This window comes from Pongo pygmaeus, chromosome 18 (assembly GCF_028885625.2).
Source record: "Pongo pygmaeus isolate AG05252 chromosome 18, NHGRI_mPonPyg2-v2.0_pri, whole genome shotgun sequence".
NCBI classification, from domain to species: Eukaryota; Metazoa; Chordata; class Mammalia; order Primates; family Hominidae; genus Pongo; species Pongo pygmaeus.
Genome location: NC_072391.2, coordinates 58,250,059 through 58,538,416, shown reverse-complemented (window position 1 = coordinate 58,538,416; position 288,358 = coordinate 58,250,059). Strand labels below are relative to the sequence as shown.

The window sequence follows — 288,358 nt, the reverse complement described above, 5'->3', positions numbered from 1 at the left end:
AAATATTTAAGATTAAATATTTTAAAAATTGAAAAAAAAAATGAAACTGGGGATAAAACAAACCAAAACCTTGGGAATACAGCAAAAATAGTGCTAGAAGGAAAGTTGATAACAATAAGTGGCTACATTAAAAAAGTAAAATTATTTCAAATAAACAATCTAATGATGCACCTTAAGGAACTTAAAAAGAAAGAATTGGCCAGGAGTGGTGGCTCACACCTGTAATCCCAGCATTTTGGGAGGCCGAGGCAGGCAGATCACAAGGTCAGGAGATTGAGACCATCTTGGCTAACATGGTGAAAACCCATCTCTATAAAAATACAAAAAATTAGCCGGGCATGGTGGCACATGTCTGTAGTCCCAGCTACTCAGAAGGCTGAGGCAAGAGAATTGCTTGAACCCAGGAGGTGGAGGTTGCAGTGAGCCAAGGTCACGCCACTGCACTCTAGCCTGGGCAACAGAGCAAGACTCTGTCTCAAAAAAAAAAAAAAAAAAAAAAAGCAAAGGGACCAGAGGACTAACTTGAGGACCTAGTCCCAGACACTCAGGCTTAGAGCATACAGCCAATAAGTACAAAGTTGAGGCTTGAGCATACAGCCAATAAGTACAAATTAAAAAGGCAAAGAAATTAATAAAACCCCAAATTAAGAAAGAAATAATAAAGATCAGAGCAAAACTAAACAAAAATACAAAGGATCAACAAAATTAAAAGTTGCTTTTTTATCCCCTTGTGTATTTTTTTTCTACGTTTATATTAGGTTCAGAGGGCACAAACAGAGGTTTTCTATATGGGTAAATTGGGTGTCACTCATGCTTGGTATATGTATGAACCCATTACAAAGCTAGTGAGCATAGTACCCAATAGGTAGTCTCCCAGCTCACACCCTTCTTCTTCATTTTCTCCTCAAGAAGTCCCCAGTGTTGATTGTTCCCATATGTGTGTTTATGTGTATTCATTGTTTAGCTTCAACATAGAAGTGAGAATGAGAGATATTTGATTTTCAGTTCCTGCATTAGTTTTCTTAGGATAATGGCCTCCAGCTGCATCTATGCTCCCGCAAAGGGCATGATTTCCTTCTTTTTTATGACCGTGCATATTCCATGGTATATATGTATCATAGTTTCTTCATCCCATCCCTTTTGATGGGCATCTTGGTTGATTTCATGTATTTGCTTTTGTGAATAGTGCTGTAATAAATATACGAGTACATGTGTCATTTTGGTAGAATGATCTATTTTCTTTTGGGTGTATACCCAATAGTGGGATTGCTGAATCAAATGGTAGTTGTGTTTTAAGGTCTTTGAGAAATCTTCACATGGCTTTCCACAGTGGTTGAACTAATTTACATTCCCACTGACTGTTCCCTTTCCTCCACAACCTCACTAGCATTTGTTGTTTTCTGAGTTTTTAGTAATAGCCCTTCTGCCTGTTGTGAGATGATATCTCATTGTGGTTTTTATTTGCATTTCTCTCATGATTAGTGATGATGAGCATTTTTTATATATTTTTCACCTGTACACATGTTTTCTTTTGAGAAGCGTCTGTTCATGCTTTCTCCCTTTTTTAAAAATGGGGTTATTTGTTTTTTTGCTTGCTGATTTAAGTTCCTTATAGATTCTGGATATTAGACCTTTGTTGGATGCATAGTTTGCAAATATTTCCTCCCATTATGTATACTGTCTGTGTTCCGTGTTAATAGTTTCATTTGCTGGGCAGAAGATCCTTTGTTTTCTTAGGTCCCACTTGTCCATTTTTTTTTTTTTGCAATTGCTTCTGAGGACTAAGTCATAAATTATTTGCCAAGGTCGATGTCCAGAATAGCATTTCCTAGGTTTTCTTTTAGGGTTTTTATAATTTGAGGTTTTATAATTCATATTTAATTCATTTAAGGTTAATTTTTGTATATGGTGAAAGGTAAGCATCCAGTTTCATTCTTCTGCATATGGCTAGCCATTTATCTCAGTGCCGTTTATTGAATGGGGAGTCATTTTCCCATTGTTTGTTTTTGTCAGCCTTGTTGAAGATCAGACGGTTTTAAGTGTATGGCTTTATTTGTTTCCCAAATAAACCAAAAAAATGTTTTGGTTGCTAAAGCCTTATAGTATAGTTTGAGGTTGAGTAGTGTGATACCTCCAGCTTTGTTTTTTCTGTTTAGGATTGCTCTGGCTATTTGGGCTCTTTTTTGATTCCATGTGAATTTTAGAATAGTTTTTTCTTTCTAATGCTGCAACAAATAGTGTTGGTAGTTTAATAGAAAGAGTGTGGAACCTGTAAATTGCTTTGGGCAGTATGGACATTTCAATGATATTAATTCTTCCAATTCATAAGTGTAGAATGTTTTTCCACTTATTTGTGTTATCTCTGATATTTTTCAGTAGTGCTTTGTACCTCTCCTTGTAGAGATCTTTCACCTCTTTGGTGAAATGTATCCCTAGTTATTTTATTCTATTTGTATCTATTGTAAATGGCATTTTGATCTTGATTAGACTCTCAGTCTGGACATTATTGGTGTATAGAAATGTGATTGATTTTTGTACATTGATTTTGTATCCTGAAACCTTACTAAAATCATTTATTAGTTCTAGTAGTCTTTTGGCAGAATCTGTAGGGTTTTCTAGGTATAGAATCACATCATCAGTGAAGATAGATAGTTTTACTTCTTCTTTTCTTATTTAGGTGCCTTTTATTTCTTTCTCCTGACTGATCATTTTGGCTAGGCTTCCATATTACTTATTTATAACAAAAGTAATTTCATAATTTTTAGACTTTACTGTTTCAAAGCATGCATTTTTAAAGATATGTGAAATTAGGGGCAGAATGATTTTGATGAAATCTAACTGTACCAGATATAAATCATCTAAAGAAAAAAAATTCTCATTTCATTACAGAAGTTTAAACATTAAAAATGTAAGTGTGTGTGTACATGTGTGTAATGTGTGTGTGTGTAGATAAGGAAAGATATATTTCCTAAATAATATTGAATTGTCATAAATTATGTAATCATAACCCTTTGCAAATTTATTTCCCTATTAACAAGTTGCCAGAAATACAGCAATCATTTGAATTTATTAGTAACCTTTATTTTTCCATAATTAAAATGCTTTCAGATTATGCAATTTTATTTCTGTCCTAGATTCAATGAAGAAATACAAAGAAATATAGTATATGACAGTGATGTTGAAATATTAAATCCTTGTGCTAATACACTTGCATCATGTAATATTTAGAACATGATAAAATATTATGGCATATTTTGATTTTATTTACTAGTCTCTTTTTCATCCTTGTCACGCTAATTTGACTAGATTGCATGTTTTATGACAATTCATATAGTATGGTAAATTTAATCATGTTTATTACTCAATTAAAAAGAAATAAATCTTGAAGTTAAATTGGCTAAGGGAAATATGCATACTCAAATTGGGACATATATTAAAGGGTTGCTAAATAAAAACCAGTATTAATTTTATTCTAAGTTGGAAGTTTCAGAGAAATTTAATAAATACCTTTTCAGATTTATTATTTTATATTTATTGTCAGTACAGAGGTTTAGAGTCAAATAGACCTACCTTCAAATTATATAACACATTTACCTTATAGAGACTAAGTTTTTCTCACTTATAAATTTAAGAAAATACTTCCCTCATCAAGGAATTTAAGATTAGTGCATGTTAATGTTTAATTTTATAGTGGTCTTGGTCAATATGCTAAACAGTATTATTTGGAATTAAAGTGAAAGACAATTATTCATTTTCAGTCAGAGTGGAAGATGGAGCACTTTTAGTCCAAGTGAAAGATGATAACTCACCTTTCTCAGTTAAAAAAAAAAAAAAAAAAGCAAATAAAACAATCATCAAGCTTGATCTTCAAGGACTTCAATGGAGCTCTTTGCCAATGATTCAAAATTGCACGTGGATTTTAAGCACTTAAAATTGTTATAAGTTCTGACCATGTACAAGGACATAAAACAGTCTCAACAAATCTAAAAATCTGATATCATGCATCACACTCTCCAGTGTATATGCAATATAATTGAAATTTAATTAAAATGTAACAAAATATAACGTAAAATAGCCACATGGGATTGATGTTAGAAACTTCATACCATAAGGCACACAAAATGCTTAGTAAGATTGTAACAGTGGACAACATTATATGAGTGGAGGTGATGTGTGTTGTTTCTGAACTTTCCTGGCATTTAAGAGCTGATACTCTGCCCTCCCTGCTGTTCTGGCCTTTCTATAAGAATTAGCAAAGTTCATGATGGTGGTACCTCTTTTGGTATAAGTAAAATCCCAAGGACTGAGTAAAGCCTCAGACAACATCAGTCATGTAAAAAAAGCAAGGAAAGCAAGTCAAAACACCAAACAAACAAATAAACAAACAAAAAACTACTCAGTTAATCTGCTGAGACTTCATAGCGAACGTATTCCAGAGTAGCCTACTCTATTCTCTAACACAAATTCTCATGGGTGGGGAGATGGGGTGGGGTGAAGAATTGCAAGAGAGAAGAAAGAAGAATAGACAGAAAATGAAGAAAGGTAGGAAGAAAGGGAAGAGGAAGAAGAGAACTGCTGTAATACTTTTGGAGATAATGCTCTTTAGTCAGAGGTAAGATGCATTGTTAGGGCTTTGCCCATTCCAGATAAAATATACAATCAAGCCTTGTTAATGTCCACTTGTTTCATTTCCAGCCACCAAATTTGCAGATGGAATGAATGCATGCAAATTGTCTGCAAAATGCTTCTTTGTATCTAATCTTTGGCAGAGCCTAATCTTTGGCTCACATTTTACTCAACAGAGGTAAATATTTGCTTATAATCTCTTGGGTTTCTTGACTTGCACCAAAGCACAAAATTTCACTAATCTGCATGAATTTGCACTATATTTTATTTTTTTATCTGTTTTTTTTTTTCATTTTTTTCCAAGCCATAATTTGGGAACAGGAATTTAATGGCTAAAGATTCAGTAATATTAAACCTTTTCAAAATCTACTACCAAAGAACATTATAAAAATATGATACTGATTGTTTTAGTGGCAGTTTGATAATATGTATTGACACTTTGAAATGAAACTAAAATGCCATGTATATTACATTAATTGAATTTCCCCTAACCACATTCTGAGACTTTGAATTAGACAGGAAATGCTTTTAAATTGTTATCACAAGAGGTACCTCTGAGTCAATCAGTGTAAATTTACTTCTTTATATGTTTATTTTTCCCCCAATGCAAACTAGTGAATCATATTTATGCTAATTGCTGCACTTAGATAAGCTCGTATTTATGCTTTTTTGTCACACAGTCATTGAACAGTGAAGACGTATATTCCTCACAGATACACTGCTGTGATGTCAAAACGGGGTCATTACTTGAAGAAACACAACACAATGCGAACTTTAAATACGTTTTCTCAAAAGGGCCATGAAATAAAAATTCTTCAGATATTTTCATTGACTACTAAGCATATTAAAACATGCTTTTATTGGAGGAGCATTCATTTATAAGGGAAGTGATATTTATTTCACCTCAGCAATATTGCTAATAATCAAGTCGAGAGTAATTCGGGTAGAACAAGCCCCTTAAAGAACGTAAGGGATATACAATGTGGACTATAATGCTGCTGTCATAGTTCCAGGTACAAAATGCTGCAACTTCCCTGAAAATTACAAAACAGCATATTGGAAAAGGAGTTGGTGCTGAGCTCGCACTGTATTTCCACATAACCAGGACTTGTACGCAGCTCACAATAGTAACTGGAAATGTCTTGGCATAAAATAAACTCAGTGTTCTTAGTGAGCTCGATATGGAAAATAGTTATGGATAGTTGTGCATACTGCTGCTAGATTGAATTCATTTATGTAAGATCTTTCTTACATCCTAATTATAAGCATCCATCTAGTGATTATTTCATGTTATTTTGTTCATGTTAGGTCCATGCAGACAGAAATTTAATACTGGTTTTTGTACCAGAAACTCTCTTCCCCTTGGACATAATACAGAGTAGTTTGAGTTTTCACAATCAAGTTTGTTAGCAGTCACGGTCTTTCCCAGGACAGTATGCTAACTGAGAAGATAAAGGTCATTGTTTATTCATCACTATTGGCTATACATTTTTGTTTTCCTCAAATTCATATATTGAAACTGTAACTTTCAGTGGGATGTTAGTAGGTGGTATTAGGAGGGGGAACCTTTGGATAATTAGATTTAGCTGAGGTCAAGAGAATGGAGACACAATGATGGGATTAATCTCCTTACTTAAAAAAAAGACAAGCTTTCTCTCTCTCTCTGTCTGTCTCTCTCTCTCTTTTTTTAAAGGTCCTCACTAGAAAACAAACTGATGTACACCTTGACTGTAAACTTCTCAGACTTCAGAGTTTGCAGAAATACATTTCTTTCTTTAAGCCACGTAGCTATGATGTTTTTGTTATAGCAGTTCTAAGACATTGATTCATTAATTCATCCACAAAATAGTGAGTATATCCCATGTTTCAGGCACTGGGCTAGTTGATGTGTATTAATAACCGCAGTCTTCAATTTATAAGCAATAGAAATCAACACGGCAACATTCATTTTAAAAAAGGAAAAATGATCTGAAACATTATGAACATTTCACAGATTAAAATAACAGTACCAGAAAAGATAGGAGCTAGAAAATTCAGTAGGAGAGACTTTTGGGGAATGCAATATCCTAAAATGAGTGTCAGTGGTCTGATCCTCAGAGTGAGACTCTAGCCAACTTGCTTTGGTGCATGTGTGCACTCCCCAGATGCTGAGGCTGCGGGAACAGGGTAAGCAGGACACCTGATCAGACTTGTTTAGAATATGGGGAGGAGCAGATCACTAGAGAAGTTTGTATGTTGAATACATACAGACAAGCAATAGAACATTCACTGAAGATTATATGGGGGAAAAGACAGGCATAATCTGTGTTCTCATGAATCATATAGCTCACTAAAAGAAGTCAAAGAGCGCAAAAGCTGCTTGTATTCCTACAGTTCCTCATCAATTTTTCCTTGCTCCCTTACATCTTCACACGTGCACTCTTTGCAGTACCCTTTTTCTGAGTAACTATTCTTGTTCCTCTTTACTTGACCCAAATGTAATTGTATTCTTTTCTGTCTTTCCTTCATGTGGATAAGACCAATAGAATCCTTTCGCTTTGTCCATGGCTGAAAATATTGTCATTCATTTTCAGACAAATATGATTTTTCCCAAGACGACATGAAATATTCAGTCAATGTGAATGCGTCATGCAAACTAGGACCAGAGCAGAAACAAGAACTGACATTGTGCAATGATATTATAGAGTCCAAGATCATAAAAGGATCAGGGAACCCAGTCATACTGTTATGTGGATCCTGCCTGCACGTGTGTGTGTATGAAAAGCTATGCAATTGTTTTAAAATGTAGTGGGACTGTTAGAATATTTCACACCTGGAGGAGATCCCTTTTAATCACTCCCTTTTATATGACAAAGTTATTTGCACACATCTTTATGAAATAAAATAAATAATTGCCAGATAGAACACATAAATAAAACATATACAAAATAAATAAAATGTAGAAATGAGTATTACAGCACAAGAAAGGTCATGCATTAATGCTCTTTAATTACATTAACATTTTCTAAACAAGGTATACAAATATGCATATATGTCTATTGCAGAAATAATACTACTTTTCTTATTTTCTTGTGTTAATTTTTGCAAATTTATTTATTTATTTATTTATTTATTTTTTTTTTTGAGGCAGCCTAGGCTGGAGTGCAGTGGCGTGATCATGGCTCACTGTAACCTCAATCTCCAGGGCTCAAGCGATCCTCCTACCTCAACCTCCCGAGGAGCTGGGATACAGGCATGAGCCACCATGCCTGGCTAATTTTTGTATTTATTTATTTTTTTTTAGAAAGATGGAGTTTCACCATGTTGCCCAGGCTGTTCTTAAACTCCTGGGCTCAAGCAATCCACCTACTTCAGCCTCCCAAAGTGCTGGATTACAGGTATGAGCCACTGCACCTGGCATGCCAAAATTATCCTTTTAAAATATCTGTTTAATAGATAGGTTAAATCTGTTAAGCTATGTTAATTCATCAAGAACACTTTCTACTTCATCATAAACCGCAAAAATTGCAGTACTATCCATGACTTTTTCTTACAGAGTTGATTCTTGTTACTTTCAAATATCTTTCCAGTTGGACATTTCTACTAAAATATCTTCGTAAATTTCATCATGGATTTCAATTTTATTTGATAAGAATTTTCAAATCTTTTCTTCTTTTTGAAAAATCATAGAAAATGGTTTCATGACAGTGAACACAGACATTATTTGATCAGTGGCTTTTGAAAAACTCTTGTTCTTGGGGAAAATAATAAAGGCTTTCAAACACTGCCCCTTTGATTTTTTTTCTAGCAATTTAAAACCACTATTTTTCATTATTTCTCCCAGCTTCTTTTTTTAAAACATTTTGATTATTTTTCTCTTTATAGATATTTATTGTCTTACATTTTATTTTGGCATAATTAATGGCCTAAATACTTTATTTCAGCTGAATTAAAAAAAAAATTGTAAAGCTCCTGGTTATCACTGTGTGTATATATGCATATGTGTGTGCGTGCGAGATATATGTGTGTGTGTATCTGTGTGTGTGTGTGTGTGTGTGTGTGTGTATATGCATGTATGTGTGTATATGCATATATATAAAATTTAAGACTGGTACCAGCTCTTTGCACATAATTTTATGTTGAGTTATTCTCATTTAAACTTTATACTAGAATAAGACAGCTCAGAAAAGATCACAGTTTATGTTGACTTTATTTCTTAAAAGCAGGAATATATAAAGGTTGAAGACATGAATTGCACATAAAAGGAGCTCTAAGAATTCTAAACCTTTAAAACTTACCCTGAAAACAAATATATGCAGTGAAATCCAGTGTGTATAGGGTCAACTAAATGATCTGTAATTTTCCAAAGTAATTTATTTGTAGCATACAATATTTATTTTAAAAGTTAAAAGTTGTTCTAATTGTGTATCTATGTATGTAGGTAGACAGACATCTGCCTCTGTATCTATATATAAATTTAAACTCAACAGAAACTACAGCACTTATTCAGTATGAAACCAACAATATATTACTTTTTGGAAGAATTTTTATAAATGGTCCATAAAAATAAGGTTATAATTGAAATCATATAGGAGAAATTTAGTCAAGAAAAAAAATGCTTAACCTAAATTAATGATATGTTTCCTTCCCACTGTTAACAAGATCTCTTTATACAAATGCATTTCTCTTTCCTCTTTTGCTACTAGGAATCTCCAGGTAAATTATGAGATCATAATGGGTTACATATCTTTGCTATATTCCCAAAATATGACTTCTTATTATAAATGGTATATTTCATAATTATTGAACATCTAGTATTTTGAGTTTCATAAGAAGAAATAAAATAACTGTGCATTTAATAAACTCCATTATTTATGTGATGAATTTCACTTAAACTAAAACTTACCCATACATCAAAGGAAAACTGGATATGATATATCAACTTAAAAGTTATTTTAAATAACTTACTCTTCACATTTAAAAATATGGGGATATATAAAAATAATATAGAAGAGTACTTATAAGAGGTCTTAATTATTACCAGGTAAAAATCAAAACACCCTCACTTTAGGAATTGTATATTCAAACAAAACCTGTATTCCAGTCTCAAAGAAAAGCAAAACATGAAACTACTCTATGTTATGAGTGTTCTTTCTTCTCCTTTCTTCACTTTATCAGCATCTGAATTTCACATTCAAAAATCCATCCATGCTAATAAATTTTTAGCTTGACATGCTATGAAAAGTAATTGTATAAAAGATACCTTTTGGCTTCACATAAGGGCTGGCAGGTGGTTGAAGTAGTACAATGTGGCTTATGTAGTGGGATATCTTAAAATGCCTGCCATTTGTTATAGGTTAAAAAATAATGAAATGTAGATATTTAAAATCAGCAGATTGAATTAATGAACATTTACAGAGAATAAACACACTGAGCCATGATTATATTAGTCATTAACACTAAATCTCAGTATTTATGTGGATAAAAGAAACTTTAAAAATGAAGCATAAAATTAACAATAATCTCATGACTAGTTGAGATTTAAGCTTAAAATGTGATGCTCTTTACAACTAAATTCATCTTTCATAAAAATTTTGTTTCTTCTAATAACAGAACACTAATTAATCTTATTACACCACAACACAAACAACCAGAACAGTATAACAAACCAGCTAAGTAATCTTAATTATTTAAAAATAAGAATCATGACTGGGCGTGGTGGATCATGCCTGTAATCCCAGCACTTTGGGAGGCTGAGGCGGGCGGATCACGAGGTCAAGAGATTGATACCATCCTAGCCAACATGGTGAAACCCCCTCTCTACTAAAAACACAAAAATTAGCTGGGCATGGTGGCACGCACCTATTGTCCTGGCTACTCAGGAGGCTGAGTCAGGAGAATCGCTTGAACCTGGGAGGAGGAGGTTGCAGTGAACCGAGACTGCGCCACTGCATTCCAGCCTGGTGACAGAGTGAGACTCCGTCTCAAAAAAATAAATAAATAAAAATAAGAATCATTCTACTAACCAGTTGACACACTTATGAAGCAAAAATTGTAATTAAAATATGACATTAATTAGTCTGGGAGATATGAGAAAAATGAAAAATTATCAACTAGCTTTGATAATAAATTGTATGGCCTTTAGAAAGTTATAATACCTTTCTGGGCCTCACATTCTTAATCTGTAAAACAAAATTGTATCATCCCTATAGTTTACACTAAAAAAAAAGCTCCTAAAATTTAGAGATGCAGAGTGAGAATGAAATAATTGTTTAAATTTGAATTTTATACCACAGTGAAGGACAAAGCGAAAATATATATTCATAGCTACCATGTGGTTTACATTTATAAACATTAGAAAAAATAGAAATATATTAAGAACTACGTAAAGAGAATAATTTCAAACGTTTCTAATTTAATTTAGTCAGCACTGTAAGAAGCATACACATGAAATTGGTTATGTGCTAGAACAATGAGGAATTAAGGTATTTTCTCTCAAACAGGTCAGTTTTAGCAGTGGAGAAAAAATCATATTAATTATTGTTTACATTTATATGTGTTTGTTTTTAATTTGCATTAAATGAAATTAAATTTAACAAAAACAAACAGTACTTATAACTAAAGTTGTCTTAATGCATTTTGTGCTGCCATAACAAAATTTAAATTTAAATTTATTATCTTAAATTTCTGGAGGCTGGCAAGTCCAGAGATCCAGGCAACAGCCGGTTTGGTTGTCTGGTGAGGGCTGCTCTCTGCTATCAAGATGGTGCCTTGTTGCTGCGTTTTCTGGAGGGAGGGAACATTGTGTCTTCACATAGAGAAAGATGAAAGTGCAAAGGAGCTGAATGCTGCATGAAGCCTTTCTTATAAGAGCTTTAATGTCATTCATGAGGGAGAAACCTCTTAAAGGCCACATCTCTTAAGAGTATCACATTGACATCAGCTGAATTTTGAAGGGCATATATTAAAACCACAGCAGGAGTGGAGAACATCAGAAAAATAAAAGGAGAATAGAGGAATGACATTGGAAAAAAATCTTTTTTTAGTATTTATGTTTTTTAATTGCTTATGTTTTTATTAATATATATTTTACATATTTATAAGGTACATGTGCCATTTTGTTACATGCATAGAATTTATAATGATCAAGCCAGAGTACCTAAGTATGTATTACGTTAAGTATTTATCATTTCTATGTGTTGGGAACAGTTCAAGTTCTCTCTTCTAGCTACTTTGAAATATACAATACATTGTTGGAGACAATGGTCACCTGCTCTGCTATCAAACAGTAGAGCTTACACCTTTTATCTTACTGTATGTTTGTACCCATTTTCCCACCACTCTTTATTCTGCCTCCACCCACTCACCCCTCCCTGGCCTCTAGTATCTATAATTCTTCTCTCTGCCTTTATGAGATCAACAATTTAGCTCCCACATATGAGTGAGAACATGTGATATTTGTTTTTCTCCACTTGGCTTATTTCGCTTGACATAATCACCACCAGTTTTGTCCAGGTTACTTGTATCTTGCAATTAAAATGTGTCATTCCTTTCCATTATGTATATAGTGGCAACCCATTAAAAAAAACTAGATAAATTGGCACTTATGTTGTTATCATTTCCTTTTTATTTCTCATGACAATATACTCTGATAAAATGACATTTAAATTTCCTGAAGAAATACAGATAGCACAGGTCACAGTTGCACATAACTGGAACCATCAAATGTGCAAAAGATAAGATTTGGCAAAACTTTAAAACATACACTCCAACTAAAAGAAAAAAAAATCATGACATTTAAAAAAATTCTGTTTTTCAATATTGCTTAAATTCTGCTGTTTTCTTAAAACTGTACAACTAACTTTCCTCCCAAGATTTAGCCTTTCATTTTCACTACACATGAAGTAGCCCTACTTTTGATCTGGTCCATCTGAAAATTTTTGAGACGGAGTGTCACTCTGTCACCTGGGCTGAAGTGCAGTGGCGCAATCTCGTCTGACTGCAACCTCTGCCTCCTGGGTTCAAGTGATTCTCCTGCCTCAGCCTCCTGAATAGTTGAGATTACAGGGGCACCCCACCACACCCGTCTAATTTTTGTCTTTTGGTGGAGACAAGGTTTCGCTATGTTGGCCAGGCTGGTCTCGCCTGACCCCAAGTGATCCGCCCACCTAGGCCTCCCAAAGTGCTGGGATTACAGGATCACCGCACCCAGTCACATCTGAAAATTTGGATACTCATTTTCTCTTGAAAGTTACAGAGCCAGAAGAAATTGACCTCAATTACAAAGCAGAACATTACATAAAGATTTTCTTCTTTAAATATATTTGTGTTTATTACAAGAAGGTGAGGGTCAATCTGTAAAATTAAATATCAAATGTTTATATAAATATTTTACATGTGATAGAACTCTGGTTCTTTGAATGCTGGGTTTAATTTGGTTGTTAATTCAATATTTATTTAAATCTTACGTCTCATTTGATATGAAATGTCTTGTCATTTTAATTGTAGGAACTGAGGGACACCTTGAGTGACAATGGCCTTCTTTATGCTTATAATTATGGACTTACTTTGATTAGTTTTTTATAAGGCATTAAACAATATGTTAAAGAGGCAAAGTATGAGGCTTTTCTTTTTTTTGCACTTGCAGGTTTTTGTATGGATGTGGAATTAAAGGGAGAAGGAGGAGTCATAGAAAGATATACTTGTACAGCCAGATAAGGGCATGACATATTTTTTCTTTGAGAAAGGAGAATGAAAGAACAATACTCTCATTTCTTTTCTGTGTCTTTTATGTACTTGAGGGGACTATTTAAGAAATTATATGATATCCTAATTATACCGAATTTTGCAGTAATCAACAAATCCAAATCCAACATAGGGTAGGTTAATAGTTTATATTTATTCTTTTAATTTCAACTTTATTTTAGATTCAGGGGATGCATGTGCAGGTTTGTTACATGTGTATACTGCATAATGCCGAGGCTTGGGGTACAATTGATCCCATCACCCAGGTAGTGAGCATAGTGCCCATAGTACCCATAGTTAAGGTAATACTTAACAACTCTAATTAAAAATCATTTTTAAATACAATGTTTGTTTTGTTATAACTCTTAATTAATATGGTATGTAAATGAAGGTTCTTTATTAAAGTAAGAAGCACCTTAACTACTAGGCATAATACTCAAAATCATACAAAGAAGAAGAAGAAGAATAGGGAAGGATAGATGATAGCTTCATTTATGTGATAGAGTATATTAAAAAATAGAGACAATGTGTAAAACAAGATTAGAGTTCTATTTCAGACCTGTGTAGGATGTATTCTGAGAACATCCAAACATATCTGGTCAATGAGTGTGCTGCCTCACGGATCATTTTTGTCTGATCTTATCAGAGAACTGATGAAGCCAGCAAAGGTTGAATACTTGGAGAAGTTAAAAGCCATAAAAAGGGGCAGGCAGCTTGCTGCAGCAAAGAAAGCTCCATAATATTGTTGGAAGAAAATACATAACTTGAAGCATCTCCTAAGGGAAAGAGGGAGAGGAGTGGACACTGCCTCCATTATTGTGGTCTGCAGTACAACAGTCAGACACCAGGTAAAGCAGGAGATTAAGAGCTACTGAAAATAAAGAATGGAAGAAATGAGTAAAACTGTCTAATAGAAATCTACAGGCAGAAATCCAAAGAAGCCACATCCATAAAAAAAAAGTCTTGAGAGGCTCTCAGATTGTCTAGTCAGGCTGATTGGAACAAGTCTTTCTCTGTTGAAGCCAGTTCACTTCTTCAAATGGACTGGTGGCTCTTTCTTCAAATGTACAGATACTAATGTAAAGCTATAAGAAAACGAAAAGAATCAGGGCATTAGGAGCCAATAAAAGAACAAAATAAATCTCCAGTAAATAATCAGAAAAAAAATGGATATCTATGGCTTACCTGATAAAGAATTAAATACAATCATCTAAAGAAGCTCAGTGAGTTAAAAAAAGAAACAGAAAAGTCACGTTAGGTAAATGACACATGAATAAAGTGAAATGATCAACACAGAGAGAGAAACTATACAAAAAGGAACCAAACAGAAACAGAAATTCTATAGAAGAATACAATAACTGACTAAAAAATTTAATAGAGAGGTTCAATAGCAGAATTGATAAATTATAAGAAAAGATCAGCCAAGTCATTTAAAATTGTCTTGTCAAAAGGGAAAAAAGAAAAAAATAGTAAAACAGAGTAAAGAAAGCCTCAGGGACTTACAAGGCACTATCAAGCAAATCAATATAGGTAATATTGATGTCAGAAACAGAAGAGAGAAAAAGGAAAACAACTTTTAATTAAAGAAATTGTGAGTGAAATCACCCCAATTCTAAGAAGAGAAATGGGACATTCAGATTTATGGAAGCCCAATAAACCCAAAGATGATGAACCTAAAGAAGTTTACACTAAAAGACATTATAGTCAAATTGTCAAATCAAAGACCAAGAGACTTTTGTAAGTTGCAAGAGAAAAGCTACTTGCTACATACAAGGGAGTCACCACAAGATAATCAGTGGATTTCTCAGTAGTGATTCTGCAGGCTAGAAGAAAAATGGATTATATATTCAAAGTGCACAGAGAAAAATGAAACAAAATAAAGCAAATAAATAAAAACTGCTATCCAAGAATACCTGCTAAAATTGTCCTTTAGAAATGAAGAAGAGATAGACATAGACAGAAAACTAAAAGCTGAGATATTTCATCACTACTAGATACACCTGACAAAAAAGTGTTAAATGTAATTATTCAAGTTGAAATGAAAGACTACTGAACAGCAGTAAAAAATAAGTAAAAGTGTAATACTCACTGGTAAAAGTAAAAATACAGAATATTGTACACTGTAATGGTGTGTGTAAATCTTTGTAAGTCTAGTATAAATGTAAAAGACAATAGTATTAAAAATTATATATCCCAAATATGTTAATTGATATACAATATAAAAGAATGTAAATTGTGACATCAAAAACATTAATTGTGTGTGTGAGGGAAAGTAAAAGTGTGGAATTTTTGTATTTGACTGAAGTTAAATTGTTATCAGCTTAAAATAAACTCTCATAACTCTAAGATGTTTTATGTAAACCTCATGGTAATCACAAAGAAAATTCTATGGAAGACACACAATATAAAAAGTGAAAGTCATCAAGCACAACACTACAATGAAACAAACAAACAGAAAGAAACCCAATGAATCACAGAAGAAAGAGGTAAGAGAGAAAAAGAGGCAAAAAGAACTACAAGACACATAGAAAACAAGTAACAAATGTTAATCCTTTGTGATCATTATTTTAAACGTAAATAGATTAGACTCCCTAGTCAAAAGACCAGAGTGGCTGAATGCTGAATGGATTAAAAAAAAAAGATTCAATTTTAAACTTTGTAAAGGAAACTCACTTTAGATTTAAGATCAATTATAGGCTGAAAGTGAATGGATGGAAAAACACATTCTGTGCAAGTTGTAACCAAAAGAGAGCAGAGATGACTATACTTATATGAGACAAAATAGACTTTGAAAAACACTGTCAAAAAAGACAAAGTAGGTCATTATATAATGATAAAACAGTCAATTGTTCAGGAAGATATATCAATTATACCCATACACACACAAGCATGCCAACATCAGAACATCTAAATATAAAGCAAAAATTTATAGAACTAAAGGAAGAAATAGGCAGCAATACAATAATAATAGGAGTCTTTAATTTCCACTCTCAATAATGGATAGAATATCCAGACATAACATCAATAAGGAAACAGTGAACCTGAACAAAATTATAGACCAAGTGGACACAACAGACACATACAAAATATACCACCAAACAGCAGCAGAATACTCATTTTTCTCAAATCCATGTAGAAAATTATCTACAATAGATAACATATTTGGTCACAGAACACATTTTAACAAATTTAAGAACTTTAAATCATATCAAATATTTCTTCTCAACACAATGAACTGTAACTAGAAATAAAAGAAAACCTCACAAGTCTGTAGGAATTAAACAATATATTCTTGAACAATAAATGGATCGAAGAAGAATCAAATAGGCTAACTTTACACCTCAATAAACTAGGAAAAGAAAGAATAAATTAAGACCAAACTTAGCAGAAAGAGGGAAATAATAAAAATCATGTTAGCAATCAACAAAATAAAAAACAGAACAGCAACAGAAAAAATAAACAACGCTAAAAGTTGCTTTTTGAAAAGATAAAATGAATAAATGTTACCACACTCATTAAGAAAAAAGAGGAAAAATTAGATATGAAAAGAAATATATTACAAGTAATGCAGCAAAAATGAAAAGATTTTCAGATACTATGGATAAATTCCTGGAAACATGCAACCTACTAAGACTGAAGTATAAAGAAACAGAAAATCTGAACAGACCAATAACAAGTAAAGAGATTGAATCTGTAATTCAATGTCCCCAAAAATAAATATCCAGGGCCAGATGGCTTCATTGGTGAATTCTGCCAACCATTAATACCAATCCTTCTCAAACTTTTCAAAAAATTTGAAGTGGAGTGAACACTACCAAACTCATTTTTTGAGACCAGATTTTTCTAATACCAAAGCAAGGCAAAGACACAACAAGAAAATAAAACTACAGACCAACAGCTTTGACGAACGTAGATTAAATAGTCCTCAAAAATACCAGCAAACCAACTTCAACAGCATAGTAAAGGATCATGCAATATGACCAAGTGGGATTTACGTCTGAGATGCAAGGATGTTTCAGCATACCTAATTCAATTAATATGATATACCACATTAACAGAATAAAATATAAAAATCATATGATTATCTCAATAAATGCATTAAAAAAATTAGCAAAATTTAACACCCTTCATGATAAAAATTCTCAAAAATGTAAGTATAGGGTGCCAAGAATACACAATGAAGAAAGGATGGTGTCTTCAATAAATGGTGCTGGAAAAACTGGGTGCTGACATATAAAACAATGGAATTAGATCTTTATCATGCACCATACACAAAAATCAATTGAAAGTAGATTAAAGACTTAAAAATAATACCTAAAACTATAGAACTCCTAGAATAAAAAACTTAGGAAAAGCTTTATGACATTTGTCTCAGCAATGAATTTTTGTAACGACACCAGAAACACAAGCAAGAAAAGCAAAAATAGACAAGTGGAACTATATAAAACTAAAAAGCTTCTACAGAGCAAAGGAAAAACCAACAGAATGAAAAGACAACCTAGGGAATGGGAGAAAATATTTCGAAATCATACATGTGATAAGGGGTTAATATCCAAATACATAAGAAACACTTACAATTCAATAGCATAGAAACAGCCCAATTTAAAATGAGCAAATGATTTGAGTGGACATTTCTTCACTGAAGACACACAAATGGCGAATGGGTATACGAAAAGGTGCTCAATAATAATCAAGGAAATGCAAGTGGAAACCACAATGAGGTACCATCTCACACCTGTTAGTATAGTGATTACCAAAAAGAAAACAATAATAATAACAAGTGTTGTTGAGGATGTGGAAAAATTGGAACAACTGTAAACTCTTGATGGAAATGTAAAATGGTGCAGCTGCTATGGAAAAGAGTAATGGTATGGAAGTTCCTTACAAAATTAAAAATAGAATTACCTTATGAACCAGCAGTTCCACTTGTTGGTATGTATCAAAAAATGGAACTCAGGATCTCAAAGAGGTATCTACACTCTTAAGTTTATTGCAGCAGTATTTACAACAGCCAGGATATAGAGAACATCTATGTCCATTGATGGATGAATGAATGAAGAAAATGTAGTATATGAAGAAAATGTAGTATATAAATAAAATGGAATGCTCTTCAGTCTTAGAAGAAAATCCCATCATATGTGGCAACATGGGTGAACCTGGAGGACATTGTGCTAAGTGAAATAAGCAAGCCACAGGACAAATACTTCATGATTCCCCTTATATGAGGTATCTAAAGTTATCAAACTCAGAGAAACAGAATAGAATGGAAGTTGCCCAAGGCTGGGGCAGGAGGCATTACTGTTCAATAGGAATAAAATTTTAGTTATGCAAAGATGAATATGTTATCAAGATTTACTTGTGCACAGCATATAACATTGTGCCTATAGTTAACAGTACTGTGTTATACACTTAAAAATGTATTAACGGGGTAGATATCAAGTTAATTTTTCTTAAATAATGAAAATAATAATAAGTAAGCCAGAGAGAGAGATCTGTACTCGAAGGTATGTATATTGACCTGGTGCCTAGAGGTGTAAAAGACCAGGTAGTAAATATCTCACAAATTTCCAAAGAACAGAAACCTATGATCTGCTCAATGACTTAAAAGCACTGAATCTGGCTATGTCTTAGTTTATTTGAACTGCTGTGCAAAACTGGGGGGAAATCTTGTGTTTGGGAGAGTCTGAGAAATAATATATCTCTAAAAGTACTTTGAATCCAGATCCAGAAGTCAAACTAAGGGATATTTTTGTCATTTCAAATGTGCAAAGGGAAACATGATAGACATGAAAAGGAGTGAAAAAGAATAGCTCTATCAGGAAAGGCCAAAATGCAAAGGCAACACATTAAGCTGAAAATTGAAAAGAAAAGGAACAATAAAACGGTGTGCGAAAGGAGACAGGGAATATAAAAAGTCCTTCAAAGAAACAAAAATTAAATAGATAATGATAGAAACTATCACATAATCAATACACTAATCAGGAATCATAAACTATAAAATATATAATGGAGAGAATCTTTTCCAAAATAAATGTAAGAAAATCATCAGGTGAGAGACTAAATTATGTCCATTAGGTTAAAGAACAGAAAACCAATACAAAGGTAATTGTTTTTTCAGAAACAAAACCTGGACGGCGATGGGGGTTGGGGTCAGAAACAATAAAAGGAAACTTTCCAAAACTTTTATAATCTTAAAGTAGATATCTCTAAAGGTTTTACAATACTTCCATCAAAATTAATGAATAAAGATCTTGTGACTTACTCTGACCACATATTTGAAAATACAAAAATAATACATTACCTGAGAATCAAATTGGAAAAAGGGAGCACCATTACACTCTCTGCTTCACAAAATTATAAAAGGTAATGAGGAAATGTCTTAGGAGTAACTTTTCTCCTAAAATATAATTTTTTTCAATATAAAAAGTAAAACTGATATTGACATAAACACACATTCTGCTACATTCTACAGAATTTAAAGAAAAAAATAATTAGGCAAGAATTGTATTCAGAAACGAGTTATATTTCAAAAGAAAGAAGAAAATTATTCTCTAACATGTAGCACTTTATATTTGAAAGGTGTGCTCTAAAAAAAAAAAAAACTTGAAGATATTCTCTAATTCACCCAAAATTAAAAGCCTTTAGGTATTAAAAATGAGGAATTATGATATGTTAAGTTTAACTGATTTATGTTGGCAGATTTCTTTTAGAAAATGACAGTTAATTTGTCTTTAAGAAAGAATGTAATGAAAAAACAATTGAATATAATCTTGGATTTTACATTTTAGACTACCAATAAGGAAGCCTAAGAAATTATTAGAAAAAAGGGGAAATAAATTTTTATTTTAAAAAGAGGAGACTTAGCTGGACATAGTAGCGTGTGCCTGTAGTCCCAGCTACTTGGGAGGTTGAAGCGGGAGGATTGCTTGAGCCCAGGAGTTTAGAGTGAGATCATGTCTCTAAAAAGTAAAAAGAAAAAAATTTGAAAGAGGGACTCCAGATCTCCTTTGTTCAGTTGATACATATATTCCCCTTAACCACTGGCTCCCTAGCTCTCACTAGTAAAATGTCTACCAATTTTACATTACCCCCGTTAAATTCTACATTCCATAACGACAAAGACCAAAGTGTTTATTGGCCACCTTTGTACCTAAAGTATCTACCACAATTCCTTTTTTTTTTTTTTTTTTTGAGACGGAGTCTTGCTCACTGTAACCTTTGTGTCTGAGGTTCAAGTCTCCTGCCTCAGCCTCCCAAGTAGGTGGGACTACAGGCATGAGCCACCATGCCCAGCTAATTTTTATATTTTTAGTAGAAACGGGGTTTCACCATGTTGGCCAGTATAGTCTTGATCTCCTGACCTCGTGATCCACCCACCTCAGCCTGCCAAAGAATGCTGGAATTATAGGCATGAGCCACCACACCTGGGCCACAATTATTGACACTTAATCCTGAAGAAGAGAAAAAATTTACAAAAAACCATGCCCACACACATATGCCTCAGAAAATCCCATTTCATTGAGCATCCAGTGAATAGCTTACTTTACTAATTTTTCATTGCTTTCTAAATTTGGAGAATCAATTTTTTATATTAAACATGGGGATTGGCAAGTGGAATAGTTACCAGTGGCCAGTTGTTCTGTTTTGTTTTTTTGAGACAGGCTCTTACCCTGTCACCCAGGTTAGAGTACAGTGGTGCAATCATGAGGCTTTCTACAGCCTCTACCTCCTGGGCTCAAGCAATCCTCCCACCTCAGTCTCTGGGGTAGCTGGGATTACAGGCATGCACTACCACACCTGGCTGATTTTTGGATTTTTATTAGAGATTGGGTTTTGCCATGTTACCCAGGCTAGTCTTCAACTCCTGGGTTGAAGTTTTCCTCCCACCTCAGCCTCCTAAAGGGCTGGGATTATAGGTCTGAGCCACTGTGCCTGGCTGGTGGTGGACCTTTTAAGTGGTATTTCTGCAATAACTAAAAAAGTGAGTTGAGGGTTGGAAGATTATTGTCGGGCTCTAGCTTCAATGTCATCTCATCAGGACAACACTAGCCCTCACCACCTCTATCACTGCGGGATAGCAGGCCACCAAGTAACAAGTGGAAGCATAAGTTAAAGCACTTTCGGAAGACCACAACAGTCTATGGAGCCTGTAATACTAGCTATAGGAAACTTCCTTTTGTTTGCCTTACTGAGACAAATAGAAAATATTATGGCCTGAATATTAAATTTTAAAAATATATGGTTTTGTGTAAATGGTTTACAAAACTGATCTTTAACATGAAAAATTGACCCTGAATTAAAACGCTTCTAGTCCTGTTCTCTTGAAAACCTAATGAAGATACAATATTAGCTGTGTTTCCAGGCCAGGTTTCTAAAAATGATCCATGATGGAGAGTTCTTACCTTGACTCGGAGGACTGTGAATTAACTATAAATACTTAGAGGATTTATTATCCCTAAAGTGAAGTTACTCTCGTGACTGCGTGTGCTGTTTTTTAGGATCCATTCGGATGGTGCACATACAACTATTGTAACAAACTCATCTTCTATGTGAAACATGGAATTTCTAAGCCAGTAACTCTTGCTTCTATTAATGTGACTGATCCCCTTTCATCTGTGCTGTTACTTGGCAGGGGGCAAAGAGAATAGTCCCTGGAAAATGGCTTGAACTCCTGAGGACAATCATTGAAGAGGCTCCCGTCATAGTACCCTGCTGAGAGGGCACTCATTGCTGTCGTGCTGTGTTTCTGTCCTCGTGCCCTAATGAATGAAGCTATTGCCAAAAGTGGCTTATTTGGGTCTTGTGAATTTGTTTGTCTAGTTGAGCCTGCAGTCACCTGGAGTGAATCTTGCAGAGAATAATCAGCAGTTGGCTAGAGCTCTAGACAAAATAGATTGGGATGTTTAGGATGTTAAGATGGGAGCCAATCCATCTCAATTTGATGGTAAAATTCTGCAGCATGTGATAAGAGATGTCTTCTCATTTTGAACATTGAGTAAGGATGTAAGTGTGGCAAGTTTGTGTTGAGAAGAAATACTGCCCACTGTCCTCACTGAGACTGGCCTGACCCCTAATTCAGCTATCATTTGGCAAGAAGATGTGACACTGCCATTGGATTGATGCAATCTTAAGCCAAATACCATTTGTAGAGATTACAGTAGATACAGGTCAAACCATGCACTGACGCCTCGACAAGGGTCCAACGCAGACACTCAAATTCGCAGATCCCTTGTGAAAGGAGTTATAGCCAGTTTGCTTTAGGCAGTCAGTAAGGAAAGAGTCCCTGGAGAACCTCTGACTCATGTTTTGTGCAGATAAGGGAACTTGCACAGGGGGCTTGCCTAAACATGCCCTCAGCAGACGAAGGGCCTAATGTGCACTGAGGGAATGGGGTCACATCACCAGAAATTTGTGTTTTATACAATTAGGGGACTTACCCACATCAGCTTATATATAAAAACCCTTGTATTCAACTGTTAAGGGGACAACCAGCAACTTGCTTTTTAGGAGCCCTCTCTTTGCTGAGAGCATTTTTTTTTTTTTTGCTAATAAATTCTATTCCACTCACTATATGGTGTCCACTTGCCTAATTTTTCCTGGTCATGAAACAAGAACCCGGACTTTAGCTGAGCTAAAGGAGCAAAAATCCTGCATCACTTGTTTGTGACTAAAACTGCAGTCAGTTAAACAGGATGGAACTGTCATGTTAGTATTGGCTGTTGTCCCACTTAGGCTTCATTCCGTACTAAGATGTACCTTTGGACCCTACAGCACTCAAAAAGCTGGAGATGAGTAAGAGGAAGCAAGAAAAATATTATGTGCTGAGGCATTATTCCAGGCAGGCTATCAGCAGACTGACATCCAAAGGGCATTTGATGACATTGGCAGGAACTTGACAAAACTCTGATATTTTAAAGATACATCTTTGTGGAATGTCTCAGTCCCCATGTGTGTGGTGTACTCTGACCATGTCCTGAGGAGTCTCTGAAGGTTGACAGTAATAGCAATGTGAAAGCATTTCTGTAGCTACAAGATGGTACCTGCAGATAAATCTTAAGCCATAGTTTTGTGCACTGATTTAACTACACACCCACTGCCAATGTTGGGACTGCAATTTGAGTTTGACATGCCCATTCAGAAGAATAACACTATTCTTTGTTGTCATAGGTGTATAACTGTGCCTTCAGATTTGATGAAACCCTAGATTTACCTATGCTACCCCTGAAAGAACACTTATGCTAAAAGAAATAAAATATTTACTGATCTCTGCTTGTTGTCATTTAATGCTATTTGATGTAAATTTGCCTTATGATCATCAGGACAATCAAACATTGTGAGACCTATAAAATTATTTGTTCTTTCCCAAAATAGTTCAACTAATGTGGGAATGAGGAGGATTCTAATACCTTTTAGATACTTGTGGTTCAAATCCTCATGGTCAAATGTCTATTGACTTGCTTTTTCTATGGCAAAAGTATTAGTACTTGGAGGTGGACTTTGAGTAAGGGGCCAAAGTTTTTCCCTTTTTTATTGCACAGTTGATCTTGGGTCAAGAGTCTGGCTGTATTCTCCTGGAAGGCCTGTAATCCTAAAATGTCAGCTGCCTTCCTGTGTGCCTGTTCCTTAATTTGAAAGTCATCCTGAGACTGCTAGAATGCATCTCATCCAAGGGAACTATGAATGAACTGTAAATACTTTCTGGGAAATCAGAGCTTTGTCAGAATCTTTCCTAATTTGGGATTCTTTGGATATGAAGTTTCTAAGCCAAGATGGCTCCAACAAATGTGACCTCACGCCCTCATACCTGAGACGAAACTTGGATAGAGACACAAAGAATAGCTTTTGGGCCATTGCATGAATTTCTTTGAAGACTTCTGTTGAATAAGCATATTTAATGCTGTCCTGGCATGCTCTGTTGTTTTCTCTCCTTTTATCTGTCAATGCCAAATAGGGCTACTTAATTCTTGTGAATTTAAGTATCTAGTTGAGCCAAAATCCTCAAGAGTAGACTTTACAATATTTAAGTATGTTAGGTATGATACTGACATTACTGTTCTATAAAAATAGTATTTTACAATTTTTGTTATAGACATATGTTTATATATTTTTATGTCATATAATGACATACATAGAGATAGAGCGGTAGAGAGATACACTGATGTTAAGTGGAAGTCTAATGCCATGATGCTCAGCTACATTTTCAAATATTTAAAGGAACTTACACAAAATATTTAATAAAAGAATAATTTAAGAAAATGGATTAATACCTGTATAATTATCAAAACTGAGTAGTGGCTATGTAGATTTTTTTGTACAGTTACCTCCTTTAATGTAAATTTATTTTTTTCAAAACTAAAATAAAATTTATTTTTTTAAGTAATTAATTTGATCTTGGTTATTTTAAGTGTCAGTGGACAGGTTTTTTTTTTTTTAGCCTTAGAAAATTCATAGAAAAAGTTCGCTTATACAATCTGAAGGAATAAAATAGGTCTTGAACTAAAACACTGGCCTCATCTTTTAACAATTGACATTAGTTGTGAAAGAAGGACTCAGACTTGCATGTACAGATTTTATGGGCCTGAAGTTACTCACATGACCAGGTAGTAAAAATGGGAGCACATAGTTCCTAATGAAAAGTTCAAAGCCCAACAGACTGAAGTATTAAAATGCTCACATGTACATACAACATTATTCTATTCAGGATCAAGTTGTGCAAATCAGGCACATTAAATATATTTGGTAAAACTATGTGTAAAATAACTTTGTCTCTATAAGATGCAAAAAAAATTCATAGTGTAAAATAATCATAAAAAAGAAAATTTTTTCTCATATATTTATGGATGTACCCTCTCATTTATTAGTTATTAATTAATAGGCACAGTTTCCAAGATGAGATATCTCACACCCCAGAGTCTGGGTTCAAGTTGTAAATTTTGTTCTTTAAACATAGTTTACTTAAGTACATTTTTTAAATGTTTAAACCTTTTAAAATTTTTTGAAGAAATACTTCAATAATTTGCAAAAGAATCCTAATTAAGATAACCTAAATTATCAATAGTTCATTCTAGCTTGATATTTAAAATTCTGTATTTTATTATTCTTCTGTATTAATAATATCATGCACCAATTTAATCTGCACACAAAAAATCAGCAGATAAGCAAATGGGATTCCAAATTATTTTAATTTTCAAAGTAACATGCGTCTGGATTTCTACCCACATAGGGGATTAGACAAATTTAGAAATCTGATTTTAGGCATGTCTTATTAACTTAAACCATTAAAAAATTCATCAGCATGTACTATAGTAAGTATGCATTATTTTAAAAGACTTTTTTAAAAGCACTTTTAGGTTCACAGCAAAACATAGAGGTACAGAGATTTTTCATATGCTACCTGCTTCCACACATGCATAGACTTCCCCCATTATCAACATTCCCCACCAAGTTGGTACAATTGTGACAACGTATAAAAGGTAGTACCATTGTTACAATGTATAAACCTACATTGACACAATGTAGTCTATAATTTACTTTGAGTTATTTTCTTGAAAAGGGTCATTGCTTTATTTTTTGCAAGTGGATGCCCAGTGGTTACAGCACCATTTGTTGAAAAGATTATATTTCCTCCATTGTACTGCCTTTGCTCCTTTATCAAAGATCAGTTGATAATATTTATGTGGGTCTATTTCTAGGCTATTTTCTTCCATTGATTTATCCATTGTCTATTCTTTCAATACTACATTGTTTTTATTATGGTAGCTTTATAGTAAATCTTGAAGTTGAATAGTGTGAGTTCTCCAACTTTGTTCTTTTTCTTCTATGTTGCGTAGGGCTAGTCTTAGTCTTTTTCCTCCCTATATAAACTTTAGAATCACTTTGTTGATATCCACAAAATAACTTGCTAGGATTTTGAGTTGGATTGTATGGAATCTATTTAGATTAAGTTGGAAAGAATTGAAATCTTGAAATTCTAAGCCTTCTTATCCATGAATGTGGAATATCTCCCCATTTACTTGGTTTTTTTTTTTTTTAATCAGAGTTCTGTTATTGTTGGTATTTAAGAAAGTGATTGACTTCACTGGATTAAACTTGTATTCTGCAATCTTGCTACAACCTCTTATTATTTCCAGGAGTTTTTCTTGTTGAGTCTTTCATATTTTCTACATAATCATGACATTAGCAAACAAACACAGTTTTATTTCTTCCTTTACAGTCTGTATTGCTTTTATTACCTTTTATTATTTTATTGCATCTGCTGGGACTTTCAGTACAATGTTTAAAAAGAGTGATTAGAGGCTGGGCGCGGTGGCTCACACCTGTAATCCCAGCACTTTGGGAGGCCGAGGTGGGCGGATCACAAGGTCAGGAGATCGAGACCATCCTGGCTAACACAGTGAAACCCTGTCTCTACTAAAAATCCAAAAAATTAGCCAGGTGTGGCAGCATGCGCCTGTAGTCCCAGCTACTTGGGAGGCTGAGGCAGGAGAATGGTGTGGACCCGGGACACGGAGCTTGCAGTGAGCCAAGATCGCGCTACTGCACTCCAGCCTGGATGACAGAGCGAGACTGTCTCCAAAAAAAAAAAAGAGTGATTAGAGGGTAGCTCCTTGTTTTTTCCTAATCTTAGTGGAAAAGTTTCTAGTATACCATCATTAAATATGTTGTTAACTATAGGTTTTTTGTAGATAACCATTATCAAGTTGAGGGAATTCTCTTCTATTCCTAGTTTACCGAAAGTTTTCATCATGAATGGGTCTTGGATGTTGCATTTTGCCAAATGCTTTTTCTGCGTGCATTTGTGATGATCATGTGTTTTTTTTTGTCTTGGGCTGTTCATGTGATGCATTACATTCATCAATTTTCAAGTGTTGAGCCAGGTATACGTAAGTGGAATAAATCTCATTTGGTCGTGTTGTATAATTATTTTAAATCATTTTTGGATTTGATTTGCTATTTTGTGGATACTTTGTGAATCTATGTTCATGTGAGAATTTCTCTTTATTTTTGTTTTTCTTTTCTTGTAATGTCTTAGCCTGGTTTTAGATTAATTCCAGCCTCATAGAATGAGTTAAAAAATATTCCCTCTGCTTCTATCCTTGAATGAGATTATAGACAATTGGTTTTTTGTTTTTTCTTAAAGGGATGGTAGAATCCACCACTGAACTCATCTAGGCCTGGCAATTTCTGTTTTGGAAGGGTATAATTATTAATTAGATTTCTTTAATAGATGTAAGACTATTCAGATTGCTTATTTCTACTTGCGTGAGTTTTGACAGATTGCGTCTTTCAAGGCATTGGTTCATTTAATCGAGGTTAGCAAATTTGTGGAAATAGAGTTATTCATAGTATATGGCCCATGAAATATATAGGGAAGCCCCTCATTTCTGATATTTGTAATTTGTATCCTTTCTTTTTTTCTTAGATTGTCTGAATTATTATTGATTTTATTCTTTTATTGATCTTTGAAAGCACTAGCTTTTGAGTTTTTTAAAAAATTTTCTCAGCCGGGCACAGTGGCTCATGCCTGTAATCCCAGCACTTTGGAAGGCCAAGACAGGTGGATCATGAGGTCAGGAGATCGAGACCATCCTGGCTAACAGTGAAACCCTGTCTCTACTAAAAATACAAAAAATTAGCCAGGCGTGGTGGCGGGCACCTGTAGTCCCAGCTACTCTGGAGGCTGAAGCAGGAGAATGGCATGAACCCGGGAGGCAGAGCTTGCAGTGAGCCGAGATTGGCCACTGCACACTCCAGCCTGGGCGACAGAGCCAGACTCCGTCTAAAAAAAAAAAAAAAAAAAAAATTTCTCTTGACTTCGTCTTTCCAGTTTCATTGATTTCTGCTCTAATTCTTTTTGGTTTTCTTCTCCTTACATTGGATTGAATTTGCTCTTATTTTTCTAGTTTCCTAGGCAGAAATTTAGATTATTGATTTTAGATTATTCTTCTTCCAATATGTGCATACAGTGCTATGCATTTTGCTCTAAACACCCCACATATTTCATAAGCATCCCACTGCTTGTGTTGCATTTCATAAATTGTGATGTTGGATTTTAATTTTTATTTAGTTTAAATTTTTAAAAATTATTTTGAATTTTTTTCTTTGACACAGTTATTATTTAAAAATGTGTTTCTTAATCTCCACATATTTTGAGATTTTCCAGTTATTTTTCTGTTATTGATTTTTAGTTTAATTCCAATGTGGTCTAAGAACAGACATGGTACAACTTTTATTATTTAAAATTTGTTAAGTGGTGCCTTATGGCCAAGAATGTGGCCTATCTTGGTGAATGTCTCATGTGAACTTCAGAAAAATGTATATTCAGCTCTTGGCTAAAGTAGTCTGATTCCAATTATATTCAGTTGACTGATGGTGTTGCTGAGTTTAACTGTGTCCTTACTGATTTACTGTCTGTTGGATCTGTCCACTTCTGACAGAGGGATGTTGAAACCTCCAACAATAATATTAGATTCATTCACTTCTCCTCCCTCTTCTTTTAGTTTTTGCCTCACATAGTTTGACATTCTCTCATCAGGCACATACACGTAAGAGTTGTTATGTTTTCTGAAGAATTGAGCCTTTTATTATTACACCATGTCCTTCTTTATCCTGGATAACTTTCCTTGCTCTGAAGTTAATATAGCTATTGTCACATTTTTTTCATTAGTGTTAGCATGGTATATCTTTCACCATTTACTTTTTATCTATGCGTGTCCTTATATTTAAAGTAGGTTTCTTGTAGAGAGTATATAATTGGTTCTTGTTTCCTGATATGCTCTAACAATTTTTGTCTTTCAATTAGTGCATTTAGACCACTGACATTTTAAGTGATTATTGATATAATTAATTGCTATTAGGCTGGGTATGGTGGCTCATACCAGTAATCCCAGCAATTTGGGAGGCTGAGGCAGGCAGATCACTTGAGGTCAGGAGTTCGACACCAGCTGGCCTATATGGTGAAACCACATCTCTACTAAAAATACAAAAATTAGCTGGGTGTGGTGGCACATACCTGTAATCCCAGCTACTTGGGAGGCTGAGTCAGGAGAATCTCTTGAACCTGGGAGGTAGAGGCTTCAGTGAGCCAAGATTGTGCCACTGCACTCCAGCCTGGGTGACAGACTGAGACCCTGTCTCAAAAAAAAAGAATTAATAGCTTAAAGATAATTAATTACCAGCTATCATATTTGCTATCATTTTCTATTAATTGGCATTGTTCCTTGTTCCTATTTTCAGTTATAGTTCTTTTTTGTATGTAGTTCTTACTTTTTCTAGTGGTTGCATTAAAGTTTGCAATATACTACAACTAATCCATGTCCAAACAACACTGTACTTTATGGTTAGTGTGAGTACCTTATAATAACAAAATAATTCTGATATCTCCCTTTGATACCTTATGTCATTGCTGTTATTTATTTCATTTATATACAAACAGATAGGCATCCATGCACATGCACACAGACACACACACACACACACACAGACACACAGGCATACATAATAAAATATATTTTAGCTATTATTATTTTGAAAAGAGAGTTATCTGTTGTATCAATTAAGGATAAAAACAAAAAGTTGTTATTTTACCTGCATTTATTCTCCACGGCTCTTCTTTTCCTTATTATATATGCGTTTCTAAACTACATTATTTTCCTTCTTTCTAAGGATCTCCTTTTGACATATCTTGTAGATAACATATTCCCTCTGTTCTTATTTGTTAAGACAAGCTTATATTTCTGCATTATTTTTGAAGGATAATTTCACAGGGTACAGAATTCTAGGTTGGTAGTTTTATTCTCCGAACACTAAATATTTCACTCCATTCTCTTCTTGCCTGAAAAATTTTCCAAGAAGTTGGAGGCAATTGTCACCTTCCTTCTCTATAGGTAACATTTCCTCCACTGCTGGCTTCTTTTAGATTTTTTTCCTTATCTTTGATTTTCTGTAGTTTAAAAATAATATGCCTAGGTATAGTTTTACTGACCTTTATCTTGCTTTGTGCCCTCTTAGCTTTTTGGGGTTTTGTTTTATCAGGCTTTCTTTTTGTTTGTTTGTTTTTGTTTTTGTTTTGTTTTGAGACCGGATCTTCTCAGTCGGTTGCTCAGACTGAAGTGCAAGTGGCATGAGTATGGCTCACTGCAGCCTGGAACTCCCAGGCTTACACAATCCTCAATCCTCCCACCTCAGCCTCCCAAGTACAAGTAGCCGGGGACATAGACTTATGCCAGCACACCTGGCTAATTTTTTTTTTTTTTTTTTTTTGACGGAGTTTTTGCTTTTGTTGCCCAGGCTGGAGTGCAATGGCACGATCTTGGCTCACTGCAACCTCTGCCTCCTGGGTTCAAGCGATTCTCCTGCCTCAGTCTCCCGAGTAGCTAGGATTACAGGCATGCACCACCATGCCCGGCTAATTTTGTATTTTTAGTAGAGATGGGGTTTCTTCCATGTTGGACAGGCTGGTCTCAAGCTCCTGACCTCAGGTGATCTGCCTGCCTTGGCCTCCCAAAGTGCTGGGATTACAGGCGTGAGCCACCATGCCCAGCCACACCTGGCTAATTTTTTAAATATTTTTTACAGAGACAGGATCTCATCATGTTGCTCAGGCTGTTCTCAAAATCCTGGGCTCAAGCAACCGCCTGTCTTGGCCTCCCAAAGTGCTGGGATTGTAGGCAAGGTTCAATGCGCCTAGCCACCTTCTTGTATCTGTGGTTATTGTTTTACATGTTTCTTCTCTTCCTTCTAATATTTCTGCTCTTTCAGGTATTCCCATTATAGTTGTTAAACCTTTTGTAGTTGTCCAAATGTCTTGGATATTCTCTTTTGTTTTCAGTCTTTTTTATTTTTTCTTCATGCTCTTCAGCTTTGGAGATTTGTGTTGCGATGTCCTCAATCTCAGAAATTCTTTTTTCCATTGTGTCAACTAGTACTAATCCCATCAAAGGCATTCTTCATTTCTGTTACTGTATTTTTGATCTCTAGTATTTCTTTTTGATCCTTTTTTAGAATTTCCATCTCTCTGCTTAGATTGGCCATCTGTTCTTGCATGCTGTCTACATTATCCACTGGAGTCCTTATCATATTAAACATACTTGCTTTAAATTTCTAATTCCAGCTTCCTTGCTATGCCTGGTCCTGATTGCTCTGTGTCTTCAAATTGTGTTTTTTTTTTAATTTTTATTGATTTGCCTTTAATATACCTTGTAAATTTTTTTCTTTCTATCCAGACATGATGTATCATGTGAAAGGAACTGTTATAAATAGGCATGTAGTGATGTGATAGTAAGGTGTGCGGATGGGGAAGAGTTCTACGGTCCCACAGTTTGGTCTCAGTTAGTGAGCCTTTGTCTCTGGACTGTGAACAATACATGTTTTTCTTGTTTTTTTTTTTCCCCGTGTGGATGGCTATGGCTGATGGGAGCTGTGTAATACCCTTACCTAAGATCATCTGGGCTCTGAAAGTGTCTCAGCAGGTTAGGTTGTGATTAACTGATTTCTCCTGAGGGCAGACTTTACTAAGAATAGAGTGTATGGGCTTATTTCAAAATGATTCTTTCTTCATTTCCTCTGCAGGAAGCATGAGGGGAATTTCCTCTAACTCACCGAACTGACCAGTGAGAAGCTAGTCAACCTCCTGGTGGTAAATTCACAAGACTGTGGGGGCTCCATACGACTGGAATCTCCCGTAGTTTGTAACTCTCAGACTTGTCCACACTGAACCCAGCAATTTGTTTATTACAATTTAAGTTCCCCTAATCCTGTAGTTGTTCCCACAGTGCTTTCTGCTTCTGACTCCTTGTATTTGCCTATTTCTCTCTCCAGTCTTGAGGACAGCAGTTTGTCCTATGTCCTTAACAGTCTTAAGATCTATTAGGTTGTTTCAAAAGTAAAAAATTGTAATTACTTTTAAACAAACCTAATAAGAAGAGTTATTGTGTCTTCAATTTTTTCAGCTTTTTACTTCTTGTTACAATGGACTAGCAACTTTCAAGCTTCTTACATGTGGAACCCAAAACCTCAAGTGGCTTTTAATGTGCAAAGATGTTTATTTTCAAAAGATATTATGTAGGTCCTAAAACAACAGTAACTTTTATTCATTCATTTCAGCTTCTTTACGGCAAGGTGAATTAGATTGGCATTGATGTAAATATGAAACTTGATTATAATTAATTCCATTTCACACGTCTTTATATTTTTCTTTATCCTGTCTAGCTTTTAGGACAGTCTAATTTTGGGGGGTAACTAAAGACAGATGGCAGAAGGATTAAGATAGATTAATATGCAACAGCTGGTGAACAATACATAATCTTCTTGGAAACATAATAAACATTTTTTACCTCTGTTCCAATATGCTCATCATGTCTCTGAAACTTACCATTTAAACAACACACACTTCAAAGTAAAAGAAAATAAAAGAAAAGATGACAAAGTTAAAGAAAGATGACAAAGAATTATGGCATTAAATAAATAAAATCACAGAACCAAAAGTGTGAATAAGACAGTCATAGGAAGAAAAAATGAGGATCTTCTTAGTTACTATCTCAACCAGCCATACCTTCTCTTTGAATGTACTCAGGAGTACATTTTATGTGGCTTCTGCTTGGATCCTCCTAGTGGGCTGTAATTTTAGTAACTGTCAGGAAAGTCTATTCTGCTATTTGTCATCGTAGACTTTGCACAAATATTTTTATATGGATTCAGAAATTTACTTTCCAGTTACTTCAACCTATTGATCCTGGTCCTCCTCCCCCAATGTTCAAGCCTAAATCTTTAAGCTTATGTTACTTATGTCAGTCCTTCTTGTCATTAAAGACCATAATCATGATGCTCTCCACCAAGTCATAGAAAACTAGTGTCCTTGCAAACGGAGATCAAAAGAAAGCTTTTATTCACTGTTTCCTTTCCAGAATTTCTAGGATTTTCCATGCAGTCAAGAAAGAGGGAGAATATTTATATCATATATGTTACATAATGGTTTAACATACTATTAATATAAAGTAGGATTCCTTCTTTATTTCTGAGGGACTCTGTGTATAATATGTATCTTCCATTAAGTTTCTTTTCTGGATTTAGTAATTGAGAGAAATAGAGTTCTGATTCAGATGCAGGGTAATTAAACTTGATTATCTTTGACATACAGCCTTCCTAATTCCCTTATACTTTCATGGGGCAAGTCAGATGTTTGCTAGTGCCTAGGATATCTTCAAGTTTGCTTTGAGCTCTTTCAACCTATATCTATGAATACCAATACTTCAGTGTTTTTCTTCCTGTTCCAATGCTAAGAAACTGAGAAAAAGGACTCATGTCCTCAAAGCTTTAAAACTATTTTGTAGTGTAAAGGCAGTGTTTCTAAGTAAGAAAAAGAATCTCAGTTCATTGGCATAACTATTTGGAGACACAAAATTATGATTAGAAGCTGCAGTGAAATAGAGAAGTTCTTGATTACACCAGAAAGACACATTTTTTAGATTTTGTTTTCAAAGCATGACTGAAAGAAATAAAATCACCTGGGTTGCTTATTAAAGATGAAAATTCCTGGGACTCTTTATCAGAGATTATAGTATAGCATTTCTTTGTTGGAGTCCAAGGATATTTATTTATAATGTGATTTCTCAATCATAAAGTTATTCTTTTAAAAATATTTTTTATTTTAATAGTTTTTGGAGTACAGGTGGTATTTTGTTACATGTATAAGTTCTTTAGTAGTGAATTCTGAGATTTTGGCGACCCATCCCCCGGTAAGTAACCTGCCGACTTAATTTTAGTAAATGCTGTTCTAACAGACACAGATATCTTTTGGAATGCCTGAAAATGCTTGATTTTCTTTGAAGTGGTACATAGAGGAGATGAAGGTAGGAAAAAAGATTTCTTGACAAATTACAGACATTACTAATCTTAAAGAGAGTTTTCCTTCTAAAAGTGCAAACATTATGTTATCATTTATATTTCTAGATCAATTATGAAATTACCTCAGACAAAAGTTAATAAGAACAATTACTTCTTATGTCAACATTTTCTGGCATGCCACTCAAAGATAATTTTTTGACTCATGCTAAATCATTTCATTCCCTTTCCCTTTCTACCCCCGGCAGGTAGTTAAAACCTATAATTATAGCTCCAGCAGTAAAGAACATTCAAATTAATTTCACTTCTTACCAAATTCTAAATATGATCTCTTTAGTTTCCGCTTGTTGCTTAGTTACATTTCCTGTTTGTCCAAATAAATCTGATCAAAGTAATATAGTATGAACATACCCAGGTAGCTCCAAAGTTAGACCCTTGACCAGTTGCACACTTTCACTGCCCCTTGTTTTTGCTTTCCAAACATGAAGCTGAATAATAAACTTCTGTGTCTTTTTCAGTCTTATCTGGTAGCAAAAATACAACTTCTTATTCTCTGAGTCTGGAAATACAGTTGAAAATGGACATGTTTTACCCCATCTCCCTCTAATTCTTTTTCTTTTTTTTGAGACGGAGTCTCGCTCTGTTGCCCAGGCTGGAGTGCAGTGGGGCGATCTCTGCTCACTGCAAGCCCCACCTCCCAGGTTCAGGCCATTCTCTTGCCTCAGCCTCCTGGGGACTACAGGGGCCCACCACCACGCCCGGCTAATTTTTTGTATTTTTAGTAGAGACGGGGTTTCACCGTGTTAGCTAGAATGGTCTCGGTCTGACCTCATGATCCGCCCACCTCGGCCTCCCAGAGTGCTGGGATTACAGGCCTGAGCCACCGCGCCCGGTCATCTCCCTCTAATTCTTTCATCTCTCTTTTGTTTCTACTCTTTTCCCCTCTTCTCTCTTCCTTGCCTATTCTCACGGCCTCTGTTGTGACTATGATCATCATCAGCAGCAGCAGTAGATATGCTGAACTTGGGTATGATACTGAACTCATGTATGCACCAGCCTTCTCATCTTAAAATGATAATGTAAGACTAGCATCGTAGCATTACTGTGAGATCTAAATGAGTCAATATATGCCCACTGCTTAGAATAGTACCCAGCACTTAGCAAATCATTTAAGTGATGCCATTATGACTAGCCTCATTATCACAACAACACTCATTACTCTGACTTATCCCATACTTCTCCCATTTACTGAGGATGTGCCAAGTGTGTGCCCAGCATTGTAGTGACTGCTTTCCACAGTAGTTTATTTAATGCTCACAAAATTATATCAGGTAGATGCAATTTTTAAGTGAAAAAAAGGAAACTAAATCTGAAGAAGTTAAGCAATGTTTTATTCATACACAGTGAACCAACTAAACTAATGTAGCCCATGTGCCTTTCAAAGCCAGTGAGCTATTAGGGTAGCCCCTGGACAGGTGAAGGTGCCTAAGAAGCCACAGGTCAGAGGTGGATACACTCTAACTCAGAGCAAAAACTCCACAGTGAGTGTGCTTGCCCCCATGTTTGCATGAACTGAGAGGTTGCTAGGAAAGGAGTAGGAAAAAGAAAGTCTGGAGGATGTGAACCTTTTAGCCTCTAGACTAGCAACTTGCCAACAAAATGAGCATGCTCACCACCAATAGGCTTGTGGATAATTCTGCAGCTGAAATGGGAGTTGGAGGGGTTAGATGCCCTTGTATAGATTCTCAGGGCTAAGGGATTCCCATTGCCTTTGATGTCAATGCAGCCATCTTCCAATATTTTTTAAATAGTTTTCAGACACAAACGCATTAAAAAATTGGGAAAAGAAAACATATATACATATATATAATTTTAAGCATAAAATTGTGTGTGTGTGTGTGTGTGTGTGTACACTCTTTGTCTACCCAACAAAGAGCAGTGTGGCAGATATAAGTTAACTGCAAGACGGCAGTAGACACTCCTGTTCCCAAAAAGTGAGGTGGAAGTAAAATAGACGTCCTCATAGAACCATTTCCTCACTTTCCTAGCCCTCACTGGTAGTCTCTCTGTGGCCCATTCATCTTCTACTCACCGCTTTATTGTCTGGAAGTCATCAACACATGTCTTTAGATTTCAAAGTAGCAGCTGAGTTCACATTCATCCCAGATTCAAGACAAGGAGAATGGAGTTCTGCCTTATGGGCAGAGTGGAGAATTTTTAGCTTCCATTAATCCACCACAACATTACATTTAGTGAGTATAAAAATAAAGAACAGTGAGACATTAGTCTTTTTCTGACAGTCTCCTCTTCTTTGTCTTAGGGTCTTTTTATTAAGTTCTTTATGATTGTTCCTTTTTTGTTGGCATTATTCTTATTTTACTATTTATATCAGAATGCTTCCATAAGAATCTTTGGATCACAGGTTTCAGTATGTTTAGTTAAAATTTTTTTTCCTCAATTCATAGGCGAGAGTCTAATTCCTATTTTGGATTCATTCACTTGCCACCAGCCCAAATTTTATTGGCTTTCCAAAGATATATTCAGTTCCATTAAATAACAATATATATATGGTGAGATGTGTGTGTGTGTGTGTGTGTGTGTGTGTGTGTGTGTATGCCTCATTGCCTTATAATGTGTTAGGTTTCGAGGTGAGAATTATCCCTAAGTGAAACATAAAATTTTAGAAGATTGCATTAAGGAGTTTAATTGAGGTTTTCATGGATATTGGACATCTATATTCCTCTTTCAAATCTGGTTTTGATAATCACAATGCCAGAATAAAATACACTTTGATTGGAGTAGGGTTATATGCAGCCCACAAACTGTAATATTAATGTAAAAAAAAAGAAGGAAATTAAGCTGATTACAAATAATTCGGTTGCAAGTTTTACTGTTTGGAGTTCAAATTACATAAAGTCAACTCTGGGCTGAACCCTGGTAGTGTAAATACACTGTTCATCTATCAAATATTAGACACACAGGTTCTACATAGCACATCTTAATATAAACATATTTCATTTCCATCTAAAGTTCTAAAGGAACTAAAAATCATAAACCGATTAGAATATATAAAACACATCACTTTTACTTAGCTTCTAGGATATATATTGAAAATACATAGTGTATGGAAATTACTTATCTTACTAATACAGTATAACAGTAAAAAGACTAGCAATGACTTTAGCAAAAATAAGCAAACATTCGCTGAGGACTCACTTACTCCAGGCACTGTTCTACGTTCTTGCTCCTTAGAGTGACCATTTAAATGATAATCCTAACTGGAACCCTCTTAAAAGTGAAAGTAAAATATATAATGACTCCATGACAGTCCCATGCAAAGTGGGATGTATGATTGCTCAACTACATGCTTTACCTGATAGAATCTTCATGCAACCCTGCTACAGGAACGAACCTCAGTCCTTTTTCAACGAATGCAGAAACTGAGGCTCAAAAGGGCTCCATAATTTGCCTATGGTCCCCACAGGGTCAAGGGTGCTACAAGGCCAGTCTGTTTGACCTCGGACTTGTAGGTCTCATGAACCTGGTACCCGACTGCTCCGATCATCAACAAGCCATCCATCATCCATCATCTCAGATTCTATGGAAGAAGGTCATCCTGTCTCTTTCTGTTGTTGTTGTTGTTTTAATTTAACAGATTCTGTCAAATCTGTAGACACACTGTCCCTCTGTCTGTCTTCCAAATAGAATGAACAGAGCTGAGAAGCACACCGTGGCTATGCCTCACCTCCAACACTATATTTTCTTAAACATCGTAGGCTTTAAGAGTAAGATGCTTAATGCTGTAAATCAAATTAGTTGGGTTTTTGGTTTTGGTTTGGTTTTAAAAAGCAAATAAAGCAATATTGAACCTTGATATTCACTGTATAGAAGTGGGATCAGACATTCAAAGATCATGGCCCCACCTAATAATCACCATTGGTTCTTATTAGCCAACTGCACACAGATTCCCCTCCAGTCATATGAAAATGTGATTTTGCATTTAAATGCTACTCAGTTAACCTCTTTTAATTGCCATAAGCACATAAAATTATGTTCTTGTGTTCTCAGGACTTTCAGTTCATAGAGTCTACGTGTTTTTTGTTTGTTTGTTTTTTCCTTCTAAAGCTTCACTAAAATTTGCTTTAAAAGGTGTACTTTTTATATTTTTAAAAATATATATTTATTGAGGCAGATTTTCACATCTAGAAAATGTATGAGTAAATATCATTTTAAAAAGCAATATATTCAGTTATATTTGTTTAAATTACTTTTGGAGAGATATTAAAAATAGCTCTGAAATAGACACCTTGAGACTTAGGTTCTACTCCGTTTTATGAACAGAGTATAGACATGGGTTCAAATTTCAACTCTGCCACTTCTTAGATGCAGGACCTTGAAAAAAGTAACTTAAAGGTAATCTTTGGGCTACCATTCTGTTGACTGTATAAAGTGGATAATATTAGAAATCGACTTCATAGGTTTGCTGTAAAAATTAAACGACATTTTTCTTAAAAGGGTATTGTGTGCCAGCCTCAGTGTGGCACCATGATGCTCAGTCCATATTTCCTTGCACTTGTTCCCTCGTGCTTGCCAACGTATCCTGCAATTGGCTCTTGAGGGAACCTGAATAAGATGGAAGTGGCTAGAAGTTTACACTTCTGGGATCAGCCTTCAGCCACTCAGGGAAGGGGATCTATGGGTAAATACCTCAACTTCCTCATTCTTTGTGAGGACTATCTCCGAGGAGCATCCCATGAAATCTACTAGAAGTCAGCAATTGGAATGAGCCTCAAATGCCCATAAAAGTAACCTGTTCATTAACGTGCTCTACATTGCCTTTGTTTCTTCCTTAATTTTCCTACTCTCAGCCAAGCATGGTGGCTCATACCTGTAATCCCAGCACTTTGGGAGGCTGAAGTAGGTGAATCACTTGAGCCCAGGAGTTCAATACCAGCCCGGGCAAGGTGGCAAAACCCTCCTCTCAAAAAAAAAAAAAAAAAAAAAACCTATAAAAATTATCCAGGAGTGGTGGCACACACCTGTAGTCCCAGCTGCTTGAGAGGCTGGGCAGGGAGGATTGCTTGAGCCCGAGAAATTGAGGCTACAGTGAGTCATGACAGCACCACTGCACTCCAGGCTGCATGAGGGAGCGAGACCCTGTCTCAAAACAAAATAAAAATAAGAAAATATTTGTCCTACTCTCCTACTGGTACTTCCAAACATCACTTACAAAATCAATAACTTGCACAATCTGTATCTCAGGCTCTACTTTTATGGGAACCCATCCTAAGACAATACAATAGGTACTTAACAAAACAATACGTCACTCTTAGAAAATATCTCATAGTCAGTAAAGGAATCTTTCAGCAATTGAATGTATGACAAACACCACGAAGCTAATATTTAGGTAGCACTATGCTAAGCACTTTTCATGCATTATCTTGTTTAATCTCCACGCACATACATACACACACACAAAACTTTATAAGGCTGGGATATAATTTATTTCCTATTCCAAAGGAGAAGGCAAAGTACAAAGATATGTTAGTTAAATTGCCAATATCACACAGCAACTATATGACAGAATCAGGATTTAAACTCAGTTTATTACAAAGTTCGTGCTCTTACACTTAAGCTACACTCTCCCATGACAGCTCATACTGATGTTCTATATAATTAGCTCCTGTATAGACTACACCCTATCAGTCAGATACCTGATCTCAGAGGAAACAGAATTAAGGTTATCCTCTCCTGCGCCCCTTCTCTATTGCCAATATTCATCTATTCCATATAGAACTCAATATGATGAGGGAAGAGGAACTTTTAATAGGAACTTCATTTTCATTCCTCAAAATTCTAGGAAAGTCATGATCCTGTTTCACAAGCTCTGGCCTCCTTTTAAATCTCACAACATGGCTAACTCAATGACTAGAAGGCTGACATTACATGTAAGAAAATTTAAACTCAATGGCCAGAGAAGTCAGGGTGTTCTCTCAGTAAATGTTTTGATATAAGACGCAAATATAACGAGTTAAGAGGCTAGGCTATAATATTTACTTTCATTATATTTGACTCTACTGTGGTAAACAAAATTAAGAAATGATAAATAGCTAGCAAAAATCTATTTATGATTAAAATAATAAATACAAAATATTTTTATTATATCTGTATATTTATATTGTAGAGCCCCAAAGAATTCAGCATTTGGTATTATCTTAACATTATAGTTTGCTCTTTAAAAAAAAATTTGTGAGTAGACATCACATTGATAAAATCAGTTTTAACATCATTATGAAGCTAGGTATTTCAATATATTTCTTATGATGATATATGGAGCTTATCAGAACCCCCAAGATTCTATGGAAGAGTTTACACATCAAAAATTCAAATAGATGCAGAAAAGAAATCCTGCTGGGAAGTACAGAGGAGCAAGAAAAACTGGCGGTTTTTGGAAAGAGAAAAGCGAAGGCACAGAGAAGTTATCTGACCTCCTCAAGGTCACAAAGGGATTCAGTAATGGATCCAGGAACAGTGGCCAAATCTTTTGGACTCATTGTCCAATGCTCAATCCACCATACTTGACTCTCTCCATGGTGTACAATTTGCTTCTAAGCTCAAGTCATTCAGATGTGCTTGTTGGCAAAGTGGGCTGTTCAAGGAAGCAGGAGACTTCTTTCTTCTCAAAGTCTCCCCTGCATCGGGCTCAGAAGGGATGCTTCCTTCCTTGTCACTCTGCCACTGCCTACTACAGAGATGCTCTGGCGGGTGGGGGTCTGAGTGCCCACCAAGCATGTTAAGCCTTAACTTACACAGTTTTTTCATATGGAACATCTGTGGATTCCAAGAGTGAGCAGATGGCATTGAGTCATGCCAAACTCAGCACCTCACTCCTCCAAACTGCATTCCTCCCTTAGTATCCACAAACTGTGGCCGGATGGATCCCATACTTCTGCAAAGCAAGGGGGCAGAACTGTGGGAAATGCCATCCTTGCAAAGGAAAATTTCTAACCCAGCTCCCCTCACCCCTGGTATTAACTTACACTAAACTTGTGCCATCTTCAATTTTCTGAAATCTCCTAGCTGTGGGAACATATGGCCAATGGAAGAAAGACTCATTTTATTGGAGAAGTAATTTTTCCCCATAGTTTTATTTTAACTATATTCTCAATACATGTCTTTTGGAAACTTCTAGGTCTCTGCACTATGAATGATTGCTAGCAGGATACCTTTAAAATGTGTTTATAATTATTTCATGCTTCTGAATCTCAGGTTGAATAAGATTAAAATATCATTGCAATATTTGCTAATTAGGTGGGAATATTCGTCTTACTTTAGACAACATAAAAGCCAATACTTAGAGGAATACTATAAGCAGTGTCTAATATGTGGATGTTTGGGGGAATGGGTTTAAAACAGCCATTCTACTCTCCACTTTTTTTTTTTTTTAAAGCTGTTATATCCTTTCTGATTGACGTAAAATTAAAAACTGCCCTGTTAGCAAAGAAAAATCACGGAAGAGTTTTAGGAATTTTATTTAGAGAGCTAAAATTCACATGTGGGAGCTAGTGAATGATAGCTCTTTATTACTGAGTTCAAGCTGACCATCAAGAGTCTTTGTATTCCATTCCCTCAATGTTTAAAGGGCACTTATTCCAAACCGGGCACTGTTTTAATTAATGGCAGTAGAGTTGAGAAGAAAACAGCTGAGAATCTTGCCCCCATGAAAACATTTTCAAAGATTAGCAAGAAGTTCAGTGTGGCTGGTGTGAATGAGCAGGGAGGATAGCGAAGGTGTTAGGAATATAGAGGTGTCAAAATATGAAGGGGCCTTATCATGTTGAATTTTATGGCCTAGAGTTAAGAGTTTGTATTTTATTCTGAACGTGATAATATCTACTGAGACATTTGAAACTCAATGTCATTTCATCTGATACAAATACACACCCACACACACCCACATAACCCTAATATACAACATGCATACATATGTATTTTATGGACATATAATATAAACACACCAAAAATGCTAAGCTTGAAAAATGTTTATAAATGGAACATGCTCATGTAACCAACACACAGAAACCAGATCAAGATGCAGGGGGTTCCCTGGTGCTCCTTTGTGCCACGTGTTCATTACTTGGGTACCCTGACTTCTATCACCATAGATAAATGGTATCTGCCATTTATTCTCAGGCTGCCATAACAAAATACCACTAACTCTATGGCTTAAACAGCATACATTTATTTTCCCACAGTTCTGGAGGCTAGAAGTCCTTGATCAAGGTGCCAGAATAGTCATTTTCTAATAAAAGCTCTCTTTCTGGCTGGTAGATGGCCTCCTTCTTGCTGTGTTCTCACAAGGTCTGTTCTCTGTGTGTACATGGAGAGAAAGAGAGTTCCAGTGTCTATCTTTCTTCTGATAAGGACATCAGTTTCATTGGATTATAACAAGATTTAACCTTTATTATCTCCTTATAGTCCTAGCTCCAAATTCAGTCAGATTGGGGGTTAAGGCTTTAAGATATGAATTTGGTGGTGGGGGGTGTGATGTGGGGATACAATTAAGTCCATAACATTTTATCCCCTGCCTTCCCCTCAGAATTCATGTACCTCTTGCAAGCAAAATGCATTCGCTCCATCTCAACAGCCCCAGAAGTATTAATCCATTGTAGCATCAACTCTAAAGTTTGAAGCCAAAAATATCATCTAAATATCAACTAAATCAGATACAGATGAGACTTGAAGTACAGTTCAGTCTGAGGCAAAATTCCTCTTCACCTATGAACCTACAAAACTAGACAAATTGGCCAGGCATGGTGGCTCACGCCTGTAATCCCAGCACTTTGTGGGGTGGAGACGGGTGGATCACCTGAGGTCATGAGTTCGATACCGGACTTCCCAATGGCGAAACCCTGTCTCTACTAAAAATACAAAAAATTAGCCAGGCGTGGTGGTGGCCGCCTGTAATCCCAGCTACTCAGAAGGCTGAGGCAGGAGAATCGCTTGAACCTGGGAGGCAGAGGTTGCAGTGAGCTCAGATCATGCCACTGCACTCCAGCCTGGGCGACAAGAGCAAAACTCTGTCTAAAAAAAACTACAGAAATTATGTGCTTTCAAAATACAAAGATGGGACAGACATAAAATAGACATTCCCATTACAAAAGGGAGAAATCAGAAAGAAGAAAAGGATGATAAGCCCTAAGCAAATTCAAAACCTAGCAAGGTAAATTGCATTAGATGTTAAAGTTTGGGAATAATCATCCTTGACCCAATGCCCCACCTTCTGATGCTGAGGTGGCAGCATCAACCCATGTTCCTATGTGGTGGCCCTTATCCCTGAGCTCTGGGCAGCACCCTGTCCCCATGGCCTTTTATGACATCCCCAGTGTTGAGGCACAGGGCAGAGGTGGTCTGGTCAGCTGAGATCAAATCTATAGCTCCACTCTTTGAAACCAAGAAGAAACCAGCATTGCCCCTTAGGCTTGTGGTGGGAGTGGCAACCCTAAAGATTTCTGAATCACTGTGGGTCCATGCTTTCCTTTTCTTGAAAGATTATGCATATGCACAGCTGGACAGATCTAGGGCCCCATTCTTTGGAATCTCATAAGAACAACAGCTTTCCTTCATTCCATCACATTTTCTTCGCCCCTTAGTCCTGCCTGGTAGAGTTTTTGCTGGTATAATCCCATGTCTATTTCTGGCTTCTGTTGAGGTGGCTGAATAAATCCATGCTTCACAACCATATACTCTCCTTATGAAATTCTTGTTCAGCTCCAGCTTTAGCATTCTCTTCAGAACAATGCTTCCTCTTTTTTTGCAATGTGAATAAGCTTATAATTTTACAAATCTTTAAGTTCTTGATCCTTTTTGCTTAACGAGTTCTTCAGTTTCTTTCCCATTGCATTTTACTATATGTGATAAGGAGAAACCAAGCCATGCCTTTAAAACTTCGCTTACAAATGTCTTAAGCTAAATATCCAATTTCATTTCTCACAATTTCTACATTCCACAAAACACTAGGACACAATTGAGGCAAGCTCTTTGCCAATTTATGACAAGGATCAACTTTCCTCCAGTTTCTAACATGTTCCTTATTTCTGTCTGAGGCCTCACCAGAATGGCTTTTAATGCCTGTATTTCTGCCAACATTCTGTTCATGAGGATATCTATATGCTCTCTGTGTAGCTCATTCATATTTCTACCAACACTCCCTTTAAGACAGTCGAGGCTGTTCTAGGAAGCAACTCAAAACTCTTGCCTCCACCCACCACCCCATTCCAAAGCCTCTTCCACATTTTTAAGTATTTATTCAGCAGTATCCCCTACTTCATGTTACCAAAATCTGTATTAGTAGTCTCAACTCCCATGTTAATATAACAGACATTAATTTTCTCACATTTCCAGAAGCTAGAAGCCATGATCAAGTTCTGGTAGATTTGGCTTCTGGTGAGGGCTCTCACCAGAGAGCCCTCTCTTGCTGGGAGATGGCCTTACCTCTGTGAATGTGAGCAAGACAGAAAGCTGTAGTGTTTCTTATTTTTCTTATGAGGATATCTGTTCTATTATATTGGGGCACCGCCCTTTAAACCTTATTTAACAGTTATTATCTCCTCTATAAGCTCTATCTCCAAATGTAGTCACATTGGGGTTTAGGTCCTCTAGATATAAATTTTGAAGGGGACACAGTTTAGGCTATAATGATATCTTAGATTACATATTCTTTGATATGTGGTTTCTTTTAGCTAACATACCCATAACGTTTTTATTTTCATGTCATTTTGTGTAGCAGTAGCTAGAACTGTTTTCATCACATTGTAGTGTTACATTATAGAAATACTCTGGTATAAATTTCTCCATTCTTTAATGGCCATTTGGACAGTTTCACATTTTTTTGTCCTTTGAAGATAGTGCTGCTATGAAGGTCTTTTCTTTTGGGTGGAAGGTCACATTTCTTTCAGACAGAAGTGGAATTGCTGAGTTTTAAGGATGCACATGTTCTGCTTTAGTAGATCCTACCAAACAGTTTTCTAAAATAGTTATACCAATTTTTACTCATACCAGCAATTTATGAGGGTTCTTTTTGTCTCATGTTCCAGTTAACATAATATTTTACATCTTTTTAACTTTAACTATTTTGAAGAGCATTTTGAGGTTTAATTTGCATTTTCCTGATGACAGATGTATATATGTATTTTTAAAAATGATTCTGTCTGCCAAATAGAGGTTATTGCATTAACTGGTAGTCATTAATGTAACATGCATGCTCCCCAAGAATGCCAGTGACACAAGGTAAAACAAAATGGCAAAAAAGAAGCTATATCAGGACTTCCATTTAGAATGCTGTTTAACTTTAAGAAATTAGGTCTTACTAGGCCGGGCGTGGTGGCTCACGCCTGTAATCTCAGCACTTTGGGAGGCTGAGGCAGGCGGATCACAAGGTCAGGAGATCGAGACCATCCTGGCTAACACAGTGAAACCCTGTCTCTACCAAAAAATACAAAAAATTAGCTGGGTGTGGTGGCGGGCACCTGTAGTCCCAGCTACTTGGGAGGCTGAGGCAGGAGAATGGCATGAACCCGGGAGGCAGAGCTTGCACTGAGCCGAGATTGTGCCACTGCTCTCCAGCCTGGGTGACAGAGTGAGACTCCGTCTCAAAAAAAAAAAAAAAAGAAAAACAATTAAGCCTTACTATTGTTTACAATCTTGATTGGCACTGGTGCCCTCTGTTGGTCTAAAGCTTGGATCCACAAGAGTTGCATACATTTCAGCTGCCATCCGATGCCTCTCAACAGTGTGACACTCAGAAGGGGTCCCAATTGTTCCCTCATTCATTTATTTGCTTCAGTTTCTTGCTACACAGAATAATTTGCATGCTAAAGAAAAATATCTTTATGTTTAATGTAAGGTTTTCATTTAGTTTTGAACTTTTTACATCATCTTCTAATGAGATGCATGGGACAATGAACATTTTATAGATGCACAGAAGTTTACTTGTTTCCTGTCCAAATATATGAAGAGTTATGAAATGCAAAGATAAACTTTTTTTACAAAAAGACAAGTGTACCAGGTTTGATCACTTTCATGTAATGAATATTAGTATTAAATCATTTAATATATGTTTTTGAGGAAACAATCTTAATTTGGTCTTTCAAATTATGTTTTAAAATGTGTAAGAAAGTAACAACTTAAAAAACTGTGCACTTCACAGAGCATTTTGGAAATGGATGTTTGAAATGCTTCTATTTGATGGCCTTTTGTTAATAAAATTATGTTAAATGTGTCATTAAACCTCTTTTACCTGTACCACTTAAAACCCTGGGCATAGAATTTTCTACCCAGCTTACAAATCTTCTAAGAACTTGTCGTTTTGAATCTGTGTGTTAAAACCATGAAGATACAACATCTTCTAATTAGTTTACACAGATAATTGATTTAGCAAGCAATTTCAGCAAAAAGCCCACAATTGGTGGATAAATTGTTAAATCTAATGAACATAATAGAGGAAACTCAGTCAAAAATGCCTTTTTATAATTTGAATCTTTTTAAAAAAATATTTTTTGAAGTTATGGGAGCCACTAAAAATAAAATAAAAATAAACTATGCACATCATAGCACACCAGGCCAGTTGTAGTGGTACATGCCTATAATCCCAATACTTTGGGAGGCCGAAGAGGTAGGAGGATGGTTTGAGGCCAGGAGTTTGAGACCATCCTGGACAACTCAGAGAGATCCTATCTCTCCAAAACATAAAAAAGTTAGCTGAATGTGGGGGCGCATGCTTATAGTCCTAGCTGCTCAGGAGGCTGAGACAGAAAGATCTCTTGAGCACAGAAGTTTGAGGCTGTACTGCCTTTCAGCTTGTGAGACAGAGTGAGAACCTGTCTCAAGAAAAAAAAAAAGGTCTGGTTCTAATCTGAAATTACTAAACTAAGATTTTCAAAAATAATGAAGTCTTTTCCATGAAATGATGGTAACTAAAATAGTAACTAATTTTATTGTAAGAATGTTTCCAATATGACTTTAATAAACAAATTAGAATATTTAAAAAGTCTGTTCATTACGAATATAATATATTAATTACATATAATTAGAATTTAATAAATATATATGCTGGAGAATATGCTGCTTTATTTGTTTGTTTGTTTTTACTGAGAGGTACATAGGGTACAAATTTGATAATTGACTGACGAGGTTTCTAACAATGGAGGTGATGAGAAATTGTTGAATTCAGGATCATTTTAATGAATAACAACTAGAATGTGAAAAAAACGAGTCAATATTGACTCCCACAGACCAGACCTAATCAAGTTTCATTTACTAAAAGTGCTAAAATTGTTATAGTAACACAGTTTTGTCTGTGTGTGTCTGTGTATGTGTGTGTGGGTATGCATGCACGTGTTTGCACGTACTAAGACGGGAAATATCCACAGTTCTCTTTTTTTGTATTTTTTTTTTTTTTAAGAAATGAGATTTTGCCATGTTGCCTAGGCTGGTCTCAAACGCCTGGGCTGAAGCTATCCACCCACTTCAGCCTCCCACAGTGCTGGGATTACAGGTATGAACCATCGCACCCTGCCCAATAGTTCTCTTTTTGACATGATAATTTTTCAGTGTTAATTAGACGTCGATATCCAACGGGTAGTAGGGCAGTTAAGAATACAAGTTTAGGGCTGGGTGTGGGGTTTAGGAATTGATCTGTAAATGTGAGAGAGAGTTCGTGGTATCTAAATCAAAAGCCATAACACAGAATGAGACCTCCGAGGCAATGTGCGATGGCAGAGTGGGGAACAGTCACGGACCAGCTCAGGAAATCCTGTTGTTTGTAAGGCAGGAACAAATCAAATCCCATTGCTTCTTTTAAATGTATTATTCCCGCCTCTTCATTTAACTTCTTGTTTTCACACATGCACAAACTGTTTCCTTTATCCCCTTGGTGTTGGGACTCAGAAACCAAGACCCCAAAATATGACATTGTGACATGCTAAACTGAAGAAACATCAAGGTATCTCTGACCTTCCTCACATACTATCTCTCCCAAAGAAAATAAAGTTCCTTCATCTACCTAAAATCCAGATCCACCAAGAAGAGCAATTATTTTTCTTCCTCTCTCTGTTATCTTGTTATTCTATTGCAGAAAATAAGGCCTCTGTGCTAGGCACCTGAGCAGATCCTTTTTATGAGGATAATGACTGTCTCTATGGATCATTTGAATTCCAAAGAAATCTATTTACATGTTAATCTCTGTTCCTAAATTTAACCACTTTCCCCAGCAATCGTATATTGCCTCTCAGTAGAATTCCTCTTCTCTCCCCTCCCATAATCTGTTTTACTAGGATCAAGTCCCCATTCCTTCTATAACCTCAAGATAAGTTTCTGTAATTCATTGGGAAGTTGGGTCTTCATTCCAAAGGCTCCTATATATGCACATTAAATAAATTTGTATGCTTTTTCTCCTATTAATTAACCTGCTTCACATCAGTGATTTTTTTAAGCCAATCTTTAGGGGGCCAAGGGCCTATAGCCCCCACAGTAATAATACAGAAGGGCTGGGCTTCTGGCTAAACCCCACCTTTAAGCCTGGAACTGCAGCCCTGAGTAAAAACAGCTGGCCCCATTTTGCCATCCAAATGTTGCTTTCTTTGGCCTGCCCCATCCCTATCCTGTGTTCATAAAAGACTTTAGCTGGCAGAGCAACACAAGCTGCTGAGCATCAAGGATACAAGCGGCTGAGTGTTGAGGATACAAGCAAGTGGCTGAGCAGTGAGCAGAGAAGCAACTGAGCATCAGAGACTATGGATAGAAGTGGCTAACTTCAGATGCTGCCGCTTTGGCGAGAGACCCAGCCAGAAGTGGCTGGGCTTCGAGGAAAGATCACCTTCCCATCCCCTTTCCAGCCTCCCTTTCCACTGAGAGCCACCCACCACTCAATACAATCTTCTGCACTCATCACCTTTCATATAGTTCTTGTGACCTGATTCTTCCTGGACGCTGGACAAGGATTCTTCCTGGATGCTGGACAAGGAAACTTTCTAGAGGACAAAGGCTGCCACCTTGACCCTCCACTTAGCTGCTGGGCACTTGGATGTCCCCAGACAACAGAGCTGAAAGAGCATTGGTTGTAACACACTTGGATGCTGCTCTGGGGCCACACAGAGCCTGCTCCTGCCAGAGAGGAGTGACTGGTCAGTTCCAGCATTCATTAGCTTGGGTTCCCGCACTCGCCCACTCTCACACCTCCTCCCACAAGGAGTGGCTGGTGGTGGGCTGAGTAAAACAAGCCACTCCAGTTCCTGCCTGGGGGTTAAGGGAACAATTCCATCTCAGTCTCTTAGTCCTCAATTAGATGATTATTCGCCAATGACATCTCCCTGCGATTCAAATCAATTGCCATTTAAAGATCAATAAATGCATGAAAAACAAATAAAAATATCTGATGATATAGAACTATAACAAATAAGAGAAAGAAATGTATTATAATTTAACCTCTCCAGAGTTATTAATATTTCTGTCCTTGGAATCTATCAGAAAAGTGGAAGGACGGCGAAAAGAGAGATCAAAAGAAAAAATGGTTTAGAAAGAAAGCAAAGCAAAATATATTTTTTGATTATGATCGCAGTTTCCTGTTGAACCTCACAGCAATTACAGACTTAAATGAGCTATGGGCTAGTTTTCTTGTTTTGTTAAATCTGTACTAGATTCTTCTAGCACGTGACCTGCTTTAAAGGAATTTCTTAGGTACTTTTGAAACCTAGATTAGTATCACAGGCCAGTTTGCCTCACTTGAGCAGTTCTGTTATGGAGACCCTGATGGCGTATCAGTAGCCAAAGAAGTCAACATGACTATCTGAACAGTTGATATACCTGTAACCGCCCAAAGGGTCCATCTTGCTCACTGCCCAGGTAGAGCTGATTTATCGAGACAGAGGAATTGCAACAGTGAAGGAGTTTAATACGCATAGAGCTGGCTAAACAGGAGAGTGGAGTTTTATTACTCAAATTAGTCTCCCCCAAAATTCAGAGCTAGGGTTTTTTTAAAGACAGTTTGGTGGGCAGGGACTAGGGAGTGGGGAATACTGATTGGTTGGTGTGGCATAGGTACATGGAAAATAGTCCTTCTTTGCTGAATCTGTTTCTGAGTTGGGACCACAGGATCACTGAGTCATGAGTCATGTGTCATGTAACTGGAGTCACCCAGTCATCACAAATGAAAAAGTCTGAAAAGACATCTCAAAAGGCCAATCTTTGGTTCTGCAACAGTGATGTTATTTATAGGAGCGATTGGAAAAGTTACAAATTTTGTGACCTCTAGAACAATGTCTGGCAATTCTTTAATTACATCTAAACTTTAGCAGAATTCAGGCCCGTCTCATAATCCTAATTTTGTGGTCTTTTATTAGTTTTATAAAGGTGGTTTAGTTTTGGGAAGGGCCATTATCATTTAAACTATAAAATAAGTTTCTCTCAAAGTGGTCTTCCACCCAGGAATGGCTAAAGGCAGTTTGGAGGTTAAAGGCAAGATGGAGTTGGTTAGGTCAGATCTCTTTCACTGCCATAATTTTCTCAGTTATAATTTTTGCAAAGGCGGTTTCACAGCCTCTGAGGAATAAGGATCGGGGATGAGGGTTAAGACTTTTATTCTATTCTTATGCTTCACAGATTTAACCTTGTCCTTTGCCCTCGAGCATTTTGATTTCTTTATCTCAGTTTGAATTTAAAACTGTCAGAGGCTGGGGGTAATAAGAAAATATTTTATTTACACAAAATGGTAGATGACTGAGTATTTTCAAAATGATGTCTTATTTACAGAAACACACCAGATACGGAGACAGAAATAAACGTGTTTTAAGTGCTTTATACATGCTAAGGGCTTTAAATACATTTATCTCATTTAAAAATCACAACAGGCCGGGTGCTGTGGATCACGCCCGTAATCCCAGCACTTTGGGAGGCCGAGGTGGGTGGATCACGAGGTCAGGAGATCTACACCATCCTGGCTAACGCGGTGAAACCCCGTCTCTACTAAAAATACAAAAAATTAGCAGGGCGTTGGGACGGGCGTCTCTACTAAAAATACAAAAAATTAGCAGAGCGTTGGGACGGGCGCCTGTAGTCCCAGCAATTTGGGAGGCTGAGGCAGAATGGCGTGAACCCGGGAGGCGGAGCTTGCAGTGAGCCGAGATCGCGCCACTGCACTCCCGCCTGGGCGACAGAGGGAGTCTCCGTCAAAAAAATAAATAAATAAATAAATAAATAAATAAATAAATCACAACCGAATTTTGAAGTGGATATTGTGACTGCTTTTTCAAAAATACTCTGAAACTTAGAGAGATTGAACCACTATAAAAATATCACAGAGCTAAGGAACAGAAACAGTAGATTCAAATTTAGGTCAGCCTGGTTTGAAATCCATACTATTTGAATTAAATCATATTGTCACAAAACTTATGGTTTAGCAGAATGAGCTCTTTAAAAAATGTTCATTTCCAGGGGTTAGAAGTGATCATGCCATTCCTTTAATTTGAGATCCTTCCCAAGGACATAGAATGTCTTGAAAGCTGTGGATTTTCATTTGAATTTTAACCTCGATAGGAAGTTGGACAAAACATTCATTTCATAGGCCTATTTTGAAAGTCACATTAGAGAAAGATCAAAATCAATAACTTTTAATTCAAGCATCCACACAAACTATTTTGTGTTTATAAGTATATATAAGTGTGTGTGTGCGTCTTTATATTTATACCTGATTACTAGTGAACAGACAAGTAAGCTAAATCTGCTAGCTATAAATTGAATATCTTTACTCAATTTAATTTATCAATTAAAATTCGTAACTAAGTTTATTATTTATAGTATATTAGTTATAAGTATAACCTTATTAGTTATTATAAGATAATAAATATCAGTTTATTAGTTATAATATAACAGCAAATTAAATATACATTATCTCAAACTAAACGAAAAGCCAGAGATGGAACAAATGTCACCTCTTCATTTGCAAAATGTGGGTACATATATCTATAAAATAGGCTAAATATAAATTTGTAATAATAGCACCTAAAAATACCTGTGGTCCTCAAAAGGAAGCATCAGTGGAACATACTGTTGCTTTGAGAATAACCATGATACAGCAATTTGTCAGTAACATAATTAAATCACATGCAAAGCCAGAGACAACAGAGAAGTAATTACAATCCTAACATAAGGGAGTGATTACTCTCATGTCTAAACACACTTTAAAGAAATTAGGCAGTTTCTGATACACTCATAACAGAAAACTCAAAAGAAGAAACATCACAGAACGAATTAGACCAGAATAACTTTTTTTCTACAACTCCATGACATTTAGCTTTTTATAGCTGTATTTGCTATGAAAATGTTTGTATTCAAATGTATAAGTTGCTAATTTGCAAGCTATAGAAAGAGAACTTTCTTTTTTTTCTATTTTTGTATCTCTAATTTCTAGCATACAGTAGATGCCCAATGAATATCTGTTCAGTAAATGTATTATGGGAATATGTTTTTACTGAAATAAAACAATATAAGTTGTAAATACTTCTTGAGAATAAGCATGAATTATAGCCTAACGGGTTTTAAAACTTTCAACAATTCCCTACTGCCTACTAAGTGAAGTCTGTGAAAGGATGTCTCATGACTAGAGATGTATTTTAAGGAGAGAACACTAGTTCCAATGTGCAAAATGAATGACGAGAATGACAGTCTGAGCTACAGTGACCACTGATGAGTCTATTAGAATACCATAGCTGAAATGTATTGCAGGCCCGAATTATAGCAGTGATGGTGGAATAAGAATGATATCATTAAGGTAGAATAGGTAGGACTTGGCCACTGATTAAACATAGTAATGTTATAGGCGGTGAGTCTGTTTTTGAGCTCCAGTGATCATGAGGCTCTTGGGCCATTAAGGAAAAATGGAAGCAGAAGGAAAGTTAAGAATAGTTCTGGGGAGATAAAATTCTTTTTATTCTCGACATATATTCTGAATGACTTCTAGGCATTGCATATATGCCTTGTTAATGCACGGTGCTATCTTCCTTAAATAAAAATGATGTAATTTTGACTAATTTTCTTTTCTTTTATCTGCAGTGAAGGCTGAGAATAATTATTTAGCTTCCATCTTATCCTCTCAAAAGTGTTTTCAAGTCAGCCCTTAATATTCTTTTCAGGTATTGTGTTACAAGATTTTGGGGCAGAGAAGTGGGCACTTACATCTTCTTCACAGAATGCCATTATCACAGTTAATTCATAAACCCAGACCCTCTTTCAGATAGACACTCACGCAACTCTTCTTGAAAATCTTCATTTTATTCATTTGAGATGGAGGTGGGGGTGGGGGGACAACGCAATACTGTCTATTGGATCTTTTCAGACTCAAATCATCCCTTCCTTGGATAAGCTGTTACTGACTTTCCTAATTAAGGCAATACCACCTATCATATTCCCCTCTCTCACAGCCCTTGCCACAATTGATAATTAAATTCTACATATATAATAATTCCAGTAAAGTATTTCTCCACCAGACTATACCTTCATGAGATCATATCTGTTTTCACTCAATATTACATTTATGTTGCTGAGTGTAAGCACTGGCAAATAAAAAATGCCCAATAAATATGCAATGAATGAGTGAGAGAGGCTGGAAAATTAATCTCACTGTGGAAGAAAATTCTGAATCTAAAATACATGATTCTACTGTTCCATTTAACTCTAGGAAACTGATTTGTTTCTCTATCAGAATGTTTTGGGAAATTCAGTTTTCAGAATCAGGCTTTTGAATGAGAAAAATGTATACTACAGGAATCTCATACCCACACACACACACAGACACACACATACACACACACACGCACACTATTTCAATAATAATATGACCTTAGAGGAAACAATATAAAACAGATAAAGAAAGTCTTTAAACATCTTAACTTCTTAACTGTGTCTTAGATCTGTTGGCAAAGCTTCACAGGAATATGGAATAAATTGTTGATCTACTTATATGCATGAGGTAGTCTGTTACAAACATTTATTTTTAGAGATTGTTATTTTCTAACTGCACAATAAATTACTGCTATTTGCATAATAGAATTGTTTCTTTGATTTTCTATTCAGATTGCAATTTATTAATATTTAGTCATACTTGAGATGGATGCTTTGTCATTCCATATGTTAAGTGTAAAGTATATATTCCTATTATACATTTCATTTTTCAATATTCCCAGGCAATAGATAACACATTATACCTCTGTCCTTCGGAAAATTTTAAGGCTGGAGCTTAAATGCAAAAGTCAATAAAACAGTTCTGGAAATCTGGGTTGAAAAAATACATGTCCTTCATAGCTTCAATGTGGCCTTATGCAATATCTGAAATAGCTAATAAATGTTTAGTGGATAGACCTTCAATGAGAGGCCAAGAAATAAAAGTTACGTTTAATTTCAGGCATCTTTATAAGATTTGTAGAATAAGTACCTTATTTAACATTTTTACCGGTAAATTTACATAACTATTTTATGCTTGGTAAAGGGGTATTATTTAATGCATTTATTTAATTGAAATTAGGAAATTTTTAAGTCTTGAATTTTCTAGACACTGTGTTGAGCACAAAACTTTTTTGAAATTTAGAATTATTGTGGTTTATAGTCCCAAACTTAAGTGGATGAATATGAAAATCTCTTACTTTGAGTTCTGTGGCTTTCACATCATTTTTTTCTCATTTTTTCTGCAAACCAAAATAAATAACAAAAAAATGGAAAAGAACTTTGAACCTCTAACACAATGATACACTTAAGTATTCTTTTCAAGAAAACATGTAGATTGAAAAACTGTATCTTCAAGTGTATTCTTGCTTATGTTAAATGGTGACACATATATATTGGATGCGAAACTGCAGAAATTCTATAGAATTTCTTAGAACACCAGAGTGAAAATCAACTGTAAGTCTTCAGGAAGAAAAGAATATTTATCAGCCTCCTCTGAAGGCTGGCAGCTCCTTCATAAGAGGTTTCTTTAGATGTTGGACAGAGTCAACACTGTTATGTAGGCCACCGTAAGTCTCAGCAGAGAACAGGAAGAACATTAAATCTCTGTTTCGCTTCTATTGATATTTCTCCTCTTGATTCCAGAGTCCTCTACTATAAAATTTGGCTGCTATGGTTCCAGGTGTAATTCAAAAAAATCACTTTGACAACTTATATAAGTGATATGCATAGAGAATGTATCCTGTCTTCACTGTACTTTAATTTTCTTGAGGGTTTGTGCTTTACTTATCTTTATATTCTTAATATCCAATATAATGTCTAGAACTTTGAAGGTGCTTAGTAATGATAGTTAAATGACTAAAACCATATTATTAGTAGTATCCTTTGACTGAACACATAAAGTATATAAAGTGTTAGAACATTATCTAGGATATAGTACTACATTTGTATTTTCTAACATGATTTAACATGTTATTTTTCTCTTTTCATGTATTTAAAAAGTAACTATCAGAAAAATTACATTATATAACTAAACATTGGACACAGAAAAAAAGTCGTGGTAGGTTTAGGCATTGCAGTATTTTGTGTTGGGTTCCAAAATATCTTTACCTACCCCATTATCATAAAAACAAATCACCTACGTATAATGTAGTATTACGAAAAGAGGCACCTCAGGGTGAATTGGGGTTAGAAGTTAGCTACCATTGTTTAAATCAGTTTTGTCACTTGATATTTGATACTCTGGAAAAGTCACTTAACTTTTTTGAGTATCAGCTTTTTCATCTAAAAAATGGAAATCACTTCTACCTTGCAGCCTTTTGAAGATAAAGTTAATGTACATAAAATGTCAGGTACAATGTTTAATACAGGGAAAGCCCAATAAATGGCATTATGCATATTTATTACTTGTTCCACTGTATTATTAAATGTTTAAGGTAGGAGTAGAAAACAAATCAAAATTTAAAAAATTTACAGTAAAGTTATTTGCCATATTTTAAAATGCGCCTAAGAGGTGGGGAAGCTACCATTCTGCAAAAAAAATTCAAAAAGTCAACTTGGCATTTACTTTGGAGGTTTGAAGAACTGTAAGTAAATTATATCTAATAATTTTAAAGTAGGCAGTTGAGTTTATGCACACACATACTTTGACCTTATTTTAATTAATTGGATATGTGTATGATATGCCCTACCAAGCTTTCTTAACAAAAGCTAGGAAAAGGGCAGTTCATACAGTTCCGGGTATAAAATGATTAAATAAAATTTTTATCAGCTGTCACAGTCCAGTGGGTAGGAAATAGTTAACAATATTACCACAAGAATGGTATGGTTATACAGGAAATAGCATGGTGTTACACAGGAAGTGACACCATTGCCATATTTTTGTCCAAAATATTAAGCTTCCAAGTCAACAAAGAAACTATTGTCAGTGCCCAAAAGAGCAGGGTTAAAATGTCTCTTCTGTCAGAGCAAAAAGGCGAAGCAAAAAAAAAACACTCAGAATATAGTAGGGTAAGAAGTAAAGAATGCTGCAAATGAAAAACAAAGATTTTTCTCTGCAAAATGGAATGATAAGCAGCCATTTTAGAACTACGTAATCAAGTACGGCAAAACCTCTATAGGAATAATATGGTTAAAAAACTAAAGATAACATGAATTTTGAGCAACATTGGTAAGGCTGACCTTTCCTTCTTATGAGTCTTGACAAGAATACAGAATCCCAATGTAAACAAGCAAGGGATAGCTCAGGACAGCAGAAGGAAATGAAGAAAACTTGGAAGCTGCAAGAAGATGAAAAAGGCAAAGCAATTCAGTCATTTGACCAAAATTAGTTAAAGTTTTTCACTGATTTTTCTTTTAGTGATAAGGGAATTAGAAAGCCTTACCAGCATCAACTAATATAATTTTATTTTTTATATACAATTATGTGTCAGATAACTGTAAGGTATAAAACACAGTTCTATATGCATTTTGGGGTTGCTGTTAAATAAATTATTTTAATATTAATATTCTGAGATGAAGAACTCTGGGAAGTCACACAGACAAGTAATCTATCTAATAGATTAAATCTGAAAAGTTACATAAAATATACTATCATCCACACAGGATAATGCTGTACTGGGCTTATTTAATATAATATGTCTATGTCTCAAAAGTTATTTGTCTGAAGAAGACATTTTCTTTAGAAATAAGGTTTAAGCATAAGTAAAATATCCTGGAAAATCTCCAAAACCTTACCTTTTTAAAGTTACTTGCCAAAATCCTGCAGTATTTCCTATTGAACCAAAGTAACAGGATTTTCTTTTTTTTTTTTTAATTCTTCCAAATGGAGTTATTCTTCTATATGATAGTCTTCTTTTACACTAAACTTAGAAATTAAGATTCTACTAAAAAATGCTGCCACGGGGCTTTGGCATTATTAGCTAAATATTCTGAAGGTTTCCTTCAATAGAAAATATTGTGGTGATATACAGAAACCCGTAAACATAGAAGATTGAAGAAATAATTCTGATGGTGTAACAATGTGTTAGCTTATTATCGTGGGCTGAAGTTCATTTTCAGCTACTCATTTGTGCTGTATGAAACCGTGACTCTCTCCTGAGCTCCTTGGCACAAATCCACAGAGAAAATCAAAATTCAACTGCATACTCTGTTAGCTAGAAACTCACGCCATTTCTTGTTCAACAGGCATCAGAGCAAAAAGAGTCAATAAAGCCAAATGGCTGGCCAATTCAGTGAACTAACTGAATTTTTAATGCAACTATTAACAACTTCCATTGTTTTAATAAAATTTATAGAGTGACTCATATACAAGGACTTGCCCTCGCCTCTGAACATCATAAGGTCCCTGTGCACAATGAGCTTCCAGTCTAGTGGGAAAGAAAATAAAGCAATAAATGGCAATTATAATACATTATGACAGAGGACATTAGAAGGCGGGCATGAAACTTAGTTGTGAGGAAGGTGGTTAGAGAAGCTATTCTAGGGAGTCTGAAGGAGGATTGGTGTATTTCAAGGAATCTTTAAGAACATAAGAGTGCATATGTTGATCTCTGTCTGAGGAAAAGCCAGGAGGGAGAGAGAACTGAAAGGATTCATTGCAAGGAATGTGTGTGTTAAAGGTGATGGATGTAGGCAGAAGTAGAGGTGGGAAAAGGGATATTCATAGCAAAGTCCTTCCACAACTAGGTCCTTGGTTTCTGTCATTTTCTCCTTTTCTTTTCTTTTTTTAATTTTCTCTTATCTTTTCTTTTCTTTCTGTCATTATTTTTTTTCAGACAGGGTATCTCACTTTGTAACCCAGGCTGGAATACAGTGGCATGATCTTGGCTCACTGCAGCCTCAACCTCCTGCCTCAGCCCTCCATGTATTTGGGACTACAGGTGCACTCCCCCACTTCCCACTATTTTTTATTTCTGTAGAGATGAGGTCTCACCACGTCGCCCAGGCTGGTTTTGAACTCCTGAGCTCAACTGATCCGCCCACATCAGCCTCCCAAAGTGTTGCGGTTACAGTCATGAGCCACTGTGCCCAGCCAGTCCCTGGTTTTTATGTCTGTCTGTAGGAAGTCTGTGAGAAGCCATGAGGGTGACTTCCCAACACTTTTAAGTAATCTCCAGTTTAACGTAATAAAACTTTCTTTCTCACTCAGGTTCCAAATCTAGCAAAGATTTGGACAGGTGGGCATTGCTCATGTGTGGTGGATGGATGTACACTCTCTACAGTAGTGCACCATGATCAGTGATTTACTCCCCTTGAGTAGGTGAGACCTGTGATTTTCAACTAACCAATTGAATGTGGCAAAGGGCACAGTATGTCGCTCAGAGTGTGATGTTATATTACCAATCAAGAAACTCCACTTTGCTAACAGATTTGCTTTCTAGAAGCTCTATTTGCTGGCTTGATGAAAGAAGTGTCCATATTGGGAGAGCCTATCTGAGAGGAACTGCTGGCAGCCTCTAGGGGCTGACAATGTCCCCTACCCAACAGCCCTCAAGAAGCTTGGACGTTTAGTTCTACAGCTACAAGGAAGATGAGTTTTGCCAAAAACCTGTATGAGCTTGGAAATGGATTATTCCTCACTTAAGCCTCCAGATGACAATGCAGCCTGGCTGGCACCTTGGTTCAAGATAATTGAGACCCTGACTAGAGGGTTCAGTTAAGCCATGCTCAGACTCTTGACTCATAGAAACTGGAAGATTATAAATGTAGTTTGTTTTAAACCGCACACAAAAGGAAAGGTATATAGTCGTTCATGCCATCGACTCTTTTTGTTATTGTTGTTGTTGTTTTTCTTTTCTTTCTTGTTTTTTAACATGGAGTCTCGCTCTATCCCCCACGCTGGAGTGTAGTGGCAGGATCTTGATCACTGCAACCTCCGCCTCCTGGGATCAAGTGATCCTCCTGCCTCAGCCTTCAGAATAGCTGAGATTACAGGCAACCATTACCATGCCTGGCTAATTTTTGTATTTTTAGTAGAGACAAGGTTTCACCATCTTGGCCAGGCTGATCTCGACCTCCTGACCTCTAGTGATCCACCCGCCTTGGCCTCCCAAAGTGCTGGGATTACAGGCTTGTGGCACCACACCTGGCCAAATACCACAGAATCTTGATATATCCATTCATAAGCAACAAACGTTGTTTTAGCTCACATTTCATTCATCAGAGTAAGTCACATGGTCATGTTTAACATCAAAAAGATGAGTAAATACATTCCCACCATGTACCTAAAAAAGGAAAAGAACTAGAATATTTGTAAATAGCAGCAATGACAACCACATACATTTTATAGTGTGTAATTTTCTGTTAAATAAGACATAAACTGTGGAAATAAAATATTTTAAATTAATATAACAGAAAGGAGTTGCTAGTGAAAAACAGCATTTTTGAAAACCACACTTCTTCACTGAGTCTGTGAATCTCTCCAGAATAGGTACAGTCAATAAATATTATTTTATCAGGAAATCATCATCAAAACCAAACATTTGTTAAGCACGGTAAACACATTTAAAACCAAATATTTTAAAAGTAAATAGTAGAATGGCAACACTCATTAGAACCAATTATTGTATTTTTCCATTATCTCAGTAAACACATCACCCTTTTTAAAAAGCATTGTCAAACTTAGATCTTCATTTCTTTCTTAAACACATATCCCAAGATATCATACAACAAATGCTTTCAGCAAATGAAAGAAAATACCTCTTTTATAAAATAAATCAATTTTTGGTTCCCTAGATACCAGTCAATTTGACCTTCTAATTTAATACTATTTTTTTAACCTGACTTTCAGAAAACAGTTTAAACCTGACAAGTGCATAGACCTGATGTTTAATCTCTATCCAACTAAAGCCATATAAATATTCTGACCTGATCTTGGTTTTCCATTCTGACTCAAGAAAGCTAGAATGACATGGTATCTATCCTCTCAATAAAAAAGGGTCACTTATCTCACACTTACCTGAACTCAAGAATAGATTTGAAACATACTTAGTCAAGGTTTAGGGAAAGAACATTTTTTTCATTTCCAAGATCAACGTGGTAAAATTGGGATAAACACATCCTCTATGAAAGAACTCAAATGTATTTATAGGAAGGTATGTAGGATGAGAACAGCTTGATGCCTACTTTCACTCCTTTTAGTATAGAATCTGCTTAATTATAAAAAAAAAGAAAATCACCAACTTATGCAGATATTTGTACTGATGGTTCAAGGATGAATTTTACATAAGCTGTACTTGTATGAAGTTCACAGTCCACAGGGGGCTGTTTTTCACGTAATATTATAAATTTAAAATTTTTCATGTGTAAGTATGGGGATAGAGGAAAAATTTAATAAACAAGCAATAATTCTGGGATTTAGGGTGGAAGGCTTGTCATAGAGTAATTTCTGAAAAATGTTAAAATAATAAATACAATTATTACAATATTCTTTTAAAGCCAGTATTTTTGAGCAGCTAGTATTTCCACAAACTTTACCAAAAAGATTAATGAATTTAGAGTTGTTATTATCATAACAATCCTATATAAGTAAATTTACCAACACAAATAAAGAGACTGAGGCTTAGAGAAATCAAGTTATTCAAGGTAACTAAAAGATAATAATAAACTAATAAACTTATTATTATCTAATAAGCTAATATTAGCAGCTAATAAGTGGTAGAGCCAGTTTTCCAGAAGGTGAGATTACATCACTGTCATGACACAAAAAGTGTGAATATGAATCTTCAAGGGACAATGCAGAACATTCCAACATATAGATGAGCAGAGGTAATAAATAACTTGGTAGAAGCCTAAAATGGTTGGAGGTAAGAATAAAATTAAGAAAGTAGAATTATGGTCATAGGCAAAGCTGAGTTCATTGACGGTCTTATAAAGCCATGGTTATATAATTCAGCTTTGATCAGGAAATTGTGAATAAATAGTGCTGAATTATAAAGCTAGAATAAGGGAAACATCTGTTACAGCAAGAACTTAAAATTTAGAGGAAGGTAATATACATAAAGATAAAGAATTTAGCCTCAATTACTAATTTAAAAACTTCTAGAAAGAGTAATTTAAGGTTAGTTGAGGGAAAAAAGTAGCAGAGAATACAGGTGGGAAAATACAGAAGGAAGAGAGAAGAGAGGAAGTCTTTCGAATTATTTGCATATTTTCAAAAAGAGAATATGCCTCCATGATGAAACCCCAGATACTCTTCTTTGAGCTCTGGATGAGGAAAATTTAACTTAGCTCCTAGGTAATCATTCATTACTATCGGGACTTTGGTTACTGTATCCACAATAAAGTACATTTTCCTGCTATTAAATTCTAATGAAAATCACACCTAAAACAGAGTCCCAAAATACATGTAGCAAAACTGATATAACTAAAGGGAAAAATAATTTAATACTAATAGTAGAGATTTCAGTTTCCTATTTTCAATAATAAATAGAAAAAAGAAATAGAAGGTTTGATTAACACTAGAAACCAACTAGATCTAAAGGCCTCTATAAAACACTCCAGTCAACAACAATAGAATATACATTATTCTGAGTTCACATGGAGCACCCTTCAGACAGACCATCTGCTAGGCTATAAAATAAGTCTCAATAAATTTAAAATGATTGAAATTATATAAAATATGTTCTCTGAACACACATACACACATGAACTAGAAATTAATAACAGAAGACAATTTAGGAAATTCACAAACGTGGAAATTAAACACACACTCCTAAATAATAAATGAATTGAAGAAGAAATCACAAAGGAAATTAGAAAATACTGTGAGAGGAATGAAAATAAAAATGCAATATACCAACATTTGTGGGATGCAGCCAAAGAAGTACTTAGAGGAAAGTGTATAGCTCTAAGCACTTTTATTACAAATGAATAAAAATAAAAGATCTGTAGTCAATAACCTAAGATTTCAGGTGAAGATGGAAAAAGAAAAGTAAACTAAATCCAAAGCAATAAAAAGACAGGAAACCATAGATATTAGAGTGGATATAAATAAAATAAAAAATAGAAGAACAACAGAGACAATTTAAAAAGCCTAAAAGTTTGTACTTTGAAGAAAATAAAAAATGGATAAATCTCTAGCTAGATTCCCCCCCAAAACAACAACAACAACAACAACAAAAAAAAAAAAAAAAAAAAAGAAAAAAGAAAAAGGAGGAGGGGCAGTGGAAAGGCAAAAGAGAGATCTCAGATTACTAAGGTCGGGAATAACAGAGAGACATTATCACTGGAGGACTATAAAAGAAATTATAAGAGAATATTGTGAATAATTATAAGCCAACAAATTTGATAACCTAGGTGAAATGAAAAATTTCTAGAGACACAGCTGCTGAGTCAAGAAATATTTGTTTTTTAAATTTGAATAAACCTATAATGTGAAAGGATATCGAAACTTTTCACAAAGGAAAACAGACTCAGATGGTTTCTCTTGCGAATTCTATCAGACATGTATAAAAGAACTAAAACCATTTCTTTACAAACTTTTCTATAAAGTGGAAGAAAATGGAAAATATCTCAAATATCCCTATAAAGTTAGTATTAAGCTAATACCAAAACCAGACAAAGATATCTCAAGAAAACTCCAGAGTAATATCCTTTACAAGTATTGATGCAAAAGTCATCAGCAAAATACTCATACACCAAATTCAGCAACATAACACCATTATACACATGGCTAAGTGGGATTTATTTTTGGAATGCACAAGAAAATGCATTCAATATATGAATATAAATCAATGGAATAAAGGACCAAAAGAAAAACAAATGGATACTTCACTAACTGCCGAAAACGTACTTAAAAATCCAATACCTTTTCATGATTTAAAAAAAAAAAGTCAACAAACTACAAATAGTGGTCAGTTTTCTCAACCTGATAAAGCACATATTTAAAACACCCATAGCTAATAACACCATAACTAATGGTGAAAGACATAAAGCTTTCCCCTGAGTCAGAACAAAGCAAAGGTATTTGCTTCCACACCTCTATTTAACATTGTACTGAGAATTTAGTCAAGGCAAAAAGGCAGATAAATAAATAAATAACCAATTTCCATACTGGAAAAAAAAGAAAGACGTAAAACTACTCTCATTTACAGATAACGTGATCTTGTATGTCTAAAACTCTAAGGAATATACACACGCACAAACACAAATTATTGGAATTAATAAACAAATTTAGTGAGGTTGAAGAATACAAGATCAATATAAAAAAATAGATTTTATGTATCAGCAATGAACCCATCAGAAAATAAAATTAAGAAAACAATTTCATTACCCTAGTATCAAAAGTAATAACATACATATGATATTAATTTTACAAAATAAGTTCAAGAACTGAAACTATAAAATGCTGTAGAAAAAAATTAGAGACACAAATAAGTGGAAGACATCATGTTCATGAATTGGAAGATAATATAGTTGGGATAACAATACTATCCAGATTTATCTACAAATTCAACATAATCTTTATCAAAATTCTAGCCATCCTTTTACAGAAATTAATAAGCTGATCCTCAAATTCACCTGGAAATGCAAGGGACACAGAATAGATGAAATCTAAAAATTAATAAAGTTGGAGGACTTGTACTTTCCAATATCGAAATTTACTGCAAAGCTACAGTAATCAAGACAGTATAGTACTGACCATATGGATATAACCATAGATGAATGGAGTAGAATTGGGAGTCCTGAAATAAACCAACACCTCTGTGGCCAGTTGATTTTAGACAACCGTGCCAAGACTATTCAATGGGGAAAGAAATGTCCTTATAAACCAGTGGTGCTGGTGCAGTTGAATATTCACATGCCAAAAACAAAAAAAAAAAGATGAAATTGGACCTTTTACTGACACTCTATCATAATTAATTAAAACTGAAAGATAGGACTAAATGCAAGAGCTAAAACTGTAATACCCTTAGAAAAGAAACTAGGAGTGAATCTTCATCATCTTGGCTTGACAAAGCCCTCTCAGATATACCAACATTTGATTTCATCGTAATTAAAAAGTTTTGTGCTTTGAAAGACACTATCAAGAAAGTAAAAACCAACTCACATAATGGGAAAAATATTTATAGACAATATTCCCATAAAGGTGTAGTATTCAAAATATATAAAGAACTACTACAACATAACAGTAAAAAGAAAAACTAATTACAATTGGGAAAAGGATCTGAGTAGGTAATTTTACAGAGAAGACATAAAATGGCTAATAAACACACGATGCTCATCATTAGTAATTTGGGAAATGCAAATCAAAATGATCCATCACTTCACACTCACTAGTACGGCTAAATGAAAAAAAAAAGGTCAATAAATCTTGACTAAGATGTGGGGAATATGGAACACTCATACATTGCTGGTGGGAATATAAAATAATGCAACCACTTTGAAAAACAGTTTGCTAATTGCTCAAAATGTTAAACAGAGATTTATCATGTGACCCAGATATACCACTCCTAGGTATATGCCTAAGGAAACTGAAAACAATCTTTCTGGGGTGATGAAACTGTTATGGAAATAGGTAATAGTGATGATTGGACAATTTTTTGAGTATAGAATAAAAACTTTGAATAGCTGCTTTAAAAGTGTGAATTTTATGGTATGAATATTACATCACCACATGTGATTTATATCTAAGTTTAAAATTTTTAAACAGAAATAAAAACACCCCGATGACAGAAAACTATGTGCATGAAGATTTGGTTATTTTAATGCTGGAAACTGTACATACCAAAGTCTCTAAAAGTTAATTGGTTAAACAAATTACACAAGAACATAATGGACTATTACTTGAAAATTGTATTGTTAATTGAAAAGCACACTTATAAAGATCATAACAAATGCTTGACACATATTTAAGTGTGACCTCAAGTGGAAAAGACTAAATACAAAACTATACTCACTTTAACTAAAATAATTTCGTTAAACATGCATATAGAAAAGGGAAAAAAGTCTAATGAGAATCTGAGTTTTCTTATATTTTTGCAGTGGAAGTTTAAATCTCAAGTTTAGAAATAAGAGAAATAACGTCAAAAAAATTAAGTACGTTGCCCATGGGCTCAAAAGAGAAAGAGCAGAGATGAATCTAGAATGCAAACTTTCTGATTCCGTCTCTGTAAATACTTAATAGGTATATTATGCCAATGCTTCTTCAGTTATCTGTGAAAAATAACAAGGTTTTCTCTTTTCCAACATGCCATGGATAATACATGATGCAAGTGTTATAACTAATATTCAGCTTGCAATATGTGTCCCACAAAACCAAACTACAATAGACTCTGCTGAATGCAACCCTACTGATCACTTACCTAGATGGAACAGCAATGTCACATTGCTGTAAAAGTTTCTGAATTCTTACTCACAAGTTTTATACTTATTTCATTGATTCTGGTAACCAAATATTTATGGAGAAGCAACTGGTCTGAGTCATATTTTGGGTTGCAGTGGTTGAGTTAATTAAAAAGAAAGAGACAAAAAAACATTAAAAATGGTCTAGAATATGGAGTTTAGAAAATATTCATGTTAAATAGAAACTAAAATAACCAACTAAAATTGACAACAGTTTTATAAAAAACTATCAGTTCAATTGTTTAGTAAACACATTATAAGCTCAAGAATGCCATTTAAACAGAGTTTCAGAGCCACCAATGGAATCATTCTGAATAGCCAAAATATGTAAATGACTATAGAATTTACACTTTTTAATATCACTTTTAATTGAAATTGAAAGTTCTCTGCCCATAGACGTAAAACATACTTTCATCAAAATTTTTGTTTTTTTGCTAGGGCAAATGACTATAAAAAATAATTTAAAGAATGATCTCCAATGATTATTATCAGAAAAGAGAAATGAATAAGTTGATTAACGTCCTAATATTATTCAACGATAGCATTAAGGAAACAGAGATTGTGATGCTTCATAAAAGGAATATAAATATGAGTACCTTCAATGTGGCGTATGTTTGTATAATGTATCTTCTTCTCATAAGTCTTTACTGAGCTTTTAGTAAGCAAACTGTAAACTGACAAAAGGCTATTTTTGTCTGTGTTGCCAGAATGGGACACTGTTACTTGAAAGTGAAATATTTAAGTGTAAGGTCAATTATTTGCACTTCTACTTCAATTAAGAGGACATGGCCTCATAGTTTAATTTACAACGGCTAGTTAAACTCCCTAGAAAATACTTCAGAGTGCCTAAATAGCAATTAGTCTTTGGAAAAAAAAAAAAAAAAAAAGAAAATGAAGGGGCGGGCAACAAAGTTCAAATAACTGTCAGATTACCACACACATCACACATATTATTCTATTAACTCATTAACAAAGTACTTAGGAAAAAGAAATGATGGTGTTTTCTAAACTGTTTAAACATTCTAGGAAAAATGTGTAAGAATTATGTTAAATGCACATCATATTAATGAGAAAAACGATGCTCTGGACAGCTTCATGTAGGATTTCAGAAAAGGGATGCTTTCCATCTTTTTTGTTTAGATTTGATGCTTTTGTTTTCCCCATCTCAATGTTTTGATAGTTTAAGTGGCTCGTGATTCAAAGGAGAAAAGAAAAAGTATTAAAAATAATTATAACTACCATTTGAATGGCACCTCTCATGAACTAGATATTGAGATAAATAATCTGCACCAAAATTTAAAAAGTCTTAAAAATTATGTAAACTATGGTTTATATGATAAAAAGCATATATAAAAATCTGAAGGTGAGAATAGAACAACTATGAGAAACGCTAGTCTAGATGATGTCTGAGATCCCTTTGAGATCTCAACAGCACCTTGAATCCTAAGGCTTTCTTCAGTTTTACATGGATGACACTGTCTAAGACCCATTTCATAGTGCAGTTACATGGATACTTCTGTAGCACTGGCCAAAATATCCACATAACGATTCCTGAAAATATCTAAGAAGGAATGAATGAACGAGTGTGACCTTTTTGGCCTCATCTATTGAAAGCGTCTCTTCAGAATTTAGGCAGTGGAGGCATAACTGACCACAGAAGTCTCTCCTTTGGAAGTATTCAAGTGCTTTGGTGGGGATTTTACCTCAAACTGCATAAATCATGAAGCTCCCTTCCTTGGTACTGAAACCTTTTATTGATTTAAGGGCTTGCTTTAGGGGGAAATGTCACAGTGTCAAGACAATTGTGGGTTTCATGTGAAAAGTGCTTATTTACTTTGTTCCTTGGGAAACAATGTCATGTTGCTATGACAACTGCCATAAGACTGTTTCTCACTTTAGATATGTACACACACACACACACACACATACACACAGACTGTTGCATGCATTTTCATAACCATGCAGCCAACTTGAAGAGCATTTGTATTCCTAGGTAGAGATGACTCACAAAAAAACTAGACAACAGGAAAATCATGGAACAAGAATTGTTTGTTTGTTCTTCTAAATATAAATTGATTCTACAAGGCTGCAAGATAAATTTCCTTCATGTGGGTATTAGCCATTCAAACATAAGGGTTTAGAAAATAAGTGTTGAACTAGGTAACCTAATAAGCTTAATATTCACATTGACTTTGGAATCCTACTTGAAAAATGACTAGGGTGCTGAGCCTTGAATGAAAAAAAAGATTAAGTTTAAAATCACTGAAGGATTTAAGATTCTTCAAAAGTCATCTTTTGATATTTTTAATTTGAATTGTAACACACTGTAATCAAAATGTGTACATCTTGTATAACATTAATAATTTTTATGTATCCTAAAATTACCCATATGTAGGCTTACCAATTAATAATTCATTAATTAATTTGCCTTTATACTAAAGTAGACTTATATGAAAAGAAAATTGAAAAGTATTACTTATCAAAAAGATAATGCATAACTTGCTGCATGTATTTACCTCAAACATCATCTTTTTATGGAACTACTATTAAATTTTTAACACATTGAGAAATACGGCAATCTATTCTATAGCATTGTCAACAAGTGTTAACTTGATTATTTTGCCCAGAGATATGGAACTCATCACTTCCAAGGAATATTGTTCTTTAAATAAATAGTCTATTCAAATAAAGTACAGTATGAATTACATCTCAAATTAAAAATCACATTATCTCCCTTTAAGACCTTCTTCTTCAATGTAATTATCTCTTTCAAAGACAGTTTTTCTGTTTTGTGTGTGTGTTTGTGTCTTCAAAAAGTTTGTGCTATGGCCATGCTAAAGTCTAAGAATAAAAAACTATGTAAAAACAGACTATGTTGTTGAAGCATCTATTTTCTGGTGAGGATAAGAAAAACCTTTTCATGAATACAGGTAGAATATGCAGTAGGACCAAAATAAAGTAGTCCTAAACTTGAATGGTGATTCTTTTTTGTTAATCATAAAGTGGAGACAGAATTTGTGTTGATATGAGGAACAAAAGTTTGTCATGGCCAGGTGTAGGGGCTCACACCTGTAATCCCAAGACTTTGGGTGTCTGTGGCAGAGGATCACTTGAGTCCAGGAGTTCGATACCAGCCTGGGCAAGAGAGCAAGACCCCATCTTTACCAAAAGCACAAAACAACTAGCCAGGCATGATGGTGCACACCAGTAGTCCCAGCTACTCAGGAGGCTACGACAGGAGGATTGCTTGAGCCCCCAGGAGGTTGAGGCTACAGTGCTACTGTGCCACTGCACTCCAGGCTGGATAACAGAATGAGACCCTGTCTTGAAAAAAAAAAAAAAGCCATATAAACAGTGGTAGAAAACTTTTCCAAGTAGAGAAGCAGCATAAATAAAGGTGCAGAGGTGAGGAGGTGAGAGAGAGCCCAGTCTATGTGGAACAGCTGAAGCACCAGGTGTGAGTAAGACAATGGGGAAACTTGGTAGGTAGTGAGGCTCATCCGGGAGGGAGAAAGAAAGAGAGCAAAGCCACAGTTTCTTAGGCAATATATCCCAGTGTTATCTTGTAGGCAGAGGAGTCCTTGACTGATATAACGGAGGAGAAGGACATGATTCAATGTATGATTTAGACAGAGAAATTTGACAAAAATATCTGCAATGGAATAGAGAGTTTTATAACTGATGAAAGGAGAATAAAGCAAATAGTTCAAGCTAGAATTAAATAATGTGCCGAACTGGCATAGTGGGAAGAAGACTGGAAGCTAGTAGGAAGATAGAAATGACAAGATTTCGTCACTTTTCATGTGTATGGCTAAGAAAAGATTATAATCCAGCTTTACTGGAATAGTTTTTACTGGAAAAACTGGAAGAGGAAGGGAAGAGGTGAAGATGAGTCTGTATGGGGGAATGTTAAGTTTAAATTTGGGGGAAGGATGTGCGGTAGATATAGAGGTTAACCTTTATGGGAAATGTGGGACCTAGAAGTGTGATTTAGAATAAAACACTACTTGTATATTATTTCAACCATTGTGGAAGACAGTGTGGTGATTCCTCAAAGATCTAGAACTAGAAATACCATTTGACCGAACAATCCCATTACTGGCCATATACCCAAAGGATTATAAATCATTCTACTATAAAGACACATTCACACATATGTTTATTGTGGCACTATTTACAATAGCAAAGACTTGGAACCAACCCAAATGCCCACAGCCATAAAAAAGGATGAGTTCACGTCCTTTGCAGGGACATGTATGAAGCTGGAAACCATCATTCTCAGCAAACTAACACAGGAACAGAAAACCAAACACTGCACGTTCTCATTCATAAGTGGGTGTTGAACAATGAGAACACATGGACACAGGGAAGGGAACATCACACACCAGGGCCTGTCAGGGTGTAGAGGGCAAGAAGAGGGAGAGCATCAGGACAAATACCTAATGCATGCGGGGCTTAAAACCTAGAGGACAGGTTGATGGGTGCAGCAAACCACCATGGCACGTGCATACCTATGTAACAAACCTGCACATTCTGCACATCTATCCCAGAACTTAAAGTGTAATATTAAAAAATAAATAAAAATAAAAAAAGCCTTTCTCCTTCTTGAGAACTGGCATATCGTTTTGAACCTTTCACAGGCAGCAGCTTGCACCCAGATCTGCCCTGGGTCCCAGGCTGCCATTAACTCCTTTCTCAGAGGGTTGGTTTCCACAGCCCCTACAGAGCAGAGCAGGCTCTGAGACAACATCTCTTGGCCTGCCGCTAAGTGAACTGAGGTGAACCTTTTCCCTCATTGAATCCACAGAATCTCTGTCTTGATGATTTATACCAAAAGACTGAGAAAGCCGGGAGCTGAGCCACGTTAACATGGGAGCCCTAAGTGAGGGTCCATGAACTTGACCTGCTGAGGTCCTTGAAACTGCCCTGGCTCTGCCATTCCTATGTCTACAAAGACACTGTGGCTTTTTTGCAGATGACGAGTCCTGTACCCAAAACCAACTTGAGAAGATTCGGCTCCTTAGTACCAAAATTGCTATCTAAGAAATGCTAAATCTTAGCGAGAACATACATCAGACTCACATGGGGATTTCTGCTCCCTGCTCCACACCATGGGGAGGAGTCTCCACAGCCTGCCCTCAGCCCACCAATGTTCCTGCCCTCCAGCCAAAGGCAGGAAATGGCTACCCTGTGGGGCAGGGGTGCAGACATGGGAAGGCAGTGGGGACCAATCCACAGACTGCTACCTACCCGCAATCCATCACTGGTCATCAACAAGAAGAGCACAGAAACAGTGTTGGGAACTACTCTGACAATTTTTCAGATCTATTTAATATCTGTAAAGTATGACAATAAAAAATTAGAGCTTGTGTTTTGAAAAAAAAACATTACTTAGATATTAAAGATTCGGTGTATCAGTTTGAGAAGAGAATAGCACTTCAAGAATGTTAAGGTAACAACTACTTAAAGGAAGTTAATACAAAGATAAGGCAAAAGTGAATTCTAGCAACATGGTTTACTATTAAAATTTCTGGTTACTCCTTTTAAAATAGAACTGAGGGCTTGATGGACAAATTAAAGGATTTCTAAAAAACAAACAAATAAACAACAAACAAAAAACCTCTGATGTTAGATAGTTATCTGGGGATTCATGGGGGCAGTTTCAGAGGAGTCAGGGTGTAGGATGGCCAAAAACAGATGGAGCAAATGAAAGTAGAAGATTCCTTCTAAATGCTTGCCTCAAGTTTTAAGATGAGTTAATGACTGGAAAAGAGCCTCCACTGACAACAGATTTTGTTTCTGCATCTAAAAAGAGCATTGTCCAGAAAAACAATGCAATATTCCAGTTATTTCACCACCTGGAGCAGACTACATGGAAGAAGTATCTCCAATAAAAGCAGCATTTTCCTGTTTTTATCCCAAATTCGTTATTCTCCTGTCTCTCAACCCGATGTGGTTTGAATGCTGTCTCCTGTTGAAATGTGATTACCAATGTTGGAGGTGGGGCCTGGTTGGAGGTGACTGAATCATGGGGGCCGATCATTCATGAATGCCTTAGGACCATCCCCTTGATACGTGAGTTCTTGCTTTGAGTTCACGTGACATCTGGTTGTTTAAAAGAGCATGACACCTCCCCCCTCTCTCTTTCTTGCTCCTGCTCTTGCCATGTGATACCACCTGCTCTCCGTTTGGCTTCCGTCTGACTGGAAGCTTCCTGAGGTCACCAGAAGCCTCACCAGAAGTAGAGTGACGCTGCTAAGCTTCTTATGCAGCCTGCAGAACCGTGAGCCAACTAAACCTCTTTTCTTTATGTTGCCCAGCTTCAGGTATTTCTTTCTAAAACACCAAGAATGGGCTTACACACAATCCCATATCCTATGGTTTAAGCATCACTGTGCAGAAAGTCACAAAGCTGTTGAGAAATACGTAAGGAGATCAAACATGAAACTGATAACTTTAATTTAAAAGAGCTTTTTACTAAAATTGTTTGAACCTGTGACTCTTTTCTCATGACAACACTGCCAACTAATAGTCTGGGAAATATTCTTTAAAAAATGTTTGTCTACATACAACAATAGATGATACCTATGTAAACAGCAATTTGGCACACAAAGCATAACAAAATGCTACTTAATTTTTTCTCTATTTTCCATAAATTTATTTTAATACACTTCAGTTTCAAGAGAGTAAACATTCCCATTATAGCAGTACTTATCAGAGCCTTTACCATCTGACTGTCCATGACTAAATGCTTCATATATTACCTCCCATTTGAGATTCACAAACAAATGTGACCATCATATCTTGTTTATTTGTTCATTTGTGTTTGTTGTTGCAGTTCAGTATATTGTAGCCTGGGTACTTTGTGGTGTACATTTGGGGAATTATAAGAGGGACTGTACAGAACCTACTGTATACCAGACATTATGGTAATCATTTTTCATATCACGGTATATTTTTTCCTTCTAATAACTCTGTGAATTATGTTATTATTATCAACATTTTGCAGTTAAGGAATTGAGTTTTTAGAAGATTAACTCTTGTGCACCAGGCCAATCAGGTAGATTGGGACAAGAGAAACCTGACTCAGAAGCACATATTCTTAAATATGATTCTTTACCATCTTTCATTTGTTCATCCTGAGAGATGTTGAAAAGTTGCTCAATAACTGTTAATTCCCAGAATAACTAATTTGCTCTATTGTGGTCATGTTTTGTTCATTTTTAGCCTCATAAGAAAGTCAATTGGCTTATACTGCTGATGCTTTATCGAGTTCTGAGCATTATTACAAAATCATTTTGAAACTGTAGTTACAAAGAAATCTTTGTTAAATGAGTTTCCCACTTGTCAGAAATGACTTTGGATACAGTACACAGTTTTTACAGTTTTCTTAACTCTTTTGCATTGTATAAATTCAATTTCACATTTACAAAGTATTCCAGATAGTACTTTCTAGAATGAATATTACATATATGGGCTTGTTAAAACCACTTGTCCTTCAATTTTTTTACCTTCCCCTAAAGAAAATTATAAACCTGTAGTTATGACTGCCTGTTGAGTTATATGCTGTGGAATTCCACAATAACCGTGTTATTCTTTCCCCACAAGATATTTCTATGCAATACAGTGTATCTGTATATTATTCTTACAATGCAAAATCCTATTAAAGTCAATGGTGCATGTATCCATTTCATTTCAATGTGACTTTGTATAATAAAAATAAAATATAGTGAGGAGAATACATAATGAGTTGCCTGCCAGAACTATTCGAAGTACAATTAAATAACTGAGGAAGTGAGAAATTACCTTGGTACAAAAGATGTATCCACAAATAGATTACTGCTAATTTAGGGTATGCCCCAAATTATACACAATTGAAGACTTCCTTAGTCCACAAGGTATCAAAATACCCACAGGGATGATTAATAATATCCCCCTTCCTGGAAGAAAAATGTCAAAATGCACTACTCATTTTTCTCTTAGTTTCTTGACAATTACTGTGCATCCCTATATGACAAGAACTGTGGAATGTGTGTCATGAGCTGTATGTTATTTTTTTAAATGAAATACATTCTCCTTTACACTGCAATAAAAATTCAATAATTAGCTGAGTATATTTGTTAGTGGTTTCAGAATATTTTTCCATTTTTTCCAACTACATTTTGCCTATGATCACATAGAATTGAAAATATTTTAATATCGAAGTTTGGGTTCTGCTAGACTGTCAGTTATTTCTAGTGAATGAATTCTATTGAAAAGAGGTGTGGTATAGAAGAGGAAAGGATATGACTTCATATGTGAAACAAAACAAATATTATAGACAGTTTACAATGAAGTACTGATATCTGTTTTGGATTGAATCACCTAATTTTGAAATATAATTTTATTCCTTCATTTATTTAAAGAAAATCTAGCAAGTATCAGTTACATTTCCTGCCCCATGATGTTCCATTAAGAAAATCTGCTTTCTAGGTCAATACATTCCTAGCCCATGCCCCTTTCATTAAATTATTCTCAACAAATCTATAGCACTTTTTTATCCATTGATTACTTTCCCAAGCATCAGAGTTCACTCAAAGAACTTGGGATTTGAAATCAGAAAGACTTAGGTAACAACCCCATGTGAAATATTTTTATGCTGCTTGACCTTGTGTAATTTAGCCCCTCTGAACTTTAACACCTTTATATGTTTAAAAGTTGTTAATGTTTATCCTGCAAGCTATTTCTTAAGATAACAGCTAAAGGAGATGAATATAAAGCACTGGCTCACAGTAGAAACTCCATAAATATTAGTTACTTTTCCTGTCTTCAATCTGCAATATTAATTGGATCTTATGTTATACAGTACTTCCTCAATGAAACAGTAATCATGTTGAAAATTAGGATTATTCATATTCCCTTTATGTGTTATCATCTGTTAGGTTGAACACCTTAGCTTCAGCTGCTTCATCGTTTCTGGATAGTCTTGGTATGAGTTTTGTTTGTTTAATTCTATATTCCAGCCCAAGCAGTCTCTTCATCCCAACAAAATCTTAGCACTATTTTAAAATGTGGATGACATAGCACCACTTACATGAAATCTTCAGTAACATCCCACTAGGTTGTGATATTTCCTCTTTGAACTCAGAGAAGCAAGTCATTGTAATAAAAAGAAAGAGGTAAAATCTGTAGTTCTGAAAATAAATTAGATCTACCCATCCCTGTCTTCTTGTAACTTACAATCTCGCTGGAACCGCATGTTTGTGGGGACTGAGTAAGGTAGGTTTGCATGTATTCGGTAGATCAACATGTCTTATGCATCTATCTCCCACCCAACTATTCACATAAAGGAAATAATCAATAGCTATTAAGACTAGAATATTTTATCCAGAAGAGCTAAACAATCTTGAAAAATAGAACAAAGTTGTACTCACATTTTCCTGTTTCAAAACTTGCTACAAAGTTAGAGTAATCAAGGCAGCATGGTACTGGGATAAAAATAGACATATAGATCAATGGAATGGAATCTAGAATTCAGAAATGAATCTCCTTATTTTTGGTCAAGTAATTTTCAGCAATGGTGGTAGACAATCCAATGAGGAAAAAAATAGCCTTTTCAACAAATCGTACTGAGAAAACTAGATATCCACATGTAAGGAATGAAGTTCTCACACCATATACAAACACTAATTTGAAACAGATCACAGGCACAAACATAAATACTAAAACTATAAAATTATTAGAATAAAATATAGGCATGAATTTTTGTGACCCTGATTTGGCAAAGGCTTCTTAGATATGCCAACAAAACTACAAGTGACAAAAGTAAAAACAATATGCTAAATGGACTTCATCATAATTAAAAACTTTTATGCTTCAGAAGACACCATGAAGAAAGTGAGAAGACCGATAAAATGGAGAGAATATTTTAAAATCATATATCTGATAAGGGTCTACTATCTAGGTACAGAGAAATTTTATAACTCAGTGAAAAGTCAAACAACTCAACTGAAAAATGAACAATGGACATGAACAGACATTTCCCCGAGGTATACAAATGCTGTTAAATACATGAAAAGTTGCTCAACATTATTGGCCACTCAGAAAATGTAAATCAACACTATAGGATATCTCTTCCTACCCAGTAGGATTGCTATAACCAAAATGATGAAAATTAAATGTGTTTTCAAGGATGTGGAGAATTGGAACCTTTATATATGGCTGGTGAGAAAGGAATATGATGCAGGGATTGTGGTAAAAAGTTCCTCAATAAGTTAAACATAGAATTCTTCTGTGACCCAGCAACTTCACTTCTAGGCATAGACACTAAAGACTTGAAAACAGATTTTTGTTTTGTTCAAACAAAACATATATGCAAATGTTCATAGCAGCACTACTTACAAGTTAAAAGGTATAAACAATGTAAAAGCTTATAAGCTGATGAATGAATAAACAAAAAGTGATATAATTATATAGTGGAATATTCAGCCATGGAAAGGAATGAAGTATTTATACAATATGAACATTGAAAATACTATGTTAATTAAGAGAAGTAACTCACAAAAGACTACCTAATATAAGGTTTCATTTACATGAAATGTTTTAGGTGTATCTATAGACACAAGAAGTCGATTTGTGATTTCCAAGGCCTGGGGGTGAAAAGGGCTTGAAGAGAAATGAAAAATATGATGAGTCAGACATATATATGTATATATATTTTATTTTATTTTTTGAGACAGAATTTCGCTCTTGTTGCCCAGGCTGGAGTGTAGTGGCCTGATCTCGGCTTACCACAACCTCTGCCTACTGGGTTCAAGCGATTCCCCAGCCTCACCCTTCCAAGAAGCTGGGATTACAGGCATGCACCACCATGCCTGGCTAATTTTTGTATTTTTAGTACAGACAGGGTTTCAGGGTTTCTCCATGTTGATCAGTCTGGTCTCAAATTCCCGACCTCAGGTGATCTGCCTGCCTCGGCCTCCCAAAGTGCTGGATTACAAGCATAAGCCACCAAGCCCAGCTGAGTCAGACAATTTTTACAGTCTGAGAGAACAGTCCTGACAAGAGTACCCTAACTTCAGACACCATCTGCAAATTTGGGTGGTCTCAGGACCACCCTTACTTCAGATCAGCCAAGTGCACATTGTGGGGATCCCCAACCTTCATTTCAATATTTTGCTAGAACAACTCGCAAAACTCTGGAAAATGCCATATCTGTGGTTATGGTTTTATTAAAAGAATATAAATTAGCATCAACCAAAGGAAGAGACACATATGGTAGAGTCTAAAAGAGACCCAAATGCAAAGCTTTCTGCTATCCTCTCCTGTGGATTTTTGGACAGTGCTACCTTCTCCTGGCTATGATGTGTGTTAATACAGAGTTTTGCCAAGCAGGGAACTTAAACAAGACTTTGGTGTCCAAAGTGATTACTGGGGCTTCATCATGTGCTATCTGCATGGCTGATCTTGAGTTTCTAGATCCTTTTGGATGTTAGGGATGATACCTTTAGTCTCTAACTTCTTGAGAGGTTGAAACTGATGTGACATGTCCCAAAGACTTCACCATATATCACATTGATCCACTATCCAGTGGCAAACAAAGCCATTCCGATCAGGCAGGCCATTACAGGGGCCTAGAGATCACCTCCCAGTAGCTGAAGGCAAAGGCCAGACCTCACTGAAACCTTGTTTGTACTAAAGATAAAGTTAGTTCTTCATTATACAGGAAATGACTGCTTATAGGTATGGGGTTTTCTCCTTAGGATGATGAAAATGTCCTAAAGTTGATTTTAGTGATGATTCTACAGCTTTGTGGATATACTAAAAGACATGGAATTGTATATACAATCAATGAATTGTATGCTATATAAACTATATCTCAAAGAACCTGTTAAAAAATAAAGAGATTTTGGTTGGAGTGGTCTTAGCTAATTTGCTGAAAATGCTACATTTTTATAAGGTTTTATAACTTCATTTAAAATTTTTAATATTTAAGCTTTTGTGGTCATCGACAACAATCTGTAATTTTTTTTTTCATCTTCCAAGTTCAAAATACAGCTTCATTTTTGCACACAGAAAAAAGGATTGCCAACACGTTTTCCTGATATCCTCCTTTATCTAAGGACTGAGCAAGAGTTTCTCATGAGGACTTAAAAAAGAAACAAAAAACAAAAAACTATACGTATTCTCTACATTAAGAAACTCACACAAACTCATGCAAAGGTGATCTTCAAAGGCTGCAGAGAACAGGCCTTTGAGAGATGGGAAACTGAGTGCTTAGCAAAGAAATCTGTCAATAAATTTCAAATTGAGGATGAGAAGCCCCAAATTGAAAACAAGAAGTTGAACTTCAAGTTCAATCATGCAGCAGTGGCTATTGCTGAAAGAATAAAAACTGCTTGTTAAGAAGAAATGGGAGAAAAGAAGGGAGAAAAAGGAGCTTCATGCAGTGTAAAATAGCTTTAACCATGCAGGCTGTCTGAAGTTCTAGGGAATTAGAAGCAAATACAAAATCTTAGAAATAGGAATAGTCTATTGACAGCTGGTACAAATCTAACAACAAACTAGAAATAAATGATGGATAAGATTGCCAAGGATGAGAAAGACAAGAATAGTGTTTAAATGGTACCCAGTCTATGCTCTGTACCCAGCAGAGTGAAGAGACTAGTTAACTAGGCTTTCCATTTAAGGGATGCATTTTGGCATCACACTGGCTATGGTTTTAATCTTTGAAAAGTCACATTTCGGGACTTTTAGGGAAATTCATTGGATATTTTTTAAGCCTTAGTTTTAATATCTGTAAATCTGAAATAATAAAAGCAGAGATCTCAGATGTTTTGTTAGGATAAAATAAAGTGAGCTAATATATGAAATACATGTATATCATCTTATGGATGCAATATCTGGACATAGTTGATGCCCATGATCACTATCATCAGTAGCAAAACCAGTTCATGCAACAAGCTCATCATTTTAGATTTATTTCACCAAAGGGCATGTGTGGTAGACATGACTACCTGGAAAAGGGATTATACCACTATATAAAAACAAACAAAATAATCAATTCTATTTATAAAACTTTCTAGGTTTTAATTTTTTTTGCATATAAGCTTTCAAAATTAAAACAAAATCAGATGTGGGTAATGAATATTGTGCTTCCATTTCAAATGACACTTACGGGTTGCTAACATAAAACAGAGAAAATAGAAGAATTCATTTCAAAGTTCTTTGGTCTATTCTGTAATTTTTTTTTTAGTAATAAATCACAAAATTTGGATTCAGCACACTCTAGACTAAGTCACTGTGTCATTTAATAAATAGAGAAAGCCAATCAGACCAGACATGTTTAGAGATATTTTTATAAATTTGACTGCTGGATAATTCATTACAACAAAGACTAGTGAATTAGGTTTTAATTATTTTCTAAAAAAAATTTTAATCAAGATAAAAGCTTCATAAAATGTACTAATTTGATAGCTGATGACATAGCCAATTAACTATTCAGAACAACGGCTAGTGTTTTAGGTGAAATAATTTTATTATCAAACAAAAGATGATGTTGAAGTCTATTCTTTGTATTAATCATACTGTGTATTTCAACAGTACTAGAAAAAATATATAAGCTAAAAATGAGTCAATGTTTTGATTTCATGGCATTAAATTTTAAAATGCCTTAGAATTGTTAAAAATGAGAGGTTGAAGAGGGTAAAGTACTTAAATATTATTAATACATCAATTAAATTTAATAGCCAATGAAGCAAAAGAATTTCATACTAGATTATGTAAAAATATCAGTAATATTGTTGTAGAATTATTTTGTAATCAAGACAGAATGACTGAATGTCTCCATGTCAGAGTTCAAGAACAGCTCATTGTGAAATATTTAGATTCATGCTGCTGCTGAATTTCATTGCATATTTCTGATTTATTCCTAAAACTAAGACCAACTACTAGCTATAAATCAGAATTGGAGAGATATTATAGTATAATTTTTATTTTTTACAAAATTGATATAGTTTCTGTTAACAGTGATTACTGGGTAATTCCCTCTTGAAAAAGGAATTAAGGAAGGAAGAAAGGAAAGAAAGATGAAGGGAAGGAGGGAGGCAGGGAAGAAGGAAAGGAGGGAGAGAGAGAATAAGAGGGGAGAAATAAGGAAGGAAAAAGGAAGGAGGGAAGAAGGGAAGCTAGTTAGTAAGTAACTAAGTAATTAATTAATTCATTTTTATCAGGATGTTTTAATAGAATGAAATGAAACTGTGTTTCTGGGGCCCAGATGAATGAATGCTTGCCGAAGTTTCTCTTATATGTGCCTATAGTTTGTTTTTACACACTCACACCCAAACTCCTGAGAGACATATATTACTACTAACTTTATTTTTCAGAAGAGAAAACAGAATTATGTGTATAGTTGGATTTGTGTAAGGTTATATATTTGGAAGACGTAAAGATGGGATTTAGATCTCTCCAAATATGCAGAGGGAATTTCCCAGTAATCACTTTTTCTGGCTTTTGCAGAAGGGCATCTAACAGCAAACCAAGGCCAAAGCAGCCACTGCATTTCTTTGAGATCCTAGGAACCAGGATAACAAGAACAATCTTGGGGATGATCAGGGTGGCAGATTGGGTGTGAAGTGCCATACACATGCTCTCAGGTTTACAGACACGTTGCTATCGAGCCTCTGTGCATCCTCTCAAAGAGAGGAAAAGAGCACCTATCCCTGGCTCCTTCCTGTAGCTTTGGGCTCCAATTCCAAGATTCAAGCACATGCTGACTCTGGGAATTAAGGATAGACAAGTGGTGATGATTCTTTCCTCTCCCTAACTCTGTAGAGCCCAAAAACTCTCCAACCCCCGAGACTCACTGAACCCACAAAACCTCAAATTTACTTGTCCTTCGTATTACACATATCCTGCTCATTCCTTAATAACTTGTCTTTGGGCCGAGTGCAGTGGCTCACGCCTGTAATCCCAGCACTTTGGGAGGCCAAAGAGGGCGGATCACACGAGGTCGGGAGTTCAAGACCAGACTGACCAACATGGACAAACCCTGTCTCTACTAAAAGTACAAAATTAGCCGGTGGCACATGCCTGTAATCCCAGCTACTCGGGAGGCTGAGGCAGGAGAATCACTTGAACCCAGGAGGCAGAGGTTGCAGTGAGCCAAGATTGCACCATTGCACTCCAGCCTGGGCAACAAGAGCAAAACTCCTTCTCAAAAACAAACAAACAAAAACTTGTCTTTACTTATACTAACTCACTTTATCTGCTAGAGGAAAGGTATCAATAATGTTGTTACCTAAGAAAGTATATCACAAGAAACATCACGTGTATTTGGGGCAACTTTTATTAATACAATTAAAGAGAAATGAGAGGCCAAAAACATGCTAATTTGTTAGTAGAGTCTGAATTAATCTCTCTCTCCCCACCTCTCTCCCTTTCTTCTCTCCCACTTCACGCACACACCCAGAAGGCTCATACATAGAATCAATTGCACTATTCTCTGCCTGCTAAGAAATCCCTATTACACCTCCGTTAGACTCTTACAGCCAAGTAAGTTAAAGTGACATAAATAAAATAATAGAAGTTAGGTTTTTGTTCATTTGATCGGTTGGTTTGTTTTGCTTCTTAAGACTTCTTCAAAGCAAACATAGCTAAAAACAAATATGGAATGTTCTTTACCTCGTCTGTGCATTTTTAGTAAGGCAGGGTCAGCAAGTTTTAATGATTATATCAACAAAAAAGTTAGCTGTCAGAGTTATTGTTGACATCCACATTCAATCCACTCCTTGCTGAACAAAGATTAAGAGAATGGCAGATGGTGCCAAGTTGTGTAAAATATTTTCTCTGACTGCAGTCTCAACCTCTTTCATTTACTTCCTCTTTGGCAGCCTTTTTTAGCAGCTGTGTTGGCAATGGTGACAGAACCTATCAAACACAAGGAGCTGACGAGCCTTCAGAACTACCTTATTAGGCTACTTAACTTTTGCTTTGTACTCTCCTACCTGTCTCTGAAGTTTGTGAATGAACCTCACTCATCTTCCAATCAAAACCCCTGGGAAGGTTCCGGGCTGGAAGATGATGTTTTTGTCATGTAAATTGTTCACAGACCTTGGGGCTGTTTTCTTATTTGGGAAAGAAAATAAGAACTCAAGCAAATGCTTGAGGACATAAGATAAAATGTCATTCCAAATGAAGGTTTTATTTATCGGAAACAAAAACACTCAAATAAAATATTTGTGGGTTTTGTATTACAAGTGGTAAGCAAGAATATAGCTCCAGTCTGTGCTTTTACCTTTCTTCTGCATTTTTTCTGTCTACCCTACCTTGTAGCAGAGTGTCTAGGCACTCCTCCAACTCAATTCTTTGGAAGAGGTCACTTTTACAATACTGTACACTATGTGTAGGTCACATGTGCGTGTACATGTGTGTAATTTTTCCCAGTGAATGCAATTTTTGAGAAACGTCTGTTATAAAATTTTCAAATCAAGTATAGGTGTCTGACAGCAAGGCATATACTATTCTCTAACCCTCTTCTTCCACTCAACCTTGTTCTCCATTCTTTATGGTGGCTTTTGATAGGATAAATAGACTGAGAAGTTACTCTCTTAACATATTGAAGTTATTATCTGAGAAATATAAAGTATTAGGAAAAGGTTTCCTCATCCTGTGTGTAAGTCACTCTGAAATGCAGAAAAACCTGTGAATTCTCTTGGGATAAAAAGATAAGGACATTTTACTGATTCCTGGGATTGAACTAGGATCAAACTGTAGGGATATCAAGATCTATCATGAGAATGGAGGTAGGACCCTGGAGGGAGAGATGGGAGAGTATAAGAAATGTGTTAGGTGCTGTAAGACAAAGGGAGAAAAGAGATCAATGAATGGAAGTTGGAACTCCCAGGCACCCAGGGGAAGTGGAAAGCTTGGACATGGAGCTGACTCAGTGGGAAAATTGTGCTCTGGACTTCCTATGGGTTTATGATTTTTAATAGAAAAAAAAAAATCCCTCTTTTTTTGAGAATGGATTCTTCTTTTATGTGTGTCCAGGGTAACTAAGGGAGCACACAGAGGAAAAGAAAAGGAAAGTCAGTCATAGTCATGTACTAAAGAGAATGATATATAGAGGCTAAGTTCAAGAATCACTTCATTAGTTATTCAAAAACAGCAAACTCTCTTAATTTCATTATCATTTATAAGAAAGCAAAATTAGCTTGGAATGTCTCCAACCATTATATCAATGTTATAACTCTGGAAACCTTCTAGTAAGCAAAAGATAATGGATGAGAGTTAATTGTACCTTACTCTGTGTTTCATATTTGAAAGGTGTCATAAACAATGAATACACTACTTAGTGCCTTGATAGTCTTATTTATTTTAGGGGGTAGGGGAGAGACTAAGCCACTATTTTTTTGTTGTTTTGTTTCTACAATGCCTAGGATGAAATGGAACTCATTTGTTAAGGATTTTTCACACTTAACTTTTGATGTCTTTATGTAGCTGAGATTACACAACTCTCATAAATGGTTAATTTAAATTATAATTGAATGACAGACATTTATGAAATATAGGTATTATTACTTTTTATTTGTCTTATTTAGGAAACTGGGAATAGGATTTTCAATATCGCAGAATATTAAACACATTCATTGGTGATGTGTGGAACTGCAGGAAGTTCTCATCTTAACATTGGATATTTAATATACTATAATTTTAATATTCTTAAAGAAATTTTTAATAAAATTGGTATTATGGTAACTGACCCTTTTATTATATTCCCTGAAACAAGTGATTGACTTGTTCAAAAACTCTGGCTGCCAATAGACAAACAAGAGTATTATTTAACAAAATGTCTATAGTAGCATAAATACTGAGTTATACACTTCCACTTAATCCTCAATATACCCCTTGTGAGAGAATTGCTTTTGCCCTATTTTACTGCTGAGAACAAGGAGGGTAAAAATAAGTGAGAGACTCTTCTGAGTTTGGATTCTGATCTGCCTTCAAAGACCACAGTCTTTCTTCTTTTTGTTGTAAATTGAAGAGTAGAACACAAGGATTAGTTTATTATTATTATTATTAGTTTTTAAATTATTATTATAATACTTTAAGGATTAGTTTTTAAATTAGTTTATTATTATTATAATATGAAGGATTAGTTATTATTATTATTATGCTTTACATTCTGGGGTACATGTGCAGAACGTTCAGGTTTGTTACATAGGTATATACGTGCCATAGTGGTTTGCTGCACCCATCAACCCATCACCTACATTAGGTATTTCTCCTAATGCTATCCCTCCCCTAGCCCCTCACCCCCCGACAGGCCCTGGTGTGTGATGTTCCCCTCCTTGTGTCCAGGTGTTCTCATCGTTTAACTCCCACTTATAAGTGAGAACATGTCATGTTTGGTTTTCTGTTCTTGTGATAGTTTACTGAGAATGGTGGTTTCCAGCTTCATCCATGTCCCTGCAAAGGACATGAACTCATCCTTTTTTATGACTGCATAGTATTCCATGGTGTATATGTGCCACATTTTCTTTATCCAGTCTATCACTGATGGACATTTGGGTTGGTTCCAAGTCTGCTACTGTGAAGAGTGCCACAATAAACATATGTGTGGATGTGTCTTTATGGCAGAATGATTTATAATCCTTTGGGTATATACCCAGTAATGGGATTACTGAGTCAGATGGTATTTCTAGTTCTAGATCCTTGAGGAATCACCAGTTTCAGATTGAAATTTGAGGAGATCAACTTTAATAAATAAATAATAAGTAGTAATTTACAATTCCTCTGGATTAAAATCACGGAGAGGGCAGTGCTCACATGAAAGTTAGCTATTGAGTAGAAACAACGCTCTTCCAGGTGCCTAGTAAGTGCTTGATAAGCAGTTGTCATATCACTTGCAGACTTATTTTGAAAATGACATTCTGATTCAGTAGAAACAGTGTATAACCCAGAAATCTCAGTGAGTGGAAACCAATAATCCACTTTTTCTTTTTTATTTGTTTTTGAAGTCCTCTCCTTCCCAGTTTAAATGATTTTTATCATCACTGAGATCCAAGAAGCACTAAGAGCCTTACACATTCCTGAACTTTAAAAGTAGTCCATTCACACACACACACACACACACGCACACACTCTCACACATACAATACACATATTACCTCAACATTATTCTTTATGTTTGATTGATTTTTAATTACTTGCCTTTATAGTATGAGGTAGTGGTCCAAAATTATGTTCTTCTATGTGTATTATCTATCTTTAACAACTCCAATAAACAAATATAAATACATGTTTTGATACAACAGAATGTAAATGCCATTCTTGTCAAATACTCTATCTGAAAGTAAAATTGTATTTGTATCTAGAAAAAAACAAGTGGTCCAATGTAGGAAGAATTTGATTACAGGCCAAAAGCAGAATACCAGGTGGGGATTCAGCTGCTTAGGCAGTTATCCAGGGATGCTTACACCTGGATTACCATATGTTTCCGGGTAGCCAATAAGTTATTGTGCTGAAAAAACAGTTGCACTTGTAAAACTAGAGAGTTGCTGTCAAAAGCTAGAGTTCACAAGATACAAAGATACTGTGATAATGATTACTCTATGGCTAATAGGATCAGAGACTATAAATGTTTCAAGTGTTATTACACAAATATTAACATGGAAAATATTTAAAAGTAGGTTTTTAAAGAGTAATCTAAAATGATGTAGAAAGGCCTGGCACAGTGGCTTAGGCCTGTAATCCCAGCACTTTGGGAGGCCGAGGCAAGCAGATCACGACGTCAGGAGATTGAGACCATCCTGGCTAACACGGTGAAACCCCATCACTACTAAAAATACAAAAATTAGCTGGGAGGGGTGGCACGCGCCTGTAATCCCAGCTACTCCAAAGGCTGAGGCAGGAGAATCGCTTGAACCTGGGAGGCGGAGGTTGCAGTGAGCCGAGATCATGCCACTGCACTCCAGCCTGGGCGACAGAGTGAGACTCCATCTCAAAAAAAAAAAAAAAAGAAAGAAAAAGAAGTTAAATTAACTTGCTCAAGGGAAGCCAGGGTTAATTTAGGAACCATCGACAGGGAGTCTGGAGACCTGGATTGAACACTACTACTGTATCACTGTATCTTTTTGTAGTGGAGCACAAATATGTGTGTGTGTGTGTGTGTGTGTATGTGTGTGTATGTGTATATGCCGTTCTTCAAATAACAAGAAATCCCTGCTGCTTGTTCTCTGAAGAACTGATGTGACTTCTGTGGGAAGCAAAAGATACTCTATTTAGAGAAATTTTCTAATATAGTACATTGCTTGCTAGCAATATTCCTCTATATTCCATTTAATACCTGGTGTGAACAAGAATACACATTCCCCAATAGTGTAGTAAGAGTTGGAAGAACTCAACTAGATTGAGAAGCAAGTGAGCCAAAGAGAAGAGCCTGGTAACATGGCTGCGGGGTAGTTTTTGAGGGCAGGGTATCCATAAAAGCCAAAACCTTGAAATTTTAGAGTAGCCTATTGCTTAACATTCTCTGCAATACAAAACTGTAACCTTCATTCACTTCCACTCCAACCTTACATGTGTGCATGTACACACAGACACACATGCAAACACACAGCACATACATAACACCATCAGTAACATTTAAAAAATGTTAGTACACATTGAATTGTACACCAAAATTTTATCAATAATTGCTATCAGAGTTTTTATAAAAGCATGAAAAATTTTGACTTAAGCATTTGAGTAGCCACCAGAAAGGTAGAAAAAGGCAGTAATCACGGTATGATGGGATTTTAGAATTAGCAAAAACAACAAATTGGAGTAGGGAATAACAAAGTAAAATACCAGCTCTCTAAAAATCTCTGAAGATGTTCCAGGTATAGTAAAGAGGAGTATTTAAGCTAGTTTTCCTTAAATCTTTTAAAATAAAGTGAGTCAAGCAAGCTGGATCACTTGAAGCATTCCAGGCAATTAGAGTCCACTTTTAATGTTCGTTAATGGTTAGAGATAAAAATGATTAAACTTTCTAATAAATAAATGAATAAACAAACAAACAAACACACATAAAACCACTTAGCCTTTATTTTTAATCTGACAAAACATATATTGTTCTGTAAAGGGGTCATGGCATGTTGGTAAATGCAATTTATTTAGATTTGAGGTTTGAAATCAGATCTTTTGAGTCCTATACCCACTTTGGACAAATCAGTAAAACTATCTGAATTTTGATGCCTTCATTTATAAAATGTAAAAATGCAAGAACCGTGTTTTAGTAATGTTGTAAATGTCAAGTTAAATGAAGTAAATTTATATAAAAATTAATAGCACATTGCACAGCACAGTTATTCATATTTGTTAATTGACTTAGGCCAAGTAAGTATTTATTCAGTAAGAATCATAAGATCAAAAGGAGAGAAATGTGTGTATGTGTATGTGTGTGTGTATCATACTCCTCCTGCCTGGTGCAGAGGAAATAAATAAGGTGCCCTAGTAGTCAAGATAAAAGGCAATCTCTCTGCATCCAATCAGAAAATATGCTGGGAAACATGTTTAATCCTAGCACTTCTCTGTCATTAATAAGTAATGGTATTACTTGTATCTATTCACCATGCTAAAGGACATTGATTGCTGAAGTGCTCACATTACCAGAAAAAATTGTATATCCATTAAAAGGACCTGGCGGAGGTGGGTGGAGAGGAGAAGAGTCAAGGGTGATGTTCTTTGTTACCATCACAGAATTCAGACTGGAGGCTCTCTTAGAAGTAGACTTTGGTTTAGTGCAGCCTTACTCAAGTTTTTCAATCTACCTGCCTTAGACTAGAGCTAAACCTCTTTATTTAATCAGGTTTATGCGTGGGGTGGGAGCGTGGAAAGATAACATAGTGGTCAAGAGTCTGATTCCTAACATTTATCATGAAGCTAAGGAAATTTAAACCTCGCTTTCATGGACCCCTTCCAAATCCTGAAGGGCACCTCTTGTATGTTGCTTGGGCACCTGTTCACATAACCACACATTTTTGTAATTTTTTACTAAAGTAAATGATTTAAATCACAAAGAATTCAGTTTGCCTTTGGTCCTGAAAGTGTTCTTGGAGAGGCCATGGATTAATACTTGGGGTAAGAACCCAAATCACTGACACCTGTACATCTTACTAGCTACATGATGATGACTTTCTGTGTGGACATCTTCAATAACATGACTTTACTCTTCAGTAACACAACTTTTCTATTCTAAAAAACCCTTCGTCGGCCGGGCATGGTGGCTCACGCCTGTAATCCCAGCACTTTGGGAGGCCGAGGCGGGCAGATCATGAACTCAGGAGATCGAGACCATCCTGGCTAACACAGTGAAACTCTGTCTCTACTAAAAATACAAGAAATTAACCGGGCATGGTACTGGGTGCCTGTCGTCCCAGCTACTCCGGAGGCTGAGGCAGGAGAATGTAGTGAACCCGGGAGGCGGAGCTTGCAGTGAGCCGAGATCGTGCCACTGCACTCCAGCCTGGGCGACAGAGCGAGACTCGGTCTCAAGAAAAAAAAAAAAAAAAAAGAAAGCCCTTGTCCAGGAAGATAAAAGTCACAAAAAAATATTGCTAGTTTCAGGAACATCCTGAAAAAAATGAGTGAACATCAAACTGTTCAATTTAGGAAGTTTGATTTACTTCTCAAAACTCTTCAAATTTGGATTCAAATTTCTCATTTTGCTCGGCCCATCTATCCTAAACTATTATATAATGATCCTTATTCAACCTTAATCCAGCCATGAATTGAAAGATCTGTCTTAAACTAGACTCCAAAAACTTACTGTATACAGATGTTGCCCTCAGTCTTATTAACAAGGTTTTTTGGAACCGGGTGCGGTGGCTCATGTCTGTAATCCCAGCACTTTCAGAGGCCAAGGCAGGTGGATCACCTGAGGTCAGGAGTTCGAGACCAGCCAGGCCAACATGGCAAAACCCCATCTCTACTAAAAATACAAAAATTTAGCCGGGCGTGGTGGCAGGCACCTGTAATCCCACCTACTCAGGAGGCTGAGGCAGGAGAATCACTTGAACTCGGGAGGTAGAGGTTGCAGTGAGCTGAGATCAAGCCACTGTACTCCAGCCTGGGTGACAGAGTGAGACTGTCTCAAAAATAAATAAATAAATAAAAAATAAAAACCACCAAGTTTTTTGGATGGTGTTTTTAGGGAGCTAGCATTTGACATGAGATTCTGGTTGAGGGGAAGTTGAATTGGGAATGCATTCAATTTTGTTTTAATAGTTTATAATTAAGGAGTTTTCAGTTACTTCTGTATCAGCTTTGATTAACGCTGGCTGCCCTGGTGTGAGAGTGGCTTCTGGGAATTATCTTTCTCTCCGCCATGTCAACTCAGTAAGGGTTGTGGTAGGACGGTGCAAGTGTAGAGGTCCAATTACTATATGAACATGTCCTGCTGAACAGTGCCAGGAGACAGAGTTATATAGTGAAGGAAAAGCAATGCTGAATGATTCGGATGCAGAATCTAGCCTGTGAAACATTTCCCAATCAACAGCAATGCTCAGTGAAAATCAAAGAATTCAGTTCTTAATCAATATCTAGTCAAAAGGAAGTTCACTGGTATCAGAAGTAGGCTAATCACATAACCTGCAGATTTCCATATGTACCAGCCATATTCAATTCAGAGTATTTAAAACCAGTTATTGTATAGGAAAAATTCAAAATGCTCTGAGCATTTAAACTTATGTAAAAGGAACTTGATAGGGTTTTCCCCAAATTCAACAATATCAAATATCTGCATGATATTACCAACAATGGCTGTTCTAAGTTAGCGACAATTTTTTAATAGCTTTAATTTTTAAATTAATTTAATTTTTAAACTATTTTAGAGGAGAGACTGATTTAATTGTTTTATGCTCTCTAATAAAAAATATCCCACAAAAATAATTGTCATTAAAAGAGACAGACAGTAAAATTTTTATGAAAAAAAATGTTGTATCTATAGGTGTACTAGTCATTTTATACAAAGATTACGTGTTTTTCTTTCTTCTTGTATTTTGTGACGTTTGTATGTTTTGTCATTTTTTAAAATTTATATTTTGTTGTGACAAGTTTTCTGATTCTAAATCAGTTCTTTACTCAATTCTGTATTTGTGAATCCTTGTGTCTTGCAGCCCTCTTTAAGGTTAAGATTGATGTGTTTAGTGATGCGGTTCAGGGAGGAAGCGGGAACACAGTGAGAGAAAGAGGGCTTTGCATTTTAGTTTTCCTACTAGCTTGCTGTATAATATTAGGCGAGTTACTTAATCTCTCTGAGCTTTAATTTTTTTTTTTCACTTCAAACCAGAAATTATTTTACTTAATTGAATTACTCAAGAATCAAGAGTGGCCAGGCATGGTGGCTAATACCTGTAATCCCAGCACTTTGGGAGGCCGAGGCGGGCGGATCACTAGGTCAGGAGTTCAAGACCAGCCTGGTCAACATGATGAGACTCTGTCTCTACTAAAAATAAAAAAGTTAGCCAGGTGCAGTGGCACGTGCATGTAGTCCCAGCTACTCGGGAGGCTGAAGCAGGAGAATCACTTGAACCCACGAGGCTGAGGTTGCAGTGAGCCAAAATAGCATCACTGCACTCCAGCCTGGGCAACAGAGCGAGACTCTGTCAAAAAAAAAAAAAAAAAAAAAGAATCAAGAGTACTAAATAAAATGAGCAATACTTCTAAAAAAATTGTTTGTTGGCTGGGCATGGTGGCTCATGCCTATAATCCTAGCACTTTGGGAGGCCAATGCGGGTGGACTGCTTGAGCTCAGGAGTTCGAGATTAGCCTGGGCAACATGGTGAAACCCTGTCTCTACTAAAGTACAAAAAATTAGCCAGGTGTGGCAGTGTGCACCTGTAATCTCAGCTACTTGGGAGGCTAAGACAGGAGAATTGCTTGAACCCGGGAGGTGGAGGTTTCAGTGAGCCGAGATGGTGCCATGGCACTCCAGCCTGGGCTACAGAGCAAGACTCCGTATCAAAAAAAAAAAAAAATTGTTACACTGTTATATGACTTTTTTGTTGTCTTTTCCCCTCAAAGGATACATCAGCCTCAACTGAACTTTTTCTCCCTCCCTGAAAACCAATTGATATTTATCTTCCACGTAAAGTACATTAGAATTGGTGATAGTCCATGATAGAAATAACTGGGCTAATGCCTAAGTCTCATTTTTTGCACAGACAGTTCTTTCAAAGGGATCACAGAATGGCTGCACTTTTGTATCTATAAGGAAAAGAGAAAATTAAACAATGTAATTTTAAGTAGAAATTTCATCACAGTTTTAGAAAGTAGTTCCACAGAATACTTGGTATTCATAATAGACTCTTTTGGATGACCTCTTTGCTTAGTTAAGTCCTTTACTAACTTTGCATTAAAAGAATATTGGCCAAAGAGCCTATTCAACTTGGCCTCATTGATTTTGATTAAACAACAATATTTAATTGTAAATGAAAGTACCACCATCAGCCACATCGGGGAATGGAGATAAATGTGACACTGTAGTCTGATTAGTTCTTCCGCTTCCAGGCGGGCCCTGTACCACCCACATCCTAGGAGAGCATCTCTAAAAGAGGTGTAGAGTCACTCCAGAATTTCTATGCAAGTTGAGAAAAAAGCAATCCAGGTCTGCTTAGCACAACAGAGTGTTGAGGTCTCATACTGTCCTTTTTGGACCAAAGCCAACTCATACACGATCTGAGTTGCATGTTATACCTTGCTGGCTTCATGCTATTAAAATCAAAACAAAACAAAAACAGAAATCAGTTGCCTTCTTGTCGAGATTCAGTAAGAGATTTTACATACTAATCTGAATTTCTTTAATCCCTTGAAATATCAGTTTCTGTCACCATTTGGCCCTCACTTATACATGGCTATAATTTCCTGGAGAAGAGTAGAAACTGCTCTTTTTCAGATGAGGAAGGGGTTGCCACTGTTCTATAATTCCTAGTGATCTCTGCATCTCCCTACATTTGGATAGAGTGTTGATTGCCATTTATCACTCTTCTTGGACTATTTTTATTTCTCAGGTAGCATTGAGAGAAATGTGAAGGGTGTTATTTTGCCCATGTTGCAATCAAAGGTTAAAATTAAATAAAGTTTTACAGGGTAGTGTATTAGTCCTTTTTCATGCTGCTTACAAAGACATACCAGAGACTGGGAAGAAGAAGAGGTTTAACGGGACTTACAGTTCCACATGACTGGGGAGGCCTCAGAATCATGGTGGGAGGCAAAGGGCACTTCTTACATGGCAGCAGCAAGAGAAAATGAGGAAGAAGCAAAACCGGAAACCCCTAGTAATTTACTATCTGATCCCATCAGATCTCATGTGACTTAATTACCATCATGAGAATAGCATGAGGAAGACCAGCCCCCATGATTCAATTACCTCCCCCTGGGTCCCTCCCACAACATGCAGGAATTCTGGGAGATACAATTCAAGTTGAAATTTGGCTGGGGACACAGCCAAACCATATCAGATAGTATGACTCAAGAAAAAATAAAATGATAGTTTATCCCTCGGAAGCTGTGGTGCCAGTACCTGGTTTAAATCCTGACTCAGTCATTTACTGGCCAGGGAATCTCAGTAAATTATTTAACCTATTTAAATCTCAATTTGCTGATCAATAAAATGGAGAAAACAATAACACCTTCTGCAAAAGGATTGCCACGAAAATAGAACTTAAGCTCTGGAAACAGTTTGGGCATAGGGTAAACATCAAAATGTTTGCTATACCTATTATATTAAATTTGCATGCAGCATATGTCTTAGCCAAAGTTCCTGACCCTGATTGCTCATTTATGTTTTCCACTATGTCTATCAATCTTTCAGTTTGTTCCCTATGATTAATTCTAAAATCTGAGCTAAATGATCCACAGCATGGATTGTAATCTAGTTATTTTTTACAAAAATTAACCTAAGCTCAGGTCAAGGACCAATAAGATATTTGTTCTGGCTTTGTTAAATTCAAGCTGTTTTCTAAACACCTCTCTACCCTTCAACAGGCCAACCGCTTCACCCTAGGATCATATTAACTCAGTGAAACTCATCTCAACTCATCCCCACAAATCCCAGGAGCAAGTGACCTAGTGTCTAGACAAACTACAAGGCAACTGAAACACTGAATGTTCCTTACTTCCCCTCAGCTATTTTGTAAACACCAGAGACTTCTATGGAAGCTACTCCTGCCAATATTTGTAACTCAGCTAGAACTTTCACCAATAGGATAAACAAAGTACTAAGATATCTTCTTCACTAACCTCTCCATTTTAAGACCCTTCTTTCAACACTCTCTTCTCCTTCTTTCCAGTTTTTAGTCTCCAGCAAAGAGGATTCCTGCCTCTAAGGTTTGGCCAAAACTTCCTGAGTGAAATCATGCTCTAGACAGTATCTTACTGTTATTGTTGTGTTATTGTTACCCTATGGTACAGGTGTACCTGATGAAAAGTAGGATGCCTAGTGTTAAAATAATTAATTGGGAGGCCATTAGGCTGAGAGGGCTCCAGCAACTTGAGTTTCTAATCAAGCAAACGGAAACTCAACTCACAGTGAATGTTCATATCCTAGCGAAAAACAAAACAAAACAACAAAACTAAGTGGAACCTATCCAAAAACCATGAACTAACTCCTAACTAGAGACGTCACCAATGAAAAACTGCCTACTAAACTCTAACTAAGGACTTCCCACTTTAACCAATCAAATATTTTTTCCTGTTTCTATGAACACCTTATAAAAGTTATTTCCTTGCACTCCCCAGTGGAGTTCAACCACCCAACCACTTGCAGTCTGGTGCTGCCGGATTCATGGATTGCTGAGTGCTCAACTACACTTCTTAAGATATGCCTAAGTTTCATTTTTAATACTGGTTAAATGTAAATTTTAGCTATAAAAAGAATAGAGCTTTTAAAAATATAGGATACACATATACTATATACAGTCATTCCTCAACATCAAGGGAATTGGTTCCAGAACACATCCCCTTTTCATGAATACTAAAATGTTCAGATATTCAAGTCCCTTACATAAAATAGTATAGTATTTGCATACAACCTATGTACATCCTCCTGTCTTCTTTAAAGTGTCTCTAGATTACTTACAATATCTAATACAATGTAAATGCTATGCAAATAGCTGTTCTACTATATTATGTAGGATATAATGACAAGAAAAAAAAAAGTCTGTACATGTCAGTACAGACACAATCATCCATTTTTGTCCCCAAATATTTTCCATCCACAGTTGGTTGAATTCATGGATGTTAACCTCACAGATATGGACGGCCAAGTGTACATGTATATGTTTGTGTGTGTGTGTGTGTGTGTGTGTGTGTGATTTATCTGAAATTCAAATTCAACTAGTTGCCCTGAATTTTCATCTGCTAAATCTAGCAACCATTCCATCATAAAAACCTATGCTGTCTCTTTTTCTACTCCCTCAGGCACTAACATGCTGCACCTTCTGGATTAGCTCACAATTTTAGATAATAGCCTGTATTCTATGCTAAGTCCTTGGTACTTATATATCTAGTCCATTTTCTATATTGTTCAGAAGTAGTGCTTTAAGTCTTCCAGTGCAGGAAACCCATAAGTCAGGTAAACCCACATTCCTGAGTAAATCAGTGAGAAGAAAATGATATTGGCAATTATGTTAAAGTTTCACCCCTCCCTTACATTCATCTAACACTCTGGACAGTCCAAAGCACTTTCCAATATAATATTGTGTGTTTATGGTCATGGTCCCTATAGAATTAGAAAGGCTTTTGCAGATTTATTAAGAAGACACATATTGCAGGGGTCCCCAAACCCCAGGAGGCAGACCAGGAGTGGTTCGTGGCCTGTTAGGAACTGGGCAGGCACAGCAGGAGGTGAGTGGCATTGCAGTCTAAGCTCTGCCGCCTGTCAGATAAGAGGTAGCATTAGATTCTCATAGGAGCACAAACTCCAATGTGAACTGTGCAGGCAAGGCATCCAGATTGTGTGCTCCTTATGGAAATCTAATGCCTGCCTGATTATCTGAGTTGTAACGGTTTTATCCTGAAACTACCCACCCCCTCACTACATCCGTGGAAAAAAATGTCTTCCACAAAGCCAGTCCTTGCTTCCAGAAAGGATGGGGACCGCTGATATATTGTGTATCTGCCATGTACCACACCCGGTTCTAGGAAAGCAATGGGTTAAAGGGATGCTTGAGACAGACATGGTCTTGTGCTCAAGGAACTTAAGTGAAAAAAGTAATCTTAAACACTTTAATAGGTTCTCAGCATATGCCACTTTGTGATTTGTTGTGATTTTTGTCAATCCTATGAAAGTAAAAGAATGCAGGGTGCTCTAGAGATCTGACATAGTGGCATCAGGGAGGCTTTGTGTGGGTGCTAATTTATTTTTTATAGATGAAGAAGTTTGAACTAGATCAGTCACTCCCACCTGCCTGATGATCAAAATTACCTGAAGAGCTTTTCAGAAATGCAGGTTAGGAAAAAAGGAGAAAGGAAGACGAGAAAGATTTCTGTTCAGAGAGAGTGGTAGGTACAAAAACCCTGAAGACTGAAAGGACATGCATGACCTGACTACTTCCATGTATGTCTTGAGTGTCTGAACACTTATTGGTGTTCATTCTTACCAGCTGTAAGAGTGATCATGCCGGCCATCACTTCACAGACCAAAATAAAGCATTTCTAAGATGATTGATACCATGTTTTATGGAATGTCTATCTTCTGCAACAAAAACAACTAATTTACATTTCATTCAGCTGTTAGGAATCTAATTTAGACATAAGTCAAAATAAACATACTTTTCTGAAACTTTCATAAAAACATATGCCTAGTTTGATATTTTCATCTCTCTATCAAGTTTTCCAAAATAGTAACATATGGTAGGATTATCACAAAAATTACTGGAACAGAAGATTCCCTTTAAGAATATTTGACATCATTCTTGATGTAACAGACAAGAGAGTTCTTGAATGAAGTATCAAAGGCTTTGATTGCATGGACAAGCATGTTTGGTAACAGTCATTATTATTCCTGCAATGATTTCCTGAATGCTCATAAGCCTGACACTATTTTAAAAATTTAATATTTAATATAAATGACATTAAAATATATTTCCCAAAGTAGACTGCTGAAAGCTAATTTTAAAAGAAAATTTTACCTATTATCATGTTACTTTCTATAAGTAAAGGGAACTATGAAAATAAATACAATACAAGACACACAAACTCACACATACTTGACCCTCTGCCAATGCCTCCTCAGTCTCTTTCATACAAAAAGATACTGGTAAATAAAATAATACCACATTAACTTCAAGTGGACTTTATCTGACTTTATCTTTGACATATCAGAAAAAAATTTGAAAAAATAAAAGTGACTTTCTTACTGTTTCTATCAATGTTACTTGATTTTCAATTTGTGTCTTATCAATAACATCTCACAAACAACCATGGGAGGAATCCTGTCTTCTGGATCTGTTAAACATATAGATCTGTTATCTATTTTAGTTTTATCTGTGGAATTTGGTGACCAAAAATTCCAAAAACAAGGAGTTGAAAATAAAAGAGATATATTACTTGTGCAGAGAGCACTAGAATGGGAATCAGATTTAGATCTTATTCATTGAGTCTCAATCCTCACTGATAATTAGAATCACCTTTGAACTTTTGACTCTTTTGTTTTTCTTTGTTTTCCGTGTGCTTCAGAATCAAGAACTACTGATCTGTTTTCAGCTCTGAGTCTCAGAGTATGTCCCTGAAGGAACCACCCTGGCCCTTTTAGTCTCAAGACTCTCATTTACACTTAAAGGACATTAGTGTTGATTAGGCGTGTGTCAGATATACTGACTATCAGAACCATTTGGAAAGTATTTTAAAATGCAGGATCTCAAGGATTGTGGATTAGAGAATACGTAGTATGATCTCTCTAACCAGGTATACAGTCATCTAACTTTGAGTTTAATGTGTAATAATCATGGATTCCTTAGCATGAGGGTCTAATCAACTGAGCTAACCTATAAAGCAAACTATTGAAATTCAGACAACTAATGACTGCGGAAAAAATGTCCTGTATTGAGTAATGTAATCACTCCATAATAGAATATACCTGTGGTGGATAAAAATTATCTCTACTTGATGTGGCAGTCATTAAATCCTAAATCATTTTTTGAAAGTATCTCATGTTCTAATATGTCACATAATAATATTTGTATGTGACGTATGTCACATAATATTGTTTATTGTCAATAATTTAAAAACAAATATGGAAAGCCTACTGATTTTTAGCTCTGTTTTCTCTTTCAAAATGTGACCTAGTGCTGAGTCTGTCTTACAGACTCTGGCTGAATGACGGATGAAAGAAGTATGCTGACACAAGTATTTTGCCTGACAGGGCAGGTAGGGGACCTCACGGCTCAGCACCACAGATGAGAGTGCTGCCCCCATAAGCTGGCCCCACTCGCATTTATTTAGTACAGATTTAATGACAAAGGCTTGGAGCAAACACAATTTGTGTGTAATAAACAGTGTCGACCCCGAGTAGAGAGCAGCCCTGCATGCAAACGATCAAAGGTTGATTTCTGGAGACAGGAGTAAACAAATTCATCTAGACAATCTCCTTTACATGCCCTTGTTATCTGCCCTTTGCTCTCAGCCTCCAGATAGGAGAATTTGGCTGCCTGCAACCATAATTCTTTACTGAAGCATTTGCAAAACCTCCCGGTCTTCTAAGAAGGTTTGCATCTTTCCCTATAACTTTTTCTTATAACTTTTCCCACCACCCTGACTGATCTCCTACAACCTGGGGACAGACTACAAGACTGAGGAACACTGGATATTTTTAGGAAGCACTGGATATTTCTAGGATAGAACCCATGACATGGACTTAATAAACATGAATGCTTTCAAAAATGAGAGAGCATTTTTGATTAAAGAAACAAAAGTTTCTTTAATTGAGTAGCATCAAAGCATCAGAAGTACACAGTGCTTAGCAAATATGTATTAATTAATCTCAGAATAAATTTATAATATAGTTAACAATAAACATGCTTCACAATTCAATTTCTAACCATATAATGATGAAATAGAAGTGGATCCAAGAAACATGGAAGAATATAACTAAACATGGGCTATAGTCTAATAAAATGGAAATAAGATGACAATTATGACATGGTAGAGACAGCCCTGAACTTACAGATTAAAGTTTGGCTCTCATCCTAGTGCTAAATAACTTAACTGATTTATCTGGAGGATAACACAAATAAATCATGTGGTGTGTCAGGCATGGAGGGAGATTATACCAACAAATAACATGCTGACTCTGTGCTCACATTCACAAGCTGGCTGAAGAAACATTACACTGTACTTTGTGTGCGTACTGTGCATTTTCTATGAGTGAAAATGGAAATATACACAAGATATTATGAGAATGGACCAAAAAACTGCCAAAGCTATTAGAGGAGAGTGAGTTCAGGAAGGCTTTAGGGAAGAGGTGACTTTTCGGCTACTTCAAAGATATGCATGTGTTTAAATATGCACATGTGTACTATTGAATGATTGTGAACAAGCAACTTTCACCCATTTTACAGATGGGAAAATCAAGGAATGCTTTACTTTCTGATAGTTATAAAATTAATTGCTTATTAAGCAATATTTGTTGTCATAAAATATTTAGCTTACAAAGGTCAATTTTACCACTAGAGTTTAACCATTGAAGGACATGGACCTTTTTTGTAGCATGAATGTATGAGGTTGGTGCAAAAGTAATTATGGCAAAGACCACAATTACTTTTGCACCAACCTAATAAAAAACTAGATGTTAAATAAATCTATGCTTCAGGCCCTAGACTGGTCACTGGAAATTCACCTCAGCTTCACAAATATCCACAGTTTCTAGCCTCAGAAAACTTACAGTTTGGTGCCTATTGTAGTGTGTGGAATATTTAGAACCCACATGTGAAGTAAAATGACAGTTGAGTTTAAGTACCATAAAACTGTGAGGGATTGTTATTCCTGGATTAACTGAAGTGCCCAATATGGCTCTTCCTATGATCTTACATAAGACAAATAGAGGAACACTTGGATGTCAGCCCTGTCCACACGGCAAGGTAGGCTCCTGGGACACAAACATGGGCTGGTGATAAATGACTGTGTCTGGGCCTGAAGGGAACTGGCTGGGAGTTGGGGGTGTGGAAGTGGGAGGCAGGACCAGTATAGGCCTGTTTGTTTTCTTCTCTTCTTTTATTAATGATCTTTATTCAAATGATAGATTTGAATAAACTGTGTAGCAATCAAATTTGCAGATGGTACAACATAGGGATCAATCTGAAAGCATCTGAACCAATACAACTGGAAGCTGGAATCTCAGGGAATATGAGATAATTAGAAAACAGTGGTGTTAAGACAGACCTGAGGGTGTTAAAATGTGATATCCAATTAAGCTGGAGAGAGAAATGCCAAAGGGTAGAAAAATGCCCAGAAGCAACTTGAATTCAAAGGGAAAGCACTGGAACCTTTAGTCCGTGTGAGCTTGGGATTCTGAGTCAAATTCTGTTTCAGAAAGAACAGCTTCATGTCTTATTCTTACACTCTGAAATATCTGCATTAACTGGATAAGGAAAGTAACTTATGTTCTCTGGAAGAAAAAATACACCACAAATACAGTGATTAGGCTTAAGTGTCCTTGATGATACAAAGTTGGGGACCACTGACTTCATCTTTTAAGAGATAAGTGCTCTATAGTTTTATTAACAAAAGCAAGGTATACTTGACAGTGAGCTCTGATTAGTATAATTTATCACTGTTTTGCACAGAGATGATATTATTCAAGCCCAGAGCAAACACATTTAATGTGCTTGTTAATTTGTGTGACCAAATTGAAGTGAATATTTAATTTCTGATGGAAAGGTGAAATATTTTAATTACCTAAATCCCCTCAAAGCAGCTGCAAACACAAATATTTTAATTACCTGAATCCCCTCAAAGCAGCTGCAAACACCCCCTAGGCATTCAGAAAAGTGGTTAAGAGTTGTCTAGATTCAGATATCCCAAGTTTTGAATCCAGTCAGTGCCACTAACCAGTTTATTTACCTTTGGTAGATAATTTTGAGATTAATATCTCATCTATAAAATGATAAGTTTAATTATCTCAAAAATTTTTGCAACTATTCTGAGGACATTCGGAGTACGTGACGTCAAAATGCATCACTGTGGCATAAGGATTATTTTAAGGTGAAGGCAATTGAGAAAAAGCAGACACAGGATGAGCTCTCTGCTCTCCACCCATTTGCCTGAAAGCAGAACATTTCTTCCCTTTGTGAAGGTGACCCCTACTTCCCATAACAGGAAGGGAATAACAACCTTGTCACAAGTGACAGGATGGCACCAAAAGAGTCTCCAAAAGCCAACATAACTAACCAGTTCTTATCTACCATTAGTTTGCTCAAACATTTGCCTTTTCACAATTTACTGCTCCCTGAAGCTCAGCATTTTTTCTTTTGATAATTGCAGGAGACAGACAAATTCCTAGGCAGACAGAAATGGGTGCTCGGTAAAACCCAACCTTCAAGCGAAAGGCAGCCTGAAGCCTGAAAACCAGTGGCCAATTCCGGGTGGAGTTCACTATTGGAGTGAGAACTTTCTCGATGTTTTTTAGCCAATCGAACGGTGTTTTTTCAAGGCCTACTCGTGGACCAATCAGCATGCACTCCCCCATTCTGAGCCTATAAAACCCCCCGGACTCAGCCTCACAGATGGCTACCTGCTTTCGGACCCCCTCTCAGAGGGCTACCCACTTTGGACCCCCTCTCATTGTTGAGAGCTTTTCTGTGGCTCAATACAATTCTTCTCTGTCTTGCTCACTCTCCTGATTTCTCTTGATCGTGGGACGAGAACCCAGAACCTGCCAAACAGTGACTGCTGCTAAAAGAGCTGTAATGTGTGCTCCTGCTTGCTGAGCTACAGGACTGAAAAAAACCACTGGGCGCCACACACCCCGATTTGCTGAGCTGCCAGCACAGGACCAAACGAGTTGTTACACACCCCCATTTGCTGAAGTGCAGGTGGCAGGAACAAACGACAGCTGTAACACTTCCTGGGGGCTCAGACCTTGAGACTCCCCAAGAAAAGCTAGAACACCCCTTGGGGCTCCACACTTGTTGGCATCTCCAAGTTCTCAGGTACGGCCACATTCCCCTTGTCCAGATGCTGACACCCAAGGCAGAAGCCGGTCACGGCAGGCTGCAGGACCAGCTGCAGGCTGAGCACAGAGCCACAGTGGGTGCAGAATCCAGGCCATAGCATGAGCAGAGCACAGCCTGTCAGGCCCAGTGGGCAGAGCAAGCCCCATGGGCGGGAGTGAAGCACAGGCAGAGGCACTGCCAGCGGTGGAGATTTCCAGCTGGCAAAGTGGCACCAAAAGAATCCTATGTCATTTCTTCTTGTCACTTCTCTACAAAATTATTGCTCTTTGGTGAAGATGCTCTATGGGCCCAAGCTTGAGCCATGCCTGTGAGTTGTACTCATCACCGAGTGCTTCTATGTGTGTATGATGCCTGCATTCATGAATTTCTGCTTGTTTTTCTCTTGTTAATCTATCTTTTGTCAGTCTCATTTACAGGGCTTCAGCCAATAAACTTAAGGTGGGTAGGGGAAAATGTTTTTTTCCTCCTCTACAGTTCTTTGAGATAATGTGTATAATGCCCTTAGCAGAGGATCTAACAAAAAGTAAGTTTTCCTTAGCTGGGCATGGTGGCAGGCGCCTGTAGTCCCAGCTACTCGGGAGGCTGAGGCAGGAGAATGGCGTGAACCTGGGAGGTGGGGCTTGCAGTGAGCCGAGATCGCACCACTGCACTCCAGCCTGGGCAACAGAGCAAGACTCCGCCTCAAAAAAAAAAAAAAAAGTAAGCTTTTCATTAGCTATCATGTCATAGCTATTGCGATTGAAATTCTAGGAACTCTATAATTAGAATCATGTTGTTAATTCATTGTAAATATCATATTGTAAATATCTTGATATCCAAAAGTACACTCTTTTTTAATCTCTGCTAATAATGGCTCTATGCACATAATACATGTGCATGTATTTTACATATAGATAGAGAGAGAAACACAGTGCACTATATATTCTACTTCATGCTTCATTTTTTTTTCTCTATTTTTCTATATATCTATTTTCACGTCGGCCATGAGAATTGAGGTCCTATGCTGTCCTCATTTTGACACTTTTATGACTAAGGTCTTTAGGTGAAATAATGATTACCCTATAAGCTAACTAACATTCCTAGAATTTAAGGACATAACTATTAACCATTTTGGTTCAGACAACTGAACTACTTGGTTCAAACTAATTCAGTTATTTTTAATAAGAAAATAGCACATGCTTATTTGATAATTTTTATAATCTAAAGATATATTATTGGCCTTAAATATGCACATTGTTCTAATTTTACACACGTGGACACAAATTCCATTTGAAAGAAATAATTATGAGTATGATAGTAGTTTACAGAGATATTCAGTTTGAATTGCTTAAAATAACAGATGCAAAAAAATTGAAGACAAGTATTTCCCAAATTCATTCTTTTCGATTAATAAACTATAGTAGAGTCACTCAATGGAATTCTATGCACCCATTGAAATAATAAGAGGAAGATTATTATTTCACAGACTATGAAAAAGCAATACACCATTAACTGAGGGAAGATGATATACATTTATATAGGTACTATGATTACAGTGAGAAACAGACTTATATAGAGGAAAGAAAAAGGAAGAAATTTAACAACATGGTGACAGAGAATTATTTTAGAAGAGTAGAATCAATAATGCATATAATTATATGGTTTTTTTTCTAAAAATTTTCAAATTTTTAAACAAGTTGGCTACGTTACATGGCAAACATGTACACGGAATCTTCACTTCTACCAATAGAGATTTAATTAAATACAACTTCCTGTAAAACCTGGTTCCTCCTGGATTTAACCTCAGTATTTCCCACTATAAATTTGGTGTAAAGTGTCATCTTATTAATATTATTTTATTTATTTTCAAACACACTCTTGCTAAGCATGTCATACTTTTAGTAATTTTTCTGAAACTACGGGCAGGCTGACAGAACACTAGAAGACTGTATCAGGAAATAGTTACATGGATGACAGAAGATGATGTTTTCTCTAAGTTTGATGTTTGTGCTCTATCTTAGATTTCTGGTGCAACAACAAAATCCTTCCACTGTCTCAAGAAACTAATGATATTATTTTGGTGACACACACACATGCTTTGGAGGTCTCATCTTAAGGAGGCTTATAAAATTATCCCTTCTAAATATAAGATCACTCTCCAAAAGGTCAATTCTTTTGTAACCATCACTTTTAGAAAAATAAATTGTTTCTATTCAAGTATAGAAATTAGGTTCTATTCAAGTATAGACATTTGCTTTAGTCTTAGAAAGCATGGAGAATGCTTCAACTAGCATTGGGAAGTTTTATGACAGTATACACATTATTAAAACAAAGACAAATAAAAGAAATAGGAGGCCTGGCTTTCTTTCATTAGAAAAAAAAAGAGAGTAAAATTAGCAGAATATATGTCAATTTATTATTATGAGTTTGAAAGGTAAAAGAATGAAGACCTTGTCTTCTAATGCCCTTTTAAGGCCTGGATGTGATTGAAGTACTATGAGGCTAATCAGCTAACAGCAGTTCAGGCTATTTTCCTTCACTAAGAGTTTCCAAATATTTATGATTATACCATATCAAACTAGCAAGGAGAAATCCAGGTCTCGGAAAGGGGATGATATTCAAGGAATTGAGACCATCACAAGGATATGTTGTATATGTATGTATTTCTCAACTCATGGGCTTTATGAAATATTTAACCCCTAAAAAAAAGTAGAAAAAAGTAGACCTCTTCGGAAAAAAAAATTATTTCAGTTGTTAAAGATTTCAGTTGTCTTTGGAAAAATTAACAGGAGTCTAGGATAATTTACTGTTTTCAAGAGCTTTTCTGTCGCTCAATAAAATTCTTCTCTGCCTTGCTCACTCTCCTGATTTCTCATGATCATGGGACAAGAACCCAGAACCCGCCGAACGTTGACTCTATGCTGAAATAGGAGCCTCCCTCTTTTCAGAGACCAAAGTGGGCAGGATTAATGAGGAATCTTATTCACAGGATGAGGAATAAGCTAGTGTCAATTTGATGTCATTGGGACTGAAGAGGTGTTTTTGTCTGGGGTAAATACCTAAGGTTTGTCATCTCACACCAAGGAAATAAAGGACGCAGACAGAAGAAGTGGGTTTAGGAGCAGAGGTTTAATCAGCAAAAAAAGAGAAAGGAGAACAGCTCTCTCCCCTCTGAGAGAGAGGGGCTCTGGAGTGGGACTTCAGGACCATAGCAGAGCACACAGGGTTTTATAGATAGGCTTGAGGAGGCAGTATCTGATTTACATAGGGCCCAAAGACTGGTTGGACCAGGTGTGACGTTTACATAGCACGTAAGGAAGCAGGCCACTTCACCCTAATCTTTTATTATGCAAATGGAGTCTCTACTTGGCTGGCACATGTTGCCTGTTCCTTACTGTACCCATGGTTGACAAGGAAAGGGGAAGGGAAGATGGAGCCGCCATGTTGGACATGTCTAGCCCCCAGGTAGCCTTTTCCAGTTGGCACAGCTGCCGGCATTCACCTGTGCAAGCTTCCAGCTTGCTCATCTATGTCTGCAGCTTGATTTTACAGGCTGCTTTTTATTAGAAAAGAAAATTATTTGGGGGCTGCTTTTCATTAAAAGGAAAACCTCACTAGCTGCCTAAATAATTTCTTCTTAACTCCTATATCAGGACCATGAAACGTGCTTCTACTGGCAGGAATTTAAGTTGAGATCCAGAGGTCCTCAGTACAGAGATGTCCCATAAGTCATCCCCAAACTTAGTTTTAGACTTTTAATGAAACTACAAATGTACTTGGATCTGTGTCTGTTCCTTTTTTTTTTTTAACTATTGTGACAAAATCCCTATATTCTGATACCCTAGCTTATAGAAATTCTTGATACCTGTTAAGTAATGTTTCCTTTTATTCTTTTAAAGTGTCTTGGCTATTGTCAATGAAATAGGTCAAACTCTAAAATGTTTGAATAGATATATTCTTAGCCAAACATGTGTCACCATTGTCTGTGACATAGCTCCAGGAAATCTTGAGAACATGTGCCCAAGGTGGTCAGGCTAACAGGTTGGTTTTATATATTTTAGAGAGACATAAGATATCAATCAATACATGTAAGATTTACATTGGTTTCAGTCCAGAAAGGTGGGACAATTCAGAGTGGGGGTTGTCAGGGGCCTCCAGATTCTATGTGAATTCAAAGAATCTCTGATTGGTAATTGGTCAAAAGAGTTTATCGAAAGATTGGAATCAATAGAAGGGAGTGTCTGGGTTAAGATAATGAGTTGTGGAGACCAAGGTTCTCATTATACAGATAAAGTCTCCAGGTAGCAGGCTTCAGAGAGACTAGATTGTTCATGTTTCTTATCAGATTTAAAGAGTCTGTTCTATCAGTTTTGAGGTCTCTTTTTCAATGTAAATGCTGGTCAGCTGTGCCTCATTTCCAAAAGGAGTAGGGTTTAATGAGGTATGTCTGAGCATCCATTCCTGAACTAGTGTTTCATATTTATTTTAGGATGCCTTTGGCCAAAGAAGAGGGGTCCATTCAGTTGGTTGAGGGTCTTAGAAATTTATTTTTAGTTTACACTATTGTTTGTCATCTGAAACCATCTGTCAATTTCTACATAAAGACCTGTTTTAAAGTACTGATTGGCATTACAATCAAGTGTCTAGAATAGTTTGGGGAGTATCACTGCATATATGACACAAAGTCTTCCCATCCATAGACACGGTATATTTTTTCATATATTTTGTGTTCTTTATGACTTTTATTAAAAGAGTTATAATATTGTACAAAATATCCAACTGTCTCTTGTAGGTTGATTCCCTACATTCATTATTTCTTTTGCTGACACTTTAAACAATATCTTTTAAAATTATATTTTTGTTACTAAATAAATGATTCAAATGATTGTTTTATGTTGATGTATCCAGCAATCTTTCTGAACTAGCTCAATAATACAGCAATGTTTCTGATCTAGGTCAATAATTTAGGATCGGTTTGCTACAACTACCTCTATACTACTATAGAGATCAATAATTTAGGACCAGATTGCTACAACTACCTCTTTATAGTAGTATAAATATAGTAAATTATTTCTTTTTAAAAGTCTCATCAAATGATAAATAATTTTTAAGGCAAAGAGAACCAAATGGGCTATAGAAACCTCTGCGTTTGTGTGTGTGTGTGTGTGTGTGTGTGTGTGTAGTTAAGTTTTATTTGTTCTTTCCAGTTCTTAAATTATGTTCCTTTGTCTTATTTTAAATTGATGCCTACGACTTCCAGTAGAGCATTGTATAGAAGCAGTGAAGTGGCATCTTTTATTTGTTACAAATATTAAAGAAAATATTTCTAATCATTCGACAAGAATTTATTCTATAGATTTATCGGGTTAAAGATATGCTTTTCTATTCCTAAAATCATAACCACATCTTTAATTAATCAAATATTATTTCTAAATCTATTGATTACATTTCCCATCAATAGGTCAGTATGGTGAATCACACTAGTATTCTAACTGAATTAAATCATGTATATTTTTTGGAATAAACACTACTTAATCATAATATATTAGGATGTTTAAATCAATAATCAATAGATTTGGTTTGATACCTTAAAGAAAATTTTGTGTCTATATTTCTAAGGGATTATATAATTTTTCTTGCTTCAACTATCTTTCACTTAGTTGGGGTATTAAGATGATGTTGATTTATATTACCTTGTCATAAATGTTAAATATTGTTACCATAAAATTGATACCTACTAGGCACTCAACAGTTGCCCTTATGATTTTCTTTTGTCTTGATTTTCTTTAAAAAAAAAAAAAAAAATGAGGCTAGCAAAACCTACTGCTCACGCCGTTTGTTAGGCTTGAATAAAATAGGATCTGTAAAGTGCCTAAGGCAGTGTTTGGCACATTAGAGGACTCATTAAATGCTAGCTCACTTGCCCTTTCCCCTTGGCTGTATGTTTTTGAAACAGGGCAGAAAAGCAGGCACAATGGAATGCTTTTTTTGCGAAGCCAGCTTAAAATAGTCATCAACACTGAAGTCAGTGAATGTGTTTGGTTTCCATTCAAAATGTTACTTTCAGAAATACACACAGGGTTCATTTGCATAATCACTCTCCTGCCTAGGAACCTGTCCCTGAGAGGTTATCATTATTTAAATCTAAGTCAGGTTATTATCGTCCTTCATGCTGAGCTGCTTGGCTTTTCTTCCTTCCCTTTCCCTTGACTGCTGCAGCTGCATCGCTCTGAATGGGAACTTGACCGGTGGCTCCGCTACAGAGAGATTTAGGGCAAAAGGCAGCGTGTCTAAGTGGAAAACACCATGGGCTCTGGAGTAGCAGATGAGGTTCAAATCGCAGCTGTGCTTCTCACTGACGGTGGTACCTTGGCAGCATGACTTCACCACTTCTTTAAGCTGCAGCTCCCTGTGCTCTGAATGGGAGTTCAGTCGTTGAGAAGCGTAATTGGCGTTTTACAGATTACATACACCATTTTAACTATAATATACCCTTTAATGATGTTAGTCCTCTTACTTCTCTGCCTCCCTCTGTCCATATGGAGGAGTTAACACGTCTCAGAAAAGAAACAAAGACATATCAAAGGAAAGAGAATTGGCAGTGGGGAAAAGGTAATCATAGAAGTTCACTTAAATAGCAAAAACTTCTTACCTGTGAGAATCATTTTGAGGGGAAAATAATAAACATGGAAGTCCAAAGTCAAGGGACACGGCAGAGGAGAACATGAAATTTCGTATTGGGTATTGCATCAAGGAAGATATAATAAGTGTCTATGGAGAGAGAGAGAGGAAACCACTTGGTTATGGGGAGAATTGGAGTGGTGATGCCAATTAGAGACAAGAATGATAAAACATAAATATTTTGTTCCTTTATTAAGTGAGGGCTGTATGATTGAAATAATGAAACTCAGAGGAAAGACATCATCTATGAGTTGTCTTCTGTGCTGTGTTCTTCCAACTAGAAGATGTAGATAATTTAATGCTCACTAGTATACTTCATAGTAGGTAATGCATTGGTGTCTAAGTTATGGGTGAACAAACTGAGTTTCAGAGACATTAAGTAAGTAATTTGTCCAAGACCACTCAGCTAAATGGTGCCTGAGTTGAATTCTAATTCAAGTCCAGCTAAATTACAAGTATTTCATACTCTTTCCTCTTGGGAATCTAACCATACTGGGTCTTCCACTTCCTAAGATTATAATGGTATGCCAGTGTAGTTTATAAAATGTGCTTGTGTGCCAGCAAAGGTTTTTTAAAGAAGGATACTTAGAGCAAACAGGCAGTGAGGAAAGGTGCTAATGTTGATTGTGGTTTAAACTCAGTGAAGATTGTGGCCACTAAGGAGACTTCTTACAAAAATAATGGAAATCTGTTTTGTTGTAAACAATGACACGTTTTTATCATCACACATATTGTTTCTCTCCACAGTCCACAGAAGATTCTAGAGGATCATTTTGCTACCAATTAATATGGTACTGGGCACTAGAAATAAAATGCACTGTATGTATTGCATGAATAGCATACCTTTAGAGTACAGGAAATATATATTATATTACATAAAAATATTATATTGTTATATAATTAATATTCTGTTAATTTATATCATATTATTCTATTAATATTCTATTAATTTATATTATATATAAGTATATATTTCCTATACTCTAAATATAATATAACATATATATTTCCTGTACTCTAAAGATGTGCTATCCAGCAAAGCCAGTAGCCATGTGAGCTATTTGAAGATACATTAATTAAATAAAATTAAACATTCACTTCCTCAGTCTTCTTAGTCACATTTAAAAGTGTACACTAGCCACAAGTAGCTAGTGTTTACTGAACTGAGCAAAATAGCTGTAGAACGTGTCAATCTTGATAGAACAGTCTGTTGGACAGCCTGTATCATAGGTTCCTAATTCAGATTTGGCTTGGGGTTAAGATACTAAACTTACTGTCACTGATGCTCCCAATACTTCCAGTTGCTTATCAGAAGATTCTAGACTGTTTAGTCATTTAAGTAATCATATAAGAAAATAATGAAGGATGAGGAAACCAAGGCTCAAAGTAGTAAAGCAATTTACCCAAGGTCACAGAGCTAAGAAACAATGGCCTGGATCCAAATGCAAGCATGTCTGACATCAGAGCCCAGGCTCTCAACATCAGGGTAATCCTCTTCACATCTAAAATACAGTGTGGCACATGCGATAATTGTACTGTGTGCAAGTTATACAAAAGTAGTACAGAAAGCTAGGATCGCTCAGGGAATTCTTTACCAAATAAGGGATAACCAGAAAAAGTTCTGAACTGTAAATGAGAAAAATTTGGGTGAACAAAATGAGGAAGAGAAGCGTAAACAAAGAAAAAACAGCAAGATGTTCTGAGTTGCCTTTTCAAGCCAGTGCTATTTTATACTTTTTTTTTTCTTAATTGAGACTTTCTAAAATGTATGTCTTGGGCACCTACTGTGTGCTTGGTATTGTGCTACATCTTGTGAATATAAATCTAAGAGGTTGACCAGCTCTCTGAAAGGTCAGAGTCTCTGGAGAGCACATTTTGGAAAGGAAGCAATTTGAAATAGCACTAGAGTAGGTTCTATTTTGTATTAAAATCCATTTATTAAATGCCATGGCCATAGAATCAAATAGAATCAATATTAAGGGAACTTGGAATGTCAACAAATCTTACTTTCTGTCTAGAGGAAGAATAGTTTTTTTCTTAGTCCGTGATCACACATTGTCTTGATTGACCTAGTAAAGTTGAATATACCTGTTCAAAGAGACTGCATTGGAAAAAATATATATTTAAAATGCTATTTCTTCCATTTACTTTGGGTGCAACTTTTGGGACATGAAAGAACCTTTTCAAATACTTCCCTAACCTTAGAAATGGGAATATTAATATTTTTATATAAGTGCTCTTGTGAATATTTTATGAACTCATGTGTATTATCTGTTTAGCTTAGTGTCATGCCCATAGTATAAACTGAATAAGTTACATCTCTTTCACTTTCACAGGAAAGGAACGTATTTAAACTGTTCTAATTATTAAAATTGTCTTTGTATGTGACAAAGGACATATTTTGTCTTTATAGGATATTTCTTTTTTTCTTCTTTTCTTAGCACAATATCTTCTTCTTCAAAATCTCATGGTATTTCTTAAATTATTATTGTCATTTTATCATTTATCTGGTAATTTTAACTTTTCAAACCAATATACAATAGAATGGAACAGCTATATAACAGTACTACATAATTACCTAAATAATGTTTTGCATAACTCTCTGTGCCCCTCTTGGTTGTAGAGTTACCAAGTTATCCATTCATATTTTACTAGAAAAATAGTAAGCATAGCAAAATTTTGTTTCTCATGCATTTTACATTTTGTATGAAAAAAATAAAAGCACTTTTACAAAAGTAAACTGTCCAGGCTGACTTCATCACAAAAGACTCTATTTCCCAAATCCTGTCAGTTTTCTACAGGTTCTGCATGACTCTACATTGAACATTCAAATGAGGTTACACAATGGCACTGCCGTGGAGGAAACTGCTTAGTTATCTCAATTCTCTCAAGATCTTTCACCTCATCCTTCCTGGTGACCTTAAGCCTGTCCCAATATTTTAAGAACAGAATTATTTCACTGCAGCTCTGAACGTGGAAAAGCTACATGTTTGCTCAAAGGAAACTGTTCATATTCAAAATTAGTGAGTAAAATCTAATGTAATTTCTTTTTTCAAGCCTTAGTGTGGTTTCTCTGAAAAGCTACCCCCTAACTGTATATTCCATACTTGGGTTTCATGGCATTAAATTTTTATGAGCTTAATTTTCATCAGTTTCCTAAATTCAAGCAGCATTTTCAGTAGTAGTATATGTGCTTCATAAACAACAAGTGCATATGCATAATGTTGTTTAATCAGAAAAACTAAAAAGTTAAATTTTCTGTGATCCTTTTTAAAAGGAATTTTCCTTAGGATGGTAAAATCTTAAAAATTTTATTGTGCCTGATGGTTGTTTTTTTTCTTGTGCTATTCAATGATATTACATTTAGCTTTAAATGACTTCACCAACTCCAAAACTAATTATGTAACCTGAATGCATTCCCTTAAATTTACTAACATTATAATACATTTACAAATATAGCTTATATTAGAAAATAATGCTAAGTTACAGTTGACTTTATTAATTCTCATCAATGAAAACAATCTGCATAAGTAACTTACATCTTATTCATAAATAGTTTGTATTATTTTAATATTTCCAGCTTATTTATTCAGTTACTGATGACTGGGGTAACAAAAATAGTATGGCCCCTTTGTGTTGCATCTATTGTTTTCCTAGGAACTTTCATATCCTTCTTTACAACAGACATCCGAACAGCATTGTGAAATAACCCACATGGATTCTGGCTTCAGTTTTCTGCCAGGAAACGTAAGACTGCATAAGAAAGAATTCTCAATGATTGAGCAGCTAAACTTTGCTTTCCTTTCCTTGGTTACATTCTTTCTTCCATTTGGGCTTCTAAAGCCATTTCTCATGCAGTAGTTATACCTTGCATTAGGGTGAACAACTGTTCACAGATAATTTATGTGCACAGATAATTTCTATGATGGATTCCTTTGAGGAAAGAGCACATTTTAATCAGAAGAGAGAGGCAGAGAGAGAGAATGCTCATGGGGAAGCAACGACCACTTTTACAACAGCCTTAAATGCCTCTGCAAGGTCCTTTTCCCACCAAGCCTTCACAGAGGAATAGCGCTACCATCCGCCCAAGTGGCTCAAATGAGCCTGTGTCTACTTTGAATAAACTCTGGTACATCTCCCCCAGAAAAGCACAAAGTACAGTGTGATTATGGATTAAATAATAATGACTACTGCCCTCAGATGTCCCTTGACAAATCTGAGGTATTTAATTGATATGAATTCTCATTTAGTCCTTTTCCTCTACGTGCATAATTACTTTATCTTACATCTTATTGAAAGAGCTAGTATCTGAAGCCCATTTAAAAGTAAATAATTCATTCTCACTGAAAAAGTACAAAAATCAACTTTATTAGAGAGAAATTTATGAGACTAAAGAAATCAACTAATCTGGCCTGGATTATCTAGTTCTCTGTTTATAGCTAGCTTTATCTAGTCATATTAAATGGCATTCCTAACAACAATGTATAGAAATTTTCATGTCAACTAAAGCAAATTGTTTTTTTTAGTAAAAATTAGATACTATGTGATTTCTCCAATGTCAAACTCTAATTGGCCAGAGACTGTTCTGGAAATGTGAATTCTAGTCCTAAATGAAGGAGGAAAGGAGAGCAGGAGTGAAGGAGCAGTGGAGAAATTAAGGGACTTAATTTGAGGACAGCATTTGAGACTTATAAGAATTAAACAGATAATATGTGAACATGTCTGCAAATGTAGGATTATTAGAATATTTTGGAAATACATTTTTAAATTTTAAGCCGGTTTGGATTTATGGTGACATTGTGAAAACAGTGCAGAGAGCTTGATATACTCCACAGCCAGTTTATCCTATTAATAATGCCTGAAAATAGTATGGTGCATTTAGTTGCCGTATCATCACAGGCTTGTTTGAGTGCTACGGTTTTTCAAACTTTCCTTGTTTTTCATGACCTTGACAGTTTTGAGTAATACTCCTTAGGTATTTTGTAGACGCCTCCTCCACTGAGAATTTCCTGATGCTTTTCTCATGATTACACTGGAGTATGAGATTTGGGGAGGAACACCACGGAAGTTATATTTTCACCACATCTTACTGAATGCACATACAGTCAATATGACTACTCACTATTGATTTTGACCTTGATCATCTGATTTAGATATCATTTGTAAGGTTTTCTGAATGCAACGTTATCTCTATTCCCAACTTTTGATATTGTACTCTTTGAAAGAAAGTCATGATGAGCAGCGCACACTCAAAGAGTAGAGAGTCATGCTTCACCTTCTTGTTGGAGGTACCAACATGAATTACTTGGAATTCTTTTGCAGAGGAGATTGTCTATTTCTTCTTGAGTCAGTTTCAGTAGTATGTGTCTTCACAGAGATTTGTCAAATTTAAGTTAGTTGTCTAATATGGTAGCATATTCCTTTATAATCCTTTTCATTTGTGTAAGAACAATAGTAACATCACCTAATTTCTCATCCTAGCAATTTGAGCATTGTTTCTCATTTTTTTTCTGTCAATTTAACTAAAGGCTTGTCAATTTTGTTAATCTTTACAGATAATAATCTTTTGAATTCACTTTTTTCTCTATTGTTTTTCTGTTCTCTATTTCATTAATTTCTGATTTAACTTTTTAAAAAAATCCTTCCTTTTGCTTGCTTAAGGCTTAAACTTCTCTTATTTTTCTAGTTTCCTAAAGTTGAAGCTTAGCTTATTGAATTTTGTTTCTTTCTCTTTTTTTCCTACAACTGTATATGCATTTATGCTACACACTTTCCTCTAAACACTTTTCATTGCCTTGCACAAATTTTGTTAAGTTGTATTTTAATTTTCATTAAATTCAAAATATGTTTTAAAGTAACTTGAGACACCTTCTTGGCCCCATGTGTTACATAGAAATATGTTGTTTAATCTTCAAATATTTGTAGATTGTCCAGCTATCTTTCTATGATCTCTACTTTGCATTGTTAGGTGCATACACATTTAGGATTATTTCATCCTCTCTGAGAACTGATCCCTTTATCATTATGTATGCCCCTCTTTATTCCTTATAATCTTCTTTGTTCCAAAGCCTGCTTTGTCTGAAATTAAAACAGCTATATGAGCTTTCTTTTGATTTATGTTAGCATGGTATTTTTTCTCCATTCTTTTTGTTTCTAACCTATCTAAGTCTTTATAATAAAGTTGGATTTCACTTTTTTTCTTGTAGAGTTGGGTCTTATTTATTTATGCGTAAATTTTTATCCAGTCTGATAATCTCTGTTTTGTAAAACATGCATTTAGAACATTTACATTTAAATTGATGATTGATATAGTTGTAACTGTAGGTGCCAGCGGCTTAAATTTCTTTTGATAGCTTTCTTTTTGTCTCTATTCTTAAATTTTGGCTTCCAAAATTATTCATCTTCAGGGAGAGTCTGTGTCTTAAAACTCCTTCAATTCTAATGCACCAGAACCTCATTGGTATGGTGGTAAGGCATGGAGGTGGTGAAACATTCTATGTGTCTTTTAGAGAGCTTGTATCCCTGACTGTAACCTTTACAAGTGTTTTGTAGTTTCTGCCCCTAACCTGAGTTGGAGAAATGCCTTTCTCCCAGATAGAATGATTATGGTGAAATCTTTCCCATAGAGCATAGGTTATGGTCATGGAGAACAGTTGGCCGTATTTGATTTAGATTACTCTTCTCCATCCTTCCATGATGGGCTCTTTCTTGGTTCTTCAATGCCACAGCCTATTGAGGTCCCTGGTGTAAGATTCACCAGTATGTGGCGGCCTTCCTAAAACCTCAGCTCTTAGGAGTTTCTCACTTTCCTGATAGTCCTTATTCAGTTTCCAGCCATTCTTCAAAATTGACAGTTTAATGTTCTTACCAGTTATGGCTCCAGAATCTTCTGCTCCAGTTAACCAGATCCAATGAATGTCCTTGTCTCTCCAGGCATTAGGGTAACAGTTTGCCATGTGATTTCTGTTCTCCAACACACCCAAGAAAAGCAGTTAAAAAACAGTTTGTTCAGCCTTTTTTCTCTTAGTATAAGGTTGGGAGTAACAAATTTCAAACCTTTTACATGTTGGAGCTAAAACTAGGCGCTCTCTCACAAGGAAAATTTTTGGAAATGAAATAACTAAGTGTCTTAGCTTGTTTTTGACCTGAAACAAAGCCTGAGAAAAGGATTCCCATTTAACTAGGGTATGCAGATGTTGATTCCAGAAAGTATCACATGTGGTCAGGAACATGAGATAGAGAAAGAACGAAAACCCAAATAAGGTATGTTAATAAACAGATTTGTTATAGGCAAGTGGTTCTTATCCTGTGAGACTCCGTAAACTCCTGCTGAGAACCTGGGAGTCTTACATAAAACCTAGAAGCAAGAAGCTTGGTGGTTATGAACCAACTTTCATTTGTCATTGGTTGGAAAGAGCTCCCAAGCCATTAAATCCTTAGCATTCTAGGATGCTCCCAGTGAAGGTCCTCAGGCAGAAAATAGTAGGTGATCACAGTAAGATGCTATTGGCCAAGGAAATAAGTGAAGTACTGACAGCATTTGTTATACCAGATTTCTCTTTGAAATGCATGTCAATGCCTATGCTGTACAGTCAGTGTCTGGTAAAGGCAAAAATCTATGGATTGTCTAACTCCAATGTTCTTTTTACTCGCTCTACCAAATAATTTTCTTCATAAGAAATTATAGTATTTCTGCATTTCCACAAAATTTCTTTTTCTTGATATCTTTCAGAATTTACTAAGTGTTGCAAAAGATATGAGAGCCCTGCTGGTCATATGACCTGACCTTGCAACAAGAAGCTAGAGGGCAGCTACAGGAATCTCTAACTTGCTAGCCATTGATGTTGGGCTGCTCATTCAGAAAGACATCCAGCTTTGAGGATGAAGCTTCCAGGGAAAAGGGATGTTCATTTCTATTTGCTGCTTTGCTCTCTCCCCTGAAGCTGCCCTTCTACCAAATGTACAGTTTAGAAATCAGTTACATTTGTTAAGCTTCACTGCCTTTCTATCTAAAGTTATAAAAAGGATTCAACTCATAGTTTCTTCAAGAACTTCCATTAAAAAAAAAAAACCTTTCTATTTAAATTATCTCAATATATGCTCTTTTAAATTTCAGACAGTACTCTGTGTGTGGAGGAAATGAGTGGAAAGATTTAATATTGAAAATGTCCAGGAAGTCACTGAAGTCCAGAAATTCATTGTCTTTCTTTTATTTTCATCAATTATACTTTCTAAGATGTATGCAAAATCTTTGATGATGTCCATTTTATTCATTCTACATCAATTTTTATTCCAAAGCAAGGCATTTTTTTTCTATTAAAAAGCTATACACTGAAAAATTTTCCTTGATCTGCCTTAGTATAAAATAGAGATAGTACAGAATACCCTTATTTTATACTGAAGCTAATGCATGCATAGACTCCAAATCAGATTCTATACTGATTATGTCTTCGTTACCAGCTATGTGGCTCTGGACAGGTTACTTAACCCCTCCAGGACATCAATTTGTTTATTTTAATAATGAAGAGAATAATATACCTTAGGTAAATGCCTATACTAGATAATAATAAAGTTTGCTGTTAATAGAAAATTCCATAGACCTGAATGTGATTGCCATTATCACCTAATTTTATAATGTTACCCCTTCCCAATCTTAAAACTAATCACTAATATCACCAACAACAGTCTCATGAAACCTACAAAGACAATCTTTTGTGGTTTTTGAAGTTTCAAAAAATATATTTCAATACACAAATTTTATTATTAAAATTAAAGTATATTACATATTTGTATATTATCCCCATATGCCCCTTGAAGCCTACTATATATGGTCCTAGACTCCCAAATATAGTTAAATTATGTGTGGCTGGAAACTTTGATAACATTTTTGGAAAAGACTTAAAGTAATATTTTCCCATCTTTTGTCAGTAGCAGCCGAAAATAGACTTCAATAAAACAAGTTAAAACCACATAATGCTCCAAAATATCCCCGGAACAAACCAGTCAAGAATATACCCATTTATGCTGACTTCATCAGCTTGAATTTCTGTTGAATTATCTCCAAGTTGGGCTCATTGTTAATTTTGAATTTTGCAGAATGTTCATTAACTTCATAGCTGGCTGTAATTGTGAGTTTGCACTACATAAATTTGGACAAGAAAAGAAATCTAACTAATATTTGCCAAATTCATAAAATTTTAATGAAAGTAAATAAAATAACCTTATTTTTGCTTGCTAAGTATTTTACTTCTTGTTCTCATGGTTTCTCCATATGAAAATCATTGATCTGATCATTAGTAGATATTTCCCTTAGGTTAGGATAAATCATAGGGTGATTCAGATAACCATAAATTTGCAATAATAATTTCTCACTGAAATTGTCAATTTTCCTTAAAGAGATGTGTATGCACACTTTAATTTGAGAATCCAAAATCAATGTCATTCATAATTAAATTCATGGCATACCACAGCTTGGAAATTATCTCCTTTTCTATTCAGCAACATTTCCTTATCATCATAGGTCAGTGGTTTTACGCATAAATTATTTATTTAGCCCAAGAAATCAGATGAGACCATTTACCCACCCCATTTATTTTTTGCCTACCTATACAAGCTTCTTATAAGACTCCCACAAGCATGCAGATTAGTAGAGTTCAGAAAAACCCTACATAGTTAGCTTTTAGTTCCTCAGTAACTGTATCCACCAAGAACTCAACTTCAAATCAGGAAGAAATTTGTTTTTTTTTTTAAAAGCAACATGTCAAAGTGTGTGTCACAGAGCCCTTGTCATAAAACAGGACCCGCAGTCAGGACGTATTGATGGGGACTTATTTTATCTGTTGATTTATTTTAATTTTGCAATGCTATTACCTAGCATAAACTCATTTTTAAGTACATCAATGAGACCCGCTATAAGAAGAATAAAATAAATAGCCTTTGTTGTCTCTGCCTCATCAACTAAGTTAAATGCCACTAGTTTGTGCTCTCTTAACATTTTCTGTTGGCCTTTTAATAATATTTATTACATCGTGTTATAACTTTTTTGTTTTGTTTGATCCATGAGCTCCTTTGACATATGACTGATATTTCTTTCTGGCTTAATGTTTATGGAGGAGATCACCAAATTCTACCTACTTTAAAGTCTAAGACAGTCTTTATCAATGCATTTCCATATAGCAACTCTTAGGGTTCTCATGGTGGTTCAGTGTTATTCACAAGTAGACAAAATGAATGTTAAATGTGTAAAAAAGGCTTTGACTGCTAATATGGCTTACCGGTATTTGCATATGAAATTTGTAGGAAAGTATTTTCTTTCATGAAATACTTCACTATTTTTCTGTTTAAAATTGTTTCTATTTACCTATCTGTTTCAAAGAAAAAAAAGGAGCAAGAAATCACATTTTACTGAATTAAATTGTATTAACAGTTTACTGTATTAAACTATTAGTACCACTACTAATGACATTAATAATACCCACATCAGTAACTATAATCATGTTGTATCTTATACTTTCTCCTATATGTTCTACCATTTATAAAACTCTTCCAGAAACATGAACTTATTCGTTTTTCATAACATTTCCATGAGGTAGCCATCATTTTTACATTTGCTTAATAAATAACAAGGATTAGAAAGATTAATAGATTGCCCAAGTAATAAGTGATAGGGCTAACATTTCTATATTTAAAATAAAACATATAGGTTGCACTTAAATAGGCTCAGCCTCTGATTCACTTCCATTGTGTATTAGTGGCAGTTTCTTAATTATTATTTTTTTATTTATTTTCTTTTTTTGAAACGCAGTTTCACTCTTGTTGCCCAAGCTATAGTGCAATGGCACGATCTTGACTCACCACAATCTCTGCCTCAAGGGTTCCAGCGATTCTCCTGCCTCAGCCTCCCGAGTAGCTGGGATTACAGGCATGCACCACCATGCCCGGCTAATTTTGTGTTTTTAGCAGAGACGGGGTTTCTCCATCTGGTTCAGGCTGGTCTTGAACTCCTGACCTCAGGTGATCCACCTGCCTCGGCCTCCCAAAGTGCCGGGATTACAGGTGTGAGCCACCATGCCAGGCCTCTCAATTACTTTTATTGGACAATCACAAAGCCTAGATTTTTCACATCAAATGTATTTTGTTGTTAGTGTAAAGATATAAGAAAGATATAAAATTTAGATTTTTAATTCATCGTACCATGCTGCTGGCATTAGAACAAAAACAAATTTCTAAATGTTTTGAACCAGTTTCAAAGAATTCATGCTTTGACAAACCCTTTGTGCTCCAAATACCCACTAATAACAATTAAAAATGGAAACAAAAGCACGAATGTTTGGTTTATCATGAAAGCAACCTAAAAGGCGTGTGTGTGTGTGTGTGTGTGTGTGTGTGTGCAGAAACACCCAGAAATGGGAAACAGTGAATAGGGCTGAAGCTCTGGGTCTCTAGTCACTGGATTCAGAAGAAGGCAGTGGCCATTGGGAATTGAGTTTCTCTCAGGGAAAAGAGAATTAAAATTATTCATTAATCAGGGTTTAAAACTCTGGCTCGCCGATAGAAGATAATATAATGTAGGCAGAGGCTATTTTTGACATGTAAGTTTGTCATGTAGTTTGACAGAGGTTTTATGAGTCAAAAGGGAAAATCTAAAGCTCTGTGACTATCCCTGACTAAGAGATGAATCTGGGTTGTACCTAATTATTACTGGAAGTCATAAAATGCCACTATAAAAATCTAATGTTTTATAGGAGCCATCATAGCTGGGTAGAGACACTAAAACATGATGGACATATAGGAGTTGAGAAGAAAAAAGAGGGAAAGAAGAAAGAAAACAACATTCTTCTCACAGTGAGTGAGTAAACAAATGGAGAATTTCAAAGAGTAAAAAAGTGTGTACTGAGACAGCCAATGAAATCAGCAATCTGAACATGAATACATTCCAGGTAAAGTTAAACTTAGATTAAACCCCTGATCAATATTTTAAACTATGAGTATTTATAATGATTAAAATGATTCATGAAATACTTCCATTTAAAAACAGAATAAAATTATAAAATAAAACATGGCAGGATAAAACAAGAAAATGTGAAAATAAAAAATATTAAACATCTTAAAATACATATCATGGAAATAAAAGCAAATCATCATTGTAAGATAAAAAACACTAAATAGGTTATATGAATTCTAGTGTGGGGGAAAACCAAAAAAGAAAATTACTAAATTTAAATGAATTGGTATAAAACTTAGAATACAGCACAGTTAAATAAAGAAAGAGCAAAAATACAAGAAACCAAAGAAGAGATAGATAATAGTTCGGGAGATTAAATATATAATTTAATAGCAAATGTAGAGGGAAGAATAGATACAATGCAGGAGAAAAAGTATTTGAAATAATAATTGCTGAAGGATTTCAGAAATTAAGAATAAAAATGAGTGCTGACTTCAGGCTCTCAGAATACAAAAGGACAGGAAGAAATGAATCCAAATGGCAGGTGTGGGATTAAAAAAAAAACAGCTTCAGGGAAATTGATAAGCTACATTGACAACTTTAATTAACAATTGTCCTGTTCTCATGGTCCTTATGGAGGGAGTCTTGAGGTTGACCCTCTATGCTAATGACTGAGCAGAGGTATGTCTAATTGAAAGATGAGGTATTTGCAACCCATATGGCCATACAGCTAAGTTACACTGCTCACATGGCTTTATCATGATACAGTCACTATCTATATCTACATATTTTCACTCCAGCATTTATATTTCAAGGGTTTTCAGACCCAAAAAGGGAGAAGAAAAACAAGGATTGTTTATTGACCCTTTAATATTTTTAAAATACGTATATTTAAGTAATAACAATAGTGTTAATAATAACGTACTGCTCCCCCCAAAAATCTATAGTTTTCAAATCAGCAGCGATAGCACAGAAAGAAAAAAAGAAAGAGAGACCATGGAATACAATACAGATCTAACAGAAGACAGTAAGATGGTAGAGAAATTTCAATAGTGTATATCAAGCACAAAATATACAATTATTAAAAATCCACCAAAAGACAAAATACATCATCCTGTGATGATTATAAAAAGATAAAACAAAATGACAAAACCATATAAAATATTTGAATGTAAATGGAGAAAAAAGATTTAGTTGCTAATATAACCAAAGAAGTTACCATAGACATATTAATAAAATACAAAATAAAACGTAAGAAAAAACTTTAAGAAGAATAAAATAGACAGCATACATTAATAAAATAAACCTAGAAGACACAGCTGTCTCTAATATAGATGTACATTACATCATAGCAAAACTTGGTAGAATTACAGAGAAAAAAACAATAAGGTGTGATTTTTTATACTGTTTTATCATAAATTGATAGCAAATGCTGCAAAGTATAAGAAACATATAGAAAATCTATTATAAAATGGACAATTGTAGATATATATGGAGGAATGTAGAGATCTTTTCCAATATATGAAGCATTAAAAATATGATCACAAAAATATAAAAAATTAAAATATATATTTTGCTAATTTGAAATTACATTAGAATTCAACATAAAAAGATAATTAAATTCACACAAATGTTGATTTCGAAACCTTCAAAATTAATTCTTGGATGATTCATGGGTTAAAGAAATTACATAGGAAATATTTGAAATTTAAAAAGAGAAACAGTACATGGCATATAACAAAATGTGTGAAACACAGCTAAAGCAGTACTTGCATATAAATTTGCACCTGCAAATGGGTGTATTAAAATTTTTAAAAACACACAAAATGAATTTGGATGTTCCAACTAAAACTTTAGTTTTAGTTTAGAGTGTTTGTTAAATAAAGTAAAAGAAAGAAAACTCTAAGAGCGTAAATTAATGAAATAAAAAAAATGAAATAATTACCAAAACGGAAACTTTAAACATTATATTTACATAATATGCAAATGTAAAAAGACTGATCAAAATTATTGAAACAAATATAATTTAAAATTTAAAGGTTATCATTGCATAAACACTGACATTTAAAAACTACTAAGCAGGCCGGGCGCCGTGGCTCACACCTGTAATCCCAGCACTTTGGGAGGCCAAGGCAGGCAGATCATGAGGTCAGGAGATCGATGCCATCCTGGCCAACATGGTGAAACCCCGTCTCTACTAAAAATACAAAAATTAGCTGGCTGTGGTGGCACGTGCCTGTAATCCCAGCTACTCGGGCAGCTGAAGCACGAGAATCGCCTGAACCCAGGAGGCCAGGAGGTGGAGGTTGTAGTGAGCCAAGATCGAGTCACTGCACTCCAGCCTGGAGACAGTGAGACTCTGTCTCAAACAAAAAAACAAAAACAACAACAGAAAACTACTAATCATATTCTATGAACAACTGAACAATAATTTTAAAAGCTTGAATGTACATATTGTTCTCTGGAAAAATATTCACTACCAAATTTGACTAGAGACAAAAGACTGAAGAAATGGATTTCCATTAAAGGATTTAAAACTGCAACAAAAATTTTCCCCTGAAATGTAACCAGAAGGAAACGTTTTCTAGGTAAGTTTTACCTAATTTCAAATATCAATTCATCTTTATCATACACATATTACTTCAGAAAACGTTAACAAACAACAAATAAATCAAACTGCGTGCTATGACTTTGACAGCAAAGCCAGGCTACACAGAGCACATGGACAGATTAAAGAGAGAAAGAAAAAAAGTTAGGATCAATTCCATATCTGTGCAAGAATTCAAATTCAAACTCCATTCATATGAAAATAATTACCAAACTAAAAATACAAACAAGCTTGTGTCACCTAATAAGGGGTATACAGTAACCTAGAGAAAGTTAGATACTGAATACTAAAATTTTAGCAGTGTTTCCATTATTTCATGAACACATTAAGAATTCCCTCTCACAAATTTTGTTTAACATTATGTCAGGTAGTCTAGACACTGAGATAAGAGATTAATAAGAATGAAGAGAAGGAGGAAAACCAGAAGGTAGAAGGAAAGGAGAGGGAGAAGGAATAATTACAAAGAAAGAAAGAAAATTTAATTAGCAAATAGCATGATTTTCTCATGAGAAAATCCAACATGCTGTACAAATAAGTTTTTAGTTCTAAGAAAGTTAAGCAAATTGCTAAATACAAAATCAACTTAAAAACCAACATTTCTATGAATCATTTAGATAATAGAACAATCTTTAATGCACTAGAAGGGCAATTCTATTTTCTTTTTCTATTTTTATTATACTTCAAGTTCTAGGGTACATGTGCACAACGTGCAGGTTTGTTACATATGTATACATGTGCCATGTTGGTGTGCTACACCCATTAACTCCTCATTTACATTAAGTATATTTCCTAATGCTATCCCTCCCTCCTCCCCGCACCCCACGGCAGGTCCCGTGTGTGGTGTTCCCCACCCTGTGTTCAAGTGTTCTCATTGTTCAATTCCCACCTATGAGTGAGAACACGTGGTGTTTGGTTTTCTGTCCTTGTGATAGTTTGCTGAGAATGATGGTTTCCAGCTCCATCCATGTCCCTACAAACGACATGAACTCATCCTTTTTTATGGCTGCATAGTATTCCATGGTGTAGGGAACACAACAATTAAGTATGAATAAATTTAATAGAATATATGTAAGACAATTACGGAGAATTGCACAGTGCAAGAGGAGTCGGAATAATCCTGAAGAAGAATTAGATGAGAGACTCACCATATCCGACATCAAGCATCATTAAAGCAACAGAGTTTGGTATTTAGAGTAGGGTTAGAAAAAGATATTAGCGGAAGGGAACTGGCCATTTGAAAGACACCCATACATGGCTGGGCGCGGTGGCTCACGCCTGTAATCCCAGCACTTTGGGAGGCCAAGGCAGGTGGATCACGAGGTCAGGAGATCGAGACCATCCTGGCTAACACGGTGAAACCCCGTCTCTACTAAAAATACAAAAAAAATTAGCCGGGCGAGGTGGCAGGCGCCTGTAGTCCCAGCTACGCGGGAGGCTGAGGCAGGAGAATGGCGTGAACCCCGGGGGGCAGAGCCTGCAGTGAGCTGAGATCGTGCCACTGCACTCCAGCCTGGGTGAAAGAGGGAGACTCCGTCTCAAAAAAAAAAAAAAGAAAGACACTCATACACGTATAGGCACTTATATGACAAACAGAAAGGAACCAAGATCTCTACCTCACACCACAAACAAAAACACTTCTAGTTAAATTAAAAAGCAAGTGCAAAAGCAAAACTTTATCACTTTTGAAAAAAATGAGAAACAAGTAATCAAAGTAGAGAAGTCGTGAGAAAATATTATGTGAAGAAAATATTAAGACAATTTAAAATATTAAAAACATTGTGACTAACACAGTAATTCACAAATGGGAAACTTACAAAACTATAGACTGGGAGAAAATATTACAACACAAAAAAATCCAAGAAAAAACTGATATCCAGATTTTTAAAATATGGAAATAGAAACCCTACAAATAGCAACATAAAAAGACAAACCTAGTAGGAAAAATGGGCAAAGGTGTTGACAGGCAAGTCAGAGAAATAGAAACAAGGATGGCCAATTAATATATGAAAAGACATCCCACTGTATTCAGGTAAATATAAATTAAAGCAGAGACATCATTCACACCCTGATATTGGCAAAATTTAAGAATCTTAATAATTATGTTTGGACAAGTAAAGTGCTTATACACTATCGGTGGGAGTGAAAAATTTTATAACCAATTTTTAGAACAATTTAGTCATATCTAGTAAAGCTGAAGAATACTTAAGTTATTATTCAAGAATTTTACTTCTAAAGACACTCTTTGAATTGTCCCCAAGAAGGTATGCACAAAGTGTTCACCCCCACATTGTAATAAAAAAAAGTAAATATTTATAAAGAGGCAAACAGTAAACACATACATAGGAGTTAATATGAATGAGACACGTATTGAAATGGTTAAATCTCAAAGCATATTGCAAGCAGACCTAGAAACGTACAGATTATAGCATTTATATAATTTTTTAAAAATAAATTTTACTTCTTAGAGAAGTTTTAGGTTCACAGCATGAGAGAAATGTACAGAGATGCTCTATGTACCCCTCCTCCCCCAACATGTACAGCCTCCCTCATCATCAACACCCCCACAAGAGTGGTACAATTGTTATAATTGATGAGGCTACATGGGCACTTATCATCATCCAAAGCCCCCAGTTTACAGTAAGGTTCACTCCTGAAGTACATTCTGTGGGTTTGGACAAATTTATAATATATGTAGCCACTACTGTATCACACAGAGCAGTTTCACTCTCCTAAATGTGAGATTTTATAAAAGATTTAATATATAATTTGAAATCCGGCAAAAGCATGAAATACGTACTATTGTGTGTAGATAATATGTCATGTAGGTTCAAATGCATGGGCTGTTTATGGTGTATTCTGATTCAGTGTGGTCCACATACAAAAGTCAGAAGATATTTTTCATCTTTGTATTCCCAGCGACAAGCAGAGGGCCTGGCAAAACTTAGGAACCTCGTGAGGTATGTTTTAAATTAAAGCCAACAATACCCTATTTAATAACAAAAGCAAATATTTCTTTCGTTGCATTCTATTTTGTTGCCATTGCTAATAAATGAGTCCTGTAACTGATAAAATTTAAGAAAATATCACTGGGGAGAAAGACTGTGCTGAAATGAGGTTTTTAAATAGTAGAGCAGTTACAAAAGAGACAAACCCGACAGGCCATTTCTGTCCTCATTTGCTGGTACTCTCAGGTCTGAGGGACTTTTCCCAGTTTCTCAGTCAACACAAATCAAACATAATCACACTAGTTTGTCCTTTATGTTTCACTGCCCAAGTATCACACTATTACCCAATGTCCTTTGGGCTAGAGCTAGAAGCTTTTTATCTTGGTATCTAAGGCAGTTTGGTGATATACCTGATATTAGAGTCCAAACTAATCACAGTGATGCACAGCGCTGAGGTCATTCTAGCTTTACATGCTAATTGTTCTGCTAACAGTCTTCAATTACAAAAACATTAAAGGCCATGCTTATGTAGTATTTAGTGTAAGAGGCAGAAATCTATTGGTTAATTGAAATCCCAAGTAAGATATTATTACAAAAAGGAAAAAAAAAGTAAAGAAAGTTGAATATAGAAATTTTCTTCTGGGAGGAGGAACAGTTTCTTAGATTACAACAAACTATGTAAAAGCAAATTGAAGAAGAGTACAAATCTGTGGCCTATTTCTGCTTGTCTCCTCCAGCCCTTTCCTTTGCATTAATGAAACCTCTACTTGGCTCCACAGATTGACGTATAGGTTAATGTTGTAAGGGTCATTTTTTTCTCAGCTAAAATGACTGTGTGCTTTCTAAAGCTTATTAGAAAAAAATGCACTGTTTTTACATTAGTTTCCAGTTATTATAATTTCAGGCACAATATCTGTGTGTTTTATTTTTCTTCTCGTTTTTCTTAAGTTGTCTAGTCTTCATGTACATGAATCTGTATATATGTATCTATATATTTTCATACACACATAGACACACACACATGAAAGCCACTCTAGGCCATCCAAATTTTCCCTCTGAAAGTGTTTTCCCATTGCAGCAGTTTTGATAGCAGGAGCTTATTATAACATAACCTGATGGAGTGCTGCAGAGTCGACTTTGGAAATACATTTTCTGGTGTTTTATCCTGCTTATTAGTGGGTCTCCAGGTACGAATGTAATTCCTCAAGTGTCAAAATTACGTGAAGGGCCTTTGACTTAGCAACACTGGCAGAAGCTGGAGGGAGGGCACACAGATATTTTGCACCGGGCATAATGTTGTGGCCCCCTGCCCGGAGAGTGCACTTGCCATTCTAAACCCTTTGTGTCTCCTCTGGAACCATTTTCCAAAAATACATGTTGTGGTGTGTATTTAAAGGATACTTGGGGACCCAAATACCAGTATATGCCTTTGAAATACAAAATAATGTTAAAATAATACACCATGGTCTTTCTTTGGGTTGCCCAGGTTCCTAAGGATAATTCTTATTTTAAATTTTTGTGAAAATTAGCAGTGTGCAATACATTAGAACACACTAGAGGCTTTTTAACTGTACTCACAACTGAAGGACAAATTACTTTTGCCAACAATGTGAAGCAGGAGTGAGATGTCAGCATGGTTAAGGAAGGAAACAGATGATGATGAACATTTATCTCATGCCTATAACTTTTTAGTCTCTGTACTAATTACTCTGATTTCCCCATTTAATTATATCCTCACTTCATTTCTGTGCTGTAGGAATCTCATTTTGCAGGTGAGAAAACTGAGCCATATTGAAATTAATTCATGTGATCCAGGGTTACACACCTAATGTATGTTAGCATTGGGGTTAAAGAACAACAAACACAGCAAAACCCTCATCACGTAAATATTGACAGTTCTGTCACAAACTATTGGCATGTAATACTGTTAAGGTTTTTTTTGTCTGAAAAACGATTATGGAAGAGAACAGACTTCAAAATCATAAAGAAAGGCCCCAAATCAATGTTCCTTTTTTCCTATGGAGAGGCTGTCGCCGATATACGCAAGTTATACACACACATATACATATAGATATTACACATACATAAACATATGTAAAATTATATACGTAAAAAGAATAGTAATAAGACAGGCCTATAGGAGTAATGATAAATAGTATGTCAAGACAGTTCAATATTTCTAGTCATATGAATAACTGTCCCCTTAACATTCTGGTGGCCACCTATTGTAAGTATGGGAATAGATGAAATTAAGAATGCCAAGATATTTTGATGATGCTTGATAGAATTTTAAATATATTCATGTGTTTCAATATGTACTGAAATTTACATTACATGTAAAATAAATTAAATGGTATATGCTTATATTCAGATTAGATATTTTAATTTGGCTTCAGCAGGATAAAGAAAGGCGGTGCTCATTTTCCTTGGACTTCATTACTGAAAGCTAATGATCTTTTATTCTATTTTATTACACCCTGCAGTTTTTTGAGAAACCCATAATTTCTAAGTAGCATCGCTAATTAGCTAGATGCTGTTGTTTGCATACAAATAATAGTTACTGTAATTCTCTTCATCTTTATATAAGAAATAGCACATTGTAACGATCAATTCCCCTTCAATTGATAAACTGGTTTTCTGTAGTTCCCAGGTGTAACATATTAAATAAGGCATATAAGAACTTATTTTTAAACATGTGTAAATGAGTACTAGTCAGGAAATAGGCTTGGAGTATTATGGGGTGTTGAGATTTAATGTCATTAAAGCTCAAGCTTTGCATTTTTAGGGGCAAGGGTGCATGTAAAGATGAAGGGGAGATAGGGTAAAAAGACAACCTTTTTAAGGTGCTCTTCTAGACCTCATCAACAGAGTCAGCATTAATTGGCACTACTTTCTGCCTGCATAAATGCTGTGGGTCTTGTGTAAATAAGAAAAAGAGGCTTTTAAAATTCCGATTTCAACTCATGACTTAGAATTTAATGAAACTGTTCAAGTTCAGCACTTTAATCTCACAAATTGGTTTATCACATCCTAGTGGCCACTTCTTGTTTCATAATAAGCACAACAACAAATATCTATGAACATTTAGAAAATTAAACCAAGGGAAGTATATGCAATTCTGAGCTCATTAGAAGCAATTCATATTTTCATCTGTCTCATTAGAGAGGTTTTTATGAACTGAGTAATAAACTTTTCTATCTGTGTTTTTAAAATTTTCAGACCAGCTGGTAGGAGCAAAGTTTTCTCATTATCCCCAAAAGATATACATATATATTTTTAAAGCATAACTTGTGATTGAATGAGCAGAAATGCAAGGCAATAAAGAAATTCAGAATAATGAGGGTATAATATCGATTATTCAGAAAAGTTTCAGTGAATTATTTTGCATTAATACCCAGAGATTTGACTCCACATTTTGAGGATCCCTTATTTGAAAGAACAATTGGCATTACAGACAAAAATCATAAGGTCAAAAATGGAAAAAAATGACGTATTTGTTAATGAGCATTGCTTCAGCATATTTTTTTCCTGTATTAAATACAGTATCCGTCCTTTGTAGTGTGTACAGAAAACTTTCTTCTCTAGTTTTGTCAGATAAAATCAAAAGTGAGCATTTTTTTCGTGTTTCAAACCAGTTGAACGCAAGGCAAAAATTGTTAAACTTGAATCTGAACTTAAAAAATATTTCCAAATAATGTCTTTCTTGTTCATCTTTAGAATAAACAATATCATCTCTATCTGGGTTATATTTAGGTGTTGATTCTATAATAACAAGCAATATAATTTAGCCCTGAGCAGAGCTTAAGGGTGCCCTTTCATATTCTTCATCATGAGCTACTATGAATTAGAATATTATTGGAAAACCTTAGCACCTGATAAAAGTATCTAATGTATATTGATTTCAAACTGTACCTTGAAAATGTTGAATTAAGTATATTGAATCATGCTGCCCTATTACCTAAGTTACTCCTGGGCCGCAATAGTTCTCTTGGAATATTGCTGTGTTTTTGGAGAGAGATTGTAATTCATGTTTGTGTGACCTTAACAGAACAGTGAATAAACTCTAAGTTTTTTTCCACTAATCGCAACTCTCTTCCTCTTTATGATAATATGTTTATGTTCATGCATACATGCAGGCATATGCATATGTATTATGTAGGTATAAATACATAAAGTACGTAGCCTTTGTTAAAGTATCTCAGAGAAGAACTTTTATACACAGTTGTTGATATGTGGATATGTGAGATAGGTGAACTTCACTTACATTTTTTGTTCTAAACCACTTCATCAAGATCCATTTTTCTTGCCCAGGTATAGATAATCTTAAATGCAAGACAATGACTACCAATTTTAATAACTCTACATGTTAGAATAATTTTAAAGTTAGATTACTTATTTTGTTATATATTTATTTATTTTTCTGAAAATAATTCAGCATAACATAAGAAACTGAAAGCTTTTTATTTCTCCATCTTTACCGAGTACCTTTTGACAATGACCTTTGTATTGCGTTGAATAACATATCTACAATTCCTTGTTCTCCTTAGAACTTCAGAATATGACCTTATTTGGAAATAATTTTATTACAGATATAATTAGTTAAGATGAGGCCATACTGGAGTGGAGTGGGCCCTTATGCCATTATGGCTGGTGTCCTTAGAAGAAAAGAAGAGAGCCAGAGACAGACACACAGGAGGAAATGCCATGTAAACTTAGAGGCAAAGGTTGGAGGTAACTACAAGTCAAGGACTGCAAAGGATTGCCAGCAAACACGAGAAATTAAGAGAAAGACATAGAAGAGATTTTTCCCTAGGGCATTCAGAGACAGCAAGACCTTCTTAATCCCTTAATTTTGGATTTAAACCTTCCGAAACTATGAGACAATATATTTCTTTTTCAACCAGAAAGGTTTTAAGCCACCCAGTTTGAGAGTCTTTTATATGACAGCCCTGGGAAGCTAATACAGCCTGTTTTCATTTATTAATTCACACATTTATTCTCTTAACACACTGTTATGGATTCCACTTCTATATTTCAGGCATACAGCTTTGTGTGTACCCAAATGAACAATACAGGGCCCCTATCCTCCAGGATTCTTCACTAATTTTTTTTCCCCAATGCCAATAGCCAATTAAGATGCTAATTGATAAGTGTGATAGGGAGTAAATCAGAAAATACCAGACTGCAAGACAATATGTGACTTAGTAAACACTCTCTCACCTAGATGTAGGACCGTGACTGGCAATTATTTGTTGACCAACGGACCAGGGAATTAGTAAATAAGGCTATCAATGAGTAAGATAAAACAAGAAATAAGTATCTCAGCAACCTTCTCCCAACAGGAAAAATTTTCAAAGCTGATGTGAGAAAGAAGGTAGAATGATTCTGAGAGATCTAGGCAAAGAATAGGCAGGTGGAGAAGAGAAATGATATTCCACGTGCAGTAGCATGTTCAAGGTTAGGGAAGCATAAAACCACACGATTCTTCTGAGAACTGTAAATACTTCAGCACGACTGGAGCAGAAGATACAGTGTGCGTGTGTGCTGAGGGGTGAGCAGAGTGCTCCTAAGAAAACAGATGAGAAGAACACGTTGAAAAGATTTATATGTCTTGCTGAAGAATATAGATTTTCATCCTGAAGGCCATTGCAGTCACTAGTAATTTAAACAGGGAATGGCATTGGCACGTTTGTATTTTGAAAAATTATATTCTTCCAATAAATTTTTAACTACTTTGAGCGGGTTTCTATTTTCCTGGAATGTGAATGGGGTGGGATGGGCAATCTTCCATTTCAGCCAAGGCCTCTTCTGTTTGCTAATGGCAGCCTTTTTGTGATCGTGATGGTTACATTTTGAAATTTCAGAGCACAGCATCAGCTTTCTTGCTAACGCTTCATATAGGTGTCTGGATGTTGTCCATCTTTACCATTACTCAAATTCCACCTCACTTCCTTGGCCCTAAGATTTTTGTCCTTTTAGAGGAAATTTCCTGCATCTTTGTCTATTGTATTACTGTTGAGATGAGTGGAAAAGAAAGGATAGAATGGAAGCCAGGTAATCTGGAGCCAGCTTATAAATTTACCTAGGAAATATTGTAGTACATCAAACGCATAATATTCCAGTCCTCAAATCCCAACATAAATTAACAACAAATCTTGGGTTATGTTTACAAAATAAGTTAGTAAACAAGTAGGATTGAGTGCCTACTGTGTAGCTACCTTTTGTCACTATATACATTGGTAGGAACTTAAGGAATTTGTAGTATCTGAAGATAATTTGGGTGTCAGTTGGAAGTGTGCCCAGGATTGAAAGCCTGCTGTTGCTCTAAAATGTCACCTGGGACCATGTCATCAATGTACGCACCTTTCCTGAATGGCTTTGATGCCGATCAGTCTGGTTTCCCTGAGTATTAAAGTAATGGGCTCCTGGCTCTATTTCAGCTCTGTCAAAGTAGCTGCCACTCCTCTCTATTGCCTTCCTGCAGGGATTTAATCTACTCCAAGTTCCCTGACACATTATAAGGAGGAAATCTGTTTTCTCTGTCACTTTTTCTTTCTCAGCTAGGTCTGCACCAGAACATCTTTGCTTTGGATAAGATGGTGCAGACTTGCTATGAAAGCCAGTGTTCTCATCCGTGCTCTGAGTTGTCTAACTTCAGGGTATTGTTTCCCCACACCCCCAAGGGTTCCTGCATGTTTCTGCATGTAAGAAAGACCTTGCAATAAATACTTGCTCAACTTATTTTCACCTCTTCTGTGAAGTGTCTGACCCTTCAAGGAGACAATGCTACTTCTTGTGGACTTGCAAAATTACACAATTTCATGCCTATAAAATCCTTGTAATATATTTTATTTGTTACTCTTCTATCTCTTTTTCCTACTGGACAGTAAACTGATGAAAGAAATTGCACTTCTGTAGTAATATTAATAACAAAAATATCCATGGACTGCTTACTCTGAGAGACATGATGGACTAAATACTTTTTGTGTATTATCTTATTGTATCTTCACAACAAATATGATGCTGCTTTTGTCTGTCTACTTTTTTAGTTTTGTTTTGTTTTTAGATTGCACAGAATCTTAGGAATATGTGCAAGCCTAGATGTGATCCCAGTCCAACAGATTTCACAGCCTTCTCTCTACGTGAGTTTTACTTCGGCTCCCTGACAACAATGCAAATTTGTCAAGCAGCTTGATTGTCTGAATCAATCCGCACAGAAACCTATTTTATGGATGAAGAAACAGAGGCTCAAAGATGTTAAGCCATTTCACTGAAGTCATGCAATCGGTAAGCTATGGGGGCAAAGTCCAGCTAGGTAAAAAATTGTGTTCACTCGGTGAATGTCCTGTGAATGACTGTCTCCCTGTTTTACTTTTCTAATGCAAGAGTCTGGACCAAGGACTCACAGAGGATAATAGAATAAGCACTGAATAAACTAGTTTGGTTGCTTACTGTTTAAAACCCATTTTAGAAGGAAATGAAATATATTTTCTCAGAAAATTAACATTTTAACATCTTATGATTTTCATCTACTTGCTTCTGTGTGTGTGTGGATATGTACATTATAAGTCCTAAGCCTATCAGAAAATTTCATTTTCCTAGATAAAATCATTGTACAGGGACTGACAAGTGATCAATAAATTGAATTTTGGTGAACTATTGCTTGAAAGGCTGGGAAGAGAAAGCATGTTCTCTTCCTTTGCATATTGTCACATCCAGATGAAGCCTTGAAATTCTTGAGTACACAACTTTCTGACGGAACATGGTGCTGATACCAAAAAGACAGGCAAGATGGGAAACGTGTAGATAAATGGATAAACGAATAAATGGAGTCACAACACCTAGATTAGGTGAAAAGCAGAAACTGGCCTACCTCCAGAATTCCGGTGATGTGTACTGCTGATACATTTCCTGATGGTTTAAGCCCATTGATTTGGATTTTTATTATTTGATACAAAATGTATACTAATTGACATGTCTGCAGAATTGAAATTCATACACCTGCTCTGGCAGACACTAGCCATGGGATCTGGGGTTAGCCTAAATGGATCCTCAACTTCTAACCAAATAGAACTACATTTCTACCAAAATTGGTTGCTATGGGTATGAGACAGGACAACTTGCAGTAAACACTCATTAAATAATCTGTGACCATATAGCCAAGTAATTGTTTGATATTAATTAGGTTACTTATCTACTCCTTTTATCTCCTGTTGCATGAAAAAATAACAAACCCAACATTGCTGGGCATATACTGTGTCCCTGGCACTGTGCTAAGGGCTTCATATTTGTCAATTCACTTAATCCCGGGTACAGCCACAAGAAATGGACCCTAGTCTGACCTCCTTCTTATACATGAGAAAATAATGGTTCAGAAATGGTGTTTCCCAAACCCCTGGGATACTTACTTATCCTTTGTAAACCACAAACTCTGAAAATAACATTTGGCACAACAAAACGGAAATATTTGAAAGACATTTCTATAAAGAAAAGCATTCCAGTCAATACTAACCTTTCAAAATAGGCAGCCAAAGAAAGGTGTATGCTATCAATAAAAATCGTCTGATAAAAATTATGAAATTTACTAAGTAAGTTTATTTCTAAGTGGGATTGCTATAGTGTACTGAAAAAGAGATTTGATACTAAAGAAAGTTCAAGACTCCTCATTTGCAAGGTTAAGGTTTATGGGAAAGTCATGTATTCATTTTTAGTCTCCACCGTCTCTGTGAAATAGAGATAATAATTAAATCTCTTTCCAACCCTAAAACAACCAACCAAGGACACTGCACAAACAACACAGAACAAAGGTCCAGGGCTATCTAAGTGCTCCACAAGTGCTATTATAATAATTATTATATTAATTAGCAGACGTTTTTGTGCTCCTACTTACTGCTTTTTCAGTAAAACATGTATTTCTGATTACAATGAAATTAAAAGAAATGTGCCACCATCGACTGAACAATCACTGTGCTTGTAGATGCAAAGGATTTGGCATAATTCTGAAAAATTTTACCTCGGAAAAAAGAAAAATAAAGTATCATTTTATGTGTGAAAGAGATGGCAAACTACTTAGAAAAAAAAAACAGGCATGTAAACTATTTTCTCTGAAGAGTACTTTTGAGATGTCAATGGGATTTACTTTTTTCAGCAAACATCTTTATGGCAAACTGCCTTTTGCCTTTCAAGTTTGTTGGTGGTAGGGTTGCTGCCAGAGTATGTGTTGATCTTTGTTTAGTTTTATTGAAAGTATACATTGTACACACCATTTGCTAAATGAGGGGGCATCAGAGAATAGAAATATCGTAGGTCTTACAGAGCTGACTGGTACTCAGATACATTCAGACGGATTGTGTAACAGCCTTTAAAAAGATAAAAATTGTTACGTTTGTAGGAATCCCCTGAGATTCTCTTACATACTCCTTAAGAATTTTGTTGTTGTTGTTGTTTCACATTCCTTTATCTTTTAAAAAAAAAACCTTATCAGACTCTGTATTTTCAGAGCCAGCAGAGTTCTTACCATATTTTACATGCTTAGTAAATGCCTTCCACTAAATAGAATGAATGACTAGGACTGAAACAGTTTTCTTCCTCCTCCATGTCACAACTCATGTGGGCCAAACTGGCCTGAAGGCCCCAAAATTTTTAACATTGAGCTCCAACCTGGTCTCCACTTTTCCTCTCTGAATAGGTGTGATCAATTCTTTCCAATTAGACAGTCTATTCTGGTGAGAACTTCTAGAAGGTGAGCCTCTTGAGAATGTAAAACTCACAATCCAATGTCCAAGTGAACACTCAAAAAATAAAATTCTCAGTGCATTTCTGGAATAGCTGATTTTTAGGCACAAATTATATCTGGTCAAAATGGAGTTTTTTTCTAATAATCTGTTCCATTGTAGATGCCCTACTCATTCCCTACCAGTGGTTTGCTTTGCCTGTGAGTATGAAGGACAGCTTGATGCCTCTCATCTTGTATTCCCTGGATATCCATGTGATAATATCTACATGTCTCTCAGTGACTTCTGCTTAAAAGGGGATAGCCAAAAGTCTACTGGGCACCAGTGAGAACCTGGGATCTTCCTGTACAAAATCATCTGCTTTCAGGCATAGTTCATTCCCTTTAATGACATCTGGCTCAGCTTACCTCTCATAGCATCTCCTCTCTCACTCAGAATGATTTTAAGGACACCTGTGGTTTTCTTTCCCATGTACAAGCTGATGACCCACATCTTTTTCTTCCTACCCCTTATTTTCTTCTCCTAAACAATAATCACATATATGCATTAAATCCATCTCCAAATTCAGCATTTACCAAAGAAGAGTCTTCATCCAAAATGGTCAAAAGAGTTAAAAATACTCCTTTCATTTTATATAAAATATTTTTTAAGGGTAGCAACAAATAACAAAGCCATGTGTCTTTTAATGATTCTAGATGGCTCTTTCCCGTGTGGTCTCTACACGTTTTTGCTGCAGATTCCTGGTGGCTCCACCTCCTGAGTATTTGTAAGTGCTATGAGATAAGTTATCTTATCTCTCATGTGGGAGTGTATGTGGGAGTGGTCCCACATACACATTATTATGTCCAATCCTTGCAATAAATCTTTGAAAGATGCCTTTTACTCCCTTATCAATGAGAAAACTGAAGTGTGCCTAAACTCCTTCAGCTAGCAAGTAGTAAACCCATCTTTGTTCTCAAGTCTGGCTGAGATCATAGCCGATATAATCTATTATGTATCACTGTTTTTTGATTAGGAAGATAACATTTAAATACGTGTACTTCTATTCCAGTGTCTTTCTGACCAATTCCCTAGGGTGATCTGGGCTATATCTAACCACTGCTGATGAAATAATGTTTTAAAAGGCATCCTAAGGAATTGCCTTGAAATTACCCACTCTCTTACTTGCCTAGAGGTGATTACAATGTTTCTAAAGGAAATTAAAGATATATATTTCCCCTACTTAAGTGACCCAGGCACCCCTAAGAGAGAAGCTAGTCTGCTTAGCATACTTCAGGGGCTGCTGAATTATTTGTGCTGCACTACAAGGTCACTATAATTCCTCACTAGCTATCAATTGTTTGACAATGGGGTGTCATCCATCAGCCTGTAACTTTCATTGCCAAGTGCATTCTATTTTTATATACCCATGAACTCACATATTTAGCAGAGACAGGAAGACGTCTTTCTCTATAGGATAAGCAATGAATTGTGTGTTTCATCTGTAATATGTTATTTTACAACACATTATTTAGAAATATCCTTTGCTACAGACAAAAAAGACTGAAAAAATTGTAATCTCTTCCTTCTTAAAAACTGTCTTTTTTTTTCTGTGAAGGTTTGCTACAAAGAGCAGATTGAAAAAAATGCCTTCTATTCTGCCATTTTATAAAATACGTCTCAGCAAATAGTCATAAATCTGTCAGATATTGCAACCCAGTTTGGTATTATATACTAGGAAAATGAACTCAATAGCAATATAATCTTACTTTCCAATACAACTGAACTCAGGGAAAATATCTTAGGAAGAATGCAGGCATAGACAGCAAATAAAATCTAAGTACCACAGATATAAAGAAGTTTATGATGGCATATACAACTTTGGATATTGGTGTTTTCCTTTTATTAATTCTAACACAAACCCTCAATCATATCCTTTTTTAATTTGGTTTATTATTTTTCCCTTTTTTCTGAGAAAAGTGAAATTACATTTTATCTCTTATCCACGTTTTTGTTTGTTTAGGTTCATCTTTCCATTAAAAATATTATTGGAGCCCTATTTAGATATTAGCCAATTTATACAAACCATTTTCTCAGAGTTGACTCACTGGTTATCTGTATCATAGAGATTTATTGATTTCTTTTATTTGAAAATCAGATAATGTGTTTCCATTTATTAAATTGAAATTTTAATTGAAAAGTGAACAGAGAGAACTCAAATTGTTGCTTGGCAGTGTTTGATGGTTCCAACTTTTTAACTGCTTTGCCTTAGTGAGAAGACTGACATATTTAGCGAGTTCAAAAAACACTATTCAAATTCTTGAAAGATCATTTTTTGCTTGCAGTAGAGAGGATGTGCTGACTTCAAGTTTTTTTCTCACCTAAGCCTTTGGAGAATGATAATCAAGTGAATGACTTAAAGGAGATGGAGTTGATTGTTCCTTTTTGGAATAAGTCTGCCCTTCATTCACATTACACCACAATTCAGCAAGTATTTATTGAGTAATGTAGAAATCAGTCAGAGCAGAAGTTTGGGAGAAAGAGTATGAATTAGTGGTTGCCTCAGTAAGAAGGACCCTGGCTTTGTTGTATGATAATCAGTCAGAGAAAAACAGCTCCTCATTGACCTAAAATCCAGAGTCCTTAATTTCTCTCACTGTGCCTTTTATGATCTAGCTGTTCATTTGCTCCCCTGCTTCATCACTTATGACTACGCCACTGTTTCTCCTCCGAACTCTATGCTCCAGTCAGAATAAATTTCTTTCAGTTTCATGAAAAAGTCAAACTGTCTTTTTGCCTACAAGACTTTAAACACTATACTTTTTGCACAGATTATTGTCATTCTTCTCTCCATCGTCCACTACTTCTTCCTTCCTGATATCAGAGATCAAATACAGTTTCCATGAAGCCTTCATTAGATGCTCCATTCTGAGTCCCAGGGACTTCACTTCTCCTATCCTGGTTTCATGACATTATACTGCAGTTCCTTATTTAACTATTTCAGTTTCCCAATAAACTCAGAAAGGAGCAGAGGTTGCCTTGCCTAGTGTTGAATCCTAAATTCCAGATTACAAATGTCTCCAATGGGAAGCATTTCAGGTAGAGGGGAGGACACAGTAAAAGGTATGGCTTTAGGAGAGTTATAGAATGTGCTGAAGGCATAATAGGAATTCCAGGTATTCTGAAGAAAAAAATTTTAATAAATGAGCTGTAAAATTTACTTTGGGGTTATAGTGTATCTTAAATGCCAGAATAAATGCTTTGAACTGGAATCTGTAGGAAATGGGATGACATTTAACATCATCAGACTGGACATTGTTTTCTGAAACTCAAGAACTAAGACCATAAACATGTTACATGTCAGTGTATACATGGAATGTAGATTAAAAAAACACAAATTACATATGAAGCAAAAAATCTATATTAATATGAAATTAATATTATTAATACTGGAGAGGGAGAGGAGATTAGCATCAATGAAGCACCTGCTATGTGATAGGTAGCCTGTAATGTACCATCTCTTTAATGCTCACTAGTCCTCTTTGGGACAACTCACAGTGTCATTTTTTAATATGAAAAAAACTAAAGGTGAGGGAAGTAATGCACATTAAACTTCAAAAACTTCAAATGCAGCATTCTTTTTTTCATTGTTTTTAGATGCTTAGAACACACCCTAGATAGAGCTAATTACATAGTAATCCCTCAATATTTTTGCAGATTCAGCTTAATAAAAGTGTTTACTTCATATGATCTCAAACAACCCTTCAGGTAAGTAGGATTACTTTCTTATATACAAAACATAAATAAGATATGTCTTCATAAACTTGGGCTGTCATAACAAAATACCATAGATTCAGTGTCTTAAACAACAGAGATTTATTTTCTCAGAGTTCTGAAGCCTGGAAGTCTTGAAATCAGGGAACAAGCATGGTCGGGTTCTGGGAACGGCTCCTTCTGACTTGCAGATTAATGCCTTATTGCTGTGTGCATGCACGGCTTTTCCTCAGTGTGTGAGAGTGTGTGTGTGTGTATGTGTGAGAGAGAGAGAGAGAGACAGAGCGAGACAGAGAGCGAGAGAGAGACAGAGAGGGAAACAAAAGAGAGACAGAAACAAAGGGAGGGCAGACAGAGAGAAATCTCTCTTTTCGTCTTCTTATAAAAGTACTAATCTCATCATAAGCATCTCACTGGCATGACTCATCTAAATCCAATTATCTCCTAAAGGCCCCATCTCCAAATACCATCACATTGTGGGTTAGGACTTTAACATATGAATTTTGGGGAGCACAAGCATTCAGTCTGTAGCTTTACATCTGACCCCTCAACATTCATGTCCTAGGGCATGCAAAATACAATCATTTCATCCCAACAGCCCCAAAATACTTAACTCATACAAGCATCAATTCTTGATTCCAAAATTCAAAATATCATCAAAATCAGAAATGCATGAAAACTGAGGTACGATGCTTCCTGAGGCAAAATTCCTCTCCAGCTGTGAACTTGTGAAACCAGGCAAGTTATGTACTTCCAAAGTACAATGTGGATGCAAGCAAAGAATAGGCATTCTCATTCCAAAAGAAAGAAATAGGAAAAAAGAAAAGAGTAACGAGTCCCATGCCAGTGCAAAACCAAGCAAGGGGAATTCTTGATTGTAATGTTCGAGATTAACCTTCTTGGTTGATTCTCTGTCCTCCAGGCTCAGTGGGGCAATAGCATCACCCTCATGGCTCTGGGCCATGTCTTGCCCCTGTGGCTCTGTCTAATGGAAGTCACACTTTCAAGGCTCTAGGTGGCTTTGCCTCAGTGGCCCTGTGTGGTAGTTCCCCACCCATGGATCCATAGGGAAGTCTTGTCTTCATCTCCTTTACTTCAAACTTAAAGTATTCTCACTTATATAATCTCATAAGCTTTCTTCCAAGTCATAATTTACCACACCCTTGGTTTTGTCTTCTAAATGTGCTTTCTGATGTTTCCCAATATGAACAGGCTGAGAACCTATCAAATTTTTAAGACTTGGATCCACTTTGCGTAACAATTTCTCCTTCAAATTATCTCTCTTCTTTCACATTTTTACTATAAGCAGTCAGGAGGAACCAAGGCACACTTTCAACTTTGCTTAGGAATCTCCTCATCTAACTATCCAATTTCATTGCACACTAGTTGTAACTTCCCCAAAACATTAGAACACGGTTCTTTTCCTCTTTATAACAAGAACAACCTTTTCTCCAGCTTCCAGTAACATGTTTCTCATTTTCTGTCTGACACCTCATCGGGATGCCTATATCATTCATATTTTCAGCATGCACCTTAAAACTCTTCCAGCCTGTACTCATATCCAGTTCTAAAGCTGCTTTTACATGTTTAGGTATTTGTTATAGCAGCACCCCACTTCTCAGTAACAAAATCTGTCTTGGTCAACTCAGACTTTCATAACAAATACCATAGGTTATGTGGCTCAAAAAACAAATTTAACTTTCTTAGATTTTGGGAGAATTGAAGTCTGAGACAGCTTCTGGTGAGGGCACTCTTCCTGGTTTGCAGACAGATGTTTTTTCACTGTGTGCTTACGTATTCTTTCCTTAGTATGTGAGTGTTGAGAGATGTATCTCTTCCTCTTCTTATAGGGACACTATTTCCATCATGAGGACCCTACCCTCATGAATTCATCTAACCCCAATTACCTCCTGATGGCTCCAGTTTCAAATATGCATTGGGGGTTAGGGTTTCAACCCATAAATTTTGGGGGATGCAAACATTCAGTCCGTAACATTACATGCAATTGTAAGAGATTTGCCTCAAATCACTCTGCTGGGTTCAATAATGTCTCTTGAACCTGGAAGGAGATTGCAGTGAGCCAAGATCATGCCACTGCACTCCAGCCTGGGTGACAGAGCGAGACTCTGTCTCCAAAAAAAAAAAAACTTCCAAAAATTTATGTCCTTCCTGGAATCTCAGACTACGACCTTATTTTGAAATAGGGTTGTGCAGATGTGATTAGTTAAGATGAGGTTATACTGGATGATGGGCCCCTAATCCAATATGACTTGTGGCCTTACTAGAAGAGGGAAAGAGATACAGAGGCAGACATATACAGAGAACCACACATAACAATGAGGAAGACATTAAAATGCTGCATCTACTAGCAAAGTATTGCCAGCAAACACCAGAAACTAAGAGAAAAACACAAAACAGATTGTTCCCCTAGGGCCTTCAGAGGGATCATGGTCCTGCCAATAACTTGATTTCAGACTTCTAGCCTCCACAACTGTGAGACAGTACATTATTTTTGCTTCAAGCCACCTAGTTCGTGGTTTGTTATAGCAACCCTAGGAAATGAATATAGACACAATTGTAGAAAGTGAGTGTAGCCCTTACTTCTGACCCTAAATTTAATAATCTGTCAATATACTGGCATAGCATAATGTAAAAATGTAAGAATTATTTGCCCATAAAATCAACAGGGGTTATTTCAATTCTTTTTTTTTCTACCTCTGTTCTTGATTTTTTTTATCCTCACATAGGTCATAAAATTTATATACAATAGTTACCACTTGCACTGTCTTCCTACAATGGTTATTGGATAAAAAAAATTAATGAAGAATCTGGTTAAATAGTATAAAATAGCAAACTAAACAATATTTCTTTCATGTTAAACTATATCTACTAGCTATTTTAACATTAAGTGACTTTCTTTAAAAAGTGCCAAGTACCTTAAGTATTTTCAACAGCATAAGGATTCTTAAAATTAGAAAAATGAAGAGCAACACAACCAATAACCTTATTTTTATGTTCTAAATTCTCAGCGCTAGTCTCTTGACATATTTTCTCCCTGGTATGCTGTGAAAAGAGGAAATAAAACAATTCTAGAGCCTCATTAACTCCTCCTTTAGTCTCCCAAGATGTTTCATGTGTAAGGACATGATAATGGTATTGAATAATCATACCCATTTTTTCTAGAGGTTTACATTTCATATGTAAAGAACTTCCTGGAATGTTCAGTTTTAAGTGAAGAAGCTCAAATTTAATCATGACTACAATCCCCTAACAAGATAATTAATCTGGATAGGGAGGGTGGTGGTGACTGTGAGGGGTATGGGAACTCTCTGTAATTTCCACTTAATTTTCCTGTGAGCTCAATATGGTTCAAAACATAAAAGTCTATTAATTAACATTTTTAAAAGGTAATGAATCTCAGGATATCCCGACCATAAGTCAGAGCATTTAAAACATATTTTTTGGAGGCCAGGCGCAGTGGCTCATGCCTGTAATCCCAGCACTTTCAGAGGCTGAGGCAGGCTGGTCACCTGAGGTTGGGAGTTTGAGACCACCCTGACCAACATGGAAAAACCCCATATCTACTAAAAACACGAAATTAGTTGGGTGTGGAAGCACATGCCTGTAATCCCAGTAACTCAGGAGGCTGAGGCAGGAGAATTGCTTGAACTCCAGAGGCAGAGGTTGTGGTGAGCCAAGATCGTGCCATTGCACTCCAGCCTGGGCAACAAGAGCAAAACTCTGTCTCGGAAAAAAAAAAAAAAAAAAAAAAAATTAGAGGGGTGGAGTCCAAGCATCAGTAGGTATTACTCTAAAGATTTTTGGATGATTCTTCTGTACAGCTATGTTGAGAACCCTGTTACAGATCATTGTTCCAAGGCACTACTCAACATGTGTGAACAACTTGAAGATATGTAAAGCATTTTGTTTTTGTCTTTGTATGATATATAGCTGCTATTCTGTTTGCACAGTATCTGCCTTACATAGTGTAGCAAATGAATGGATAAATTTGCATGTGTTCTTGATTCAATGGAGATTACTCTGGACACTCAACTATTTTCCTTGGAAGCTATTAATATTTACTCTCTGCTTTAGCAGTGGAAGAAGTTTTACACTAGGGTGAAGTGTTCAGTAGATGGATGAGCTTGCAGGTGATATAGTAAAACCCTATTAATATTCACTTGACTGAGAAGGCTTTGGATACAAAAAAGAAAGATATCTTCTTTTTCAGGATTGTAGCTTCAGAAACATTAAAAAAGTATGACTTCCTTGGAGGAGCAGAGCTCACTAACTGTGTTGCATGAGAGACTAACTAAGAATTAACGTAGGTATTAGAAAAGTAGAAACAATAATTACATGGCTTGCTAATGATATGATTATTTACCAAATAAACACAGCTATTCTACTGGCAAAAGTCTATTAAAGCTAATAAGAAAGTTTGTTTAAAAATAGAACATTTTAATATTAAAAATAAATAATTAGACTAAGATTTCAATTTAATGCATAAATTATAAAAAGCTCAAAATGTATAAACCTTAGTAATATGTACAATTAAAATTAATGATCTGGTTCTGTAAAATAAAGCAATACTCTATGGGGCAATATAAAAGGTCATTTTAGTAATTGGAGAGACAGTGTGCGATTCTAAATGTGAGACATGCCAATTCTTCCCAGATTAATCTAAAAAACAAATACAATTCTTCAAAAAAAGACATTGGGAAAGAACTGCTGAATCTTTTCGAAACATTTCTATCATTCATCTAAAAGACAAAATGGCCATGGGTAAACAAATTTTTAAAAAAAATAATACCACTAAAATTTGCTAGTCTTAATAATTTTTCGTTTTACACACCTGAGGTTAAGGAGTTAGAAACTTTTGAATTGTTATTGATATATCTGCAGACCAAATGACTGATTTTTAAAGTAAAATCTCATTTAGTATTTTATTTACTTTTACTATTCTCATTTATATATATATTCCACAAATTTTGTTGAATGCCTTAAAAAGCACTTTTACAGAAAAGCTAATAAGGAGACAATGACGGTCAGAGATAAATGAGCCCATAAACTATGTCAAGTTAAACAATGAAAATACAGCCTATGGGCCTGGGGTTAGCTACCTCCTCTGATGTGCCTTTTTCTCCAGTTTCTTCAGCAAATGTGTGGGGGAATTTGAGAACATTTGGGGAAGTGTGCTGTACAAAACACTGGACTGGAAACCAGTGCCCCTGGAATCTCTCCTAAATACTGCCACTCACTTTGTTTCTCTGGTCTCACTCATTCTAGTCATAAATGGAGCAATAGGAAGCTGTAAGTTCACATGTGTTTGCAATCTTCTTGAATGCATTTACCTACTTTAAGCGGGATTTCATTATAAGTCACAGAGAATAACCTTGACAGTCAGATTGATTTAAATGCAACATAAGTACCTGCTTGAACTGTATTTCAAAGTTTCTACAAAATCAAAGCATGAAACGAATATAGTAGTTTGCATGTATGTTATATGTTATCTTTTTTTTTATTCTAAAAAGGGGAAAAAAACCCAAAGAACCAGTTGTCATTGGAAAGAAAGTACCAATGTAATTCATACTGAAAAGAAACCTAAATGACCAAAATGTTAATACATTATTGATCTTTCTAGGCATTTTTACAATTGACTATAGAAGAAAAGTTGCCAATGATAGCAGCAAGGTATTCATAATATATACTGGTGAATACAGGAACCCAGTGTTCTTCAAGTCAAGAATAATTTAAATGTAATTGATTTTTTTTTTTTTTTTGGTTTGGGATTTGACGACATAAGTTGTCCACTCTCAGTTCTTTGATACAGAAGTAAAGAAAATTGACTTGAAATTTCCATTCACAGATAACATAAAAAACAATAACAAAATAGTAATTTTTGCAGTTTTCCTCCTTTAATCTGTATACATAAAATATTTTCTAAAATATTACTTGTAATGGCAGCATATAATTTTATCATATGCTTCTACTATAATTTGTATGTTTTATATCTTATTATGGTTTTCTAGAATACAATTCCATGCTATTCTAGAAAACATTTGGAGACCCTTATAGAGAAATACTCACATCCAGGGTTGTTTTCTTAAAATAAATTTGAAGGTAACAAAATAAGTTCATAAATTAAAAAATGTTGTCCTTTGAGAGTAGAACCTCTTCGCATTCTATCAATGGAAAGACTTGCCTTTTTAAATGAAGCATTTGATAAGCCATTAAGGTTAAAATCTTAACCTTATGGCTTAAGGAAGACATGCTTTTCTAAGGAGGTTCAAGCTTCAATTTTCTTACAGATGTTGAATCACTGCTACACTGCCATAGGTAATGCTGGGATTGACAAAGGACTTATGAGAAAGTAAAATGAAATTCTTGATCCTGGAAAATTTTGGAAAACTTTAGGAGTGGGGGTAGAAGGGAAGGGAACTATTCAATTGGATGACTTTTATTAAGTGGCTGCTTTGTAAAGCTCTCCTTTTTTTTAATGAAATGTGTAGTAAACTTGAGATTCCTCATGAGTCTGATAGAATTAGATTTGCTTTTGGTGGTTGGGAAGTTGAAAGTCTTTCTTCTAGGTAGGTGCAGATTGAACAGTGGCTCCTGTGAACATCTGACAATGTCCTATTACACCTGTTATTGAAATTAGGTCTCAAATCTGTCTCCTCTGCTAAATTTCATAGTTCATTATTTTAGTTCAACCACCTTTTATTGCTTGCCTGGATTATTCTCTCTCCCTCTCTCTCTCCCCGTCTCCTGTTCTCCAAATTTAGAAGTTAATACATATTTCTAAATATTTCTTAGCAGTAATTGCCTTTGGAGAAGGAATTCCATTTATGTTCCTACCAAAATTTTGTAAAATTATATCCTTGCACCTATTCTTACAATGGAAAATTTCATTTTAAAGATTTTAAAGGGAAACGTGATAATCCCTATTCTTATCCCCAAATCTCTGGATGTACTAAAAAAATTCAGTTTGCTTTACACGTTTATTAACTGTTTGCATTAATTCATTTGTCTTTTGTGAATTATTTGTTTTATGTCTATTTTGCTATTGGGATGTTTACCTTGTTTTCATTTATTTAAAAGAGATTTATACACATGAAATGTGTTAATGTTTAATTTTTGTATGTTATACATATTTATACACAAATATATCTTTACAAGTATTTTTAAATTTTTGTCAACTTTTCCCATGTACTTTCTGATTTTGATATTGTGTTAGTCCATTCTCACACTGCTAATAAAGACATACCTGAGACTGGGTATTTTATAAAGAGAAAGAGATTTAAGGAACTCACAGTTCCACACAGCTAGGGAGGACTCACAATCATGGTGGAAAACAAAGGAAGAGCAAGGGGACTTCTTACATGGCAACAGGCAAAGGAGAGAGGACTTGTGCAGAGGAACCTCTCTCTATAAATCCATCAGATCTCATGAGACATTATTCATTATCATGAGAATAGCATGAGAAAGACCCATCCCTTTGATCCAATTACCTCCCACCAAGTCCCTCCCATGACATGTGGGAACTGGGGAAGCTACAATTCAAGATGAGATTTGGGTGGGAACAGAGCCAAACTATATCAGGTATCTTATTCAAAAATCCCTTTTGTACAAAAATTACATAAATATTTATGCATTATTTCAAATAATGTTAGCCTTCATTTCAGTCTTAAAATATTTACCTCATATTGATACTCTTATGTATATTGTGTGGAATAATAATCTACCATTATCCTTCTTTCAAATAGTTGGCCAATTTCACAGAACAGTTTATTGAATCAGTCCCTCTTTAATGGTTTAAAGTACTAAAATACCTTTGTCTGTGTTTGTTGCATACTTTATTTAATCTGCCATGAGTCTGTTTCTCTCTCCCTCTGCCAATGCTACACTACTTTACATATAATAGCCATATTTTAATTTCAAATTCCAGATGGCAAACTCCTACTGAATTGTATATTTCATTGATTATACTTGTAGATTGATTTTAGAATATTTCAAAATTGCTTTTATTATAATATTTTAATGTCAGAGATTGTATTAGTTCGTTTTCACACTGCTGATAAAGACATACCTGAGACTGGGCAATTTACAAAAGAGAGAGGTTTAATGGCCTTACAGTTCCATGTTTCTGGGGAGGCCCTACAATCAAGAAAAAAGGCGAAAGGCACATCTCGTATGGTGGCAGACAAGAGAAGAAGAGCTTGTGCAGGGAAACTTCCATGTTTAAAGACATTACATCTTGTTAGACTTATTCACTATCATAAGAACAGCATGGGAAACGCCCTCAACTATGATTCAGTTACCTCCCACTGGCTTCCTCTCATGACATATCGGAATTGTGGGAGTTACAATTCAAGATGAGATTTGGGTGGGGACACAGCCAAACCACATCATTCTACCCCAGCCCCTCACAAATCTCATATCCTCACATTTGAAAACCAATCATGCCTTCCCAACAATCCCCCAAAGTCTTAACCCATTTCAGCATTAACTCAAAAGTCCACAGTCCAAAGTCTCATCTGAGACAAGGCAAGCCCCTTCCGCATATGAACCTGTAAAATCAAAAGCAAGTTAGTTACTTCCTAGATACAGTGGGGGTACAGGTATTGGGTAAATACAGCCATTCCTAATGGGAGAAATTGGTCAAAACAAAGGGGATACAGGACCTATGCAAGTCCAAAATCCAGTAAAGAAGTCAAATCTTAAAGCTCCAAAATGATCTCCTTTGATTCCATGTCTCACATCCAGGTCACGCTGAAGCAAGAGGTGGGTTCCCATGGTCTTGGGCAGCTCCACTCCTGTGGCTTTGCGGAGTATACACCCCTCCTGGTTGTTTTCACGGGCTGGCATTGAGTGTCTGTGGCTTTTCCAGGGACACAGTGCCAGCTGTTGGTGGATCTAGCATTCTGAGGTCTGGAGAACTGTGGCGCTCCTCTCACAGCTCCACTAGGTGATGTCCCAGTAGGGACTCTGAGTGAAAGCTCTGATCCGCATTTTCCATCTGCACTGCCCTAGCAGAGGTTCTTTATGAGGGCCCCCCCAGTGCCCCTACAGCAAACTTTTGCCTGGGCATCCAGGTGCTTCCACACATCCTCTGAAATCTAGAAGGAGGTTCCCAAATCTCAATTCTTGACTCCTGTGCACATGCAGGCTCAATACCACTGCTAAGGCTTGGGGCTTCCACCCTCTGAAGCAACAGCCCGAGCTGTATCTTGGATGCTTGTAGTCATGGCTGGAGCAGCGGGGACACAGGGTACCAAGTCCCTAGACTGCACACAGCAGAGGGACTCTGGGCCTGGCCTGAAAAACCATTTTTTTCCTCCCAAACTTACATTTTCCCCATTGTCTTGGTGATTAACATTTGGTTCCTCGTTACTTATGCAAATTTCTGCAGCCGGCTTGAATTTCTCCTCAGAAAATGGGATTTTTCTTTTCTATTGAATTGTCAGACTGCAAATTTTCCAAACTTTTACACTGTTTCCCTTTTAAAACTGAACACCTTTAACAGCACCCAAATCACCTCTAGAATGCTTTGCTGCTTATAAATTTCTTCCGCTGGGTACCCTCTCTTTGCCTGCTGCCATCCACATAAGATGTGACTTGCTCCTCCTTGCCTTCCGCCAGATACCTTAAATCATCTCTCTCAAGTTCAAAGTTCCAGAAATCTCTAGGGCAGGAGCAAAATGCTGCCAGTCTCTTTACTAAAACATAATGATAGTCATCTTTGCTCCAGTTCCCAACAAGTTCCTCATTTCTATCAGAGACCACCTCAGCCTGGACTTTATTGTTCATGTCATTATAGCATTTTGGGCAAAGCCATTCAACAAGTCTCTAGGAATTTCCAAATTTTCCCACATTGACTCATCTTCTTCTGAGCCTTCCAAATTGCTCCAATCTCTGCCTGTTACCCAGTTCCAAAGTTGCTTCCACATTTTTGGGTATCTTCAGCATTGCCCCACTCTACTGGTACCAATTTACTGTATTAGTCTGTTTTCATGCTGCCAATAAAGACATACCCAAAACAAAGAGATTTAATGGATTTACAGTTCCACATAGCTGTGGAAGCCTCACAATCACGACAGGTGAAAGGCACATCTCGCACGGCGGCAGTCAAGAGAAGAAGAGCTTGTGCAGGGAAAATCCCGTTTTTAAAACCATCACATCTTGTGAGACTTATTCACTCTCATGAGAACAGCTTGGGAAAGACCCGCCTCTATGATTCAATTACCTCCCACTGGGTTCCTCCCATGACATGTGGGAATTGTGGGAGTTATAATTCAAGATGAGATTTGGGTAGCGACATAGACAAACCATATCAGAGATAGTTCACATTTTCCCCAAATTATTTTAAATTTCTCTATTTTCTATAAGAAATTATAAAGCTTTATATTAAATGCTTTTCTGATTTCTGATCTGAAAACAGCCTTTAAGCAGAGGTATTGTTTTCTATCCAACTTCCAGAATGAGCTTCCTAAAGCACAGATACTATCATGGACTTTCCCAGCTGAAAACATCTTCCTTGGGTCTCCACTGAAGATATGGTATAATTTGGTCTTCAGACCATGATATTCAGCCCTTTGTTTCTTCTCCATCTTGATCTCCCAGTAGTTAATTTATTAGAATAGGTTCAAACACAAGAGTGCCTATAAACCACATATTTTTAACTTCTGTGCACCAGTACCTTTAAAAAATGAGGGATGCATGGTCCTCTTGTGCTAAGCTCTACTCTGAGAGGTGGTGGAAGACCACAGTTTTTAATTTGATTTGTACCTCATTGCAATGCCTTCTCATTGCATAGCATGTCTGCCAAAGTAAAGCTTAAGTCCAATGCACTTTGGTGGGCTGCTTAAAATGATGGCTTAATATTTATATAGCAGTAGAGAGAATATGTCACTGTATCACCTAGAATAGTTATTCCTTTTTTCTTTCTTTTTTTTCTATTTATGCAAAGCTAAAGCAAGTAGGCTGTCATTGCTTGAGAGAAGAGTACAGTGATTTCTGTTGTATTTTGAGAGGCCCTCTTATTCCTTGGAAGGAGAAAGTCACTGGAAATATTAATATACAATAATAGCACTTACTTTGACCCCATGGTTCCTAGAAGTTGCTATTTATATGAAAAAAAAAGGAAGAGGGGAATTGCAAAGAGTTATAACCTTGGCATGCCATGTTACTTGGGACACATTTGGGCCATCTTAGTGCTGAGGGCATGCTATCATTGTCTCTTAAGAATTCATCATGGTCTGCACAGGGATCTGGGCCAGTAAACAGACAAGGATCATCTATCAGAGTGTGCAGGACCATCATTCAATTGTGATCCTGTGTAATAGCAAACAGTGTTGACAGTAATTAACTGAACAGAATTGGGTTTTCTCTATAACCTGCTATTAAAAGAGAATAGATTCCAATTTTGGACAGAGCAACTCTTAGGAGTTTGGGGACAGCTTGAAGGAGAGGAGTCTCAAAAGAAGGAAACTAGATTTCTTGCTAATAAATTAGGAGTTCATCTTATTAGATAAATCAAGAGTTGTGACTTTACCTCATGAATATATGAAACAATACATATTAGCAATAATTATATTAAAATGTATTTAATAAACATTTTTATTTAATCCTATTCAATATGTATGTCTATCAGTGTGTATGCTTCTACTATGCTCTTTGATAGGTGAGGACATGGGAACTCAGAAAAGTCAATGATCATAAGAACAATGTAATTAGAGTACAGCTATGACTCAGTCACAATAAAGCCAAGCTTCAGCTTTCTTGTACTGCAACTCTCTACCTTAATTGTGTTCTTACTTTAAACTTCTTGTCGGGTACCAAAATTAACAGCCATTTATAATGCTCACAACTTATAGCACACTACCTAGAATTTAATAATGGGAATTATTGTTATTATTATTTGTTCTGTGCTTCAGCCGCCTTGCTTTTATATATTATTTAATCGTTGTAAAAGTACTATTTGATATATTTATTTTAGTATTACAAATTAAGAAACCATAAGTTCAAAATAACTCATGCTTACACAGCTGAATACAAACACAAATCTCATATCCATTCACCTATGCTATGTTCCTTCCCAAGTATTAGATTAGTAAATATTTCTTGAACTTTTAAGATTAAAGGGATTATATGAATGGGGAAACTCAACAGACAGCAAAAAGAAACCTAATTTTTCAAAGAGTATTTTTAAATTGCAGTTGATTTCCTTTTTAAAAAACCTTTGAATCTGATGTATCTGTTTTGTTATAATGAAGGTTAAATATAAATGAAGAGAAACTTACAAATTGGTTATAAACATAACTTTTGCTAGTGACTAAAACTTGGTACACTAGGGGTGTTTGTATGTGTGTGTGTGTGTGTGATTATCCAGTGGACAAACTCAGAGAAGGTAAGTTACTTGTCAACAGTCACACAGCTTTTCAATGCTGAATGTTGTATTCAAACTCAAGTGACTGATGTCTAAACTAGTGTTCTTTAAGTTTTCCTCTTTGTGCTGTAATAACTTCAGAAAAAGTTTATGACTTGCAAATGTTCTTACTTGTCTCTCTCCCTTGCAAAGTAAAATTTCCCTGGTTTCAAAGTAGTCCAAAGAGAGAAAAGTAGAAATATTGCTATCATTGGACATCTGACTTCCCCACTACAAGGAGGTTTGTTGACAATGGATGTTTGATACTTTACATTTATCTGCCATAAAAAAGTCTCATATTATTTATAAAGAATGAAGATCTGTTATTTGCCTGGAGTCTTAAGTGGTTAATATAGAAGTCATTATTTTATGGAAAAAGAAATATTCTATTCAACCAGTTCATCAAATTTATATATCTAAAGGACACATTGTGTTGGCACCCAAGGGCAAAGTAAAATGATTCTGTAAAAGAGTAAAAATGCCACTGCAATTTTTAAAAGATAAATCAAGCAAATAGTTCTACTGCCTATTAAAATTTAGAACTGGTTTTAAATTGGAGGATAATTCAGAATATCTGAGAGAATATAGTAGTCAAGGGAGCATAACCCCTGTGCCCTTCTATTCCATTTATTGGTATCAGAGTCTCTCATAATCAGAAAGTCACTAGTTTAACAAAGAATTTGCAAGGAAACACCTGTGTACCTCAGCACTGAAAGTCAACACAAAACCTAAAATATTAATTCAGAAGTTGCAACCTCACAGACCAAGGTGCCCCACAGATGTGTTTGATTACTTACTTTGTGGATCTACTCCACGTTGTCATGTTCAACATTTTATAATTTTTTTGCTAATACTTGTTTAAAAATCAAAATTTTATTATTTAAACTCATATTGCCTATTTATTATTTCTACTTTTGCAAATTCTGCCCCAAAGTCAGAGTCTGCCACTGGGGAGGAGGCTAAGAATAGTACAGTTTTGGGGCTTTTTTAATTGTTTCCTTTTTCTTTCTTTCTTTAAAAGCTGTTATTTTACCTTGTTTTGCTTTTTCACTCCCTTCTCCCACCCTCATTTTTAGGCAGCTGATTATTTCTAAGCTAGAACTGAGAGATGGGGAAGAAAGGGGCCAACACATTCTTATGTTAGCATTTATAATTTACATTAAAAACTTCTTAATTTGGCAAACATTCACTGATTCTTTCTAAGGTGAATTATTATTTTTTGGTTCCTTAGCATTTCCCTAGACCATATGCTGGACCCTACCTGCAGTTCCCCAGATGGCTGCTTATTAATCCCACTTATAGACTCCCAGGCTCAGTCACCTTGGTTATTTGCATAGCACTCTTGGGCTGGATCCATTTCAAGGTGAGATGGATCCGGCTCACGCAAAACCCACATACAGTGAAGCAAAGTCTATAGTGGAGCTTACTCTCAATCTCCTGCTTTTGTTCTACTACTACTTAGTTTGTTAGGTTCTCATTTTTAGTTTGTTTTTATTCACACATGTTTGAGATACCATAACTTGCCTCTCAAATTCCAGTTATGTGAGTTTTTCTTAGAAGACTGTCACTTGGCCTAGAAGAGAGAACGCTTTATTAACTTCCTCTAATAAAATGTTCTTTATAACTTCTATTTTTCACTAATGTAAATAATAGCGGCAAATACTTACTGAGTGCTTTTTCTACATTAGGATCATTTTAATTAAGTACACTGCATGAAATCACTAATTTAATCCTTACAATAACTAATAATAATAATAATAATCCTTATGAACTAGGTATGGTCATTTTGCTCATTCCACAAATTTGAAAACTGAGTCTTAGAAAATCTGAGTAAATTAATGAACACTACTGAATTAACAGTAGCAGAGAGGGTGATGGAATCTATAGCTACTTAAACTCAAGATTTTCACTCATAATCACTCTACTGCACTGTCTCGTCTCCCAATATCAATTGACGGTCATCTTGTAATTGCAAGTGTTTTATAGTTTAGAACATGTAACTTGTATGTGGTGAGAACCTACTTTCCTTGAAGACATTCTGCTAAAAGCATTATAGGTGTAGCTCATTTAATCACCATAAAATGAGACTAAGTATCATTATTATTATTTCCAATTTATAGACAAAAACTAAGGCTCAGAGAGGTGCAACATCTTGACCATGTGAATAGTCATTAGGTGGTGAATCCAAGGGTTGGAGCCTGGCATTCTAACTGTACAAAGCTCCCCATAACTACTCTAGACTGCCTTCTTCTAGAATGCTGAAAATTCATTAATTTAGGATTGCAGATACAACTAGTTCTTCTATCGTACCTAAGAAAATTTAAAAGTCTATTAAGATGCAGTGAATATATCAGTTTTATTTCAAGCTTTAGTTCAATTATATGAGAGTTGGTTATATAAGAAATGGAGATCTTTATTGGACTATGGAGGGCAAGGTGAAAAGTATATATCAGTGTGTCATCTCCCTCTATATATATGTCTACATGATTAAATGGTTTAATAAGTTTTATAATAATCATTATTGTAACACATGGCATTATCCTATATCATATGATAGAACGTTATGTTGGAATGTTTTATGTTACTGCAGCTAACTCTTCTAGAGCAACAGGACACCTTATTAGAGTGCAAATTAGAATTGCATTAATTGTTTTGTGAATGCCTGCATCCTGCACAGTAACTGATATTAGGTAACTGAGACATACTCACTTTGCTTCCATAGTAACCTTGAAAAATACAGGTCTAATGCAGAACATGTCCTTGTGGCAGATGCTATTGGCTGCCTACTCAACAGCCATTTCCCTCCTTATTTCTTGACACATAATCTGATATGAATCAGGCACTAATTTGAAAAATGTTCCATGAAAGTAAGAATATATCATAATGGGTGTAAGTATGACATAGCAATCTTAGTCTCCTTTATTATTCTTTCTTACAGATAGGGGTGGCCTAATGACACAGTTTGGGTTCATATAATGAAGGTAGTATATTCTATGAGGATTTCTGGAAGAAATTTTTCAAGTTGGCAAGAAAAACACATATGTGGAAAGTGACCACTTAAAACACCTCTTTTCCTTTTTCCCTGTTTTGAACATATTTGCTTGAGGAAGTGGTGTTTGTAGGTCATGCAGCGTTCTTGGTATTTCTAGGCAATCAGCCTAAGCATGAGAGTCATACCTAAGCTTGGACTATTACTGTCATAAAAAGACCCCATTCTTTGACAGCATGGAGCCACTGCATGAAATTTGAATTCACTTGACTCCTTCCTTCTTAGTTTCTCTTTACTAAACATACATGAAGGCATTTATAAACTTAATCATTAAGAATGGTTTGGGACTCAAAAGGACATAAATGATAAATTCTCTATTGTAGCTCCACCTGATAGAGTAGACTAACATTCAACAAAACATTTAATCTCTATGCCTCAGTTTCTTCATCTGTAAAATAGATTGTCATTCCTGGTAAAGATTGTAGTAATCGTTATCTAAGATAATGGATATAAAGCAGCCGACACATAACATGTTTTAAAATGTATGATAGATTTTATTTCTCTTAAACAATGGCTCAAATACTTTTCAAAACAATTATTGGAACTCTTTTTCTCAATTAGATATTACATACAGGGTGATTATATAAACAGATACGGTCAGAACTGTTTTGGTTCACAAGTAAATGGGGACTTTCTTTCCTCCCCACCAAATTCCTCAATGGGCCCTCGAGTTACTAAATGTTCATTGAACTGTAACATTATAATTTCTTAAACTTGTAAAGTATGTCTTTTGGAGAATTAAAGATGCCTTAGATAGCGTAAAGCAACTTATGCTACCTAAAATGTACTCATCAGAAGAAAGGGGGATGCTTGGGAATTAGTCTTCTATTTTGACAAATTTTGATATTTAAGAGAACATGCAGTGATATGTCACATTGCACACACATGGAACACACACACAAAAATGCATACTCTTTTGATGTATTAAACTTTTGAAGATTAAGAAGATAGCCAAGGTGACCGGGGTCAGTGGCTCATTCCTATAATTGCAGCACTTCAGGAGGCAAAGGTGGGTGGATCATTTGAGAACAGAAGTTTGAGCCCACCCTGGCCAACATGGTGAAACCCTATCTCTATTAAAAATACAAAAAATTAGTCTGGTGTGAGGGCTCACACCTGTAATCCCATAGTGGCTGAAGCAGGAGAATCGCTTGAACCTGGGAGCTGAAGGTTGCACTGAGCCAAGATCATGCAACTGCCCTCTAGCCTGGGTGACAGCAAGTCTCTGTCTCAATTAAAAGAAGAAGAAAAGGAAGAAGGGGAAGAAAGGGAAGAAGGGGAAGAAAAAGAAGGGGAAGGAGAAGAAGAAGAAGAGGAGGAAGACAGTCAAGTATGTGTAATTAAACAGATGAAAATAAATGTAATGATAATCTTGAATCATCTTGAAAAGACAAAGTTAGGCATAGACTGTTAGTGTAACTATGTGCCAAAAGGTATATGCATATCCACTGCCTGCCTTATTGGCATAAAAATAAGTGTTCATTCTACTTTAATTTTTATTTTTTTGTTTTTACTTTTCAATTTTAGTTTCTATTTTGATTTTTGTGTATTTATTCTTAATTATTTTTGTCTATCACTCTCACTTCTCCCAACTGTCAGAGTATCTGGTAGTAGTCATTTATCTCCCTTGCTAATCTGGTGTCACTTTTATGTTGCTACTCAATATAATCACAACAGTTTTGATTGTCTATAAAATGTGCATAAATAGGTTCTGAGAGAGGCTGAGAAGTGCAGTAAAGTGCATCAGCAATTTTGGATCCTCAAAAGCCTATTTTTCTTACTTTCCTGGGTCTTGTAAATGTGTTTACCCAGAGTTCACCGAGGAGTTCATTCATATTCTTACGCTTTTTATATCAAACACTGTGACAGATTTTAAGACATCAGATGCTTTCCTTATCAAATGTTATATTGCTGCTCTCCACATTGAAGAAGCAAGCATGCCCCCAAGTCCATCGCTACCCTCTAGGCAAGAGAGAAGTAGACAGCACTAAAGACAGTTGCAAGGGAGCCACAAATTGGGAAATGGGAGACCTCGGTTCCTCAGTCCTTCCAGCCTCTCACTAATTAACCTCTTCCTAATTAGAAATGCCATTTTTAATTACCATCATTTTCCTCCTTAAACGTGCTGAAAGCTAACTCTGTAAGGCTCTGGGGTTCCGTTATGTTACAACAGATGTAAATTACCTAAGTGATTAATATGGCCTCTTCTGATGCCCTTGGAGGCCCACTCTCCCTGGAGAGCAAGCATGTCAAACACAGAGCTCAGCATCATGGGATGGAGCACATGTTTTTCAGGTTTCACTTAATAGAATGATCTAAAATGATGAGAGTCTTGCTCTGAATCTGGTATACCAGATGGTTACCAATGAAAGGCTGGGTCTTACCTAGCACAGATAACAGCGTAGATTTTCCTCAAACACTGTCTTGGACGTAAAATCACCTTGCGGTGAAATGCTCACGACCCTCCTCCTACCCTTAAACACGTTTGTGCTGAGTGCAAACCTGCCTCTCTGGTACTAAATTGTGTTTCCTAGGGAGGGAACAGTGGTATAGCTGCATGACATACCTCATGCCTACCTTTCCCAAATGATCTTGCATAATGTTTATTCCCCATCCCCTGCCACTTTTTTATGTCCTCCATCCACATTGGTTTCCTAAATTGATAATATCAAATTCCTTTCACCACCAGGACTTTTGTCCACTCTGTTCTCTCAAGTGTAAAGCTCTACCTTCCTGTCTTAGCCTGATTACCTCCTGCCTAGCCTTACAATTCATGTTATGGACATCTTTCTTTATCTGCTCCACCACATAATTTGATGAATCCCCTATTTATTGTGCTTTCATATCTAGCCCTTTTATGTCATTTATCAGGGTTGGAACTTAATGTCTATGTATTAGGCTATTTAAATAATTTTTGTTTTCCCAATTCAATCATTGGCTCTACAAAGACAGAGACCAGACAAGTTTTGGCCCACCATTTTGTTCCTACACACTGGTGCTGTGCTTGATGCATAGTTAAGCTTAATAAATACTGTTGAATGAATTAATAATTGGAATACTAGTTCAATTGCAGAAATTTCCTGACAGCAGCATTAAAGGAGACAAAAAGCATTTTCAACTTGGCTGTCTACTAATCAGAGGCTATCTTTTTCATATTAATGTGTTCCAGAGATTTCATTATCTCTGTGATTGCTGAAGATGTCCATAAGTGTTTGCATTGTTTTTCTTATTCTTTTCAAGTCTCAGAGTTTACAAGATTTGGGAAATCATTTTTTTTTCTCTAGGCTAGTAGGGGTAGGATGTCATGATTCCAGCATATGGGATGGTTTTATAGTTAAAGAGATTTAAATAAAAATCATCATTCTGTCACTGGAAATATTCTAGCCCTCAGGATCTCAGTTTTCTTATTTGTTGAAGGGGTAAGTTATATTTTAAAATTATTTATCTCATGAAAGAAAATATGGTAGAGAAGTAACTATAGGTCCAGCATTCAGTAAATTACCTGACACACAGTCACATAGTCAATAATTAGCAAATCACATTCCCTGGAGAGAAGGAAAGAAGAGTAAGATACAAACTAACAATCTGTATCAATCACTGGAGTAGAAAGAATAATGGCCTCCTTTTCCCTCATGTACACATCTTAACCTCTGGAACCTGTGAATATGTCATGTTACATAGAAAAGGGTAAGTGAATTTGCTAATTGACATATTTTGGATGTCTGTCTTCTGCAAATCTCATGTTGAAATGTGGTCCACAATGTTGGAGGTGGGGCCTTGGGGGAGTGTTTGGCTCATAGAGGCAAATCAGCTCCCTCAAAGATGGCTTGGTGACCCCTACATGGTAATGAGTGAGTTCTCATTCTATTAGTTCATGAAAGAGCTGGTTGCTTAAAGGAACCTGGCACCCTGTCCCCACTGTTCCTTGCTCCCTCTTTCGCCACATGACATGCCCACTCCTCCTTTGCCTTCCACCATGATTGTAAGCTTCTTGAGACCCTCACTAGAAGCAGATGCCAGCTAGCACTATGCTGCTTTTATAGTCTGCAGAACTATGAGCCCAAATAAACGTGTTTTCTTTATAAATTACCCAGTCTCCAGTATTCCTTTATAGCAATACAAAAAACACTAATATGTTAAAGATCTGACTTTAAAGGAGAAAGACTGTCCTGGATCATCTGGGTTAGGCCCAATGTAATCAAAATTGGGTCGTTAAATTTTTTTTAAAATGCAGAATTCGGAAGCAGAAAAGTAAGTGTCTTGAGTGATACAATGTTGACAAACTCTCTCATTGTTGACTTTGAAGATGGAAGGAAGCTATGAACCAAGGGCTGAGGGCAGCCTCTAGAAACTGAGAAAGACAGGCAAAAGGATTTTTTTCCTAGAGGCTCTAGAAGGAACACTGCCCTGCTAACATCAGGAACAGCCTTGATTTTAGCCAAAGGCCCATTTCATACTTTTGAATTCCAGAACCTAAAATACTACATGTACATTGTTTTAGAACATGAAATTTGTGGTAATCTTCACATCAGCAACAGGAACATAATGTAATCATCCTCATTACCAACAGCAGCAACAACACTCTGTCTCACTCTCCCCTCATATAAACATATATGTGTGTGCTGGTTATAAGTGCATATTTATAATTACAAACACACTAATGGAAAGACACACATATCCAAATGAATAAGAGACAGTTAAATTATAAAGTAAAATGGAAAGTATTTTCTTTGGTGTTAGGGACAATCTTGATTCTGAGTGAATTTACTCTTCTCTTTGTACTAAGTTTTCTCAGTAAGCCAAATCCTACAACACTGTCATTAATCTGTTAATTGGGGCACTAATTTTATGGTGGTGTCACTTACTCATTATCAGTCTTATTTCCTTCACAGAAGGGGCTTCCTTTCACCTTCGAGGTGAGTCTCAGCTGCAGAAATGTGTCCTTCATAAGGGAGAGGTCACAGTCAGCAGAAGGGAGACTCCATTAGCTGGACACATCTGCTTTCCAGGTGTCAGTAAATTCTATACTTGGCTCTTAGGTGCAAAGTTATACGTGCCATCAGTGAATAAACAGACCAGAGAGAATTAAATAGAGTTGATACTGGCTGGATGTCAGTCTCATATTAGAAAAGATAAAAAAGTAGTAATAGAGGAGAGTTTACACTGCTCAACCTTATTGAATAATTTCATTCTTTCCTTGGTTACCGGCAGATGGAGGATTTTTGACACAGCTCAAAGTTAGAAGGGTATAGTGACTGGAATACACTACATGATAGCTACGAAATAAAAATACCTTGAGTGTTTCACGTAATAAAAGCTGAGTTAGGAATAAAAAACACACTGGAAATGGTGAGCATATTCCACACCCATTTTGTTCTTATATTTTCTCATACTCATGGCTTTTTGTTTCAATATAAAATGATTAGACTCAGATGTTATGTCTTGGTTTATAAATGCGATTTGGTGTTTCTCTATATGATTAATGTATTACATTATTATGTGTCGCTAAATATACAATCTAAAATGTAGACTTTTATGTAGGTATTAGTTTTAACCACAATATATTTTTTTATTTTCAGATTCTATTACAACTCCACTTCAATGTGGTCTCTATTTTTCCAATATAAAATTGTCTTGTCCAAAGCACATTGTAACAATCACTGCAAGGAAAAGAAAAAATAAAACCCTATTACCTCCTCAATTGACTTCATTTATCTTTTCTATATTTTCGTTTTATTTTAACATTTTCCCAAAATAGTTATCACAATTATAACCAAGGAACAGTTTCAATAATTTTATTTTCTAAGATTTTATTATGAAAAGATGTCAAAGAAAAGTTGAAAAAATTTTACAGTGAACACACTTGAACCTACCCCCTGAATTCTATTAATATTTTATTATACTTGTATTAGCACATCTATGCACCTTTCTACTACAGGTTCTAATATATAATTATTTTTCTCTTTTCACTTTGTAGTTTTTCCATGTAGCTTCAATTTCTTAACTATCATTTATAATGTTTGCCTAGCGCTGATTCTTTCTTGTAAGCAAAGTAAAATATTATTTTTAAATGTTATCATAAATGATGTATTGAATTTAGAAACGATTATATTTATGAATAGAATTTACTTTCCAAATACATGTAATAAACATTCATTGAGAACCAATTATGAGCCAATCATTGTTAGATGTTATGGCTATGAAGATGAATAAAACACTTCTCTTTTTCATAAGGAGTTTGCTAATGCTAGGGGAGACTCCCATTTAATTTTATTTTGTGCAATGTAATAGGATAATTAAAATAAAGTATGTACGAGGTTCAGATATAGTGCAGAAAGGAAAATTATCAACCTTCTCTGGCCTGACCAGAGAAGACTTCACAGAAAATTTAACATCTTCATTTAAATTTGGAGAATGCAGTGGCAAAGAAGTTTGGTTACCTATCCAAATAACTATCCACAATCCCCATTCTACCTCACCTTCTTTCTTGTTTGAAGTATGATTGGTTCAAAGTGTTCAGGAGAGAGAGTTCTAGCTCCAGCCCCAGTTCCAGCTCGTAAATTAGATTTTTCTCTAAGTCAGTCAGGGTGGGGTCATTTCCTTGATCAATGATAGATTTAGGTCTGGGCATGTAACATGATTCTGGATAATAAGACATAATTGAGAGGTTGCTGAGGGACTTTTGTAAAAGGTTTTTCTTACTCCTTTAGTGTAACAACAAAGTATACAACAACAAAGTAATACAACAACAAAGTAATACAACAACAAAGTAATAATTCCTTATTCATAGCATATAGCTCTTGCAACTAGGATTGCCATTTTGGGACCCTGAAAATATTTTTCTATCTTTAGTATACTCTCCGTAGGTATAGTGGAAAGGGGTATAAATCTGACTCCTTGAGAATACCCATTGAATCAACACATTTTAATCAACTCTGGATCCTGATTACCTCCAGACTTATTATTTATAAGAAATAAATCCCATTACTTTTAAATACTTTTAGAGTTGGGTTACAGTTGCATTGCATCTAAAAAACAAACAAAAACAAAACAAAACAAAACTAGTTAAAACAAACACATCTGCTTAATGAATGAAGGAGGGGTTGAGTGGTAGCCTGCAAGGCAAAAGGGCACATGACAAACAAAGACAACACAGAGCCCTATTTATGGAAACATTAAATATCACCTAAAGCTCGGGTTCTAAAATAAAAAGAGGGGCAGAGATAAGGCTTGAGATAGCAAATGGTTGTGCTGGTGCACAACAGGGTAAAACGTTTCAACATTTATGTGATCAAAGTAAAGTACATGTGGCTTAAGGCTTTTGAAATATCCTACTATCTTGAAAATGACACAATTATTGCCCTCATGATTTTGCTTTAGCCAGAAAATTTCACTGTTATTATAGCTCTGGCACCAGATCATAAAATTTTAAATTAGTAACTCAGTAATTTCTTTTTCAAAGGAGAGTACTTTCTTGCCATATTAGACTTACAAAGTGTGCATAAACTCTACCTATATAATCCATCAGGGTGACATGATCACTGGGTACTATATTTCCCAAGAAAAAATGCTGCGGAATAATCGAGAGCAACATTCAATAATGCAAATATCAACAGAAAGAGGTAGGACAAGGTCATGAATCAAGGCCTTGGCCTTCTACTTATTTGTATTATCTTAATCAAGTTACTTAAACATTCCATATTTTAAAATAAGAAGTGAGTGCTAAAACACTTTCTTCTAAGAAATAAGTTGGGAAAAAAAGGCTCACACAGGTTAAGTGACATAATTGATTTGCCTGCCTTTCATTACTTTCCATTTTTTTCTCAATGAAAGTTATAAATTGACAAGATGGCAACCAAAAAAAAGCACACTGCTTTTGGAAAAATCAAACAAATAAAAAGCCCCTGGGGTCCATGGGCTGACTGTAACAAACAATGGATCTTACCTGGTTGAAGTAAGTGTTAATGTCCTTCAACGATAGTAAACATCTATGTGAATTCACATCTAATGGTAGTTTTGGAGACTCACTAGGTAGTTTGGCAACCATGGGTTTGAGAAAAAATAATGCATATCTGGCATTAACACAGACAGACAGACCCTGAGTTGGAACTCAGGATCTGGTTTTTAGAAGCAAAATGACATAGTTTACTTAAATCCCGCCTCAGTTTTGACATGTCTAAGACATGACACTATTAATGCTTAAATATGAATACATATGGCAAGCTCTTTGACCATGTAAGTATTCAAACAGTGAGTCTGATCAGTCTTAATCTCCAAGTAGGCAGTCCAGACACTGAGATTCAATCCTCACCTCATTCTCCATCCAAACTGTGTGCCTCATTGATGTCTGGGACTGAGTGAAGATAGCAGGTTGAAGAAAATCAAAAGTACCAACCATTAATGGGCACATATTTTTCACAGTCCTCTAATAGCATTTTCCCCTTTAAAGAAGGTTGCTTTTCCTATCCTGTTTCAGATGAAATAAAACGTAGAAAATTTGGGTGACTTAACTGTTGTTGGGGCTCAGAAAATGATACCCCAAAATAAAGGCCTCAGAAGCAAAAGTTTTTCTCTGAGCTTCCTCTGCCCTCCTGTCTCTGGCGCCTCATTCTCTCCAGAGGCTAGCCATATAAACTAGAAACCCTCTTCCTCACAGTGGGTCATAAAAACCAGAACTGCTTTTACCCAAAGCAAGTCATAAAACCTAAAAATATTACTTTAATTCTCCCTCCCATTTTTCGTATGAAAACTGGCCATAAAGAAATTTTCTGACCTACTTTGTTTAAGTGTAGGTCATAAGATCTCCCCATCCAGACACGGTCTTGCTTCATACCCGGAACGAAGGAAGGCTTCACAGAGATGCCAAGATGAATCAAAACAGACAAGCTTTTCTGGTTTTTCCCACTCAGTCTATTAGCATTAGATCATACCCTTTTTGTCCAATCATATTTCTACATGGTTGTCCATACTACGTTAAACCAAGCATAAAAACCAACAGTTTCCTCTGTATCCTTGGGTCTTCATTCTGAAGGCTCCCAAGTCATGTCAAACTATGACCAAATACATTTGCCTGCTTTCTCTCCCATTAATCTGCCTTTTGTCAGTGATTTTCAGCAAACCTTCAGAGGCCAAAGGGAAAACTACTTACATTATGGCAATACAATTAAGTAGTTACTGCAGAAAGAATCTTTGTTAAGAGGAAGACATGAGAGAGAAAGTAAGAGAGGCAATCCAAATACCTGACTGATGTGGAACAAGTTCCCTCATGAAACTGCTATGAGGACACGAAATCTGCACCTAGCACATTCTCAGTGGGCTGGCTAGATTTTGAATGCACTGCTTATGCAAAGGAGAAAAATATATGCATAACTCAAGGCATCTTCTAAGCCCAGCTGCAAGAGGAAGCTAGGGATGACAGTGTCTTCTCTCACCGCAGGATAAAAGCCCTGTAGCCATGACTAATTGCACAGACAGGAGCTGGGATCTGCAGAGCACAGACATTCAGAGTGAAGTGGGTGGTTACATTCATGGAGAGTTACTTAGAACAGTAGACAGTTAAACACAGTGGGACATTTTTTGTTCCAAGAATGGGAGGAATATTGGAGCAGTGGGAGACAGGAGGGAGGTCTGGTTTCCTTTTAGTGTCCTTCAATTAGTAGTAATATACAAACCAGCCCCCAGGAACCAGGACTGCCCTGGTGTGCTTTTCATTGGCAATAAACTTGAAATTTGAAAGCACTGAGAAGGGTAATACTCTCTGTCTCACTCTCGTTCTCTCTTTTTTCATCTCACTCATCAATTACTTGTAAAAATTCTATTTAAAAGCAACAGAAAGCAGCTTCTACCTCCCTTTCAAGTAGCTTTGCTAAATACCTCGCAGGATGAGATTGTCTTATCCAACAAGTAAATTGCTGTTCCTCTCAATCTTCAGAAAAATACATTCTCCCTACCTGACTTGACATATCAACCTGCTTTCAAGCATTTCAAACCATCTATGAACATAAGAAAAGTATGTTTGCATGTGTGTGTGAGTGTGTGTGTTTCAATTTCTCACTGCCTACATAACATTTCCCCAGGCATATCTTGGCATAAACCAAATAAGCAAAAGTTGCTATATTCCCTGTTAGATATAGGTAAACATTGGAATAACATCATCATTTTTATCTCATACTTTCTCATGGAATTAACAACATTGTCCTTCGGTACTGGTTTCTGTGTTTGGATTTGCTTGTACCCTTTTCTACTATGTCTTAGGCCATCTAATCACCAAAAATGTTAATTACCTGTGGATATCTGTTTATTGCTATTAAGTGTTTTACATTTTTCCACAGGGGATTTGAGGTAGCTTTTGGATTATTTAGAAAAGGGAAATAATTCAACTCTAGGTGAATTATTGTCTCTCTAAAATATATAGAAAGTAGTTTATTATCTAAATATTTGAGTATTTTTAGTAAAGAAACTTTATTGAATGCCTATAACATGCCAGATACATTATAATAGTAGACAGTAAAGCCTTGTAAATAATAGGGAACTTGGTACCAGTTATCAAGCTAAATATTATTTATCACATTGAGGACTCATAACAAATATTTGAGCTGAATATATTTACTCCAGTTTGGAAAGAAAAATAATCCTCATAACAGACATTTGATATAAGCATGTTATATCTATTTTGCAAATAGGCAAACTTGTTTGCCCTGGGTCAGTTAAATGTAAAACAAAATCTGAACCCAGGCTTTATGAACCAGAACCTGTGCTCCATAATAACACACTATACTGTCTAATAGGGTGCCCATGCCAGACACTGGCAAAACAGTTTGAGAAAACATTTTAGGCATTCACAATGCTCATGAGGACCTTAAAGGATATAGAAAGAGTGAAAGAGGCTAAGTTTCTAAACTGAAGATATCCACAGGTAAATGAGACACATATGCTTCTCAACGCTTATTGAGATCAGCAAAGGTGTGATTGAAACAAGTAATATTCGTGGAGGATTGGGTGTCACAGATATAGAACTTTGATTCTTCTGTTTCAGTTTTCCTTAAAGTGTGCTTTGTGGAGTACTGGGTCCAATAGGAGATTGTGTCTTGTCAGGTTCCCTACAAGCAGATCCTGAGACTGGGATTTTCAAGAAGTGATTTCCTGGGGTAATGATCTCAGAACAACTCTGCACAGATAAGGGAGTGAGGGAAACAGGAGAGGTCAGGGGGCAAAGCAAGGAAAGGACATGATTTTTACTGACATCTAGCCTCTCAAACTGATCTCAAAGGAAGCCTTGGACTGTGAAGGGCACCAGAAAGTGTCAACAACTTTAGGCCCGAAAGTTGGAGTTTTGCACCCTCTGTAGCAGTCAGTCATTGGCAAATGATTAACAATCAGCTAACAACAACAAAAAATCCTAACTTGCAGTTTGCCATTTTTCATGGTACAAATACTCCCGTGTGATCAATGTCAAGTCACCATTTGATATCACTAGATGCCGAGTTGGGAAGAGCACTTTTGGCTCTCCTGAGCTGGTGTGAGCTGAATCCAGCACACTAGTGGCTGTAACCTCCTAGACATTTCTGAGAGGAGCCTTCTACAAGTGTGAATCTTTGTAGTAAACACTCCCAGAAGCTAGGGGTTGGAGACACCAGCTGCACAGAGTGTCAGGGAGGGCATCAGCAGTGTCTGGCAGTGTCAGCAAGAGGCATTCATAGTTGTTGGTTGCTAACTGGCTTGGTGGACAAATACATCTATGTAACATTAAGTTGAATGAAGATAAATTTATTTCTTTAGTGAAGAACACGTTAGGTCCTTTAATATACTATAGTTTAATGTGTCCTTTCAGGATAATGAACTGTTTTATAGGGTTTTCAAATTTAAGTTTATTTGATATTTTTTGGTCCAGATTATCTAATATGTCTAGTATTTTATGTAGAAAACAGACACACACACACACGCACAAACACACACACACATTCTTGAAAGAGTGATTATTCCTTGTACCACCTGCTTCAGAATCACCTAGGTTGTTACTCAACCTGCAGATTTCTAGGTCATACCCGCAAAATATTGAATCAAATCACTGATGCTTTGGCCTGGGGATCTGTCAGTGTAACAAGCACTTTGGGTAACTATGATATGCCCTGAAGTTGGAGAACCTGGGTGCCGGCTGATATGCTTTTAATCTTATATACACTAGTTCATCAGAAACTGCATACCTTCTGTTGAATGCTTTTCACTGAATGGAGATTTGGTGATATGCAACCCACTTTCAGCAGTGACATGAATCCGCTCTAGAAAATCTGCTTTGGAATTTACTGGAGAGTTGTTGTCAAACACACCAACTTCACATCCCTCTGCATGAGCCCTCAAGAAGTATTGCTTGAGAAAAAATTTTGAGAGCTAAGTGGCAGGAAGTTTGCTTTGAAGAGGTTTTGTTACTTTACCAAGATTGTGTAAGTACCAAAGGCAGACTTGAGAATTAAACCTAAGGTTTTTTATAGTACAAAATTCCTTATTTTGATACCTTACCATATCTTTGAAAAATCGTTATTTAACTTTTTAAAATAAATTGAGGGCCCATGAGTTTTCACATTCAAAACCTCCTAGTAACCCAGAACCTCAGTTTGAAAAAAAAAAAAAAAAAAAAGAACTACAGTAGACAGAGATAACAATAGATTTCAATTAATGAAAATACTTAAGAGAAGCTTTAAGGAACTACAATTCTCTAGGGAGTACAATCAACACAGCCCACAAAATAGGACAAGACTTTCCTCTTTTGCCTCATTAGTAGTTTTCATTTGTTTGACCCTTACCCTTAATTGCAATGAGTTAGTGCAAATGTAGGATGAAAAGTGGGGAAAATGTCAAGTTCTCTAAATTGTAATCTTTTGGGACGTAACAATTACCACAGATTTCATTTGGTTGTTTGAGCTAGTGATTATTATAATTTATGATAAAATCTTCAGCAAATCACCTGTTGATTGAGATAGCTTGGGTAAAATAACTGGATTTTTCACAAAACAATTTTTATTCAATCAGAAGAAATATCCATTTTAAAAAAACAAAACTCTTTAAAATGGGATGTTTTGGGTGAGGTCAAAAGAGTGTAGCAATAATTTTCTGAGAAAGAGTATCTATTTTCAGTTGGGGACCTAGTTTTAAATGACTCTTTTAGCTCACTTTCAGGTGGAATGAGATTACATAATATATATCTATTTTGGAACGTTTTGAAATTAATGAGACTGTCTCGGAAGGGAGATGATGGTTAAAAAGAGCATTAATGTTCACAAAAACCTGCCATTTTCTTTTTTTTAAAGGAAAAGAAATGCTTAATAGGAAATGTCAACCAATGGATTACTGGTTGGAAAGCATCCCACTGCACTGTCACATTGCACTGTCTAGTGGACACTAGAATTGAGATGACCCCCAGTGAGTCACGTACTTGTGTTATCTTCTCCCCTTGAGTGTGGCTGGAACTGACTTGTTTCAAACCAATATAATATGGCAAAGGTGGAGGGATTTTACAAGTGTAATTAAGGCTGAAAATCAGTTGATTTTGAGTTCATCAAAAGCTAGGCAATTCTGGGTGGGCCTGACTTAAGTGAAAGCCTTAAGAGGGATTATCCAAAATCAGCAAATACGTTGTAAGAGGTAAGTGGCAAGACCAGGTGGCAGGGAACTGTAAAAGCTTCTAGGAAATGAGAATAATCCCACTGACAGTAAGAGAATGGTGACCTCAGTTCTACAAATGTGACAAAAGAAACAGAACACTACCAACAACCAATTGAGCTTCAAAAATGACTTAGAATTCAAAAAAATGAAGCTTGGTTGGCATTTCGACTACAGCCTTGGGAGAGCTCTTACAGAGAAGTCGTATAAAAGCTGGGCAATGTTCAGACTCATGAACCACAAAAACACTAATACATTTTTGTTATTTTAAGCCACTGAGTTTTAAGTAAATTACTGTGAATCAATAGATAACACACACTACTTGAAACCATTAATGCATGCTCTTCAAGAGAAAAAGTCACAAAAGAAGATCTTCCTATGGAACATGAGACCTGTTAGTCCTCCATAACCTTGTTCTCTGTTGTTCCCAAAGATGTGCTTTTTGCTCTTACCAACTGAGCTATTTGTAGTTTGTATTTATTGCTCTTTTACAACTCAGAATTTATACACGTGCCACTCTTTTTCAGGAATGTCCTTTTCTATTGTGTTAAACCTTCATAACTCAGCTTTAGCAGATTTCTATGCTTTTGGCCTAAACAGTACTTAGTCATTCTGATTTTTTTTAATGTACTTCTGTCCCTACTTCTAAGTTCTTATGGTTGGCAAAGAACAAACTCCACTTTGGGTTCAAAGGAAAATAAAGCAACTCAGTTTTCCAATATTGTTGGACATGTTGTTAAATAAACGTGAGGGCTATGAGATAGGGGGGCAATGGAAATTATTGTGATCTTCATGAAAATATATCCATCAGGAAAGTGGTTACAGAATGAATCATCACATCTCCTTGGCTACAAAGATTGGGTTAGATATGGGCATATAGTTATATTAGCATCAATACTCCTCAAATCAACCACTTTGGAGAACTATTCAGAAGAAAGCGTTCCTGGTTTTTCTGTAACTGTAGAAAGTTCAGATACAAACATAGGGCTCTTTGGTATCACCTCTTGTAATGTGACACACACACACACAAAAACCGTAACAGGAGAAGACAGAAATAATGACTGCATGGAGAAGTGGACTTCTCTGAAATATCATATGGGCATATATACATAAGTCATGCCTGAATCTGCTCTTGGATAATCAGTCATTTTTAATTTTAACTGTGCAGTGTAAACCAAAGTTGATGATCCCATACCACTAAAGTTAACTTATTACCTAAGTATTTACCTAGCAAATGTTATTTGCAAGGCTGTATTAAACATATTGTGAGGGCCATTCAGTTAAGTTAGAAGTAGTCACTGCTTTTGTGGGATCACAAAGTCATTATATAGGGAGTACATAATTTTGAAAAAACTAAAAGTGATTAATGCAAAATATCATGAAAGAAAAGTAAAGAAGAGCTGAAAAATGACTGGAAATTAAAATATTTGAGAAGAAGATAACATTTGATCGAGGGATTAAAAAAATGGGAAGGATTTTAACATATGAAAATGCATAAGGAAATTGACTCCCTGTTTAGGCAATGTTGTTAATAAACATGAGGGCTATGAGATAGTGGGACAATGGCAATTATTGTGATGTTCATGAGCATATATCCATCAGGAAAGTGGTTACAGAATGAAAACAGAAAGGCAATTTGGAACTCCATAAGGGCTTACTGTCACATAAAAGGTATTTAGATATAATGCAGTAAGATGAAACATTTATAGGTATTTTAGGTGGAAAGTTTAGCCTCAGATGTGCTCTAGGACAATGGCTCTTTAATGGATATTGAAACAACCAGATATACCTATTAAACACGCAGATTTTCCGATCCACCTAAATATTCAGATTTATTAAATCTGAGGTGGAGCCTATAAATATGCATTACTAACGTGTACTCGAAGAATGAACATCAGTAAACCATTTATGTCCCAAATAAAAAAAAAACTGACAGAATGAATGAAAATGCTATTTATAATGACTTTTGACAACAGACATACTCTGGGACTATTTTCAGTTAATCAAAATGTGTCCTATCCTTGTTAAAATTCCTCCAAATGCAGAGCCCTAAGACAAAAGCTTGGGGCCAGCTAGTTTGTTGGGAGAGAGAACAGTGATAGAGAAGATGAAGAAAAGGATGGACAGAGAGTGTTGAGCTGATTCACGCTGTGGACAGATTAATCATACCAGGAACCTTTAACTATGTTGCTTTAGGAAAATTATACTGATGGATGTTTGCTAGAATTTGTATGTGGTGCCATTTTAGAGAGTATTATGAATTGCAATGTTTCTAACCAGAGATGATGAAGAAATCATCAACTTATTAATAAGAAAATCTGAAATTGAGAAGTTGATTGTTCAGGGAAGGATAAGTTTCATATTTGAATGAAATGAATTAGAAGTAGCAATAAGTGCAAAGATGCAAGTCCAGAAGAAGAAATAAGGGTGGGGACGTAAATTTTGAAGGCTTTTACATAAGCATGGTAGATGAAGCCCCAGGAACTAATTAAATGACTCTGGAAGAAATAGGAAAAGAATCTGGAAAAAGGAAACCATCTGTGACGAAAAAGAGACATGAGGACAAATCTGTCATTTTAACTTTCTAGGGGCAGAGAAGGGATATTTCTGGAATTCTTGTTTGCTTTGGATGTCTGACCAACCAGGAAGATAGAATCACCAACTACTAATTAAAACTACTGAGAGTAGGAAGTGTCTTGCTTTCTAGGTGAGGCAGGAACCTCAATTTGTAAGCAATATAAGAAAGCAGCCTCAAGACTGGGTTTTCAAAGTTTTTGCCTCTCTTAGTTAATTGTAGCTTCTTGGAAAAGTGTTCCACTAACAGGGAGAGACCATGCTGGTGAAACTCAAGCTGCACATCAAAGTACGTATGGATCAATCATCCTACAATCTCAATCTTGGGTCATGGCATAGAGGCCACTTGCCCATGGAAAGATGGTAGAGGCCTTGTCTTTTGTGAAAGTATCTGCAGAGGCCACATTGACAAAGGCCACTACATAAATACTGCAGGTGGTGGTTGAAATAACTACTCATAATATTTGGATCTATGCCTTTCCAAATGTTTTCTACGTATTTATAAATGTATATAATTTAAAAACTGGCCTAGCCTACTTTTGTCCCCATCTCCCATACTTTACCTTATATCATAAACCTGTTTTTATATTATTGAATATAAATATACTCTATTAGTCCATTTTCACGCTGCTAATAAACACATACCCAAGACCAGGTAATTTAAAAAGGAAAGAGGCTTAATGGTCTCACAGTCACACATGTCTGGGAAGGCTCACAATCATGGCAGAAGGCAAAGGAGGAGCAAAGGCATGTCTTACATGGTAGCTTGTGTGCAGGGGAACTACCCTTTATAAAACTATCAGATCTCATGAGACTTACTTACTATCATGAGAACAGTATGGGAAAATCCACTCCTGTGATTTAATTACCTCCCACTGGGTCCCTCCCTCCATATGTGAGGATTATGGGAGCTACAATTCAAGATGAGATTTGGGTGGGAACACAGCCAAACAATATCAATACCAATTTTTGAAAATTGTGTAAAGTTGTATTCTCTGGATGTATGAAACTGTGTTTAGAATCCTGCTGTTACATTGGACACTTTTATTGTTTGAAATTATTTTGGACTACTAATTTTTATAATTTAAGAAGAATAAAGCAGTGATAAGAAGATGTTTAGTTCTTTCCCATCATATTTACATTTTAGTTATTGTTGTTTTTAGGAAACAAGATTTTAGTTTGCCACAAAAGTAAATGTAGGTTTCAACCAGAAGAACAAAAAAGAATTTTTTTTGTTAGTATATACGTTTGTTTACTTTTTTTAGAAAAATGTCTTTTTGCATTCTATATGTTTCTCTATATTAATGAGGGTCTCAGGGTTGAACAAAGGGGCTACTTACAAAAGTGTGAGTGAGATTTGTGAAATCTACAAGGATAGTGAAGTATCTTGGGTAACAGTGGAGTGCCAATGGAGCACCTTTACAGTCCCTAGTCCTGAAAGGAGGAGGAGAGGGAATCAGCAAACAGAAAGCTGGGTGGATAGGTGGGGGCTCCAGACCTGTAAATTTATGTTATTGGAACTCCTCCAAGAGGCAGCTGTGAAAATTGGTGCCCTTGCCTCATGTTCCTTGTTCTCTCCAATCTGCTGCCAGTACTCTTTACCTGATTCCAATTGAAAGGCAGAGGGCAATGTGAATAGTTGGTTTAAGCCAATCTCCTGATCTCCTGGGGCGGGCTTGGGACAAGTGAAAAGGAAAGAGAAGGATAGGGTGAAGGAAATGGAAGAGAACATGCTTAGTTCCTTTAATGCAATGAGCAAATAAAGTATTATTAATATAAATACAATTATGGAGTTAAAACATTTTATCCCTTAACAAACTGTATAGGATAATTGAGTTATCAATCCCTGCAAAGAATATTCATATAGGTTAGTCTTTTATTCATTCAACAAGTTCTTCTCTCAGACTCCACAAAGTTTTATTCTCTAATAGCATCAGTAGATAGTGTTCTAATTCATATTTCATTTTATTAAAAAAACTATAGAGGAATACTAATTTTATGGGGTATGTCCTGTTTCATTTACCTCTGTACTCTTACTTCTTCAATATCCCTCTATAGAGTTGATGCTTACGAGGTGTGTGTTCATTTAAACATTGGTTCTCCAAAGTTTATATTTTAGATGATTTTTTTTAGGTTAAAAAACAATAAAATAAACTCCCATACACACCTTATCTAGTTTCCCTAAATATTAATATCTTGCCATATTATCAGTATTTCTATATGTGTATAATTTTATTTTAATTAATTAACCAATTTTTTGGTTGAATTATTTAAAATTAAGTTGATATCACCATAAAAATCCTAAATACTTTAGCGTGCATCTCCTAAAATAAGGACAGTCTCATATATAGCATAATATCACTATCATACCTAAAAAATCAATAATAATTTCAGAGTATATCCTAATTAATAGCCTACATTTCACTTACCACAACTGTCTCTAAAATATCTTTAGTACATTTTTAAAAATCTAGGATCCTACCAAGGATCACAAATTGCATTTTTACTTTTTTATTGATACATAATTGTATATATTTATGGGGTACATTTGATATTTTGATACGTGAAACAATGTGTAATGACAAAATCAGAGTAATTAGAATATTTATTACCTTGAACATTTATCATTTCTTTGTTTTGAGAACATTCCAAATCCTTTTTACCTGTTTTAAAATACAAAGTAAAATAGAATTATAGTCACTCCACTTTGCTATCAAACACTAGAATGTACTCCTTCAATGTGACTATGTCTTTGTACCTATAAACAACCTTTCTTCATCACCTCCACCCCTCTACTCTTCCAAGACTTTGATAATCACCATTCTACTCTTTATCTCCATGAGATAAAAGTTTTTTTTTTTGCTCTCACATAATGACTGGGAATATGCAATTTTTGTCTTCCTGTGCCTAGCTTATTTCACTTAACATAATGGCCTCCGGTTCCCTCCATGCTGCTACAAATGACAGAGTTTCATTCATTTTTATCGCTGAATAATATTTTCTTTTATATGTATACATAAAAGAAATTATATACGCACAAACATGCACACACAAACACACATACATACATACCATAGTTTCTTTATCCATTCATTCACTGATCAACACTTAGGTTGGTTTCATATCTTGGCTATTGGGAATAGTGCTGCAGTAAAAATGGGAGTGCAGATGTCTCTTTGATGCAATGATTTCCCTTCTTTTGGACTGATACCCAGCAGTGGGATTCCTGAATTATATATTAGATCTACTTTTAGTTTTTTGAGACATCATTATATTGTTTTCCCTAGTGGCTATACTGTATTAATTTACATTTCCACCAACAGTTTATTGTCATTTTCCTTTCTCCACATCCTCACCAGCATCTATTACTTTTTGTCTTTTTAATAATAGTCATCATAACTGGGGCAAGATAACAGCTCACTGTGGTTTTGATTTGCATTATACTGATGATTAATGATAATGAGCATTTTTAATATACCTGTTGGCCATTTTTATGTTTTCTTTCAGAAATGTCAATTCAGATCTTATGCCCATGTTTTTTTTGGGCAATTCATGTTTTTTGGGGGTTATTCATGGGGTGTTTTTTGTCACTACATTGTTTGGTTTGAATTTCTTATATATTCAAGTTATTCATCCCTTGTCAGATGGATAGTTTGCAAATATTCTCCCATTATATAGGTTGTCTCTTCACTCTGTTGATTGTTTCTTTTTCTTTGTGGAAACTTTTTAACATTATATAATATTATACATAAGATTATATAAAATGTTACATATAACATTTATTTTGCTTTTGTTGCCTATTTTTATATCTTACTCAAAAGATATTTGCCCAGACCAATACCCTGAAGTGTTCCCTCCATGTTTTTATCTAGGTGTTTCATAGTTTCAAGTCTTATATTTAAGTCTTTAATCCATTTTTATTTAAGTTTTGTATATGGAGAGACATAGGGGTGTAGTTTCTTTCTTCTGCATATGGACATTTCTGTGTTCTCTATTCTGTTCCATTGGCTTGTGTGTTTAGTTTTATGCCAGTGCCATACTGTTTTGACTAGTATAACTTTGTAGTATATCTTGAAGTCAGGTAATGGAATATCTTCATCTTTGCTCTTTTTGATCAGGATTGCTTTAGCTATTCAATCTTTTGTGGTAACATACAGATTTTCAGATTTTTTTTCACATTTCTTTGAAGATTGTTATTAGTATTTTGACAGAGATTGCACTAAATTTGTAGATCACTTTGGGTAGTATAGACCTTTTATCAATATTGATTCTTTCAAACTATGAGCATAGAATATCTCTCTATATTCTGTGTTCTCTTTAATTTATTTAATCAGTGTTTTATGGTTTTAATTGTAGAAATATTTTACTTCTTTGGTTAACTGTATTCTTTAGGTATATTTTTGTAACTATTATATGTGGACTGCTTTCTTGATTTATTTGAAAAATAATTGATTGATCACTGTTAGTATACAGAAACACTACTGAGTTTTGTATGTTGAGTTTGTATCCTGCAACTTTACTAAATTTATTTATCAGTTCTAAGAGAATTTGGTGGAGTCTTTAGGTTTCTCTAAATATACGATCTTGTTGTCTGCAACAAAGCTAATTTGACTTATTCCTCTACAATTTAGATAACTCTTTTTTATTTCTCTTGCCTAATTTCTCCAGCTAGGACTTCTAGTACTGTTGAATAGAAGTGGTGAAAGTGGGCATCCTTGTCTTGTTTCAGATACTGGAGAAAAAAGACTTTCCATCTTTTTCTCATTCAGTATGATGTTAGCTGTGAGTTTGTATCACATGACCTTTATTGTTTTGAAGTATGTTGCTTCTATACCCAGTTTGCTGAGGGTTTTTATCATGAAGGGATGTTAAATTTTGCAGCATTGATTAAATGCTTTTTAAATCAATCAATGAATTTATTGAAAACATTTTAATCAATGCTCTTTCAGCATTGATTTGTGTTTGCTGAACCATTCTTGCATCCCTGGGATGAATCCCACTTGATCATTGATGTGGTTTGGCTGTGTCCCACCCAACTCTCATATTGAATTTTAGTTCCCATAATCCCCACGTATCTTGGAAGGGACCAGGTGAAGATAACTGAATCATGGGGGAGTTTCCCCCATCCTGTTCTCACGATAGTGAATTAGTTCTCACAGGATCTGAATTAGTAAAGGCTTTTCTGCCTTTGCTCGGCTCTCATTCTCTTTCTTGCCGCACTGTGAAGAGATGCCTTCTGCCATCATTGTAAATTTCCTGAGGCCTCCCCAGTCATGCAGAACTGTAATTCAATTAAACCTTTTTCCTTTATAAATTGTGCAGTCTCGGATATTTCTTCATAGCAGCATGAGAATGGACTAACACAATCATGATGAATTATATTTTAAATTTATTGTCGAATTTAATCTGTTAATATTTTGTTGAGAATTTTTGCATCTATGCTCATCAGATATGTTGGCCTTTAGTTTTCCTTTGTGGTTGTATCCTTGTCTAGTTTGGGTATAATGGTAATGCTGACCTTGTAAAACAAGTTTTGAAATATTATCCCTTTTTCGAGTTTTTGGATTAGTTTAATTAGAATATGTATTGGTGCTTCTTTAAATATTTGGTAGATTTCACCAGTGAAGCCATCAGGTCCTGGGCCTTTCTTTGATGAGGGACTTTGTATTACTGCTTCAATATCATCACACGTTATTGGTCTGTTCAGGTTTTCTATCTCTTCATGGTTCAATCTTGGTAGGCTGTATGTGTCCAGGAATTTTCCCATTTCTTCCAGGTTTTCCAAATTGTTGGGATATAGTTGTTCATAACATACTTTAATGATACTTTGTATTTATGTGGTACCAATTTTTATGTCTTGTTTTTAATCTCTAATATTATTTATTTGGGTCTACCTCTCTTTTTCTTAGTCTAACTAAAGGTTTATTGATCTGTTTATCTTTTCAGAAAATCAATCTTTGGTTTTATTAATGTTTTGTCCATTTTTTGTTTTGATTTTGCGTATTTCTACTCTGATCTTTCTTAGTTCTTTTTTTCTATTAATTCCAAGTTTGGTTTGTTCTTGCTTTTCTGATTCCTTTAGGGACATAATTATGTTGTTTATTTGAAGTATTTCCACTTTTTCAATGTAGACATTTATCACTATAAGCCTTCCTTTTAGAATTGCTTTTGCTGTATTCCTTAGATTTTGGTATGTTGTGTTCATTTTTTGTCATTTTTAATTTCCTTTTTGATTTCTTCATTGCTCTGTTTGTTGTTCAGGAGCATGCTGTTTAATTTTATGAATTTGTGCAGTTTCCAAAGATCCTTCTGTTACTGATTTCTAGTTTTAATTCATTGTCATCAGAAAGATACTTGATATGATTTTGATTTTTAAAAAATGTGTTAAGACTTGTTTTGTAACCTAACACGTGGTCTATTCTGGAGACTGCTCCATATGCTGTTGAGAAATATTTGTATTCTTTATCTGTTGAATAGAATGTTCTGCAAATGTCCATTAGTTTCATTCAGTTTAGATGAAGTTTAACTCTGATTTTTTTGTTATTGTTGATTTTCTCTCTGGATGATCTGTCCATTGCTGAAAGTAAGACGTTGAAATTTATTATTATTATTATTGTATTGCAGTCTATCTCTCCCTTAGGTCTTTTAAGATTTGTTTTATATGTTTGGGTGCTCCAGCATTGAGTTCATATATATTTACAATTGTGAAAACCTCTTGCTTATTGACTCCTTTATCATTATATAACAGCGTTCTCTTTCTTTACTATTATTAAAGTCTATTTTCATAAAATATAGGTATAGCTACTCCTGTTCTTTTGGTTTTCATTTAAAGAGAGTAGCTTTTTCTATTCTTCCCTTTCAATATGTGTATGCCTTTATGAGTAAAGTGAATTTTTTGGTACATGGCATATAGCTCAGTCTTTTAAAAAATCCATTTAACCACTGTATGTTTTTTAATTAGAAAATTTAATTCATTTACATTCAAGGCTATTATTGACAGATAAGGGTTTACTACTGCCATTGTGCTACTTGTTTTTTGTTTTTTGGTTGTTTGGAAACCTTAATGTCCTTTTTTCTCTCTTTTGCTGTTTTCTTTTGTGGTTAAGCAATTTTTCTTTAGTAGTATATTTGATTTTGTGCTATTTTTTTCCAGTGTATTATAGGTTTTTGATTTGTGATTATCACGAGGCATACACAAAACCATCTTTTTTTTTTTTTTTTTTTGAGATGGAGTCTCACTCAGTAGCCCAGGCTGGAGTGCAATGGTGCGATATCAGCTCACTGCAGGCTCTGACTCCTGGGTTCATGCCATTCTTCTGCCTCAGCCTCCCGAGTAGCTGGGATTACAGGTGCTCGCCACTACGCCCGGCTAGGTTTTTTTTTTTTTTTTTGTATTTTTAGTAGAGACGGGGTTTCACCGTGTTAGCCAGGATGGTTTCGATCTCCTGACCTCGTGATCCGCCCACCTCGGCCTCCCAAAGTGCTGGGATTACAGGCGTGAGCCACCGCGCCTGGCCATAAAACAATCTTACAGTTACAACATTTATTGTAACTGTAAGTTATGCCAACTGTATTGTAACTGTATTGTAACTGTAAGTTATGCCAACTGATAATGGCATAACTTTTACCATAAAGAGAAAGTAACAAACACCATCTCTATACTTTAATACCACCCCCCAGATTTTTACTTTTCATATTCCAATTGACATCTTTTTATATTGCCTATCTCTTAACTAACTGTTGTAGTTTTTTGTTGTTGTTGTTTGTTTGTTTGTTTTTTGAGACTGAGTCTCACTCTCTCGCCAGGCTGGAGTGCAGTGGTGTGACCTTGGCTCACTACAAACTCCACCTCCCAGGTTCAAGCTATTCTCCGGCCTCAGCCTCCTGAGTAGCTGGGATTACAGGCGTGCGCCACCATACCCAGCTAATTTTTGTATGTTTAGTAGAGACGGGGTTTCACCATGTTGGCCAGGCTGGTCTCAATCTCTTGATCTCATGATCCACCTGCCTCAACCTCCCAAAGTGCTGGGATTACTGGCGTGAGCCACTGCACCTGGCCTGCAGTTGTTATTTTTAACATTTTTGTCTTTTAGTCTTCATACATAAGATATATGATTTACTTATCCCGATTACAGTATTAGAGTACTTTAAGTTTGCTTATTTTCTTTCTTTTACCTGGGAGTTCAATACCTTCAGATGGTTTCTTGTTATGTCTAGTGTCCATTTATTTTAGATTAAATAATTCCCTTTAACATTTCTTGTAAGACATGTCTAGTGTTGATGAATTTCCTCAGCTTTGGTTTGTCTCAGAAAGTCTTTATCTTTCTTTCTTGTTTGGAGGTTAGCTTTGCTGGGTATTCTTGATTGAAAATTTTTTTTCATTCAGCACTTCAAATATAACATCTCACTCTCTCTTGACCATCAGGGTTTCTGCTGAGAAACCTGCTGAAAGCCATATTGTGACTCAGAAGATAGCGATTTTTTTTTTCTAACTGCTCTGAATATTTGTGTGTTTGATCTTTGCTAATTTGATTATGATGTGCCTTGGGGAATTCCTCTTTGAGTTGAATGGACTGGTGATTTCTGAGCTTCTTGTACCCAGACGCAGTCATTTGTCTCCAGATTTGAAACATTTTCAGCCACTATTCCCTTAAATATGCTTTCTAGGGCTTCTTATTTCTCACCTCCTTTGGGAGTTTCTAAAATGTAAAGGTTAGTTTGTTGATGGTGTTTCATAATTCTTGTATGTCTTCTTCACTTTGTTTATGCTATTTCCTTTTCAGTTCTCTGATTGGATGATTTCACATGCTCTGTCTTCAAGCTTGCTAATGCTTTTCTTTGATCAACAAAGCTTTTTACAATCTCTATTTCACTCATTGTATTTCTTGTTTGTAGGTTTTCTTAATGTTTCTATTTCTTTGTTGAATTTTTTATTTTATTCCTGGAATTAAGAAAATTATTTCATTTTCTATTCGTATTTTCTTATGATACACTGGACTTCTTTAAGAAGATTATTCTTAATTCTTTATCAGACATCTTCTAGACCTTCAGCTCTACTGGGTCCATTGCTGGAGCTGTGTTGGTTTCTTTTGGTGTTGTCAAATTTAATCAAGTTTTCACTGTTCATGTGTCTTTACATTGATGCCTGTGCATTTGAGAAGACAGTCACCTCTTCCAATTTTTACAGGGGTTTCTTGGTGTTGTTAGACATTTACTAAATTCAGAACTTAAATGCTGGTCCATTGTTGGTCACAATTCTGGGGAAAAATTACAGTGAGCACCAGAGCTAGAACATTGTGCTGGAATGAACTCATTGTCTTCCCATTGTTTCCCAGTGTGGTGAAGATTATAGTGAATATCAGAATTTACACACTATTCTGAAACTAAATTGTTGCACCTCCTTGTTTCCCATTCTGAGGAAGACCTATAGTGAACACTGGAACTTAAATGTTGCCCTCAAACTATATTGTTACCCTGTCATTGTTTCCCAGTCTGGAAAAAAAGTTAAAGGCATCTGAACTTAATCTTGACCTTTTAATTGTTTCTGGGCCAGGGGAAGACCCCAAGTAAAACACTCGGGCTTTCCGGAAAATCTGGACAGGGATTTGGATCTTCCTGTGGATCATGTTCCTTGCAGCACTATGGTGCAGGCCAGTCTCTTCAATGTGGCAGCCCTGCTGATCTTAGTGCAGAGTAGTCACCCCGTGCTAGTCACTGCAGTCAGCATCTCAATCTTTATTCCCAATTCATTCTAGGTAGTTCAGTCCTCCTGGACTTCTAATGGTTATTTTGGAAGGAGACCAAAGTGGGCTTTCCATGAAGATTTCCAAACCAGTCCACAGATTGAATGTCCACTTTCAATTCTTTCCTCTCACCTTGCAAAACATAAGTCTAGGGAAATTCCTTGTGAGTAGCATTATGCTGGCTTGTAGGAGGGAGTGGCACACTTTGAAATGACTGTTTTTCTTATTTGTGACTTGTCTTGATTTTGTAGTCCTAGAATTTTCTCTACTTTTGCCCCAAGTTCTGCTGAATTCAGGGTGGTATTATTGTTTTTTTTTTTTTTAATTATCATACTTTAAGTTTTAGGGTACATGTGCACAATGTGCAGGTTAGGTACATATGTATACATGTACCATGCTGGTGTGCTGCACCCATTAACTCGCCATTTAGCATTAGGTATATCTCCTAATGCTATCCCTCCCCCCTCCCCCCACCCCACAACAGTTTCCAGAGTGTGATGTTTCCCTTCCTGTGTCCACGTGTTCTCATTGTTCAATTCCCATCTGTGAGTGAGAACATGCGGTGTTTGGTTTTTTGTCCTTGCGATAGTTTACTGAGAATGATGATTTCCAATTTCATCCATGTCCCTACAAAGGACACGAACTCATCATTTTTTATGGCTGCATAGTATTCCATGGTGTATATGTGCCACATTTTCTTAATCCAGTCTATCATTGTTGGACATTTGGGTTGGTTCCAAGTCTTTGCTATTGTGAATAGTGCCGCAATAAACATACGTGTGCATGTGTCTTTATAGCAGCATGATTTATAGTCCTTTGGGTATATACCCAGTAATGGGATGGCTGGGTCAAATGGTATTTCTAGTTCTAGATCCCTGAGGAATCGCCATACTGACTTCCACAATGGTTGAACTAGTTGTTTTTGTTTTTTTGAGACAGAGTCTCGCTCTGTCGCCCAGGCTGGAGTACAGTGGCAGGATCTCGGCTCACCGTAACCTCCCTCTCCCGGGTTCAAGCAATTCTCCCACCTCAGCCTGCCTCGGCCTCCCAAAGTGCTGGGATTACAGGCATGAGCCAACATACCTGAGTGGTATTATCTTTGAATAACTTCTCATTGTATGTTTGTGGGGTAAGTGATGCCAAGAGATATTTTATTTCACCATCTTGCTGATGCCAGGATTGCACAATGCATTTGTGTGTGTGTGGGTGTGTGTGTATCTGCCTCTTTAATTTATTTTAATGAACAAAAACTCTGTCTTTTTTTCATGGTTGTTTGTTTCTCATGACATTGACTTTTTTTTAAAGAACACAGGATAGATGTCTTATAGAATGTCTTACACAGTAAATTTGTAAATCAACTAATTTCTAAAATTTCAAAATGCTTAATATTTTAATTCTTATATTACAGATTGAATGATAATTACATGCCTCAAACCACATTATACAAAAAAGACAAAGGAATAGGAGGAGGAGGAGAAAAATAAGAAACAACTTTATAGTCTAAATATCAATAATCAAAAATGGTGGCTCACACCTGCAATCCCAGCACTTTGGAAGACTGAGGCAGGCGGATCACTTGAGGCCAGGAGTTTGAGACCAGCCTGGCCAACAGGGTAAAACCCCATCTCTACTAAAAATACAAAAATTAGCTGGACATGGTGGCACATGCCTGTAATCCCAGCTACTTGAGAGGCTGAGCCACGAGAATCACTTGAACCTGAGAGGTGGAGGCTACAATGAACCGAGATCGGGCCACTGCCTTCCAGCATGGGCAACAGAGGGAAATACAGTCTCAAATAAAAAAAAAAAAAAAAAAATTCACTAGTCAGGAATTTAATTTACTCAGCTGTTTCTAACATTCAGCTTAATTTTTGTTGTTGTTGTTGTTGTTGTTGTTTTGTTTTGCTTTGTTTTTTGAGACTGAGTCTTGCTCTACTGCCTGGCTGGAGTGCAGTGGCATTATCTCGGCTCACTGCAACTTCTGCCTCCAGGGTTCAAGCAATTCTCCTGCCTCAGCCTCCCGAACAGCTGGGACTACAGGCGCACATCACCAGGCCCAGCTAATTTTTGTATTTTTAGTAGAGGGGGAGTTTCACCATGTTGGCCAGGATAGTCTTGATCTCTCGACCTTGTGATCTGCCCGCCTCGGCCTCCCAAAGTGATGGGATTATAGGCGTGAGCCACCGCGACTGGCCCAGCTTAATGTTATGATATGATTAAAATAAACTGAGTTGGCTGGGCGTGGTGGCTCACGCCTGTAATCCCAGCACTTTGGGAGGCCCAGGCGGGCGGATCATGAGGTCAGGAGATTGAGACCATGCTGGATAACACGGTGAAACCCCGTCTCTAGTAAAAATTGAAAAAATTAGCCGGGCGAGGTGGTGGGCACCTGTAGTTCCAGCTACTCAGGAGGCTGAGGCAGGAGAATGGCGTGAACCTGGGGGGCGGAGCCTGCAGTGAGCCGAGATTGCCCCACTGCACTCCAGCCTGGGCAACAGCGAGACTACGTCTCAAAAATAAATAAGTAAATAAATAAATAAAAATAAACTGAGTTACATGGAAACAACAATGACCATAAATCAGTGATTCTAAATATAAAAGAATGAACTTTCATAATCTTTCCAGTGGGAATCCTCTGATGTTTCCTTTTCCAATATTATTAAGTTAAATTTCTAGATGCTTGAAGGGGTAACAAGATGGCATGGTCTTTAGTTAGGTGCCAAGAATAGCATTAATAATGTATTTGGGGTCCTTACCAGTGCTTAATAAATACTAAATAACTTTTCTCTTTCTCACTATTCCATATAATATTCATTTGTCAGCTTACTCAGAAAAATTACATATGTTAAAACATTTAATCACAAAGCAACCTCATGAATTTGTATTATTATTTTCATTTGAAATATAAAGAAAGCAAAGTTCAGAAAGAGTAAACAGCTGGCCCCAAATCAGCCGGCTAGTTCTTGAACAGGCAGGACTAGATTCCAGATGTTGAGGTATCTGCCCTATTACTCTTAAAATTCTAGGAAAGAAATCTTCCTGCACTTATGCTAACCTGATATATGGTTTATAATATAACGCTAAGGGAATTTGGAAAGAAGTATATTCAGTCAACTTCTAAGGCCCTTATCAAGCAAATTAGAAGCATTTGAAAAACATTTGTTGAATAAATAAATAATAAAAGCATTTTTCTTTATTATTCATACTATAATGTTATAGCTGTGAATATTTATCAAATTCATTGAGTGCTAATTACATTAGAAGTATGTCTTCTAATTTGGCAGAATTTGGTGTTTTTGATCATGTTTTTTGTGTTCTAGTCCCAAGTGTGGCTAGGGAAACAGAATTGCAATTAAGTATGATTTGTCCTTGTTTCCTCTCTATTGTAACTCTTTCTGAACACCTTACATTTGAAGGCAGAATGGAACTTTTGAAACATGTAATTTTATGCTACAAAATGACATATGATTAATTATTGCCTTAGTCTTTCTCCTGGACTTGAGAGTTTTTGGGTTTGTAAAATGTTTGCAATATATTCAAAATCTAGAATCAAATGTATAACTTTTTGTATTTCCGAAGTTTTTTAGATATTGTACTCTTCTATTTCTTCATTAAATACATCTCCCAACTACCCATGTAGTCAAAATTTTAAAAATTGCTTCTGCATGACACAAAAGAAAACAATTTCCATTGGCTTAATGAAGTAGAAATTTGTGTTCTTCTCAGGTAATAATTTTGGAGTTAAGCAGTGGTTGTTTTGATTCAATAGCTCAAGAATATTAAGATTAGATACACTAAGGCCAAAACATTGTGACCACGTGGGGAGCATCATTACATAGACCAACGTGAAGACAGGTGTGTATCGCAAAAAGCCTCATGTGAACTGAATATGTTCCTTTGAAGAGCTTTATTTGCCCCCTACCTCATGACTTCCATGACTTCTTTATGCATTCTTCTGGCTACGCTGCATGATTAACCCCAGCTGGAAGGGAAAGTGGAGACCTTTTTAGTGAGGGACTTTGCTCCCCTAAGTAAAATCTAGGTAAAGTTGATATTGATGAAAGGAAGACTGAATACTAGGTAAAAAGTTCAAAGTTTCTGACTCACCATTTATGAAGAATATATGTACTGAGCATTAACAACATGCATAACCAAAGTGCTGAGTGAGAAGGAAATATTTCAGGGTCACAAAACTACTTCAGATTAAACTCACCAATGCTCTAATCCTGGATTTGTATTTGAATTCAGAAAGCAAAGTGGAATAACAAGTTGCTTTCGATTTTTCTATTTTCTTGATGTTCTATATATACATATATATAAAATGGGAGCTACCTAATTTGAGATGGTTGTTAATGATGAGTACTGCTTACTTCATCACATCTCCTGATACTAAAAGAATATTATTAATCATAATATTTAAACATTGTTGCATCAGCAAAATACCTAATGGGCTATATGGTAGATTCATTAACAATTTTCACTTATTATTGATTATCCTTCAGAATTTAGCCATGCCAATGCAACTGACTTATAGTTAATAAGTGGTTGGAGACAAATGGAAAACAGTGCACCCATGTGCCTATTAAATATAATTACTGACCAATGATAAATCATTGACTTATAAAATTTTGAAGATCTACAGAGGTATATTTTAATACTGTCACATACATATAAAAAAACTGAGACAGAACACAGAAGTGACATTGCCAAGGTCAAAAACTAGTCAGCAGCATGAACAGGAACAAAATAAAAATTTTCAGCATCCCAAAGCAGGGCTATTTCCACTATACCACATCTAAAACCAGTTATCTTATCTCCAAATCCTTTCTTCCTTTTCTATATTTATTTCTACTACTGATACCATTATCACATCACCAGGCTGAGAACTATTGATCAAGATCCACAAAGACCATATTTCCAACATTATTTCAAAGTTAAATATACATAAAGGTATAGACTTGGGAGACAAAATAGATATTGTTATGCAGTGTCAATATGTTTACCTCTGCAGGTACCAGTTACCTCAGTTACATTTACTCATGTGTTTTTATGTGTGTGTATGTGTGTATATGTGTGTTCATGTAGTTTTATAAAAAAGAGAAGTTTTTCAGGTGAAAATCAGGATTACTGCTCTAACTCCATCTCTAACCCCATCCACAGTGCACACAATACACATATTTTCACACACACACACCCCACACATTCCTAAATATGGAAGTCTTAATAAGTAAGAGAGTTCTCATAGGAACATAAATGGTATCACTTAGGGAAAATTGTAAGGTATTTACATTTCTGTTTCTAACATGACAAGAGTATATTATTCAATTTTATTATAAGAAAATTAGTTAAGAAAATACCAAAACTAAACACAACAAAATTTTCAGAAAAATAAATACCTAACATGGTATAAAACATGTTTAAAAATTAATTAAATTATAAAATAAAAAACAATATTTCACTCTGATTTGTAGAATGAATTCTAGGTTACAATAAAGAATAATTTATTTACTATTCATCAAATAACAGGTATAAACTATTAGAAACACCAAACAAGGCACATAAAATGAAAACTTGTTTTTGACTTTTAAATTTTTCTGACTGCAAACTTATTTTAAGACAGAATTATCGAAAGCAAGTGCCTTGATTTCAGGGTTGGCTAAAACAGGTTTTTTTTAAGTCTGTCACTATAGTTTTTTAATCAAATTGACAGATATGGTCCAGTTAATTTTGTTTCTGGAGTTATTTTTTAGAAGAAAACCCAATCATATCTAAATAACTCCAAGTCAATCAATACTATACATCTTGAAACTAATCTATTTTATAACATTACACATATCAACATGTCATAGTTTATATATTCCACATGCAACTTATATTTTGTAAACACACGGAAAATTTTGAGGAATAAATTTGTTTTAATAAAATGAGCAAATTCAATTTGGATTTATGTGTTAAAAAAAGAGGCAAATACACTTTAACAATTTGTCACTCTCAGTGAAGCTCTCAATACAGAGTAACATGGTTTTGGAATTAGAGCTACAGATCACTATCACAGGTATACATTTTCTTTTATCAACTAATACTAATTAATTTAAATATGATCTATCTAAAGCAGTCACTCAATTGTCTATAAAGAACTTTAGAGGAGAATCACTTTCAAAATTTCAGGAATATACACTCAAAGATGCATTTTTCAGAAAAAATATAGTATGGAACACTTTTTTTCAATTGAAGAACTGTCTACTTAGATTCTCTGGGTAAACTTACCAATAAAATTTAAATTAATTAACTTTAAAAAGTAATTTCTAAGTGATATAAATCGGTGAATTTATATCATTGCAGGGATATTGTCCTAATATGTTAATAAAGTAATTGTGTGTCATTCACTATGAGAGCTCACACTATTAACAACTCTTAAAAGGATAAAAAATTTGAAATTTTGGTAAGTCTAAAAATGGTGCTAAAGAAAATCTTATTGCACTGCAATATTGAATGCTGGCAGGCATTCATATGAATAAAAACAAAAGTGTTAAGAATATTGACATAAGATGAATGTGTCCATTGGGAGAGGCACAAATATTTAATGATTATCTACTATATAGCAGACATTGAAACAGGCATCTGCATCTTTTCATTCAGCGAGATAAATTAAATACCCTGTAAGGAGATATTAGTTTTGGAAATATTACTTAATCTCTCCCAATGTCACACAGTAAGGAAACAATGGACCTGAGATTTGAACTCAACACTTCTATAGTACTATCAGCTCATTCTCATTTTTTCTTCAAATATGTCATTCAGGCTTTCTTCACTATAGTGAAAAGGCAACCTTGAAAACATAACATGGACAGAATATTAACTTGGATTTAGTCAGGAGATTATATTAATGCACATTTCATCAGAGCTTCATTACTTTTATAGTCATATTGGGGAACTATGAAAAAAGAATTAAAGAAATTCAAATCATTGGGCTCACATTATATAGTCCCCAACCCCTATTATACAATTAATTAATTAATTAACATAATGCAAAGTCTTACCTACTGTTTTCATATTTTTTTTAATGGAATCCATAGATTTGAAAGTTTTGAGAAAAGACAGGATTTAGCAGACTTTTATTACATTGCATATAACTCAGCTCTTAAAAAACTCATTAGGACATTTGAAGATGTGTCCTTATTTAGATACAAGCCACGGCTTAAAAATAACTAGCGTAAATTTATATTTCCTTCCTATTTTTAAATTGTTTTGGATTTTTATGGGTACATATTTGTTGTATATTTCTTTCCCTTTAAATGTCTATTATAGGTAAAGCCTAGTAAGATAAGGAGCTACTAACCAAATCTAACATCCCTTTGGCAGTGACAGTAATGTAACTTTGGAGTAAATACCAGAAAAAAGCAAATTACCACTGATCACAATAATTTCCACAACAATATAGATTTTGTGATAAAACATAATGACACAGATATTTATTTTTTCAGGATCAATTGTATGATTTAATGTAATAGAGTTTTCCTTGAGAAACTCTTACTTTTCCAAATCCAGCCTTAAACGTGTATGAATTACTTCCAGATTTTTCTGTTTTGCTAGGTAATGATTCCCCTCATTTGTATTTGATAAAGTAAATGTGATAAATGCAAAGGGGCTTAATTATTATGGAATTCATTTCACTGTGATGATCTGTGGTTGTCAAGATTCAATCTAGTCTTAAATTTTAATAAGGACCCCATCTACAGAAAATTCTACATGAAGGAAGTTTGAGCTAGAATGTGAGGAGAAGATTACTGTGGTTAATAGAAATAAAGTAGAATTTAAATTATTTTTATGTGTGTTAATTTTTTTATTACAATTTTTTCAAAATTTATTGTTTTTAGTATTAAGAATGGAAATTGATGATGTTGGAAAGGAGAAGAGCCTGAATCTCCTAGGTTCAACCTCCACGCTAATACCAACAATGAATGACAAGTGTATTGGCCTCAGTAAGGAAATTACACTCACCTTCTCCATCTCTCCTACTTTATTCTTCTCTAAAGAAGGATGCCAATTGTGGGGCATGAATAAAAATGAAAACAAATATAGAAGATGGAGCTTTTGGTGTGAGTGGGGAGAACTAACTCAGTCTCTCTCTCCCCATCTCTCTTTCTTTTACTTTCTCTTTTCCCTTCTCTCCTGAATTGTCAATGTAATGTTTGGATTTGGGGGTTGCTTCTCTCTAGGTATTGCTTTATGCAATAAGATGTGTCTGGATCTGCCTCCTGCTCATCAGAGATCTTGCTCTGGAAATACCTAAGGTATGAGCATTACTAGGACTTTGCTCAAGATTTCATGGAGAAACTTACTTCACTTTATACATTTACCCTTGGATTTATTTTCTTAATAATGTTTATTACTGAATTAAGAGGATCATAGGCAGCATTTGCTAAGTGTGATATAAACAAAATAACACAAAAGAAAAGTTTCATTAAAGAGTCTCCAATCTAATGTACCTTTAGGTTGCCTCAGGTAGTTTTCCCAAAAAATACTTTCATAAATATATTTATAAATATATCCTTATGTGCTAATGTGCTATAACAACTATTTCTGTAGTAGTGGGATTCACAGAACTGGAATTTACTAATAAATAGGTAAGTATGTTTAAAATTTTGAATATATTTAACTTGACTTCAATTTGTTTATTACTGTTATTTTGCCAACTGCACTGCTGCTACAATGTTTGAGCAACTTTCAAAATTTCTTTGACAAAATCTGGACATATTTTAGAGAAGAGAAACAGCACAGACTACAAATCTGCCATCTAGTGTGCCACATAGTTTTGGTCTCTATATGTTAAATTTTATACCATAATAAATAAATTATCACATTCACACACAGCCTTTAGGATGGAAAGAGTCCATTAAAGAGATCTAAATTGAAGTTGTGATTATGTGTGAAATTATTTTGTATTTGTTGTTAGGGGTGTGACGTTATAATTCCTTGTTTAGTAGGATTTCCTCGAAATGTTCTGAATTATTACCTTGTGCATACTAAGAAGCATGCATCATAATAGGGTATACCTAAGATTTTTTTAAAAATGGAAGCTAAGGTATAGCTGTTGAATAAAATTGACCTTTCTTTTCTCTTTCTCTTAATTTCAATATAATATGAAATTCAGAAAATATTTACATTTGCTAAAGATTAGGATTTGTATCATTTATTTGTTTATTCAGTTAATAATTTATGTTACAGTCATTATCGATTCTAAATTACACTAAATATTGAGAACTCGGAGAAAAGAGAACATCTCCACTGCTTGGGAGTGCGTAGTATATTTCTTAACCAAAGTAGCTTCAAGACAACGAGTAGAAAGTTTAGATGATGAAATCACAGAAAAGGGATTCTCACTCTGCCTCACAAGGCATCAGGCAAAGGATGTATTAGAACTATCCAGTTAGATAAGGGTAGAAAAACTAAAAACCCTTCAAAAAATCAATGAATCCAGGAGCTGGTTTTTCAAAAAGATCAACAAAATTGATAGACTGCTAGTAAGACTAATAAAGAAGAAAAGAGAGAAGAATCAAATAGACGCAATGAAAAATGATAAAGGGGATATCACCACCGATCCTACAGAAATACAACCCCATCATCTCAGCCCAAAATCTCCTTAAGCTGATAAGCAACTTCAGCAAAGTCTCAGGATACAAAATCAATGTGCAAAAATCACAAGCATTCTTATACACCAATAACAGACAGAGAGCCAAATCATGAGTGAACTCCCATTCACAATTGCTTCAAAGAGAATAAAATACCTAGGAATCCAACTTATAAGGGATGTGAAGGACCTCTTCAAGGAGAACTACAAACCACTGCTCAACGAAATAAAAGAGGACACAAACAAATGGAAGAACATTCCATGCTCATGGGTAGGAAGAATCAATATCGTGAAAATGGCCATACTGCCCAAGGTAATTTATAGATTCCATGCCATCCCCATCAAGCTATCAATGACTTTCTTCACAGAATTGGAAAAAACTACTTTAAAGTTCATATGGAACTAAAAAAGAGCCTGCATTGCCAAGGCAATCCTGAGCCAAAAGAACAAAGCTGGAGACATCACGCTACCTGACTTCAAACTATACTACAAGGCTACAGTAACCAAAACAGCATGGTACTGGTACCAAAACAGAGATATAGATCAATGGAACAGAACAGAGCCCTCAGAAATAACATCACACATCTACAACCATCTGATCTTTGACAAACCTGAGAAAAACAAGAAATAGGGAAAGGATTCCCTATTTAATAAATGGTGCTGGGAAAACTGGCTAGCCATATGTAAAAAGCTGAAACTGGATGCCTTCCTTACACCTCATACAAAAATTAATTCAAGGTGGATTAAAGACTTAAATGTTAGACCTAAAACCATAAAAACCCTAGAAGAAAACCGAGGCAATACCATTCAGGACATAGGCACGGGCAAGACACTTCATGTCTAAAACACCAAAAGCAATGGCAACAAAAGCCAAAATGGACAAATGTGATCTAATTAAACTAAAGAGCTTCTGCACAGAAAAAGAAACTACCATCAGAGTGAACAGGCAACCTACAGAATAGGAACAATTTTTGCAATCTACTCATCTGACAAAGGGCTAGTATCCAGAATCTACAAAGAACTCAAACAAATGTACAAGAAAAAAAAAACCCCATCAAAAAGTGGGCAAAAGATATGAACAGACACTTCTCAAAAGAAGACATTTATGCAGCCAAAAGACACATGAAAAAATGCTCACCATCACTGGCCATCAGAGAAATGCAAATCAAAACCACAATGAGATACCGTCTCACACCAGTTAGAATGGCAATCATTAAAAAGTCAGGACACAACAGGTGCTGGAGAGGATGTGGAGAAATAGGAACACTTTTACACTGTTGGTGGGACTGTAAACTAGTTCAACCATTGTGGAAGACAGTGTGGCGATTCCTCAAGGATCTAGAACTAGAAATACTATTTGACCCAGCCATCCCATTACTGGGTATATACCCAAAGGATTATAAATCATGCTGCTATAAAGACACATGCACACGTATGTTTACTGCGGCACTATTCACAATAGCAAAGATTTGGAACCAACCTAAATGTCCATCAATGATAGACTGGATTAAGAAAATGTGGCACATATACACCATGGAATACTATGCAGAGATCCTCTCTGAGCCCCCGTCCCCAATAGCCTCCATCGAGACTGAGCCTCCAAAGCTGCTGCTCAGGCCCCCATGGAGCACCAAGATCCCTGAATCCCTGAGAACCTTGGTATCAACTCCCATAACCACATCCACTAGGGAGGCAGGACTCTCTTACATGCCCCCAGGATAGGGGCCACATCCACAGTGCTGAGAAGAAGATGAACCGCAGGCCTTGCCTCTGCTCTACCTCATTAGGCAAAGCCCACTGGCCTGGGGCCCCAGCAGAGCCAGCCTGAACCACCTGAACGCTTGCTGGTCATGGCTGTTTATTTTTCTGGGGCGGAGCTCCAAGAGGTAACTGATAGGCCTGCTATGATTGCTGCTGCAGTGACATCTCCCCTCCTCATCCCCTCCCCTCCTCTTGTCCCCTACTGTCCTCAGGCTGCAGAGGGAGCAAAGAGCCCAAGAACTGTCTCAGGCCTACAGCAAACCGCAGCTACCAGAAGGAAAAGTGACTAGAATATTTTCCACACTGTTCCCTGCCCATGCTAGTCATCCTCACAGGGAAGGGCCTCCCATCCTGGGCCGCAACTGCAGCCACCCTATGCCTGTCTGTTCACTTCAGTGGGTGGCAGCTCTGCATTTCTCTGGGGTGAGGTTCCTGGAGATAACTGACAGGCTCTCTGCTATTGCTGCTACAGTGATACCTGCCCTTGCTGCCCCCGGGCTAGGGAGAAAATAAAGACTCTGATTGCTCTCCTCACACTTCCAGCATGCCACAACCACCCTACAGAGAGGAGGCAAAACTGTCTTTTCCCTGAGCCCCACTACTTGCTGCTCTTCATCAGGCAGGGTCCCGGCTTGAGCCTGCAGCACAGCCACTCCACCGCTGGCTGAACACTCCGTTGGTAGTGGCTCTGCATTTCTCTGGGGTAGAGAGGTCCCAGCACAAATTACAGTCCCTGTACCACTACCATGGCTATGGTACCTTCCCTTGCTGCCACTAGGCTGGGGAAAGAAAAAAGAGCTTGGGTGTTTTACACTTCTAGCATGCCACAGCTGCCCTACAGAGAGGTGGTCAGACTGTCTTCCTCCTGAGCCACCTGCTTTTCACCAGGCAGGGACCCCACCTTGAGCCTACAACACAGCCACTCCACCCACAGCTGATCATTCCAGTTAGCAGTGGCTCTGTGTTTCTCTGGGGTAGAGCTCGTAGAGGCAAGTGCCAGGCCCTGTGTCATTGCCACTGCCAAGGTCTCTGCCCATGCTGTCCCCAAGCTAGGGAGGGAACAGAAAGCCTGAGCTTGCTCCAGGGATGCAGTGTGCAGCCTGGTAGTGCCAAGCCACGATCTTTCACCAGAACTTGAGTCGGAGAAGAACCCACACCCTCAGAGCACTGAAAGGGAGCATGGCCTGCAAAGGTGAAGAAACACAAGGGAGTCACGTGGCTGATTAAGAGTCTACCAGCCATTACTCTTCAGTACCATCTACTGGATCTCAGCCTAAACTACAACACCAAAAATACTTTGCTAATATATCCCTTTGTGAAATCAAGGGTAAGAATTCAGCCACAAATACAGACACTGCACAAAACCTTGGCCCTTTGAAAACATCCAGAAATGAAGCCAACTGATCATACTCAAATTAGGCTACAGTAAAAGGAACATCAGCCCACAAAGATAAGAAAGAACCAGTGCAAGAACTCTAGCAACTCTAAAAGCCAGAGTGTCTTCTTACTTCTCAACAACCTCGCTGGCTCCCCAGCAATGGTTCTTCACCAGACTGAAATGGCTGAAATGACTGACAAGAATTTCAGAACCTGAATGACAATGAAGATAATCAAGATTCAGGAGAAAGTTAAAACTAAATCCAAGGAATATAAGGAAATTGATAAAATGATACAAGAGCTGAAGGACTAGTCATTTTAAGAACGAAACAAAGTGATCTGTTAGCGCTAAAAAATTACAATAATTTTATAATATAATTGGAAGTACTAACAGCAGAATAATCTAAGCTAAGGATGGAATCTCAGAGTCTGAAGACCAGTTCTTTGAATAAATTCAGACAAAAATAAAGAAAAAAAGAATTTTAAACAATCAACAAAACCTCCAACGAATATGGGATTATGTAGAGAACAAATCTGTTACTCATTGCATCCCTGAAAGGGAGGGAGGGCAAGAAACTATTCCAAAATTTATACGGAACTGAAAAAGAGCTCAAATCGCCAAAGCAATCCTACACAAAATAACAAAACCAGAGGCATCACACTACCCAACTTCAAACTATATTACAAGTTTACAGTAACCAAAAGAACATGGTACTGGTATCAAAATAGACACAGACCAATGGAACAGAATAGATATCCCAGAAATAACGCCACACACCTACAACTATCTGCTTTTCAACAAAGCTGACAATAACAAGCAATGAAAAAGTAACTTATTAATAAATGGTGCTGAGATAACTGGCTAGACATATACAGAAGAATGAAACTGGGCCCCTATTATTCACCACGTAAAAAAAAATAAACTCAATATGAATTAAAGACTTAAAAGTAAAACCTAAATATAGGAAATACCACCTGAACACTGACCCTGGCAAAGATTTCATGAGGAACACTCCAAAAGCAATTGGAACAAAAATGGACAAGTGGAATCTCATTAAACTAAAGAGATTTTGCATAGCAAAATAGACTATCAATAGAGTAAACAGACAACCTACAGAATAGGAAAAAATATTTGCAAACTATATATCTGACAGAGGTCTAATATCCAGCATCCTTAGGGAACTTAAATTAACAATCAGAAAACAAACAACCACATTAAAAATTTTCTTAAGGACATGAACAAGAGACTTCTCAAAAAAAAAGAAAAAACCACACACATAGTCAACAAGCATATGAAAAAATGCTCAGCACCACTAATCATTACAGAAATGCAAATCAAAACCACGATGAAATGCCATCTCACACCAGTAAGAATGACTATTATTAAAAAGTCAAAAAATAACAGATGCTGGCTAGGTTGTAGAGAAAAGGAAATGCTTACACACTGTTGGTGGGAATGTGAATTAGTTCAGCCACTGTGAACTGTGGAAAACAGTTTAGAGATAGAAATCCATTACTGGGTATATATACAAAGGAAAATAAATTGTTCTGTCAAAAAGACACATGACTTGTATGTTCATTGCAGTGCCATTCACAATAGTAATGACATAAACTCAACCTAGGCTCTCATTGCAGTGAATGAGATAAAGAAAATTTGGTACATATACATCATGGAATACTATTCAGTCATATAAAAGAATAAAATGATGTACTTTGCAGCAACATGGATAGGGCTGGATGCAATTATCCTAAGTGAATTAAGGCAGGCACAGAAAACAAAATACTGCTAAATAGGAGCTAAACATTGAGTACACACAGACATAAAGAAGAGAATGGTAGACACCATGGCCCACTTGAGAGTGGAGTGTGGGAAGAGGTAAAGGATCAAAAAGCTACTTGTTGGGTACTGTGCTTATTACCTGGGTGAGGAAACAATCTGTACACCAAATCTCTACAACATACAATTTATTCATGTAACAAACCTGCATATGTACCCCTGAATCTAAAATAAAAGAAAAAATAAGTAATTAAAAAAATTAAACAAACTTATTAACAACAAACATTTATTTAAACACAATTATCATCAAGGAACGACTAATTATTTAAACCTAAATATAATAGTAATAAGTAATTTAAAGTAGGTAGAACATTTTAAGATGATTTAAAGAAATTATATGTATGTTAGAGACTTATTGCACAGAGATTAAATATGCAGCCTCTGCAGATAAACACCAGACCAAATCTTGGCCCAAATGGGAAAGCTCTAGAGACTCTTAGGACTCAGGAACTCCTGTTGGGTAAGCTGAAGCTATTACTGTGCTTGCATTGAAACCTGACCTCCTGTGCCTTTGCTTCTGTTTTTTCTTTTTTTTTTTTCTTTTTATTATTATTATTATTATTATTATACTTTAGGCTCTATGGTACATGTGCGCAACGTGCAGGTAAGTTACATATGTATACATGTGCCATGCTGGTGCGCTGCACCCACCAACTCGTCATCTAGCATTAGGTATATCTCCCAATGCTATCCCTCCCCCCTCCCCCCACCCAACAGTCCCCAGAGTGTGATGTTCCCCTTCCTGTGTCCATGTGTTCTCATTGTTCAATTCCCACCTATGAGTGAGAATATGCAGTGTTTGGTTTTTTGTTCTTGCGATAGTTTACTGAGAATGATGATTTCCAATTTCATCCATGTCCCTACAAAGGACATGAACTCATCATTTTTTATGGCTGCATAGTATTCCATGGTGTATATGTGCCACATTTTCTTAATCCAGTCTATCATTGTTGGACATTTGGGTTGGTTCCAAGTCTTTGCTATTGTGAATAATGCGGCAATAAACATACGTGTGCATGTGTCTTTATAGCAGCATGATTTATAGTCCTTTGGGTATATACCCAGTAATGGGATGGCTGGGTCAAATGGCTCAAAGAAATAAAAAAGGATACAAACAAATGGAAGAACATTCCATGCTCATGGGTAGGAAGAATCAATATCATGAAAATGGCCATCCTTCCCAAGGTAATTTACAGATTCAATGCCATCCCCATCAAGTTACCAACGACTTTCTTCACAGAATTGGAAAAAACTACTTTAAAGTTCATATGGAACCAAAAAAGAGCCCGCATCGCCAAGTCAGTCCTAAGCCAAAAGAACAAAGCTGGAGGCATCACACTACCTGACTTCAAACTATACTACAAGGCTACAGTAACCAAAACAGCATGGTACTGGTACCAAAACAGAGATATAGATCAATGGAACAGAACAGAGCCGTCAGAAATAATGCCACATATCTACAACTATCTGATCTTTGACAAACCTGACAAAAACAAGAAATGGGGAAAGGATTCCCTATTTAATAAATGGTGCTGAGAAAACTGGCTAGCCATATGTAGAAAGCTGAAACTGGATCCCTTCCTTACACCTTATACAAAAATCAATTCAAGATGGATTAAAGACTTAAATGTTAGACCTAAAACCATAAAAACCCTAGAAGAAAACCTAGGCATTACCATTCAGGACATAGGCATGGGTAAGGACTTCATGTCTAAAACATCAAAAGCAGTGGCAACAAAAGCCAAAATTGACAAATGGGATCTAATTAAACTAAAGAGCTTCTGCACAGCAAAGGAAACTACCATCAGAGTGAACAGGCAACCTACAAAATGGGAGAAAATTTTCGCAACCTACTCATCTGACAAAGGGCTAATATCCAGAATCTACAATGAACTCCAACAAATTTACAAGAAAAAAACAAAGAACCCCATCAAAAAGTGGGCAAAGGACATGAACAGACACTTCTCAAAAGAAGACATTTATGCAGCCAAAAAACACATGAAAAAATGCTCACCATCACTGGCCATCAGAGAAATGCAAATCAAAACCACAATGAGATACCATCTCACACCAGTTAGAATGGCAATCATTAAAAAGTCAGGAAACAACAGGTGCTGGAGAGGATGTGGAGAAATAGGAACACTTTTACACTGTTGGTGGGACTGTAAACTAGTTCAACCCTTGTGGAAGTCAGTGTGGCGATTCCTCAGGGATCTAGAACTAGAAATTCTGTTTTTTCTTCCCCTTCTTTCCACAGGTGCTGATCCTTAGAGTACTCATTAATGACCATATTGCATGACAAATTTAACTCAGAGGCTGCTTTTTAAAGAACCAAATCTGTGACAGTTGGTATTAGACATGGCCTGATTCAGAAGGTGACAAGGCAAAATCAGAAGGTGCATAATTTGCCATGTATCTGGCAATAAGAAATGTATCACTGGTTGTTGGTAGAGCACAGATGCCCTGTGGAATAAGGTCTCATTGTCAAATCTTACTAGCAGTTGAGACAACATACCTTTGGGGGAAAAAAAAACATGGTAGGAAGGGCCATTACAAAATGAGGGATACTGATACACTGATACCATCAGGCATAATAGGATCCCCCCCAAAAAGTTCAGGCAGCTTCAGAATTTAGGTGAGACCAATTATAATAATACATGGTAAGATCCAGTTGGCCATGGAAGGGTCAAGCTGATCTACAGAATGTTAATAAGTTGCACTATATTGATCCCCACAGTACTTCCCCAAATGAACCAGGACAAGCTACTTGAATTAACTGTCTGTAAAGAGAGTGGAACGTTCTAAATGTTTTGTTTGGAATGGAGACAAGAGCAGGAAAAAGATCAAACCATCTAGTCTTCGGAACAAGTCATCCTGCCACTTTCACTAGATAATCCATCAAACTCTACGGTATTAGAGGTATCAGTGGTGGGAAAATATGTGGCATGTAATTTATAGTAAGCCCCAGGAAGACAATCACAACAGAGAACCTTAGGGGTTTCTATTAAAATGATGCCATCTCTATCTGAGATTTAAGCACATTTTAACAAATAACTCTCAGCAGTCCTGGTAGAGATGGAATACCCAACCATGGACTGTCAAGTGACCATGTAGCTAAAACTGCCTTTCATTACCTGGGTTCTATCAAATGTCAGATCAAGAGGTTGGGTGGACCCAGCAACAACTCACTGAAAGATGAATCGTGTACAAGTAGGGCTAGGGGAACAAGAAAGCTGAACAATCAGGTAATTCAAACTCCTAGGTCATCTACTGCTATAGTGTTAGTACCTCTCTCTTTCAGCTCAAACTTATGGGTGCATGTGGATTCATTATAATTAGTTGATAAGAAAAAGAACTCCAGACTTTGTTAATGAATTAACTGGTCCGCCTGGTACATGCATAGAAGCCATAAATGGAAGGCAGATGCACCAGTGACAAGAAATAATTTTCTCTAAGGGCACCTGGGTTATCTTGTTTACCTTTAATGAGAATGAACACGAGTTCAAGAAATATATGAACTCATGGGCAATGGCAAAAGGCTTAGTTGTTTGGTCAGGTTCCTTGAAGAATAATATTGGAAATTTGGAACACAGAGAACTAGAGTAGCAACTTGTGAATGAGTAAATTAGTGGGCACAAATTATGAAGCACTTCACATTACATGTTAATCACCTTCAGAGAGCACATGCCATGGAAAAAAAATTAAACAACCAAATATAAATGACTCAGCCTATTGAAATTAGCCAGGGTCTTGTGTAATCCAACCCTAAACTGGCACAATTAATTCATAAACATCACAGCCAAACTGGAAGTAATGGAAGATCCAATGCCAGGGATAATCTACCTACTGCTGCCACCTAATATCCAAACTGTGAACCCAAAGGACAGCATGGAGTCTTTAATATTGCACCACCCCTCACTCAGCCACTGTCAACTAGTTTAGTACACTGAATTTATTCTACTTGGGAGAGTCAGTTTTGTTGCTGTTTTCTGTTTTTGTGGTTGACAATGTTTTGTTATGTTTTTATCCTCTATTTACAGGAATAGACTCATTGTCAAGGTATTAATTTTTCTTTCCTTCCTAAAGAACCTCAGAAAGCACCAATATGCATGTATTACAGAGTGCTTGATTCACAGCACAGAATGTGACATGACAGGGAAGCCACATAACCAGGGAATCACTTAACAGAAAAAAAATGGTATGAGAGTGAGAAATTCTGCCTAGGGTTCACTGTATCACATGCCTCACCATCCATAAGCAGCCAGCCTTAGAATGGGCTGTAAAGTACAGATAGAGAGCTTAGAGGCAGTACTTCAAGAGAATATAATCATTCTCCAGGATGCAATATAAACTATGAAGCAAATCCCTTTATAGGATGTTCTGTCAACATTAAGAAAAATGCATGGGTCCTGAAACTGATGGATTGAAGCAAGTGACCCCATTTATTATCATTTCCAGTGACCCATTTGTGGAATATGTATTTTCTGTCTCTTAAAATCCAGGTTCTGCCGTTTTGGAGTTCCCATTGAGATAATACCACAAGATAGAGAGCCTCATATGAATACTCCCTGGGCACTTTGGACTCTATTATGTGTTTAAGTCCCTTCTCAAATTAATATGTTGAGCTCCTAACCCCTGGTATCTTAGAATGTGACTTTACTTGGAGATAGGTTTGGTTTTGCTTTTCCAGAGAAAATCAAGTTAATATGAGATCACTGGGGTGGGCCCTAATCCAATACAACCAGTGCCCTTCTAAAAAGGGGAAATTTGGACACATATATGCCAACAGAAGGGACATTTGAAAATGAAGACAGAGATCTGGGTGATGCATCTACAAGCCATGTAATGTCAAGGATGACCAATAAACCACGAGAAGGTAAGGGAAAGGCATAGAACAAATTCTTTACCACTAGTCCTAGAATAAGCTAATACTGCTAACACGTTCATCTTGAAATTCTAACTTCTAGAATTTAGACAATAAATTTCCATTATTTAAAACACCCATTTTGTGCTACTTTGTTGCTGCATTTCTAGCAAACTAATAGTTCCTTGTTCTAAGGAACTAGCCAGCAAGAATGGAACTTACCACTTGGGGAATTGCATTTGACTCCCATCATCAGGAGGGGGTAGGGCTGATGTTACAAATGGAGGAAGAGAGGAATATGTTTGATAGCCAAGTAATCCAACTGGGTGTGTTTTGATAGTTCTTTACTTAATTTTGATAGAAATAAACAAAGGCAAGAATCTCTGACTTTGATGACTGATGAAGGTGTGGCCATGCCACTGGATCAAGCCACTGAACAGAGAAGAGGTGCTAGAGAAGGGTGAAGAAAATCTCATCTCAATAGTGGGGAAGAGAGATGGCAATAATTATCTGTGGTTCAAAGATCACACTCAGTAATTCTGGTCAATCCAAAAACCTTCCTCTTCTAAGTTTTCCCTAGTAAGATAGGTCCACCAGACTTCTAGGAGTCCTGATCCTAGAATTTATATTAAAAACTACTTTAAAATGACCAAAGGGAGGACTGTGACTGCACTCTGAGTTTACTCTGTTTTACCATGAAGACCTCAACCAATTGAAAACTTTTGTTCCTACTGCTGGGGCTGCTGTCTGCTGATGGCTATCAACCATCAGTAGCTTCAGGGATTGCCTCAGCCACTGAGAATCAAAGGTCTTGGCAAGCTCATAACCCTTTCAGAGCTAACTCCCATCCAATAACTGATACATGATATAAAGACTTGCCAATCTTAGCCTAAACAAGGAAAAATATGAAAAGTCATTATAACTCCAGAGCCCTTGGTAAGGTTGGCTGTAGTTCTAGTTCTGTTGTTGTAGGTTAGGCCTGTTTCACACCTCAACTTATCTCTCTGCCAATACCATCTTCTTCGTCTCCTTTCTAGGGGTTTTAACCTTAAGGTTTCTTTAATAGCATTCTGCATGCTAATCTCCAACTCACAGTCCGCTTCCTATGGAGTCCAATCTTCGCACCTACCTCACTGGGTGCTTACAAGAATTAAATGATATGACGTATGTAAAACATTTAGCTTATTGACACTAGGTAATAGTCACCGCTCGAATGCACAGTTGAAAAACATCAAATTAAAATATCGTTGGAAGAGGAAGAGCAAAATGGCTGAATAGAAGTTTCCACTGATCATCCTCCCTGCAGGAACACACTATCTACACAAGAAAGCACATTTCCAAAAATAAAAAATCAGGTGAGTGATCACAGTACCTGGCTTCAACTTCATATCATTGAAAGAAACACTAAAAAGGTAGGAAAGACAGTCTTGAATTGCCAATGTCACCCCTCCTCCATTCTCCAGCAGTGGCCACATGACAGGGACAATCTGTTGGCATGGGGGAGGGAGAGTGCAGAGATTGTGGGACTTCGCATTGAAACTCAGTGCTAACCTGTTACAATGGAAAGAAACAACAGGCAGAACTCAGCCTGTGCCCATGAAGAGAGCATTTAGATCAACCTTAGCCATTGTATATCCCAGCAATTAGAAGTTTAGTTTTGACAAGCCTTGACGCTGTGGGCAAAAGGGCTCTGGGCTCATAAATAAACTTGAAAGGCAGTCTAGGCCACAAGGACTGTAACTCCTAGGCAACTCCTAGTGCTATGTTGTTCTGGGAGCCAGTGGACGTGGGGAGCATATGACCTAGTAAGACACTAGCCAGGATGGCCAAGAGAGTGCTTGTGCCACTCCTTTTGCACAGCTCAGAGTTTCAAAGGAGACTCCTTCTTTCAAATGGAGGACAGGAGAGGGAAGAGTAAAGAGGACTTTGTCTTGAAATTTGGATGCCAGCTCATCCACAGTAGGACAGGGCACCAGGCTGGGTCCTGAGGCACCCATTCTAGGCCCTAGCTCCCGGGTAACATGATCTTATATTTGGAAAAACCTAAACATTCATCAAAAAACTATTAAAGGTGATAAACAAATATAGTAAATTTGTAGGATACTAAGTTTAAAAAAAAACTATTAAAGGTGATAAACAAATATAGTAAATTTGTAGGATACTAAGTTTAAAAAAAAAAAAAAAACAGTAGCATTTCTATATGCCAGCAGGAAACAATCTGAAAAAGCAATGAAAAAGGTAATCCCATTTATAATGGCCACAAATAAAATGAAATACATAGAAATTAAGCAAAAAATTGAAAGATCTCTACAATGAAAACTATAAAAAATTGAAAGAAACAGAACAGGACAGAAAAAATGGGAAGATATTCCATGTTCATGGACTGAAAGAATTAATAGTTAAAATGTCTATATTATCCAAAGCATTCAACAGATTCAATGCAATTCATATCAAAATACCAATAGTATTTCTATTCAGAAATAGAAAAAACAATTCTAAAATTTGTATGGACCCACAAAAGACCCACAATAGCCAAAGCTATCCTGAGCAAAAAGAACAAAACTGGAGAAATCACATTATCTGACTTCAAATTGTATTACAGAGCTATAGTAAACTGAACAGTATGTTACTGGCATAAAAACAGATACATAGACCAATGGAACAGATTAGAGTACCCAGAAACAAATCCATGTATGTACAATAAACTGATTTTTGACAAAGATGCCACGAACATACATTGAGGAAAGGTCAGCCTCTTCAACAACTGGTGCTGAAAATAAACTGGATATTCATACACAAAAGAATAAAACTAGACCCCTATCTCTCATCTATACAAAAATGAAATCAAAATGGATTAAAGACTTAAACCTAAGACCTCAAACAACGAAACTACTAAAAGAAAACATTGGAGGAACATCCTAGGACATTAAACTAGGCAAAGATTTATTGAATAATACCCCATAAACACAGGTGACCAAAACAAAAATGAACAAATGGGATCACATAAGTTAACAAGCTTCTTCACAGCAAAGAAAACAATCAATAATGTGAAGAGACAATCCATAGAATGGGAGAAAATATTTGCAAACTATCCATCTCACAAGAGACTAATAATCATAATATATAAGCAGCTTAAACCTCTCCATAGGACTAAATCTAATAATCTAATTAAAAAGTGGGCTAAAGACCTGAATAGATATTTCTCAAAGGAAGACTACAAGTTGCAAGTAGGTATATGGAAAGGTGCTCAACATCACTGGCCATCAGAGAAATACAAATCACAACATGAGGTATCTATCATGTCACCCCAGATACAATGGCTTTTATCTAAAAGACTATATAACCAATGCTAGCAAGGATCTGGAGAAAAAGGAACTCTTGCACACTGTTGACAGAAATGTCAATTAGGATAACCACTATGAAGAACAGTTTGGAGTTTCCTCAAATACTAAAAACAGACCTGCCATATGATCCAGCAATCCCACTGCTGGGTATATATCCAAAAGAAAGGAAATCAGTTTTCAAAGAGATATCTTGACTCCCATGATTATTGCAGCACGAGTTACAATAGTCAAGATTTGAAAGCAACCTAAGTGTCCAAGAGAGGAATGGATAAAGAAACTGTGGCACATATATACAACGAAGTACTATTCAGCTATATGCACACATATGTTTATTGTGGTACCATTCACAATAGCAAAGACTTGGAACCAACCCAAATGTCCAACAATGATAGACTGGATTAAGAAAATGTGGCACATATACACCATGGAATACTATGCAGCCATAAAAAAGGATGCGTTCGTGTCCTCTGTAGGGACATGGATGAAGCTGGAAACCATCATTCTCAGCAAACTATCGCAAGGACAAAAAAACCGAACACCACATGTTCTCACTCATAGATGGGAATTGAACAATGAGAACACATGGACACAGGAAGGGGAACATCACATACTGGGGCCTGTTGTGGGGTGGGGGTAGGGGGTAGGGATAGCATTAGGAGATATACCTAATGTAAATGACGAGTTAATGGGTGCAGCACACCAACATGGCACATGTATACATATATAACACACGTACGCTAGAACTTAAAGTATAATAATAAAAAAAAAAAGGAATGAGATCCTAACATTTGCAACAACATGGACGGAACAGGAGGCCATTATATCAAATGAAGTAAGCCGTGCACAAAAGGACAAATTTTGCATGTTCTCACTTACTTGTGGGAGCTAAAAATTAAATGAATTAATGGAGATAGAGAGTAGAATGATAGTTACCAGAGGCTGAGAAGGGTAATGGAGGGATGGTGGGAAAGTGGGAATGGTTAATGGGGATAAAAATAGTTACAAATAATAAATAAGGTTCAGTATTTGATAGTATAGCAGGGTGACAATGGTAACAATTTAATTGTGCATTTAAAAACAACTAGAAGAATATAATTGGATTGTTTGTAACACAAAGGATAAATGCCCGAGGGAATGGATTCCTTATTTACCCTGGTGTGATTATTTCACATTGTATGCCTGTGTCAAAATATTTCATGTACCTACAAATATATGCACTTAATATGTACCCACAAAAATTAAAAATTACAAAAAATATTGTTTTATGTTATATCAATAAATGAACATCATTTTGTCCTATATCCAATGTTGTCATTTGGGAATTGTGTGCGTGTGTGTGTGTGTGCACGTGTGTGTTTGTTTCTTGCAGCCTTTGATTCAAGATTTTCATTTTAGATTGAAAAAATTATGTTGTATCATTCAGGGAAATCACCTTATAAAACATAGTGGAAAAAAATCATACTATTCCATAAGACTGCAAAGTATAAAAGTCATGTGGGATACAGATACTGATTAATACCTTTTTTTTCTTGTTCCAAAATGTACACAGGGATGGGAGTTTAAATAGGTTTGTGATACTTGATTTTATTTTTTCCAGTTCTGCTGGTATCATTGTAGTAAATTCACATGACTAGACACTAGGAACATTATGCAGATTTGTTTTTGATCTTGCTGTAATTTCAGGATAGCCCTGATGCTTATGTTAGAACTAAAACAGCACATTTATTTTACTACACTACAATTGAGTAATTGTAACATTTCTTAAAAGTTAAGCTATTTATTCTCTAATATTGTTTTTGCCGGCTGGGTGGAAAATTGTTCATATTCTTGTACACAGAGAGTATGCAATAACTTATTTGGTGATGGTCTTGCAAAGTTATTTACACTAATAACATATGATTATTACCCATCTATTTCTTTCTAAATAATGTATTCTAGATACCTTGAAGCCAGAACTCAGCTCATACTTCTGTTTTTGTTCCTTTCTTCTACTTGTCATTGCACCTTCCTTGCTTCTTTTATAATTTTTAAATGAACATCTTTTATCAAAAACTTCACTTAATTATTAGATTACAAGTGTTTTTGAATATATGAGACAAGGACACAGGATATCAGGATATTTGACTTTTGGGGGGGTGCAGAAATGAGTCACAAGGTAGGTACCCTAGTACTGCTTGACTCCTGCCCCATTGCACATGTGGGAAGGACAATGGAATACAGCCAAGAAAGAACAAAGAGGATCTGTAGACATCTAGGGAATGAATGAGTAGATGTAGGCAAAGGGACACAGTACATCAGTTATCACAGGAAGGCTCCACAGAAGTCATTAAATAAGACATCAGTTTTAAGCATCTGCTAAGCTCACTGGGAGTAAAGTCCCTTTATAATGGTGTGATGGTTAATTTTATGTGTCAACTTTGGTGGTGATTTTTTGATGAGATTAACATCTAAATTAATGCACATTGAAGCAGATTCCCCTCCATAATGTACATGGGCATTATTTAGTAAGTTGAAGGCCTGAATAGAACAAAAAGACTGGCCTTTCTGAGCAAAAGGAAATTTTCCAGAGACTACCTTAAAAACAAATCTGCAACATCAAGTCTTCTGGATTTATAGCCTGATAAACCACACTGCAGATTTTGGACTTCCCAGTCTCCATAGTCATGTAAGCCAATTCCTTATATGTACATACAGGTGACCCTTGAACAATGCACGCGTCGGAGGTGGTGATGCCCAAGCGGTCAAACAATCTGTGTATAACTTTTGAATGCCCCTAAACTCAACTACTGATAGCCTACTGATGACCCAAAGCCTTATTGAAAACACAAATAGTATATTAACACATATTTTGTATGTTATATGTGTTGTATACAGCATTCTAACAATAACGCTAGAGAAAAGAAAATTATAAGAAAGAGAAAATATATTTACTATTTATTAAGTGAAAGCAGATAATCATAAATGTTTCTATCCTCATTGTCGTATTTGAGGAGGCTGAGGAGTAGGAAGAGGAGGGGTCTTGTTATCTCAAGGTTGTCAGAGGCGGAGGAAAATCCATGTATGAGTAGACTCACACAGTTCAAACCCATGTTGTCAACTGTATATATGCATGTGTGCGTGTGTGTACACACACATATATATTTATGGACATATATACACACATATATCTATATATACATACGTGTGTGTGTGTGTATATCTATCTATCTTAGACGTCCTCTTTCTCTGGAGAACACTGAGTAATATAAACAGTATCTTGTCAGTAAAGCCGTGTTTTTTTTCTTCTTTTTTTTCTTGCATGTGTCGGTACTTAAGAGGTCACTGATAACCACGAGCTACTGAGAGAAGAAATGAATGAGAGAGAACTAGCTGGCTACACTCTTTTGTCTAGAAGAAGGTGCCAAATTCAAAGCCAGTCCTAGTCATAGAGGTGGGAGAAATCTTGATCTTAATAGAACATTAAAATGTTAATCAATGTGGGATTTGATGACTTCTCAATGAAGATGTTTACAGCAAAAATTGAACCTAAGATATTTTATTATCTAAAGCAAGCAGAGAAATTATGGAATCTGCTGTAGAGATTTCATGCAATAACAGAGGTGATTTTTTTCAGTAACTAATACATTTTAAAGAGCAGTACAATACAAAATTAAAGTTATATTTTGATCACTTTCCACAAGTTTACCTCTTTAATACATTTATTACAAGTACTTAGAAGACAGGATCAATTATTTCTAGGTGAGTAAGTAGGGAGAGAAATGATGATCTAAATATTTTGTCATTGGTTGCTTAAGTAGATAAGGTATTACTAATAGAGAAGGTTGGAGAAAAAAATAAGTTCAAGCTTCTAGATACTTATGTTTAAAATATAGGTAGATATCAAAACAGAGATGCCAATTAGCATAAGAAAAACACAAATCTGGTTTTTCCAACTACTCTTTTCAAACTGAATTTTAAATACGTTTCCTTTCATCTTCTCATCATTGATTCAGAAACATTTTTCCTATTATTCTATTTTCTGCCTTAGAAAAGTGCTTCCATTTATTGACGAACCAGAGCTGAAAGACCCCAAGTAAACATCTCAGGAAAGCGTCGTTGTTGTTGCTGTTATTACTGCTTTTTTTTTTTCCCTGGTGCAATTTTTCTTAAAAAATGTTTTGGTAATAGACATAGAAAATAATCTGAAAAAGAATAAAGAAAAAGAAGAAACCTATTATAAAATGCTCAAATAAATAATGAATCGAAAGAGGAAGGCCAATCCATTCTCCCTAGGACTATGATCAAGATGGGAAAAATCACAAAAAATAAGCTGCTTATGTATTTATTATTTTTAACTTCTCTATTTGCATCGCCATATTATTTCTTCTGCCCTGTTTCCTTGATCTATAAAAAGAGAAAATAGCAATTAAACAGTGTTTGTCTTTCCTATCATCAATCTGTATAAAAGTTTATGTGTGTGTGCATGTTAGAAACTGACAACTCAGTTGTTTTCACTGTAACTAAAATTATCTTTTTTCTAGAAAATTTTTAATTCATATTTTCAAATTTATTGTTATAAATGGTTTACATGCTCATCTCTTTTTAAATATTTTAACATTGTTATTACGATACAACTGATACGTGAAAACAAATCTGCAACATCAATTCTTCCAGATTTCCAGGGTGCTGGATTTCCAGCCTGCACACATTTAAGGCATTTAATACGTTTGTCTTATGTATATACCCATGAAACCATCACCAAATTCAGATAATGAACATTTTGATTGCTCCAAAAGTTTGATGGTGTCTCTTTGTAATCCACTTTAAGCTCAGCTCACTAATTCCTCCTCTTCATCCTTCCCACTTACTTGTTTTCTATCACAATGGATTAGTTTTCACTTTCTATAATTTAATATAAATAGAACAATCATGTATGTACTTTTACTGGTCTGGCTTCTTTCACTCGGCATAATTATTCTGGATGAATTTGTCTTGTAGTATATATCAATAGTCTGTCCATTTGTATTGCTGAATAGTGTCCCATTGCATAGATCCACCAGAGGTTGTCTGTCCATTCACCTATTGATATTGCTTCCACTTTGGGGCTTTTACAAATAAAGCCACTACAATCATTCTTATACAATTCTTTGTATAAACATGTGCCTTGGTTTCTCTTAGGTAAATACAGTTGACCCTTGAACAGCATGAGTTTGAAAGATGCAGGTTTACTTATACACTGATTTTCTTCTGCCTCTGCTAGCTCTGAGACAGCAAGACTAATCCCTTCTCTCCCTCCTTTTCCTCTCTCCTCCTTTTCAACCTACTCAGTCTACTCAAAGTGAAGATGACAAAGATGAAGACCTTTACTACTTCTACCTGATAAATAGGAAATAGATTTTCTCTTCCTTATTATTTCCTTAATAACATGCTCTTTTCTCTAGCTTAGTTTATTGTAAGAGTACAGTATACCATATATATATATACACACACACATATATAACTTACAAAATATGTGTTAATTTACCACTTATCTTATTGGTAAGGCTTTCAGTTAACAGTAGGCTTTTAATAGTTAAGTTTCTGGGGGGAATCAAAGATTATATATGAATTTTTGACTGCTTAGCGTGTTGGCATCATTTAGCCCAGCATTGTTCAAAGGTAAACTGTATCTAGGAGAGAAATAGATGGATTATCTGGTAAGTGTATGTATAACTTTTTAAAAAGCTGCTGAAATATTTTCTAAATTGATCCTACCACTTTACATTCCTTCCAGTAGTGTATCAGAATTTCAGTTTCTCTACATCCTCACCAAAACTTGGTATGGTCAGTTTTTATTTTCTGGATATTCTGATAGGTGTGCAGTGGTATGTCATTATGATTTCAAATTGTATTTCCCTAAAGATCAGTGACACTAAGCATCTTTTCATGTGCTTATGTCCTATCCACGTATTTTCTTTTGTAAAGTGTCTGTTCCTATACTTTGTCCATTTTTAATTGGGTTGTTTTTCTTATGGAGTTTTTAAATGTACTTTACATATTCTGGAAATACGTCCTTTACCAGATAATTATTTTTGCAAAATTTTCATTCAGTCTATGGCTTGCCTTTTCTTGTCTTACCTGGTTCTTTCAATGATGATAAGCTGTTAATATTGATGGAGTCCATTTTATCAATTTGTTCTTTCATGGACTATTTTTTTTTTTTACTTGAAGTTCTGGGATACATGCTCAGAACATGCAGGTTTGTTACATAGGTATACATGTGGATGGACTATTTTTGTAGTTTTATGTCTAAGAGATCATTGTCTACCTCAAGGTCATCATTTTTCACCTATACTTTCTAACAGAAATTTTATAGTTGTTTTAGGTTTTATGTTTAAGTCTACAATCCATTTTGAGTTAATTGTACAGAATCCAAATAATTTAATAAAGTCACCTATATATCTTACTACTTTTGAATATTTTGATTATGACAATCCTATATATTTTTTTCATGTTTATTGTGCTTCATATTCTTTAAGCCTTGATAATCTACAGCTTTATATTTTGCTTCAAATAAAAAAAATTATTTCTTCAAATATCTGTCTCCTCTACTTTTTAAATTTCCTTTTACTTTGTGTTTGAATTTCAAATTGCCTTTATTAGTATGTCTTCAAGTGCACTAATCTTTTCTTTTGGAATGTCTATATATATAATTCCCCATTTTACAGGACAAATGGTTACAAAAGCAATTCTTTCTCTACTGAATTGCCTTTACACTTATATCAAAATATTAGTTCTTCATATGTATGCATAATATTATTTGAGGCTCTCCATTGCGTTCCATTGATCTTTTGTCTATATTTGCTACAATACCACATTTTCTTAGTATTGTTGCCTTATAATGACATGTGAAATCAGGTAGTATTAACTCTACAACTTTGATTTTTTTTTCAAAAATGTTTTGGCTATTCTAGGTCCATCAAATTTCCATATTAATTTTATAATCAGTTTATTGATGTCTACAAAAAATGCCCGTTTGGATTTTAATCAGAATTTTATTTAATTTGTAGATTAATTTTAGAAGCATCTCAACACTATTAAGTCTTCCAACTTAAGAATACTATATAAATGTATACTGTGCATGTATGTGTGTGTGTATATGCACATGATATATATTTATATATATAATTTTAGGTCTTTAATTTCTCTCAGCAATATTGCATAGATTTTTGGTGTACATATATAAAGAACTTACAAATTTTTTGTCAAAATCAACCTTATATGATATATTTTTACGCTTTTTTGAATGATATTTATAAATTTAATTTGCAATATTCATTATTAATAGGTAGAAATGCAACTGATTTCACTTATGCATCTTGTATCTTGAAACTGCTGTACTCACTCATTTGCTATAGTAGCTTTTTGGTAGATCTAATTGAATTTTCTGCATACATAATCATGAGGTCTGAAAATTGAGACAGTTTATTCACTCTTTCCCATTTAGATATCTTTTTTACTTCTTTTTTGTACCTCATTGTTCAAGTTAGAACATCTAGTACAAATTGAATAGAAGTGATGAGAGCAGACATCCTTGTCTTGTTTCTGATTTTAAAAGCAAAGACTTCAGTACTTTAAAGATGTTACACTATCTTTTCACTTGTCTTTGTTTCTAAAAAGAAATCTGTTTCCCTTATCTTTGCTCTTTTGTATATAATGTCTTTTTTTCTCTGGCTCACATTAAGCTTTTCTCTTCCTTATCCCTTTTGAACATTTTGATTATGACAGTCCTATATAATTTTTTCATGTTTATTATGCTTCATGTTCTTTAAGCTTCTATGATCTATGACTTTATAGTTTCAAATTTTAAAAATTACCATTATTTCTTCAAACATTTTTCTGTCTTCCACTTTTAAAATTTTCTTTTGTGTTTTAATTTAATATTCTTTTCATTAATATGTTTTCAAATGCACTAAGCTTTTCTTCTGCAATGTCTAATCATCATTTCTTCCTACCCAATGAGCATTTCCTCACAGACATTGTGGGTTTCTTATCTAGAACTTTAAGTTGGCATATCTATATCTGTGTAGCTTGCTATGTAGCTATGTATCTAGCTAGGTGGCTATTATCTATCTATATATCCCATATCTCTACTTAACTTTTTGAGCATATGGGATGCAGTTGGAATAACTATTTTAATGTTTTGGTCTGTTAATTCTAACATTTTGAGAGCTCTGGTTCATTTTGATTAATTGACATTGTCCCCTCATAATTAGTCATATTTTACTACTTCTTTCATGCCTGATAATTTTTGAAAGGATGCCAGGCACTATACGTTTTGCCTTGTTGAGTGCTGAATACTTTTTATTACAATAAATAGTCTAAGCTTCGGGGATTCAGTTAAGTCACTTGGAAACAGCTTGATATCTTTGTGTCTGCTTTTAAGATATGTTAGCCAGAACCAATACAGCATTCAGTCTAGGATGAATTATTTCACACTAATTAGGCAAGATTCTTTTCATACTCTATCTAGCGACATACGAATCATGAGTTTGTCGAATTTAGCTGGTGGAAACAGGAACTAATCTTGGTCCTGTTGGAGTACCTGGCATTTTGCCTCTAATCCTTTCAGGTGGTGATTCTTTCTTAGCCTTAGGTAGTTGCCTCATATGCATTCCCTTGAACTCAGCTGAATACTTCCTAACACTCCTCTGCAGTTCTTAAGAGTTCTCTCTCTGTATATGTGTGCTCTCCTACCTAACAGCCCTGAAAACTCTAGCTACCCTGATCACTCTGAACTCTCAGCTGTGTCCCCTCACCTCAGGGAGTCCACTGAGATCTGCATGGGTTTCTCCTCTTTGCCAGTGCCTGTAAACTCTCTTAAAACAGTAAGCTGGGGCAATCATAGAGCACAATTTGATTGTTTCTTGTCTCTCAGGGATTACAGTCCTCTATTGCCTGGTTTCCAGTTTATTGAAATGTTTGTTCTAATAATTGGGCTTCCAGTTTCTGGTCTGGAAAGGCACTTAGAAGTCACCACTCCAACCTACCAACAAGGAAAACGCTGAACAATTTTTTTTAAAAGTAGCAACTTTCCTTACATCCATTAGAGAAGTAAGGTCATAAGACAAACCACTGTTAGAAAGAGGTATGTGCCGATACAGACAATCATAACTTACTGAAGCAGAAATCCATGAGCAGAAAGTTCCATGGGAAACAGCTGGGAATGTCTAACTGTAATGAACAAATTTCTAGGGAATCGATGTCGACAAATATGAGTTAAACCTCCAAGGAGCCCTAGTCACAGAGAGGTCCCACACTTTAAGTTTTTACCTGTGGGAGCTCTACTAGGTCCTCACAATGAATATGAAAAAAAAGTCATGTTTTCAACAAGAGAAAGGGAAATCAATCATGTTGAAATATTTCTGAGCATTCTGTTCCTTTTGTTCTTTTTAACAAGCTCTGGCCTCAGGAGAAATTATTTTCCAGAGTCCAACCTGCTAGGGTTTTATCAGAGCCTAACCTACCTGAGTGAAGGGAAATAGCCAGCTACAGCAGGCTCTAGCCCTCCATGTGTGGTTAAGTATAATACCCAACTCCAGCCCCTTTTAGCCATTCTGTCCCATCTCCCATAAAGGGAAGTGGTGACTGAGGAGCACTATTAACATTCACAATCCAGGGACATTGACTCATTGAAAAGTTCAGACCTAATTATAGGGATATAGAACACTTTTTCTCTTTCCATACCTTATACCACATTATTAAAGGGTTATTTTCAAATTTCTTTCATGTAGTCTATTATGTTCAGATTTTAAGAAAAAATTACAAGGTTTAATAAAAGGCAAAAAAACACAGTTTGAAAAAACTGAACAAGAATCAAAGCCAGAATAAGAAATGGCCATGATGTTGCAATTATTAGGCCAGAAATTTAAAACAACTGTAATTAAAATGCTAAAAGCTCGAATGGAAACAGTAGACAACATGAAAAAACAGGTGGAAAATGTATGCAGGGAGATAAAACAAAAAAGATGCTACAGACCAAAAATATTGTAATAAAACAAAGAATGCCTTTGATGAGCTAATTAGAAGACAGGCTATGGCTGATGAAAAAAATCTGTGAGATTGAAAATATGACAATAGAAATATCCAAAGCTGAAAAACAAAGAGAAAAAAAAAAAGACTGGAAAATGCAGAACAGTATATCCAAGAACGGTGGGCCAACTACAAAAAGTGTAGCTGTGAAAACCCTAACACATAATTGGAATATCAGAAGAGGAAGACAGGAAGAGATAAATGGAAGCAATATTTGAAGTAAATATATGAATTTCCCAAAATTAATGTCAACTATCACACATTCAGAAATCTCAGAGAATACCAAATGAGATAAATGCAAAGCAAACAACCTACAACTAGTCATATCATATTAATGAAAAACAAAACAAAATTTTGAAAGAAGCCAGAGGAGTGAAAAAAAAATCTTATCTGAAGAGGGACAAAGATAAAAATTACATCTTACCTATCCTCCCAAACCATGCAAACAAAATGAGATTAGAGAGAATTAAAGCATAGAGAAAAAGAAGAACAACAATAATAAAAATAAAACCCACAAGACTAAAATTTTGTCTGCAAAACTATCCATCACAAGTAAAGGAGAAATGAAGACTTTCTCATAAAAACAAAAATATGAGGGAATCTGTTGCTGGTAAATGTGTCTTGCTAGAAATGTTGAAAGGAATTTTTCAGAGAGAAGAAAAAATGACATAGGTCAGAAAAGAAGATCTATATAAAGAAAGGAAGGGCATTAGAGAACGAACGCCTGAAGGTAAAGTAAAATCTTACATATTTTTTCTTATTCTTAGTTTATCTACCAGATCATATTCAAATTACAGTAGAAACAATGTGTTCAATTATGTATGTGTATATAAGCTTTTGCATATATTTTCTTATGTAAAAATGAAATTAATGATACCAATGAATCAATTATGTAAGGGATCAGAGAAAGGAAATGAGAATATTTTGTTATTATAATGTAATTACACTGACCTTGAGCTGATATAGTCTCCTTTTATCTCTGTTTTCAATTTCTGTGGTATTGAGGTGACAACGTGCTATCAGCCCTCGCTCACTCTGGGCGCCTCCTCGGCCTCGGCGTCCACTCTGGCCACGTTTGAGGAGCCCTTCAGCCCGCCGCTGCACTATGGGAGGCACTCTCTGGGCTGGCCGAGGCTGCAGCCGGCTCCCTCTGCTTGCCGGGAGATGGGGAGGGAGAGGCGCGGGCGGGAACAGGGGCTGCGCGCTGCACTCGCGGGCCAGCAAGTTCTGGGTGGGCGCGGGCTCAGCAGGGCCCGCACTCCGAGTGGCCCGCAGAGCCGCCGGCCCCAGCAGTGAGGGGCTCAGCACCGGGGCCAGCAGCTGTGGAGACTGCGCCCGGTCCCCCCGCAGTGCTGGCCCGCCCAGAATGCGCTGGAATTCTCGCCGGGCCTCCGCCGCCTACCTGTGGTGCAAGGCTCCAGACCTGCAGTCCGCCATGCCCAAGCCACCACCCCCGCGCTCCCCCGCCCCTCCCCCGTGGGCTCCCGCACGCCTGAGCCTCCCCAAGGGGCGCCGCCTGCTGCTCCTGGGCGCCAGGTCCCATCCACCGCCCAAGGGGGGAGCTGTGCCGGATGGGCAGCTCCACCCACAGCCCCAGCATGGGATCCACTAGGCAAAGCCAGCTGGGCTCCTGAGGCCGGTGGGGACTTGGAGAACTTTTGTGTCTCGCTGGAGGATTGTATATGCACCAATTAGCACTCTGTATCTAGCTAATTTGGTGGGGACTTGGAGAACTTTAATGTCTAGCTAAAGGATTGTAAATGCACAAATCGGTGTGCTGTGTCTAGCTCAAGGTTTGTAAACACACCAATCAGCACTCTGTGTCTAGCTCAAGGTTTGTAAATGCACCAATCAGTGCTCTGTGTCTAGCTAATCTTGTGGGGACTTGGAGAACTTTTACCTCTAGCTAAAAGATTGTAAATACACCAGTCAGCACTGTGTGTCTAGCTCAGGAATTGTAAATGCACCAATCAGCACCCTGTCAAAACAGACCAATCAGCGCTCTGTAAAATGGACCAATCAGCTCTCTGTAAAATGGACCAATCAGCTCTCTGTAAAATGGGCCAGTCAGTAGGATGTGGGTGGGAATAGGGTATAAAAGCAGGCTGTGGGAGCCAGGGGCTGCAACCTCCTGGGGTCCTCTTCTGCACTGTGGAAACTTTGTTCTTTCACTCTTTGCAATACATCTTGCTGCTGTTGACTGTTTGGGTCTACATTGCGTTTATGAGCTGTGACACTCACCGCGAAGGTCTGCAGCTTCACTCCTGAAGCCAGCGAGAGCATGAACCCACCAGAAGGAAGAAACTCTGAACACGTCCAAACATCAGAAGGAACAAACTCTGGACACACCATCTTTAAGAACTGTAACGCTCACCGCGAGGGTCCGTGGCTTCATTCTTGAAGTCTGACCACGAACCCACCAATTTCGGACACAGTATTAGTTACCTGCTGTCATTCACTGCCTGGAAATATTAAAAGGAGAATTCCAAAAGTAAACAATTCATCAGTTTTTAATTGCGTTCTGTTCTGAGTAGTGTGATGAAATCTTCCACCATTCTACTCTTTGCTGCTCTGGATGTGAACTATCCCTACATCAAGCACATCCATGCTGTCCGGGGCACCTAACCAGCCACTTATTTTCCCTTAAGATTCTGTCTCAGTTATTGGATCAACTGCTGCACATAGTTGATACAGGGTTTGGTACTATCTGTGATTTCAAGCAATACCTATGGGTATTGAAACATATCCCCTGCGAATAAGGGGGGACTATTGTAGTATTACTTGGAAGTGGACTTAGATTAGTTGACAATATGCAAGCTGTAGTGCAAAAACTAAAAAAAAAAAAAAAAAAAAAAAAAAGTAGATATGCCAAGAAAGGAGGGAAAATAAAGGATATAGACTGCCCAATTAAAACCACAAAAGGCAAAAAAAAAAAAAAAGACAAAAACAGAAATAAAAATAAGATCAACAAATAGAAAACAGTAACAAATACGTTAATCCAACTATATCAATAATCACTTTAAACATTTAATGGTTTAGATATTCCAATTAAAAAAGAGATTGTTAGAATAAGGCAAAATATAAAACTCAAATCTATATTGTCTACAAAATAGCCACTTTAAATATAAAGACATGTAGATTAAAAGTAGAGGGAGAAAGAAATGCTATGGTGACACTGATCAAAAGAAAATGGAAGTAGCTACATTAATTTTATACATAGCAAACTTCAGAGCAAGAAAAGTTATCAAGGATAAAGATGAATATCATATAATAATAAAGGGGTTAATATTTCAAGAGGACATAAAAAACCTTAATGTGTGTGCCTAATAATAAAAGATCAAAATCTGTAAGGCAAACATGTATAAAACTTCAAACAGAAATAGATAAATCTATTATAATTGAGGACTTTAATATCTCTCTATCAGAGGTGGACAGATCCTCTAGGCAGTAAATCAGTAAGGACACAGTTGAACTCAACAGTGCTATTAATCAATGGGATATTATTGACATCTATAGACTACTTCAACAACAGCAGAATTCTTCTTAAGTTTACATGAACTAGTCACTAAAATACACCACTTTCTGGGCCATAAAACACGTCTTATTAAATGTGTAAAATAATAGAAATCACATGATGTCTGCTCTCAGACCGCAATGGAATTAAACTAGAAATCAGTAGTAGAAAGGTAGCTGGAAAACCCCAAATTATGTTCCTTGGTGTTCTTACAAATGAGTTCAAAACTTACTTACATTCACATAAAACTTATACATGGATGTTTGTAGCAGCTTTATTCGTGATGGCCCAAACTTGAAAGCAACCAACATAACCTTCAGTAGGTAAATGGATAAATAAACTTCGCACATACAGACAATATAACATTATTAAACCCTTAATAAAGGGGAGGGGAAAGAAAAATAGGGCTGGCAAACCATGAAAAGACATGGAGGAAACTTAAATGCCTGCTACTACTTGAAAGAAGCAATATGAAAAGGCTATATACTGTATGATTCCAATATGTAACATTCTGAAGAAGGCAAAACTATGAGGTAGCAGAAAGATCAGTGGTTGGCAAGGGGTTAGGAGGGAGGGAGGGATGAATACGTAGTAGAAGACAGGAAATTCTTAGGTCAGGGAAAATATTATTTACGATACTATACTGGTAGATGTATGAAATAATAAAGTTGTCCAAACCCATAGAATATACAACACCAAAGGTGAATCTTAAATGTAAGCTATGGACTTTGGGTGATAATAATGTCAATGTAGGTTTATCTATTGTAATAAGTGTACCACTCTGGTGTAGGATGTGGATGGTAGAGGAGGTAATGTGCGTGGGGGAGGACAGGAGGTATCTGGGAAGTCTTTGTATTTTCTATTCAATTTGCTGTGAACCTGATACTGTTCTAACAATAAAGTTTATTCATTAAGCATAGAATAAAAATGTTATTTTGTTTGTCTGTTTTGTTTTTTTCAGACGAAATGGTAAATCCAGTTTGCTCTATCTGATGGAACTTTTCCCAACTACTTTTGAAATTACGTAAAATCTAATCTGGTACCAGCATCAAAGAAATCAGATACATCAAAACACTCCTACAACAATTAAGGAAGACGTGGTTACATCCCTTGAAGAGCTAAGAGCTACTGACTAGAGCTAAGTTTTCTGTGTGCAAAAGCAAAAAAGGACACATGATACTTTATTTACATTGATTTTATTTTTAACTTAAATTTACATGGATGTTTATTTTTAACTAGTGAAGTATGACTTGGTATTCTCAAATAAATATCTCTTTGTGTTCCTATAAATAAAATAAGGTTTCTTTTTGCAAGTTTTAATATATTGTGGAAAAATAATTATTGGATCAGAAACATTTTTGACACAGACCAATGTCTGACATGGTCTACTCTTCTCCCTGACCCCAGTAAATTTGTAAATACTTGCTACATGTGAGATTTTAAGGTAAACTCATTATGTGTGTATTTGCATTCGTGAGTCTATGGGCATGTACTTGTTTATCTTCTCATAGAAATTTATTTTCTTTTTCATTCTACTTGGTGACAAATATAGTCAATACTACCTGTGTGAAAAAGAAAAAGAGTACCTAGTTTGAACTGACAAGGAAACTCACCAGAAATTCTGTTCTTAAAACGATGAAGTTTATTCTAGTTTACGGAGTATTTAAAAGTAGGCTATGCTGATAGGAGCAATACTTGGAGAGAAATACTGGATGGATGCACAGTTTGAGGTACTCAAAAATTTATCAATAGCTAAAACCAGGTCATTTGAGAGTCATGCTCTCATTATAGCTTATACTGATTGATGACTTTAAACGAATTTGACAATGAGTTGAGATACTGTTTCTTATTGTGAGATATTATAGATATGCTTACATGAAACTCCATATTGCTTATTATAAAGATGTTATTTAAAATATTGTACATTAATTGCATAGTGTTCTACTTATGAGAGCTCAGAAAAAAATTCTTCTTGGGTCCTAATGTCCAGGAGAGCTGACCACTGGTTTGTTTTTATTTTTATGGATAATATTAATCTTTTTATTGATCACCATCATCTCTCCACTCAGGCTGGTAAAAATCTGAAAGAAAAAAACTGCAGCTCAACAGCAACAAAGCAGATATTTTGTGATATTGCCTTTACCTTAAAAATGTATTTTAATGAATTTGCCTTATTTCTTGAATATATAAATGAATGTATTTCCCAGATCCACTTTCTCAGGACAAAATCACTCAGTCTCGCAAACTTCTGGGTTATTGATGAAATATATTGCTTAAGTCGCTCTCTAGAAATTTCCAGTGAGCCACTTTACCCCACATCTATGCTCCGTTCAAAGGCAACCCATATGAAATAATTACTCAATGCAAGAATATAAAGGCTTGAATAGCCTTTTGGATAATTTGAAAAGTTTCCCCAGCTTTTGAGCTCCTTATGGGTTTAGAAGATGCGTTTCTTTTAGCATTTCAACAAGAGTACAGCTTTTCCCGCAGATGTTGATGCTAAAGCCATTCACCAATAAAATTTCTCCATATAAATATTTGTCTTAGAACCTGTTTTCTCATACCTGACATTTGCATAGGGTTTGAGAAGCAGTGTCTAAAATGAAATGTTGAAGATGGCTCCCTGGCAGGCAGGCTGACACTCCAAACTCCAATCCTTGCTAGAAGGTGGAAGGAGTACCGTCAGCCTCTGTCATGTGGGAGCAGCAAACCCATCAAAACATTCACCTGGTCACATTCAGATGGGTTGCCAGTAGAAGGAAATATAGTAGTAAGTGCGATGATCCAGATGTTGTAAAAGTAGAAGGAAAACAGTAATTTAAGAACGAATAAATTCAGTGAAAATTTCTGGAAGTAGTCAATTAATTGGTGAAGAACAATGAAAGATTGTTGGTGAAAATTCAACAAATAAAGGTTAAGTGTAAATTCCAGAGGACTTCTTTGGTTTCATACAAAGACACTCTCCTTTCCTGCAGCCAGAGTCTCATGAAAGTTGAGAATCAGGTATGAAACTTAATGATAGGATTAGTAGAGCTCCAGAGAAGGCTGAATTCTCAATCCCAGCAGGTTTGCTATGCCAAAGTCAGAGCCCTGATAAGGAAGAACTGAGATTCTGAGGCTGAGAAGGGGATACACAAATCCATGCAATCAATGCACCCAAAGGTCTTAAGATCCCCAGACTTCACAGAACCCTTTGGGTCTATGGAGGTCTTCTAGCTGTAAATCTTGAAGCCCCTATTTCCTGGCTTTGCTTTTTTATTATAAAGCACCTTCTGCCACACACAGTGACATATATTCTCTTAGGATCTACCACTGCTACCCGCCCCAGGCCACAAGACAACTAACTAAGCTTAAGTCTCAACATAACTGAGGCAGAAATGCACTATTTCTTCAGGACCACCCTCCTACTCCCCAACATGTACTGTCCAATATTGAAAAAAATGATTGGGTACCAGATCCTGAGGATTCCAGTTAAAATAAAATATCATTAGCAAGATGGGAAAACTTTTCCATAATACAGGGTTGAACATGCTGACAAAGGCACTGGAAGATGGTCCTAACAGGCTCCTAGGATAAGTCTTGTTAGCTTACAGAAAAGGACTGCCAGAACTGCTGTGACAGAAAATAAAAGACAAAAAAGACTCAGAGAAGTACATACTCTAGAGAGTACATACTACATAAAGGAAGGAATCCCATCAGATTCCTGAATTAAGGTCCTAGAAGATACTTTACCTACGTGATCAGCAACAGACTGAAGTGTCAGCATCATTGAAAAACTTAGAGGTAGACTCTTTCGAGGCCAAGGATGAAAAATAGAAGTTGCTATCAGAAAACTGTCATGACCTATTCCAACAGAACAAGAGAACCTACAAAAACAAATATAGAGACTAGATGTATTTACTTGACTAATTGTCAAAAGCCGGGTTTCAAAATTATCATAATGTATAGCGTGGCCCTTGAGGTAGCCAGAAGAACCAAATCCACAGTGTGTTATCCATATGTTTAATAGAGCATAGCTTTTCTAGGGGCAAGATAGATGGACATACAAAAAGAGTGTAGCTTAACTTATACAATAAAAAACAAATTAAGTTTGGAAGACAAGAGACTGAGGGCTATTATTCCAATGGAAAGTCATAAACCCTTTTCCAATTTTCAAAGGAGAGGTCAGACTTCCAGAAAGAAAAGAAAAAAAAAACCTGCAATATTTCCTTCTCCTTCCCTTTCTCCTCATTTCCTTTCTCTTCTTTCTTGTCTTCCTCCTCTCCCTCTTCTTTTCCTTGCTGTCATTATTATTACTCTTTTAACTCTATTCACCTGACATGTCTTAGCTATGATACTTTTCTTGTCCTTGCTTCTATATATCTACTTCTCAGTAACTCTCACCTGAAGTTTTTATACCTTATCCTCAAACATTTATATTGTTTCCCATCTGACAGTTCTGCTTTCTCTGTCCTCAGTAATTTATCTTCTACTCCAATCTACTGATCATAATGTACTTAGCCTCAGTCTGATTTCCATCAGCTTTTCTTTCCAAACCTCTCAATCCAAATGATATGATTAAAATCCTTTCCATTTTCTCTCAAAGCCCCGGTCTCCAGGCTCTTCTCTATCCCTCAGTTTCCTCCTGCCTATTCCCTATGATCCTTCCGTTGATCCTAGTGTCTTGTTTATTGCATCTGGCCTTTGCATCCTAGTCATTTAGGCTTTATGGATTCTTGCTCTGCCACATCATTACCGTAGCACTGCACCTTTTCCTGAAAACCTTGTTTTCTCCGTTCTATGTATTTCTCTTTCATTGGTCAGACTCAGCTTTCCAAGAAGAGGGCTTGGACAAATATTAAAATGCTATCCCTGTGTTTCAGTGGTGAAATTCCAGGGCAGTAAAGATAAATTTGAAAAGGGAACCAAGGCAAGGCAAGATGCAAATGTGATGGTATAGGATGCATCATCACACTGGCCATCTCTGAGCACAGGCAAGTAGTAGACATTTTTGCTCAGCACCTGGGACACCACCCAAAAGAGTGGCATGAAACAGTACCATCTTAGAGTAATCCAAATATGGTAGAAAGAAATATGATTCAATCAGGCAAGCTTCATTTTATTTCCTGCTTTGTATTGCTCAATATCTCATGCCACCGGATACTAAAATTTGTACTCTTCTAGGTTATAGCCTCTAACCACTCAACAGCTTATCAGGAGGCCAAATCTCATGCCCTGACGCTTTTCCAATGAATGTAGGTGCTGTGTGAGTGTAGAGTCCTGAGAGAGAGAGGAAAGAGGGAGAGAAGGATAGGGAGAGGAAAGAAAGATAGGAGTTGGATGAGAAAATCTGAAATGATGCTCGAGACAGATCAAATACACATATCAAAATTTCCCATGCTTCTCTCTAGATTCTTCTTTACATATGACTGATTTGTGCAACAATAGGAGAAATGCATAATGGATAAAAATTGTGAAAATAAAGTCCTGGAATTCTTCATATTTTTAGAAGTGTCATTGAATCTACTTTCATAAATAAGCATAGCTGAATAAAATTTGTCTTAGCACACATGCACACACACAAACTCATACACTTGTACATAAAATTAAAAGTACAGAGAAGAAAGAATGAAGTGGTTATTTCAATATGTATTTGTGTCCATAAACTCTCACAAAAAGTAAACATCTGACTCTTGGCAAAATGTTCACCTAAATATAATATGGTTTGATTGCATTTAAAAGCTAACCAACTAGTATTAAAATTACCACCAAAGAAATTTTTCTCTGACACCTAACAACTTAGGACAACAAAATACTGTGTGTATCATAATAAGATAATTTTACAATATTATGGATATACAAGCTTAAATTTTGACATGGATGTAGGAAGTATTGTGGGATTGTCTAGGAATGCACTACAGCCTGCTAGAAAAATGACTGGTTGGAAACCTTGATGAAGTTAGAAAAGTGAGTAAAAATAAGAATAGTATGCAGTAGGAATACATATTTAAGTCCGAGGATAGGTTCTTGAGAAGTTCTGGGAGTCTGCAAAACTGTTTTTTGGTTTTTCTTCTTTCTCACTGACCTGCAGAAATAAACCAATGGTAGTAGAGTTTGAAGTTTGGCATTAAATTGGGATTCTAGCAACTATGGTCAGCTACTACTATAAGAAAATATTTCTTTCTATTCTTTAATCCTACCACTAAGGTGAGGCCATCAGTTTAGGAGGCAGAGAAAGGAGTAGCCCACCGGTATTTAGCATTTTCTCTTCACAATCATTCAAAGATGGACATAGCATGCCAATGTATCATCTGAATATGTCATAAGTGATTTGTATTTAGTCAACATTTTTTATTCACATACATGAATTTTTCTATGAAATAATACAATGTGAACAAAAAGGCAAGTTATCTAGAAATATAAAGGAACTAAAGAAACTCTGAAACATATGTTCCTCCTCCTGTCTTTCCTATCTGATATTAATAGTGCCAACTTGTATGCAGTTTTAAGCTAAGAAGCTTGGTTGTCAACCAACCAACATTTCAAAGAAAGAGCATCATCTTCTCTTGTTCATCACATTGTTCCCAAGCCCACATTGACCAAAAATAATGTGTTTGAGTAAATAAAGAAAGAGTATCACAGCTGGCAGATAAATGTTATATTATGGTCCTGATTATATGAATGTAGTAGACAACAGTTTCAAAACCTGAGTTTAATAAAAATAGGAAAAGAAGCAAGCTGAAATTATGAACGTAATTCACGTATGTGAAACTGTGATAAATTCTTGTGTGGAGGAAATAATACAGGTACGTGTGTGGGTGATTTAATATAAATTCCCACTTAAAACCTCATTGTAACAAATTAAGGTAGCAATTTAGATCAGTAACGCATTAAGTGATATCTGTGCTGCCAAAAAAATTAAAAATCTATCTTACTGATATTGCTCTATTGTACAAGTCAGCTAGAGGAGACTGCTATCATTTTAGATAAAAAGTACTAGCATTACTAGTGTGACAAGAGATTCAGCACTATTTATGACTCTTCAGATTTAGACACAAAATTATTGCTTACTTTTAGTTTCTATGACTTCTACAAGCATTAAGCTTGATTGAACCTCACATTACAGTACTGACAAATGAATCAGCAGGCAAAAATATGTTGATGTGAATCAAAATTACTGTGTATAAGACAACATTTTGCCTTCACATTTAGTCTAGCATTCAGAAATAACACTTGCTTTAATTTGGAAATGGTTTACAGTACCAAAACATATAAGATAACCTTGGAAATAACTGTGGAATACATTTAGTCACACACCAAACATATATTACTCATTGACTATAATAATATTCCATACTTACAATGGATGCCTGACAAATATCACAGGTCAGGGTATTCTGGTCCTCTTGCCACTAAAAGTACAATTTTCAAAATATTTAATTGCTTATGACCAGGCAAAGCATATGAACATATTTGCATAAAAATTTGGAATAATGGCCAAAACCCATGATGCCCAACAGAACATTTTTACAAGTAACAAGAGAGTTCAACTGGGGAGTTGTTAACTAGTCAGTATATAGTATCATTACATTGTCTATATTCTGTAATAACTATCATAACAGGGAGGATAAGTTACCATACATAATAGATCTAAAAATAAAATATATCCTGGGATAAATTCAATAAGGAATGTGCAATTTTTTTCTGAAAAAAGTACAAAGCATTATTAAGGCATATAAAAGACAAATAAATGGAGAAATATTCCTAGTTCATGAATAGGAAAATGCCACATTATTAAAATGGCAATTCTCTAAATTAAGCTAAATCATTTTTTATTTCTAAAATAATACATTGAAGTCTTTATTGCTGTTGCATAATATATTCATGTATATATAAATTCACAAAGATGTGAGAACAGCAAAAATTTGAACAAAAAAGAACATGAAAGCTAAATGTTACATTGGCAAATGTAAAAAGGCATAATGAAAGTAAGTACTTGCAAATAATATAACACTGTCCAAAATATAAAAAGAAATATTAATAGATCAGAATATAAATTATTTAAAACGTACCCAGGTATACCTGTTTAATATATTATAAAAGTGGCACTGTAATTAATAAAGAAAGGACAGATTACACAATAAGAAAATATTTCTGAAAATTTGGAAAAACAAATATCTTGCCTCTTTTATGTACATTTCAGATGGTTTAAAAGATTAACTAAATAAAGGATAAAACACAAATAAAGATTTCTTCTCACTGTAAGGAAATATTTACTTGATATTTAGGTTTGGTTATAAACTTACTGGGAAAATCAAGAAATTATTTTAATGTATTATATGTTAGCATAAATAACTAAAATATGTATAAATCTAGAAATATAATAAAATTCAAATTAAAAAAATTACAAAAATAATAGTTACATAAATCGTTTACATATAAAAATAATTCTTATAAAACTAAAACTAACAAATATTTCTAGTTCTGAAAAATGTTTTTTAATTTAAAAAGACTAGAAAGCTATACACCAAGAAATTAAACAGTAGCATTTTTTCTCTTTCTTATAACATCTCGCTGATTCTCTGCAGCCAGGAAAGTTTCTCCACTTTTAAGTATTTGTATGATTAGATTACATTGTGGATAACTATATATTTTTTTGTTGCTGCCATAAGAAATGACTACAGATTTCATGGCATAAAACAGCACAGATTAGTTGTCTAACCATTCTGGAGGTGTGGAGTCTGAAATGAAGGTGTCAGCAGGGTTACCTTCCTGTTCAGGGCTCTATGGGAAATTCTGTTTCTTCACCTTTTTCAGCTTCCAAAGGCCATCTGTCTTCCTGGGTCATGGGAACATGAAGGAAAATTTCTAAGCCACCATCCTATGATCTTCAAATCGCTCTCTAACCTTGACTTCTCTTCCACATGTTTCTTCCAGTTTAAATGAGGCTTGTTATTCTATTGAGCCCATCCTGATAATTGAGCACTATCTGTCTCAAGGTCCTTAATTTTAATCACATCTTTAAAGTCCTTTCTGCCATCTAAGGTAATATATGCAGAGGCCCCTAGGATTTTGTCATGAACATCTTTCATGGAGGGGCATTATCCTGCCTTTTACAATTTGTTGAGTTTGTTAGCGTGTTTAAGGATGATTTTAAATTTATTTTTGTACTTTTTGTCTCTCTATTTTATCAAAAGAAAATACAACATTACATAACTAAAAAAGAAAAAAGAAGAGAGGAATAAATTTAAATGAAAAGATTGCCTAGATTGAATGTTCAGAGATTTACATTCTTAATGTTACCTCTTCTGGTAACTCATTGCATTTCTGTGGACAAGTCACTTCAAGACTGCCATTTAATTTCTTAATGTGAAATTAGGAAATTTGAACTTTAAAGACTTAGAACTTTCAGCTGAGGACTAAAACCTTGGACTAGGATTCAATGCCTTCATGTGATTGTTCCGACTGGAATGGTAGTGTAGGCAAAAAAGCAAGCTAATGTTCTCCAAGAGAACACTAAAGGCACATTTAAAGTTGTTGCTAAGTCTGTTGGGTGTTATTTGGAATGCTTTCTCCATGTTTTCCATGTTCACTTGTATTGTGGATAATTAAAATCCACACATAGTACAAAATTCATTTATTCAGATGACACACAGAAACTACTTTATGTTAGACATGGTGTTAGGGGATTGCTTCTATGTCATAAGTTGCATGGATACAGCAAATGTACACAATTCAAAGATGAGCACTAGGAAAAAAAAGACATATTTCTGTCCCACAGAAAGCTTCAACTTTAGTTGAGCAGAAGCAATAATCACCTCTTCGAAGGCAAAGATTGTTTTATTGGGTTATTTAAGCCCATTTCCTACCAGTATTCTGCCTCCATTTCCTTTCTGGACCTCTTTTGGAATGGTTGATACTTAACAGGAAGTCCTATGCTACTTTCTTGACTAGCTTTGGTCTTATAAGTGAACCAATGTTTCACCAAGCATATCCACTTGGATGTATAAAAGGAAGCCATAACTCAGCATTTCCAGAATACATTCATTCAGTCATGATGTTTCTCTTCAACGTTAATCTTTCTGTATTTCTGATTTCAGTGAATTACACGATTATCAATCCTCTTATATAGCCAGAACGCTATGAGTCATTCTTGATATTTAATCTCCCTTATCCATTCAGTTAGTCAGGGTACCAACTGGAAACAGATGGCACTCACATTTAAAATAATTCTAAAATATATTGATTATGGGAGTCTTTATATGGGGTGGACAGGGTGCAGGGCTACCATGAGCAACAAGACAGTATTCTGGGTTCTTTATGACCTCTATGACAAAAAGAGTCTCTGGAATCCATATGGACAGTCTTGCAGATCTGCTGCCTTGAGAGGAGCAGTAATTTTGGTTGAGAATGCTGCCTTCCAAGGTGACCCTGCAGGGTGGTAATCAGAGGAATAAATAGCCATACCTGATTATCTTAAATCCTTGGTTTTCCTATTGATGCTTTCTATTAACTGGATCCAGTCAGAAACAAAAGACAAGAGAGTCATTGATGTGATCTGCACATGTCAGCCTGTAATGGATGAGGGGAGGGTAGAGAAGACAGGGAAGTGGATCCCAGGGAGGAAATGGAACAAGCGTAGTGCTGGGTGACTTCTCTCTACCACCAAAGATTGCAAATATCTGTATTCAACCGCTAGCCTCCTCCTATCTTCCTGAGTACCACTACCATCCTAGTACAACTATTATAGTGTAATTTTTGATTTTTAAAATTGTTTCCTAATTAGTCTCTTATTATTCTGATCCCTCCAGCTAGACTGGAATGAGCTTTTCACAATGCATGTATAATCATGCCCCTCCCTATTTTAAAGACATCAGTATTTTCTTATTAGCATTAGAATAAAGATCAGAATCTTTAACATGCCTCTTCCTTGGAACACTCTCTTATTACTTCATTACCCATCTAACTCCTCATTTTCTGGCAGATCTTTGTTTAATCCTCACTTCCTCTTTTAAGCTGTCCTGCTTTTTGTGACAAATTCCCTTGTTATTGATATTCATAGCATGATCTACTTCTATATATAACATTTGTTATTCTTGTACTATGACAGGCATTTAAAAGATTCTTGGTTTTTCCAATAGATACTAAAGCTGTAATTATATTTCTATTTGGCCTAATTTGTATCTTCTTTGTCTGCTATAGATCCTGGCATATAGTATAGATATAACAAATTCCTCTTGAATGGATGAATATATTAAATAACACCTTATTTGTCCCCCCCCAACAATATATACTATGGATGTTGTTCCCATTTGTGAGATACCTGCATAAAAGCTGTGAGATTTTGACAAAACTACCCCAAATATCTTATCCTTCCATCACCTATTTTTCAAAGGCCCAAGGATGAAGCTGGATGTTTTGCTAACATGAATAAATGGGGTTGATTTAGATTGGAATGGGAAGAATGAAGCATGAGAGTTTAATAAGTAGGACGTGATGAAAAAACAGAGCCCCGAAAGATGAAAAGTTAGTCTTGGTGTGTGTATTAGGTTCCTATTGTTGCTGTAACAAATTACCACAAATTTGGTGGGCTAAGTCAATACAAGTGTCTTGTCTTAGAGTTCCAAAGTCCACAGTGGGTCTCACAGAGCTAAAACCAAAGTGTTGCCTGGGGTGTATTCCCTTCTGGAGATTCCAGGAAATAATCAATTCCCTTGTCCTTTAGAGGTCCTGGAGACTGATTACATTGCTTGGCTCATGGCCTCCTTCCATCTTCAAGGCCAGCAATAGCATCATTCTAATCTCTGCTTCTGTGGTTACATCTCCTTTTCTGATTTCAAGTCACTTGTATCACTTTTAGTCATATAAGAAACCAAATATAAGAAATTTTGTCTTTATAATCCAGGATAATCTTTAAGCTTAATTACTTTTGTAAATTCCCTTTTGCCATATAAATGAACATAGGTCCCTAGGATTAGGATGTGGACATCTTTGGTGGGACATTTTCCATGCTTACCACCTGGAAAATCTTAGGTAGTTTCAGAAATAATTTGGAGATCAGTTATAATGTTTGAGAAATATATGAAGATTAAGTGGAATAGAGTGAAGGCTGTGATATATTACCCAGATCCCCATTCGGGAATGAAGGGCTTGTATTTTCAGCTGCAGCTGATGTTGCTGACAGGGAGTTTCCACCTGTAAACCCTCCTGGATAATTGATTTGCCCAGAAATCTATCTCTTTTTCTAAGTAGCCTCAATCCAATGACTAGTTCATGTGGAGATACAGAATCCAAACCCTCTTGTTCCAACGTGACACAGATCTAAAGGGTCATCACATCTTCAGAACTCCCAAGGAATCATATGAATCTTGCTGAGAATGTGTCACTGCCTAATCTTCTTTCTGAAGAACTGAAACCGTAGCATTAACAAAACAAAACAACAATGAAAAAGACATAGATTTCAATTTCTGGGGACGTTTTTTGGTTTTGCTTTGTTTTGAATTTTTACCTGTAGTGTTGGTGTTTATTCTACCAACATCTCTCACCATTTAGATGGTGTTTTAGTATTATCTCAGCTGACTATAAACTAAACTTTACTGCGTGAACATATTTAAATATTTTAGTTTGTAGAACCTGCAACGTGTTCATGGAAGTATCTCATAAGACATAAATAAAATATTATACATATGTATATACACACAAACATAATGCAGAAGGAGAGAAAAAGGGAGAGACAGAGAGAAAAAAAAAGATGAGTCACATCTATTGCCAAAAAGTATCTGTGTCTGTGCTGGGAAGTTTGGAGAATAAGAATGAGAGGAGAGAAATCACTTTTAAAAAAAGAAAGAGAAAACTACTAGTCACAACAGACTCTTGTTTAATATTCTAGCGGCTTCTCATTGTCATTAGAGTTAAAACATAATTAGTTTTCCTTATGGCTGTGAATACTTCATAACATGCAGCCTCAGCCTACCTCTCATATGACATTTTGTAAAGTTCCAGGGCATGCTCATGAATACCCACGCTCTCCTTCCGTGCCCTCAAACACACCAAGCATGTTGTCACCCCAAGGCCTTTGCACATACATTTTCCTCTTCTGGGAACACTGCCCTCTCTCTTCCCCCAATCTCAGTCCTGGTTTGGGCTATCCTCTATTTGTCATGAGGGTCTTAACTCAACCGTCACCTCTTCAGTGAAATCTTCCCTGACTATGTAATCTCAGACATGAACACATCACTCAGTTTTATTTTTTATGCATCATTTACCATTGTTTAAAATTGTCCTACTACTACTTTCTTGCTTGCCTCCTCAAAATACATTTAAGATATTTTGCTGACCTCCAAGAAACTGGAGCCTAACAACCTGTTTGGCACATAGTGAATGCTTAACTAATGTCTGTTGAATGACAGAAGGCAAAACTATGTCTCTTTTTCAACTTTAACTTTTGCATTCAGAAACGTGTAAACATCTTGCACAGCTGATAAACTTTCCAGAGCTCCCATACAGATATCTCGCCACCTTGTTTCTGAGAGGTTTTCCCTCTTCTCCACTTCTGGTGCAATGGTGATGTTGAAGTTTTCAGCCATGAGTTCTTCCATGAGACCCATTTTTGGTAACTTGCTATAATAGGACCCAAGTGATCCTAAAGCTGGTAATCCTCAAAGCACTTTGTCATGCATTTCTTGTTTTATAAATTGAGTTGAATACATCTGAAATGATAATAAATCATGGGGAAAGGGAAGATTGCATTAAGTAAGGCAAGTGGATCAGGAAGACAATGGTATGAGACCTTCAAAGCCAGGTATGGTTTTAATATGAATGTGGAAGGAAAGCACGTAAGAAGGAAGGGAAAAAAACAAAAACAAAAACAAGACATATGTCTGGCAAAGTGAAGAGTATGGCCAGCAAAAGACATAAGCCTAATTGCCATGGTATTCATTTAGTGGAGAAAATACACATAAAAATAAAAATCCATATAAGTACCAGTCAGATGATTGTGGGCTTGGGTATGACTAGTTAGGACTCTCATCTCCTTGAATAATAGCTTTAATCATCCTTGTAACTTGTTGTAAATGTTCGTTGGCTCATAAATGCCATTATATAGACTGGTAATGGTGTCAAGTAAGGTAGAAGACGGGGATGTGATGGAGACATTGGAATTAGAGACTTCAATAATCTGTTACCAAGCTTTATGTGAAGATCTGCAGAGAAGGCGATATCAGCTCTTTCTTACTCTTCTTCCTCATCTCTGACTTTAAATTGTTCTAATTAGTTGTTCTGACAAATATGTTTCTATTTTTCCTTTATATATTTATGGATATAATGAACAATTTGTTTAACTTTTTACTTAGCTATAAGTCAATAGTAAGTAGGAAAAGAAGAAGTAATTTTTTTAAATATCCAAATACAGTATGATTAATTCCTTATTAATTTGAAAATCAGATTTTTCTTATGGTTTAGATGTTTTCGGCAGCCTGGTAAGTATGGCTCAGAATTCAAGATCAGTGTAAATATTAAAATGTCAATAAAGATAAATAGCCTACCCATCAGACTGTACCTTAAACTGTATCATCAATAATAAAAGTCTATTTCTTTTGCAGTAGATTGCCCAAAGGAGAAGAGAAAGGCAACTGATTGAGAGGACTAAAAAACTTATGAAGAGGGTAGTAAATGATGATTAAGGATGACATTTTCATTCTATCTGTTTAAACACCAACAATGATAATAAAACAAATACATAAGAGGCACCAATACTGGCAAGGGTGTAGTGAAAATATGCTTTTATTTATCACTTTTGGTAGTAAAAGCATTGGCTAAAAATTGCAGTATTAATGAAGAATTCTACATACAATTTGTTTTTGCCATTCTTCTGAGAAATACCTTGAATTTATTACGATAATTATGAAAAATATAGAAAATGATGCAAGAACAAAGATGATAATCATTGTGCTAGCTATAATAGTCAAAATAGAAAATATACTAAATATTTTATAATCATTGAATAAGTTGAATTACGGCCTTGTCATCTTATAGATTATAAATGATCAATAAAAATATTTATAAATAATTTAAATGATAAAAAGATTTCTTACAATATTGAGAGAGAAACTCTCAATAGCTATTTAATAGTAAATTAGCACTGTTTCACATGTGTCAAAATAAGAAACATGTAAAATATAGCAAATAAAAATTATAAACCTAGTTTTATCAAACTTATGTTTGGATATGAAGATTATAAAATGATCTTTTTGTGCTTTCTTGCACTTAGTTTATTAATACCTTTGTGAAGATTATGTGAATATATGTAATCTTGACAAAATTAAATGATATAATAATAATCATAGCCTTACAAGCAATTTAAAATCACAATTATGTACATAAAAATAATTAACATGTATGATAACTTTTATATATTTGATTTAATCAGAAAAAATCACTGGTTTATGATTTATAAATTTATTTAAGTCTCTAACTTAGCACATCAATGGAAAAAATCATTGCATTCCATTCATTTACATTCACATGTGATACTAAATATATTTTTATTTTGTCTTTTATATTTTTAAATAATTTCATTTGAGTTTTTATAGAATAATTATAATTAATATATTAGTGGTTAGAAGGTGAAAAATATTATGAAAATTCTTAGATGAAATTATTTTAAGTAAATAATACCATCTTATATTTTCCTTTTTAAAAATTAATTATGTAAATGATATTTTCAATTTCTCCTTTCAGTGTGTCTATAACACTTTTCTCTTTATCCCTGTTTAGAGAAAAATATTTTCCATGGTGCAAAAATTTTAAAAATAACATGAACTTGTATAAAACATTTTTAAATGAATAAAAGTATTTTTATTTCATTTGAGAATTCTTGAAGATAAAAGACACCGTGTTGCCATCAGAACTGTTATTATCTACAAAGACTGTATTGTTGAAATGCATTAAAAAGAATTCTTTGGGATCTCTTTTTTTAATATATGCTTAGGAGAAAAAGACTGCATGTATTGGAAATGTCTATTGTAGTTTAAAGAATATTGACATCCTCTAAAGAAAGAAGAACCAAAAAGATCTGAGTCAGAATACTCAACTTAGTGTTCAATTTTAGAACAGAGGACAAATACCTGTTTCCATTTTTTTAAAGTCTTTAAGATGTATCTTTTCCTTTAAAAAATTATATTTGACAAAGGTCTGTATTTCATGGCAGGGGGAAAAAAAGGCAAAGTACAGTAGTACCCCCCTTATCCATGCAGGACAGGGTCCAAGAGCCCCAGTAGATGACTGAAACTGAGGATTATACTGAACCATATAAATATAATTTCTTTGTTATTGAAATACCAGGGCTTTGGTCTAGGTTCTGGTGCTTGCAACACAAAAAGCCAATCACTGAGACAATGCATATTGCCAGGGAAGAGGGCTTTACTCAGCTGCTGCGCCAAGGAGATGGGAGATCAGTCTGAAATCCAGCTCCTCAGCTAGCTGAACTTGGGGGGTTATATAGCAGGAAAGAAATGTAACTATATATGGGAAAATAGAAATTAAGGAGAGGTAAGGAAGTGGAGGTGGTCAACAGGCAGCAGCTGGTCAGTTAGGCAAGCATGATGGATGAGGGATCTAACGTCCCACTGTTCAGATGTGGTGATCTGGTAAGATTCAGTTGCGTGATACTTTCTGGGAGGACTGATGGTGGGTTTCTTGAGAAAGGAACTCAGTAAGACAAATGTAAGTTTCTCAAGTTTTAACACTGGGAAGGTCAATTTCTAGTTTTACTCCAAAGAAACCATAAATATCAATTTTATGAAACAATTGGCTGGTTTCGTTTTCAGATCACAGTTGATTACAGGTAACTGAAACCTCAGAAAGTAAAACCAAGGATAAGGAGAGACTATTGCACAGATTAAACTTACAAACAATATAGAGAAAGAAAAAAAAAAGAAAGTGGTATAAATTAGTTTTGTGTTCCCCTTGTATAATTTACACTACCACAAAGCTTCAGTGAGATTCTTACCTTTGTCTTTTCACTCCTGAGGGGAATCTGGAACTGACATGAAGGATCTCTCTCCCTCTCTGTCTCTTTGAATACACAATTTGTATGCATCATTTTGTCAAATATGTGTGTTAGAATACAAAGGTCTCAAAGAATTGAAGATGTTCTGAAAAATCCCTGTAAGGAAATAAAACGAGAATTTACCCCGTTACAACCTTGTTACAGAATTGAAAGAGTATTTCTTGTTTCTCCTCGTCAAATGAAGATACTTTTTGTTTCCATTTAGTAAAATCAAATACCATGCTCAAAATCCAAAATCTAAATCTCAATCTGATTTTCACTTAAGAAAAAGAACAATATTGTATTTAACTATAAAAAACATTTTTAAAATATATAACACACTAGTGGTACCCACTTTTTAAAAAATGAAATAACTGCACAATCAGTAATGACCAGTAATAACATTTTAGGGGTTCCTCATTGCCAGTGGATGAGTGAAACTGAGGATTAGCTTCTTCCCAGAAAAACGGAAAGACGTCTGTGGGGATGGGGTTATGGGGACATGGGTACTAATATATTTATAATAATTATGTGACAGCAAAATGTGAATTCATTGACTTTCTCTGTATATTAGTAAATAGAAGTTTTGTAAACTTTTCGTTTTGGTTGTATTTTTTCTATCCATTAGAGGTTTTAAGAAGAAAAACCTTTGAAAAATTAAATTTACCTGAGTTTAAATGAGTCGGAAACAAAAAGATTTATGAACATGATAGCCCTCAGGACAAAAAGCACTTCAGAGAGCTTTCCTTCACAAAGTTGGCGGGAAATATTTATAGCTGGAAAACAGAAGTGACATAGGAAAATGATTGGTTACAGTTTGAAGTTTGTCTTATTAGGACACGTTTGACAATTTGCAGCCTATGATTGGCTGAAAGTTTGGCTGCTGTGATTGGCTGAGATTCAGATACTTGTTACAAGAATATAATCTCAAGTTAGGTTGCAGCATGTTTACATTTTAAGTTAAGTTGTAGTTCACTACTATACAGAGGCAGCTTTGGGCCAAATTTAATTTAATAGAGGGTAACAAATCCAATGAAGTTGATGTTAGGAGGAAAATCTAATTAATGGCATATTTGAATCTAAAATTCAATTATCTTAAATTCAACTTCAGTGCTGTTCCACTGTATTTTCAAAATTTACCATTTTCCTATTGTGTAGCTCTAAAAAAAAATAAATTTAAAAAATTACCACATAATACTGTCACAGATAGACTGAAAGTATTTTAGACCTCAAATGCATGTCTCCTGCCATCCATTCTAAAGACTCAGTTATAGAAAAAAATATTAAAGAGAAAGAGCAACAACAAAAACATATGTGTAGGTAAACAGAGCCTGAATTCAGGAAGATCAGTATAAAAGACTCATGCTTATTTGCTTTAGATTAGTACTATCCAGAGGAAAGGTAGAAGAAAACAAATAAAATGTATGCTTTTGAGATCATGTGATCTTCATTTAATTTAAAAAGTATAAAATTCCCAAAATCTAGAAAAACAATATTTTATGATTCACAGAAACATATTAGAACATATATATTCGATGGTTAAGAGGGAAAAGAGCTTTTAGAGATGTAATCCACATTTTGCCCATTAAGCCCCCATTGAGCATAATTGAAATATATTGAGTGCTCAAAATGGGCAATGGCCTATGCTAATGTCATGGGCATTCTCAAATTTACTTCTCATAATAAACCTATGAGGTAGGCTTTTTTGTTTAGATGAAATAAGGTTCAGAAACAAACAACTAATGACAAACATGCAGTACACAGAAAGACCAAGAGATTATGAAAACTCTCACAAGAAAATGCATTGCCCTCTTTGGTGTCAGTCAATTCCAACAAAAATGCACAATGATATGTCACTGTAATGTGTATGAAGAAGTAAAAGTGGTTTCAGGAACACCTGATGTGAGGGTTGCATTTATTTTGTTCAAGGTGTGAAGACCCAAATGTTTCTAATGATCAGTCTGGGTCTCCATAGAGTCCTCATTACAACAGAGGATGACTTTAAGATTTCAAATGAAAAAAGGAAGGAAATTTTCCTGTGGATCTTGGAATATCTGATTTTTGTACTATGAACTGTAAATGCTACATTTCCTCATTTTGCTTTGAGAATCTCTTAGCCTGATATCTATTTTCTGGCTCACACCAACCTTGCTGTGATTTAAAGGTTTTTAAGGTTTCTCCCTTTACCTAAATGCTTTCATCATTCTGACCTTGTTTTCTACTGATTTCAGCTTTGGTATTCCAGTGCTATTTTGTCTGTACTTTATCCTAGGAAGCTCTGTTTCCACCATCTCCAATTACCTTTTGTACTGAGTCAATGTGTCAAAAATGCAAAACATACAATAACACTGATGAGGGAAGAAAAGAAAAAAATGACTCTTTTTGTTCCATTGATTTATTTTTATTGATGTTCCCACAGGGATAACAATTTTTGCCTGGGTTCAAGCACTTTGGAAATGCAACCCTAAGTTAGCAAAGAATTTGAGTAATCCAGGAGACCTCCATATTGGATCAGCTCTTGTTAACAGTAGTACTTCTTGATTCAGCTCTGAACCTGTAGTCTTGGTTGTAGCTCTGTCTGTATGGTTTAGATCTCTGTCATTTCTCTCTGGATTTTTACCTGCTCCAGTATCATTGTTTTTTCGGACATGCTAAATTCCTTCTACTTTGAAACTACACAGATCTTGGTTAATGAGATTGCATTATCCTATCTGGAGTAGTACAGCTGGCTGTCTTAGGACAACTCTACCAATAATGGTAGCTCTTTACATAAGGCCAAGATTGATTTGGAATATCTTACTACCACCTTATCAACATGAACACATACATGCACACACCAACACGTAACACACACACACAAAATCTCCCTAAGTTAAATCTGGTACTATGCCTGAGATAACCATTGTTCAACTCAGCAGACACGATGTTAAACAATAAAGCAGTTACTTCATGCAAAATGAGATATGAACATTCAGAGGTATGGTTTCAATATTTTCTGATCATGGTCAGTATAAGCAAAAACAAAATCATGCTAGATCATCAGGGAAAAAAAAAATGACCTAAATTTTAGCTCACCGCAGGCAGTTCATTCATAGCCTTTAGCAATCCCTAAACCTCCTTATATGTGCCTGTATTCTGAGTAGTATTAATCCCTCTACAGAATTCACAGTGCATCTAAATGTGCATGCTTTTTCACTTCATGAATCAATTAAAAATATTTGTGAATTTGGCAAATGCATCAAAATATGTAAATAAATTTGACAATAGACATGTGAGAACTTTACAGTGTAAACTAAAACATTACTGAGAGAAATTAAAGAAATGTAAATAGAGACTTATCAGATGCCAATGAATTCAAAGACTCAATATTCTTAACAGATCATTTCTCTTGAAATAGATCTATAGATTCAACAAAAGTTCAAATACTCAACACATTTTTTTGAAGAAATGGACAAGGTGATTCTAAAATGTACAAGAAAATAGAAAGGACATAGAATAGCTGTGATGAGCAGAATTATAAGGTGGTCCCCCAAATTTCCACATCTTGGTGGACTTGTTCTAGATAATCCCTTGGATATCATCCAAGCCAAAACAGATTTCATAGTTTGGATTATATCTTATTATATGGGAAAATATTAGGGATTATGCAGGTGTGATTCAGGTCCCATACCCGTTCAATTTGAGTGAATCAAGAGAGATTATCCCAGGTGGGCCTGACCTTGTCAGGTGAGCCCTTCCAAGGAACTCGACTCTCCCTGCAGAATGAGATCTGAAGCATGAGAGTGTGTGGATCCAGAGAGCTCCACGTGGCAAGAACCTGACAGGAGCCTCTGGAAGCTGCCAATGAGTTGTGGTCAGACAACTAGCAATAAAACAGAGATTTTACCTCTTTAGTCAGAAGGGATGGAATTCTTCCAATAGCCTAGATGATCTTGGAAAGGGACCCGGAACCCCAGATAAGAGCAGAGCCCAAGCAGAACTCCTGATATCACCCTTGAGATCCTAAGCAGTGAATTCAATCACACTCTGCTCAGAGTCTTAATCTAAGGAAAATGTTAAATAACAAGTATTTTAAGCCACGTTGGATTTGACCATTTGTCATACAGTAATAGAAAACTGATACAGCCAACACGGTTTTGAAAAGGAACAGCAAAGCTGGAGAACGTACACTACCTGCTTTCAAGATTTACGAACTAAAACAATCTAAACTGTCTCTATAATTGAAAAGCTATGCATAATTATCAAAGAAATAGAACAAGGAGACATTAACCAGACCTAGGCACACATTGTACATTGATTTTAACAAATATACCAAGGTAATTTAATAGGGAATGATAAACTTTTCAACAAATGGTGCTAGAACAATTGCATATCCGTGTGAAAAAATATGAACCTTGGCCATTCATACTATGCTGTAAAGCTTCTAGAAGATAACATGGGAGAAAAAAATCGCAGTGACATTTGCTTTGGGGAAGGTTTTATTAATAGGCAAAAAAGAAAAATAAAAATATAACAATCATAAATTAGACTTCAAATAGAAAATCTTCAGTTATTTGAAAAGCACTGCTAAAAACACGAAAATGCAAGCCATAATATGGGATAAAATACTTGCAAAATATTTATTCTAGAAAGTGCTTGAATCCAGTATATAAAAATAGCTCATACAACTCAATTATATAGAGACAAAAATCCAATTAAAATTTTGAATAACTGCAACCAAAGAAGATATATTAATGACAAAGAAGCCTATGAAATGATGTTTGATATTATTAATCATTAGGGAAAAATAAATTAAAACTGTAATGCGATGCCATTTCATACCCAGTGGAAAGCTAACTTTTAAAAAGCTAATCATACCAAGTGCTGGCAAGTATGCGGAATAATTGAAACTGTATATGCTACTGGTGGCCATGTAAAATAATATTACCACTTGAAAAGTAGTTGTGCTTTCTTAAAAAGTAAACATGCACCTACCATATGATGCAGGCATCCCATTTCTAACTGTTTACTGAAGAAAAAAACAAAGAAAATGTCAATACAAAGATTTTTACAGGAATGGAGTAGTAACTTTTTAACAGCTATGGCCATACCTAGAAAACTCATTAATTATTATTATTATTATTATTGTTTGAGATGGAGTCTTGCCCTGTCGCCCAGGCTGGAGTGGAGTGGAGCGTTCTTGGCTCACTGCAACCTTCGTCTCTCAGGTTCAAGCGATTCTCCTTTCTCAGCATCTCAGCCTCCTGAGTAGCTGGGATTACAGGCGCCCACCACCACACCCGGCTAATTTCTTTGTATTTTTAGTAGAGATGGGGTTTCACCATGTTGGCCAGGCTGGTCTCAAACTCCTGACCTCAGGTGATTCGCCTGCCTTGGCCTAGGTCTAGGAATTTGAAATAACTTAGCCAAAGTCATACACATTATGGCGTAGTTGGTACAAAACAGGTGGGTAGCCATCAGGATAGTTCAGCTACCACGCTTAATGGTTGTTTTCCTCATGCTGTCCTTTAGTTAAACTCTTTTTTTTTAAATTTTTACTTCCATTGATTTGCAGTGTTTTGGGGGGAGTTTCACATTAACAAATGCTTCTACATAAAAATATCTACACTGATGGACTCTATAATGTACATTTTATTTTAGAATGTTTTAGAGATTGTATATGTAGCTGGGTATTTTAAGATCTAAAAATGTCAAGTTCATTATCATAAATTTTATTGTGTATGTAATTTCATTTTTATTGACTTTTTAATCTTTGATTAAATTGTCCTTTTATTATGCCTTTTTTCCAGCGGGTATGCTTTAGCCAGCATGTCAATTTCATCCATTTTTGTTTATATTTTTAAAGCCATCACATACATTTTGGTAAGTCAGCTCAATCTTTGTACTTTTCAAATTCAATTAAGTTGAAAGCTTTGTCTCCTTTGATAAGAGACAACTGCTGAAAGCTAATGCCTTATAGAAAAATGTTGCAAGGACAAAATACCATTTAATAGAGGAAGAGGAAAACATATCTTTATTTGACAGACAATCAAGTGAGGCTTTTCAAATATCCCATCAGTTATATAGAAGATAATATTTAAAATCATATGTGGCTTCTAATGCTTCTGTTTAACACATAGTATAAGAGTGACCTTATATTTAGTTTTCTTTAAAAATTGAAAAGACACATTTTTGCAGAAGCATGGTAATGTGCAGTAATTCTAAAAGTGGCTTTCACTTTGTAACTATATATAATAGATTTAATTTGTGTTCACAGAAATGATAAAGTGAAGTATGACTTTTACTGATTTGTATTCAAAATTAGGACAACATTCTTGGTACAAAACTTTCTCAGAATATGTATTTTCAAATGCCTTATGTTTCCCCCACCTACACTGCAAGGTCTGCTTTAAAGCCTGCTTAGTTAACATTTAAAGTCAATAAATATGTATTAAACTTAAATCTAGGACAAACATTATGAAACATACAGCAGGTAAGTTTAGGACGATGGTCATAATGCCTAAGGAACTCACAGTCTGGGAAGGCCAACAGGTTCATGCCTACCTGTAATATTAGGAAAATTACAAAAGGTATTGTAATAGATTTATAAAGCTTATAAAATTATTAGAATAGATTTATTGAAGGTATCTCTACCACAGAACAATACATATGTATAGATAAAAAAATACATTTGAGCTGTGCCTTAAGGGTTAAATTGACAGGCAATTGAGAGATATTTCAAGCTGAGGAACTGGCATAAACAAAGGATAGAGACATGCTCTGTGTAGCTGAGAATACACAGTGGCTGGAATAGGGCACAAGTCTATGTATGTGAGGAGGTGAGCTTGGCAAGGGAGGGCATGACTTAGATGGAAAAGACTGTGAGGATCATGGAGTAGCTTTTGTACTTCAATCATCTGTCACTGTGCTATATCACAGGTCTGAAGTCAATCATTGCTCTAACACCTTTTCTGAATTACCATCATGATCTATAGAATAAAACACTAGCATTCTATTTTGAAAAGCAATAGAGTGAAAGTTATCATTGGTTACTGCAACGAGATTGGAAATTCTTAAAGACATAAGAAGATATAAGGACATTGGAATGAATGGGACTGCAGATTTGGCCCACTTGTTCTATCTCACCACAAACTCTGATCCTAACTTGGGAGATTTCAGAAGCAAAGATTCTGTGGGGTTTTTGTTTGTTTGTTTGTTTGTTTTGTTTTTGTATTTTTCTTCAACATACCAATCATGGAATCAGTTCAATCTGATAAATAATGTCAAAACTGTTTATTTCATGGGATAAACTCCCAAGTTCCTGGTTATTTTTTGTTGTTATATTTTAATTTACTTTTCAGTGGCTCGTGTTTTCCTTACATCAACACTGTATTTCCTCAACCAGTTTTTCCAAGTGAAATTGCTAGTTATCTGGAAAATAATTAGCAACCATCTCCTCACTCATTGGATGTTAATACTAATCTCTTATAGGAACATATCTCCTCTAAGAAGAACTCCCCCCTCCCTCCTTCACCCCCATCCCCCAACACACATACTATTTACATTATGAATCTCAAACCCTTGCTGAAAACAGTAGTTTTCTATTTAGGCAGCTTATATAACAATATTTCCCATTGGGAAATGTCACCTTCAACCAGGAAATAATCTATATACATTGAATGATAATTTCCTTTTTTAATTGTGGGTGATATGTGAAGGAAAAAATAAATAATAGGCAATAATAATGTGGTTTATATTAACAAGTATTAGAAAACAATAAATATCTTTTCCATTCTACGTGGATCTTCCATTTATTTATTACCTATATGTTAGTCAAAGTAATTCAATTCAGGATAATTTTTTTTTAAGACAGTACTTTTTTCACAATACTAAAAGTGAACTATTATTTTTTGTTCCCAAACTTGATTTAAGTTCTAAAACTCAAAGAAAATACCTAAGTGATTTAGGGTATGACATTTCTCTAGTCTGTGCATCCTTTGTCCTGTCTGTATAATAAAATGGACAAGACAATCTCTAAATCCCCTATTACTTCTGAAAACAATCCCTCTCCCCTATAATTACCAGTATGATTTTCTTTTAAAACTTTTGAAAATAGAGGATTTTAAAAAACTGTTTTATTTGGATTTGAGCCTTTAATTGGCAGCCATATTTATCTCCTAAATTAGTTCTCAAAGGTCAAAAAGCAATCAATTATCTACTGCTTTCCTGCTTTAATTGGTAACATATCTTTGAAAAAGCTTTAAACATCAATGTTTGCATTTTGTCTATAAAATATGAAAAGCTCCCAGAAGAAAAGAGAGATATTTTGGAAGATATTTTGGATTGACGTTCCAATATTGAATACATATGTTTAATTGCCATAGCATCTCTAATTTTTTCATGAAGCTCTATATACTCTACAACATTTACCTTCTTATTTGCATAAGATAATCACAATATCTGAATACTTTAATCGATATTTGATATTTTAAGAGACCTCTGAAGGCACTCACTAATATATTAATTTAAGAATATGCCATCAAATAATTTAAACTAACTAAATAAAAAGGAAAATTGACGATTTTATTAAAAAGCTAAGTATAATGACATGTTGATGTCCTTTCTATATTCTATTCCAGTTCTTAGCCCTTAAGTCAGATAAATATAAATAACAATAACAGCTCCATTTCAAAGAAATCTGTTTTGATGCTCGTCAAAAAATCTGCACGATAGAAGTCTTAGCCCCATTTCATAAACGTAAGTTTGAGGCTGAGATGACTAAAGTTACTTGCCCTAACCTTCAAAGCTATTAGGTGGTACAGCTGGGCTAAGAATGCAGACATATTGCTATATCCTGATTCAGTCATTTATTTTCCAATAAATATAACTAGACAATAAATAAGCTAGGAATGGTGATAATTAGCTCAAAACTATCATCTCAGCTTACATCTTTTTTATTACCTGGTCATGTATGCCCTGATTTACAGCATCTACATTTTTGCTGCTGCAATCCTGGACTTTATAGAACCTCTGGAGTCCCTTGACTTAGTGTTTGTTCTAGGGTGATGGACTCATCTCAGTTTGCCTGGGCCTGTCTTGGGTTTAGTATTGAAAGTACTGTGATCTAGGCACCCCTCAAGCCTCAGGAAAATCAACATAGCTCGTCAGAGATTGTCCTGGTTTTAAAACATAAATTCCTGTGTTCCAGGAGCCTCATCAGTCCCAGGCTAATCAAGGTGGTTCATCACCCTAAGTGACCCTCACATTTGAGCACTGTCTTTCTTTTATAGAGTTTAGCTTAGCTAAATCCATTGTCTTACCGATCTCTTATTAATGCAGGAAGGTACATGTTGTTGCAAATGCTGCCACATGTTCCCAGCAATTTGGAGAGGACTGTCTTCATCCTGAGGAATGCTGAACACCGGTTGTCTCAAAAGTCACAAATAATATTTCTTTAATGAGTTTGAGTGTGCCATTCATATACTTTACTTGATTTTTTTTCCCTAATTCACAGTACGCATTTGTTGACTTAGAAAATGCCAGATTTTAAGTGCTTGGTGGAGAAACATGGGAGAAAGTTGTGTTTGCAGAACATCTGGAGAAACAAATATTTTCTCACTGTTTATTTTCAGTCCCCTTTCCAATTCAATAACATTTGCTTTTTTTACTGCAATAAGATGAGCTGGAGAATAATGAGAATGCAAGCTGGTTTTACCTTGAGAAATGCTTCAGGGTAAACAATTCTAACACTGAAATCAAGAATTGCAAAGTTTATTAAATAATTCTGCTCTTGATGAAACCATCAATAGCTGAGGGTTTTAAAAACATTGCTAACCATCACTGAACAAGGATAATATATTCCACATAACTCAGAGAAACAAACTTTGGTATAACAAACCTCACAAATTTTTTACTGAGAAAAATATTTGGATTTAATTCTTTTAAAAAATGTTGATCTAGATTATTACATTAAAGCTACATAGGGTATTGAAATTATATGCAAATCAAGACAAACAAGGAGCTATCGATAAAAATGTCCAATCTTTAAGTAATTTCCCTATTAAAATAAGGGATGCTTGACTAGAAAATCTGAGTTTCTTCTGAAATAGAGAAAATTATTGGCCATTTAAAATTTTAAATCAGGGAGAAATCTTATGTTTAAGAAGGTCAGAGAGAGTAGTGTCTCAGAAAGTTCAAGCATATATTTTCTGAAAACGTTTGTTAAATAGTGTTTAATTGTTGAATAAAGCAGAACCACTAATTAGAAGGCCTGTATTCTAAATTCACCTTTACCACTGGCTTTACTGATGATCTTAGCCAATTTTTTATTATTTCCTTGATTTCACAAGATGAGGGAACTTGGGTACCTTTCAGTTTTATCATTGGCTAATCATATATTTATTTTATGGTGGTCAACGAGGAGACTGTGTTCAGCAATGGCAAACGAAATCATTAGACATTTAACTATATAATATTATATAGTGATAATATATTATAATATTACTTTGGTATGCAATTTATAATTGGATAATGGCCATGATTCTCTTACACTTTTCAGTGCTAACTTGAATTTTTAAAAATTTTGAATTACCTGTAGTAAATGTATGTTAAGGATTCCAGGATTTTTTTTTTTAATGGAGTCTCCTTCTTCTTCTTCTCTTCCTTCTTCCTTCTTCCTTCCTCCTCCTCCTCCTCCTTCCTCCTCCTCCTCCTACTCCTCCTCTTCTTCTTCTTCTTCCTCTGTTTTGCACAGCAAAAAATATTTAATTAAAAATGGGGCAAGGATTGGAACAGTCACTTTCAAAACAAACCATACAGAGAGGTAACAGGCTTACAAAAAAAAAGGTTCAGCCTCACTAATCCTTAGAGAAATGCAAACCAAAACCACAGTGAGATATCACCTCATACCTGTCAAAGTGAAGCTAAGGGTTGGCCAGGATATTGAGAACAGGCAACTCTTCTACATTGCCGTTGGGAATGCAAATTAGTAAAACCACCATGTAAAACTGTGTGGAGATTCCTGAAAAGAAAATAAAAGTAGAACATATAATCCAAGAATCCCATTTCTGGGTATATATTCACAGAAAATGAAACCAGTATCACAAAGAGCGATCTGTATTCCCATGTTCAGTGTGGTATTATTTTCAATAGCCACAGTAGGTAGTCAACTGAAGTGTCCATCGAAAGATGGCTGGGTCAAGAAAATATGACATATATACACATGGAATACTATGAAACCTTAAAAAAGGGAATTCTGTCTTTTGCAACACAAGGAGTAAGCCTGGAGGATCCCATGCTAAGCAAAACAAGTCAGACACAGAAACAAATCCACATTATCTCATATGTGGAATCTAAAAAAAAGTCAGCATTTTATAAGTAGAGAGTAGAATGGTTCTTACCAGAGGCTGGATTGGGAGGGGAATAAAGGGTTGTTGGTCAAAGGGAAAAAAGTTTTAGTTAGACAGGAGGAATATGTTTTGAGACCTACTGCACAGCAAGATGACTATAGTCAATAATGATGTATTGTACATTTCAAAATAACTAAGAGAGTAAATCCCAAATGTCTCACCACAAAAAAAATAAGGAAGTGAGGTGACAGGTTAACTTGCTTTATTCAGTAATTCTACATAGTAGATGTATATCACAACATGACATTGTACCCCACAAACATATACAATTATGGCTTGTTAATGAATAATAATCAAAGAAAAGCCTAAGGAACTGAAAGAACAGGCTGGAGGGAGCAGATGAAGTGCATGGTAGATGCAACAGGGAAAGACCAGGGTACACAGATCTGGTAGAGGCTGCCTTTATTTTCTGTCCACCGCAGTGTAATAAAACAGCAAGCTAATTAAGCTTGATGTTGCAAAGTAGAAACAAAAAGCCAGGGTTGCCACACAGGAAGGAGGAAAGGAAACGACTATCTCTCATTCCATTTCAGGGTCTTGTTTTAACGTGTAACAAAAACAAAAACTTTGGGAACTTGGAAAGCCTGTTCTGCTGGGAGACACTTTCATATTTGTGGCCCAAGATTCCCCAAGAGTCCAACCCTGGTGAAAACACCCTGTAGAATCCCTTCCTCTTGAATGGATATAATGGTCTACCACTCCTACTCTTATATTTTATGGAAGACAAGTTTTTTTGAAAATGTAATTAAGGTCTCTCATATGTGGACTTTGAGTTAATCAAAAGGAAAATTGTCCTAAGCAGGCCTGAATTAATCAAGTGAACCCTTTAAAAGAAGGTGAAGTTCCAGAGACATGCTGTGTACTGCTGGCCTCAAGGAAGAGTTATCTAGTTGCTGAGAGTGGCTTCCAGAAGACAGACAGGTAATGAATGGGGATTTCAATCCTACAACCATAAAAAACTGGATTCTGCCAACAACTGGTGAGGTTAGAAGAGAATTTCCAGCCTCATTTGAGATGACAGTAATAGCCAACTCTGAGTTCACCTTGTGAGACTTGAGCAAAGAACCATGCTACTCTGTCCCCAGTCTCCATACAAAAAAAAAAAAAAAAAAAGGGGGGATTAACTCATTCATTTGTATCAAATATCTCGAAAAACAATTAAAACAATACATTTGTAAATAGGAATATGTGTTTGGATATTTACATATATTTGTTAAATCCTCAAAATAGCTCTGTGGATTATAGTTTATATACACATTTAATAAATGGCATAAAGTTTCAAAAACTTTAGCAATATAATAAAATTATACACAAATAGAAAATGACATAGCTATTATTTTAATTTTCTCTGCCTGTCTCTTATGTCGAATTCTTTTTTTAATTGTATTTATGTATTTATTTTTTATTATACTTTAAGTTCTGGGATACATGTGCAGAACGTGCAGGTTTGTTACATAGGTATATATGTGCCATGGTAGTTTGCTGCACCCATCCACCTGTCATCTACATTAGGTATTTTTCCTAATGCTATCCCTCCCCTTGCAGACCCTGGTGTGTGATTTTCCCCTCCCTGTGTACACGTGTTCTCATTGTTCAACTCCCACTTACGAGTGAGAACATGCATTGTTTGGTTTTCTGTTCCTGTGTTACTTTGCTGAGAATGATGGTTTCCAGCTTCATCCATGCCCCTACAAAGGACATGAACTCATCCTTTTTTATGGCTGCATAGTATTCCATGGTGTATATGTGCTGTATTTGCTTCAACAAGTCAATCATTGATGGGCATTTGGGTTGGTTCCAAGTCTTTGCTATTGTGAATAATGCTGCAATAAACATACATGTGTATTTGTCTTTATAGGAGAATGATTCATAAACTTTTGGGTATATATCCAGTAATGGGATTGCTGGGTCAAAAGGTATTTCTGGTTCTAGAACCTTGAGGAATCACCACACTGTCTTCCACAATGGTTGAAGTAATTTACACTCCCACCAACGGTGTAAAAGCGTTCCTATTTCTCCTCTCCAGCATCTGTTTTTTCTGGACTTTTTAAGAATTACCATTCTAACTGGCATGAGATGGTATCCCATTATGGCTTTGATTTGCATTTCTCTAATGACCAGTGATGATAAGCTTTTTTCATGTGATTGTTGGCCTCATAAATGTCTTGTTTTGAGAAATGTCTGTCATATCCTTCACCCACTTTTTGATGGGGCTGTTTTTTTCTTGTAAATTTGTTTAAGTTCCTTGTAGATTCTGAATATTAGCCCTTTGTCAGATGGATAGATTGCAAAAATGTTCTCCCATTCTGTAGGTTGCCTTTTCACTCTGATGATAGTTTATTTTGCTGTGCAGAAGCTCTTTGGTTTAATTAGATCCCATTTGTCAATTTCAGGTTTTGTTGCCATTGCTTTTGGTGTTTTAGTCACAAAATCTTTGCCCATGCCTATGTCCTAATGGTATTGCCTAGGTTTCTTCTAACGTTTTTATGGTTTTAGGTCTTACATTTAAATCTTTAATCCATCTTGAGTTAATTTTTGTATAAGGTGTAAGGAAGGGGTCCAGTTTCAGTTTTCTGCATATGGTTAGCCAGTTTTCCCAACACCATTTATTAAATATGGAATCTCTTCCCATTGCTTGTTTTTGTCAGGTTGGTCAAAGAACAGGTGGTTGTAGATGTGTGGCATTATTTCTGAGGGCTCTGTTCTGTTCCATTGGTCTGTGTATCTGTTTTGGTACCAGTACCATGCTGTTTTGGTTACTGTAGCCTTGTAGTACAGTTTGAAGTCTGGTAGCATGATGCCTCTAGCTTTGTTCTTTTTGCTTAGGATTGTCTTGGTTATACAGGCTCTTTTTGGTTCCGTATTAAATTTAACGTCGTTTTTTCTAATTCTTTGAAGTAAGTCAAAGGTAGCTTAATGGGGATAGCATTGAATCTACAAATTACTTTGGGCAGTATGGCCATTTTCATGATATTGTTTCATCCTATCCATGAGCATGGAATGTTTTTCCATTTGTTTGTGTTCTCTCCTTTATTTCCTTGAGCAGTGGTTTGTAGTTCTCTTTGAAGAGGTTCTTCCCATCTCTTGTGAATTGTTTTCCTAGGTATTTTATTCTCTTTGTAGCAATTGTGAATGGGAGTTCACTCATGATTTTGCTCTCTGCTTGTCTATTATTGGTATATAGGAATGCTTGTGATTTTTCACACATTGATTTTGTATACTGAGACTTTGCTGAAGTTGCTTATCAGCTTAAGGAGATTTTTGGCTGGGGCAATGGGATTTTCTAAATATACAATCATGTCATCTGCAAACAGAGACAATTTGACTTCCTCCCTTCCTATTTGAATACCTTTATTTCTTTCTCTTGCCTGATTGCCCTGGCCAGAACTTCCAATACTATGTTGAATAGGAGTGGTAAGAGAGGGCATCCTTGTCTCGTGCCGGTTTTCAAAGGGAATGCTTTCAGCTTTTGCTCATTTAGCACGATGCTGGCTGTGGGTTTGTCATAAATAGCTCTTATTATTTTGAGATACGTTCCATCAATACCTAGTTTGTTGAGAGTTTTTAGCATGAAGTGTTGTTGAATTGTATTGAAGGCCTTTTCTGCATCTATTGAGATAATCATGTGGTTTTTGTCATTGGTTCTGTTTATATGGTGAATTATGTTTATTGATCTACGTATGTTGAACCAGCGTTGCATTCCAGGGATGAAGCCGACTTGATTGTGTTGGATAAGTTTTTGATGTGCTGCTGGATTCAGTTTTCCAGTATTTTATTGAGGATTTTCACATCGATGTTCATCAGGGATATTGGCTTCAAATTTTCTCTTTTTGTTGTGTCCCAGGTTTTCGTATCAGGATGATGCTGGCCTCATAAAATGAGTTAGGGAGGAGTCCTTTTTCTACTGTTTGGAACAGTTTCAGAAGGAATGGTACCAGCTCCTCTTTTTCCCTCTGGTAGAATTCAGCTGTGAATTTGTCTGGTCCTGGGCTTTTTTTGGTTGGTAGGCTATTAATTACTGCTTCAATTTCAGAAATTGTTATTGGTCTATTCAGGGATTCAAATTTTTCCTGGTTGAGTCTTGGGAGGATATATGTGTCCAGGAATTTATCCATTTCTTTTAGATTTTCTAGTTTATTTGCATAGAGGTGTTTATAGTATTCTCTGATGGTAGTTTGTGTTTCTGTAGGATCAGTGGTGATATCCCCCTTATCATTTTTTATTGTGTCTGTTTGATTCTTCTCTCTTTTCTTCTTTATTAGTCTGGCTAGTGGTCTATCTATTTTGTTAATCTTTTAAAAAAAAAGACAGCTCCTGGATTCATCAATTTTTTGAAGTGTTTTTCCTGTCTCTACCTCCTTCAGTTCTGTTCTGATCTTAGTTATTTCTTGTCTTCTGCTAGCTTTTGAATTTGTTTCCTCTTGCTTCTCTAGTTCTTTTAATTATGATGTTAGGGTGTCAATTTTAGATCTTTTCTGCTTTCTCCTGTGGGAATTTAGTGCTATAAATTTCCCTCTAAACACTGCTTTAGTTGTGTCCCAGAGATTCTGGTATGTTGTTTATTTGTTCTCATTGGTTTCAAAGAAGTTATTTATTTCTGCCTTAATTTCATTGTTTACCCAGTAGTCATTCAGGAGCAAGTTGTTAAGTTTCCATGTAGTTGTGCGGTTTTCAGTGAATTTCTTAATCCTGAATTCTAATTTGATTGCACTGTGGTCTGAGAGACTGTTTGTTATGGTTTCTGTTCTTTGCATTTGCTGAGGAGTGTTTTACTTCCAATTATGTGGTCAATTTTAGAATAAGTGTGATGTGGTGCTGAGAAGAATGTATATTCTGTTGATTTGGTGTGGAGAGTTCTGTAGATGTCTATTAGGTTTGCTTGGTCCAGAGCTGAGTTCCAAGTCCTGAATATCCTTGTTAATTTTCTTTCTCATTGATCTGTCTAATATTGACAGTGGGGTATTAGAATCTCCCACTATTATTGTGTGGGAGTCTAAGTCTCTTTGTAGGTCTCTGATAAATTGTTGTATGAATCTGGGTGCTACTGTATTGCGTGCATATATATTTAAGATAGTTAGCTCTTCTTGTTGAATTGATCCCTTTCCCATTATGTAATGCCCTTCTTTGTCTTTTTTGATCTTTGTTGCTGTTTTATTGCTTTCCATTTGCTTTCTAAATATTCCTCCATCCCTTTATTTTGAGTCTATGTGTGTCTTTGCAAGTGAGATGGGTTTCCTGAATACAGTACACTGATGGGTCTTGACTCTTTGTCCAATTTGCCAGTCTGTGTCTTTTAATTGGAGCATTTAGCCTGTTTACATTTAAGGATAATACTGTTATGTGTGAATTTAATCCTGTCGTTATGATACTAGCTGGTTATTTTCCCCATTAGTTGATGCAGTTTCTTCATAGTATCAGTGGTCTTTATAATTTGGTATGTTATTGCAGTGTGTGGTACCGGTTATTCCTTTAGGAGCTCTTGTAAGGCAGGCCTCATGGTGACAAAATCTCTCAGCATTTGCTTGTCTGTAAAGGATTTTATTTCTCCTTCACTTATGAAGCTTAGTTTGGCTGGATATGAAATTCTGGGTTGAGAATTCTTTTATTTAAGAATGTTGAATACTGGCCCCCACTCTCCTCTGGCTTGTAGGGTTTCTGCAGAGAGATCCACTGTTAGTCTGATGGATTTCCCTTTGTGGGTAATCCGACCTTTCTCTCAGGCTACGCTTGACATTTTTTTTTTTTCCTTCATTTCAAGTTTGGTGTATCTGATGATTATGTGTCTTGGGGCTGCTCTTCTTGAAGAGTATCTTTGTGATGTTCTCTGTATTTCCTGAATTTGAATGTTAGCCTTTCTTGCTAGGTTGCGGAAGTTCTCCTGGATAACATCCTGAAGTGTTTTCCAACTTGGTTCCATTCTCCCCATCACTTTCAGGTACACCAATCAAACAGAGGCTTAGTCTTTTCACATAGTCCGATATTTCTTGGAGGCTTTGTTCATTCCTTTTCATTCTTTTTTTCTCTAATCTTGTCTTCATGCTTTATTTCATTAAGTTGATCTTCAATCTCTGATATCCTTTCTTCCACTTGATCGATTCAGCTTTAGATACTTGTGTATGCTTCATGAAATTCTCGTGCTGTGTTTTTTCAGCTCCTTCAGGTCATTTATGTTCTCTAAACTGGTTATTCTAGTTAGCAATTCCTCTAACCCTTTTTCAAGGTTCTTACCTTCCTTGCATTGGATTAGAGCATGCTCCTTTAGCTCGGACGAGTTTGTTGCTAAACACCTTCTGAAGCTTACTTCTGTTCAATTCATCAAATTCATTCTCCATCCAGTTTTGTTCCTTTGGAGGAGAAGAGACATTCTGGTTTTTGGAATTTTCAGCCTTTTTGCGCTCGTTTTTCCTTATCTTCGTGGATTTTTCTACCTTTGGTCTTTGATGTTGGTGACCCTCAGATGGGGTTTTTGTGTGGACATCCTTTTTGTTGATGTTGATGCTATTCCTTTCTGTTTGTTAGTTTTCCTTCTAACAGTCAGGCCCCTCTGCTGCAAGTCTGCTGGAGTTTGCTGGAGGTCCTCTCCAGACCCTGTTTGCCTGGGAATCACCAGCGGAGGCTGCAGAACAGCAAAGATTGCTGCCTATTCCTTCCTCTGGAAGCTTCGTCTCAGAGGCGAACCCACCAGATGCCAGCTGGAGCTCGCCTGTATGAGATGTCACCTGCTGGGAGGTTTCTCCCAGTCAGGAAGCTCAGGGGTCAGGGATCCACTTAAGGAGGCAGTCTGTCCCTTAGCAGAGCTCGAGCATTGTGCTGGGAGATCCACTGCTCTTTTCAGAGCCAGCAGGCAGGAATATTTAAGTCTGCTGAAGCTGCACCCACAGCCGCCCCTTCCCTCAGGTGCTCTGTCCCAGGGACATGGGAGTTTTATCTATAAGCCCCTGACTGGGGCTGCTGCCTTTCTTTCAGAGATGCCCTGGCCAGAGAAGAGGAATCTAGAGAGACAGTCTGGCTACAGTGGCTTTGCTGAGCTGTGGTGGGCTCCACCTAGTTAGAACTTCCCAGTGGCTTTGTTTGCACTGTGAGGGGAAAAGCACCTACTCAAGCCTCAGTAATGGTGGACACCTCTTCTCCCACCAAGCTCGAGCATCCCAGGTCGATTTCAGACTGCTGTGTTGGCAGCGAGAATTTCAAGCCAGTGGATCTTAGCTTCCTGGGCTCCATGGGGGTGGGGTCCACCGAGCTAGACCACTTGGCTCACTGGCTTCAGCCCCCTTTCCAAGGGAGTAAATGGTTCTGTCTTGCTGGCATTCCAGGCACCACGCTGTATGGAAAAAAAAGTTCCTGTAGTTAGCTCCATGTCTGCTGAAACGGCTGCACAGTTTTGTGCTTGAAACCCAGGGCCCTGGTGCTGTAGGCACCTGAGGGAATCTCCTGGTTTGCGGGTTGCAAAGACCATGGGAAAAGCTTAGTGACGGGGCTGGAGTGCACCGTTCCTCACGGCACAGTCCCTCATGGCTTTCCTTGGCTAGAGGAGGGAGTTCCCTGACCCCTTGTACTTCCCGGGTGAGGTGACACCCCACCCTGCTTCTGCTCACCCTCCGTGGGCTCCACCCACTGTCTAACCAGTCCCAATGAGATGAGCCAGGTACCTCAGTTGGAAATGCAGAAATCACCCACCTTCTGCATAGATCTTGCTGGGAGCTGCAGACTAGAGCTGTTTCTATTTGACCATCTTGCCAGCCACCTTCTATGTTGAATTCAGATCTCAAACATACTAAAAAGCCAAGAATCTCAAGTTTTTCTTGAGGCTAGGGTCCCAGGCATCAAGGCGGAGAGTGAGGATCAGAGAACACATCTCTTAGGAGCTCTGACTGCAGTAGGTAAAACAACCCTGATTCCCTGAATTTCCCTTTACTGATACATGTTGACACAAGTTCTGGAAAAATACAGAAGTAAGCAATAAATGGGTTCTTTCTTAACAAACCACTGAAGCATTATCTTGTCATTGGGAATAAAACAGCAGCTGCTTGATTACAAACAGCACCATTTGGTAGACTTCTATGAACATTAAACAAAGAATAACCCATTTGATTTCTTCATATTTCTAAACAAGGTTTGAATTTCTGCCTTAAGCCGTACTTTATGCCAATAAAATAAACTGAGGGTGTCCTTTAATAAAAGGTGCACTGAAACTTTATGATATCCTACATATCTCTCTTCAGCTTAGGAAAAATAATCACTCATTCTGACAAATTGTGCAGCAACATACATTTATTCATTCAAGAAATATTTTATTCACAAATTTTGCATCAAACACTATAAAATAGAGTAGTAAATATCATATGGCACCTGATCTTAGAAAGCTTAAAGTCAAATCAAGCCACTTTAAATTGAAGTAAATTTATGTATGCAACATTACCTGATTTGTCCAAGGCTACCCAGCTAATAAGTGACGTGTTCTGTGACTTAAACTCTTGTCTTCTGACTTCCAAATGAATGCCCTTTCTAACATCCCAAGTGATCTTGTCTAATACTTGCAAAATCACAGTTTGGCAGTCAAATGACACAAAATAGCCTTTCTTTGGGAAACTTGGAAAATGAATGATAATGCTTTTGTGCATGTGCGTGTGTGTGTATGTTTCAACAAAAGAGTATTTCCAATAGAAGCTCTAGCAATGCAAAATATCATTCTGTGCACAAATTCCTTCAGCATTATTGGGACTTACTCATGTGCATCAAGCAAAGACCACACTAGAATGGAAGCCAAGTGACAGCTGGTGTGCAATTTTTAGAGTCATTGTCAAATCTAAATTCCCCCTAAATAAAAATGTACAATTAAATTACAATTAGAACCACCTATTCCCTTACAGAAACTCAGACATATTAACTCTCAGAGGGTGGGTACAGGGGTAAAAGTGATGAAGTAGGAGGCACATTGTGTAGACCTAACTTGATTGATCTGATTATGAATTTTTGTAAGTAATTTATATTTTCCCATTTGATAAACATGACCTAGCTTCTTTAGAAGTATTCATTTATTTACAGTGTTTTCACATGATGGTTATTTTCTTCCTTTTTTGGTTCTAAATGAAGATAAAATAACTTATTCTCATCTAGAGTAACTGCTTCTTTCAATCTTCTATATGTGCTGTAGCATAACTATTCAATATTAAGCTTGGCATTTAAAGTATTTAGGATTGACTGAAAGTGTTCAGAAAGGATAAAAGCTTAGTGAACTAATTCAGGAGAAAAATCATATTTATCGGAGCCAATTTCTGTAGCTTGACATTTTATGATTTACTTCTAAGCTGCTAAAATAGCTTAAGAAACCTTTTCCTCCTGGTCTGTCTGATTTTTCTTGTATTCTGCATAATCCTGCCTGAAATTTGTGCAATTAATATCGATGCAGGCATCAAATACACTGACAATGATCACCTAGGAATTATGCCTGATTAGGAAGAGTTTTATACTTAACATGTCTGTTAGCTTCATGATAACTGCACCAGAGAGATGCTGGAAATCAGAGATACTAGTGAATTTCTTGGATACAATCAAATTTATACAGGAGATGGTTCTCCCTCCATGGGACACCTTCCAACTCAGATTTTTATTTTAAAGGTTCTTACCTAAATGGCTTTAAAAGAAAAATTCAGAAATGTTTACTATTCGGACTAGAGTTAGAAAAAAAAATGGAATTAAGAGCTTTGACTTGAAAATACTTGAATAATTTACCAGAACTATTTCTTAAAAAGGGAATGAAAACAGGTTTTCCTAAAGGAAACCTGAACAAGTTGGAGTAACTAAGGTAAAATACCACACCCCCAAATTACTCCATCCTCAAGGAGCAACACAACATTTTTCCCCAGCAATAGTGAATATCAAGTTATCTTATGAATTTTGCAGTTTCTGTTACTCTTTAAAGATTGTACCAAATTCTGTCTAAATGTTCATTTTATATGCTCTGTGAGAAATACACTTTACAAAATAAATAAAGGAGGCAAGATTCTGATCCTCTTAGAACTAACTCTTAGAATGCATTTGTACCTACATTTATTTTCTGAATGATTTCTATGTCTGGTTCATCTTACATTTGTAGAAGTATACATATATCACCCCAGATTTTATGACTTTCTAAGTTTATATATACAATTAATTCGATGATGTCCAGGCTGGAGTGCAGTGGCGCGATCTCAGCTCACTGCAAGCTCGGCTTCTCGGGTTCATGCCATTCTCCTGCCTCAGCCTCCTGAGTAGCTGGGACTGCAGGCTCCAGCCACCATGCCCAGCTCCTTCAGGTCATTTATGTTCTCTAAACTGGTTATTCTAGCTAGCAATTCCTCTAACCCTTTTTGAAGGTTCTTACCTTCCTTGCATTGGGTTAGAACATGCTAATTTTTTTGTATTTTTAGTAGAGACGGGGTTTCACTGTGTTGGCCAGGATGGTCTAGATCTCCTGACCTCGTGATCTGCCCGCCTCAGCCTCCCAAAGTGCTGGGATTACAGGCACCGTGACAACAACTGTCATTTCTTAAGCTCATATTTTATGCCAGTAATTTTGTAAAATGTATTTGTAATTAAACTTAGTTGCTTCTTGACAGCTACAAGTAAATACTTTCTGTTTTGATAGAGGGAGAAACCGAGGTTCATGAGGAATTTGGGCAATGTCACGAAACCAGTGAATGGCAAAGCTTGAATTCAGAAGCAAATCCAGTAGATTTCCAATTTTCAGACACTGTCTCTTTAAATTAAATCCCAATAGGTCTAAGATAGCAGGTTTTTGTAAAATCGCAATGTGTGTACATTTGGAGCTAGACTGTTCAAGGTTTGCAAACTTCAAATTCAGAATAGCTCCTTCTGTAACACAGAAATCATCACTACCTTAAAAGTTGCTGTGAGTGTTACATGAGGCATAACTGTGAATACACTGTGTTTAGCATGGTGCGTGGCATACTGAAAATTCCTATTAAATGTCAGACGATAGTATTTTTAATGGTGGTAAAATAGCATTTTGTTCTTACGGCCAAAATTGGTCTTCCCAATTATTTTCTTCTGTACTTCTCTTTCATTTTTCCCGTGAACGTAATGTCAAATTGCCAGAAAATTTGCAAGAAAGAGAATAACACAAAGAACAATGCCATGTCTTTCACCCATATTCACCCACCCTCAACATGTTAGCATATTTGTTCATTCTTTAGTAATCCCCCTCTCTCTCTCTTAAATAATATTTCATGACTAGAAAAATCAAAATCATTACTAAAAAGGTTCTTACTAGTAATACCAATAGTAACAGCAACCATATCTAATATTTACGGCATTTTGGTAGGAAGACTCCTAAATGTTCTACTTAGATTAATTAGTTATATTTCCCACAACAGTCTGATAAAGTGAGCATTATCAATATCCCTATTTTGGAAAATAGGGACTCTGCCAAAACTCTTACAAATAGTAAGTGATGGACCCACATTTGAACCAGAGCAATCTGACTTGGGATACCATGTCCTCAGCCACAGCAGGGAGGATTTAACCCCCAGGCTGCTGCTGCCATTGTATGACTGATTGCCAGCTGCTATTACAAGCAGTCTTGAGTTGTTACCAATTGTCCTTGAAATTGATTTTAACGAATACATCTATAAACTGTTCACGATTTTATTTCCTCTAAATTCATAGATCTGAGGGTTAAGAAGTTTTTAGACAGGGAGAATTGGTATTTGTAAAGATATCAAACATCATTCAATTTTGTGTGAATCACACCCCACCTTCCCTATACAATGCACAGAACCTCAAAATTCTCAAATCTATTGTTTTAAATCACAGGCAAACACTCAAAACAAATGTATTTATTAACTTAGATGTAATGATAAACTTAAGAAAGAAGATAACTTGTTAAAATTAAGGTTGAGGAATTTACTTAAAGGAAGGAGTATAACTTGTTAAAATTAAGGCTATTTTGCTTTTTTTAAAAAAAGCCACAGCTCTTTACAAAAGGAAGTTTTAGAGTTAGCACAATAGATTCATAGACTACAGGAAGGGATGAGCCTTAAATATCACATCCCAGGACCATGACTGACACTTCTTCATTTCACTCTTTCTGGATGTGCTAGGATGTGGCCTCAAAATTATGCTGGCAGCCTTTGGTCACTAGATCAAATTAAGAAATCAAATTAAGAAAACAAAACTAACAAACAACAAAACACTTATTTATATCCCTGATACAATCTAAACCTTTAATTTTACCACTGAGGTCACTGGTCTGAGGGATGTGAGTCACATTTAAGTATTTAATCAGCTAGCTCCTAACCAGTCTCAATTTTTTTTTTTTTTTTGGAAGGCCAGTGTTCTTAACAAACCTGCACGTTGTGCACATGTACCCTAGAACTTACAGTATAATAATAATAATAATAATAATAATAAAAGAATAGACTGAACTTGCTCCTCAGGTGTTGGTTCCTGTCATTTACTAATGAAGACAGATGGTATTCCCATGTACAGGATGCCTTGGAAACTATCTTTTCCAGGTTTCATTTACAAATGTGGTGTGTTTTTATAGTGTGTTTGAAGCTCAAGGTTACGAACCAAGGGTCATTCTAGTTGACAAATATTCTCTATTAAGTCATTTGCTTTTATAATGCTAATGGTCCTTTTTTATATGGGAACATGTAATGCAAGTTTGACTTAATTTGTTTCTATATTTTTGGCGTATAGGAGGAGGATGGCATTACAATCATGCATTCATTTTTAAAAGTTGAAAATACTAATCTTAGAAGTCAAATAACTTCTGGAATAAAGTTGTGTTCTAAATGCTTTAATCTCTTCAAGGGTCTGAAATGTTATTCCTTTAATTGATCTTGACCTGATCTGAGTTTGTAAATTAAGCCCAGTAATTAAGAGACATTTAATAAATAAAATATGCATTCTAGTGTTTCCTTTGGAATAGCAATTCCAAAATATTCTAACTTGGGTACTAAAAATTGACACCTATTTTCTCCTCTGCTCACATAATAGAATAAAAAAGGAAGTTGAGTAAAGACAGGATTTGACCCTAAGTCCACTCACCGCAATTTAAAGAGACTAGGAAAAATACTGTTTTAAGTGCATAATATTCTTCTATCTTAGACAATTTAATAGCTGATGACAATATTGCATGGAAAACTTATCAGCAGAAGTTTCTGGCTACACAAAACATGGATGCTCGTAGTTAGCTCTTATCACCTGGTTACATTTTTCCTCTTTATGTAACATTTCAATTACCATTAGAATTAAATTTAGAAATGCCTGCATGAATTTGAAAACATGAACCCAATCTTTTCCAGATATATTATTTACAAAGTGTTCAATAACTCCCTTGGAGCCACTGCAATCAATGAGATCAATAATATGAATTTTAAGCAATCTTTTAATATGTATTTACATATAAATCACAAGTCACTAAGATACTTTAGTGTCTTTTAGGTCAATAATCTTCCTTCTTACAAGCCTGAAATATTTTAAAGCAATTCATATATTTAAACATCTACAGCTATTTCTCTCCAAAATCAATCATAATACCATCACAGATTCTGTTTTCTGTCAACTTTGAGGCACTTTGTATTTTCTCTCTAAAACATTTATTTCTAATATAATTTTCTCAGCATCTATTGATAATGGATGTTTCCTGAGGTTGGCAAAAACCTAACTGGATTCCCATTAGCTTGAGTGGTCAAGGTTTATTCCTGAAAGAAGTCTATTCTATTTGTTACAGTAAGCTAGATGGAAGTGCCAAGAATTTATTAACCAGGCACTTGATTATAGAGGGCTTTGGTATGCAATGTGGACTGTTAAAACGTTAATGCATTCAATTATACAGTCTTTTCAGAAGACTTAAATAGAAACTTTGGAAACGTATTCTTTGGTTTTCTAGTCTCCAAATGTCATTGGTTTGCTATTGAAAATTAATTTAAATTGAAAGTGAATGATAGCTAATTCCATAGTGATGCCAGACCTCAAGCCAAGGGATTTGAGTGAATTAAGTTATGACTAACTAAAAAGAGTATCACTGTTTAAACATGAGACATTCCATCTGGACACCAAATTGAATTGGTTGAGCATCTATAATGAGAACTGAATACTGCTGGGCATAGCAAGGGTGAATATGGAGATTACTAAAATTAATCTTTGCCCATGGGCATCTCAGAATCTTTTATTATAGTTTTCAATCGTGGGTGCATGCACTCTAAGAGTTCTGCACAACAATCTGTTTGAGTGCAGAAAGACAATAGAACAAGCCAAAATAGTGTTGCAGACACTCTTAGGACTCTGCTCATCAAGCTCTCCCCAACCCCCAGGGCAGGTACAGCTTAGTGGACAATTCCCATACACACTTATTACTTCTTACCTCATCTGCTTGCATCCCTCTGAATGCTTTCTCTGGCCACAGGAGCATGTGTTGTTTGTAAGTCAGGCAAGTTGCCGGTGTTAGTGAGTTAATGCTTCCAAGACAAACCCAGACCAATGAGGAATCAGAGTTGATGCATGAATAGCCCAGCTTTCAGGAAACTGTTCTGAAGTGCTTTTATGCAGTCTATCAGATGGCAGCCAGCAGGATTAAACCCAGTTATCCATCACATTATACTGCTCATTAATTTAGTGCTCTTTTATTGACTTCACTCTCTTTCTTGTCTTATTTTTCTCTTCCTCACCCTGCTTCCTAGGATTACAAAATGGATAAATTACTTGCATCCAAATCCTTGTAAGATATTTTATAAATATTACACACATGAATAATAATTATATGTAATATAATATACATTATATTTACTAAACCAATATACATACAAACATGTATAATGCATATATAACAGAACGAAGTAAGTGTATGCAAATTTTGGTATATGAGAAAAATGTTTACTGAGGGGCTACATCATAATTTTTCCTACTCTTAGTCCAGACTGTGCTATACATCAAAACAGAATGAAAGCATATGTGATTTACAATGGGCTACTTCCCAAGAAGCTTGGGATTTGGATGGCAGAACTGAAGAGAGACATTCTATTCCATTCTATTTCCATTATTCTTGTTGCTCCAGATTGATATAATGCACCAAAAATGCCTTCTTTAGGAAGGAGATGGAGTTTGTTGTAGGTGACAGTTATAATCTATAAGTGATATATTGGAAGGAAACTCAGATATACGAATGTGAGTTTCACTGCATAGAACTGAGGAGTGGTCTACAAAGAAGCAAACTGGAGATAAAATAATCGAAAGTCAGAGAGATTTTCAAGATGAGTTAAGTAGTCAATTTAAAGGAATTAACGAGGGATAAAACTGAGTATGAAATTAATTAGAAAGGCATTTGTAGAACTGAGATTAGAGCTGGGAAATCTAGTGGGGAAGAGGCTTGGTAAGAAGCTATCTGAAGCTTCTTCCTAGAGGCTACACATGTTGCTGTTCTTTCTGGAAACAGAGGGAGTTGTTAATGCCACACCTTGAGTCTGATAGGCACCCTTGTAAGGGCCAGAAGCGAAGCACACAGAAAAGCAGTACAGGCTCTGGCGTAGTCTTGTGTGAAAATAAGTTCTAACCCGACTCTCTGGGATGTTCAGGATGTCCAAGGAAAAACCTCTTTGGGGTAGAAAAACAAGCTGAGTTGCAAGTCTACATGTGTCTGGCTTTTAACCATGACACATTCTTTTGTGAGTTAAGTGCAAAGATTGGAAGATGGACAGGCTTGGATCTGGTCAAGAAAGAAGAAACAGGCCAGGTGCGGTGGCTCACGCCTGTAATCTCAGCACTTAGGGAGGCCAAGGGAGGCAGATCACCTGAGGTCAGGAGTTTGAGACCAGCCTGGCTAGTGTGGTGAAACCACATCTCTACTGAAAATACAAAAATTAGCTGGGTGTGGTGGCAGGTGCCTGTAATCTCAGCTACTCAGGAGGTTGAGGCAGGAGAATCACTTGAACCCGGGAGGTGGAGGTTACAGTGAGCAGAGATCTTACCACTGCACCCCAGCCTGGGAGACGGAGCGAGACTCTGCACCAAAAAAAAAAAAAAAAAGACAGAAAAACCCTAACATCTGTGGTTTCTGGAAACATAGAAACCTAACAGCGAGACAATAGCTAATTTGGAGGTGAGACTAATTTGTTTATCTATGACTATTATCACTTATTATAATATGACTTTGACCATCCAGATACATATTTATCAGAAGTGGTAAGAAAAGAGTATTCAGAATGTGAATTCTTTCCATTGAATTTTTTCTTTAATGGGATCTGCTTTATACCTAGAGTTCATATGAAAGGATAAAAAAGGCACATAGGTTGTACTTAGTTAATTTGAAATGTTTCTAACATACTTGAAAAACTCTGCAGCATCAATAGGTACACAGGGACCTTGGATCACCACTTGCTCATCTTCACGATTACTCTTTTTGAACTTAGCAAAGTAAATTCTAAGATGGAACTCTGATGGAAAATGTGCACATGTATCAAGGTTGTAATACAGGTTGAACTCTACCACAGGTGGTAATACAGCAACATACTTCTTCAAGACAGCCTATGAGATGGCCATTGCCAGGCTTTATAATTAGCAATGGCCAGCTGAATGCTCCAAAATCGGGCAATTACTTATTGGCTTTCTGCCTTAGCTTTGGGCTTTAACCCATTTTACTATGTTATAATGGGCTGAACACAAATGGAACAAACTAATTTTTATAAATGTGATATCTGGAAAATATTAAGTAATATGTGTTTATGGTATAAACTTTCCCAGTAATATTTGTATTTCGAAAAAGTCTTCTGAAATGAGGAAATCCTCATTTTCACTTTTGTTAGCTTTTTTCTATGTAGATATATGCCACTCCCATATTAAGTGTTAGAATCTGATCTGTCCAGCTCCTTGATTCTAGGCAGACTTATGACTGATTTGATAAACATTATAGAGCAGAAATAATACTATGCCAATTCCAGCTTTAGCCTTTTAAAAATGTTTATTTTTATTGTAAGTTCTGGGGTACCTATGCAGGATGTTCACTTTTGTTACATAGGTAAACCTGTGCCATGGTGGTTTGCTGCACCTATCAACCTATCACTTAGGTATTAATCCCAGCATCCATTAGCTTTTTTCCCTAATGCTCTCCCTCCCCCTACCCTACCCCTAACAGGCCCCAGTATGTGTTGTTCCCCTCCCTGTGTCCATGCGTTCTCATTGTTCAGCTGTCACTTATAAGTGAGAACATGAGGTGTTTGTTTTTCTGTTCCTGAGTTAGTTTGCTGAGGATAATGGCTTCCAGCTCCCTCCATGTCCCTGCAAAGGACATGATCTCATTCCTTTTTATGGCTGCATAATATTCCATGGTGTATATGTACCACATTTTCTTAATCCAGTCTATGATTGATGGGCATTTGGGTTAATTCCATGTCTTTGCTATTGTGAAGAATGCTGCAATGGACATACGCATGTATGTATCTTTCTTATAGAATGATTTATATTCCTTTGCTATATACCCAGTAATGGGATTGCTGGGTCAAACCGTATTTCTGGTTCTAGATCTCTGAGGAATTCCCACACCATTTTCCACAATGGTTGAACTAATTTACATTCCCACAAACAGTGTAAGCCAACCCAATATAGGAAGTATGACTACCATGAGATCACCATGTTATGAGAAGCCTAAGTCACAAGGAGAGGCCCTGGAGAATTGTTTTATATGTTGCAAGAAGAAGGTGCTAAGAGAAGCACCTGGGCACCAGAAATCCAGTCCCAGTCCAGAACAGATCCCACGTGAATCCAGGTCACTGCTCCTATTAGGCAGAAAAACTGCTCGATCAATTGTCTCCTAAATTCCCGTGCCATAAAATAGTGAGGCAAACCAAAACAGTTTCTTCAAGCCACTACATTGTGAGGTAGTTTGTTACATAGCAATAGATAACAAAAGTACTCTTTTTCCTGAAATTGTGCTGTTCAGAGTCTAAAGTCACAGAACAAGTCCTCAATAGCTTTTAGGTAAACCAACAACTTATATGATTACGTAAGCCTTAACCATATTAGGCAGCGAAACAGAAATGAATGACCAACATGGTATGTATTTACCAGAAATGTGGCTAAGAACAAGGTCTTTAGATTCTGACAGGCCCAGGTTTCAGCCCCAGCTTTGCCTCTCTCTCACTTCATGACCTCGGGTGATCAATTTTACCTCTCCAACTGCCAGTTTTCTTATCTGTTGAATGGAATTGTTATTTGCATTAGTTTCTTGTGGCTGCCCTAACTAATTGATAGAAAGCTGGTAGCTTAAAACAATAGAAATCTATTTTCTTGCAGTTCTGGAGGCCGGAAGTTTAAAACCAAAATCTCAACAGAGCCTCATTCCCTCCGATGGCTCTGGAGGAGAATCCTTTGCCTCTTCCAGCTTCTCGTGGCTCTGATGTTAGCTCCCGGTGACTGCAGATGTTCCTTGGATTGCGGCTACAGAACTCCAATTTTGTCCTCTTTCTTCGTATGTCCTTCTTGTCTACTTCTTCTCCCCTTCTGTCTGGGTTGAATCAGCGCAGGGTAATTTCCTCATCTGAAGATCTGTAAGTTCATTAGCTCTATGAAGACCCTTTTTTCCAAATTAAATAAGGTTCGCACTTATGCCATATAAGGTGATATTCACAGGTTCCAGGGCTTAGAATATGGGCATATTTTGGAGGTCCACCATTCAACCCACCACAATATTCTAAGCTACCCTACAGGAATATTGTAAAAATCCCATTAAGTGAGGTATACAATGTACCTGGAAACACATGTTAATATTTCTTCCATCAATGTTATCATCAATAGACTTGTACATTACTGTCGATCTATGCAAGAACATGTTCGATACAGAATTCCTCTCAATGAATTAGAGAATAAAGTGTTCAACCTTGACTCATATATCATGGAAATATATCAAACAAAACAAATTAAGTCTCAAGCTATGAGAATAGATTTTATGTGCCTGTGTGTGTTTGTGTGTGCGTGTGTGTGTGTGTGTGTGTGCATGTGTGTGGATGACATTCAAGGCATATAAGATGTTTAATTTATCCTTCCGAATTTAACTAAAACATGTTAAAAATTGGTGTTTATAATGCCTCTGAAAGCAAATACTTAGATAGATACTTTATTAATAATGAAGAAACCTCTATATGTCTGATGTGAATATTTTTCAATATACTTTTATTCCATTTTCACTTTTATTCCATTATTATCTTTCATAGAGAAAATAAACACCTTCTCACTCTCACAATATTCTGAAGAAAATAAACAAGTCTCATACTAACATTGTGTTCTTCATTACAAATGTATAAAAGCTACATTGGCATGTTCACACGCCATGAAAAATATATTTCTATGTTTACCAAAATAAGTTCATAGTTTCAAAAGGCTTCTAAGGTCCAAAACATATTCATGGAAGATAGTATATTGGTAGCTTTTTCTAGTGCAAAGTGAAGAAGTCATTGTTGAGTTTTATTTATACAAGAAGTTAATACCTAGTGAAAATAATCAAAGTTGTAGGTTAAATAGTCAGCATGGTAGTCACACAGTTAGTACAATGAAAAGAACAAAGCTATTTAAATTTATCTAGACATTTTTTAAACTATTTAAAAAAACAGTTGCATTATAATATGCAAGTGTTATAAAAATAAATCCCTTTTGAAAATTAAAATAATATTCTGTGTTTTTAATACTTATAATGGTATTATGATTTGTTTGACTTAATACTAATTATTTAACTTTTGGTAAATTAAGTGAGAAATTCATTATTGATCTATTTTATTTTATTTTATTTTATTTTATCTTATTTTAAGGACACATTACTCTACATTCTAAAACACTTAAATATATTGACTATGATTGTATTAACTTTGATTTGATAATAAGTATAACATACAAGTTAGCCAATAATTTAGATCACTATACTTCCAATTGTGCAACTTACTTCAAAATACCTATCAATTTTTTAAAAATAATGAAGTAAATTCTTGTGTCATTTATTTTTTGACTGGGTGGTTGGTTTTGTAAGACAGACAGAGTTTTAATAATTTTTTCAGAAGGTTCTAATATCTTGGTTTTCCCATTTGTAAATTGTACTACTTTTGGTTTTAAATACTTCAATAAAGTTAAAAAAACTCTTACAATATAAAAAATATTGACTATTACACAATATGTGCAGAAAATAAAAGAAATAGACCAATAAAAGGAAAGAAACAATGATAACCTTTTTTTTGAGGTATCATAATTAATATTGATTAGGAAAAGGAAAAAATTGCAGTGTGCACAGAAAAGGAAAAGGGATTTATTTTTATTTTTATTTTTATTTTCTATTCAGCTTTGATATTGATAGAGGAAACTTAGACAAATCCACACCTAGGACTTGGAATTCCTTTCCTTAGGAGGGCAGTTGGAGCAGGAAGAGAATATAAATGGGGGCTATGCTGAGCTGAGTAAGGTCAGTAGATGCTCCCCATATTTCTTCTTTTAAGTAATCCAGTCACTTGCAGCAGGATCTGTGAATAGGACTTCATGTTCTAACATTCAAGTCTTTATATTTCCAACCTATCACATTTCTACCAAGTAGAGTAATATGGCAAAGGGTCTGATACGGGGATTGACCAATCATTTTTCTCCTTAAGACATCCTGGCATCTTCAGGTTTTACTTGTTTATCCTGCAAGCATTGAACTCTTGGCAGAGAACATCACGCTGAATTCAGAGTCTTCAAAAAGAATATAGATAGGGGTCCTAACAGCTGTTAGCAAACCTGCTGGTTCTTCTCAAGCAAATAAGACTCCTTTTGAGTCACTTCAAATTGGGCTGATAATGGTGTGAGAAATGCTATTTGCCATCCAGGATATTAAAAAATATCACAGCTTTCTCTCTTATTTTTCCTTCCCTCTGATTTATTCCTATTTCCCCCGTTAAAGTATTATTGAAACTATTGTTTGGTTCCACTGAGTCTGCAGTTTATCTCTTTTGACCAAGATTGGTATGAAGACTAATCTGGACACTTAAAGAGGAAATATTCTTTGACTTGGCCAGTGATTGTATTAGAATCACAGAGTCACTAAAAATGTAGATGCGTTTATTTGATAAGTACAATGAGCTGAATGTGGAAAGGAAAAGGGGCAGCTAATTACTGGAGCTAATAGCAATAAGCTTGCTTTTGTCTGCATCTAGGAAGCTTTTCTCTTTCTCACTATCCTATGATATAACTATTAATTGATTAACTAAAAAATACCAGCTATAACATTTATGTGAAATATCATGTTTTTGATGTCTCAGTAACATTTTAAATAGCTTCTATTTTGAATTTTATCCCTTACCAACTAAGCTGGGGGGAGATGGGGTTAGAGAAGGGCTTGGGTAACATTTATTTTCTCTCTCTTCCTCTCCCTTAGTTTCATAAAATATATAATGATGATGTTACTCCACATAAAGGGATATTTCAGGAGATGAGACGAATTCAGTATTAAGATGAAAGCACAGATAAATACTGGAAAAGGAAATACACTGTAGAGAAAAATTTCTGACATGTGGATACAGTTTTAAATTCAGACATAAAAAAGCAATTACAAAGCAACATATCAACAAAAAGCTATAAAAAGTCTATTTCAAAAAAAAAGCTGCTGAATATATTTCCAGAAAATATGACAAATTGACAATGCATTTATTAATATAGAAAAGTTTTACAAATCAGTAAGAAAATATCAAGAATTTAAAAAGTAAAATTGAAAAAGACCTGAATATATCATTTGCAAAGAGGAAATACTAGACAGTTATCAAATATATGGAGAACATTTTCTATCGCAGTAATAATGAAATAAATGAAAATATTTAAAGTAAGTTACAATTTATCCCAATGACTGGAAAATATTATATAAAATATATTCTTATATATTTTTATTATATATAATATTCACCACTTATATGCTGATAAAGATATACATAGGTAACTAATACTGGCAAGTGTAACTGATAACTATTATTACTGGCAAGTATAAGAGAAAACCAAGATGTATTTCCTAAAGAGTTATTGCCAATGGTCTCATTTCAAAGAATAAACCCAAATTTAAACTTGTATGTATTAATATACTTTTTGCAGTATTATTGATTATGGCAAAAAACTGATAAACAATTTATTTTTTCAACTGCAGAGAAATGATGAAGTAAACCAATAAGTATTATGTTGCTATCAAAATTATATTATAAATACTATATAACAAGAAAGTTGTAAATAAATTAAATGATATAAAAATTGATAGCATTACTATTACTTGCATATTTTATATCTAGTATCTGGATTCAAAGAGTCCTCTGTGTATGTGTGTATATGTATGTGAGTATTTCAGGCACAAAAGCTTGAAACCTCCTTGACTTCTTGCTTTTCTCCACAAACCCTGTCTAATCATAAAAACATCTTTTTCACTCTACCTTCAAACTATATCCAGAATTTGGCAACTTGTTTCATCTCCACCGTTACTACCAAGTCATTTACTTTAATCAGCATTTGTGGTGGCGTCTCAGTCCCATAGGTCCAATCACATCCTACTTCTGCAGACCTCCTTGTTTCTAATCTTTCAATTCTTTACCTTCTAAGCCTCAGACTAACAATACATGCTGTTATCAACCATCCATGAGTGTGTATATATATCTCTGTCTTGGGTTACTTTTCTTTCTTCATAAAATGGATGACCAGGTACACAGTGCAAAACTTGGACATTGAAAGGATTTATTCACACCAGAGTAATTCATAACCATCTGTGACTAGAACTGGAGTGTAGGAACACCCATAATTTCTCACATACTTTCATTGTCTTTATCTAGTACATTGATAACTCCCAGCAAGAAACATATGATTCCATAATAGTTGTTATTATGAGATTCTTAGAACTTCTTAGAAGACTAAGATATTGCACCTGGCAGAGTGTTTCCTTTCTCTTGTATCACATCTCAGTTTGCTATAAGTAAAAATATTCACATTTGTACCTCTATAGCATGCCAAATGATGTCAGGACACCACCTCTTATGCAGTCAACATTAACAGCTAGATAGCATGTACTCTATTACCACCAAAATCTTATTTAAATACATAAAGGAATCTTATAATTCAAGAACTAAAAGACATGCACCCCAACTGAAAATTGGCAAAGGACTACAAATGGTTAAAGATCACATAAAAACATATTAAACATCATTAGTCACTAGGGAAATGCAAATGAAAACCGCAGTGAGATACCCCTTGACACCTACTAAAAAGGTCTTAATAAAAAAATACAGAAAATAACAGGTGTTGGGGAGGAGGAAAGAAAAATTAGGATACTTACACATTGCTGATGGGAATGTGAAATGGTGTAGCCACTGCGGAGAAGAGTTTGGCGGTTCCTCAGCAAGTTAAACATAGAATTACCTTATGATTCAAAGCCCACACCTAGGCATATACCTGAAAGAATTAAAACCAGGTGTTCAAACAGAAAGTTGTATGTGCATGTTCCTAAGAACAGCAGTCATAGTAGCCGAAAAGTAGAAACAGCCAAATGTCTGTCAATAGATAAATGGGTAAACACAACGTGGTATATCCATACAATGGAATATTATTTAGCCATAAAAAGGAATGAAGTACTTATAATATTAAAAAACATTATGTTAAGTCAAAGAAGCCAGACACAAAAAAGTCACATATTCTACAATTCAATTTATAGTAAACCCATAGAGACAGAAAACAGATTAGTGCTGTTCCAAGGCTGGAGGGAGGGGAGAATGGGAAATCACTGCTTAATAGATACAGGGCTTCCATCTAGGGTAGTGAAAAAAATTCTAGAACTAGGTAGTGGTGATGGTTGCACAACATTGTGAAGGCAATTAATGCCACTAAATTGTACATTTTAACATGATTAAAATGGTAAGATTTATGTTAGATGTATTTTTCCACAGTAAAAATTTCATTCTAGATTTTGCTTCCTGGGACCAATGTATCATCTGTATTATTACACCATATTACTCAGAAAAGGGACTCTAAGGCACAGATACACCTTCAGAAAGTTTATCAGAGAGAGCTACTGAGAACTGTAAGAGAAATTAAACTGTAATTTGGCTGTAAAGGAAGACTCAGCCAATCTTACAAATAACTGTGGAGGTGGGAGAGCCCTTCAGTATTTCAAAATAAAGAGAAGTGCTCAGATCTTCACACTCAAACTCTACCAGACATAGGTTGTTCCCAGAGACAGAGCCTAGCCTTGGGAGAAGCTGCATACTACAGCCAAAAGCAATTTATTGAGAAAGGATTCAACTGTGAAACATCAGCATCCAACGTTATTAGCAGCTGTAAAAAGACGTGTGTCAGCCCTGAGAAGGAGGGTCTTATTGGTGCACCACTGTATTCACTCTAACACATAAGGCAGAAGTCCTTTTAAAATTCCTATGTCCTAACTTACTGGCATGAAACAGATTTGTGATTAGAATTCTATTCTGACCATTATCTCAATGATCATTCAATGCATGTCCAACATTCACTAGAATCTGTAATGAAAATAACTACCTCTCCAAATTGTTTTTTTTTTTTTGCCATTTCAATAAATCAACTGCTTGAAAGGGTGATGACTATATTACACTGAGATGATCTGCATGTCATGAATTCTCAGGATAGCCCTGAATAAAAATCACCTTTCCCACGGTCTCTATAACTTCTCTTCCACCTGTGTTTGTGTACCACTATCCAATCAAATCACTAACAAAGAGGACATAATGTCTCCTTGGACATTTTTATTTACTTATTTATCTATTGATTGTTTTTATGCTTTTCCCAGCTTCATGACACTTAAAAAAAAGTTGGCCTCTATGGTTCTCTCAGTATAGTGATCTCAAGCTATTAGAGACAGCTTGTAAAGCGCTAAAAGTGGTGTAGAACGTAAGTCCTTTTGCAATTCTGAGCCAATGACTGATGGGTGTTAAAAGCTTTCAAAACTCATGGTTTCGTTTAGGATATACTGAGGCATAACTTACTCTATAGACCTCTCCCGTGAGATCAGAGTGAAGCCACTCTCTGTGGGATTGGGAATAGATTGGGGAAAGCAGAAGAGGAAATGGGAGACAAATGAGAAAGGGCTTGATATCAAGCAATTTGCCCTAGATCTTCTTTGTTGAATCAATTTCACATGGATCTCATTTCAGGTTCTACAGCTATAAACCTACCGTAAGGCACTAAATGTGGATAATTTGCATCATATCTACAACTAATAATCATACCTCAACTTTTGTGAATATTTTAGCACAAATATATCCCCGGGCATGGGAACTCACACCTGAAGTTGTATTTGAAGAAAACCTGCAATCCAATTATAAACTCCCTGCAATTTGGTTAAAAACAGTTTAATTTACTTAACTGCATAACAATAGGTGGTTTTCCTGATTTTTTTCACAAACACAAAAAGCATTTGATATGAGTTATGATTGGCTAGATTGCTACATAATAAACAGACTGAATCTAAGTGTGGGTGCAGGTGTAGGAGGGTTTATTTTTTCGACTTAGATTGATGACTTTTATGACTCAAAACAGTCACATGGTTTATTTCTTCAAGTGTTCTAGACAGGACTTTGATTGTCTGTCTTCCACATTGTTCTCAAGGGCACCTTCACATCAATATTCTGAGGCCAAGGTCCCTAGAGACATGGGCCACGGGAAAACTGGCTGAATGTGATGGGTGGCTGTTGCCTTCCTCAACTTCAAGAAACAAAGAGTGAAGGTGATTGGACGGTCAATGTGCAGAGTCAAGCATCATCAGTTTATTTTACTGAAGCCCATACAGTGGAAATTCAACTTCTGGCTGTGTAAGGAAAATAAACAGAGACAATGGTATTTTCACTCTCCTAAGCAGTTTATCCAGATCAATATGGGAAAGATTGCTGCTTCGCTGTGGCTGATCTGAGCCTTAATTAAGGATTTTGCTCTCTAAGGTTGACATGGCAGCCACCTTCGTGAGTACTAGAGTACTGAGTTTCTCTTTCAAAAATTTAGAGTTAAGACAAGATCAGCAAGGCAAACACAACTGAGGATGATTTTTTAAGAATCCATAAACTAGTTTTTGGTTTTTTTCTAAAGTAGATTTAAGATTTCAGTAATAATATCCCTACGGTTTTATTTTACCTTACAAAGTCCTCATATCTATAGCATAGCAAAGAAGGTCCTTTTTAATCTTGCTCCACCTTTGTTATTTTTTACTTTTTGCCCACACTGCAAATATATATGTGTATATATATATATGTGTATATATATGTGTATATTATATATGTGTATATATGTGTATATATATGTGTATATATATGTGTGTATATATATGTGTGTCTCTCTCTATATATATGTGTGTGTGTATGTATATATAAGTCTCCAGCTATCACAAGCAGCTTCTCCTGTATTTCTCACTTTGTGTCTCTGGACATGTTGGCCTTCCTCCTGTGGTACTTTTCCCTGTTTCTAACTCTGTCTTCAAACCTAGCTCAAGCATCACTTCCTCCAGGAAGCCTGCCTTCACTTTGCCCTCCTTTCACACTCACTGTGGTGGTTGTCTTCTTTAATTTTAATTTCTTCCCTTATAATATGTTAATATATGTATTACAGCAGTAACATAATATGAAATACTTCATCTCTTGAACTGCATTAATAATTGATTGAAGAAAGAGATTTTTTTTTCTTCTTAAGATTCCCATCCCTTAGCAAAATTTCTAAACAATGTATGTGCTAAGTAAATGTTTCTTAATTATTGAATTACTGAATCCATTTGATTATTCAAAATACTTGCCATTTTGAGCTGATACATACTTTAAAATCAAAATGATCATTCCAATGACAAATGAATGATACATGTGATATATGCCGGTGACTTTCACAAATACATAATATGAAATGCAAATACTTCAATGGGTGAATCAAATGGCCTGTTTGAGAAATGTACTTCCTGGAAATATATTACTCTGGGCTAGTCTTTTGAAAATAAATGTATAAAATCATTTTCTTTTTACAGAACAGCATTTCTAGGATTAAAGAAAACCAATATTTCTAGAACCCTCTTGTAGGGTTTTCATAATTATCAGTACTTGAAATTTTGTCTCAGCCTTTACAAAGATTGCATTAGCATAAAATGTTGTGTTCTTTCGGTTTAATATATTCTTTGAAAAGGAAAATATTAACCAGAACTAAGAGTTGGGATAGGAAATTATTACCTGCCAGGTGACAAACAGTACTTTACACTGATGAGAAATATACTTTTTTAAAAATGCAAATTACTGAATTTGAGTTGACACTCAACCCTTTTAGAAAAAATTTGCAAAATTAAAATTTAATATCCACTATTAAAGTAATAGAGTTATTTAAATTGCAGCAAATTGCAAATTCAAAATTAATGTGTTCTTTTTAAAAATGTTACCTGCATTATTACATTTTGTCAAATCATGTCTGCACATGATTCAGCACAATTAGGATTCTTTAAACTAGAAAAAGATTATTATACTTACTGCTTATGATAATTCTTTTGGAATACTGAGCTGAGGATATAGGTAAAAAAAAAAGTTTTCGTGATTATAGTGTGGCACTTCTGTAAACTATAATTCTGAAGATCTTTATCCTGAAGATTCTTAGACTCATAATACTTCATAGAAATGATTCTGTTCTTCATTTCTATGCCTTCATATCACTGAATTCCAAATAAAAACCTAACCCAAAGATGCTTATTTTTGAGGATATTAAATTCTCTAAAAATAGACAATAACAAGTTCCTGTACCAGGAATTCTTTTCCAAATGTTTGCCCAAGTTATCACCTCACAGTTCTGCACAAATATACTAAAAATAAGTAGAAATATTTTCATTTAGCAGGAACTTTCACTGAGGCATGAAGCCCTGATTGATCATGATAAATTTCCAACCCCTTAAGATACCTGTCTTTGTTCTGATAAAGGAATGCTTCTGTGCACCCATAGAATGAATTTGATTACAGTATTACTTCCTATGCTGAAATCCTTCTGTGGATTGCCATTGAATGGCCTAACCCCTTACTATGGCTTATGTAAGTCTTTGAAATCCAGCCCTTCCTCCTGTCCTACCTTCCCTGCTCATAATCATCACTCACTCTGCTCTACATTCTTTTTTCTTCCTGCAGACATACTAAGCCCTTTCCTCAGCTCAGGGATTTCGCATACATGAGTTTATGTTTCCCTCAATATGTGATAAACTCACTCCTTCTCAGCCTTCTTATCCCTATGTAAATTTCACCTCCTCAGAGAAACTGTCATGAATATGTTTTCTGAAAACTCTTCTCAATTAACTCCCAATTTTCTTCATTTCAGCCCTATATTATTTTCTTCATGGGAATGTCTTAATTTATAATTACTGCATTATTAATCTGTTAACGTTCGATAAATTGTCCACCTTCATTAGAATATAAATTCGCTAAGTCAGAACTCTATCGATCCCTTTTTTTTTTTTGCATTAAAACCTCAAAGTACCTGGCCCTCAATGTATATTTGATGTTTGAATAAATGAGTATATTTTGTTTCTGAATCAACCTTTTCTGCCATGTTATTTATCTACAGATGTTTAACAAACCACTCAAAATTTGATAGTTTAAAACAACAATAAGGATTGATTATTTATTATGATTTCTGTGGTCAGGAATTCGGGAGCTTGGCTAAGTAGTTTTTGCTGTATGAGGTTACAGTCAGATGTCAGCTGGGGCTGGTCACCTGAAGGCTTTCCTGGGACTGGATATTCTGCTTCTAAGATGGTTCATTCACAGGACTGGCAAGATTGTTCTGGGTCGTGGACAGAATGGCAGCATGTTTTGACAAGGAACTGCTTGAGTGTCCTCATGGCATGATGGCTACATTCACTCAGAGGGAATTATACTTAAGAGACCAGGACAGAAGCTGCTATGTCTTTCATGACATATCCTCAGCAGTTACACATCATCATTTCTGTCATGTTATTTGTCACCAGGCCAGTCCTTATCAAATGGGTGAGGATACTACCCAAGAGCATATATACCAGGAAATGAGAATCATTGGAGACCTATTGGAACCTGGGTGTCATTCTCCTCTAGTCTCTTCCTCTTTTGTCTGAATACTCACTGCCTTCCTTATCTTTCCAGCTCCACCCTTAACATCTGTTCTTTCCTCCTTGAGATAAACAATCCAGATGTATTTTCATACCTTGTGTAACATTCTTTATTTTGTCAAGGTATCATCAGACCAAAAGTCCATCAATTATCCCTAACATTAGGCATGACCTAAAAAGTCCCAAACTCCTACCTACCTGCTACCTTTTCCTCTTCTCTCTTCTTCTCTCTCTCTCTCTGTTTCTCTTTCTCATACACACACACAGACACCCCTAACTAGAGAGTACCTGACTTGTTTTAGACAAACAGTTTTAGAAATAAAATTTACATTTAATTCTAAGTAAGTGAGAAAAATCGTGGGACAGGATTTCAGAATTCCTCAACAACTTAAAAGAAAGTATTCAGGTGTGCATGGCCATTGATCAACATCTAAGAATTTGTTTTCTTTAAAAAACTGATTCCTTTCCTTCTACCTTTCCTTCATCTCTAGCTATTATTAAACACCCAGTCATAAGCTTCTTAATGGCAAATATTCTTATTTTCCATCAATTTTCTCAAATGGTGAGGCAGCTTATTTTAGCCAAGTGAAAAATTCATTTAAGATTCATGTATGCAGAGTTCCAGACAAAACACTAACCTTTTGGTGTTTGGCCTTAACTTTGTCAAACATAACTTCCTGCCTTAAAAAAAGTTTTAAATGTTAATTAAAAACACTCAAAGAGTCTTAGTCAAAAAATAGTCCTGAACTTAGACCTATTCTCGCCTACAAAATGATGAGTTACAGTAGGAAGCATATGGATTAAATGTCTCTGCAAACTTAATGTGAATTTAAAAATTAGTATTTGGAAAACGTATCCACATTTTGTTGAATTAGCTAGTAAAAACGTTTGAATGTAATCTAATATAAATTGCAGTCAGTTTTAATTCCTCAGATTAAAATTAGGAGTATGTGCTTATATTATACTAAAAAGTTTCCAGATTGTTCACTAGGAGTTCAAAAGTTTAATGGGAACCAAAGGAAACTTATAGTCAGATGAGACAGTTGGTGTTAGTGACCATGACTTTAATGTCATTTTTAATCTTCACCACCTCAGTAAGTGAACACTGAATACCAACAGAAGGTCAGGAATATTAGTCCTTGGGATTGTAGAGATGATTGAAAATGTGGAACATTTGGTCTTCTATGAGAACATGAATCATAAATCATTATAATTTTCATTAATTTATAATTTATAATCTGCCTTCATCCAAAAGAGTTTTGAAGTCGCTCACAATAAAATATATAGGCAATTGCACTCAATTATGCCAATAGAATTAGTGCAAGAACACCTGTTTTCCTATACTTGCACACAGATTTTTCAAACATTTATTAAACAAATATTGATTGTTATCTTACTTTGTGTACTAAATCCTGCAATGCACTGGAGTTGGGGGGCACTACATAAATAACAAAATTCCTGCCTTTTAAAAACATATAATTTCTTGGGATAAACAGACAGCAGATATACAAATTATATTTGTACTGCATGTCACTACTTTATGTAATAAGATGCCATACATTTTATCTAAATATAGGTGGTAATAAAGTTTTAAATAACAATATTCACCCTGGCTGAGAAACAAGAGAAAATAAAACAAATACATTGCCTCAGAGCTCAGTATAATTTGACTCCACACTCATTTTTCATCTGAAACAAATTATTAGAGCTCTGCAGTGATTGGTGCCTCCTCTGTGAATAAATATCATTTTTCCGAAGGATGCTCAAGAGAGATTAGAGATCAATATGGATTCATTTTTGTCTTATAATGGGAAATACTGGCCCTACACGGCTATCACATGCCAAGACAGGATCGAGAGATCACAGACCTTGTCTTTCTATCTATCACCCTTGCTCTTTTATGCACATGTAAACTTCAAGCCTCCCTCATTTTCCTGACAGGTGCACTAAAGACAGTTGAATTATTTACACTGTTCCTAATGTAAAATAGTATGCATTTAGCAACTGAACCAAAATCTTTTTGCAAAGAAACCTGGCTTTAAAATACCAGAGCGGTACAAGATTAGTGAATCTCAGCAGAGGTGTAAGAATTAATCTCACTGAAGGTATTACTGCTAGCATATGTAGAAGAGGGATAAGAAATGAATTCACAACAGTTCACTCTTCCATGACTATCTTAAATTTCTTCTTTGCACAGCTAGCTACCTCCCATTCTTGCTTTCCTTCTCCTTCCTTTTAAACCATTGATTTGTTCTTTTTTCTTTCATGGCTGCAATGAGTATGGCAGAATTGGTAACCCCCATAAGTCATTGGCTTGACTCTACAACATCTACCAAGCACCATGTTAGTGAGTGTACCACAGGAGACTTCATCTGTAACCTGACTCAAACCTCTGCCCTCGACTAACCCCTTCTCTTGATTCTCCCCACTCCACCTAGATTAGCCTTGTCTTAAAATTGATGTAGAAGGTACTTTTTAAAATGATTTTAAGAATACAAACTTGATTCCTTTAGAAGGCAACAAAAGGCTGTTTTTCCTATCCATGGGTAACTGTCTTTTTTGTTTCTTTCAGTCTAAAGGCTCTTATACTCTTATACCACTGCCATATTACAACAGACAAAATCATGAAATTTTGGAGGAAAAAAAGTTCTTAGAGATGTAAGTGGAGGAAAACTGAGGAAAATATCAGATCATTTATAATTTTCTTCACACGCAAAGAAAATAAAGCCACTTTGAATGCAATTCAAGTTTTGAATAAGGATATTTAAAAGTTCCCCATTCTGATTTAGGCTGTAGTTGGGGTTTTCATAAACTACTCTTCATTAAAAAGCTAGTCTGACTCCATCTGATGTTATGTCAGCAAAGGATGATCTTCTTCAGATTTACTCATTTCTTGTTTTGTATTTTAATGATGCTCAAGCCATTTTACTGTTCTAAACAAGCAAAAGGAAAAATTACAATTTATTTGTACTTGTTATAAAGGAAACAAAGCCTAGAATCTGCTCTAGGATCATGTTTATGTCATGCTATAGATTTTTACATCAGGCTTTTGGATTTTTGTGTTGTTCTTACTATTTTAGATTTGTTTGTTTATTTGTTTATTTATTATTTGGAGACAGAGTTTTGTTCTTGTTGCCCAGGCTGGAGTGCCATGGCACAATCTCGGCTGATCACAACCTCCACCTCCCGGATTCAAGTGATTCTCCTGCCTCAGGCCCCCAAGTAGCTGGGATTATAGGCATGCACCACCATGCTCAGCTAATTTTGTATTTTTAGTAGAGATGGGGTTTCTCCATGTTGGTCAGGCTAGTCTCGAACTCCCGACCTCAGGTGATCCACCTGCCTCCGCCTCCCAAAGTGCTGGGATTATAAGAGTGAGCCACCGTGACCGGCTGATTTTTTTATTTTCTTACTTGACTGGGCATTTTCCCATAATTATAAATACTTTGAAACTAAAATTATTGTAGAAAATTGTAGTTACTATTTTTTCACATAAAAATGTGTGATTTTCCTTGAAATTCCTAACAAGTTTGCCATTCTAGATGTGCAAACAATTATTTTTCTGTTTTTTGTGTTTTTTTTGTTTTGTTTTGTTTTTTACTTTAAGTTCTGGGATACACATGCAGAACATGCAGGTTTGTTACATAGGTATACATGTGCCATGGTGATTTGCTGCACCTATCAACCCATCATCTAGGTTTTAAGCCCCATGTGCATTAGGTATTTGTCCTAATGCTCTCCCTTGCCTTGCTCCCCACCCCCGACAGGCCCTGGTGTGTGATGTTCCCCTCCCTGTGTCCATGTGTTCTCACTGTTCAACTCCCACTTATGAGTGAGAACATGTGGTGTTTGGTTTTCTATTCCTGTATCAGTTCGCTGAGAATGATGGTTTCCAGCTTCATCCATGTCCCTGCAGAGGACACGAACTCTTTCTTTTTTATGGCTGCACAGTATTCCATGATGTGTATGTGCCACATTTTCTTTATCCAGTCCATCATTATGGGCATTTGGGTTGAACAACTGTTTATTAATGAACACTACTACTACCAATCCACAAAGGGAAAAACAATTTTAAAAAATCTTAGTGTTCCATATGTAATGTAAGTATTTTTTGATACATATATTTCAGATAAGTTGTCAAAAGTTGCCTATTTACTCTTGTATGTTGCTACTCACATATAATGCGAGGAAGCTGATTTGTAAGTTCTTTGCAGGCGGGGACCAAATCTCCCTTCCTTCTCTGAGTGTGCTTAATAGGGGCAAGAACATATTGTCCATTTATATGCCCTCACTGCAGGAGCCAATGAATCTTGAAGTGCTTAATATAGACAATATAGTTTATTTGGATATGAATTCAATTTTGTTGAGACAAGGGAGCTGCCTTCATTTCCCTGTGATCACATGGATTTTAATTTTAAGATGCCAGGGAATACCTTCCTTTCACATTCTTGCTTGACAAGAAGTGATAGAAAACTACAGGACCAATATAATTATTACAAGCCAAACCCAGGCTTTTCCTCCCTTGAGTCCCAGCTTGTTCCCATTTCATGCTCATTTCCACTTGGTATTCAGTGACTGGCTACATAACCTACTCACTGTCCTTCACCCTGACTTAGATTTGTTGCTTGTACTTTGCCATCTTAGTTCTAACCCCACTTTCCTTGAGGCCTTTGAACTCTAATTAAATCTTTCATATTTCTGTTCCAGACTAACTTGGTAGAATATTTCATTCCATTTTTCTTCATTGGCTCCAACTGCTGTCTCTAGATTATAAGTATGTTTGAACCACTGGTGAAAGCAGAGATAGTTGTAGGAAATCACTTAATGTTTTCCACACATCCTTGATAACTCACAGAACTCTCTCTGATAGATCTCTATTTATTTTTTAAATAAAACTTAATATATATTTTGTTCAGACAAAAAATTTTGTCATACTTAATTTATACAGCTTAAACTTTCCTAATGGCATTGTTGACTGTTACCAGTGAAGTTGTTAGCAAACCATCATGTCCCCTTAGTCTTTTTTTTTTTTTTTTTTTTTTTGCGAGACAGCATCTCACTCTATCACCCAGGCTGGAGTGCAGTGTCGTGATCATGGCTCACTGCAGCCCCAACTTTTGGGGCTCAACAGATCCTCCTGACTTAGCCTCCCAAGTAGCTGAGACTACAGGCATGTGCCATCATGCCCAGCAAATTTTTATATTTTTTATAGAGACAGGGTTTTGCTGTGTTGCCCAGGCTGGCCTCAAATTTCTGGGCTCAAGTGATCTGTCCACTTTGGACTCCCAAAGTGCTGGGATTATATGCTGGAGCCACCATGCCCAGTCTGGCCCCCTAGTCTTAAGGATGAAAAGAATTCTATGAGGTTCTCTTATCCTTCTTCCAAAACTCTTACTTCCTCACTATAGTGAAAACAATACCATGTATGTACATATCTATACATCTAGCTTAGGAACAACTGATTATAACGGTGACATTTTAGAATTAAAATCTGACACATAGAGGAAAATTCCATTATGAAAAGGCAGCGCAACACTTCAAAATCAGGTTAGGTTTTTATTTAAATGGGCCTGCCTCAAATGCATCTTGATCACTGAATAAAATTAGATACTGTATCAACTGAACTTCTGAACCTTGGTTCATCAGCAAACCAAAAAAAAAAAAAAAAAAATTCATACCTACTCTCCAAGGTTTCTGTGAATAACAAATGACATAAAGGCATAAATCACAGAAAAATGAGTCTGTCATATGGTCAGTGCTTAATATATATGTTAGTATTTATAACCATAAATCAGAGTGATAATAGCAGCTAAGACTCAGAAATCTGTATGGGTCAGACACTTGTAAATGTTTTAATTCATGCAGTAATCTTATGGCAGATACCGTTTCTTGCAGGAGAAACCTGGGGCACTGACAGGTTAGACAACTTGCACAACCAATGTAACATTGTGAAAAAGGACAGAAGCAGGATTCAAAGTTAGACAGTCTGGCTCCAGAGCCCTTTGCTTGTTACTATGACTCAGCACCTCTCCTCATGCTTGGAAAGTTAGCAGACATGGGCAATGGGTAACTCCAAAGACAAGTGTTTGTAACAGGTTCTGAAACTTAGCAGCATCATGTGGAAACACCGAATCTTGCTGAATTACAATTCTTCTAACAGTTTTAGCAGTTGCAAGCCAGCAGTGATGCTTATCATTGAAGTACTGGCTTTTATGTGCACTGTACTCTGTCACACGGATTTAAATGAGATAGACTAGCTCCCATCTCAGAACAATTAAGTCAATTGAGTGTAAAGGCCACCCCCACCCCCACCCTGATACTGGGTATGTAAACAATATTGATTTTAAGTTTATAGATTGAATAAACTGGAAGCCAATTGAAATTTATAGAAAATAATTAACCATAAGATGATTCAATCAAAAGTTTATTGAAAGTAACTAAAGTAATGGAAACTATTGATCGTTACAAGGATTGATCAAATAATCAAAATAAATTTCATTTAATCGGGATTTAATTGGACAATACTGAAACTGAATAAAAGTCAATGGAAATGGATAGGATGGTGTCTGAGTATATATTTGTATTAAAAGTCTTCATTTAAAAACATAAACTGTTATTTCATGAGATACTCATGTCTTTCCAGATGCTTTTGCACATGTTTCCTTTAAATTTGTATATAAGAAGAAAAGTGTGGCTTTAAATTGATACTAAGTTTTAATCAGATTCAGTAGATTCAAAATATTTTAAGAGCTGAATTTCTATAGTACTTTGAAAAATACTCTGAATGATTCAGTTATAAAAATTTCTCTTGAATGTATTACAACCCCTTAGAAGGCAAAATTCTAAAAGTAGGACATACAATATTTTCACCTACTTCTCATTTCCTTTTTTATTCCATCATTTTTTTCCACAAGAGATACAATTTTACTTCAAGAATTCTAGAATTTTTCTTATCCTGTGAAGTCTAAATCTCTCCCTATAGGCTTAATTAAATTAACAGATATTTGATCAAAGTAAAGAAGCATAAGATAATAATTAAATCGGATAGAGTCAGTAGCCTTATGGACTTAAAGGATATAGGCTAAGATATTTAACAGATCTTGTTTTGTATCTTAGGATTGTTACAAACTAGCTATGTGGCATTGGGCAGTTTACACTTTGTATGCCCTTATTTATCATCTAAAATAAAGTTTTGCCTTTTCTCCAGGTCAATAGTGAAGATTTGCCTAAACGCTGTGTGAAATCTAACCCAATGTCTTGCACATAAGGGGATACTTCTTGAATATGACTCCCCACTTTCTCTTCTGGAGATTTGAATAGAACCAAGTTTGACTATTTCTCTTTCTTCCAGAATGCCACTTAAATGTCTATTCAAGTAAAAAGGGTATTAGGAATGCTTTATGATCATGTATGCCCTCCTGAAAAAAAAAAGCTAGGATTTTACCCTGGCTTGAATTTTGGGTGGGACAATAATTCACAGTGTGCAGCAATTCTTGGAAGGAATGACATACGCAGTGACGTAATGGCATGAGTATTGGTAGCAAACTGGTCCTATGATGTGAATTTTGGCTTTCACATTGTTTTCTTTGTATTTTAATTTTAAAACACTTTTGTGGAGACAGAGTCTTGCTTTATTGCCCAGGCTTATCTCAAACTCCTGGCCTCAAGCGATCCTCCCACCCAGCCTCCCAAAATGCTGAGATTCCAGGTGTGAGCCACTGAATCTGGCCAGATTACTTTCTTTTTATTAGCTTTTATCTTCGTATGAACTCCACTGAAAGCAAAGCCTAAGATAGGATTTGGGATCAGATAATTTTTGGTTTTATTTTGTTTGTTTTTTGTTTGTTTGTTTTGTTTTTTGTTTGTTTGTTTTAGATGCAATTGCAGAAACTCAGAGTGAAGGAGCAGAGAGAGCCAGACAAGGACCAAGGCTACAAAAGTGTGTGTTTGAAGCTGGCAGCTACTTGGAACAACTGGATTCATTCCTTCTGGGTATCCTCTGAAGAACTGCAGAGAAACAATCAACATTTTCTTCCGATTTTCCATCAAGGTCTGGTTAAATTTGAAGCCTGGACTCCATTGGTTGAGCAATACCGCTGGGGAGTTAAATTTCCTATACATCCAGGCTTTGCCTGATTGAGAACTGAACCAATTTCCATGGCTTCAAAGAAAGATCTAAGGCAGCAAAGCTGAGACCTGACAGGTGCTTAGGTAACATATCATCAACGTGAACAGAGGACTGTCCACTTCAGCAGCATCAGATAACATCAGAGATTTATGACTTTTGACATGATAATGAGAATATTTTATGAAGTTAAATTGACAGCTTTGCTTGAAAAAGCAAAAGGTATGACAGTATCATGCTTAAATTAATATAATAATAGAAATGAGAATGGTGATAATAATTATAGCTAATCCTTACTATGCACCTACTATGTGCCAGGTACTAGTTTAAGCCCTTGATCTGTGTTTTCTACCTAATCTTTACAAATGAATTTATTTCCCAACCTCAAAATCTGAATTTCCTAGTCTTCCCTATCTTAGTAACTATCTGCTCCAATCTGCAGTGGTCTGGACAAAAAATCTTGGTTTCACCTTCAACTCATCCCATACCCTAGGTGGGTAAGTGATGTTGGCCCTACGTTTCCATTATATTTTGAGACTGATCATTTCTCATCTCCCTCACCATTACCACCTTGGGTCAAGCAACCATCAGTTGCAACCTGGTCTTCCTGGCTTGTCAGTGCCATTCCTAATCCATTAAAGCCTATTCTCTCCAAAACAGCCACAGCCACAGCCACAGTGACTCACTGAAATCTCAAGTGACATCATGTTTTTCTTCAGTTCAATACTGTCCCTTAGCTCCTCATCTTTTGCAGAGTAAAAGATTTTGATCCTTGAAATCACTTAAAAGACCCTCCATCAACTTTTAATTTCACCCGCAACTCTATCTTTCTCCAACTGTTCTAGAGGCTCTGGATTCTATGCTCTTTTCAAACACACTAAATGCATTCTAGTTTCAGAGCTTTGCTGTGGATGCTGTCACCTATAATGCCCTTCTAGTCTGGTCTGCTCACAACCTGATTCCTACCTTTAATCACTTATCCTCTCAAATGCCTCCTTCACAGAGAGAACAGCCTGTATAAATACAGCCTACATAAAATGTAAACATTCATCCATTTCTACATTCTATTAAGAGAGTAAACCCCTACTCATATCTATGCTCTTATAGCCTTTTAAATAATGCATACTAGCACCTGAACATTATATATGATCTTTTTTTTTAGTTTATTGATTATATAATTCATGCTTTGAATATGCACTGCGGAGAACCAGGACTTTGCCTTTTTGATCACTGCTGTGTCTGCAGACCTTAAAATTAAGTCCTTCCCAGAGTAGGCACTTTATTCACGTATTTTGAATGAGCAAATCAAAATTTTATGCGGTAGGCACTATTGTTCTCAAAATTTACAAATGTGGATAGTGAGACACAAATAGATAAGAATTGTGCTTTGCTTAGCTAAGGCCATATACCTGGTAAGTGGAGAGGTGGGTTAGCATATAACTAGAGGTCAAGTTCTTAAACCGTATGCTAATTTTGCCCCCTTCAGATATAGCATGCACTCTCCAATTTGCCATAGCCCCCCACCAGCACACTGTACTCTTTCATGTTATCTGCTTGACCCTTGTTGAATTTAAGTTTGTAATTTCAAGCTGAAATAATAGAAGATGCAAGGAAACTGTGAGGGATGAAAGACAGACTAGATTAGGACAGGAGAGAGAGAGAAAAAAAAAAGAGAGGAAAGGTCAACCAGTTGTTTTAGAGGAAATTTAGCTCAAAGCTCTAAAATATCTATGTGTAAATGTGTATCTGTTGATACCATTAGTAGTATTTTCAGAATTTGGAAAAGACACTACACCTTCAAATCCACATGCCCATAGACTTATACACAGAACTGTTTCTTTCCCAGTGAAGCTTTACTTATTATAGAAGACAACCACTGCATTCTTACTGGACAGAGAGTTTTGCATTTCTCAGCTAGATCATAAATTCTTTCTAAATTGATGCATGACATCCTAAAGGCTGCTTAAATTCCTTTAAATTTTATTACTCGATTGAAACTTTCTCATGAGACATTTTAGCTTTCATTGCCCTCTGCCTATGAGATCACTGTTATCTTATATCTGATAGCTTGCAAAGGAATCTAAATCTTTAGTAGGTTTTATAAGTGAAATATCTTACTTGACACTCATTATGATATAAAACTATTTAAAAATATCATCAAACCACAAATAGACTACTCTCAATTAATATATAGTTTCTAGGAGAAAGTTTTATAATTATGTAATTATACATGTATGTAATATATATATATATTACATATATACATAATTTGGGAGCCAATTCTGTAGAATTTAAGTCATATTGGTTTATTGTGAATGAAATGCAGAGCAGTTTGTTATTTTTCTAATCAATCTGAATATGATAGATTTCTACTAAGCCTGTGCTGTACTGTGTGGTTGCCTGGAGACTTGCGTGTGTCATCATCACAAGTTTTTTCTCTTTTTCATCTTGAGTTAAGATAGTTGTAGAGCATCTGTGAGGACAAATATATAAGATAGCTTTTGTTGTTCAAGTGTTCTATATTCTCTGATATATGCTACTAGAGTAGAAAGAAAACTAATTCATCTAGGACTGTGCTTTATAATCATATATTCAAAACTGGAAAAAAGCTTCCTAATTCATCTATGTTTCAATTTGAGCAACATTACAGAAATTAATGTGCAACATTATTATTTGAAAGTATACATCTAGCTCCTAACAGTGTGAAAGATGAAAGTAAAGGAGAAAACAAGGCACAACAACAAATGTTATAGTTAGATGTATACTTCTGAATAATAAGTTCAGTTCTGTCTGTATGTCCTCTTTATAAAATGGTTAGGTTGACGCTGCATAGAAACCTTGCATTGTATTTAAACTTAGACACTTCCTACAATTTACTGTCATTGGAATCAACTTCATGAACTGAGAGACTGACATTCTATGAGGGGAGAAAATGGTTTGCTTGATGTGCCTGTGTCTTGCTCACAAACATGCTCCAGTGCTTATCAACATGTTTTGAATATGATTGGAACTCAATAAATACATATAAAGTAAATTAATGAGGAGAAGTATGGATGTTGCCAGTGAGTACCTTGGCAGATACCTGCTTCCCATGATAGTAGAAGCCTACCCAGGGCCATCACTACTTATGAATAACCCAAATTCTTACACTAGTTGTGGTTGGTATGTGGAATAAAATTTAGACTTGAACTCTTAAAAAAAACAAGGTATACTGATATTACCATTAGCACAAATATAGGACTCTTCGTGATATTAAAATAGTCAGCTTATAAATTTCTGTTTATATCTTAAAGCTATACATGTGCTAGCTAAGTCTCCCATAACATAAATGCTCTCCCTCCTGTATATATTTCCACAATTTGAAGAAACAGCATAACTCATCTACTAGTCCAGATGCTTACCAGGACCACAGATTTTTATCATCTGTGCTAGGTACTAAGCACACTCCATATGCTACTTTGTTAAATTTCAGTTATTAAAAGGAAACCCAAATCTATAATTATAACACAACCATTATCATTCATCAAAAAATCTAACTTAATATAGTGAAGCAAAATACATTCTTTGGAGAAAATTTCAATGATAATGTGAAAAACACCAATCTCCCAATATATCATACATAAACTCTGTCACATTCACGTGCACACACCACCACCACCACCACCACCACCTTCGATAATCATTGTAAACATGAGTTTTCCCTCTCCAGTTTTTTTTTTTATATATTTAACCTACTGACTATGCAACCTTCATTCTTTTGGCTACAGTAGTCAAAGCTGTGTAGCAAAGAGGGTAAGAGTATTTTTTCATAGGATTTTTATGAGAATTAAATTAGCAAACTCACATAATACACTTAGCAGAGAGCCCAAAAAAAATCAGATGTTGAATACATTTTAAATATGATCATGATCATTTATTATTATATAGACTTTTTATACAGAGATTGGATATTTTTTATTCATTAAATTTTTTACCAAAAATACACTGTGAAGATTTTTTCTATCTCTTTAAATATCTTTCCAAAACATCATTTCAATGTTTGCTTAGTATTACATTATATGAACAGATAATTTTAATCAAATCTTTCTTGATGGGTATTTATATTGTTTCCAAACTTTATCTATCACAATTATTGCTGTGATTAATAATCTTAGAAATGAATGTTCATAATTTTTTAGAACATTTTGGAACTGATACATAGAGCCAATTACAAAGAAAAATGTTGCTATTTACTACTCACCAAAAGTACAGAAACATACTCTTCCCACCATGTACTACAATATGACACCATTTTGTTTTAAAGTGTTCAATAATTGAGTATAGTATCTTGTTTACATAATTCATCTTTCAAAAATTTTTAAGGAGTCTGTAACGTAATCTGGGGACTTTTGTGCCTAGATGCATACAAGACAAGAGACAATGAGGAGTAAGATAATGAGCTTTTACTCAGCTTCACCCTTTTGTGTGATTACAGTCTTTGTAGTAATTATGACATTAATGGCAGTAGTAGAACAGTGGTGATGCCTGATGCTGATGGTACAAGTAACAGTAGTAGGTCATATGAGCTACTATTAACTCCGCTCTCACCATGTGTTAAGATCTTAACATCTATTACCTTATTTAACGCCCACGTAATCCTTTGTGCTGGGCGCTATTTTTTATACCAATTAAAAGAATCTAAACTGATTCCAAAAGAAATTTATCTAACTTAGGCAGTTTGACCAAGCTTTTCATATAATAAAGGAGTTCTATAGATTGAGAAGCTATCAACCTCATGATTTATATGAAAATCATAGGTTTCCTAATTGTTTTGAATTAATATTTTTGTTGTTTTGATATATAGCAGTGTTTTCTTTTTTATTTTATTTTTCTTATTTATTTATTTATTTATTTTTTGAGATGGTGTTTCACTCTTGTTGCCTAGGCTGGAATGCAATGGCGTGATCTCAGCTCATTGCAACCTCCACCTCCCGGGTTCAGGTGATTTTTCTCCCTCAGCCTCCCGAGTAGTTGGGATTACAGGTGTCCACCACCATGCCTGGCTAATTGTTTGTATTTTCAGTAGAGACAAGGTTTCACCATGCTGGCCAGGCTGTTCTTGAACTCCTGACTTCAGGTAATCCACCTGCCTCGGCCTCCCAAAGTACTGGGATTACAGGTTTTCTTTTTTTAAATACAAAGTGTCAGTGTCATTCTGTATTAAACAGAATGTGTTCCCTCTCTAGTAAGTCCTTTCAGGACCTTTTTTGTCTGTTACTTTACCTTTAGATTTTTTAACACTCCTGATTTTTTTCAGGGTGTAGGACAGGGAGTGGTTACTTTCTGTAGGCAATAAAGACCTTTACATTTTTGACTTTATTTCTCAGTGGTCTACCTTATTCTATGCTTTCCTCTGCAATCCATTCTGGAAACTGTCTTTAGATGAATCTTTACAAGATACTTCTCAAGAACTTACAGCACTCCCTTTTTAATTCTGCTTGATTAGGGGAATTGATCACAATTCAATTTTCATCTTCTGACTCTTGCTTATATTTCTCTTTGTAGTATATGCTGCTGGTGTTTACCACATATCCTCAGAGACTGTCACTCAATGCTCACTCAATGGCTTCCAGATGCAAGCACTGCTGATGGCTTTTTCTTTTTCTTGTTTTTTTTTTTTTAATTTTTTTTAATTGTATTCTTGCTCTGCTGCCCAGGCTGGAGTGCAATGGCACAATCTTGACTCACTGCAACCTCCACCTCGTGGGTCCAAGTGATTCTCCTGCCTCAGCCTCCTGAGTAGCTGGGATTACAGGCGCCCACTACCATGCCTGGCTAATTTTTGTATTTTTAGTAGAAACAGGGTTTCACCATGTTAGCCAGGCTGGTCTCGAACTCCTGACCTCAGGTGATCCACCCGCCTTGGCCTCCCAAAGTGCTGGGATTACAGGCGTGAGCCACCGCGCCCGGCCACTGGTAGCTTTGTCAAAAGAGACTTCTGACTGTCAGTAGTTGATCAGCCCATGTTCTTGGCAAGTGGGAAGTGCAAAGGAGAAGCCCTTAGC

General features: G+C 35.8%; 1 protein-coding gene across 1 annotated transcript; it reads right to left on the bottom strand.

Moving 5' to 3' along the window:
- Window positions 1-105,005: 105,005 nt before the first annotated feature.
- LOC129015170 (uncharacterized) lies at window positions 105,006-230,273 on the bottom strand. Its single transcript, XM_054452760.2, has 4 exons — window positions 230,109-230,273; window positions 228,790-228,987; window positions 214,125-214,571; window positions 105,006-107,969 (listed from the first exon to the last, which is right to left on the bottom strand). Exons 1-4 carry the CDS (start codon window positions 230,271-230,273, stop codon window positions 107,847-107,849), a joined length of 933 nt encoding a protein of 310 aa, XP_054308735.1. The 3' UTR covers window positions 105,006-107,846.
- Between the last annotated feature and the right edge of the window lie 58,085 nt (window positions 230,274-288,358).

Coding starts and splice junctions, on each gene's coding strand:
- LOC129015170 (XM_054452760.2), bottom strand. CDS start 230,273: ATGGGTCTCATGGAAGAACTCATGGCTGAAAACTTCAACATCACCATT. Junction 228,988..230,108: donor ACACGTTTCTGAATGCAAAA/GTTAAAGTTGAA, acceptor ATGACCCTTTAG/ATCTGTGTCACGTTGGAACA. Junction 107,970..214,124: donor GGAGACTATATCAGCTCAAG/GTCAGTGTAATT, acceptor CTCTCTCCATAG/ACACTTATTATATCTTCCTT.